Source organism: Haliotis rufescens, unplaced genomic scaffold (genome assembly GCF_023055435.1).
Source record: "Haliotis rufescens isolate VD_foot unplaced genomic scaffold, xgHalRufe1.0.p SCAF_36, whole genome shotgun sequence".
Classification (NCBI taxonomy): domain Eukaryota; kingdom Metazoa; phylum Mollusca; class Gastropoda; order Lepetellida; family Haliotidae; genus Haliotis; species Haliotis rufescens.
Genome location: NW_025964068.1, coordinates 2,830,272 through 3,118,629, shown reverse-complemented (window position 1 = coordinate 3,118,629; position 288,358 = coordinate 2,830,272). Strand labels below are relative to the sequence as shown.

Sequence of the window (288,358 nt, the reverse complement as noted above, 5' to 3'; positions counted from 1 at the left end):
TGCGATGGTGATCTTGTCACCCATGTACACCGTGTGCGACAAGACAAGGGAGACAGTATGCGATGGTGATCTTGTCACCCATGTTCACCGTGTGCAGCAAGAGAAGGTAGGCAGTATGCTATGGTGATCTTGTCACCCATGTACACCGTGTGCAGCAAGAGAAGGGAGGCAGTATGGGATGGTGATCTTGTCACCCATGTTCACCGTGTGCAGCAAGAGAAGGGAGGCAGTATGCGATGGTGATCTTGTCACCCATGTACACCGTGTGCAGCAAGAGAAGGGAGGCAGTATGCGATGGTGATCTTGTCACCCATGTACACCGTGTGCAGCAAGAGAAGGTAGGCAGTATGCGATGGTGATCTTGTCACCCATGTACACCGTGTGCAGCAAGAGAAGGTAGGCAGTATGCGATGGTGATCTTGTCACCCATGTACACCGTGTGCAGCAAGAGAAGGGAGGCAGTATGCGATGGTGATCGTGTCACCCATGTACACCCTGTGCAGCAAGAGAAGGGAGGCAGTATGCGATGGTGATCTTGTCACCCATGTACACCGTGTGCAGCAAGAGAAGGGAGGCAGTATGCGATGGTGATCTTGTCACCCATGTACACCGTGTGCAGCAAGAGAAGGTAGGCAGTATGCGATGGTGATCTTGTCACCCATGCACACCGTGTGCAGCAAGAGAAGGGAGGCAGTATGCGATGGTGATCTTGTCACCCATGTACACCGTGTGCAGCAAGAGAAGGGAGGCAGTATGCGATGTAGATCTTGTCACCCATGTACACCGTGTGCAGCAAGAGAAGGGAGGCAGTATGCGATGGTGATCTTGTCACCCATGTACACCGTGTGCAGCAAGAGAAGGGAGGCAGTATGCGATGGTGATCTTGTCACCCATGTACACCGTGTGCAGCAAGAGAAGGGAGGCAGTATGCGATGGTGATCTTGTCACCCATGTACACCGTGTGCAGCAAGAGAAGGGAGGCAGTATGCGATGGTGATCTTGTCACCTATGTACACCGTGTGCAGCAAGAGAAGGTAGGCAGTATGGGATGGTGATCTTGTCACCCATGTACACCGTGTGCAACAAGAGAAGGGAGGCAGTATGCGATGGCGATCTTGTCACCCATGTTCACCGTGTGCAGCAAGAGAAGGGAGGCAGTATGGGATGGTGATCTTGTCACCCATGTACACCGTGTGCGACAAGACAAGGGAGAAGACACTGTTGCGTTGTAACATTTGTCCTCATGCCAAGACAATAGAAGACAGTAGCGCTCAAAGGACAATGCATAGGCATGATTAGATCGGGTAACAGTTTGCTGATGATGTCAACAAAATCAAGTAGTTTGATTTGATGTATCTTGCGTAGGCAATACGGTGGCCTGGCCGCTTAAGATCGCGAATACTGTCGGATACGATTCTTACCGTTGAAGGATACGATTCAGATCATCATCACGTGTGTCATCGCACAACATGACATGTACTACTATTCGGACTCCATCTACCTTGATGGTCAATTCCTTGGAATTCATTGATGAGGTTTTAAGGCCAGTCGTTATAATCTTTGCGAGTAGGACAGCAGGACAACGTTAGCCCACTTACAGATGTTTAGTGGAACTTGAACATCCGGGCACTGCCTTGTTCAACTAAAAGCCCCTGCCACATTCCCATTGAACATCTGTGTACGCCAACGTCCTGAGACGCCTCTTGGCCAACTTGCAGTTTCGGATGCCAATGAATCCCCATATCATGCTCAGACAATGTCAGCCAGTTGTCACAGTCGCTATAGACATTCACTCGATGTACCATCGTTAATTGGTATATAGATATTAAACTTGAAAAATTGTCACCATTTATAAGTATCCATCTTTCGTTAATCTGGAATGTGTAAGGTGTTTTAGCGGGATCGGTAACGTCCGAATCAACGTGAAACGTTTCTGTCTACAGGTAGAGTCTTAAGAATGTAAACAGGGTCTTTATGGCGCCCTATGCGCTTAACTGATTATTTTTTGTACCGAAGAGAACTTCTTGAACAGACTGTGACATATTTTCTGCACTGTATTTGTGGTTGTCTGAAGGCGAAGGGTATCTAACATGAAGCCCAAAGGATTACCACCTGGATTTTTCTAGGGACCTTTCATTTACCAGCTATGTTCACATAATTGGAAGCGTTTTGCTGTTACACGACAAAATATTCTATTTGCATTTGAGTCAGGAGTGTTCTGTCCAGGCCCCCGGTGACCATGTATGTAGTAAAAGCCGAGTCATGAAAATGCGAGCCCTGGAGATAAAGAGGGTGGGGATGGTCAAGGGAAAGCATGGATGTTGAATTACGCCGACGTCTGTCGTCTCACATCAAGCATATCACATTACACAGCCAATTAATATAAAAACAAATTAAAACCCATCGTAACAGCCAGGCTTTCTTTACTTGATAGACATCATTCTGTGTTACCTTCAGCTCACTCAAAGTGTACCTGGTAAGCAACAGTGTATCTAATTGGGTACTGTTGCTCCTCCTGTCAAACACTGGTTTGTCTGGTGCAGAGTCGATCAGCTGTAACATCTAAATGATGCATTGTGGGACCATTTGAATGCCTTGCGACAAAGACAAGTTTCATGTTACATTTACGTTTTGATAGTATTCTAACCTACTGATTTAGTACTGTATTAATGTAACACGTGGTTTGATGTACTTGAGAACAAACGTGTATACTTAAATGAATTGCCATTGGCTCAAGGAGGAATCAAACAGACTTAATCAACTTGCTTTCTGTCATGTTTCAATTGGACTGTTATTCTTTTGCTTCATGGCCTTGGTAAAGTAAGAGATTTCTTTTAAACAAAGACTTACATACATTCATGTCTCACACGTTAATGCAAGTGTATTTATTATTGAGACTACGATGTTCCGCACCGGTTCCTGTTCGATACAATGTGTGGTATACGTTAGAGTCCGTAGTATTTTCTACATGGTTGGTTGTCATCGCACGGTTACTGGTTGCTGTGTACCAATCGGTGTCGGTTCGGGAGCGTCCAATTTAAGATTTAGAAGGAAAACTCCTTGCGGCGTTCCCTGACATGAGGGCTCAGACACGGTTTATTGACACGGACTATAGCGCTGCCGGTATCAGGCACATAACACGGGAACAAAGGAGTACAGCTTGTCAATTTCATTACCGTACTTATGCATGTTAGGTTAAAATGATTAAGATGTTAAAATGAACTTTTACGAGAAGTTAATGTTTAATTAATGCAACTTATGTCTACTAATGTATTTAGGTGTGCCTCGTTTATATAATAAAACGGTATGCACTCACTCACTCACTCACTCACTCACTCACTCACTCACTCACTCACTCACTTTAACACATACGTGTGCCTGTCTGTCAACATGTAGGGAATGTTGAGGGCTTGAATATATCCTGATCTGCCTTCTGTGATCGCGCAAACATCGGCATACGTTCGTCCTTTGTGTATGCGTGAGTCAGTGTTTGCCGAAAACACAGACAGAAAGACCTTTTTAAAACATTCAGCTTCTCCCCTACTTAAGAAACTCTGAGGCTCCAGGTGTATTGTGGGATGAGGCATAGTGACACCTCGTGTCAAACACGACAAGGGGGGGATAATGAAAGGGCGGGACAGAACCAACAGATCCTGGTCGCATGGCGTGACATCTTCTGTTCTGTTTTTAAAGACAAGGTGGCATATCAGTTATACGAGATCACGATTCAAAGATCAAATAATTGAGGCAAACAGTGCATGTCACTGTCATGCAACATGTTCAAATGCTGGAGGTGTGTAATTTGTTGACTGGTGTTTTTGTAGAACTAAGGTATGGCAATAAAACCTTTTTAATAACAATATTTAATGATCGGTGAGAGTTCTTGGAGGACGAGGGTGTTCATTAAGGAACTATTTACGAATTGTAAAGGGAGTGCACTTTCGCGACCCTGACAGCTCTATGGCGTTGCCTAAGATTTGGGATCGGACTTATTTGTTTCTTTCATGTTTTTTGTGTGTTAATATGGGTATGCCTGCAAAAGTGCCTATTCTTCATTGTTAATGGGATGCTGTTTGAAACCATGGTGTAAGTGAAAATAGTATTTTCGAAATGAAGGATGATTCTAAATTGTATTAGGGCAAGAACTGCACTCTTTGTGCACGGTTGGTTATTCAACATATGTATGTGAATATTACAGTGTAAATAGTGTTAACAGCAACAGCATATTATTCTACAAAAACTGCATCATCAGTTTATTGATCTAGAGTAGATTACCACAACAATATACAACCAATCCCCAGGTATATCAACACATAGTATCTTCCATAGAAGACATTGACATCTCCCCTGTCATAAAAGACGGGTGCTACACCTACTACAGAAGTTATGGACATCTCCTCTGTATACAAGGTCATAACAGACGGGTGCTACACCTACTACAGAAGACATGGACATCTCCTCTGTATATAAGGGACAGACAGACGGGTGCTACACCTACTAAAGAAGACATGGACATCTCCTCTGTATATAAGGGACAGACAGACGGGTGCTGCATCTGCTACAGAAGATATGGACATCTCCTCTGTATATACGGGACAGACAGACGGGTGCTACACCTACTACAGAAGATATGGACATCTCCTCTGTATATAAGGGACAGACAGACGGGTGCTGCATCTGCTACAGAAGATATGGACATCTCCTCTGTATATACGGGACAGACAGACGGGTGCTGCATCTGCTACAGAAGATATGGACATCTCCTCTGTATATAAGGGACAGACGGACGGGTGCTGCATCTGCTACAGAAGATATGGACATTTCCTCTGTATATAAGGGACAGACAGACGGGTGCCACATCTACTAAAGAAGACATGGATATCTCCTCTGTATATAAGGGATAGACAGACGGTTGCTATATCTACTAAAGAAGACATGGACATCTCCTCTGTATATAAGGGACAGACAGACGGGTGCTGCATCTGCTACAGAAGATATGGACATCTCCTCTGTATATACGGGACAGACAGACGGGTGCTACACCTACTACAGAAGATATGGACATCTCCTCTGTATATAAGGGACAGACAGACGGGTGCTGCATCTGCTACAGAAGATATGGACATCTCCTCTGTATATACGGGACAGACAGACGGGTGCTGCATCTGCTACAGAAGATATTGACATCTCCTCTGTGTATAAGGGACAGACAGACGGGTGCTGCATCTGCTACAGAAGATATGGACATATCCTCTGTATATAAGGGACAGACAGACGGGTTCTGCATCTGCTAAAGAAGATATGGACATCTCCTCTGTGTATATGGGACAGACGGACGGGTGCTGCATCTACTACAGAAGATATTGACATCTCCTCTGTATACAAGGTACAGACAGACGGGTGCTGCATCTACTACAGAAGATATGGACATCTCCTCTGTATATAAGGGACAGACAGATGGGTGCTACATCTACTACAGAAGATATTGACATTTCCTCTGTGTACAAGGAACAGACAGATTGGTGCTGCATGTTGTGACTGTCGGATCCTGCCTGTACACATATGCAGGGTCAGGTTGGGAATGTGACGTTCCTGCCCTGCCACTCCACAAGCAACGTCCGCATTCCTGCAAGTCGAGCGTGTGTACTGCTCCACTCGCTGTGTGTTTGCAGGCTGCGTGTCGCTTGCTCCTCAATAATTCCCGGACAATCCAACACACGAGTGAATAATGTATGCACGCGTGGTCCAGCGCGCTGACTCCAACATCCATTGACAACCAAATGTCACCTAAATTAGCAGTTCGTGCCACTGAATGAAACCGTCACTTGGCATATAATTGGTATTCGCACCCTTGAATGCCAGTTTCAGAAATGGAAATTATTTATGCTAAATCTTACATCAAAACTGAAAGTCCTACAGGACGAAAAGAAGTAAATGATTTGTTTATATTAGACATATACTCCCGAAGGAGCTGAGAATAGTTTGAAATACTGTATATCAGGTATTCCATGTACTCGTGTGACGATCACTAGTATTGCAGATACGTTATCGAATTTTCTCTCTTAATAATCTGTGTTTTTTATATTATGTTTCTGAAATTCTGTGTTTTTTTATATTGTTATGTTTCTGAAATTCTGTGCCATTGTCATAGCTTTTGTATAACACCAACTTTGTGTTAGAAATATGTTTCAATATATACCAAGTAATATGTGTGAACTAATATGAATGTTCGTAAATGTAAATTCAGTGTATATGTAACACACTGTCATTCCAGTCAGAGACAGAGACCCCTTATGCAAGTCTACCTGCTGGCCTGAGAAAGAGGGTCACTACCTCAAAGTGCCAGCAATGTGTTTTCTCCTACGGTTCTGCCATTAAGGTTAATCGAGAAGAACTAACACAGTTAAAATAGGGCTTGTCGTTGTTTTCATTGTGTGGGTCTATAAAACTCCAAACTTGGCTATACCGACCGAGATGGGATGAATGTTGACGATCACAAAGCAGAGAATTGATATTATTCGTTTCTGGATAAAGGTGAAGAAGGCGTCTCCCGATCGATTAATTTGAACTGCTAAATCATGATTCATTAAATTCAGAAAGTCTGGAGATAGCACTGTGTCGAAATTGTTTGATAGTTTGCAGTTTCCTGTCTCAGGTGTTTATAATATTTAATCCAGAGACTTCAAAAGTATAAAGGAAAGATTAATTGCTATTAATTTTGAAATTTGGTGCAGTGCTCCGTGGAATGAGTGTGGGTAATCTCATGGTAATAAGCTAAGAACGTTCGGTGTGGATATCCTTTGTACTACGTACTATGTTCGCAATATTTGGAATCTGTCGCTGCAAAGTACTCTAGTCAAGCTCCGCTGTGGAACTCTCCCTTTGGAATTAGAGTTCGGGCGCTTTTCACGCCCAGAAAATCTTTCCTTGTGGACGTATTTGTAAATGATGTAGCCTCCACAGTGTTGAAGAGGATACTCATTTTTAGATACCTGTGAATTCTATTCTGATATAAGATCGGATTTCCTCAAGCCTCTCTAGTTAATCCAATATTGTCCCAAGTGGATCAGTTCTCCTAACGTCAGTATGAGGAGCTATCGTTCCTTCCTTGCCGCTGTCGTCAACATTGTTTGACGGTAGGAAATGTCATCTCTCTCATCTGATCTTATCTTCACATGGTCGGCACACACGGTCAGCAGTTTGACTTGGGGACAAAGGTCAGTTAGACAGTCTGTCAGTGGTAGCTACTTCACCCTGCCTCCACCCACTAAAGCCTACAACTAAGCGACCTTCTCTGTTCTTCGAGGTGACAGTCCGTCTTGACCCACTGCAGCTTATTCCACCAAATTAGAAGTAAAACATGCAAAAGACAATTATGTGACAAAGTGACGAGTTTCCATATTGAGTAGTATCAACTGTGATCCTCAGGGTTTTAGTCACTTTTCAGGCGGTAACTAATCAATCACTTTGGCCTTTATTGTGTATGAAACAGTTTTTTAAAAGTGCAAACTCTGCACTTCAACGTGGTGGTCTTATAAAGTATATTACTTAAACTGCTAATCCGTGGTATCGGAATAATGTTGTTAAAGGACACACTCTTCTGGCTGGCTAGTGGCTTGGGATGAGCGGAGGTTTCCTACTCCGACGTCCGCGCTTTGACCCCGCTCCCGTATATAGATTAAAGGGGCAAGTAAAGTCATCACAGAAACTTTGCAGATTTCAATACTTTAGGAAATACTTAAACACAAATGCTCGCCCAGAATTATATTTGAAATTTGAAAAAAACGGAAATAGCGTAAAACGGACAATAAAAAATGGCGGGCGAAATCGTTGGGGAGGGAGTGTGTGTGTGCGTGCGTGCGTGGTGGTGGGGATGGGTGGGTGGGTACTTGCCTCCTCGCAGTTTTTATTCGCATCAAGGGCTGTTTCTGTCTGCTCATCCGTATGGCATTCTAGAAGTTGGTGAGTACACAAGAAAACATACAAATTTTTGGAAAACAACTTCTGTTTTTTTTTTATTTAGCGATGTTTCGATGTAGATTCTTACACCCTTAATAAGCTGAAGTTATCAGGCAAAATACCTTCAGTTGTTTTCTCAAAGCATTAATCCTTAACAGGCATTTTGTGGAATAGGACGCACAGCAGCTATGTTTAAGGCTAGGAGAACAAGCCTTGATGATGACCCTAGGTCGCTGATCAACTTCCATAAATGAAGATTCAATCAAGGAGATAGAAAGAAACTTATACTGTCAGACGTATTACCATTGCTGAACTTGAGGCAGACACAGGTCTAAACCATAGATGGGTACAATGTGTGAAGCCCATTTCTGGTGTCCCCCGCCGTGATATTGCTGGAATATTGCTAAAAGCGGCGTAAAACCAAACTCACCCACTCACTCACTCACTAAACCATAGATCAATTGAAACTATTATTCATGAACATTTACAGATAAATAAGATATCTGCTGGTTGGGCGCCCAAGTTTCTTAATTCTGATCTTAAGAAAAAGAAGAACTGACATTGTCAGAGAAAATTTAGAGCTAATTGAGGAGAATTTCGTCAAATTCAAAAAGAGATTAGAAACGGTTGACGAAACATGGGTCTACCACTATGATCCCGAGTCAAAATGTCAATCCATGGAATGCCACCATTCCACTTCTCCTGCTCTAAAAAAATCCAAGTCTTCAAGATCAGTGAAGAACATATGGCCACTGTATTCTAGGATGCAAAGGGTGTGATCCTTGTTGATCTATAAATGCTTAGTGTTAATAAATCCTTGAACTTGAGTTGGTTTGTCTTTGTCAATGCGCTGTAATTCAATCAGTCTGTCTTTTTTCAGTTTTCCAATTTACTTGTGTGTATCCACGACAATTACAAACCTCACCCCTATGGTGTGATTCGTTACTCCAGTGTAGGTGGCGTAATCATTATTTAAGCTTCGTGACACGCACATACCAAGTCGAGATGCAATAGAACCCTTTCGGATGACTTAATGACAATAATGTAAAGTTGATGAAAAACGTATAACTATGGTTGTCAAGTTTGATAAATGCACTCAAACGACAAAAATGCACGAAAACTGTCGTGACCCAAGATGAAATGTCTGAACTGAAGTTGAACTTGTCCATAACGTAAAGCCACACCTTTAGAGTCCATTTTGTTTTCAGTCCACAAAAAGTCCCGGATGTGAATTCCAGTACATTTCATAACGATGCTCTAAACTTAAACTTTTGCTTGTCTAAACTGTCCCTTCCACTGTGTTATGGATTTCATTCTGTTTGCCCCGATAAGCATCGTTGTGAGCACAAGGTCCTCGTGTGAGAGTGAAACATATTGATTATTACTTTTCTACTTTGTGTTTTGGATCATATTGGCGTTTCATTGGAATAGGTTATCTAAACATACAATACTGAACAGGGGTAGTACTCAAGGAGAATAAGAAATTCGAACCGGCGATCCGTGACCCTAGCCGTGGAGGGTTAGCACAGCGAACAGTAGCGACCTGGACCATGAGGACGCCCGATTCTGAATGGCCGTAAGCGAGCAGCAAATAACTAACCCCAAGACATACAAATCCCTCGAGATAAGAGAAACATTATACTGACAATTCTTTACACGTTTCAAATAAAACTCGTCTTTTGCCATTACATGTCTATATATATCACAAATGTTCTGAAATGAACTGGTACATTTAAGCCGATTCTCTTCGAGTTCCCTTTTGACGCAATTATCAAACAATTAAAAAGTATAAAAGAAACCTATCACAGGTGCTGTCTTCTACAAATGCATAGTTACGAAAAACAATCAGTTAAATTTGAACTTGTAATGCAGTAAGCTATTATAGAAGGAATCTTGAACAAATTGGACTTTGAATGAGCTGCATAAGTCTATACTGTCCCTGAATAAATTTGTTTTAGGGAGGCGGGATATGGTGTGAAACGACACACAATGTGCCAAGTGTAACCTGTAATTAGTCACCCTTTGTGTTGAATTCGAAAACCACCCGTGACAAAAGTTCCTTGCTTGCATCTCGTTTTCACTCGCCTCCATTTTTTATCTGATTATCCGCCATTTTGTTTCTTATCAAAAACAATTGTGAAGCGTTCTTTATTCCCCTCACGTAGTTGACGCCGCGACGTGTGATGTGAATGTGAAGCAAAGGTCTGAAGATCACACATGTCTAGATGCTACTTTGTGGGAGGTACGATTGGGTGCCGAACATTGTATTGTAGTCATTTTGTTTTATTTTCCCGGCCGCCAATTGCCAACAGAGCAGTTTCAAGGTCAGTGCACCTATAACATTCCCATGTGCAATTGTCAATTACTTCGCCAAATAAATAAATGCCATTTGTAGTCTTTTGAAGACGTTCGGGAATGTTAAAAGAAATGCAAAGTTTTTAAAGCTGGCTGGAAGTAAATATCACAAGTATGTATGAAAATCAGAGGACACCAATTCTAAAAACATGTCAAGATAAATAAAATGACTGATTATACATCATTTGAAATATATATACAGTCCAGCCCAGATAGAGCGAACTAAACTATTTCTGATGTGATGGCTGCACGTACAATATAGTGGGGCCTCCTTTAATCACACCTTGCAGAATGTATTAACTGTAATTAAGAAGGATCCGAACTGATTGGCCATGCAAAATTTGACCAATACACCCAGATACCTCTAGAATATTGCTGTGAAATTGCTGGAATATTGCTGTGATATGGCTGGAATATTGCTGTGATAGTGATGGAATATTGCTGTGATATTGATGGAATATTACTGTGATATTACCGTGATATTGCTGGAATATTGCCGTGATATTGCTGTGATATTACCGTGATATTGTTGGAATATTGCCGTGATATTGCTGAGTATTGCCCTGATATTGCTGAGTATTGCCGTGATATTGCTGGAATATTGCCGTGATATTGCTGGAATATTGCCGTGATATTGCTTGAATATTGCCCTGATATTGCTGAGTATTGCCCTGATATTGCTGGAATATTGCCCTGATATTGCTGGAATATTGCCCTGATATTGCTGAGTATTGCCGTGATATTGCTGGAATATTGCCGTGATATTGCTGGAATATTGCCGTGATATTGCTGGAATATTGCCGTGATATTGCTGGAATATTGCGGTGATATTGCTGGAATATTGCCGTGATATTGCTGTGATATTGCTGACTGGCGTAAAGCATCCTTCAATATCCATGATGTTCCTGGTTTAAAATTTAGCTATTGTCTGTCTGTAATTAGGTTTACTTGAAAAGCTAAAGTGAACTCGGTCATCAAACCCTAGGAAACAATAGGGTGTGGCAAGACATGAAATACAAGTCAGTAGACTTTCTCAAACATGTTTGCGGATCAATGACTTCATGTTGCCTCAAGAAGAAACAGATAGGAGAGATGAGACGAGAAATACATTGGAGATATCAATCATTGAATTTGACTTCTCCAGCAACATGACATGTTGCAACATGACACCGCGGCCTTATTCTACCGACAAAATAAGACGCATCTTCGAAAAATTTGCAATGTCCTCTTGCTGGCAAGCTTCAGCGTCATCTTACAGTAAAGAAATGTTGATATTAGCAAATATACCTCACAGGAAACTTCGGTAACACTTCGAAATGTTCAACTCGGCTTCCAAGTCTGAACAATAAAGAAATTGCTCACTATTCACTTGATTTGTACTTAACGTTACGACGAAAGCGTAAGAAAGTTTTGTATTAACAAGAATTCGTTCGTGTCACTAATGCCTTCATAGGCCATATAGTTGTAGCAACTCCTTGCACGCTGGCCCAGAGTTTATTGACAGGTGTTGTCAGTGTGCTGCATAACGGAAAGCATTGTATAACGTCGACCATAGGCGGTTCATTAATACTTCATAGAATGTATTTTTTTCAAAGATCATCACAACTTTTCAAGTAATATAGAGATAAAACGGTTGCAATATTTACACTTTTTTTCAACAATAACATGACTTGTGTTTTCTAAGCTCTATAAACAGTAAATATGCAAGGATCATTAAATCTTCTAAAGATTTAAATTAAAATAAATAGATAAACCGTTGAAATATAAATGTAGAATGAATTAATAAACCAGGAGCTGTTACTGATTCCGAAATCAAAACTTTTTAGCAGATTTTCATCCCCAAACCTTAATCAAATGTGACGTGCAGAAGAGTGAGAGTTTTTTCGCTCTTCACCCTGGGCCCGGTGGACAAAAGAGTTATACCCCAAGATAATTATTTCCTAACGCCTCTCAATGGTATTCGCGTCCCTCTGTCGGACATGCCATCTCCCTCCAAGTAGACCATGGTGAATTTCTAGTCAAACATCCAGATTCTGTTGGTGGGTATGAAACTGGTGCAACTCTCATCTGCGTGGCCCATACCGTAATCTCCAAGTCTGCTCATTAGTGCAATCTGGGATTCTTGAAGAAACTTCATTACCGCAGGCTTTTTCTTAATTAGTGAAACCATCGACGTTGTTGAAACATAATTAGTTCCTTAGCAATAAATAATCAGATTGCATTTATATGTTTAATTTAAGTATTGGTGTCAAAACGGATATGAGTCAACTTGCAGCTGTATTTTGACAACTGCGCCGTTTAGTTTCAACATAACTGACCCACAATGTAGTCAAAGATTGAATAAAATCCTGAAAAACAACCCGGCCTTTGAAAATAAAAACAATTATTACCCCCATCGTGAAGATACAAGTGGTACGATACTAAATCCGTACGTCACACGTGTGTCGTACAAGGTTGACCTCGTTTTATTCGTTTTGATTGGTTAACCGTGACCTCTGTGACACTGGGACTATTGTTTTCATTCATAAAAATCACGAGACGTCTTTCATTTGCAACTACAAGGCAGAACACACTCCGGCGCAGTGAAGAAATCTCATGAAAGCGCGAGATATTTACAAACACTTTATTAAACCAAACAAGATAGTCACACGCATCAAATTTGGTTGTGTCATCAGTGTCACATTTGTAGTGTTATCTCTTAGCGTAACAGCACTACTTATTCATTTTTAGTGGTGGCTCGTAATTATGTATAACGGGAGTTACGTCCCTTAGTCCAAGTGCGTTCGCCATATTGCTTATTGCTGTAACGGAACAAGTCCGATGTGTAAACGTCAAGGTTATTAAGCTTTTGTATAAACGAACTCAATCACTTGATAACAGAACATTGTGTCAGTAGACGGATTTTATTAACGAAGACTGAAAACACGAAAAAGGAGAAATTTACAAACATGGAAAGTTTTCAAATTAAATCTCCCAAGAAATTTGTTTTCAAAACTCCTGAAAAGTGGGAACAGTGGTAGAGAAGGTTTGAACGTTTTCGAAGTTCATCAAAATTATCAGAAGATAATGACAGTGCACAAGTCAATACTTTTATATACACAATAGGTTCAGAAGTAGAGGAAATTTTGACATCGTTTAGACTTTCAGCAGAAGAAGCAAACGAAGAAAAATGTGATTTTCGAAAGGGCAAGGTTTAACAGAAGCAAACGAAATTGTTGATGAATTTATCACTGCATTTTATAACCTTGCTGAACATTGTGACTACAGCACTTTGAAGGATAAAACGGTACGTGACAGGATTGTTGTCGGACTCCGTGACTCAAAGCATTCTATGAAGTTGCGGTTAGACTCGGAACTTACCCTCAAGTCAGCAATCACCCAAGCCCGCCAGTCTGAAGCTGTTAAACTACAACTGGATGCCGTGCAAAACAACTTTAATTCTGAAGCTAAAATTGAAGTTGTTAAAAACAAGAAACCGCAGAAAACTGTAAACAAATTCGCAAGTTCACAGAAGGGTAAAGGCAATACATACAATACTTCAAATTCAAATGATACATGCCATCGATGCGGTGGATCAAGTCACTTCAAATCCAAGTGTCCAGCGAGAGATGCAGTTTGCCATAATTGTTCAAAGACCCCACATTATTCCATTGTGTGTAGAGGTAAAAAGACAAGTGTGTGTGGAGTAACAGAAGAAGAAACATTCTTGGGTTTAATTACACTTTAACCTGACGTTTTAGAGGCTAGAAATAATGATTCTAACAAACCATTGATGGTGAATGTCACTGTAGGTAGTCATCCAATCAACTTCAAGATAGACACAGGTGCAGATGTTACCCTGAGTCAAACTTCACACAGCTGATGAAGAATACCGATATATCAATTTCACCACCAGACAGAAACCTCACAGAGATTGCAAGATGAAGGTCTGTGGGCAGTTCGTTACTCACCTGACATGGGAAGAGAAGACTCTCATGGAGAAGGTGTATGTCGTAGAGGACACAGAACTCAAAACTCCATTACTTGGACGTCCATCAGTTGATGCCCTGAAAATGGTAACAAAAAATATTAGACTTGATGCTGTATCAACCTCTGACAAATCAACATACAAGGAAAAGTATCCACACGTATTCAAAGGTCTTGGAAATAGTCAATAGAAGATTGAGCTGAAACCTGATGCGAAACCATATGCAATCACTACGGCTAGGAGGATATCCATCCCGCTCATGCAACCAGTCAAGGAAGAGCTACCAAGGATGGAAAATCTTGGAGTAATCTCACCTATTACCATACCGACAGAGTGGTATGCCGGAACAGTAGTGGTTCCTAATCCTCAGAATAAGGTCAGGATATGTGTAGACTTGACGAAGTTGAATGAGAATGTCCGACAAGAAAATCATAACATTCCATCAATAGAAGAAATTCTAGGCCAAATAGCAGGGCCAAGTTCTTTACCAAACTGGACGCTCATTCTGGATTCTACCAGGTTCCACTTGCAGAAGAATCATCTCGTCTTACCACGTTCTTAACTCTACGCTACATAACGCTACAAGTTCAACCGTCTACCCTTCAGCATAACTTCAGCACCAGATCCTCGAATGGACGATATCCTAGTCAAAGGAAGGTCTCTTGAAGAGCAAGATCAATGTCTAAACTCAGTACTTAAGAAAGTGTCAGCAGCAGGTGTAACACTAAACTTGGATAAATGCGAGTTTGCAAAGACCCAAGTCAAGTTCTTCAGATTCATCATGAATGCAGCAGAGATACACCCCGACCCTGAAAAGATCAAGTCAATTACAGAAATGGACGAGCCAACAACTCTCACAGCATTTAGAAGATTCTTCGGGGTGATAAACTTTCTTATGCCCCCATGTCACTACGACCAAGAATATCCCGAATCACCCCGAATAGGAAATTTTTCATGTTTGTAGATAAATCTCAATCATTTCTTGAAGTTCTTAAATGAATCTTATTTGATTCCCAAACATTCGTACAGTTCGCGGGAGTTCGTCAAATCTGCGAGAAAGATTTTGTTTGTCAAAAACTTTCGTGGAAGGGTCTCGAATTGCAATTTCATGGTTGTATCATAATCCATTCGTAATTAATTCTTATGTTCAGTAACAACTTCGTAATCGATTCTTTTGCATCCTTGGCTATTCTTAGAGATTTGTGGCTCCCAAATTTCTTGTCCTCAACCCGAAAACATCCCAAAACAGCCACGAGTGTCCCGAGTCAACTACAAATCATGTAAGAATTAAGTAAGAACAACACGATTCCCCAAGGACCAGGACCAGAGCAATACATGCTCTCTGTTGAACCTCCATGGTGGAAATGATTGGTTGGCCAGCCTTTTGGAACCCAAGAACATGGCGAAGTGTCAGGAAGAGTATCGATTTTCGCAAACTACTCGTAAATATGTCATATTAGTCATATCTTATTCGTTGCGATCGTCCTGCATTCGTACATGTATTCGGCATATTCATAACCTAGTCGTAGGTGATTCTTACATTTGTGCATGATCCGTACATGAATCTTGTAATTCGTACATGTTTTTTAACCCATTCCTGACATTCTTCATACTTTTCAACCCGATTAGAGTTTCCGTAACTCCGTCGTACGTTTGTCATAATTGGCCGAATCATCACAAATTTCGAAAGTTTCCGATTCGGCGTGATTCGGGATATTCGTGGTCGTAATGAAAGGGGGGCATAAGCAAGTTCTCACCTGATCTTGCAGAGAATTCAAAGCCTCTCAGAGATTTACTGAAGGCAGATTCAGTATGGTGTTGGTATCAACCTCGGAGAGCAGCTTTCAGCGATATGAAGGAAGAGATAAGTCCAAGTAGAGTACTAGCATACTATGATACAACAAAGCCGACCAAAGTGTCTGCTGATGCTTCATCTTATGGTCTGGGTGCGGTGCTACTGCTGCAACATGAAGATTCCTGGAGACCAGTAGCAATCGCCTTGTGATCTCTCACACATACAGAGTAAAAATATGTTCAAGTAGAAAAGGAGGCACTAGCAATGACATGGGCATGGGAAAAGTTCTCAACTTACCTGATTGGACCTACCTTCGTCGTGGAAACGGATCACAAGCCGTTACGCTCACTTCATGGATCAAAGGAACTGGATCTGTTGCCTCCATGAGTCCAAAGATTCCGGATGAGATTGATGAGATTCTCGTACACAGTGAAATACGTACCTGGGAAGAATCTTGTACTGGCTGATACTTTGTCCAGATCACCTCTCTCATGTTCAACGACATCTGAAGAGGAATTCAGACAGGAAACTGTGACATGATGACAGTGTGATGAAAACCATACCTGCAACAGAAAAGCGTCCAGATGACATTCGGACAGAACTTACACAGGAGGTGAAGTGAGGTGAAATTGGGTTTAACGTCGCGTCCAAGAGTATTGCACTTATATTGCGACGTGCATGCACGTGTGTGTGTGTGGCTGCTTGTACTAGTCCGGACTGATGCCGATTTATAGTGCTAGCCCACTGAGATACCATGTCGCAGTTTAACATGAATACCCCACTCAGACACAGTATACTGACTCCGAGCCGACCAGTCCTTGTGTTAGCCCCTTAATGCCGAGCGGTAGGCAGGGTAACAACAAGTACCATCTTTTAACGTCTTTTGGTATGACGCGGCCGGGGATCGAACCCCGGACCTTCCGCTCTCCGGGTGGATGCTCTACCACTAGACCACGGAGGCGGTCACTTAAACAGGATGAAATGTGCAGCGAACTGATGAAATATTGTCAAGAAGGCTGGTCACACAAGTCTAAAGTTGCAGGAGCAGTTACACATTACCTTCAATTCCGACACGAGCTGAGTGTGGAAAATGGGCTTTTGTTGAGGGGAAATAGGCTAGTTCCAACAGCAATGAGATTGGAAATGCTAGATATTCTTCACACAGGACATCAAGGGAAAGTCAAGTGTAGGGAAAGAGCTAAGCTATCAGTGTGGTGGCTAAGACTTTCAAAGCAAATCAAAGAAGACGTCGACAATTGCACTGAGTGTATCAAAGAGAAAACAAATACTCAAGAACCGCTGATACCTACCGAACTTCCAGATCGACCTTGGCAACGAAACGGGACTGATATATTTCCTCTCAATAGCTGTAATTACCTGCTTGTAGTAGACTATTACTCAAGGTAAGTAAGCTTACAAGTACCACAAGTGGCAGCGTAATCAATCATCTCAAGTCTTTGTTTGCAAGACATGGAACCAGATTCAAGTCAAACAAGTACATCACCAGTTTCCGTTACTTAAGAATTGACTTTCACTTTGTGTGAGTTCACAAAGTGAAATTCAATTCTTATAATTTTTTTATCACAATTTCTTACCTCAAAGGATGTAGGCCAAGATCTAAACACAATTTTATTTCGTACGTGTGACTTCATGTTTACACTGACAGCCATACAACAACCAGCTATATCGCGGAGTAAAATAGTTCCTCAGAAAGAGAGGTGACATGAGCGCATGGATGCACAACTTGCCGTTCAGAAACATCTTACGCAGCACATGTATTCCAATCATATTCTCATTAGATGAGAAAGTTCTGTAAAGAACTACCTCAGTAAGTCAGTCACAATGACAGTGAAGTCACGATATGGCTGAAACAATGCCGATGTGACTTTAAATATTAACTCACTCACTCACAATGACAGCGCGTCGTAATACATTTACATCAAGTACAAGACGTCAAAATGGCCGTCACGATAAACGTGACGGGAGAGATTTCCGAAGTTGTTAATGGACTAGTGGCGGTTACATGTGTTAGTCATCATTGATCAACTGGCCGATCATTGAAAGGTGAATAAATATGCGTCAAACAGACACTAAGGTAAATTCATAGAGTGCTGGAGCCTGTCACTGTCAGCCTAGACACGAATCGAGTCGATACTACGATAGTTTAGATGTGCATTTCTTCGTTTGTTCATTAGGATAGGCCGTAGCGAGGATATTCGTGAACAATCATGCAATCACGCTCTCTGACATGTCTCAATGTATACTGAAACGCTGAGACCAAGAATAAAGGTTCTAAATGATCAGAAAGAACGCTAATGCATGTTTTCGTGCTAGGGAATTCCCATGGGTTTCCCCAGGAATGTGGAAGTAGTCCGTCAGTGTTAACGTCATTTCAAGAACACGGTCTCGTGAAAAACGTATGAACGTCAAATTGTGTCGTTCATACACTTATGAACGTCAATTTCGCGGTCATGTGACCGACCTCTCGTCCAATGGAAAAGCCGTATATCGTGTAAACTTCAAATTCAAAAATTATTCAACACTCACCCGTAGTATCGCCGAGATTATCGAGCACAGTTACAAGATCAGGAAGACATGTGACAGCTCCGAAAAGGCTCCACCTGTGATCACATAGAGACTTTAATGCATGTGTTTCAAGTATGTGCATCACAGACTGTTTAAAACAAATTACATTGAAAGACATTTTATTTTATAGATTTTCCCTTTGAAATCTTATTAAAAGGGGGATGTAGTGTTATCGCTTAGCGTAACGTGACTTATTCATTTTTAGTGGTGACTCGTAATGATGTATAACGGGAGTTACGTCCCTCAGTCATATTGCTTATTGCTGTAATGGAACAAGTCCGATGTGTAAACGTCAAGGTTAATAAAGCTTTTGCATAAAGCATAAACGAACTCACTCACACCATTTGAAGCGTATTTTGTGGCACTGTTTCGGGAGTCGTTTGTTCTAAACTGCCCGACCAGATAACTAAAAGTGAACATTTCAGAAAAAAAATCATTCGAAAACTCCGTAGAAGTGTGCCTGACTTCTGATTATGCGGCCAAAAACATCCCAAATGTGAATAATCACATTCCTTATCTCTAGCGTAAAACGCTGCGAGTAGATCGCTTGCTGCTTGCTTGCTTGTTTGTTCCTTAACGCCGCACTCAGCAATATTCCAGCTATATGACGGCGGTCTGTAAATAATCGAGTCTGGACCAGACAATCCAGTGATTTACATCAATGAGCATCGATCCACGCAATTTGGATCGATGACATGCATCAACCAAGTCAGCGACCCTGAACACCCGATGCCGGTAGTCGCATCTTACGACAAGCAAGCGGGCTTGAGTTTGTTCATTTTCACGTCTTCAGCATAGGGTTTTACAGTTGACGTGAATTTCTGGCGAACACTCTGATTTCCCTCTTCCCAAATGGTACGGACAGGATATACATTCAGCTGATTGATCAAGGAAAAACCGAACCATTTTGATTGCACATCCGGTACACGGGCAATGCGAGACGCCGACTGTTCAAGCGCGGCGCTAATGTGACTTTTAAATTTTTCTTAAAGGTGTCCTACGTACAAACAACAATGCGCTTGAATTAACATTAGTTAAAGAAATTCTTCAAAAAGGATCTTGAGCGTCGGTTCTGTTATGTTTGCAAACACAAAAGCAAGAACATTTTGTTAATGTGAATGCATAGAAATGTCAACAATGCCCATATTTGGGCACATATCAATATTGATGCGCAACCAGACTTTGCAAACGGTTTAAGTTTGGTCTGTCAACGAACGAAAGTATATTTACACTTAAATATATATTTAACGTGGGTAATAAATAAAATACCACACTCACTCTCGTTTGATACCATTTTTACGTAACTCGTGTACTTTCTATGGTATTTGATACCATAGAAAGTCCACTCGTTTCGTAAAAAATGGTTTCTGACGAGAATGAGTACAGTATTCTCTATTTATCTACATCACTACTAAAAGACACAAGGGACATAGGGAGGGAGGGAGGGACGGAGACACGCAATCAGCCAAGTCACCAAACCATAACCCCCGATCAGACTTTAGACGGTTCTTTAGACAAACACGATGTACTGGAGGCGTAACCTGTCCCGGTATCTCCACACGGCGGGCAGTGTTTAAGTTAGTCTTAGTCATAAAATGGATTTATATAAAGATAATACCTAGTTACCTTGATATCGTCGGGACCATCACAGCAGATATCCTCATCTCGAGACTGGCAATAAAGATTCTAAAGATAGATATAGCTGAAACATGCAGGAGAACGATTCGTGTCTCTCACCACTTTAAATGTTTAACTGTTTAATGCGACATTTAATTTAGTTATTTCAAATGTATACAAGAGCTGCATATCTTTACCATTAAGGACCCTTCACCTTTAGAAACAGAGGTGAGCTACAGCTTTATACTTTCATTAAAACCTGAGGGAAAATGAGTAAGTTTGGTTTAACGTTTTATCACGGCGTATCAGCTTGAGGTGGGAGAAAAGCCCAAATAGATAGAAGCCTTAGACGATTACCCCTATGGTGAAAACCCCAAGGCACGTATATAGTGCTGTGAATAACTGAGGATCATAGTCAAGTGAACCCGAGGCTCGAACTCACGTCCATATGACCATGGAGCGCTGCAGAGAAGCGCCTTCGACGGCGAGGTCACCCTGCCAGTGTATTATTTGTAGTTATGTATATTGACGTATCCGAAGTGGACACACTAAATTCCTCTGTTAGTCCACTGTTGACCCACGAAGGTCTGTGCTATGTTTACACTGGTCAAACTGACAATTCTTCAAAGGGTAACGTTAAAGGTTGATCTCTTACAAAAAAAGGGAATTACAACAGCAGCGCTATCATTGTGACTTGAAAGCAGATTGCTGATCTAAATATATCTGTTTACGTATTAAATACCGATATCCTCGAGTCATTAAACCAATCACGGGGAGTCAAACATTTGGGTACTGGCGATCTATCCTGGCTTGAACCTCTGGAGGAAGTCAATCATGGGGTACAGGTGACCTATCCTGGCCCGAAGCTGTACAGGAAGTCAATCATGGGGTACAGGTGACCTATCCTGGCCCGAAGCTGAACAGGAAGTCAATCATGGGGTACTGGTGAACTACCCTGGCCTAAAGCTGTACAGGAAGTCAATCATGGGGTACAGGTGACCTATCCTGGCCCGAAGCTGAACAGGAAGTCAATCATGGGGTACTGGTGACCTATCCTGGCCCGAAGCTGAACAGGAAGTCAATCATGGGGTACTGGTGAACTACCCTGGCCTAAAGCTGTACAGGAAGTCAATCATGGGGTACAGGTGACCTATCCTGGCCCGAAGCTGAACAGGAAGTCAATCATGGGGTACTGGTGAACTACCCTGGCCTAAAGCTGTACAGGAAGTCAATCATGGGGTACTGGTGAACTACCCTGGCCTAAAGCTGTACAGGAAGTCAATCATGGGGTACTGATGAACTATCCTTGCCTAGGCCTCTACATGGAGTCAATTATGGGGTACAGGCGACCTATCCTGCCCTGAAAGCTGTACAGGAAGTCAAACATGGGGTACTGGGCACCTATCCTGGCCTGGAAACACTGCAGACTGTCAAACATGGGGTCCGGGCCTCTCTGGGCCCGGACCTATGCAGGCAATCAAACATGAGGTACTGCTGAACTCTCCGGGCCCGCACCTATACAGGGAATCAAACATGGGGTATTGGTGGCCTCTCCTGGCCCGGACCTATACAGGGAATCAAACATGGGGTATTGGTGGCCTCTCCTGGCCCGCACCTATACAGGGAATCAAACATGGGGTACCGCTGGCCTCTCCTGGCCCGCACCTATACAGGGAATCAAACATGGGGTATTGGTGGCCTCTCCTGGCCCGGACCTATAAAAGGAATCAAACATGGGGTACTAGTGGCCTTTCCGGGCCTGGACCTATACAGGGAATCAAACATGAGGTACTGGTGACCTATCCTAGCCTGGGCCTCAACATGGAGTCAATTATGGGGTACAGGCGACCTATCATGCCCTGAAAGCTGTACAGGAAGTCAAACATGGGGTACTGGTGGTCTCTCCTGGCCCTGGCCTATACAGTGAATCAAACATGGGGTACTGGTGGCCTCTCCGGGCCCGGACCTATACAGGGAATCAAACATGGGGTACTGGTGGCCATCCTGGCCCGGACCTATACAGGGAATCGAACATGGGGTACTGGTGGCCTCTCCTGGTCCGGACCTATACAGGGTATCAAACATGGGGTACTGGTGGCCATCCTGGCCCGGACCTATACAGGGAATCAAACGTTGGGTACTGGTGGCCTCTCCTTGTCCGCACCTATACAGGGAATCAAACATGGGGTATTGGTGGCCTCTCCTGGCCCGGACCTATACAGGGAATCAAACATGGGGTACTGGTGGCCTCTCCTACCCCGGACCTATACAGGGAATCAAACATAGGGTATTGGTTGCCTCTCCAGGCCCGGACCTATACAGGGAATCAAACATGGGGTACTGGTGGCCTCTCCTGGCGGCCCGAACCTTTACAGGGAATCAAACATGGAGTGATGGTGGCCTCTCCGGGCCCGGACCTATACAGGGAATCAAACATGGGGTACTGGTGGCCTCTCCGGGCCCGGACCTATACAGGGAATCAAACATGGGGTACTGGTGGCCTCTCCTGGCGACCCGAACCTATACAGGGAATCAAACATGGAGTGATGGTGGCCTCTCCGGGCCCGGACCTATACAGGGAATCAGACATGGGGGACTGGTGGCCTCTCCTGGCCCGGTACCTATACAGGGAATCAAACATTGGGTACTGGTGGCCTCTACAGGCCCGGACCTATACAGGGAACTAAACATGGGGTACTGGTAGCCTATCCTGACCCGGACCTATACAGGGAATCAAACTTGGGGTCCTGGTTGGGACCGTTCTGGCCTGGAACCCTCCAGACGTAGTCAGACGTAGGGTACTAGGGAGTCAGACGTAGGGTACTAGGGAGTCAGACGTAGGGTACTAGGGAGTCAGACGTAGGGTACTAGGGAGTCAGACGTAGGGTAGGGAGTCAGACGTAGGGTACTAGGGACTAGGGACCTGTCCTGGCCTGGAACCCTCAAGGGAGTCAAACAATGGATACTGGAGACCTACCCTTGGGTAAACGCAGCCTTTCCATCTCGACGGGCAGAAGAAACATACTCTTCCCCGGGGCCTCCGCGGGTAGCCGAGCACTGGTAACTTGGGACCTCTTCTACATTGGAAATACCATGGGAAGACATGCGTAGGTTCCTGTCTTGTCTGAAGGCCCCATGTAGGGTGGATGCATGGGACCTGTGTACACACCCTGACGCCAGTCATGCAGTACCTAGTGTAACTGTGTTTGGTCTACCAAGAAGGTCAACGTTCCCCTTTTAAGGTGCCATTAAGGAGAACAATGCTTTTATCAATGTTGATCATTTGAACTAAGACTAGATGTCACCTAAGGATTGCTTGGTTCCATGGCACGGACGGTTTGAAAAGATCATTAGCCACCTGCATGCTTTGATTCTGAAACTTCAGTCATCACACGAAAATTAAAGGTTGATATGCAAATGTATATTATTTGTACACCTGGGAGGCTGTCAGCTGATCTCAGTTTTCTTAACAATATTCTCTGACATAAAAACACTGCTTTGATTCTGTTCCACGTTTCCGGCGTTTGATAACATCTAGTGGGTTCGAATCCTCGATCCGGCCATGATTCTGTCAAGCACCATTTCACAGGTGGCGGTACGGTCTAGAACCCTGTGTTACCATGCGACGTAAATATGTCGCTATTTCATGACTTCAGTACGTCCTAGCTTACGCTGTGAAAATGGTAGTGTGCGTGGTTGCAGGACAACAATGCGAGGTCCGGGTTCGAATCCCCACATGTGTACTATGTGAAGCCTATTTCTGGTAATCCCCGCCGTCATATGCTGGAATATAGACCGGAATAACCTCTACTGACTGCTGGAGTAATGTCACGTTCGGGTACACCTAGAATAACCGTCACGTTGAACTCATGTGGGGAATCGAACCCAGGTATGCGCTCTGACGAGATAACGCTTACACCACTAGGTTACCCTACATCTTCAGTGATTATACGACTGAGTGAGTTGGGTTTTACGCCACTCTTAGCAACATTCCCCCCATGTCGCGGTGAGGACATTAAGATTTTCCTTTAATTTGATCACGTGGTAAATCGAATCCGTTTCCGCGAACGAACACTTTTCCACAAGGCTAACTGACCGTTCCAGTGACACTACGAACAACAGTAATGATAATGATACGCATTAAAACAACCCTGAACCACCCAGACGTAAGAATATACCGACGTAACAAATATTATTTAATGCTTAAGCTTGGCTCGGTTGTTTTAACACATCCTTGATATTTTTACATATAACACGGTCATTTACACGTATTGTGAAACAACTGTGACCGTCGCGTTGGTATATTTCTACATACAAACTATACCTCAAAATATGAAGAGGTATTCTTTGACAAGAGTACTTCTAATCATGCGGTCAGATTAATGAGCCGTGTGTCCGTACACAACGTTGATCAACAGGTCTTCTTGTGGGTTACGGAAAGCGGCAACGGATGACGTATGGTGGGGCTAGTGCAGTCCAACATGCATTACTTCCTGTGCTTGTCGAGATGACCTAGGGAACTGAGGTGAGCCGAGGACAGTGGGGTGAATCTTGCCGCCAAGTAGTCCCATGTTAACTGGTATACACGATGTGTATACTAATTCCTGAATACAGTTACATCTCATGTGACGCAGTAAAGACAATGACCAGCTTTTAACGAAAGGGTAAATTTATTTACAAAACAATATGTTTTTGTGTGTGTTTTGAAGCAGACGGATGCACCCATTTGCCTCGAGTGGAGTAAATACCAGTGTGGCGAGTAGACGAGCTTTCGACGCGATGAAACGTGACCAAGGGGGATTACTGTGTGTTTGCAGTCAACATACCGACTAATCTTTATGTAAACAGTATAATTTGCATTACCCGCGACAACACTAAACTCGATTACGACATACTGCACTGTATCGGCCATCGTTTGAATTTCCGCCCTGTAGAGCAAACGGTAGATGAAGAAGGCATGAAAGGAAGAGTGTGTATCGACAACTCAGTCCTCAGAATGCTAACCAATATTAGTTATACGTGATAATATTTCGGTTCAAGCAGGAAATGAATAAATATTAACGGCTCTGCCTCTTGAATTGATGTCAACATTTTTAAAGTTGCATGAGTTAAAGTTCAGCGCCCTTTAAGGGGTTTCATTTCATTGATGAAACTTTACCGCAGCGTGGCAGGACTTTCTCGCCGCAATATTCAGGTATATAACGAGGCTTTCGAGTCTGGAGAATATATCATCATCATCATTTATTGTATTCTGGCCATAGGCCCATATACATACAGTAACATTATATATATACAATTTTGTACATGTAGAAGTATAAACATGCCGACTTATATGCACAGATATGTGCACGTGTACAATTTTGTGAAAAATAAGTCGCAACACAACACAACAAGAAGAGATAAAAGCATTTGATTAATGAAGGCAAATAACCTAAAGAATAATTAAACATCATTTGTACAAAGACGGTTGCGAAGTCGTAAACCATAATTAATGTATAGGATAGTATTCTTTTGTTGCTCGTTAGATATTTCATCAAAACGGAGGAGCTTGATAAGTGTATTGATGTTTTGGGGTAAACCTTGGAAATATTTTATTCTGAGCGATTCATAACATGGACAGATAAGCATAAAATGGTATTCGTTTTCAATAAATGTGGGGCAAAAAGGACAAAAACGCATATTTTTTTAAACTGAGGAAAAACGACCCGTATTACATACTAAATTGTTCAAACCTAATCTAAAACGTGTAAAACACACTCTAAGTTTTCTGTCTGTTATTTCTGTTAAGTACTGTTCTGGAGATAAGCAGGATTTAAATGTTTTATAAAGGTCGTATCTTGAACTATTTTCCAATGTAGCTCTCCATTCTTGGATAAACATATCAGATGCAACTTGTTTAAATACACTAAGAAATGCTGTCTTATCTCCAACACCTTGGTAAATCCAAACATATCCAAATCCATGAAGAAATAAAAGTTGTCTGATCTTAGTGACCCATGTTATATAACCAACATTGTCGCGGTATTTCAGCATTTCATAACATTTACGTGGAATACGATCAGGTGACATTTCTATAATCTTTAACCAATATTTTAGACCGCGTACATAAGAACAGATATATAAGGGATGTCTTCCACATTCACCATACACCATACAATTTGGGGTAGATTTGCCAACATTTAAGAATCGTTTACAAGCAGTTAAGTGAATTTTTTCCAAGATGTGATATTTTTCGAGACCCCAAATCTCTGAACCATATAACAGAATTGGTTTAACTTGAGAATCAAAAAGTTTGAAGAAAACAGACGGGGAAGACACACCGAGTTTATCAAGAACAACAAATAAGGTAATGAGGGCTCTCTTAGCTCGTAGCGCAAGATCGTTGACGAGGTGATTTAGTTTCAGATTAAAAGGAAAAATGCCACCAAGGTATTTATAAGTTTTTTCAACATTAATTTGTTGCCCATTTATATACCATTTTTCCCTGGATGCAAGAGGACCCCCCTTTCTAAAAACAACAATTTTCGTTTTATCTGTATTAACAGTCAGTTTCCAGGAGATGGTATACTGAAACAATATGTCTATTTGTGTTTGAAGCCCATTAACAGTATCAGAAATAAGTATAACATCGTCTGCGAAAAGTAATATTAGCAATTCATACATATCTGGATAAAGTTGGACACCGTGTTTTCCGTTTTGTTGGATTTCAAGGGACAATTCGTTGATAAAGAAAGAGAAAAGGAGAGGGCTTAAAATGCAGCCTTGTTTCACACCGATAGGGCAATCAAAGTAATCAGTGACACCATTTTTGTGACGAACACATGATTTGACATTTGCATATATAGATTTTAACATTTTATACATTTTACCCCCAACGCCCGTTTTTCTCAAACAATCCCAAAGTTTACAACGATTAACGCTATCAAAAGCTTTTTTGAAGTCCACAAATGCAACATACAGTTTTCGTTTCCGGCATCCAAGATATTTTTGTACAATAGAATAAAGTGTAAAAATATGGTCGATAGGTGAATATGATCGTCTGAAGCCTGCCTGATTTTCTGGAATTTTATCATAAACATTAGACCAGAGCGTTAAACGCTTGTTTAAAACTATAGCAAAAACTTTACCTAAAATACTTGTCAATGAAATTGCTCTATAATTATCAGGATCGCTTGTATCACCCTTCTTAAATAGAGGAACAATGATAGATTTTGACCAAATTGACGGAAATATACCTTTGTTGAATATGTCGTTAAAGAGAGAATGCAAAAATGGAACAGTTATATGTTTGGAACTCTTCAGCATATCCGCTAAGATATTGTCAGGGCCTGGAGATTTTCCAGGTTTAAGTGAGTCAATAGCATCGAGAATTTCCTTTCTTGTTATTTCGGACTCAAGAATGTCAAACTCAACATCTGATGGGTTATAAACAGCAATATCGTCATGCTCATTTTCAATAACATCATGGAATATAAGATCATTGTCAAACACATGCTTAAAATGAGTCAGCCACTCTGTGCCTGTGATATTATTCTGAACAGATGATGGACTGCGTAGAGAATTAATTTCTCTCCAGAACCGTTTTGGGTTTGATAATGAGGCATTTAGACGATTTAATTTGGTAAGTTTAAGGGATTTTAAATAGCTTTTACATTTTGTTTATATTTGTTGCGTAACTGACAATAAGTTTTCCTATTAGATTCAGATCTATTTTTACGGAACTTTCTTAGCGCTCGTCTTGCTGATCTCCTATGTTCTCTACACTCGCTGTTTAAATTGAAAATATATTTACGTGGTTTATTTCCAAGAACTGTTTTTTTCATACACTGCCCTGACTCAAGTAGTAGATTTACAAAAAGATCAACTGCATCGTTTATGTTCGTGTTTAGCGTAGTCAGAAGAGTCTGTGAAGTTTCAGCAAAACAATCACTAAGACAGTGTACAAATTCATCTTTATGCAATTCATTCCATACAAATCTATCTGCCGAGTTAGTGCTATTACATTGTGCAAATTTATTTGTGTTTTCTCGTGGAAATGAACAACTCAGTTCAAGAGGGCAGTGGTCCGAGTCAAGACTCTCGCCAACTGTAAGATTATAAACAAACTCGTAGAAATCAGATGAGGCAATAAAATAATCAATAGTACTACTACCATTACCGCTAATGAATGTATATTCACCATTCATGTCGCCATTAACTCTGCCATTTAGTATGAACAAGTTGAAAACATAACAGAAATTAATTAGAAATCGTCCAAACTTATTAATAACATTGTCAAGCGAAGACCGTCGTGATATACATGCATCTACAATGTCAACTTCAGGGAAAATATCCGGATCATTTGTGGTCGATTCTTGATCAACTAAATTATTTTCACAACCTGTTCTAGAGTTAAAATCTCCGCAAAGAAGCACAGTGTAATCAGAGAGACGGTCTGCTCTATCAAGAAAGAATTCATCGAGTTTATCATATATGTTAATATTTTGATGTTTGTCATAGTATGTAGAATATTCTGGTGGTATGTACAAGGGGCAAAACAATACATCTTTTGGCGTTCCAAAGAGGTTTATCTTCAATATAATTGACAAGAAATTATCAATACCCGAATTACTATTAAATACATTACAAAACTGAGCAAACTCATTTCTAATGGCAAAACAAATACCACCACATTTTCTCCCACGACCGGACAGCTTTACCGCCGGGGAGTAGAAGACTTTAAAACCAGGTAACCAATCGAAGTCGACTGAGTCAAGAAACGTTTCAAATAAACAAATAATGTCAAATGTTTCCAAATACGAATTAAACTTGTCATTTGACAGCTTACTATATTGGAGAATATATAGCATTGGTCGGTGGTGAACTGCGACCCACGACGTCCACTCAGCCACACCAGCCAATCCCCACTTTAGTCGGATCTTACGACATACATTAAGTCCCGAGAATCTGTCCGAGTCCTCATTGCCTCTATCAATACACATTCATCACGTCTGTGCTTGTTACTCCTTCCTGAAAGAAGCCCCCATGGGGTAAAGGTCTGACACAGAGGTTGTAACTCACCCTGGAATCACCGGTTCCTCAATACAGATCCCAGTTGTCAAAGAGATTCCACTGGTTTAATGTGTTTATTGTGTTTGACTCATTAGCTCAAACTGGTGAACAGTTATTTGGCGTTCTCGGCTCACGTCCAAACAGATATGGTCACTTTGATCCTAATACGCTAGACTTTAGACTGTGTAGAGAACAGGTGGTGCTGGTCTCAAAACAAGCTGGACTTCACAGGCGAGTGGACCAACCTCAAGGAAAATCTAAATCTTGCACAAATCTGGTAGTTTGTGATGAAAAGGAGAATGTCACCATACTATTTAATAACGTGATCACAAATGGTGGGAGATGTGGAAAATGGATTTGGAAAGTGAGATTCGAAAGTCTTTTAATGGTGTAGGTTTAGATGTACAGATTGATACAGATCCTGAATACTTGTTGCGTTATTTGTTTTTCACGCACACACGCCTTCTTTCGTTTAAATATTTCGCTGACGATGCACTTGTGTAAGCGAAAAACAAATTGTTTTTATGGCGATCACACAGGTGAATGTAAACATTACCTCGTGGGCCTTTGAGATCCCAGCCTTTGTTTAAAAGCAACCGTGAATCCTAAAGTTTGCATACCGCTTAGTTTATATATATAATCTCTAAACAATCAAGGGAGTGCGACAGGGAGAGCGTCTTTGTGAAGCTAATTACACAAAAACAGCGCTATTGATCCACACGAGCGTAATTAAAGGTGGAAAAAGTAATGATTTGCATTTCTTAAAAAGTAGATAAAACGAATTGTGGAGGTTTTTTTATATATATATTCGGCTTCAACCCTGTGTAAGTATTAAATCCTCGACACGACAGTAGAGAATATGTTCGTCCATTGAAAGAAGCAATGATATGTTTCAAGTCTATAGATTCGGCCAAACTGAAACAAATCTAATTTTGATTGACCCAACCATTTCATTACATGTACTTGTATCGTAGAAAACGCTTTCTCTTGGACAATAAAAAACCCGTTAACGTTGGTGCCATGTTGGTGCGTCTCAACTGACCAAACTAATCTTCAGAAAACTCCGGGTGGATGGGAAGGTTTACCAAGCTAAAGTTAACCAAAAGTCAAACTCCCAAATGTTCATTCATTTAGAAGAATTGGTAAAGTAAAGAAGCAAGCATTTGCCTTGATAAGGCGCAACGTGTAGCCTTGAAAGGTAAAATGTTTTTTATATGCATCATGTAAGTACAGGAGTCTATGATTGCTGGAGTCAGTCTGAGACCGTGAGACAAGTTCCTGGTTCAGTCACACACGTCTCCGCCCGCTGCCGTGAGGATGCTGATGAAAGGCATGTCTGTCGTCTACATCAACGTGCCTTTACGCAGGCGATTAACACACATGTTCAAAAACGTCTTTAGATGTGCCGCTATGCTTTTGTAAAAAAAAGAAGAAAACATGCAGCTATTGTGAGTTGTTTCCTGATTTGCTTTAAAATGTACTTTAGTACGTGAAGCACGCATCACTATGGAGCAATCCTCCCATCGGACACAATCTGCTCTAATGTCTGCCATCACGCATTGACGACTGATACTAACTCGTCTTGGACATATAGCTTATAACATACAGATTATATTTGCCACAGGTACCTCTCTAGGGCTAACAGGGGCTCAGCCGCATGAGGCGCCTAGGTATTTTCAGAGCTGTGTACTCTGGTGTGCAAGGATCCTAAGATCCTAGGATTCCTATCCGAGATTCTTGTTTCGACAGCACCATCCCCGTGCTCGTGGGCTTCCCCACCTGCATCACCGTCACCTCCAGCATCAGGCTGACTCGCCGTGATGGGGCATACTGGTCGAGGTGGCCATCGACTTACTCAGCTACTCTGTAATTGGAACTGAAGAGTTATTGTCATGATATGCAAGGGGTTTAGGATAGTGGGTTCGGTTGGATTACAAGGTTTTTTTTGTGATTGTCAAGCTTAGTTAAGACATCACTCTACTGAACTTTTATGTATGGTTGCGAAAATGACATATTAATACCCGGGACAACTACCTTTACTCCCCTGAAGTCAATTCAATTCTTCATTAACCGTTAGTTTTACAGCTTACTGGAGGAAAACATAACAGTTAAATTGTTGGTGCAGGACAAAGTGGTGTGGGCACAATAAACATGTATTCATAAGGAGAATGTACTTTAATTGACTTTACAATAATTCTTGTCTCATAATACATGCTCTGAAAATATATTTACCAAGGTTACACAGATGTTTAACATTATGAATACTTAAAAGCTGGACAATTTAAAAGTGAGTGAGTGAGTTGGGTTTAACGCCACTTTTGACAATATTCCAGTTATATCGCGGCGTGTCAGCTTAATGTGGGAGGAAAGCCCGAAGAGATGCAGATCTCAGACGTTTACCACTTCCGTGAAACCCACGAGCACGGGTATGGTGCTGACAAACCTAGAAACATAATCGGGGCGAACCACAATCATAGGTTTCTGGCGTGCCAAAGGGACGCAACTCTGCATCTTCAGGTTTCAATTGACAAATCATATGAAGAAAGTCTAATGTTAGATAAATATTGTCTATAAAGGAAAGGAATTGCTATTTGCAAATAATATATTTAAGTACAAGTATCAATAATATGTTTAAAGACTACACATTTAGAAAAACTGGAGAAACGACTTCCTATGAGCTGAAAGGCATGAAATCTTTGTTTAATTACAGGCAAATAACCAGCAGAGTGTCTGTTGATAAAGCTTACAAGAAAGCTTATTATTATCGTCCAATTTCCATTCATAAATTGATATGGCCTTATTTCTAATCACAAATACTTTTTATATTTCTAGGCTCATATTTTATGTATTTAGGTTTAATTGGCATGACCTATGAGTCATAAAGTCTTATTTTAAGGATCAAGAGGACTAACTTGAATTCTAATTTGCCAATTCTCTCCTTTGGATGAAGAGGATATTTCATTGTAAAACTTCATTTTATGCAAAATGATGTTAAGATTCAATTCATCAAGAACTATTTCTAAGTGTATTAGTTTGTGTTGTTAAGATTAAGATCGGGATAATGAAGGGATAATGCAGTCACACTTCCAAGGTCTGTTGATTGTGAAATGTCATCTTCTCGTGATCGTGTTTTACACCCATCAATCTTTTACTAAGCTGGCAATTTGAGTATTTGAGTCTGGCAATATTGTCACTTTAATGTGGTTGCCAAATTGGATATTTGGGCCACTACTTCAAATATTTGATTTTTAATTTTTTTTACAAAGAGTGAAATGCATGGTTTGAATTTCACATATGTTACTGTGTACTGTTTGATCTCAGATATATTTCCCTTTATGATGAGAGCCAGACAAGAGAACAAAGTTGACTATTTGAGCTGCGATAAACTGGTAGTTGATGCTTCAGTTTTTGTTCTGGGAGACGACGACACACAAATCAGACAAGTTGGAACTGGACACTAGTTACGAAATCGCAGACAGGGTCATCACTCAATCCTACTGAGACATCATCGCCGTCTGCGCCTGCTGCTGCGTCATCATCAACACGTCTACATCAGCTGGTAGTAATGGCAAATAGGATGGTGGTCGTGGCCTCAATGACACTCATGAAAATAACACTGATTCTACACTTAACACATTGAATATATGTTCCTGGGACATCCAAGGACTAAAATCCAAAATTGAGTTTGGTGACTTTATTTCATTCTGCCAGGATCTTGACATATTCTGTTTTGTTGAAACAATGTGTACAGATGCGAGTGATGTATTAACGAACGTATTCAGTAACTATGATTATTATGTTTGTGATGCAAAACGTCTCTCTGACCGTGGAAGGTTATCTGGTGGGATTTGCAGTTTGCATAAAACATTGTTTGGCAGGATACTTTGAGAGAGTTTATTCACATTGGGATAATGTTATCTTTTTCAAGATTGTGAATGCTGAAAGTCCAATACACGTTTTTTATTGCGTTTGTGTATATTCACCCTTAATCATCTCCGCTATACAATAAGAGTGAGAAAAACGGTATAGATAAATTGGAAAATCAGTTATTACATATCAAAAACGAATAATTACAGAGGTATTTCTCTTTTAAATGTTACTGGCGAGTTATTCACTTTTGTGTTAGAAAAAAGGTTGAAAACATGGATAGAAATTAATGATTTTAAATCGGAATCTCAAGCTGGTTTTCGCTCTAACTATTCTACCACAGATAAGATGTACATTTGTACATGTACAAACAGTGAAAGATATATTTGCACACAACTGGTACGAATCTGTTTCATCATCGCATTATCTTAGCAATTATAGTAACCTAAAGACACATCTTCAACAAGAAATGTACCAGACAAGTCATTAATAGGATCGTTTTGTAAATTTAGAATCTCATTACATAATTTTAATGTAAATATGTGTCGTAAATCGAAAGATATTCATGCTGTTGACAGCGTTTGTACCAATTGTGACAGAGGTGAAATTGCAGATGAATTCCATGTCTTATTTAAGTGTAACAAGTATTCCAAGTTAAGATCTACATATCTCCCCTTCATGAATAATGACTATAAATCTGAAATGTTAATGATAAATATTATCAACTCACAGAATAAACATGTCATCTTTTCAGTGGCTACTTATATAAAGCATGCTTTTTACTATCAGATTCAAGAAGATGTAATTTCTGTATATGCACGTGACATCATATTATGAGTTAGTATCAATTGTACTTTAGTCCATATGGCCATAATACTGAATAAACCCGTCGGTCTGTCTGACTTAATAGAGAAATGAGAATAACATATTTATGATTTATTTCTGACGAATATATAATCAAATATACTTTTCTTATCTGATTTGCTACTTACATAATTTTACGACAGTTAAGTAGGAATAAAACGCAATGTTGCCTGAATAATACTCTTCAGCAAAGATGTGTAGTAAACATCTTTGCTGTTTGATATAGTATTCTACCTAACCAGGGGCAGTTACTCTATTGCTTAGCGCTCGTAGTTAAGTGAACGAAGTAATATTTGTATCTGTTGTAGTTTGTCTGTGGCCCTTGGAGAGGACGCAAACATAGTGTTAGGATCCATCTCCGACAAGGGTTGCCACTGTCGCCAAGCAGATGACAACTCACTGGTAGCCGGTTCCCCTCAAACATCTGACATACCCAACTTGTGGTCAAAATGCGGGAGTCGTGTGTTGAGCCAGGCCAACGTGCCACAATGTCGATGATGCGGTCGTCGCTGTCAAACACTGTTTGTGTATTTACACTATGGTAATTATGCCTGTTGACAAATCCATTCTCATTCACTGATGTGGCCTGAATCTGAATGTTAGTGTCGTCAGTTACCCCAACAATCCCGGGGAAGTTGGCAGTCTGATAGAAACGATGTTTATGACGTCTTATTTCTTGGGGTTGCACAGGAAAGGTGACAAATGTACGAAGGATATGATGACTTGTGAGGGAGTCAAGCGTTTGGAAGATAACTGAAGTGATAGTGCATGGGTTGGCTCAGACCATGGTCATCACCATTACACATTGGAAATTTGCCAGCAGCAAGATAACGCAAAGTGACAAGCACCTTGGTAACGCAGGACACAGCACCGCTGGGATATGGGACTCAACTCAAGTACATTACAAATATACACAATACTGTTCCTGTCAAATCTGTAGCGCTGTATCAGTAAATTGATGTTAGAAAACTGCTTTTCTGATTTCATTAAATAAGGACTATAAATATATAGAGCATATATCAAAATAACTGACACAGTGATTACCCTTGAAATGTACTTTTACGGGTAAAATGATGATCAACTTAGAAAATATTCGTGTCTTGTCATGCACGTATGCCATGGCTTATTATCTGAGGTAATTACCTAACACCTGTCCCGGGGTGATGACCTCACACCGTCCCGTGCATTCTCCCAGGTGCAAATGTCACCCGAGTTGGGGTGGTCTCAAAATATTGCTGTTATTGTACTTAATTGACATGTGCGTTGAAGGGGTAGCAATTTAGGATATGTACTGCATTATATTTGCTTGGAAACATGATGGAATGGTTAAGAGCTATGAAACGGGATGAGTATTGGAAGGTTGCGGGTTTGGAATCCATAAGTATTTGTTGTTCTACAGATGATTTCTTGAAGTAGCATTTATCTCCGCTGATGACGTATATGAATCTGTACTTTTGAATGCTGTGTTTTGTCTTGCCACGAACCCTTTACACTTAGCCAAGATGGCGACAACAGGGTTGAGCTCACAATGTCTGACTGGCGTACGTAAGACAACGTGACCGTGTTGTGCCGCCAGCACATATGTCCTGTACTTTACAGGGTTCTTATTCAGCCGAATTTTCTCCATGAGTTGAACTTTCGTGTCATATGGTCTGAAGTCAACAATCTCATATTACTGTATGGTCGCCTTCAGACTACTCATGGTTTGGGCAACAGTATGTGATTCCCTGACGTTATATTACCTGGCGTTATCTATGACAATGACACTGACGTTGTTTAAAATGGGCAATAGCTGAAGTTCCAACCAGTCTATGAACACATCACCACCTATAATTTCCTTATGAATATCACCAGTTTTCTTTTTCGCCACAAAACTAGCACACATCCAACAATAAGCCCCACATCATGGGTTGCAGCGTGCAAAACAATGACACGATTACCTTTACCTGATGGTCTATGGGTGCTTTTTGTCCATCTGCCGATAGCCACATGTAGTCAGTGGAATGATTCACCAAGATAAATTATCTGGACGCCCTAACTGTGATAGTTATGAATGGTTCGGGGATAATGTGCCCCCATAGACAGGATGGAATATTTTCCCCTGAAAAGTGCTCGGTCATCGCCACGCGCAGTGCATCGAAATCAGATCTCTTGGAGAGCAATAGTTAGTGCAGTCCGGGAAACATTAATTGTATCTTTAATTTCCTCCCAAATTCTACAACAAGTCAGGGTTACCTTCTGTTCATAAAGCTTGTACACTATACGCCTAATCACCGTGTATCAAAGCTGTCTGATATCCTTTTACGTCCCAGTTTTGTTTTTGAGACCACCCCTATACCTGTTTTGTTTCATTTATCATACCGTAGACTTGATGGTATGAATTGAAAACCCAATAGCTTGGGCAGTTCGGTAATTCACCCTATCTAAATTAATAAATGGTTTCCCTCTATCTCTCTAAAGTGTAAAGAACTTGTATACATTTGCCGGTACAGACTCCATATCGTGTACCATGGTTATGGCTATGCAAGTGTAATGTAACATGCATCATGGGAGCAATGTGAACAAAACAAACGCAGCGTCATTTTAGAATTTTAGAATTTTCGCAAAATGATTTTTGTGTGTGGAATAGATATTTTATGAAGACTACATTATTACGTGCGCATAGTCCGTTTCAGGCTGCCATATTTGGACTTACAATAATGTAAACTTCCTGTTTTCGTTCGAATTTGTCTCATTTAAACTTGTCGATGGGACTCGTTTTACTGAAATACTTCAAACCACAGGTAGGGCGATCGGTAGTTACTCGATATTTCAATAACAAGTCTGTGAAAAAATTATATCCTTTTTTAAAGGCAGTTTTCTAGCATTTCCGACAGTACTTTAGTGTATCTCTTCTTTCATTAAATATTCTTGGATTACGTCTGGCAGGTATTTTGTTTCACACGACTTATTAAAGTAAAAAATAGATGATATAAGTCGAGCATGGTCAGTCTTTATAGTTATGTCAAAAATTGACAAAACGTAAGTCTAAGTCTATTGATAAATACGACTTAAGTTTATCCACTATGTCAATAAAACAAGTAAACTAAGTTTTTAACTGACTTAAGTTCTATTTATGACTTTATGACCAATAACCGCTTACAATAATCCAGATGTAATCTTTCGATGTTATCTGACTTATGAAAACACCATAATTCCTACGCACAACACAAAACACAACCCACATGGCAATCATACACGGACAACATTGAATCGGGGTTAAGATATAGGGACCGTATGTTGTTATAAAAAGGAGAAGACGACGTTAAAACTACCTTTATTTACAGCCCTTATAGTCCAGCAGATGTGTGAAACAATTGTGCATTTCATCATAAAAGGGGGCGGTCGGGTAGCCTAGTGGTTAAAGCGTTCGCTCGTCACGCCGAAGACCCGGGTTCGATTCCCGACATGGGTACAATGTGTGAAGCCCATTTCTGGTGTCCCCCGCCGTGATATTGCTTGAATATTGCTAAAAGCGGCTTAAAACCATACTCACTCACTCACTATAGTCCAGCAGATGTGTGAAACAATTGTGCATTTTATCATAAAAGGGGGCGGTCGGGTAGCTTAGTGGTTTAAGCGTTCGCTCGTCACGCCTAAAACCCAGGTTCGATTCCCGACATGGGTACAATGTGTGAAGCCCATTTTTGGTGTCCCCCGCCGTGATATTGCTTGAATATTGCTAAAAGCGGCGTAAAACCGTACTCACTCACTCATCATACAAGCATGAAACTTGGCAGAGTTATGGATCATGGTCCAACAAATAATTCTAGAATTGGCGCCATCCAAAATAATGTCTGTGACAGCCCTGGCAGCCATTTTGAAAAGTGCCGCCCGGAAAATATTATCACAAGAAGATATTATGGTTTTACTTGTAAGAAAGATATATTTCACAGGCCAATTTAACAGAATATGATACACAGGATGTCAGAGGATGGTAACATTGAAAACTGGAGATGTAAGGGGGTCAGAATTATTGCTGAATCAGCTAAAATGTCAAACAATCGGTTCTCAGCTACAAACTCCACTATAGCTCCGAACCGATTCAGAAAAAAAGTTAAGCCATGTTTATGCTCTACCCTAGAGACCTTTTAGAACACATATTTGACTGTTAATATATGTACTATATACTGTATCAGTTTATGTATAGGCTTGACCATTACATATAGGTCTGATTTCCGGTTTACACATTGCAGTCCTTGCCACCGCAGTCACACAAAGCAGTGCACTTCAGTCCTGCTTGCTTGCATTTGCAGCGTCCTTTACATCCCTGCTTGCACACACAGCGCACCAGCTCTATTGATGCTGAGCTGGCCTCAGGCAGGGTTGTCCAGAATGGCTTCCAGTCAGTAGGGTCGACCCATCCCAAGTCACTTGGAGATGGCAATTCTAGGACCACTTCAAGAGCTTTTCCCCCACAATGTCCACCCTGGTACACAGCCCTCTTGATATGCTGCAACAGTGCTGCCTGAGTGGGAGGGATGGCATCCATAGCACGTCCTTTCTTAGCAAATAACTCTTTGTCATTGATGTTCCTACCTACTGCTCGTGCGGTCATAGAGCAGGATAACGAAACGTTCCAGCACAGACACTTGAGCTTTAGATACTAGGAATGTTGGGGTCACCTCCTCAAAAGCCTGCCATGTACCCCACCCAGTCTTCTTTCCCCTCGTGCTGAAAGATGAAACAGTATCACAGCCAGTGTAGACGTGAAAGAGTGGGAGAGCCTTTGATTTCTCAAGTCCAATCAAAGCAGAGATCTCGTGTACAGGTATATAGCGAAAGTGCTGACCAGTTCCAAAGGCAGCCCATACCTACTGGACTTCTACCCTGACTACTGCAGCCAGTGCCCAGACAACAATGTCTGTATCGACTGTCCTGGGGAGGATCTTTTGGTAGCCATGGTGCACTGCATCTGCTTGATGCAAGATCATCCGTGTATCCGCCTCCTCTTGACTGCAAGGGGCCAGTAGGCTGGTGTGTTGTGAAGGATGACTCAGAACCTGTGAGCCGTATGTGGTAACAATCTGCTTGTCAGTTTCCAGTTGTGAAATGTACTCTGCCAAGAATGCAAACAGCTCTTCTTTGTTTGCATCAACTCGTAGAAACTGCTGCCAGTTTCCTGGGAGACTGGTGGATCCTTCAACTCTCCTTCTGATGCCTTTCCCCCGCTTACTTCTGGTCTGAGCCTTGAGACTGTTCTCCTGATACTGATCCCAAACTACATCAACCCGATCAACTTGTTTAAGTTGGCTCTGTATGTATGGACAGACTACATTCAGAGCGTAATCTCTGAATATTTGTCAGCCAGTGGTTTGAGAATGTTCACCAGCACAGCTCCGTCAAGGATAGTGACATTGGTTTCTGGCACATCGGGTTTGGACTGGCAGTGTAGAGTCGTGAGAACAGAGAGCAGTCACTCTTCAAGGAAGCGACTTGCAAAGTGCTCTTGGATATCTCCTTTGTAGGGGGTCGACTGAATAGAGCCAGCTTGTTCGTCTAGATTGGCTCCATAATAGATACTGATCGTTGCAGCAATCGGTCATCTACATAGGACTGATACTGCTGCTGACCTATCTCTTTAGCCTTGACACCTGCAGACGCCACAGCAGGATTAGCAATGTCTCTTGTGTTCCGTCTCAGAAGGTCACTCTTTTCTTCAATGAATGGGTTGCCCATTTCCACCAAGACTTCAACAAGTCTTTGCACATGTTGAGAGCTCTTTTTCTGTTCATAGTGGTGTGTCTTTTGTCCATTGAGTTCTGTCTCCAAGGATGCTTCAAATTCAGCTGTCATTCGCATCACTTCTGGTCCAGCACGCATCCAACGTCTGAGTGCCGCAGGAGTTTGGGTAAGCCCAACAGCCCCACCATCAGTCTTCACAGAAACATTATTTTGTTCAAGGGCCTGGCCCATAGCCATTGATGCGAAGACCCGTTTTGAATTGTGAACAGTGAAGTTTCCATTGTTGAACTTTGCTTCGATTTGTAGGTGAGCTTTCTTCTGACTTGCCATATCTCGAATGTGGACTGGCACCCACCGTGCATAGTTAATGTGGTCCATGCTGTAGAACCATAGTGCAATCTTTGTCAGACTGTCCACATACAGAGAGAAGTCTGCTGTCCGCGGTGATCTGATGTATGTCAGGACCAGCAAATCCAGCTGGATAGCAGTGTACCAGAACTTGAATTTGGGAGTTGCATCACACTGCCGAGTGCAAAAGTAATCAAATTGATCAGCTTGGCTTCCTGGTTCCAGGGAATCTGTGTACTGGGTGTAAGCCTTCCTCAGTAGGATGTACAAGCTGCTGGCGGTCACTTGATGTGCGTGTCTGGTTCTTGTGACATGAGATGCCTTCAGTAAGGAATCTGCAGTTCCAGCAGATGCCACCTTTGCCTGGACAAGGGCCTCTACCAAACCCACTGTCTTCTAGCCAGTCTCCAATCACCTTGAGTGCTGCCATCTCAATGTGGAGGCCTCCAAGGATAATGATGAAATGGTCCTCTCCATAGTCCGCTGGCTAGTGCCACTGTATCTGCTTCGCAATTGCGTAGAGTGGTTGATCCACAGTGATCACTGGTACTTGACCTGGGTTGATTTTCTGCACGGCTTGCTTGATCACATCCAGTGAGTGCTGTATCATTGCAACAGACTTTGAGTCATCAGGAAACAGAGGTAGCAGTGCAGTGATAGCAGGGATGCACTCCTGTGCTGGCTGGTGACTGGCATGATAGGCGGCCCAGGATATATTACATCCAACGGATAAGTCATTTCCACCCACTCTAGCCATCTGAAACATATTATAAGAAAATGATAAGTCTTGTTGCTGCAGTGGCTTTTGCAGTGCCTTGAGGAATTACACAATGAATGATACTGACCTCGTCTCATCTTGCAATGCTTGATGGACCACCTGGCCACCCCCCTTGACTGGAACATCAACCTTGGGGATCGTCAAATCCTTCTTTGTCAATCGCAGTGTTCATACACTGGTATATGATTCAGGCAGCTCCAGTAGTGTCTTTGTAGCTGATGTCTGATCCAGAATGCGATGTTCCCTGCGGTCAGTTCCGAGATGCTGAGGATGAGGGTGTTGGAAAAGTGACATGCCTGTACCATGGAAGGAGTCAGACACAGCGACTTTTTCTGGTAGCGCCAATTCTGGAATTGTTTTTTAGGGCTTGGTCTGTGACTATACCAAATTTCATGCTTTTATGAGAAAAATGCACAATCCTTTTTATATTGTTCACATATCTGCTGGACTATTAATCGTTTTAAATACAGTAATGTTTCTCCATCGTTTGACGTTTTATGGACCAGAGTTACAGCGCCTAAGGAACTGAACATGATATACAACTGTAGCGTGAGTGTTGGGGGAAAAGTGCAGTAACCTTACGGTTTGTTAAGTTTAATTCCTCAATATGCACATGAACCGTTTCCCAGGCCAGCTAGTAAATTAGTCTGCAGGGAAGATTATATCATGTACACAAGAAACATACACACATCATATGTGTAAAATGGTAGTTAATATGTTTAGGATCGCACCCCGCAGGATATTTCAGTTGCGAATACAGATATAATAGTGGAGAAAAGTTGTGTGCTTTCTATAAAGTAGTGTAAATATTATGATATTGAAAATAACAGCATTATTTTTGGTCATTCGTCTGATAAATGTTTTATTATAACAAATTCATTGACAAAACCCGTGCCTGGTACTAGGAGACAGAGCGGGTGTCATAAGAGGGGTGGTGTACACACCCGATCAACAATGTCAATAGCGAGTGTGGCCAACATTTGCGTTGATACAGGCGAGGCAGCGGTGGTGCATTGAAGACACCAGATGATTGGAAACAATCTGGAGAATATTGTTCCAAAGGTCAAACACAAATTTGCCATACTGAGCTTGCTTGACTGGTTGGTTCTAGTCCTTTCGTAGGCGTCCTACAACCTGATCCCAGACATGTTCTGTGAGGGAGAGATCTTGAGAAACAGCCGCCCATGGCAGTACAGCAATGTTATGCTGCCTCAAAAAGTATGTCACAACATGTGATTAACCTGTAGGGCGAAGCAGATGATGCCAATGATTACAGTCAAACCAAGTTAACATAGGATCCAATGTTTACAGTTAAACCAAGTTACGTATGATGCCAATGTTTACAGTCAAACCAAGTTAACGTGTGATGCCAATGTATACAGTCAAACAAAGTTAACGTATAATGCCAATGTATACAGTCAAACCAAGTTAACGTATGATGCCAATGTATACAGTCAAACCAAGTTAACGTATGATGCCAATTTATACAGTTAAACCAAGGTAACGTATGATGCCAATGGTAACAGTCAAACCAAGTTAACATATGATGCCAATGGTTACAGTTAAACCAAATTAACGTATGATGCCAATGGTTACAGTCAAACCAAGTTAACGTATGATGCCTATGTTTACAGTCAAACCAAGTTAACATATGATGCTAATGTTAACAGTTAAACCAAGTTAACGTATGATGCCAATTTATACAGTTAAACCAAATTAACGTAAGATGCCAATGGTTACAGTCAAACCAAATTAACGTATGATGCCAATGTTTACAGTCAAACCAAGTTAACGTATGATGTCAATGGTAACAGTCAAACCACGTTGACATATGATGCCAATGTATACAGTCAAACCAAGTTTACGTATGATGCCAATGTATACAGTCAAACCAAGTTAACGTGTGATGCCAATGTATACAGTTAAACTAAGTTAACATATGATGTAAATGTTTACAGTTAAACCAAGTTAACGTATGATGCCAATGTTTACAGTCAAACCAAGTTAACGTATGATGCCAATGTTTACAGTTAAACCAAGCTAACATTTGATATCAATGTTAACAGTTAAACCAAGTTAACGTATGATGCCAATGTTTACATTCAAACCAAGTTAACGTATGATGCCAATGTTTACAGTCAAACCAAGTTAACGTATGATGTCAATGGTAACAGTCAAACCACGTTGACATATGATGCCAATGTATACAGTCAAACCAAGTTTACGTATGATGCCAATGTATACAGTCAAACCAAGTTAACGTGTGATGCCAATGTATACAGTTAAACTAAGGAAACATATGATGTCAATGTTTACAGTTAAACCAAGTTAACGTATGATGCCAATGTATGCAGTCAAACCAAGTTAACGTATGATGCCAATGTTTACAGTCAAACCACGTTGACGTGTGATGCCAATGTATACAGTCAAACCAAGTTAACGCATGATGCCAATGTATACAGTTAAACCAAGTTAACATATGATATCAATGTTAACAGTTAAACCAAGTTAACGTATGATGCCAATGTTTACATTCAAACCAAGTTAACGTACGATGCCAATGTTTACAGTCAAACCAAGTTAACGTGTGATGCCAATATATACAGTTAAACCAAGTTAACATATGATGCCAATGTATACAGTCAAACCAAGTTAACGAATGATGCCAATGTTTACAGTCAAACCAAGTTAACGTATGATGTCAATGTATACAGTCAAACCAAGCTAATCTGGACGCTACCGGTCACCGAAAAACGTCCAGATTAAGACATTTTCGGATAGAGAAATATTTCGATATTCTTTATTTGTGTGCTTGAGACCCAGTGGCCCATATACAAGAATGATATAAAATAACAGCAACGAGAGATCAGGTTGGTGCACGTATTTGATATTAATAACCCTTATACACTGATAGCTTTCACAGATGAAAGCACATTATTTAGTCGTATATCCTGTTTAGACAGGTGTTGTTGCCTAAAGAATTACTGATATAGTTATTTCACTGTCGACATGCATGACGGCTTACTAACAGCAATAAAGGTGTTTCACTGTATACTAGTATTAAGTGCAGTAATAACAAAATTGAAAGTAGACAGGGGATGAGGTTTAGCTTAGTATGTCTCCCTCCCTTTACTACAAACCTCAAAGTAGACGTGATGACTCCAGTCCCAGTATTTTAACACGTGTCGCTTCCGTTTGATTTACACAGTGTACACAGGAGGAGGAAAAATCTACTTTCTGTACAATAGGTAGCAGAGGTGATGGATCAATTAGCCCCCAAGACAGAGCCATAGCTTACAGGTCGTTACAAGACGAGATGAAACACTGGGGGGAATGTAGTGCCCATTATGTGGGTGAGGAGGCCGAAAGGTCATCGGCTTCTCATACGTAAAAGGTCTAACCGAACCCCCCTTCCCCACCCCGGAATGTGTCAGTAATTGCCCATCACTACCCCGGGGCGGAACAGCTTACACATTAGGACTCTGGTCTTTGTTACGCCATTTTGTCTCAGCCTATTCTCACATACGTGGCATAACTGAAAGTGCCCACTGATCACGTGATTTTGTGTCTAACTTGCGCAGCTGGTCACGAGTTTCTTAATATCCATGGGACAGTAATGGCCCAGTCAGGCGCTACACTGTGTAGCGTCCCTTGGGCCCGGCCTAATTATGCATCTGGGTTTGTCAGCAACATTCTCGTGCACTTTGGTTTCATCACTGACCTATATAGGTCCGTGGTTGCATCAAAGTGGTAAACGTCATTTTGAGCTTTACTTTCACATGAAGCTGATGATATAACTGAACTCCTTATTCCAGAAAGAATGGTTACTCGCAACCAAACGTTTTCCCATAGACTTCTATAGTAACGTTATAAAAAATAAAAAAATTAACAAAGCATTCAACAGCTATTACCTGTACGTGTGTGCACAGTTTGGCCTTAGAGCAGCAATGGAAACAAAACAAAAATGATTAGCTTAGCCAGCTCCTATTCCGAGTACAGGAAGCTAAACACACCACCCCCAGTTTCGTACCATATGTCACCTACTTGAAAATAGCTGTGGTCACATTTAGCATAAGTCATCATGTTGAAAAAGGCAGTTCTAAATATAGAAAAATATAGTCAGGATGGAAGTACATTTAAAAGACATATAAATCTTACAGAATATCCTCCAATCACAGCCTGCAGATATCTCTCGATCTGCACTGAAGGCTGCCCCAACTGGTTCTGATTTGGTGTAGTAGAACCTTGTGGGGAAGCCCAGCTCGTGTCTCCGAGGACCCGTGTTCGAAGTTCAAACAAGGGTTCATGGGTTCAAAGTATGCAGCCTATTCTTGATGCAATCGTCGTGATATGGACGTAATACTGATAAATCCGGAAACGCTGATCGTGGGTTTAAAACCCAAAGTTCAGCCCGACTTCCGTCAGGTCTTGCTCGGGCGGTATCTCTGGCCTATGCCACTTTCGGCGTCCTTCACACAACTCGCACGACTTAATGTTACTGGAATACTGTTAAAAGCGGCGTTAAACCCAACTCACTCACTATTACTTGTGTTTCCCCCCACAGACGGATAAACTGCGTTTGAATTCGGATACCTTTTTCGTTGTTCCTTTAATCTGCAGGACATTGCTTTGTTTGGGCAAGAAACAATCTCTAATATTTCAGGGAGTCTTTTCAGCTCAAAATAAACAGTGAAGGTTGTCTGAAATAGTGTTACCCAAGTGATACCGCATTGACACCGTCAATCATAAGTAGAAAGGTCGTAAGACAAGACGCTGTACAAAGAGCAATGAGGGGAAAACATGGTTTGGCTACTGTTTGTACTACTTTTTGAATGTTTGCTGATTTTGTTCAAGTATGACAATTTTCTTTTTCTGATTTTCACGAAGCAACCATTGACACTTTGGCAATGCTTTGAAGGACAGGGAAGTCAGCCCTCCGTGAGACTTGGGGAAGAATTGCAAATTTCTGGGCCAGTGGAAGGAATTCACTTGGTGCTGAGAGATTCCAGATGAAACCAAAGAAAAGGCTTGAATATTCAAATACGATTTCTTTAACAGCAGGAAGGCCTTGGGTAGCCATATGGTTAAAGTGCTGGCTCGCACGCCGAAATTGCGGGTTCAAATAGCGTTAAGCACATTTTTGGTGTACTTCGCCATGACAGAGCTCAAATAATGGCGAATAAATCATAGCATATCACTGACAGTATTTACAATTGCTGCTTGTTTTTCATACCATATTTTATTACATTTGATACACGAAATTAAGATTGTGATGAGGATAACAAATGTACTGGGAACTGTGATTGGATCCTTGTGAGTTCAGTTTTATGCCAGAGTGTAGAAATATGAGCTAAATATACGTTACATCCTCGAGGAATTTTTTTCCATATAAAAATGCGATGAAAGCTTTTTTTTAATTATTCTAATATATGACAAGGAAACCTCTTGTGTGATTGTCATATATAGTGAAATATTATACCCTTGGGATAATCCTACACGTGTGATTGTCATCTTTAGTGAAATATCATACCCTTGAGATAATCCTACACGTGTGATTGTCATCTATAGTGAAATATCATACATGAGAGATAATCCTACACGTGTGATTGTCATCTATAGTGAAATATCATACCCTTGGGATAATCCTACATGTGTGATTGTCATCTATAGTGAAATATCATACATGAGAGATAATCCTACACGTGTGATTGTCATCTATAGTGAAATATCATACATGAGAGATAATCCTACACGTGTGATTGTCATCTATAGTGAAATATCATACCCTTGGGATAATCCTACATGTGTGATTGTCATCTATAGTGAAATATCATACATGAGAGATAATCCTACACGTGTGATTGTCATCTATAGTGAAATATCATACCCGAGAGATAATCCAACATGTGTGATTGTCATCTATAGTGAAATATCATACCCGAGAGATAATCCTACATATGTGATTGTCATCTATAGTGAAATAATATACCCGAGAGATAATCCTACACGTGTGATTGTCATCTATAGTGAAATATCATACACGAGAGATAATCCTACACGTGTGATTGTCATCTATAGTGAAATATCATACATGAGAGATAATCCTACACGTGTGATTGTCAATTATAGTGAAATATTTTACCCTTGAGATAATCCTACATGTGTCATTGTCATCTATAGTGAAATATTATACTCTTGGGATAATCCTACACGTGTGATTGTCATCTATAGTGAAATATCATACATGAGGGATAATCCTACACGTGTGATTGTCATCTATAGTGAAATATTATACTCTTGGGATAATCCTACACGTGTGATTGTCATCTATAGTGAAATATCATACCCGAGAGATAATCCAACATGTGTGATTGTCATCTATAGTGAAATATCATACACGAGAGATAATCCTACATGTGTGATTGTCATCTGTAGTGAAATAATATACCCGAGAGATAATCCTACACATGTGATTGTCATCTATAGTGAAATATTTTATCCTTGAGATAATCCTACATGTGTGATTGTCATCTATAGTGAAATATTATACTCTTTGGATAATCCTACATGTGTGATTGTCATCTATAGTGAAATATCATACATGAGAGATAATCCTACACGTGTGATTGTCATCTATAGTGAAATATTATACTCTTGGGATAATCCTACACGTGTGATTGTCATCTATAGTGAAATATCATATCCTTGAGATAAGCCTACATATGTGATTGTCATCAATAGTGAAATGTCATACCCGAGAGATAATCCTACATGTATGATTGTCATCTATAGTGAAATATTATACCCTTGGGATAATCCTACATGTGTGATTGTCATCTATAGTGAAATATCATACCCGAGAGATAATCCTACCAGTGTGATTGTCATCTATAGTGAAATATCATACCCGAGAGATAATCCAACATGTGTGATTGTCATCTGTAGTGAAATAATATACCCGAGAGATAATCCTACACATGTGATTGTCATCTATAGTGAAATATTTTACCCTTGAGATAATCCTACATGTGTGATTGTCATCTATAGTGAAATATTATACTCTTGGGATAATCCTACATGTGTGATTGTCATCTATAGTGAAATATCATACCCTTGAGATAAGCCTACATATGTGATTGTCATCAATAGTGAAATGTCATACCCGAGAGATAATCCTACATGTGTGATTGTCATCTATAGTGAAATATTATACCCTTGGGATAATCCTACACGTGTGATTGTCATCTATAGTGAAATATCATACCCGAGAGATAATCCTACACGTGTGATTGTCATCTATAGTGAAATATCATACACGATTAAGAGATAATCCTACATGTGTGATTGTCATCTGTAGTGAAATAATATACCCGAGAGATAATTCTACATGTGTGATTGTCATCTATAGTGAAATATTTTACCCTTGAGATAATCCTACATGTGTGATTGTCATCTATAGTGAAATATCATACACGAGAGATAATCCTACATGTGTGATTGTCATATATAGTGAAATATTATACCCTTGGGATAATCCTACACGTGTGATTGTCATCTTTAGTGAAATATCATACCCTTGAGATAATCCTACATGTGTGATTGTCATCTATAGTGAAATATCATACATGAGAGATAATCCTACATGTGTGATTGTCATATATAGTGAAATATTATACCCTTGAGATAATCCTACATGTGTGATTGTCATCTTTAGTGAAATATTATACCCTTGGGATAATCCTACATGTGTGATTGTCATCTTTAGTGAAATATCATACACGAGAGATAATCCTACATGTGTGATTGTCATCTTTAGTGAAATATTATACCCTTGGGATAATCCTACACGTGTGATTGTCAACTATAGTGAAATATCATACCCGAGAGATAATCCTACACATGTGATTGTCATCTGTAGTGAAATAGTATACCCTTGGGATAATCCTACACGTGTGATTGTCATCTTTAGTGAAATAAATAGGTTTATAGTTTCTGTCTTGTGTAGAATACGTTTATGCAGACACACAACAATGGATGCATATGTTTATAGTTTCTGTCTTGTGTAGAATACGTTCATCTAGACTGAAAACAATGGATGCATATGTTTATAGTTTCTGTCTTGTGTAGAATACGTTCATGCAGACACACAATAATGGATGCATATGTTTATAGTTTCTGTCTTGTGTAGAATACGTTCATGCAGACACACAATAATAATGGATGCATATGTTTATAGTTTCTGTCTTGTGTAGAATACGTTCATGCAGACACACAACAATGGATGCATATGTTTATAGTTTCTGTCTTGTGTAGAATACGTTCATGCAGACACACAATAATGGATACATTAATAGTTTCTGTCTTGTGTAGAATACGTTCATGCAGACACACAATAATGGATGCATATGTTTATAGTTTCTGTCTTGTGTAGAATACGTTCATGCAGACACACAACAATGGATGCATATGTTTATAGTTTCTGTCTTGTGTAGAATACGTTCATGCAGACACACAACAATGGATGCATATGTTTATATTTTCTGTCTTGTGTAGAATACGTTCATCTAGACTGAAAACAATGGATGCATATGTTTATAGTTTCTGTCTTGTGTAGAATACGTTCATGCAGACACACAATAATGGATGCATATGCTTATAGTTTCTGTCTTGTGTAGAATACGTTCATGCAGACAGAAAACAATGGATGCATATGTTTATAGTTTCTGTCTTGTGAAGAATACGTTCATGCAGACACACAATAATGGATGCATATGTTTATAGTTTCTGTCTTGTGTAGAATACGTTCATGCAGACACACAATAATGGATGCATATGTTTATAGTTTCTGTCTTGTGTAGAATACGTTCATGCAGACACACAACAATGGATGCATATGTTTATAGTTTCTGTCTTGTGTAGAATACGTTCATGCAGACACACAACAATGGATGCATATGTTTATAGTTTCTGTCTTGTGTAGAATACGTTCATGCAGACACACAATAATGGATGCATATGTTTATAGTTTCTGTCTTGTGTAGAATACGTTCATGCAGACAGAAAACAATGGATGCATATGTTTATAGTTTCTGTCTTGTGTAGAATACGTTCATGCAGACACAAAATAATGGATGCATATGTTTATAGTTTTTAATTGATATAGAATATGTTCATGCAGACAGAAAACAATGGATGCATATGTTTATAGTTTCTGTCTTGAGTAGAATACGTTCATACAGACACACAATAATGGATGCATATGTTTATAGTTTCTGTCTTGAGTAGAATACGTTCATCCAGACAGAAAACAATGGATGCATATGTTTATAGTTTCTGTCTTGTGTAGAATACGTTCATGCAGACACACAACAATGGATGCATATGTTTATAGTTTCTGTCTTGTGTAGAATACGTTCATGCAGACAGAAAACAATGGATGCATATGTTTATAGTTTCTGTCTTGTGTAGAATACGTTCATGCAGACAGAAAACAATGGATGCATATGTTTATAGCTTCTAATTAATAAAGAATACGTTCATGCAGACACACAACAATGATGCATATGTTTATAGTTTCTGTCTTGTGTAGAATACGTTCATGCAGACAGAAAACAATGGATGCATATGTGTATAGTTTCTAATTAATATAGAATACGTTCATGCAGACAGAAAACAATGGATGCATATGTGTATAGTTTCTAATTAATATAGAATACGTTCATGCAGACAGAAAACAATGGATGCATATGTTTATAGTTTCTGTCTTGTGTATTTTTCAGATGGAAGTGTCCAGTAAGTTGTTCCTCATAGATGAAGCTGGGCTTCGCAGATAAACGCAGTGGCCGAATGATCGCATCCAACAGTGGGCGAGATATGAAAATCGGTATTGGGAAAAAAGGTACAAAGGTGAGAAATACCAAACTTAAGCCATATGTTCGTAAAATGAACTGATCTGACGTTTCCGAGGTCAAATTCTATTAGGGAGTCATCATTATTAAAGTTTAGGAAAATACTTTTGAAGCTTGTATGTTTTATCAACATCCTTTATGAGGCTGTCCCATGCTCAGAAGTATAATGTTCCACACGGCAAGTTAACATTTCACAGTTGTTAGACATTAGAATTGTTAGCTTCAGTAAAACTTGCAGTAGTTAAGTGGATTCAAGATCTTGTGTGTTCATTAGACACGAGTGAAAAGATTCCAACATGCACTTCATCATGTTTCAGTATACTGGTAGTTCAGTCCGTATAAACAAACAACTTACTCGTGACATTAGCAGGGAGAGTTCTCATTTGGGGTTTGCATGCCCATGCCAGTTACAAACAATGTTTGTTTCTTCACAAAAATCGGCGTACATCTTCACACCCTTAAATAAGTCCCTATACATGTTGTGAGTCAGCTAAAGTAAGAATCGGATGGTCACAGTGTATGACTTTGCTGTGTCATCGTGACCCGACGGCTAGATATTGCTAAAAAAATGAAAGCTCTGATGTCGGCCTGGAAGATTTTGAGTTCTCTCCCGATGCCGACCCCTCTTCTGTCAATGATGTTTCTGATGATCCCTTGTATATTTTGTTTATGTCATTTATAATCAAACCTGTGATATACAGTCGGACAAGAAAATTAATTTCATAAAACAAAATACGCTGTTCGAAAACTAATGAAAAACAGTTTTACAGACAATTAAATGCAACCAATGGCAGTAATGAGATTCCACCATGGATTCCAGTAAAAGATTTTGGAAACAGTTGTGGTCAAACCCGGCAACTGTAACCACGAGGAACCACGGGTACAGGAATACAATGATATTGTACATAACAAAATAAGGTCACCATTGTGGTGTTTCATTGCACCTGATTGCCTGAAAATGTAATAAAAAGTCAAAATCTTATACGGCGCAAGGGCCTGATGGTATTCGAAACCGGTATGGGAAGCTGTTCCTTTGTGTCCAAACAGCATTAAGTCACTGTTTCAATTCTCTTGTGGATACCGGGGATGTTTCTCCTTGGTTGTGCAAAGGTTCAACAGTACTTATGCCAATGAAAAACTTCCGCCCTATTACTTGTCTGAACACACTATACAAAATATTCACAGGGTGTCCTACAGATCTCGTGTCATCGTACTGCTCTTCGAATGACATTATCTACATGGAACAGAAAGGAGCCAGAAAGGGATATTGGAGTTGCAAGTATCAACTGTTGGTTCAAAAATGATCCTTGAAGAGGCTAAAACTCACCACTGTAACCTCTCAATGTGCTGGATAGATTACAGAAAAACTTATGATTCTGTACCTCACGAATAGATTCTGAAGTGACTGGAATACATTGATGTCCCCGAGCGACTACTTGTTTTGCTCGTGTTTAATAAATTGCAGGTCAACTCAACTTGAGATGTATTCGCAGCGGCAGGAGGTGACTTCGGAACCCATTTCTATTAAAAGAGGAATATTTCAGGGAGATTCCTTTAGTCCTTTGCTTTTCTGTTTGTCACTAAATCCTTTAGTCTGCCTCCGTGGTCAAGTGGTAGAGTGTCTGCCCGGAGAGCGGAAGGTCCGGGGTTCGATCCCCGGCCGCGTCGTATCAAAATACGTTACCCTGCCCGGAGTTGCGCGTGCGCATGCCCGTCGCTATATAAGTGCAATACTCTTGGTAGCGTCGTTAAACCCCATTTCACCTCACCTCACCTCACCTCACTTTAAAAACCCTTTAAACTTTTTTGCGTAGCAAAAAGGAATATTATCATCAAGGACCCCCTCAGCCCTTCTGACATTCTGTTTAATGCAAAAGGCTTAAGCGTTGGGGAGTCACATATTATTCGATACGTTTTCCTTAGGCAGGCAGCGCTTCCTGGGATACGTCCCATTAGCTGTCTGCGCTGCGTATGGTGGGGGAAAGGGTCCAGAGCTGATTATGAGCCTAACCAGCCTGACTGTGCCCGGGTCACCCAAACCCTTATGCTGCATTTATTTATTTTAATCTGTATGTAAAAATAACGAATATAGTTGCGAGCAGGGACGTCGAGGACATTCATTCACACTCCAAATCAAGGTTGAGATACATGCCCATTGGCATGGTCTAACGTTTGGTTTATCAGAGACGACAGCAATGAACCAATGTTCTTCATTGGAGCAGCTCACTCAGAAAGCATTGACGTGTAAAAACGTCTGGTCTTACCCCAGATAAGGAAACAGATACCTTCAGTCCGGTTTCGGACAAAACACATATACTTAATTAGAACCTTAAACCACAAAGTCTCTCAGTTTATAACAAAACTGTTATAACTTCCTTTTTTTGTATCATATGGTTTCAGTAGAAGACATATTTCAATATTTTTCTGGTAACTGCAGTATTCTGTAGAAGTCTGTTATGAGAATTGTACAGTTAAATTTCTTGTGCAAACATGTAGTGCATGTGCGCGTGCGCATCAGTGTACCAGTCAGTTCACAGTAAAGTCTCTGGTTTGCAGCAGGTGTTGTGTACTCTTTGTCTTTCTTGTGTGTCACCTCCGTTCTAAGACGAAAAACAACACGGCGTCAGAAGTGGGAAGAAGTTTCTGAAGAAAATACGAACTCACAGCAAACCAGAAGAAATTTGCCGAAGTTTAGTGATAACGCCTCCCATCCTCGTTCATGGCAGCATGTAAAAACATGGCTTCTACCATACACGTTGTTACATGTGACTCTCTCTCATAACTTGCAATGTTTTCCATGTTCCATATGTAATAATGACAATTTTATAATCAGCATTTGAATTCCAATAATTCTTTTGTGAAGTACATGCGATGTGCTAATTCTGGACATAAATACAAATTCATGAATATTGTGTATCTGTAACGAAGTGAGATTTACGACCCAGACAAAATTTCCTAGTTTAAAAATTCAAAAAACTCTTCGCCATACGCCAGAAATGGACGTTTAGTAGGAGATGGCAGATTAGCTGATAGGTGGAGAAGATGGCAGCAAACTATGATGCTGAACATAGGTCTGAGTTAATAAAGAGGCAGGTGAACAGTGTCAAGCGTTCTAATACCTCATTGGTCTAGAAGGCAGAGAAATCTATAATTCTTTTACTTTTAGGGGGAAGTGAAGTTAACAAAATGCAACCATTGTTCTCCAAATTTGACAGCCATTGTACCCTAGACAAAATGCCATAGTGGAAAGTCACAAGCCTTTGGCTAATTTGAAATTGATAGCTAAAGGGTGTCCTTTTGGAACATTGAATAATGAGTTCTTTAAAGACAGGATTGTTTAGGCACAAATTCAAACCTCATTAGAGAAAGACCTTTGAGACAAGATAATTAAACATTGGAAAAAGATGCCTGTAGGGCAGGTGAGGAATCCAAATAACAATGTAAAAATCTACAGGATGGAATCCAAGAGATTCATGGTGTTAGAAACAGATTCAAAAGTGAGAGAGGAAAACCGAAGTCACCTTGTTACCCCTTTAACTGTAGAAGTTGTTGGAACAGACATGGAATTAGACAATGCCAAGCTTTTGGAAATACTTCAAACAAATGTACAAAATAACATCATTTTCAAGAATTCTGAAGATACAAAAAAGGTGTCAGGCATTGGGTTTACATTCAACCAGATAGCTCAGATAAAGAAGAAATTATCTTCACAGGAACTATTCAGATAGAAACAAAAACATGTATAGATAATTATTCCACTTTACCAATAAAAGGGGATAGATATTAGATTCAAAATGATACGGGCTCACAAGCAAATATCATCACTTTACATGCTTTCAAGAAGTTGGAAGGCTATCACGATATTCCTGTGAAGAAAACAAAGGTATTTTGACAAGTTTCAGAAATGGTATAATGCCTTGAGGAGGAAACTGCACTTTACCATACAAGAACAATGATTTGAAATTATATGCAGTAAAATCAAGACAAGTCTTTGTACATAGTGACAGCATCAGTTGACCTCAATTAGATCTAAGTCCTGAATGTGAACATCTGTGACATTGAATCAGAATTCCCTCACGTTCTACTGGTCTAGGGCATTTGGACACACCTATCACACTGAAGTAGACTCAGACCCTAGGGTAGCTCTTGTAGCTTTCAGAAACAGATTGAAGTCTGATTTAGATACCATGTGTGAACAACAGGTGATCAGGGTAGTTGATGATACAACAGAATGGGTCAACGCAATAGTGATGGTGGAAAAAACAAATTCAAGTACAATCTTAACCAAGCCATCAAACGTGAACATTTTCAAATCCCAACGGGGCGGTCGGGTAGCCTAGTGGTTAAAGCGTTCGCTCGTCACGCCGAAGAACTGGGTTCGATTCCCGACATGGGTACAATGTGTGGTACGCCGTGATATTGCTGGAATATTGCTAAAAGCGGCGTAAAACCATACTCACTCAAATCCCCACAATAGAAGAAATAACCTCACGTTTATAAAGTACCAAGATGTTATCCAAAGTTGAGGCTAACAGTGGATATTACCAAATTCCACTAGATACTCTAAGCCAGCTGTTTACCTCATTTCAAGATACTGTTTCACTAGAGTGACAACAAGAAATGTTCCAGAAACGGATGTATGAACATTTTCAAGATCTGACAGAAACAGATATCAATGATATCTTGATAATGGGGAGGATAGACGTGGAACATGCCGATAATCTTCGAACTTGCATGAGCAGATGCCGAGACATTTATCTTACTCTGAACAAAGAAGAGTGCCTGTTTGGAATGAACGAGGTTCGTAACATTCGTCATTTCCTCTCAGCAGAAGGAGTTAGACCCTATCCATACAAATTGAAAGCAATCAAGAAGATCTAGCCAAGTTCAAACCAAATTTATAAGCCATCACAGAACCAATGAGAACGATGTTGAAGAAAGATCGGGAATTTGAATGGTCTTTTCATCAACAGAAGTCATTTGAGCAACTCCAAAGAAATATTGACAAGTGAGAATGGAGCAGTCCTAAACTTCAACGAGGTCAACAAGACAACACGCATCAGTTGTGATGCATTTACATCAGGAACTGGAGCCGTAGCGGTGCAGGGAGGAAAGCTCATAGCAGAAACCGGATATGCACAAACTAAGAAAGAACTTTTTGGACTAATATTCAGCTTGGAAAGACTCCATCATTACACGTATGGTAAAGACGTAGAAGTTGAATCCGATGATACACCATTAGAATCCATAATGAAGAAAGCACTTATTTCCGCTACCCCAAGACTTAGTGAATTATAATCAACTTCAGGTTGAAACACATGCCAGGAAATAGATTGTTCATCGCAGATGCCTTGTAAAGGGCATACTTACCACTTAGCGTGTACTACTTTGTACTAAATTGCTTGTTATGTACACACATTGGCGACAAATCTCCCAGCATCAGATAAAAAGTTGTCAGAAATTCGGAATGAAAGCTGCAAGGATCCGTAAATGTAGTTATACTGGAATTGATGGCCTGAGGTAAAATCCAAAGTTCCAAAGGAAGTTCACGAGATTTGGCAATACAGAGATGAAATGTCAGAACTATATGGAATTATCTAAGAGGAGAGAGGATTATAGTTTTAAAAACCTTGAGAAGAGAGAAATGCATTTTAGGTCACATATGAATCGAAAAATCCAAACAGCGAGCTAGAGATGTCATGTTTTGGCCAGGAATGTCAAATCCGATTGCAGACATTACACAATGTGCAAAACATGCATAGAACTTCCGGAGAGAGCCCGCAATGATCTTTTCAAATGGGATGATCAACATTAATATTACTTGGCAGTGGTAGACTATTACTCCAGGTTCTTTGAAGTACATGTATTCAAGTTAGATAACACTCTCGGCAGTACAGTGTTCAATGATACAAAGTCATAGAGAGGTTATAATGGCCCAAATGACACGTCTCAAGAACTAAGAACTTTGCTAAGGAATGGGAATTCAAGAATGTTACAAGTAGTCCATATTATGCTCAATCTAAAAACAGTAAAAGCAGTGAGGAGGCTATTGGAGAAAGCCAAAACTAGACCATATCTAGCCTTAGTGGAATATAAGAATACTCCATGAGATGACACTGCTTCGCCAGTTCAGTTAAGCATGCGTAGACGGCTGAGATCGACTATTGCCACAACGGAATAGCAGTTAACTTCCAGGAGTTTGAGCTTCTTTCTAATGGGCTCGGCTGATTAGAATGTGCGACCAGGCTAAAACATTTTTAGCGCATATAAAGTTTATACTGGTTTGTCTTGCCTAGACCAAAGACGTCTTTGCCAAGACTTAATTACTGACTTAGCAGTAAAACAACTTTCACTCACAATTACCTCGTAGTGGGCCTTCAAATTCCAGGTATTGAGTGGGATACATTGTACAAATGTTGTTATTTGCTTACACGTACAGATAATAGTACACCGAGTTACATCGCCATAGTACTTCCGCGAAAAGCAAAACAATTGTCTTCTAGATGGCAATCTTTGATGCTTTGAGGGAATTTCAGGCGTCTGGGTGGACAAGTCGCGAGGTTCTTGTTAAGATCTGGTCAAAGATGACATTATCTTTATTATATGCAATCCACAAGCAATTATGTCACAAAATGTGAGCACGAGAGACACCAAACAGGCCCAGGACGACGGAAGATACGTTAAAGCCATGCAGTGTTAGGCATAGCCAACTTCATCCAGAATGTTAGCTGTGAAAGGTGACTGTTAGCGGTGACTGAACCATGAAGTGTGGTCGGGGACAGGAAGATCATGTGCCCCGTGGTCCGGGACAAAGGAGATGATGTTGCGTGGTCGGGGACAGAAATCCATTTTGTCCCCGCCAGCTGTCATCCAAAGTCCTGGCTGCTATGCAGATAAGTTTGTAGTTATTCCCACTGACAAGTCCTCATATAATATAACCATTATTATATAATCATCACTACAATAATGCTTTGATCAAAGAATGTAGTATAAGTGACATATAAGGAAGGAAGAAACCTGCCAAAACCATGCATCAGTGCTATCGACTTTTGACAAAGAGAGGGATATTGCTGGGACCAGCCAATGTACCACCAAGTCCCTGTCTCCAAGATTAACCATAATTCCCTCAACACAACGAAAAGGTGACTTTCTTTATATTCACAGAAACTATTGGAGACAAGTGGTACTGTTGCAATGAGGATTGCTTGAATGTTTGCAGTCTCAGAAAGAAGATAGCATATATGTCAAATTTGGAGATAGAACTGAGAAGTGGGCACCAAGTGTGCTCCCCTTCTTGCTGAGCTGTGTCTCTGTGCATATCAATGGGAAATCTGCTCGGACTGAAAAAATCAAAACAAAGGAATCTGGCCAAGAAGTTTTAATTATGCTTCATGTATGTTGATTATCTGATGTCGTTCAATAAAATTCAAATAGCCAATTATCTAGCGCTGATCTACCTACAGGAGCTAGAACAGTGAAACCGTTTCATCTATTTCATATTATGCAATTCAGAGTGTTAACAAAACTCACCACAACACTGGATGCGAACACCTGGTATCATCACTATTTGATAGTGATTCATGAACATGTGCTTATTATATAGTCGGAATCGTACAGTGGACAATGGATTTCTTATGATTATGGAAATGTTTATTTTCGCTTTTTTCTTTACATATCATACAATTGTGCAGTCCCTTGTGATTGTCAGAGGCAGTACGTTGTTACCAGTCTGCTAGGCATTTACGAGAAGTGGGCGTGGTATTACCAGTATCTGGTTTTCTTAGCGTGTACGGTGCAGCTGTTTCACTGTCTCAATCTGTTGATGGTTGATACTAAAGAAGTATCGTGAAATAAGAAGTGAGGTTTGATAAGAATTGAGACATGGTGAGTCATATAAACAAATCTTATATGAAGTATATATCTGTTCCTTCGTTTTCGCTAGCACGTCGACAAACAATGGACGCATTGCCACCATAAAAGAACGTAAAAACTGTGCCATCAGCGGGAAGGTTATTGCCTCCATGTTATGTGAGGGTGTCATCATCTTCCAAAAGGCCAGACAATTTAAGGATCATAGTATGATTACCTTCGAGGCAATTACAAGATGAAATTAAGACGTTGGAAGCTGAGTAAAGGCCTTCCCTGCCCATCAGGACAAAGTGCCAATGCACATATCAGTCACTGCCATGGCTTCATTCCACGAGCACCCACCTTATTCTCCTGATCCCTATAAATATTTTCAATATATCCCATGCAAGTCTATCATAGTTGGCCAGTGTTGATTACTGCAGTTGAGCACATGAAACTCTCCTCTTTATTATATATTATTAAGATAATGTAAGAAATGAAATATTTTCATTTCAGAGACTAGATGTTAGTCGAATGAAGAAAACTCTAACCGGAACCCATTTCCACTCCAACGATGACGTACTAGTTCCTGTGGAGAGGGACTTCTACCAAACTAGGATAAAATCCCTCCAACACCCTTGTCAGACTTGTGCCAATGTGGAAGGGGATTATGATGAACAACAAATAATTTTAATGTCTTTATTTAAGTCATTCTATGTGAGTCTCAGAACATACCAATCACCCCTTGTGCCACTTGAGCCTAAAAAGAAATTAACACCCAAATGAAGCAAGGGGTGATTTTGATGAGAAAATAAAAGCTGTGCAATGTGAAAAGATAACTTTGTTTAACCTACATTTTTGATGACCAGGATTGTTTTAATATAATTTGTACATACTCTAAGCCGATTTATATTAACGACTGAATATATCTAGTTTCGTTACTGAATACATCTAGTTTCGCCACTGGTTATATTTATAGCCGGAACCCCCAAATATATTCAGAAATTATACGTCAGAAATGACTTTGTGCACATTCAATCTTTGACAACATTTGTTCCATGTCCGTGGCCATTGATGCAGGCTCGACATCTTCTGGGCATACTGGAAATCAAAGGCAGGATTGTCTACCGTGGTATCCTTCGCCATTCTCCTTGTAAGGCCCGCCCAACCTGTTGTGGACGCTGATGTTGGTTGCGAACCCTTCGGCACAGAACATATCAAAGCTGTTCAATCGGTGACATGTCTGGAGATTTGGCTTGACAAGGTGATGTTGTAGCACCTTGCTGCCTCAGACTGTCGACTGGAACACGAGCTTACGATGATGTGAGAGGTTATCCTGGAGCTCCAAGTTCTGACCCATGCACTTTGCAGATGGCCGCTGGACGTACACCTTGGTCCACATAACATTGATCAGTCATATTTCCTTGCACGATCATCAGATCCGTCCTGTTGTCGCAGGTGACAGCCCGGACCATGAGGCTGTCACCACGGTACCTATCAGTGGACTGGTGCCAAATAGTACCTCTCCGTGCCGTCTCAAAATACGTTGTCTATAATCTATCAGGGGTAAACAGAACCTCGATTCAGCAGAAAACAGCTCTGGTGCCGATTTGAATGTTTTCCTATACGGAATGGTGCGTACACATCCATCCTGCCTGCGAGTAGTTTTTCTAGGCCCTCCCATACCCACCCTAATCTTAACCTCACCAGTTTGATGATATACTTTCATCAGTCGGGATATCAAACTTTGAAATTGATCAAATCGTCTGGAAACTGTCTTCTGTGATTGGCCAGCTTCTATCATGCCAACTGCTTTCATTATTTCTTTTTGTTCATGTACACTTTTGGAGACATTTGTTGTCGTTGTATCCAATCAATGAACCATGTTGTTGTGACGTTTGGCACATGCTTCCTAGTTTGCATGTGCAATGTGCAAAGTTTGAGCGAATTTGCTTCCCGTCTTCAGTAACTGTGTCTAGTTCAACAAAGATGGTCATGTCATTCTTATAGCTGAAATGACAGGGGTTTCCTCAAATGGTGTTACTAAATTAACGTCATTTGAAACAATTTCAATTTCCTTAAGTTTCTCAAGTTACTATTTTGTTCGCCCAGAGAGAAATATGTAAATAGATGTTCATGTTACAAACCATTATATATTTTGCCACAATATATAGTCTCAACATATCGATTAAAAGGGCATTAAGATCAACATGATATACTCGTATTATCTGTTTCTGTTTCGGTGTTTAACTGATATATATACGCGTACAAGGCGATTGGTGTTTGTCTTAACGGAGGAAAGGAGTAAAAAATACATGACATTTATTAAAATGAGTGGGCGAGTAAGCTGTAAAGGTCATTAGTGACACGTGACATCAAACTGCTCTTCCCAGAATGCCTCTGCGAGGCTTCCCCACACCTTTAAGTGGGAAGCATTTAAACAGCGCGCTCCCTGGATTTGTTGAGCAGGATGTATACTGTTCTTAGGTACTGCACACATTTTTTCTAATATAGTCACAAGTAATTAGGGAAATGCGCCAAATGTCATGCAAACACTTGTTTCTCAGTGTAGTGAGGATATTTTTTTTCAGAAATAAAGCACCTGGGACTTGCACCTACGTCCGTGTCATCATGGTAGAGCGGTTCATACTAAATGCAACATGGCAAATCAAGGCTTGGTGGCGGAAAATGAAATTAATTAGACATCCCGAAAAGGATGTTTAGTAAACCTGCACCGATCGACACCAGCTCTTTATTAATGAGGATGCTTTCATTGATGTATTTCACTATGAGAAACTATAGGGAACACTGTGAAACACACTTAGCCACAATGTGTTTCTTATCACCGACCGACCCTTAAACGATCGCCTCCAAAGTTCCATGCACTTTGTACTACTAAATATGGTACCAGTTCCTAGGTGGTCGGGGTATCTTACATTCCCAAGTTTCTCTTTCTGTGTATCTTACCATGCAAACCATGCTGCAGAGAAAGACTGCGATGTTGGAGTTGTGCAGGCAACATTGTTTACAGGTTGTAGAAATGTCAATTTAGATTGGAGTAGTTTGGAAATCGAAATAAAACAAAGTAAATTCAAAAGAAAGGGATGAGCAACCAGATTTTATGATTGAATTTCGATCTTTAATTACTTTTAACATGTAATACATTTGTCTGACTGAAACAATTAATCAATAATTCTTCACCAGCGTAGAGAAAGATGGAGATAGCATCCTCGTATTTCGTCAGTATATTTTGTAAAGTACTGTGAGCGAGAAGGCACACACGTCAGTGTGTCAGCATCTTCCAGACATTGTGTTACAGAATGCCTCTATTTGATATTTTCACATTTTAGAAATATTTTAATCTGACATTCAACGTTTCATTCTAAATTCACTTATATCAATTATATTTTTGCATGTATTTTGCCGTATTGTGTTGGATTGTATTGTGCTCTAAGTTCGGCTTGTGTCCTCCATGTCAGTACTTGAACCATCACTGTTGGGAACGTCTTTGGCCAGACGATTTTACTGGGAAGGGTAATAATAATAACAACAACAACAACAACAACAACAATATATAAGTGCCGGTCTGAGTAAAATAGTGTCGTTTTAAAGAGATAGTACTATATTAGACATGAGTGTTATTCTGGGTATGGCGTAATAGTCAATGTCGCAATATTTTGTGGATAGACATATAATGGACATCTTGGAGAAGGACTTGTTCGAGTTTGACCAAAAATCTTTCCTTAATTTCGTTTGGCGGCAAAACTATCGTTTACGGTGATAAATTAATTACAGTTGTGTTGGGTTTTTTTGGTTAAAAGTTCTTTTAAACAACCATGTATGATTGTGTTACTATGTCCACAAACCGTTTCCGTCACTCACTTTTCAGTCCACGCAACACACGACAAAAATACCCCCCCCCCCCCCCCCCCCTTCTCCACCCAATCCATGGTGTCAGGTTCCTCGTCGTCAAACAGATACACCTCTCAGGCAATCGTCAACAGCCACGGTGTTGATACTGTAGTCCTCCCAGCAGCTGATAATCAATTTAAGTTCAAATTTAAAATGCACTTCTTTTTCATCATGTGGAGAACGAGGTAGGGTGACAAGCGATCAGATGCAGTAAGGGCCCTCTGTCGCTCAGGTAATCAAAATGTTGACACCTTGCCTCGGCCTTAGGTAAACACAGGTAAGAAGCCTCTGAGTGTTGATGGTAGTTACCTGTCTCAGCGCTACCTGACATTTTACCCGTTCCACCATTTGAGGATCTGATTCAGTGCTCAGGTGTGTGAATAAAGCAACACCTGGACTGACGTGTTCACTAATTGAATTAAAACCGGCTTCTCTGGGTTTACATATCTGTCTCTGCTTAATGTGTCACAAAGAACCTTTAATCTAAGTTTTGGAAAATAGATATGAAAGTATGCAGCAGTTATCCTGTTGTTGTTATCTTCTTTGAAGACAGTATACGATCTGAAATTGTAAGCTTATATTCAGAAAACGTAAATTTAAATATCTCTAAAATTAAAATTATGTACCAGAAAAAGTAAGTTCCCCGTAAGTTGCTGTAAGAAAATAGACTTTTTGCTTTACATCACAATGTCTCATTAGATACATTGAATTTTGAAAACACAAAAATATTTGGAATTATGATTCCTTAATCTATATCTGCGACTAAGAATGGTAACTAAGAATGAGGGGTAGATACTGAAATATTTTTAAAAAAAAAATAACAGTCGAGAATTGACGGAGCTCTGCACCCTCCGGCGGGTTGATCTTACTTTCATACCGTGGGCGCCCCTTTAAAACTCCGTTAAACAGCTAAACTACCAGTGTTGTATACCCTCGCGACAGCCACAGGGTTCTCACATGAAGAAATACTACATAAAACATACAACTCACTGGATGTATTTTAATGTCCGTTTGGATCCCATATTCGTTATTTACATGTTTATCTGAAGTGCTGCAGCGCGATGTTTCGTACCATATAATGGTCGTGGAAAAGATTGTACCTACATATATATATTTTAGATGTTCTTTATCGAACTGTATGATATAAAAAGTACCAACAATAGTGATACAAATAAAGGCAAGGCGTATTTTGAAATACCTCATTTGAGTTGAAAAACTCTCTATTTTAACTGATGACACCGAACACAAATGAACACATTTAAGCTTTCACACGCAGCAAACACAGTCTTCATCAATATGCAACACAGTCTTATTACAGTTGAGTTGATGTTGAACACGCTCAAAGTTTATTTGTTCAGAACGCCTAAACCAATTTGATAAAAAAAACATGGGTTGATACAAATATAAAGACAAAGTCATAGATCAGGTGGTAGTTTCAATTATAATTGCAAATTACGTTTGTTGTTCGTACGGCCATGTTTACAAGGACAGCAGGAGGGTCCCGAGCACAGCTTCTCACCTTAGACTGTAGGTGCAATGTTTCAAATCGTGCTTTTGAAATAATGTACATGTATTTTTTATAATCAGTTTAGACGCACCCGCGACCAGGAGAATGTAAGAACATGATAATGACACCACCATAGCAGGAGACGTGATACTGATTTCAACAACCTCAGGTGCAGCAGTTCACCTGCAGAAGACAGCGCTGACCGGTCGATCGTGTTCTAATCACCAGCCACATTATTTGGACAATTGTTCAAAACAGTGACGAGTACTCATAATAATTCTATTGCTAAAAACACGATCGAGCTTCAGAAATCTGGATTGAGTAACTGACATTCAGTTCCACTGGCTCAAAAGCGATTAAATCGTTAAAGCAAAATGTTTATACTGATAATATTGCAGGGGCAAACCTGTGAAAAGTTGAGTGAGAATATAACTGTTCAAGATGATAGTCTGGAGTTGCTGTCATACAACTTTTAATTAGGATCTAAATGTTAAATTATTTTTTATTGAATCAATAAAAGTCAGCATTTTAAAAAATCACCAAAAGCTACTCGTTCTTTATTGAATGGGCAATGACTGCAAAACAAACTGTTGTCATCAAGTATGCAAAAACACCATGACAGTGTCTATACTGTAACACTCTAATTTGATCAACATATACTAACATATACACATAGCCACCTTTAATAACTTGTTCAGTTAATAAACATAACTTACGCAGGATTATATAGGATGAATGATACTGACGCCTTCAGTGCGTGTACACATCATAGATATATATTGTGTATAGGAGATGTTAGGTTTAGGAAGATAACAGTACATCACATATAACATACAATTTGATGCTGAATTAATTCCATCGACCGTATTTCAGAAAGCTGCCAAGGCAGCCATCATGTTTAGTTTAAACATATTTTATTCAGATTGAAATTGGGAACAAGTTATCCAACTTATGACTTCCTCTCCATGGTATTTACAAAAGCTTGTAAGTAAATCATATACAAGGAAAACAGAAAAGAAGGTGAGTGTATAGCTAATAAAAGAAATGTACAAAAGAGAGACTAGTAAATTTACATTAAAGTGTTACCCAAATCCCTTTGTATGACATTTGCAGTGCCTTAAAGATAATGGACAAACATTCATTTCCGTTTAACATCAAACTTAAATCTAATTTAACATGTTTGTTCAAGACGTTCTGTAAAAGGTCCCGAATTAGTATTAACATAGATTTTCTTTGGTGGACATACAATAACAAATAATGAAATGCGTTTTCACATGGATTACAACATTGACATATTGGATCACATTTGATCTCTATTCTGAGTCTTTTCGTGTTAATCTTAATCGAGTATGATAAATATTCAACTTTCTAACACCTTAGGAAAAATATGGGGGTGCAATAACATGCTCTATGTGTATGTATGTCCTGAATTGAGATGTAGATGTACAATTTCTACCTGCTGCAGGAATAGTGTTCCATAACCTTACAGTTGCGTGTGTGAATGAGTGAGTTGGGTTTAACGTCGCTTTTAACTGTATTCCAGTTTATCGCGGCGTGTCATCTTAATGTGGGAGGAAAGCCCGAAGTGATGCAGGTCTCAGACGTTTACCACTTCCGTGAAACCCACGAGCACGGGTATGGTGCTGACAAACCTAGAAACATAATTGGAGCGAACCGGGATTCGAACCCACAATCATGGGTTTCTGGCGTGCCCAAGGGACGCAACTCTGCACAGCGAATCGCGGCGCCTATGATTGTGGGTTCGAATCCCGGTTCGCTCCAATTATGTTTCTAGGTTTGTCAGCACCATACCCGTGCTCGTGGGTTTCACCGAAGTGGTAAACGTCTGAGACCTGCATCACTTCGGCCTTTCCTCCCACATTAAGCTGACACGCCGCGATATAACTGGAATATTGTTAAAGGCGGCGTTAAACCCAACTCACTCACTCATAATACAGATGTTTGTGCGAAGTATACTTTGGGAGCCCAGTAACTATTATGGCAGCTTCTACATTACACCCACCCCACACCTCACAGGAATATTTGAAATGTGGTCTTATGAAAATTGTATATACTTTATTTAATGTATTTCTGTTCAATATGAATTTTAATTTTCTCATTGAATTTATCATTTTTGATGTTGATTTAATTATGTTATCTACGTGACAGGACCACTTTCCGTTTGATGTAAACGCTATACTAAAATGTTTATGACCTTGAACATTATTAACTTTACATTCATCAAAGTACAAGGTAATAAGACCTGATTCATCTTTTAATGAAAATATAACCGCTTCTGTTTTATCTGGGTTGTATTTAATTAACAAGCGTTTTGCCCAGTTACACAGCTTGCTTAGATTTAAATTTAGAGTTTATTCAACTAGTTGATTATTTGGTGAAGAAAAGCTGAGTGCTGTATCGTCAGCGAAGAGTCTTGTCATGCAATCTAATCCATCAGCAATGTCGTTAACAAATACAATGAATAAAAAGGGACCTAACATCGACCCATGTGGAACGCCAACCTTCAAAATCCTTGGCTTGGATAGAGCCCCACTTACAAACACTGATTGAGTACGATTGCTAATGTAACTAGACAGCCATTCAAGTAAATTCCCTTTTATACAATACATTTGGAAATAAGCCCTTTATGCCAGACACGATCAAATGCTTTTGACACATCGCAAAAAAAACAACCATGCAATATTTTTCTCTATTATCTAAAGATATACAAATTTGATTATAACCTAAGCGGCAAAAGAAAGTATAGGTTGGCAATTTGTAATTTTCCTAAAAACAGCGATAACTAGTGGAAAGTGGGTATTGGGAATATGACTGCCCAGGAACAGGTACCAAAAAACACCTCACGCGAACGCGCCACCTTTGACGGCGCTCGTGCGGTGACCAAAAAATGGTGAAACAGGTTTCCCGCCTATGGCATAAACTGCACGTGCATGTTAGCTGTATAAATGCATTCGTCTGCAGGGTATAACCACTCGTGATGAAAGCACATAAAAGAAATGCCACGACTGTCACAGGAGCAGAGAGAGAGAGAGAGAGAGAGAGAGACATCGGTATGGCCGAAATAGGGGCAACACAGGTCCAAATTGCCAGAAGGTTTGGTTGTACACCATTGACAGTAGCCAGGCTGATTCAACGGTACAGGCAGACAGGGAGGACACAGGACAGGCCTGACCCCGAGTGACAACACCACTGGAAGACGGTCAGATACGGCTCATTCACCTGCGAAACAGATTCGTAACGGCGACGGCGACGGCAGCAACAGCGTTGGGACATCCCATTAGCCAACGTACAGTGCTACGACGACTCGTGCTGCTGGAATCCGAGCGTATCGTCCTTTCCGAGGAATGGTACTGACTGCTCAACATCGACGCCTGAGACTGCGATGGGCGAGGCAGGTTCGACGCTGGCAAGTGAGAAATTGGCGTCGAGTGCTGTTAACTGATCAAAGTCGGTTTAAAGTGTTTCGAAATTACGGCAGAGAACGGATTTATCGACGCAGAGGGGAACGTTTGGCTCCGGCGTGTATTCGAGAGGTCCATCCATTCGGCGGGGGAGGTGTCATGGTGTGGGGCGGTATTTGTGGAGATCAGAAGACTGATTTGTGATTATACAGGGAAACCTGAGCGCTGTGCAGTACAGAGACCAAGTGTTGCAGCCAGTTGTGCTTCCGTTCTTACAAAACCAACATTGTTTCAACACGACAATGCAAGGCCCCATACTGCAAGATTGACTTTCTAAACCAGCAGAACGTTGACGTTTTGCCCTGGCCTGCCCACTCGCCCGATATGAATCCTATTGAACATCTGTGGGACCATCTTGACAGACAGATTAGATCACGCCATCAGCCTCCCGTCAACAGACAAGGATTACAGAAGGCCCTGAGAGACAAGTGGCAACGGATTCCAGTCCACGTCATCAGAAGACTGACCTCATCAATGAGGCTGCGTATCACAGCATTCATTGAGGCAGCTGGAGGTCATACACGCTATAGAAGGCAACTGTGTCGACAATGAACTTGTAGTGTGTCTGACAATTATTTGGTGACATTTCAGACACCTTTTGAAAATGAAATTTTCACGGCGTGTCAGCTCAATGTGGGAGGAAAGCCCGAAGTGATGCAGGTGTCAGACGTTTACCACTTCGGTGAAACCCACGAACACGGGCATGGTGCTGACAAACCTAGAAACATAATCGGGGCGAACCGGGATTCGAACCCACAATCATAGGTTTCTGGCGTGCCCAGGGGACGCAACTCTGCACAGCGAATCGCGGCGCCTTAGACGACTGGGCCACCCGTGCCCCCTATTTACCTTGAGCCTACATTACCCGTGATTGCACAATTTCATTCAAACTGTGGTTGATCAATCATTTGTTACCCCTGCCTAGATTATATAATAATTCACAACAAAACCTCTTCTTATTTTTTTTTATCGATCATGGAACTCGACCTATACTTTCTTTTGCCGCCCAGTTTAGTATTCAATTAATTGATGGACAGTGGAATGGACTTTTTGAAAGCCCGACTGGTATTTATATAACAATTTATTGTCATGAAAATGGTTATAAAGATGCTTAAATACAACTCTCTCAAACACTTTACCAATACAACTAATGAGTGATATTGGTCTGGAATTTGTCACAACTGAATGGTCGCCTTTCTTATACAATTGCACAACATGCGCTCTTTTCATTTCTGTTGGATATGTATTGAAAGCCACTGAATGATTGAACAATAAACATTAAACAATACTAATGCTGTTATAGGTTATGTCTTATTCTGTCTGGACCAGATGCCTTAATAATTTGAAGACATTTTACAACGTCACATATACTGAACCAAATTAAAAACTTCATAATCCTAAAATTTTAACATTTTGACCAGTTATCATTGTGGGCCCTTATTGTGTATTTAAACAGTAATGGCCACGTATTGTCTTCAGATAACACCCGTTTTTGTGCAGGTGAATCAATCAAAATCATGTGCACAGCAGTATAGTGGCAAAAGTGGTTTTTCACGTGCAACTGGTCACGTGGCCATAATACCGCACGTATTTTCAGCCATACTTGTTAGCAGTCATTAACAAAAAAAGAAAAACACAAGAAAACAAAAGTCTTTACGGCCACTTGTCATGCCACGCCTTTCAAATGTGCAACGTGAACGTGCCATCTGCATGTTGCAGGCGGGAACGTCCGTAGCTGAAGTCGCAAGGATGATGGGTTGTAGTCGACGGACTGTTTATGATTTACAGACGCGTCTACAGCAAACGGGTACCACCGCTGATCGCCCTCGGCCAGGTCGACCACGTGTGACGTCACATGCAAAGGATCGTCAGATTGTCTTATGTCACCTCCGTAACCAATGTTTGACGGCAACATCAACCAGAAATGAACTGTTTAGGGGTAGACTGAGTGCGCAAACTGTTCGAAACCGTCTCAGAACTGCTCACCTTCAAGCACGACGGCCATACTGCGGGCCGATTCTGACTCAATTGCACAGACGTCAACGTCAATTGTGGGCACAGCGAAACTTACGATGGACTCAGAGGAATTGGAATCAAGTCGTCTTCAGTGATGATACCCGATCTAATCTTCGATTTGCTGATGGTAGGGCGAGGGTGTGAGGCGCCGTCATGAACGTTACGCCCAGTGTTGTGTACAGGAAGTTGACAGATTTCGAGGCGGAAGTGTCATGGTGTGGGGTGCTTTCTGTGGCAATGCACGTTCCAGGCTTCTTGTCATCCGTGGCAACCTCAACACTGCTCCTTACCGCGACCAGGTACTGGCACCAGAACTTCTGCCTTTTATGGCAGCACATGGACCCGGTTTGATCTTCCAACACGACAATGCCAGACCCCACACAGCAATTTTGACAAGGAATTTTCTTTCAGAATGCGGGAGTCAACGTCATGGACTGGCCGTCAAGGTCTCTCGACCTCAATCCCATCGAACACGTCTGGAATGCTCTTGGCAGAAGTCTGCGCACTCTCCAGAACCAGCCACAGAATTTGCAAGGTCTTGGCACCTAAATCTCTGCATTTCCACCAGGAGGTATGTGCATCCCAAGTGATCTTGTATCGCCGACCTTCCCTGCAGGAGCTGGCGTTGACAACGATGGAGAGACCATCTTGGTCCTAGAATATGCCAGCGCTAAACTACTGGCGTAATCAGTTCCAAAATCTACGTGACCTTAAACAAGACACAACTAGTGACTTGTAAACGTGAAATGCAGATACAGATTAACCAGTGTGACAATAATGTGCTATATAAAAGTCACAAGAAAACAAATCAGCTGGCATACACAGGAAAGAAGTCAGGTCTCCGCCTTGTGCATGCGCAGGAGACTCAGGCAGCAAAGAAGTTGGGTTTGCAAGCCACTGTGAACAGTATTTCAGTTATACCAGGACGTGTCAGTTTATTGTTGAAGGAAAACCAACAGCGAAGGTAGTTGCAGGTGTTTACCGCCAAACTTCAAAATACACTTACATGGTACCAAGGAACCGACGGAAGCGGCTGTTGGCAGTGGGAACATGAGCAATGCTAACAGCAAATGGTTACAACGGTTTTAGAAATATTCAAGTGATGGTCAATTTAAGCAAAGAAACCCACTACTAGCAGCTAAGCCATTTATCTACACGTCGTCAGAATATTAAAAAAATGGATGTAAGTTGTCATATACCTTTTTGTGAAAGGGAGGCACAAACGAATAATCAGTTCTTATCTTTGTGTGGAAAGACATACGAGTATCAACGATTCTATAGTATTTACAACTGAATTCAAATACTATTGCAATTGACTGTGTCTGAAGACGGGCCGGCATGTCCACAAAGCAGTATAGTATTGACTGAAGCTACAATATTCAAAACAGTTATTTCCCGCAGCAAAGTCAAACTGTACGGTAACTTGGGGAAAGAAAACTTGTCAACATTGAAAATACTGCTTGCCAGGCCACCATTGAGGACACCGTTGCGACCAATGGTATGAAAAGAGACATGCATACATGTGACTGTCTGTGCTGTTTTTTTATATATACAATTTACAATTAAGTAGGAAGCATTTCTATTTTTTATGTCCTGTTGATATAATCCATTAAACTCTGTACATGATCACATTTGTTATAACTGTTGTGGAAAGGCCTTGTCATGGGGTGAGGTGATGCCAGGTGAAATGGGGTGTATTATTGCACTTACATAGCCAGGTGTATGTGTGTGGCTGCTTGTGCTGGTCACGACTAATGCTGATTTTACCTGAGATACCATGCTGCAGTTTAACATGAATACCCCACTTAGAGCATACTGACCAGTCCTTGTTTTAGCCCCTTAATGTCAAGCGCTATGCAGGATGACAAGAAGTACCATCTTTTAACGTCTTTTGGCATGACCTGGCCGGGGATTGAACCCCCGACCTTCTGCTGTCTGGGCAGACGCTCTACCACTAGACCATTGAGGCGGTCCTGTTGAACAAACATGGATGACTATCCTTATCACAGTTTATTACGTGCGAGGAGGACAAGAATTTACGTTTTACACACAATTATTTGGCGAGGGATACAATCAACTAATGTATGATGTCAGTAATCACATTTGAGCAATTTCTGTGTACATGTAGTATGATTCAACGCATGTTCATGGAGTATTGAGAGTTTTCTTATCAAATTATTTTCCCAATATTAGTCAGCTTATGGTGCCTGAAAAACCAAAAGACATCTAGCACCTTGGCAAAGCCCTATGGGCACAACACGGTTGGTTGTGCGTCAGTCTTCACCTGAAACAAGGATCATTGCTCATATGACTGGTCTGTCTGGTCCAGTCTCAGTCATATCTCAGTTTATATATTTTAGTGCCATGATGGACAGCAGACAAAACACAAAGCATCCAATAATCATGTTTTATTTACAAAATACAATTTACATGATACATGTTATTTACAAGATTTTCTGTATACTCTCTTCAGCACACCACATAAACATCTCACGACACAAGAGGTGGCCATTTTAACTTGACCGTTTGATGCAGTGACTCAGGTAGCCAGTCTAGGTAGGCCTTCAATAGATCTGAAACATTCCACGTGAATACACCCATCAACAAGTGAGCATCACAGCACCTTGTATGCATGTGTACATATAGTTGTATAGGTCTATGGCAGTAGGTCTATAGTTGTATAGGTCTATAGTTGTACAGGTCTATAATTCTATAGGTCTATAGTTGCATAGGCCTATAGTTTTATAGGTCTATAGTTGCATAGGTCTATAGGTCTATAGTTGTATCAGTCTATGGCTGTACAGTTGTACAGGTCTACAGTTGTACAGGTCTATAATTGTATAGGTCTATAGTTGTACAGGTCTACAGTTGTACAGGTCTATAGTTGTATAGGTTTATAGTTGTATAGGTCTATATGTGTACAGGTCTATATGTGTACAGGTCTACAGTTGTACAGGTCTACAGTTGTACAGGTCTATAGTTGTATGGGTCTATAGTTGTACAGGTCTATAGTTGTACAGGTCTACAGTTGTACAGGTCTACAGTTGTACAGATCTATAGTTGTATGGGTCTATAGTTGTACAGGTCTATAGTTGTATAGGTCTACAGGTGTATAGGTCTATAGTTTTGCAGGTCTATAGTTGTATAGGTCTATAGTTGTATAGGTCTATAGTTGTACAGGTCTACAGTTGTACAGGTCTACAGTTGTACAGGTCTACAGTTGTATAGGTCTATAGTTGTACAGGTCTATAGTTGTACAGGTCTACAGTTGTACAGGTCTACAGTTGTACAGGTCTATAGTTGTATAGGTCTATAGTTGCATAGGTCTACAGTTGTACAGGTCATTAGTTGTACAGGTCTATAGTTGTATAGGTCTATAGTTGTATAGGTCTATAGTTGTACAGGTCTATAGTTGTATAGGTCTATAGTTGCATAGGTCTATAGTTGTATAGGTCTATAGTTGCATAGGTCTATAGTTGTATAGGTCTATAGTTGTATAGGTCTAAAGGTCTACAGTTGTACAGGTCTATAGTTGTACAGGTCTATAGTTGTACAGGTCTATAGTTGTATAGGTCTATAGTTGTACATGTCTACAGTTGTACAGGTCTATAGTTGTATAGGTCTATAGTTGTACAGGTCTAAAGTTGTATAGGTCTATAGTTGCATAGGTCTATAGTTGTATAGGTATATAGTTGTACAGGTCTATAGTTGTATAGGTCTATAGTTGTACAGGTCTATAGTTGTATGGGTCTATAGTTGTACAGGTCTATAATTGTATGGGTCTATAGTTGTATAGGTCTATAGTTGTACAGGTCTATAGTTGTATAGGCCTATAGTTGCATAGGTCTATAGTTGTATAGGTCTATAGTTGCATAGGTCTATAGTTGTATAGGCCTATAGTTGTATAGGTCTAAAGGTCTATAGTTGTACAGGTCTATAGTTGCATAGGCCTATAGTTTTATAGGTCTATAGTAGCATAGGTCTATAGGTCTATAGTTGTATCAGTCTATGGCTGTACAGTTGTACAGGTCTATAGTTGTATAGGTCTATAGTTGCATAGGTCTACAGTTGTACAGGTCTATAGTTGTACAGGTCTATAGTTGTACAGGTCTATAGTTGTACAGGTCTACAGTTGTACAGGTCTATAGTTGTATAGGTCTATAGTTGCACAGGTCTAAAGTTGTATAGGTCTATAGTTGCATAGGTCTATAGTTGTATAGGTCTATAGTTGTACAGGTCTATAGTTGTATAGGTATATAGTTGTATAGGTCTATAGTTGTACAGGTCTATAGTTGTACAGGTCTATAGTTGTATAGGTCTATAGTTGTACAGGTCTATAGTTGTATGGGTCTATAGTTGTACAGGTCTACAGTTGTACAGGTCTACAGTTGTACAGGTCTATAGTTGTACAGGTCTAAAGTTGTATAGGTCTTTAGTTGTACAGGTCTATAGTTGTATAGGTCTATAGTTGTATAGGTCTATAAGTGTACAGGTCTATAGTTGTACTGGTCTATAGTTGTACGGGTCTATAGTTGTATAGGTCTATAGTTGTACAGGTCTATAGTTGTACAGGTCTATAGTTGTACAGGTCTATAGTTGTACAGGTCTATAGCTGTATAGGTCTATAGTTGTACAGGTCTATAGTTGTAAAGGTCTATAGTTGTATAGGTCTATAGTTGTACAGGTCTATAGTTGTATAGGTCTATAGTTGTATAGGTCTATAGTTGTATAGGTCTATAGTTGTACAGGTCTATAGTTGTATATGTCTATAGTTGTACAGGTCTATAGTTGTACAGGTCTATAGTTGTATAGGTCTATAGTTGTACAGGTCTATAGTTGTACAGGTCTATAGTTGTATAGGTCTATAGTTGTATAGGTCTATAGTTGTACAGGTCTATAGTTGTATAGGTCTATAGTTGTATAGGTCTATAGTTGTATAGGTCAATAGTTGTACAGGTCTATAGTTGTATAGGTCTATAGTTGTATAGGTCTATAGTTGTATAAGCATATAGGTCTGCATGGAGTCCAGGTCCTACTGCTGTCCCCACACTCAGGTGGACACAAGTGGATTGGGTAGTGATAACAGGTGACCTGACTAACTGTAGTAATAATCAATATCACCTAGAATGATATATACTTTTCAAAAATAGTAGAAGAAAGATAAGTGATGACGACGAACATCCTTTGCAAGAACATTTATGTATGGAAAACTCAGCAACCAAACACATTCTACAGTTTGCACGTGCCACACACCTGCCTAGGGTGTCAATACGATTTTGACACTTTCAAGGAAGGTCAATTAATGTCTGTGGACCATTATTTCTGTCAATTGTATTGACTCCGGTTATCATTCAGTCATGGCTTACTTGATAATATTCCTTGTTTGTGTATGCACCAGCATTGATGCGTGCTATTGGCATGCTGGAAACTGGCAGAAGTGAGCATGCAGTGGCCAAAATGCTCAATGTATCACAGTCTGTGATTAGCAGACTATGGAACAGGTACCAACAAAACCAAAATCTATTGATCTGAAACCAGGTTCTACCAAATGGAGCTTAAATGATAATTCAAATTGCTGCTACTGGAGTACAAGTTACGAGTCAAATGATAAGAACTCGTCTACATGCAGCTCATCTCCATGCTCGACGTCTACGTGTTGTGACACCCCATACAAAACATTATATTGCCAACAAACGCCATTGGTGTACACAAGGTCGAAACTGGGGTAATCATTGATGGTCACGTGTCATGTTTTTCCGATAAGTCCCAATTCACTTTGCACATCTTCAAAAAGCCTGGTCGTGTCTGGCAAAATGAATGTCAAGCTCAGGCCTCCTGACAGTTCGGCAGTGAATCAGTTGTGTGGGGTGGCATCACTATGGCTGACTGAACCTCACTCCATATTGCGCAAGGACAGTACTGTGGGAACTACAGACTGACACCTGTGTTGTCCCATTGGCAAGGTGTGTAGGTCGACGTTTTCTCCACTATTTTCTTTCAAGGTTGTTGGAAGTTATAACATTTACTGTCATATTTCACTTCACTTGTTGAAATGTGTTCCCAATTTGTTCATTATTATCATATAACTATTACTAGAAACTGAAATCTCTTACAATTTTGGAAAGTTGTTTCTGAGTATCACCTACTTTTTTAAGTGTATACATTGTAACATTTGTAACAAACAGAGCAGGAATTCAGTTACTACACGTCCTGAAGGAGATGGCAGGTGTTTACCGTATCACTGGAACCTAGAAGCATGTATCGGGACAACAATTACATTAATTGTCTCTACAGACAGTCTTGTCACAGTGACATCACATGATTGTGCTCAAGTTGGGATGATACAGGTCCTACATCAAATAGGACCTGAAATAAATAATAAAACAAACTATAAACAAAATTTGACCTTGCACCTGTAGTCACATTAAAGACAAAACGCATCAAAGGCCAACTTGACTTACAGTTGGGCTTGTTTCTCCAGACAGTAGAGAGAACAGCCAGGCAGTCCACATTCTCCTCCACCAGGGCAGTCAGCAGAGTCTCTGTCCTTGGCTGCAGTCTACATGCAACACACAATGATGGCTTCATGTTTATGCTATTGATATAGTTTTGAGGGATGAACAAGTGCAGAGTTAGTGGATGCTACAGAGAGTTAGTGGGTGGTAGAGTGGTGGGTGGTAGAGTGAGTTAGTGGGTGTTAGAGTGGTGGCCGGATGGTAGAGAGAGTTAGTGTATGCTAGAAAGAGTTAGTGGGTGGTAGGGTGAGTAAGTGGGTGGTAGGGTGAGTTAGTGATCAGTAGAGTGAGTTAGAGGAGGCTAGAGTGAGTAAGTGGGTGGTAGAGTGAGTTAGTGCATGGTAGAGTGAGTTAGTGGATGCTAGAGTCAGTTAGTGGGTGGTAGAGAGAGTTAGTTGTTCATAGAGAGAGTTAGTTGTTCATAGAGAGAATTAGTGTATGCCAGAGTTAGTGGGTGGTAGAGTGGTGGGTGGTAGAGTGAGTTAGTGGGTGGTAGAGTGGTGGGGTGTAGAGAGAGTTAGTGGGTGGTAGAGTGAGTTAGTGGGTGGTAGAGTGGTGGGGTGTAGAGAGAGTTAGTGGGTGTTAGAGTGAGTTAGTGGGTGGTAGAGTGAGTTGGTGGGTGTTAGTTGGTGGGTGTTAGAGTGGTGGGTGTTAGAGAGAGTTAGTTGTTCATAGAGAGAGTTAGTGGGTGATAGAGTCAGTTAGTGGGTGGTAGAGAGAGTTAGGTGGTGGTAGAGAGAGTAAGTGTATGCTAGAGTCAGTTAGTGGGTGGTAGAGTGAGTTAGTGGGTGGTAGTGTGAGTTAGTGGGTGGTAGAGTGAGTTAGTTGGTGGTAGAGTGAGTAAGTGGATGCTAGAGTCAGTTAGTGGATGCTAGAGTGAGTTAGTGGGTGGTAGAGTGAGTTAGTGGTTAGTGTGAGTTAGTGGATGCTAGAGTCAGTTAGTGGGTGGTAGAGTGAGTTAGTGGGTGGTAGAGTGGTGCATGGTAGAGTGAGTTAGTGGGTGGTAGAGTGGTGGGTGGTAGAGTGAGTTAGCTGTTCATAGAGAGAGTTGGTGGTAGAGAGAGTAAGTGTATGCTAGAGTCAGTTAGTGGGTGGTAGAGTGAGTTAGTGGCTAGTAGAGTGAGTTGATTGGTGGTATAGTTAGTTAGTGGGTGGTAGAGTGAGTTAGTGGGTGGTAGGATGAGTTAGTGGGTGCTAGAGTCAGTTAGTGGGTGGTAGAGTGGTTGGTGGTAGAGTGAGTTAGTGGGTGGTAGAGTGAGTGAGTGGGTGGTAGAGTGAGTGACTGGTTAGTGTGAGTTAGTGGATGCTAGAGTGAGTTATTGGGTGGTAGGATGAGTTAGTGGGTGGTAGAGTTAGTCGGTGGTAGGGTGAGTTAGTGGGTGGTAGAGTGAGTTGATGGGTGGGAGAGTTAGTGGGTGGTAGGGTGAGTTAGTGGGTGGTAGGGTGAGTTAGTGGGTGGTAGAGTTAGTGGGTGGTAGGGTGAGTTAGTGGGTGGTAGAGTTAGTGGGTGGTAGGGTGAGTTAGTGGGTGGTAGAGTTAGTGGGTGGTAGGGTGAGTTAGTGGGTGGTAGAGTTAGTGGGTGGTAGGGTGAGTTAGTGGGTGGTAGAGTTAGTGGGTGGTAGGGTGAGTTAGTGGGTGGTAGAGTTAGTGGGTGGTAGAGTTAGTGGGTGGTAGGGTGAGTTAGTGGGTGGGAGAGTGGTGGGTGGTAGAGTTAGTGGGTGGTAGAGTTAGTGGGTGGTAGGGTGAGTTAGTGGGTGGTAGAGTTAGTGGGTGGTAGAGTGAGTTAGTGGGTGGTAGAGTGAGTTGATGGGTGGGAGAGTGGTGGGTGGTAGAGTTAGTGGGTGGAAGAGTTAGTGGGTGGTAGAGTTAGTGGGTGGTAGAGTGAGTTAGTGGGTGGTAGAGTGAGTTGATGGGTGGGAGAGTGGTGGGTGGTAGGGTGAGTTAGTGGGTGGTAGGGTGAGTTAGTGGGTGGTAGGGTGAGTTAGTGGGTGGTAGGGTGAGTTAGTGGATGGTAGAGTTAGTGGGTGGTAGAGTGAGTTAGTGGGTGGTAGGGTGAGTTAGTGGGTGGTAGAGTTAGTGGGTGGTAGGGTGAGTTAGTGGGTGGTAGAGTTAGTGGGTGGTAGAGTGAGTTAGTGGGTGGTAGGGTGAGTTAGTGGGTGCTAGGGTGAGTTGATGGTCGGTAGAGTGAGTTAGTTGGTGGTAGAGAGAGTAAGTGGATGCTAGAGTCAGTTAGTGGCTGGTAGAGAGAGTTAGTTGTTTTGTAGAGAGAGTTAGTGGCTCGTAGGGTGAGTTATTGGGTGGTATGGTGAGCTAGTGGGTTTGTAGAGTGAGTTGATGGGTGGTAGAGTGGTGGGTGGTAGAGTGAGTAAGTGGGTGGTAGGGTGAGATAGTGGGTGGTAGGGTGAGATAGTGGGTGGTAGGGTGAGCTAGTGGGTTTGTAGAGTGAGTTTATGGGTGGTAGAATGGTGGGTGGTAGTGTGAGTTAGTGGGTGATAGGGTGAGATAGTGGGTGGTAGAGTGAGTTAGTGGGTGATAGAGTGAGTTAGTGGCTAGTAGAGTGAGTTGATTGGTGGTATAGTTAGTTAGTGGGTGGTAGAGTGAGTTAGTGGGTGGTAGGATGAGTTAGTGGGTGCTAGAGTCAGTTAGTGGGTGGTAGAGTGGTTGGTGGTAGAGTGAGTTAGTGGATGGTAGAGTGAGTGAGTGGGTGGTAGAGTGAGTGACTGGTTAGTGTGAGTTAGTGGATGCTAGAGTGAGTTATTGGGTGGTAGGATGAGTTAGTGGGTGGTAGAGTTAGTGGGTGGTAGGGTGAGTTAGTGGGTGGTAGAGTGAGTTGATGGGTGGGAGAGTTAGTGGGTGGTAGGGTGAGTTAGTGGGTGGTAGGGTGAGTTAGTGGGTGGTAGGGTGAGTTAGTGGGTGGTAGGGTGAGTTAGTGGGTGGTAGAGTTAGTGGGTGGTAGGGTGAGTTAGTGGGTGGTAGAGTTAGTGGGTGGTAGGGTGAGTTAGTGGGTGGTAGAGTTAGTGGGTGGTAGGGTGAGTTAGTGGGTGGGAGAGTGGTGGGTGGTAGAGTTAGTGGGTGGTAGAGTTAGTGGGTGGTAGAGTTAGTGGGTGGTAGAGTGAGTTGATGGGTGGGAGAGTGGTGGGTGGTAGAGTTAGTGGGTGGTAGGGTGAGTTAGTGGGTGGTAGGGTGAGTAAGTGGGTGGTAGAGTTAGTGGGTGGTAGGGTGAGTTTGTGGGTGGTAGAGTTAGTGGGTGGTAGAGTGAGTTAGTGGGTGGTAGGGTGAGTTAGTGGGTGGTAGAGTTAGTGGGTGGTAGGGTGAGTTAGTGGGTGGTAGAGTGAGTTAGTGGGTGGTAGGGTGAGTTAGTGGGTGGTAGAGTTAGTGGGTGGTAGAGTGAGTTAGTGGGTGGTAGGGTGAGTTAGTGGGTGCTAGGGTGAGTTGATGGTCGGTAGAGTGAGTTAGTTGGTGGTAGAGAGAGTAAGTGGATGCTAGAGTCAGTTAGTGGCTGGTAGAGAGAGTTAGTTGTTTTGTAGAGAGAGTTAGTGGCTCGTAGGGTGAGTTATTGGGTGGTATGGTGAGCTAGTGGGTTTGTAGAGTGAGTTGATGGGTGGTAGAGTGGTGGGTGGTAGAGTGAGTAAGTGGGTGGTAGGGTGAGATAGTGGGTGATAGGGTGAGATAGTGGGTGGTAGGGTGAGCTAGTGGGTTTGTAGAGTGAGTTTATGGGTGGTAGAATGGTGGGTGGTAGTGTGAGTTAGTGGGTGATAGGGTGAGATAGTGGGTGGTAGGGTGAGCTAGTGGGTTTGTAGAGTGAATTGATGGGTGGTAGAGTGGTGGGTGGTATTGTGAGTTAGTGGGTGGTAGGGTGAGATAGTGGGTGGTAGAGTGAGTTAGTGGGTCATGAAGAGAGTTTGTCGGTGCTGGGGTGAGTTAGTGGGTGGTAAAGTTAGTTAGTGGGTGGTAGGGTGAGCTAGTGGGTTTGTAGAGTGAATTGATGGGTGGTAGAGTGGTGGGTGGTATTGTGAGTTAGTGGGTGGTAGGGTGAGATAGTGGGTGGTAGAGTGAGTTAGTGGGTCATGAAGAGAGTTTGTCGGTGCTGGGGTGAGTTAGTGGGTGGTAGAGTGAGTTAGTTGGTGGTAGGGTGAGATAGTGGGTGGTAGAGTGAGTTAGTGGGTCATGAAGAGTGTTTGTCGGTGCTCGGGTGAGTTAGTGGGTGGTAGAGTGAGTTAGTGGGTGGTAGAGTGAAGTAGGCTAACAAGTGAGTGAGTGAGTAATTGAGTGTTCTATGTCACTGTCAGACACGTTACAGCTCCATCAAGACAGCTTGTAAATAAGTCATGGCTGAGTCAGGCAACCCCGGGGTCTATAGCACCTTGTTGGGACATTTCATAGGAGAGGAATCCCCACAAGGACATCAGAACACCATTTCTACTGAGCTGCATCTCCCACTTGACTAATGTCATCTGAAAGTCATCATGATAACAAGGGGCAAGTGGGATCAAATATAGAACACGCAATTCCACTGGTGAATTCACATTGTATCCTGACCTGGCCCAGGACTTCACCATGGTAGAGGGTGTGGACAGCAGTGTGGGGATGAACTGCTTGAACATCGGCACCACCTGACCCTCCAACAAGAAGCGGGCAAACCACTTGTAGCGGTCAAGGCCCACGGGGTAAGGTAGCGGCACAGCCGGCACTGGCCAGGTGACTCGACCTGTGGACCAACAGAGAGACAGGTTAGTCTGGATGAGTCATAGAGGGCTTCCGTCACAACATGATCCACTTACCACACGTGCTGAAAATAGTTAGAGAGTAAGCAATGAGCTGCAAGGAAACAGATTACCCAGTCATGAATGGTGGTTCCTGTTTTGACTTCAAGGGACAGATAATCTGTAGTTTATGTACACATACACCATATCGCGACAACCTGGAAACACATTCATAATAAAGTCATCATCACACAAACCAGTGGTTGACAGTAAGAGCAAACAATGTTTCTATCAGCCAAGTTACTTTGACTGACATAGTCAACTCTTGAATAAGCAGTGTTGAGTTGCATCCCTTGGTGTGCTAGGATCCTGTCATCATTGGTTGGATTCCCACATTTTCCTGATCATGTGCACTATGCCCGTTTTGGTTTCACCAAAGTGGTCAACATACAGGACCTATGTTTATTTCCTCCCACATGAAGCTGACACACCATGATGTAAATGAAATACTGTTTTCAAAGTAGTGCAGATCAGGGCCCACCTGTCACTCACTTCCCTCAACACTGACTTGGTGCCAAGATGGCTTTGTGCAAGTGGGTGTGAGTTTGTTCTGATTGAAACCTAGTTCCAACTCCAAATCATGTACTAACACATACTGCATTAAATCAAAGCTGGCTAAGCTGTCATCAATCAATCATCAGACATATGATGATCAGGAAGAAACCAGTAATTCTGAGGAAGTGCCAGTTGATCTGTCACAAGTTTGCCTGTCAAGTGAGGGCCTCCGAAACTTAACAAGTTACAAGAATATAAGAAGTTGTTATCCACAAAAAAGTGTCATGTATTCAACCATGCACCTCACATTTTCCATGACTGGCATTTGGAAATTATGTATCATGATATGATATCAGCAATGGCCTATCAGGTTTTCTGAAAGGCCCATATGTTGAGGGAAAAATGGACCATGGGGCCCACCTTTGTTCCAGTCCAGAAGGGACATGTATACCTGCCTGTATAAAATGTTATGAAATACTCTGTGACACATGTCTTTTACGTATTGTATTAATCATGTTTTTGTTAATTCGCCGATGAGATTCTTATGTTGCAAGACAAATGTCCAATGGGATAATACAGTCTATCTCATCTTACACACATCCCCATCCCATCCCAATCCCAAGTTGTGTTTGTATAGATTCAACACTGCCACATGCTACAGCAAAACCTGACAAATCATTGCCCAAGCAAACAAAACACAATTTATTTACTTATACACATGTAAAAACAGATACTGTTTCTTTAGTGTCATGTTGGTCAGCTTACCATAGCTGCTTGTCATGTGACAGAAGACCTCCCCCAACGCAGCGTTGTAGTGGGGTGGAGGGTCCTCCTGGGGCTTGGAGAACACACAGTAGGAGGGGGCGAACACAGGCAGCCACTCAGCCTCAACTGTCACCACACCTGCACAGGTACAGTCAGTGAATGTTGGGGACCATTGAAACATATTGAGCAAGGTTGAAGTGGAAATCACTGTACTGAAACAAATCTTGTATCAAAAGCCTTAATGACACATCCATCACATTTGTTGTCTGAGATTTTAACCACTGATCACCACTAGGGGGCTGGAAAAAACAGCTCCTGCAAAATGATATTGGCAATTTGATGGCTGCAAAACATTCACCTGGGTTTGGATGTTGAAAGGATATAAATACACTGAGTAATGTTTTGAGATTAAGATTCACCCTTCATGTAAATTCTGGAGGTTTCATGAATGTGCTGGTAGACGATGAACTCAGGGCGCTGCTTGAAGAGGACGGACGTTGGATGGATATAGACTGGATCCTCGAGCTCCATGCACTGAAACATACAGGCACATTGCTTTGCTTGTCATTTAGTATGAGCAACTACCCACTTCATTAGGGCTGATAACATGTATCAACTCAAATAATAAAGTTGCCTATCATCACAATTAAACAAAGGTAAATATACTTGTCCACAAGACAAACATACAGGTCCACAAGACAAACATACTGGTCCACAAGACAAATATACTGGTCCACAAGACAAACATACTGGTCCACAAGACAAACATACTGGTCCACAAGACAAATATACTGGTCCACAAGACAAACATACTGGTCCACAAGACAAACATACTGGTCCACAAGACAAATATACTGGTCCACAAGACAAACATACTGGTCCACAAGACAAACATACTTGTCCACAAGACAAATATACTGGTCCACAAGACAAACATACTGGTCCACAAGACAAACATACTGGTCCACAAGACAAACATACAGGTCCACAAGACAAACATACTTGTCCACAAGACAAATATACTTGTCCACAAGACAAACATACAGGTCCACAAGACAAACATACTTGTCCACAAGACAAATATACTTGTCCACAAGACAAACATACTGGTCCACAAGACAAACATACTGGTCCACAAGACAAATATACTGGTCCACAAGACAAACATACTGGTCCACAAGACAAACATACTGGTCCACAAGACAAACATACTTGTCCACAAGACAAATATACTGGTCCACAAGACAAATATACTGGTCCACAAGACAAACATACTTGTCCACAAGACAAACATACTTGTCCACAAGACAAACATACTTGTCCACAAGACAAATATACTGGTCCACAAGACAAACATACTGGTCCACAAGACAAACATACTGGTCCACAAGACAAACATACTTGTCCACAAGACAAACATACTGGTCCACAAGACAAATATACTGGTCCACAAGACAAATATACTGGTCCACAAGACAAACATACTTGTCCACAAGACAAACATACTTGTCCACAAGACAAATATACTGGTCCACAAGACAAACATACTTGTCCACAAGACAAACATACTTGTCCACAAGACAAACATACTTGTCCACAAGACAAACATACTGGTCCACAAGACAAATATACTGGTCCACAAGACAAATATACTGGTCCACAAGACAAATATACAGGTCCACAAGACAAACATACAGGTCCACAAGACAAACATACTTGTCCACAAGACAAACATACTGGTCCACAAGACAAACATACTGGTCCACAAGACAAACATACTTGTCCACAAGACAAACATACTGGTCCACAAGACAAACATACTGGTCCACAAGACAAACATACTGGTCCACAAGACAAACATACTTGTCCACAAGACAAACATACTTGTCCACAAGACAAACATACTTGTCCACAAGACAAACATACTGGTCCACAAGACAAACATACTGGTCCACAAGACAAACATACTTGTCCACAAGACAAACATACTGGTCCACAAGACAAACATACTGGTCCACAAGACAAACATACTTGTCCACAAGACAAACATACTGGTCCACAAGACAAACATACAGGTCCACAAGACAAATATACTGGTCCACAAGACAAACATACTGGTCCAAAAGACAAATATACTGGTCCACAAGACAAACATACTGGTCCACAAGACAAACATACAGGTCCACAAGACAAATATACTGGTCCACAAGACAAACATACTGGTCCACAAGACAAACATACTGGTCCACAAGACAAATATACTGGTCCACAAGACAAATATACTTGTCCACAAGACAAACATACTGGTCCACAAGACAAACATACTTGTCCACAAGACAAACATACTTGTCGACAAGACAAATATACTGGTCCACAAGACAAACATACTGGTCCACAAGACAAATATACTGGTCCACAAGACAAACATACTGGTCCACAAGACAAATATACAGGTCCACAAGACAAATATACTGGTCCACAAGACAAACATACAGGTCCACAAGACAAATATACTGGTCCACAAGACAAATATACTGGTCCACAAGACAAACATACTGGTCCACAAGACAAACATACTGGTCCACAAGACAAACATACAGGTCCACAAGACAAATATACTGGTCCACAAGACAAATATGCAGGTTCACAAGACAAACATACTTGTCGACAAGACAAACATACTGGTCCACAAGACAAATATACTGGTCCACAAGACAAACATACTGGTCCACAAGACAAATATACTGGTCCACAAGACAAACATACTGGTCCACAAGACAAATATACTGGTCCACAAGACAAACATACAGGTTCACAAGACAAATATACTGGTCCACAAGACAAACATACTGGTCCACAAGACAAATATACTGGTCCACAAGACAAACATACTGGTCCACAAGACAAATATACTGGTCCACAAGACAAACATACTTGTCCACAAGACAAACATACTTGTCCACAAGACAAATATACTGGTCCACAAGACAAATATGCAGGTTCACAAGACAAATATACTGGCCCTGTGATGGAGGGACAGAAAGCAGTGTTGTAGAGCTGTGTAATGGAGGGACAGGAAGCAGTGTTGTAGAGCTGTGTAATGAAGGGACAGGAATCAGTGTTGTTGGCCTGTGTAATGAAGGGACAGGAAGCAGTGTTGTAGAGTTGTGTAATGAAGGGAAAGGAAGCAGTGTTGTAGAGTTGTGTAATAAAGGGACAGGAAGCAGTGTTGTTGACCTGTGTAATGAAGGGACAGGAAGCAGTGTTGTAGAGTTGTGTAATGAAGGGACAGGAAGCTGTGTGGTTGACCTGTGTAATGAAGGGACAGGAAGCAGTGTTGTAGAGTTGTGTAAAGAAGGATAAGGAAGCAGTGTTCTAGAGTTGTGTAATGAAGGGACAGGAAGCAGTGTTGTAGAGCTGTGTAATGAAGGGACAGGAAGCAGTGTTGTAGAGTTGTGTAATGAAGGGACAGGAAGCAGTGTTGTTGAGTTGTGTAATGAAGGGACAGGAAGCAGTGTTGTTGACCTGTGTAATGAAAACAATGTTGCATGAAGTGTGGCAGATTCCTATGGGACTAGTGGTTTCTATGGCACTGGTTTTATGAAATCCATAAACTGCCATCTTGATGTTAGTCTGCATACCCGAGCAATAACAACTGGGATGAGTGAGTGAGTGAGTATGGTTTTACGCCGTTTTTAGCAATATTCCAGCAATATCACGGTGGGGGAAACCGGAAATAGGCTTCAAACCCACACACATCCTGGATGAAGATGATAGAGGTGACTAGCATGGAACATGAATGTACAACTTAACAACCATCAGTATATTTTTCAGTGAATTATGTATTTTGATATAATTGAAAGTAACCATCAATGTTAACTATTGATAATTTTGTAGAATTTTCCTATTCGGAATATTCTATAAGTAATATGTTACCACTGTTATACAGAGGCTGTTGTCTCCCACAACTGCTGCTATAGCGAAATCTACCACAGAGATCTCAATTACCTCATGCAGCACGTGCGTAGCCACCTAGCTGCCATGTGACACCCTTCACTCTTGTCTCTTGCGAGAGCAAGTGCTCGGGGGACGGACGGGCGGGCAGCAGCCCAGTGGTAACGTATTACTTATAGAATATTCCTAATAGGAAAATTCTACAAATTACATTAAGTAATACGTTACCACTGTTATACCGAGGCTGACTACCACAGTAGGCGGTGGGGAGCACCTACAACCCGAATCCTGACTGCTAGCGTTCCTTCCGACCAGCGGAAGTAAACACCAAGGCGGAAGCACTCGATGCGCATGCACCTAGCTAGGCGTTACCCTATAGGAATACCAAAGCACTGTCAAGCGCATACCGTAAGGCTCAATCGTCATTGCCAAAACGATTGGTGACTCCAAACGGCCCCACTGGATAGGTATTTCATCGCCGCAGCGGATGAGAACACTGTATCCGCGTGAGCTTAATCTTAGATCAGGTTAAACAGTCGAAAAGAGGGAAATTAATTTCATTCAGACCGTATATCCCAGAGCAAGCCTACTTAAAGTATGCATTAGGCGCGTGACCTAATTCCAGTATTTGTAAGCATGCATCACAAGGTTGGGATACACGACAGACAATTAAATACATAATTGTCAAAATACAAATAAGGACAAAGCACACAAAAAGCTGCCCTCACCTGTGGTGTGAGTGCGCTGGTTTGCGGGACCCCAACTCCTGTACCCACGGCAGTGGGAACATTGGAGTCGACCCAGATTGACCACCGTGCAAGGTCTGACGCCTGAGGAGTTCGGAATTGCGCTGGGCACACCCCTTAGGTGCTCGCTTGCGCCGCGATCCGCGGGCCAAGACGGTGCACACTCTCCACGACGGCATCAGCGACCTGTTTGAGGTAATGATTGGCAAAAACCGAGTTAGAACGCCAGTAACAACCTCGTAATATTCTGCGAACAGAGATATTCGAGTGTAGGGCAAATGTGGCCGCTAGCGCCCTGATCTCGTGCAGGTTTGACCCCTCTACCGGTAACCCCCGAGACCAGTACGCCAGATTGATGACAGAACGAAGCCACAACGCAATCGAGTTGCGAGTTATGTCAACCGTGCGATTAGGGTTACACGATATGAACAGACAGTCACGCCCTTGTCTACGTTCATTCGAAGCCTTAAGATAATACTTAAGGGCCCTAACCGGACACAGCGCTTTGTCCTCAGTATCAGCAGGATGTAAGATTTCTTTGAGTGATCTTACAGTGAATTCTCTCTCCGTTTGCCTGATTCTCTGATTCTTGGCGACGAAGCCCATGAGCAGGCCCAGGCGGACAGGAAGCAGTGTTGTTGACCTGTGTAATGAAGGGACAGGAAGCAGTGTTGTAGAGTTGTGTAAAGAAGGATAAGGAAGCAGTGTTCTAGAGTTGTGTAATGAAGGGACAGGAAGCAGTGTTGTAGAGCTGTGTAATGAAGGGACAGGAAGCAGTGTTGTAGAGTTGTGTAATGAAGGGACAGGAAGCAGTGTTGTTGAGCTGAGTTGTGAAGTGAAGGGACAGGAAGCAGTGTTGTAGAGTTGTGTAATGAAGGGACAGGAAGCAGTGTTGTTGACCTGTGTAATGAAAACAATGTTGCATGAAGTGTGGCAGATTCCTATGGGACTAGTGGTTTCTACGGCACTGGTTTTATGAAATCCATAAACTGCCATCTTGATGTTAGTCTGCATACCCGAGCAATAACAACTGGGATGAGTGAGTGAGTGAGTATGGTTTTACGCCGTTTTTAGCAATATTCCAGCAATATCACGGTGGGGGAAACCGGAAATAGGCTTCAAACCCACACACATCCTGGATGAAGATGATAGAGGTGACTAGCATGGAACATGAATGTACAACTTAACAACCATCAGTATATTTTTCAGTGAATTATGTATTTTGATATAATTGAAAGTAACCATCAATGTTAACTATTGATAATTTTGTAGAATTTTCCTATTCGGAATATTCTATAAGTAATATGTTACCACTGTTATACAGAGGCTGTTGTCTCCCACAACTGCTGCTATAGCGAAATCTACCACAGAGATCTCAATTACCTCATGCAGCACGTGCGTAGCCACCTAGCTGCCATGTGACACCCTTCACTCTTGTCTCTTGCGAGAGCAAGTGCTCGGGGGACGGACGGGCGGGCAGCAGCCCAGTGGTAACGTATTACTTATAGAATATTCCTAATAGGAAAATTCTACAAATTACATTAAGTAATACGTTACCACTGTTATACCGAGGCTGACTACCACAGTAGGCGGTGGGGAGCACCTACAACCCGAATCCTGACTGCTAGCGTTCCTTCCGACCAGCGGAAGTAAACACCAAGGCGGAAGCACTCGATGCGCATGCACCTAGCTAGGCGTTACCCTATAGGAATACCAAAGCACTGTCAAGCGCATACCGTAAGGCTCAATCGTCATTGCCAAAACGATTGGTGACTCCAAACGGCCCCACTGGATAGGTATTTCATCGCCGCAGCGGATGAGAACACTGTATCCGCGTGAGCTTAATCTTAGATCAGGTTAAACAGTCGAAAAGAGGGAAATTAATTTCATTCAGACCGTATATCCCAGAGCAAGCCTACTTAAAGTATGCATTAGGCGCGTGACCTAATTCCAGTATTTGTAAGCATGCATCACAAGGTTGGGATACACGACAGACAATTAAATACATAATTGTCAAAATACAAATAAGGACAAAGCACACAAAAAGCTGCCCTCACCTGTGGTGTGAGTGCGCTGGTTTGCGGGACCCCAACTCCTGTACCCACGGCAGTGGGAACATTGGAGTCGACCCAGATTGACCACCGTGCAAGGTCTGACGCCTGAGGAGTTCGGAATTGCGCTGGGCACACCCCTTAGGTGCTCGCTTGCGCCGCGATCCGCGGGCCAAGACGGTGCACACTCTCCACAACGGCTTCAGCGACCTGTTTGAGGTAATGATTGGCAAAAACCGAGTTAGAACGCCAGTAACAACCTCGTAATATTCTGCGAACAGAGATATTCGAGTGTAGGGCAAATGTGGCCGCTAGCGCCCTGATCTCGTGCAGGTTTGACCCCTCTACCGGTAACCCCCGAGACCAGTACGCCAGATTGATGACAGAACGAAGCCACAACGCAATCGAGTTGCGAGTTATGTCAACCGTGCGATTAGGGTTACACGATATGAACAGACAGTCACGCCCTTGTCTACGTTCATTCGAAGCCTTAAGATAATACTTAAGGGCCCTAACCGGACACAGCGCTTTGTCCTCAGTATCAGCAGGATGTAAGATTTCTTTGAGTGATCTTACAGTGAATTCTCTCTCCGTTTGCCTGATTCTCTGATTCTTGGCGACGAAGCCCATGAGCAGGCCCAGGCGGACCGCTCCTTCGTCACCCCTATCGAATCGTACCTTGGCGACATCGAGTGCATGAATTTCGGATACACGTGCCGCCGTGGCAAAGGAGAGGAGAAATGCTGTTTTCCAAGTCACATGCCGGAACGAAGCACTATGCAAGGGTTCATACGGAGTTTCCGTAAGGCATTGCAACACTAGGGAAAGATTCCAGGCCGGTGCCCGAAGGCGGCCCTTCTTAAGATCGTGCTGTTTGAAACCCTTGATAATACCCCGTATCACCGGCTCTTTGGAGAGACTGGTACCCATAGCAACGTCCCGTACCATAGCAACGGACGAGATATAGTTGGCAATGGAACCCCCGGAGAATTTCCGGGTCTCTCGCTTGTCAGACATGAAACGAGCAATATCCTGCACAGATACCTTATCTGGCGAATGAATGTGATGTTTACAACACCACTTCGTGAAAATAACCCAACGTGCATTATACACCTTCTGGGTAGAATCACGATGCATACTAACGTATGCCCGAGACGCCCAGATTGAACTGCCCTGTGTTTGGATGAAGCTGACGGGTGTGAGGGTGGATCAAGAGATCCGGTCTCACAGGCAGTGGAAGTGGCGACTGCGTGACCTAGGTCAGCAAGTCGGGGTACCACGATCTGTTCGGCCACATGGGCGCGATCAGTAACATTCGACAGCGAACTCCTCGGAGCCGGCTTAGAATGTGTGGTATCAACGCAGTCGGGGGTTAAACATAAGCGTCCAAGCCCGTCCAGTCTAACGCGAGAGCATCGTGATCGATGGCCCTCGGGTCCGGGACTGGTGATACAAACAACGGGAGTTGATTGTTGAACCGTGTTGCGAACAGGTCGACCATCGGAAGACCCAAACGTTCGCACAGCCACTGAAACACTACTGGGTTCAGCATCCACTCTGTGGGGCTCGGATCCTGAGGCCTCGATAGAGCATCGGCCAGTACGTTCCGCACACCTGGGATGTGACGGGCGCGTATCTGGCACGGGACACTGTCCACTAGAGCGTAAAACTCGAACGTGAGATCGAGTAGCGAGTGACTGTGGGTTCCCCCCAGTTTGTTCACATAGGACACTACCGTCGTGTTGTCGTTCGCCAGGATGAGCCGGGCATCGACGAGACGATGCTTCCAGTAATTGACTGCGTTGATCACTGCCTTGAACACGAGACAATTGATGTGAAGACCTAGTTCGTCTACGCACCACAGCCCCGAGCTCACCTCCCCTCAAGATGGGCGCCCCAGCCCACTAGAGAGGCGTCTGTATACAGGTGCAACGTGGCCCGGTAGGGCCGCATAGAGACTCCTGATAAGACATTGTAAGGGACCGTCCACCACTCCAGATGCGGTCGGAGCCGATCCGGGAGCCCAAAAGTGAACAGTCTGTTGCACCGCTAAGACTTTGGCAATCATCGCCTGAATCTTGTGCCACCGGTCTGGGGGGACAAAGAGGGGATGGGACACCCTGTTGAACCGACCTCCGATGAACAGTTAGTTCTGAGAAGGGGTTAACTCGCTCTTGGGGAGATTGATAATCCACCCCAATTGCTCCAAGAGCCGACGTGCGAAAACGAGATGGCGTGACAGGGTGTCCGTCATTCGATTTGCTACTAGCGAGTCGTCCAGGTACGCGAAGTACCGGACACCCCTCCTGTGGAGGAACCCCACTATGGGGGTGGTGAACCGGGTGAACAGCCAGGGAGCGGACGTGTGAATCATTCTGAGTTCGGCACTGTCCTACTTGGGAACGACAAATATCCTGGAGTAAAACCCCGGTGTTATTTCTGGTAGAGCTAACTCCCGTACTGCTCCTTCTCCACCAACCTGCCGATGGCATCGGCGAGGAAGGGAAGATCGGTTTCCGAATCGAAACCTGCTAACGGGGCAACGGTGAGCGGCGGATTCGCTTTGAGATCAAGCCGATAGCCGTACCGAATCGTGTTGACCACCCACGGGTCGTCGAACACTTGTTCCCAATTCTCCCAGTAAGTCTGGAGTCTGGCTCCCACTGGGGAAGGAGAGGGGGCCCTGACAGGCTGCGGTAGGCGCAACTGTCCAGGGCCAAGTGACTCGGGTTCGCCTAAGGGCCAACCGAAGTTGGCGCTGTCGGCATACGAACCCCTCCAATGAGAGTCACCTGGAGGGGCCCTTGCCGTCCTTAGACGACTTGGGCTTCCCCCAGTTCCCCGTCTTCCCGCGAAAGGGCAGCTGATTGCCCATACAGGAGCCCTCAGGGCGGGGCTTCTTCCCAGAGGAAGAAGAACCCGACCCCTTAGACCTACCGGCCGCAGCAGCCTGGGGCGCGCTCCGGTTAGGAGCGGCACCCAGGCGCCTATGCAGGGACCCAACAAGAGCAAGTGTGTGCCGAGAGTCCTCGGCAACGTACTCCAGGGAAGCATTTAAACTGAGCAGGCAGTTGTAAATGCGCTGGTCACGGTCCGTGGGAGAACCTTCGACCAGACTGGCCGCTGCAGCCAAGTAAGTGTCTCCATGAGACATGGAGTGCCGAGTGAGGGCGTCCAGCTGGTGCACGATGGGGCACGGACACCCAACCGCTCAACATGGGCCTCCGTGGTAGGACCAGCCTCGGGAAAGGCAAAGTCATGTACCGGGAATAAACCCTTTCTCCACGACGTCGGAGGAAACGGGAGACCCCGACCTGAGGCCGCCGCGAAGGCGTTCTCCAAGGAAGGCTTGATACCGCGCAGCAAGGTTGATGCGGGGAAAGCCGTGTCGGAAGACTCTCGTATACCTCGGAGGAACCCACAGTCGTGGATTCCCCACGGTACCGGCCGGGGCCGTGGCATGTCCTCAAAGAGGTCATAAACCATGGCCACGCGGTCCTTAACCGATAGCGGGAGCAACGGTTCGGGGGAAGGACCGGTGACCACGGGAGCCGCCGCCCTACCGGTGGACCCCGCGGCCACCGAAGTGGCCGGGGACGGAACAGCCAGCGGCCTATCCTGAGATAAGGCCGCCAGCTTGGAGTCAACAAGTTATGCAAGTAAAGCAGCGACGGAATCCCCGGACAGCCCACGGGCCGCCAAGGGATCCGCCGCAGCCGTTGTGGTGGTACCCGCAAGGGGACCCCGACCGGACGAGCCGGCCACCACAGGGGTGGAAACGGACTGCACATACAGCCGGTAGCGCTTGCTTGCGGCACACCCCGCAGCTCCTGGTTGCGGGGGTAGAGGGGGTGGAGGACGGCAAAACATCCATGTCAGACATTTTGTTTGTACTATGAACAAAGAGCAAAACATGGTTACAACACACGCACCACAAATAGTCACAAACGAGTATTTTCACAAGAAAATAAACGAGCAATGGGAATATAGAACATACACATATAACATATAGAGGAATAAGTGATGTAAAAACCCCAAGATATACTAGAACAGGGGAACGTAAGACGCAACGTGCATACGAGACACCCCACAAGTATATAGAAAAAAAGGGCGGGAAAAATATTTCCTTTTGGCGGGAAAAATATTTCCAAGCATAGTTACAGCAAACGCCCCGTAAAAGCACAGTTTATTAGGGAGAATAAACAGTAATAAATATCACCGAATGGTCGGAGAAACAGGAACGCTTGAGCAGTTTATTGTACGTCTTGCGAAGAGACAAGAGTGAAGGGTGAAGGGTAATTGATATCTCTGTGGTAGATTTCGCTATAGCAGCAGTTGTGGGGGACAACAGCCTCGGTATAACAGTGGTAACGTATTACTTAATGTAATTGACTCGTGTTTGATGTTTTGCCATTGGACAATGGCTATACATCCATTATTTGTGTTACCACACTATTGGTTGATGTAACCTGATGGGTGAATGACTAAACCAGGGGGCCACCTCACTGCCTGGGACAAGTGAGTGAGCAATACATGTATGTGTATGATTGTAACCATGACTTTGTAGGTGAGTCCATGTAGTTAGCTGTAACCAGAATTGGAGTCACTCACATAGTATGCATGCTTCAGCTTCTTCTCATCGTCTGTGGCCCCTGGGGGTGGTGCGGGGGCTCGTCTAAAACACAGCAGAATGGAATGAAACAAACTTAAAGGAATAGATAAAATATGGATCTTGTGTGTCATTTCCGAAATATTTTGAGTACGGTTGGTTGGTTGGTTGGTTGGTTGGTTGGTTGGACCAGACAATCCAGTGATTGATATCAACCAAGTCAGTGAGTCTGACCACCTGTTTCGTTAGTCGCCTCTTACGACAAGCATAGTCACCTTTTACGGCAAGAATGGGTTGCTGAAGACCTTTTCTACCCCTGATCTTCATGGGTCTTAAAAGTACGGTAAATAGGAATTGATGTTGATAAGCCCTCTATGAATTACCTAGCCACGTGGTCAGCAAGTCCTGACAATACAATCTGGCGTAGTAGCTTTGCCTGGAGGTCAGTGGGAGGGGTCAACTTGGGGTCAACACACAGGTCAGCCTCTGGAATAACTCCATTGACTGAAAGAAAATTCATGTTATTTAACATATAGAAAGGTAAGAGTCAAAAGGAGGGTCCAGTCATGTCCTGACAACCATTTACCCGTGTAGATTCATCCTATTATCCTTCTGTAAAATCTGAACCAATGACTAGCAGATCCTGGCGTACCAAACAGACATCACTCACAGCCATCCATGATCCAAAAGATTTTCGGGATGTCATGTGACTTATTGAGTTATATTTTCAACTAACCTTTATTTTACCTATATATAGTACACACCTGCATTTGTGAGTTGCCCCCGTAGCTTTCTGATCTCCTTCATGGCCTTGAAGCGGATCCCGAACTTGTAACAGAAGTCTGGAGAGAAGCCCTCATACTCACAAGAGCCCACAGCCTTCAAAAGGATCATCAGGTCGCCTAGCAACAGGGAGTTACCCTGGAACAGTCATCAAAAGGCATCAAACTTAGCATCCACTTACAGCATGATATATAGATTAGGAAAACATGGGTTATAAGCAATATGTCACTTTAGACGACATATTGTGGGGCTTTTAAACATATTGTAAGAATAAATATGACCAAACAAAAATCTTTCTTACTGAAGACGATATCCTAAATATTTAAACCATTTCTTCTTTTCAATAACATTTCTCCTTAATACTTTTATCATCCATTTTCCATATCTCCCACTCTGAATATCACGCCCTTCCCTAAATATCATGCCCTTCCCTCAATATCACGCCCTTCCCTCAATATCTCCCCGATCCCCTCAAGATCACACCCTTCCCTCAATATCTCCCCAATCCCCTCAAGATCACGTCCTTCCCTCAATATCTCCCCGATTCCCTCAAGATCACGCCCTTCCCTCAATATCTCCCCGATCCCCTCAAGATCACACCCTTCCCTCAATATCTCCCCAATCCCCTCAAGATCACGCCCTTCCCTCAATATCTCCCCGATCCCCTCAAGATCACACCCTTCCCTCAATATCTCCCCAATCCCCTCAAGATCACGTCCTTCCCTCAATATCTCCCCGATTCCCTCAAGATCACGCCCTTCCCTCAATATCTCCCCGATCCCCTCAAGATCACACCCTTCCCTCAATATCTCCCCGATCCCCTCAATATCACGCCCTTCCCTCAATATCTCCCCGATCCCCTCAAGATCACACCCTTCCCTCAATATCTCCCCAATCCCCTCAAGATCACGTCCTTCCCTCAATATCTCCCCGATTCCCTCAAGACCACGCCCTTCCCTCAATATCTCCCCGATCCCCTCAAGATCACACCCTTCCCTCAATATCTCCCCAATCCCCTCAAGATCACGCCCTTCCCTCAATATCTCCCCGATCCCCTCAAGATCACACCCTTCCCTCAATATCTCCCCAATCCCCTCAAGATCACGTCCTTCCCTCAATATCTCCCCGATTCCCTCAAGATCACGCCCTTCCCTCAATATCTCCCCGATCCCCTCAAGATCACACCCTTCCCTCAATATCTCCCCGATCCCCTCAATATCACGCCCTTCCCTCAATATCTCCCCGATCCCCTCAAGATCACACCCTTCCCTCAATATCTCCCCAATCCCCTCAAGATCACGTCCTTCCCTCAATATCTCCCCGATTCCCTCAAGACCACGCCCTTCCCTCAATATCTCCCCGATCCCCTCAAGATCACACCCTTCCCTCAATATCTCCCCAATCCCCTCAAGATCACGCCCTTCCCTCAATATCTCCCCGATCCCCTCAAGATCACACCCTTCCCTCAATATCTCCCCAATCCCCTCAAGATCACGTCCTTCCCTCAATATCTCCCCGATTCCCTCAAGATCACGCCCTTCCCTCAATATCTCCCCGATCCCCTCAAGATCACACCCTTCCCTCAATATCTCCCCGATCCCCTCAAGATCACACCCTTCCCTCAATATCTCCCCAATCCCCTCAATATCACGTCCTTCCCTCAATATCTCTCCGATCCCCTCAATATCACGCCCTTCCCTCAATATCTCCCCAATCCCCTCAAGATCATGTCCTTCCCTCAATATCTCTCCGATCCCCTCAAGATCACGCCCTTCCCTCAATATCTCCCCGATCCCCTCAAGATCACGCCCTTCCCTCAATATCTCTCCGATCCCCTCAAGATCACGTCCTTCCCTCAATATCTCCCCGATTCCCTCAAGATCACGCCCTTCCCTCAATATCTCCCCGATCCCCTCAAGATCACACCCTTCCCTCAATATCTCCCCAATCCCCTCAATATCACGTCCTTCCCTCAATATCTCTCCGATCCCCTCAAGATCACGTCCTTCCCTCAATATCTCCCCGATTCCCTCAAGATCACGCCCTTCCCTCAATATCTCCCCGATCCCCTCAAGATCACACCCTTCCCTCAATATCTCCCCAATCCCCTCAATATCACGTCCTTCCCTCAATATCTCTCCGATCCCCTCAATATCACGCCCTTCCCTCAATATCTCCCCAATCCCCTCAAGATCATGTCCTTCCCTCAATATCTCTCCGATCCCCTCAATATCACGTCCTTCCCTCAATATCTCTCCGATCCCCTCAATATCACGTCCTTCCCTCAATATCTCTCCGATCCCCTCAAGATCACACCCTTCCCTCAATATCTCCCCAATCCCCTCAAGATCACGCCCTTCCCTCAATATCTCCCCGATTCCCTCAAGATCACGCCCTTCCCTCAATATCTCCCCGATCCCCTCAAGATCACACCCTTCCCTCAATATCTCCCCAATCCCCTCAAGATCACGCCCTTCCCTCAATATCTCCCCAATCCCCTCAATATCACGCCCTTCCCTCAATAGCATGCCCTCCTCAACCCTCTATATTTCCTCCATGCTCAATATCTCCACTCTCAATATCTCCTTCACCCTCTATATTCTCCTCCATGCTCAATATCTCCACTCTCAATATCTCCTTCACCCTCAATCCTCGATATCTCCTCCATCCCTCAATATCTCCACCCTCGATCCTCGATATCTCCTCCAGCCTCATAGCTCACTTAACATCAATTTCAAACCTTATGCCAAATATACTTGCCATCAATCATCCCTTTTATCACTATGTAATATTCCTCCTCCCAAAGCCATTCTGCCACTCACCTCCCCTGCCCACATCTTCTTGATCTGCATCGTCCGTGATAGCCTCTGCTTCATGTCCTCCTTCTGTGGAAATCAAGTCATTCAGGCCAAATCATGTCACCTCATATTGAGGGTATATCCAGTTGAAGTGAGTGATGGAGTTGGGTTCTTAACAGTATTTCTGATAGATATTTAATGCAAGTCATGAATGCCTACCACTTTGGCACAACAAACGAGCACAGCTCTTGTGCTGACAGGGCAATAATCAGGGCAAATCTGTGACTGCCACACATAAGCAGCAGATCCTAACATGGTTAAGGCACACAACTTTATTTAGCGTAAGTCCAACAGGGCACATATGCTTCTCCCTTGCAAACAGCCTCATAAGGAGCATGTAGCATGCTTCCTACAGGTGACAAACAAGAAGATGAAGCTGACATATTCCTGTGACATCAGTCATTTTATCCTGAAGTCAGGCTTCCTGAAGATATTACTGATTTAGATTTGTCTGTTGCATCTCACCTGTGTGTCCGTAGACGAGGGAGGCTGTATTTCCGTGAAGACCTGGTCGACTGAGAGGGCAGACACAATGGTGATGACATAGGGAAGCAGGTTGTGCTGGTGTCCTAGGGAGAGCATCTTGCTGTACCGAGGCGACACGGGGAAACACGCCATAGCTCGTCCTACCGGCGTTATCTTGGATGGGGTTCCTGGACAACCAAATACACTTTCAGTAGTTCAGTACATTGTTTGACACACTTCAGGTTAAGTGTTTACACTTTTGTCTCGTGTTTAAGTCATTTTAACTTCAGCTTACTGGGTTCAGCTTGTGAACATGTCTATTCTTTGCTCATTAATTCATAAGCCTTTGAGATCAGATAAATATACAGAATTCATAACATTTCAGATGATGCAAACACTGGCTCATGACCATGTGCATATCTGCAGATTAGATGATTAGATACAACGGAAAGTAATAGATTGATGTTGCTAAAACCCTAAAGTCTGTTAAAGGGGATAAATTCCTGTTGCACACCAAGGGAGATAATAAACATTTACAGTCAATTTATATGGGAAGATATATTTGTATAAATTAGAGCCAAACTATAAGATTTGTGCTCAGTGTCTCTTAAGAACAAAATTTGAGTTTTTAATATGTTCTCAAAACAACATACACCATAATCAGACTGATCTGAAAAAGATAAGATGTCATCGTAAGAGGAAACCTGCATGCTCAATGTCAGCCTCATCAGTCAATCAGTATGCGAGGGGAAATAGTTAAGAGCAGTGACAGGGTTACTTTCACTGAGCATGTACAGTGTCCACCTTTCAGGAAGTAAACGACCATCATACCTTTGTTCATGTCTCTGTAGGACTTGGGTTGCTGCGGAGGTGTTAGTGCTCCCAGGGAGATCAACAGCTTCTCACCAGCCTGGTGATCAACATAACCAAACTATATAAAACTAGCAAGTAATACTATTCATGGTATTTAGCATGAAACAATGGAGATGTAATACACTGGATAACAGATGATGAGCCATGACCAGGACTGGACCAGGACCATGGAATACCCACAAGGGTAAAATGACAGTACTCACAAGCTGCTAGTTGTTGGACCGTAATACATTAGTTATCAGATATGCATAACATTTTCTTTTTTTAAGAGAGTCTGTAGGCATTTGATTTTTCATAATAGTTTTTGCTTATAAATAAAATAAGGAATATGTGTCCATTAACTAGATTCAGAAATAATTCAAATGATGTATGAATGTAGGAACATGTATATGATGTATTTCTTCAAGGAACACACATAAGGATTGAGTCTGCCTGTAGGTACCTGAGGATAATACCATGATACATGGCAGCATATTTGGTTGTGAGGCAGGATAGGATGAAAATCGGGTAATGAAATTATTATGGCCTTAATAAGATATACTTGACTCTAATAGCGTTAAATAACTTCCTGAAGCCTGTATTACGATGAGCATATAGTTGTATGCCTCACATTACAAGCTAAACTTCTACATGGCTTTATTGACCCTGACCTTTATTTGTTCCACATCGGGTGGAGTAGGGAAGGGAAAGTTGGCCACCCTGTCGATGTTCATATCCTGGAATGAGAAGTGTCAACAGCAATAATTTCACAAATAGTCAAAGCATGTGATGTACAGGGTTTCAGCCGGCGCAAAATGTTTCTCCTATATGCATAGAAATAGTGTTTCAGCACTGTAGCTCACCTGGACATGAAGACAACAGTTTAAATGTCAGACAGACAGACACATAACAACAGTTGCTGTCATCACTGATGTTCATATATATTCTGCATAAACTAAGGACCAAAAACTGATAAATCTGCATGATTTGAACAAAACATGATGTCATCATGAGAAGAATCCTACATGCTACAGTTCTGCCTCCTCAGTCTGGCAGTGTCCGACAAGAAGTTTACACAGCCAAATATTCATTAAGATAGAATTTAAAAGCATGGTCAAACCACAAAGGTCAAAGCATGGCCAAAATTATAATATTGCAAAAAACAGAACATATGTGAGTGCCAGAAAAAAAGAAAACACCAAATTTGTTACATTTTCAATAAATATGGCTGAGTTGGGCCATGGATAGGTTTTTCAAAATGGCTGCCTTGGAACAAACAGACCATGGCATAAATGTGCATTTCTGATTAAATGCAATGTTTTTATACTTACCTGACACTACACAGTGCTTTAGCTTCCCCATCTTATACAAACAGACAGTACTGGAATAAAGAGACAAATGTTAAGGCGGCAGAGGAGGACAGAGTTCGGGTGGGCCTATAGTAGTGGCATCAGGTAAGTATAAAAACATTGCATTTAATCAGAAATGCTCATGTTTTACCTTACCTGATGCTACACAGTGCTTTATTTGACTGACATGGGAGGCGGGCTTACCGTGAGAAGCACCTGGCATACTGAAGAAGCACAATAAAAACGTCTGGCAAGAAACCCAGCAGGCGACAGCATAGTAGCGGCTCCCGGAACGGCAGGCAAGGGGAAAGGACATAGGTCAAGCCCTCTTGGAACAGAATAATGGACTGGTAATTTTGACTGGCAGTTTCAAAAGCCAGTGGGAACACTAGAGGGTAGACGTTGGCAAAGTCCATAGAGTGGAAAGGGTAATACTCCTATCGGAATCTCAGGACTTGAATAGATAGTTGAACAGGGAGGATCAGAAAGGTAGTGTCTAACAAGCTGGCCACATCAGCAAACAACTGGTCCCGGGGGAGGAGAACTTCTCCAGACTCCAAAACTTGGTGTTCCACCAGGCGAGGCACAAGGGAGATGATCCACAAGCCAAACAGGCCTTTCCGCAGGGCATATCGCTGGCGACGGTCCAGCAAAACATGGCAACACTGTCCCGCAGATAGCTGACGACGGCACTTGCCAAAAGCATTGGGGATGTCATCAGGACTGTGAGAATGTCGACGGGAACCAAGGGAACGGCGGGATGAAGTATCCGACGAGGTGCGGGAATGTCAAGTTACGAGAGCCACTAACATCCAGGTCATTGGACAATGGTGAAGGAGTTGCTCACAAAAGGCATGAACGGAAGTAGGATTAGAAAAATCAAGCGTCACAGATGGAGTAGATTGGGGAGGAGGACCCGAAGGAACCGTCGGCGGCAGAGGGAGGGGAAGAGGTCAGTAACAGAGGCTAAGGACCAGGTATCTTCTCCCTGTGAGCAAGTTGTTTCTGGCGATGAAGAAGAGCCTTTCTGTAAGAATTAAAGTCTGTAATTGACATGAGAGTGCAAAGGGAGGAACGATTGTCAAACAAAAACGCAGGCTTGACAAAACAAGGTAAGTAGAAACTCTGTTCCAAACCGTGTCTGTCCGTAGGGCAGAGAGGAATATGAGGGAGTAGGGGCCAAGGTCGATAACTCGTGGGCTTTATTCTGCTAGTCTGTCTCTTCGTTCCAGTACTGTCTGTTTGTATAAGGTAGGGATGCTAAAGCACTGTGAAGCATCAGGTAAGGTAAAACAGAACATTTATTTTCAGTTACTTTTATGTGATATTTCTATTATATACAATTAATATTCCAGCAGCCCATGTTAGATGGTCTTCACTCAAGCTCTTAGTTTTGATTCAAGCAAGTAAATTCCCCATCTGTAAAAAGCATAAGGCAACGGTAAGTAATAAAGCAACTTTGTATTTTATATGCTCTTGGTACAGTGGTTGTCCTAGGACCCCCATTTCATGTATAACTGAGAATCTGCTGCACCAATCATGCAGGTAGATTCCTGCAGACTAAGGTAGACTCCTGCTGACCACTGCAGACCAAGGTAGACTCCTGCAGGCCAAGGTAGACTCTTGCAGGCCAAGGTAGACTCCTGCCGACCACTGCAGACCAAGGTAGACTCCTGCAGGCCAAGGTAGACTCCTGCAGGCCAAGGTAGACTCTTGCAGGCCAAGGTAGACTCATGCAGGCCAAGGTAGACTCATGCAGGCCAAGGTAGATTCATGCAGACCAAGGTAGACTCCTGCAGGCCACTGCAGACCAAGGTAGACTCTTGCAGACCAAGGTAGATTCATGCAGGCCAAGATACAATATGCAGGCCAAGGTACACTCCTGCAGGCTACTGCAGACCAAGGTAGACTCTTGCAGGCCAAGGTGGACTCTTGCAGGCCAAGGTGGACTCTTGCAGGCCAAGGTGGACTCTTGCAGGCCAAGGTAGACTCTTGCATGCCAAGGTAGATTCCTGCAGGCCAAGGTAGACTCCTGCAGGCCAAGGTAGACTCTTGCAGGCCAAGGTAGATTCATGCAGGCCAAGGTAGACTCCTGCAGGCCAAGTTAGACTCTTGCAGGCCAAGTTAGACTCCATCAGCCCAAGGTAGACTCTTGCAGGCCAAGGTAGACTCCAGCAGACCACTGCAGGCCAAGGTAGACAGACTTCTGCAGGCCAAGGTAGACTCCTGCAGGCCAAGGTAGACTCTTGCAGGCCAAGGTAGATTCCTGCAGCCCAAGGTAGACTCTTGCACGCCAAGATAGACTCCAGCAGACCACTGCAGGCCAAGGTAGACAGACTTCTGCAGGCCAAGGTAGATTCATGCAGGCCAAGGTAGACTCCTGCAGGCCACAGCAGGCCAAGGTAGACAGACTCCTGCAGGCCACAGCAGGCCAAGGTAGATTCATGCAGGCCAAGGTAGATTCTTGCAGGTATCATGCATACCATGAACAATTTCATCTGGTTCCTAAACCACCTGACAAAACGTACCTTCATTTGTAGAATAAGATCATCAACTGGACGCCGAGAAATTTCTGGAGGAGCAAATTTCTCAAAATCATCATTGAAGACTGCAGAGGAATATAATCTGAAAGGAAGGTAAACACTTCATGTCTTGACTGCTTCACATACAGTGGAATAATCCATACATAAAATAACATGTCTTAGTAATATTTACCACACTAAGTGAGAATACAATATAAACTCTGCTTGTCAGTGACTAAACACAAATGACTACCAACGACAGGGCTTCAAGGGAACCCTACTGCCACTGTTTGAGAAGCTCTATCACACTGTACCTATAGCAATGACCGGCACCCACACGCCCAGCACGACCTGCTCTCTGATTGGCTGCAGCCTTAGATGCCCAAGTGACCCGAAAAGTGGAAACACCAGTAACCTTGTCATAAAACTTGGTTTTTGTCTGAAAAGAACATTTACAAACAAACTGTTTTATTATTAAGGCATCTGAGGGCCTAGATTGTCCACGGCCCTGTCACACAAAGACATTTTAGGGTTAAGTCTGCCTGGGGTCCTGTTTCACAAAGCCTATTATCTGTACAAATGTCTGGGGTTTGGTTTAACAAAGACATCTAAGCACTACACAAAGCTATCTTGGCCCTAATGTTATGTCAGTGGTGTGACTGCACTACACCAAAGATATTATTAAGTTGACATTAATACTACACCAGACAATGGGAGCTTTTAGGAAAATATGAGAAAGAATATTCGGTCAGAATGATAAACACATAAATATTCTTTTCACACAAAATACACCTTGGTTGAACAGACATGTAGGTATTCACAACATGTTCATAACCCAGCCATAATCAGACACACCTCCAAGAGTACTTACAACAATAGAATAAAGCTTTAATACACTGAAGAACTGATGATGCATGGTCATCAAACCTCCCTACCTTTCCTGTATCCACAACATACTTGATGTTGGGGATGGTGAGCGACGTCTCAGCAACATTGGTGGCGACCACACACAGCCGACATCCTTCTGGGGGAGGCTCAAACACCTAAGGGACAGGTACTTTTATTGTAACATTGTCAAACTTTATGTAAGTAGCCCCCCATAAACAATATTAAATACTTTCTATTCCTCAGGTAATCTTTCAAGTCCCCCCAAGGCAAGGATGGCCCAGTTGTCTCATCATACGTCTCTGTGCTGCGTTGCACCTATGATCGTGGGTACATTTATGTTCCTAGGTCAGACCAACCATGGTGCATGAGGACACACAAGCAGCCAGATCACGGGTAAGAACCATCTCATACTAATCATCAGTATACTCTTACAACTGGAATCCCCACATGCCACTTATAGAGCCCTTCCAATGTTGTGACCTTGACCTCCTTACCTTGACCTGCTTGTCACTTGAGAGAAGGGAGTACAGCGGCAGAACGTACATGGGGTCAGAAGAGCTGCCGGCACCAGTTTCCTGGAATACAAATATATACCAACGTGAAGTGGGAACCAGGAACCACAACATCTCACTTGCCTTTGTGGCACACGCATGGAGAAGGAGGTGGACTTTTGTAACTGAAGAATGTGTCCACCACCCCACCATACTCTTCATCTGGACAGGTACAGGTCAGGATATTTATGAAAATATGACCACTTTTCCCATAATCCCAACACAGGCTTCTCTGTAAATCACTAGCATGTCCTCCCCATCATCCCCGACTCAAGGCCTCTTAACTTTTGGAATAATATTTATGGTAATGTAGACACAAAGTGCCCTTCAAGGTGAATCGGTTTTAATGAGCTAAGAGTCTTACTCTGACCTAAGATGCCCACAGGAGGAAAAAATTGGAGACACTAAAATCACTTAACAGTTGTCAAAGTCATGATAAGCAGAAGGGAGACTGATGCCAAAGCAACACTCAACCAGCTCTTATAAACATAGGAAGGTTGACTACTGTCATTTCTGGTTTACATCAAAGAGACTAGATATGATGACCAGCAGTATTATCATAGGGACACAGAGGTGACTGACCTGGTCTGAAAGATCCTCTATGTCCTCCAGTCCAACGTCCACATCGGAGTCAGGCTCTCCATAGTCCACGTCTGTCTCCTCATCCCTTGGCACAACCGAGTAGCTGACACAACACACAGCACACCATACAGACCCAGACACTTTACACATTACCTTTATGCTGCTATCTTTCAACTGTCCATTCAACACATTCTGATGTACCAATAACACACTACAGGGAATAGTCTGTTTTATCATCATAAACATTTCCAAATAATAATTAAGGTAGCTAAATTGAGAAATTGATATTAACAAACCATAATGCTATCCCCCAACTGTTTGAATGAATCATTCATCATGATAACGTGCAGTGAGGAATGAGGGCCTTACTCCACTTTATGCAATATTCCAGCAAAATGACAGCCGGGGGAACTAAGAGTATGCTTCACACATTGTACCCATGTGGGGACCCAGAGTCTTCAGCCTGACAAGCAAGACTGCCCCCAGCCGTGTGGGGGATGATCAGCTGAACTGATCGAGATCCCAGTTTATTATACACACTAAATCGGTCCAGGGGTATAATGATCTCCTCTCGTTGACTAGTCATCTGCCTACTATCCATCCTCTTATTCCGGATACCAAGCTATTTGGCTACTGTAGCCCCATAAAACAAGCCTGTCTGCAGTAACAGATACATTTAGATTGTATTCCAGTGGTGTTTCCCTGTCTGCAGTAACAGATACATTTAGATTGTATCCCAGTGGTGTTTCCCTCTCTGCAGTAACAGATACATTTAGATTGTATCCCAGTGGTGTTTCCCTCTCTGCAGTAACAGATACATTTAGATTGTATCCCAGTGGTGTTTCCCTGTCTGCAGTAACAGATACATTTAGATTGTATCCCAGTGGTGTTTCCCTGTCTGCAGTAACAGATACATTTAGATTGTATCCCAGTGGTGTTTCCCTGTCTGCAGTAACAGATACATTTAGATTGTATCCTGGTGGTGTTTCCCTGTCTGCAGTAACAGATACATTTAGATTGTATCCTGGTGGTGTTTCCCTGTCTGCAGTAACAGATACATTTAGATTGTATCCCAGTGGTGTTTCCCTGTCTGTAGTAACAGATACATTTAGATTGTATCCTGGTGGTGTTTCCCTCTCTGCAGTAACTGATACATTTAGATTGTATCCTGGTGGTGTTTCCCTGTCTGCAGTAACTGATACATTTAGATTGTATCCTGGTGGTGTTTCCCTCTCTGCAGTAACTGATACATTTAGATTGTATCCCAGTGGTGTTTCCCTCTCTGCAGTAACAGATACATTTAGATTGTATCCCAGTGGTGTTTCCCTGTCTGCAGTAACAGATACATTTAGATTGTATCCCAGTGGTGTTTCCCTGTCTGCAGTAACAGATACATTTAGATTGTATCCCAGTGGTGTTTCCCTGTCTGCAGTAACAGATACATTTAGATTGTATCCTGGTGGTGTTTCCCTGTCTGCAGTAACTGATACATTTAGATTGTATCCTGGTGGTGTTTCCCTGTCTGCAGAAACTGATACATTTAGATTGTATCCCAGTGGTGTTTCCCTCTCTGCAGTAACAGATACATTTAGATTGTATCCTGGTGGTGTTTCCCTGTCTGCAGTAACTGATACATTTAGATTGTATCCCAGTGGTGTTTCCCTGTCTGCAGTAACAGATACATTTAGATTGTATCCCAGTGGTGTTTCCCTGTCTGCAGTAACAGATATATTTAGATTGTATTCCAGTGGTGTTTCCCTGTCTGCAGTAACTGATACATTTAGATTGTATCCTGGTGGTGTTTCCCTGTCTGCAGTAACAGATACATTTAGATTGTATCCCAGTGGTGTTTCCCTGTCTGCAGTAACAGATACATTTAGATTGTATTCCAGTGGTGTTTCCCTCTCTGCAGTAACTGATACATTTAGATTGTATCCCAGTGGTGTTTCCCTGTCTGCAGTAACTGATACATTTAGATTGTATCCCAGTGGTGTTTCCCTGTCTGCAGTAACAGATACATTTAGATTGTATCCCAGTGGTGTTTCCCTCTCTGCAGTAACAGATACATTTAGATTGTATCCTGGTGGTGTTTCCCTGTCTGCAGTAACAGATACATTTAGATTGTATCCCAGTGGTGTTTCCCTCTCTGCAGTAACTGATACATTTAGATTGTATCCCAGTGGTGTTTCCCTGTCTGCAGTAACTGATACATTTAGATTGTATCCTGGTGGTGTTTCCCTCTCTGCAGTAACAGATACATTTAGATTGTATCCCAGTGGTGTTTCCCTGTCTGCAGTAACAGATACATTTAGATTGTATTCCAGTGGTGTTTCCCTGTCTGCAGTAACAGATACATTTAGATTGTATCCCAGTGGTGTTTCCCTGTCTGCAGTAACAGATACATTTAGATTGTATCCCAGTGGTGTTTCCCTGTCTGCAGTAACAGATACATTTAGATTGTATTCCAGTGGTGTTTCCCTCTCTGCAGTAACAGATACATTTAGATTGTATCCCAGTGGTGTTTCCCTCTCTGCAGTAACAGATACATTTAGATTGTATCCCAGTGGTGTTTCCCTGTCTGCAGTAACAGATACATTTAGATTGTATTCCAGTGGTGTTTCCCTGTCTGCAGTAACAGATACATTTAGATTGTATCCTAGTGGTGTTTCCCTCTCTGCAGTAACAGATACATTTAGATTGTATCCCAGTGGTGTTTCCCTGTCTGCAGTAACAGATACATTTAGATTGTATTCCAGTGGTGTTTCCCTGTCTGCAGTAACAGATACATTTAGATTGTATCCCAGTGGTGTTTCCCTGTCTGCAGTAACAGATACATTTAGATTGTATCCCAGTGGTGTTTCCCTGTCTGCAATAACTGATACATTTAGATTGTATCCCAGTGGTGTTTCCCTCTCTGCAGTAACTGATACATTTAGATTGTATCCTGGTAGTGTTTCCCTGTCTGCAGTAACAGATATATTTAGATTGTATCCCAGTGGTGTTTCCCTGTCTGCAGTAACAGATACATTTAGATTGTATCCCAGTGGTGTTTCCCTCTCTGCAGTAACTGATACATTTAGATTGTATCCTGGTGGTGTTTCCCTGTCTGCAGTAACAGATACATTTAGATTGTATCCCAGTGGTGTTTCCCTCTCTGCAGTAACAGATACATTTAGATTGTATCCCAGTGGTGATTCCCTCTCTGCAGTAACAGATACATTTAGATTGTATTCCAGTGGTGTTTCCCTCTCTGCAGTAACAGATACATTTAGATTGTATTCCAGTGGTGTTTCCCTCTCTGCAGTAACAGATACATTTAGATTGTATCCCAGTGGTGTTTCCCTGTCTGCAGTAACAGATACATTTAGATTGTATCCCAGTGGTGTTTCCCTGTCTGCAGTAACTGATACATTTAGATTGTATCCTGGTGGTGTTTCCCTCTCTGCAGTAACAGATACATTTAGATTGTATCCCAGTGGTGTTTCCCTGTCTGCAGTAACTGATACATTTAGATTGTATCCCAGTGGTGTTTCCCTGTCTGCAGTAACAGATACATTTAGATTGTATTCCAGTGGTGTTTCCCTGTCTGCAGTAACTGATACATTTAGATTGTATCCCAGTGGTGATTCCCTCTCTGCAGTAACAGATACATTTAGATTGTATCCTGGTGGTGTTTCCCTCTCTGCAGTAACTGATACATTTAGATTGTATCCTGGTGGTGTTTCCCTGTCTGCAGTAACAGATACATTTAGATTGTATCCCAGTGGTGTTTCCCTGTCTGCAGTAACAGATACATTTAGATTGTATCCCAGTGGTGTTTCCCTGTCTGCAGTAACAGATACATTTAGATTGTATCCCAGAGGTGTTTCCCTCTCTGCAGTAACAGATACATTTAGATTGTATCCCAGTGGTGTTTCCCTGTCTGCAGTAACAGATACATTTAGATTGTATCCCAGTGGTGTTTCCCTGTCTGCAGTAACTGATACATTTAGATTGTATTCCAGTGGTGTTTCCCTGTCTGCAGTAACTGATACATTTAGATTGTATCCCAGTGGTGTTTCCCTCTCTGCAGTAACTGATACATTTAGATTGTATCCCAGTGGTGTTTCCCTCTCTGCAGTAACAGATACATTTAGATTGTATCCTGGTGGTGTTTCCCTGTCTGCAGTAACAGATACATTTAGATTGTATCCCAGTGGTGTTTCCCTCTCTGCAGTAACTGATACATTTAGATTGTATCCCAGTGGTGTTTCCCTGTCTGCAGTAACTGATACATTTAGATTGTATCCTGGTGGTGTTTCCCTCTCTGCAGTAACAGATACATTTAGATTGTATCCTGGTGGTGTTTCCCTGTCTGCAGTAACAGATACATTTAGATTGTATTCCAGTGGTGTTTCCCTGTCTGCAGTAACAGATACATTTAGATTGTATCCCAGTGGTGTTTCCCTGTCTGCAGTAACAGATACATTTAGATTGTATCCCAGTGGTGTTTCCCTGTCTGCAGTAACAGATACATTTAGATTGTATTCCAGTGGTGTTTCCCTCTCTGCAGTAACAGATACATTTAGATTGTATCCCAGTGGTGTTTCCCTCTCTGCAGTAACAGATACATTTAGATTGTATCCTGGTGGTGTTTCCCTCTCTGCAGTAACAGATACATTTAGATTGTATCCCAGTGGTGTTTCCCTGTCTGCAGTAACAGATACATTTAGATTGTATCCCAGTGGTGTTTCCCTGTCTGCAGTAACAGATACATTTAGATTGTATCCTGGTGGTGTTTCCCTCTCTGCAGTAACAGATACATTTAGATTGTATCCCAGTGGTGTTTCCCTGTCTGCAGTAACAGATACATTTAGATTGTATTCCAGTGGTGTTTCCCTGTCTGCAGTAACAGATACATTTAGATTGTATCCCAGTGGTGATTCCCTCTCTGCAGTAACAGATACATTTAGATTGTATTCCAGTGGTCTTTCCCTCTCTGCAGTAACAGATACATTTAGATTGTATTCCAGTGGTGTTTCCCTGTCTGCAGTAACAGATACATTTAGATTGTATCCCAGTGGTGTTTCCCTGTCTGCAGTAACAGATACATTTAGATTGTATCCCAGAGGTGTTTCCCTCTCTGCAGTAACAGATACATTTAGATTGTATCCCAGTGGTGTTTCCCTGTCTGCAGTAACAGATACATTTAGATTGTATCCCAGTGGTGTTTCCCTGTCTGCAGTAACTGATACATTTAGATTGTATTCCAGTGGTGTTTCCCTGTCTGCAGTAACTGATACATTTAGATTGTATCCCAGTGGTGTTTCCCTCTCTGCAGTAACTGATACATTTAGATTGTATCCCAGTGGTGTTTCCCTCTCTGCAGTAACAGATACATTTAGATTGTATCCCAGTGGTGTTTCCCTGTCTGCAGTAACAGATACATTTAGATTGTATCCCAGTGGTGTTTCCCTCTCTGCAGTAACTGATACATTTAGATTGTATCCCAGTGGTGTTTCCCTGTCTGCAGTAACTGATACATTTAGATTGTATCCTGGTGGTGTTTCCCTCTCTGCAGTAACAGATACATTTAGATTGTATCCTGGTGGTGTTTCCCTGTCTGCAGTAACAGATACATTTAGATTGTATTCCAGTGGTGTTTCCCTGTCTGCAGTAACAGATACATTTAGATTGTATCCCAGTGGTGTTTCCCTGTCTGCAGTAACAGATACATTTAGATTGTATCCCAGTGGTGTTTCCCTGTCTGCAGTAACAGATACATTTAGATTGTATTCCAGTGGTGTTTCCCTCTCTGCAGTAACAGATACATTTAGATTGTATCCCAGTGGTGTTTCCCTCTCTGCAGTAACAGATACATTTAGATTGTATCCTGGTGGTGTTTCCCTCTCTGCAGTAACAGATACATTTAGATTGTATCCCAGTGGTGTTTCCCTGTCTGCAGTAACAGATACATTTAGATTGTATCCCAGTGGTGTTTCCCTGTCTGCAGTAACAGATACATTTAGATTGTATCCTGGTGGTGTTTCCCTCTCTGCAGTAACAGATACATTTAGATTGTATCCCAGTGGTGTTTCCCTGTCTGCAGTAACAGATACATTTAGATTGTATTCCAGTGGTGTTTCCCTGTCTGCAGTAACAGATACATTTAGATTGTATCCCAGTGGTGTTTCCCTGTCTGCAGTAACAGATACATTTAGATTCTATCCCAGTGGTGTTTCCCTGTCTGCAATAACTGATACATTTAGATTGTATCCTGGTGGTGTTTCCCTCTCTGCAGTAACTGATACATTTAGATTGTATCCTGGTGGTGTTTCCCTGTCTGCAGTAAAAGATATATTTAGATTGTATCCCAGTGGTGTTTCCCTGTCTGCAGTAACAGATACATTTAGATTGTATCCCAGTGGTGTTTCCCTGTCTGCAGTAACTGATACATTTAGATTGTATCCTGGTGGTGTTTCCCTGTCTGCAGTAACAGATACATTTAGATTGTATCCCAGTGGTGTTTCCCTGTCTGCAGTAACAGATACATTTAGATTGTATCCCAGTGGTGATTCCCTCTCTGCAGTAACAGATACATTTAGATTGTATTCCAGTGGTGTTTCCCTCTCTGCAGTAACAGATACATTTAGATTGTATTCCAGTGGTGTTTCCCTCTCTGCAGTAACAGATACATTTAGATTGTATCCCAGTGGTGTTTCCCTGTCTGCAGTAACAGATACATTTAGATTGTATCCCAGTGGTGTTTCCCTGTCTGCAGTAACTGATACATTTAGATTGTATCCCGGTGGTGTTTCCCTCTCTGCAGTAACTGATACATTTAGATTGTATCCCAGTGGTGTTTCCCTGTCTGCAGTAACTGATACATTTAGATTGTATCCCAGTGGTGTTTCCCTGTCTGCAGTAACTGATACATTTAGATTGTATCCCAGTGGTGTTTCCCTGTCTGCAGTAACAGATACATTTAGATTGTATTCCAGTGGTGTTTCCCTGTCTGCAGTAACTGATACATTTAGATTGTATCCTGGTGGTGTTTCCCTCTCTGCAGTAACAGATACATTTAGATTGTATCCTGGTGGTGTTTCCCTCTCTGCAGTAACTGATACATTTAGATTGTATCCCAGTGGTGTTTCCCTGTCTGCAGTAACAGATACATTTAGATTGTATTCCAGTGGTGTTTCCCTGTCTGCAGTAACTGATACATTTAGATTGTATCCCAGTGGTGTTTCCCTCTCTGCAGTAACTGATACATTTAGATTGTATCCTGGTGGTGTTTCCCTGTCTGCAGTAACAGATACATTTAGATTGTATCCTGGTGGTGTTTCCCTCTCTGCAGTAACAGATACATTTAGATTGTATCCCAGTGGTGTTTCCCTGTCTGCAGTAACAGATACATTTAGATTGTATCCCAGAGGTGTTTCACTGTCTGCAGTAACAGATACATTTAGATTGTATCCCAGTGGTGTTTCCCTGTCTGCAGTAACAGATACATTTAGATTGTATCCCAGTGGTGTTTCCCTGTCTGCAGTAACTGATACATTTAGATTGTATTCCAGTGGTGTTTCCCTGCCTGCAGTAACTGATACATTTAGATTGTATCCCAGTGGTGTTTCCCTCTCTGCAGTAACTGATACATTTAGATTGTATCCCAGTGGTGTTTCCCTGTCTGCAGTAACAGATACATTTAGATTGTATCCTGGTGGTGTTTCCCTGTCTGCAGTAACAGATACATTTAGATTGTATCCCAGTGGTGTTTACCTCTCTGCAGTAACTGATACATTTAGATTGTATCCCAGTGGTGTTTCCCTGTCTGCAGTAACTGATACATTTAGATTGTATCCCAGTGGTGTTTCCCTCTCTGCAGTAACAGATACATTTAGATTGTATCCCAGTGGTGTTTCCCTGTCTGCAGTAACAGATACATTTAGATTGTATGCCAGTGGTGTTTCCCTGTCTGCAGTAACAGATACATTTAGATTGTATCCCAGTGGTGTTTCCCTGTCTGCAGTAACAGATACATTTAGATTGTATTCCAGTGGTGTTTCCCTCTCTGCAGTAACAGATACATTTAGATTGTATCCCAGTGGTGTTTCCCTCTCTGCAGTAACAGATACATTTAGATTGTATCCTGGTGGTGTTTCCCTCTCTGCAGTAACAGATACATTTAGATTGTATCCCAGTGGTGTTTCCCTGTCTGCAGTAACAGATACATTTAGATTGTATCCCAGTGGTGTTTCCCTGTCTGCAGTAACAGATACATTTAGATTGTATCCTGGTGGTGTTTCCCTCTCTGCAGTAACAGATACATTTAGATTGTATCCCAGTGGTGTTTCCCTGTCTGCAGTAACAGATACATTTAGATTGTATTCCAGTGGTGTTTCCCTGTCTGCAGTAACAGATACATTTAGATTGTATCCCAGTGGTGTTTCCCTGTCTGCAGTAACAGATACATTTAGATTGTATCCCAGTGGTGTTTCCCTGTCTGCAATAACTGATACATTTAGATTGTATCCCAGTGGTGTTTCCCTCTCTGCAGTAACTGATACATTTAGATTGTATCCTGGTGGTGTTTCCCTGTCTGCAGTAACAGATATATTTAGATTGTATCCCAGTGGTGTTTCCCTGTCTGCAGTAACAGATACATTTAGATTGTATCCCAGTGGTGTTTCCCTGTCTGCAGTAACTGATACATTTAGATTGTATCCTGGTGGTGTTTCCCTGTCTGCAGTAACAGATACATTTAGATTGTATCCCAGTGGTGTTTCCCTGTCTGCAGTAACAGATACATTTAGATTGTATTCCAGTGGTGTTTCACTGTCTGCAGTAACAGATACATTTAGATTGTATTCCAGTGGTGTTTCCCTCTCTGCAGTAACAGATACATTTAGATTGTATCCCAGTGGTGTTTCCCTGTCTGCAGTAACAGATACATTTAGATTGTATCCCAGTGGTGTTTCCCTGTCTGCAGTAACAGATACATTTAGATTGTATCCCAGAGGTGTTTCCCTGTCTGCAGTAACAGATACATTTAGATTGTATCCCAGTGGTGTTTCCCTGTCTGCAGTAACAGATACGTTTAGATTGTATCCCAGTGGTGTTTCCCTGTCTGCAGTAACTGATACATTTAGATTGTATTCCAGTGGTGTTTCCCTGTCTGCAGTAACTGATACATTTAGATTGTATCCCAGTGGTGTTTCCCTCTCTGCAGTAACTGATACATTTAGATTGTATCCTGGTGGTGTTTCCCTGTCTGCAGTAACAGATACATTTAGATTGTATCCTGGTGGTGTTTCCCTCTCTGCAGTAACAGATACATTTAGATTGTATCCCAGTGGTGTTTCCCTGTCTGCAGTAACAGATACATTTAGATTGTATCCCAGAGGTGTTTCACTGTCTGCAGTAACAGATACATTTAGATTGTATCCCAGTGGTGTTTCCCTGTCTGCAGTAACAGATACATTTAGATTGTATCCCAGTGGTGTTTCCCTGTCTGCAGTAACTGATACATTTAGATTGTATTCCAGTGGTGTTTCCCTGTCTGCAGTAACTGATACATTTAGATTGTATCCCAGTGGTGTTTCCCTCTCTGCAGTAACTGATACATTTAGATTGTATCCCAGTGGTGTTTCCCTGTCTGCAGTAACAGATACATTTAGATTGTATCCTGGTGGTGTTTCCCTGTCTGCAGTAACAGATACATTTAGATTGTATCCCAGTGGTGTTTCCCTCTCTGCAGTAACTGATACATTTAGATTGTATCCCAGTGGTGTTTCCCTGTCTGCAGTAACTGATACATTTAGATTGTATCCCAGTGGTGTTTCCCTCTCTGCAGTAACAGATACATTTAGATTGTATCCCAGTGGTGTTTCCCTGTCTGCAGTAACAGATACATTTAGATTGTATTCCAGTGGTGTTTCCCTGTCTGCAGTAACAGATACATTTAGATTGTATCCCAGTGGTGTTTCCCTGTCTGCAGTAACAGATACATTTAGATTGTATTCCAGTGGTGTTTCCCTCTCTGCAGTAACAGATACATTTAGATTGTATCCCAGTGGTGTTTCCCTCTCTGCAGTAACAGATACATTTAGATTGTATCCTGGTGGTGTTTCACTCTCTGCAGTAACAGATACATTTAGATTGTATCCCAGTGGTGTTTCCCTGTCTGCAGTAACAGATACATTTAGATTGTATCCCAGTGGTGTTTCCCTGTCTGCAGTAACAGATACATTTAGATTGTATCCTGGTGGTGTTTCCCTCTCTGCAGTAACAGATACATTTAGATTGTATCCCAGTGGTGTTTCCCTGTCTGCAGTAACAGATACATTTAGATTGTATTCCAGTGGTGTTTCCCTGTCTGCAGTAACAGATACATTTAGATTGTATCCCAGTGGTGTTTCCCTGTCTGCAGTAACAGATACATTTAGATTGTATCCCAGTGGTGTTTCCCTGTCTGCAATAACTGATACATTTAGATTGTATCCCAGTGGTGTTTCCCTCTCTGCAGTAACTGATACATTTAGATTGTATCCTGGTGGTGTTTCCCTGTCTGCAGTAACAGATATATTTAGATTGTATCCCAGTGGTGTTTCCCTGTCTGCAGTAACAGATACATTTAGATTGTATCCCAGTGGTGTTTCCCTGTCTGCAGTAACTGATACATTTAGATTGTATCCTGGTGGTGTTTCCCTGTCTGCAGTAACAGATACATTTAGATTGTATCCCAGTGGTGTTTCCCTGTCTGCAGTAACAGATACATTTAGATTGTATCCCAGTGGTGATTCCCTCTCTGCAGTAACAGATACATTTAGATTGTATTCCAGTGGTGTTTCCCTCTCTGCAGTAACAGATACATTTAGATTGTATTCCAGTGGTGTTTCCCTCTCTGCAGTAACAGATACATTTAGATTGTATCCCAGTGGTGTTTCCCTGTCTGCAGTAACAGATACATTTAGATTGTATCCCAGTGGTGTTTCCCTGTCTGCAGTAACTGATACATTTAGATTGTATCCTGGTGGTGTTTCCCTCTCTGCAGTAACTGATACATTTAGATTGTATCCCAGTGGTGTTTCCCTGTCTGCAGTAACTGATACATTTAGATTGTATCCCAGTGGTGTTTCCCTGTCTGCAGTAACAGATACATTTAGATTGTATTCCAGTGGTGTTTCCCTGTCTGCAGTAACTGATACATTTAGATTGTATCCCAGTGGTGTTTCCCTCTCTGCAGTAACAGATACATTTAGATTGTATCCTGGTGGTGTTTCCCTCTCTGCAGTAACTGATACATTTAGATTGTATCCCAGTGGTGTTTCCCTGTCTGCAGTAACAGATACATTTAGATTGTATCCCAGTGGTGTTTCCCTGTCTGCAGTAACAGATACATTTAGATTGTATCCCAGTGGTGTTTCCCTGTCTGCAGTAACAGATACATTTAGATTGTATCCCAGAGGTGTTTCCCTGTCTGCAGTAACAGATACATTTAGATTGTATCCCAGTGGTGTTTCCCTGTCTGCAGTAACAGATACATTTAGATTGTATCCCAGTGGTGTTTCCCTGTCTGCAGTAACAGATACATTTAGATTGTATCCCAGTGGTGTTTCCCTGTCTGCAGTAACTGATACATTTAGATTGTATCCCAGTGGTGTTTCCCTGTCTGCAGTAACTGATACATCTACATTGTATCCCAGTGGTGTTTCCCTGTCTGCAGTAACAGATACATTTAGATTGTATCCCAGTGGTGTTTCCCTGTCTGCAGTAACTGATACATTTAGATTGTATCCCAGTGGTGTTTCCCTGTCTGCAGTAACTGATACATTTAGATTGTATCCCAGTGGTGTTTCCCTGTCTGCAGTAACAGATACATTTAGATTGTATCCTGGTGGTGTTTCCCTCTCTGCAGTAACTGATACATTTAGATTGTATCCTGGTGGTGTTTCCCTGTCTGCAGTAACAGATACATTTAGATTGTATCCTGGTGGTGTTTCCCTCTCTGCAGTAACAGATACATTTAGATTGTATCCCAGTGGTGTTTCCCTGTCTGCAGTAACAGATACATTTAGATTGTATCCCAGAGGTGTTTCCCTGTCTGCAGTAACAGATACATTTAGATTGTATCCCAGTGGTGTTTCCCTGTCTGCAGTAACAGATACATTTAGATTGTATCCCAGTGGTGTTTCCCTGTCTGCAGTAACTGATACATTTAGATTGTATTCCAGTGGTGTTTCCCTGTCTGCAGTAACTGATACATTTAGATTGTATCCCAGTGGTGTTTCCCTCTCTGCAGTAACTGATACATTTAGATTGTATCCCAGTGGTGTTTCCCTGTCTGCAGTAACAGATACATTTAGATTGTATCCTGGTGGTGTTTCCCTGTCTGCAGTAACAGATACATTTAGATTGTATCCCAGTGGTGTTTCCCTCTCTGCAGTAACTGATACATTTAGATTGTATCCCAGTGGTGTTTCCCTGTCTGCAGTAACTGATACATTTAGATTGTATCCCAGTGGTGTTTCCCTCTCTGCAGTAACAGATACATTTAGATTGTATCCCAGTGGTGTTTCCCTGTCTGCAGTAACAGATACATTTAGATTGTATTCCAGTGGTGTTTCCCTGTCTGCAGTAACAGATACATTTAGATTGTATCCCAGTGGTGTTTCCCTGTCTGCAGTAACAGATACATTTAGATTGTATCCCAGTGGTGTTTCCCTGTCTGCAGTAACAGATACATTTAGATTGTATTCCAGTGGTGTTTCCCTCTCTGCAGTAACAGATACATTTAGATTGTATCCCAGTGGTGTTTCCCTCTCTGCAGTAACAGATACATTTAGATTGTATCCTGGTGGTGTTTCCCTCTCTGCAGTAACAGATACATTTAGATTGTATCCCAGTGGTGTTTCCCTGTCTGCAGTAACAGATACATTTAGATTGTATCCCAGTGGTGTTTCCCTGTCTGCAGTAACAGATACATTTAGATTGTATCCTGGTGGTGTTTCCCTCTCTGCAGTAACAGATACATTTAGATTGTATCCCAGTGGTGTTTCCCTGTCTGCAGTAACAGATACATTTAGATTGTATTCCAGTGGTGTTTCCCTGTCTGCAGTAACAGATACATTTAGATTGTATCCCAGTGGTGTTTCCCTGTCTGCAGTAACAGATACATTTAGATTGTATCCCAGTGGTGTTTCCCTGTCTGCAATAACTGATACATTTAGATTGTATCCCAGTGGTGTTTCCCTCTCTGCAGTAACTGATACATTTAGATTGTATCCTGGTGGTGTTTCCCTGTCTGCAGTAACAGATATATTTAGATTGTATCCCAGTGGTGTTTCCCTGTCTGCAGTAACAGATACATTTAGATTGTATCCCAGTGGTGTTTCCCTCTCTGCAGTAACTGATACATTTAGATTGTATCCTGGTGGTGTTTCCCTGTCTGCAGTAACAGATACATTTAGATTGTATCCCAGTGGTGTTTCCCTGTCTGCAGTAACAGATACATTTAGATTGTATCCCAGTGGTGATTCCCTCTCTGCAGTAACAGATACATTTAGATTGTATTCCAGTGGTCTTTCCCTCTCTGCAGTAACAGATACATTTAGATTGTATTCCAGTGGTGTTTCCCTCTCTGCAGTAACAGATACATTTAGATTGTATCCCAGTGGTGTTTCCCTGTCTGCAGTAACTGATACATTTAGATTGTATCCCAGTGGTGTTTCCCTCTCTGCAGTAACAGATACATTTAGATTGTATCCCAGTGGTGTTTCCCTGTCTGCAGTAACAGATACATTTAGATTGTATTCCAGTGGTGTTTCCCTGTCTGCAGTAACAGATACATTTAGATTGTATCCCAGTGGTGTTTCCCTGTCTGCAGTAACAGATACATTTAGATTGTATCCCAGTGGTGTTTCCCTGTCTGCAGTAACAGATACATTTAGATTGTATTCCAGTGGTGTTTCCCTCTCTGCAGTAACAGATACATTTAGATTGTATCCCAGTGGTGTTTCCCTCTCTGCAGTAACAGATACATTTAGATTGTATCCTGGTGGTGTTTCCCTCTCTGCAGTAACAGATACATTTAGATTGTATCCCAGTGGTGTTTCCCTGTCTGCAGTAACAGATACATTTAGATTGTATCCCAGTGGTGTTTCCCTGTCTGCAGTAACAGATACATTTAGATTGTATCCTGGTGGTGTTTCCCTCTCTGCAGTAACAGATACATTTAGATTGTATCCCAGTGGTGTTTCCCTGTCTGCAGTAACAGATACATTTAGATTGTATTCCAGTGGTGTTTCCCTGTCTGCAGTAACAGATACATTTAGATTGTATCCCAGTGGTGTTTCCCTGTCTGCAGTAACAGATACATTTAGATTGTATCCCAGTGGTGTTTCCCTGTCTGCAATAACTGATACATTTAGATTGTATCCCAGTGGTGTTTCCCTCTCTGCAGTAACTGATACATTTAGATTGTATCCTGGTGGTGTTTCCCTGTCTGCAGTAACAGATATATTTAGATTGTATCCCAGTGGTGTTTCCCTGTCTGCAGTAACAGATACATTTAGATTGTATCCCAGTGGTGTTTCCCTCTCTGCAGTAACTGATACATTTAGATTGTATCCTGGTGGTGTTTCCCTGTCTGCAGTAACAGATACATTTAGATTGTATCCCAGTGGTGTTTCCCTGTCTGCAGTAACAGATACATTTAGATTGTATCCCAGTGGTGATTCCCTCTCTGCAGTAACAGATACATTTAGATTGTATTCCAGTGGTCTTTCCCTCTCTGCAGTAACAGATACATTTAGATTGTATTCCAGTGGTGTTTCCCTCTCTGCAGTAACAGATACATTTAGATTGTATCCCAGTGGTGTTTCCCTGTCTGCAGTAACAGATACATTTAGATTGTATCCCAGTGGTGTTTCCCTGTCTGCAGTAACTGATACATTTAGATTGTATCCTGGTGGTGTTTCCCTCTCTGCAGTAACTGATACATTTAGATTGTATCCCAGTGGTGTTTCCCTGTCTGCAGTAACAGATACATTTAGATTGTATCCCAGTGGTGTTTCCCTGTCTGCAGTAACAGATACATTTAGATTGTATTCCAGTGGTGTTTCCCTGTCTGCAGTAACTGATACATTTAGATTGTATCCCAGTGGTGTTTCCCTCTCTGCAGTAACAGATACATTTAGATTGTATCCTGGTGGTGTTTCCCTCTCTGCAGTAACTGATACATTTAGATTGTATCCCAGTGGTGTTTCCCTGTCTGCAGTAACAGATACATTTAGATTGTATCCCAGTGGTGTTTCCCTCTCTGCAGTAACTGATACATTTAGATTGTATCCTGGTGGTGTTTCCCTGTCTGCAGTAACAGATATATTTAGATTGTATCCCAGTGGTGTTTCCCTGTCTGCAGTAACAGATACATTTAGATTGTATCCCAGTGGTGTTTCCCTCTCTGCAGTAACTGATACATTTAGATTGTATCCTGGTGGTGTTTCCCTGTCTGCAGTAACAGATACATTTAGATTGTATCCCAGTGGTGTTTCCCTGTCTGCAGTAACAGATACATTTAGATTGTATCCCAGTGGTGATTCCCTCTCTGCAGTAACAGATACATTTAGATTGTATTCCAGTGGTCTTTCCCTCTCTGCAGTAACAGATACATTTAGATTGTATTCCAGTGGTGTTTCCCTCTCTGCAGTAACAGATACATTTAGATTGTATCCCAGTGGTGTTTCCCTGTCTGCAGTAACTGATACATTTAGATTGTATCCCAGTGGTGTTTCCCTCTCTGCAGTAACAGATACATTTAGATTGTATCCCAGTGGTGTTTCCCTGTCTGCAGTAACAGATACATTTAGATTGTATTCCAGTGGTGTTTCCCTGTCTGCAGTAACAGATACATTTAGATTGTATCCCAGTGGTGTTTCCCTGTCTGCAGTAACAGATACATTTAGATTGTATCCCAGTGGTGTTTCCCTGTCTGCAGTAACAGATACATTTAGATTGTATTCCAGTGGTGTTTCCCTCTCTGCAGTAACAGATACATTTAGATTGTATCCCAGTGGTGTTTCCCTCTCTGCAGTAACAGATACATTTAGATTGTATCCTGGTGGTGTTTCCCTCTCTGCAGTAACAGATACATTTAGATTGTATCCCAGTGGTGTTTCCCTGTCTGCAGTAACAGATACATTTAGATTGTATCCCAGTGGTGTTTCCCTGTCTGCAGTAACAGATACATTTAGATTGTATCCTGGTGGTGTTTCCCTCTCTGCAGTAACAGATACATTTAGATTGTATCCCAGTGGTGTTTCCCTGTCTGCAGTAACAGATACATTTAGATTGTATTCCAGTGGTGTTTCCCTGTCTGCAGTAACAGATACATTTAGATTGTATCCCAGTGGTGTTTCCCTGTCTGCAGTAACAGATACATTTAGATTGTATCCCAGTGGTGTTTCCCTGTCTGCAATAACTGATACATTTAGATTGTATCCCAGTGGTGTTTCCCTCTCTGCAGTAACTGATACATTTAGATTGTATCCCAGTGGTGTTTCCCTCTCTGCAGTAACTGATACATTTAGATTGTATCCTGGTGGTGTTTCCCTGTCTGCAGTAACAGATATATTTAGATTGTATCCCAGTGGTGTTTCCCTGTCTGCAGTAACAGATACATTTAGATTGTATCCCAGTGGTGTTTCCCTCTCTGCAGTAACTGATACATTTAGATTGTATCCTGGTGGTGTTTCCCTGTCTGCAGTAACAGATACATTTAGATTGTATCCCAGTGGTGTTTCCCTGTCTGCAGTAACAGATACATTTAGATTGTATCCCAGTGGTGATTCCCTCTCTGCAGTAACAGATACATTTAGATTGTATTCCAGTGGTCTTTCCCTCTCTGCAGTAACAGATACATTTAGATTGTATTCCAGTGGTGTTTCCCTCTCTGCAGTAACAGATACATTTAGATTGTATCCCAGTGGTGTTTCCCTGTCTGCAGTAACAGATACATTTAGATTGTATCCCAGTGGTGTTTCCCTGTCTGCAGTAACTGATACATTTAGATTGTATCCTGGTGGTGTTTCCCTCTCTGCAGTAACTGATACATTTAGATTGTATCCCAGTGGTGTTTCCCTGTCTGCAGTAACAGATACATTTAGATTGTATCCCAGTGGTGTTTCCCTGTCTGCAGTAACAGATACATTTAGATTGTATTCCAGTGGTGTTTCCCTGTCTGCAGTAACTGATACATTTAGATTGTATCCCAGTGGTGTTTCCCTCTCTGCAGTAACAGATACATTTAGATTGTATCCTGGTGGTGTTTCCCTCTCTGCAGTAACTGATACATTTAGATTGTATCCCAGTGGTGTTTCCCTGTCTGCAGTAACAGATACATTTAGATTGTATCCCAGTGGTGTTTCCCTCTCTGCAGTAACTGATACATTTAGATTGTATCCCAGTGGTGTTTCCCTGTCTGCAGTAACTGATACATTTAGATTGTATCCTGGTGGTGTTTCCCTCTCTGCAGTAACAGATACATTTAGATTGTATCCCAGTGGTGTTTCCCTGTCTGCAGTAACAGATACATTTAGATTGTATTCCAGTGGTGTTTCCCTGTCTGCAGTAACAGATACATTTAGATTGTATCCCAGTGGTGTTTCCCTGTCTGCAGTAACTGATACATTTAGATTGTATCCCAGTGGTGTTTCCCTGTCTGCAGTAACAGATACATTTAGATTGTATCCCAGTGGTGTTTCCCTGTCTGCAGTAACAGATACATTTAGATTGTATTCCAGTGGTGTTTCCCTCTCTGCAGTAACAGATACATTTAGATTGTATCCCAGTGGTGTTTCCCTCTCTGCAGTAACAGATACATTTAGATTGTATCCTGGTGGTGTTTCCCTCTCTGCAGTAACAGATACATTTAGATTGTATCCCAGTGGTGTTTCCCTGTCTGCAGTAACAGATACATTTAGATTGTATCCCAGTGGTGTTTCCCTGTCTGCAGTAACAGATACATTTAGATTGTATCCTGGTGGTGTTTCCCTCTCTGCAGTAACAGATACATTTAGATTGTATCCCAGTGGTGTTTCCCTGTCTGCAGTAACAGATACATTTAGATTGTATTCCAGTGGTGTTTCCCTGTCTGCAGTAACAGATACATTTAGATTGTATCCCAGTGGTGTTTCCCTGTCTGCAGTAACAGATACATTTAGATTGTATCCCAGTGGTGTTTCCCTGTCTGCAATAACTGATACATTTAGATTGTATCCCAGTGGTGTTTCCCTCTCTGCAGTAACTGATACATTTAGATTGTATCCTGGTGGTGTTTCCCTGTCTGCAGTAACAGATATATTTAGATTGTATCCCAGTGGTGTTTCCCTGTCTGCAGTAACAGATACATTTAGATTGTATCCCAGTGGTGTTTCCCTCTCTGCAGTAACTGATACATTTAGATTGTATCCTGGTGGTGTTTCCCTGTCTGCAGTAACAGATACATTTAGATTGTATCCCAGTGGTGTTTCCCTGTCTGCAGTAACAGATACATTTAGATTGTATCCCAGTGGTGATTCCCTCTCTGCAGTAACAGATACATTTAGATTGTATTCCAGTGGTGTTTCCCTCTCTGCAGTAACAGATACATTTAGATTGTATTCCAGTGGTGTTTCCCTCTCTGCAGTAACAGATACATTTAGATTGTATCCCAGTGGTGTTTCCCTGTCTGCAGTAACAGATACATTTAGATTGTATCCCAGTGGTGTTTCCCTGTCTGCAGTAACTGATACATTTAGATTGTATCCTGGTGGTGTTTCCCTCTCTGCAGTAACTGATACATTTAGATTGTATCCCAGTGGTGTTTCCCTGTCTGCAGTAACTGATACATTTAGATTGTATCCCAGTGGTGTTTCCCTGTCTGCAGTAACAGATACATTTAGATTGTATTCCAGTGGTGTTTCCCTGTCTGCAGTAACTGATACATTTAGATTGTATCCCAGTGGTGTTTCCCTCTCTGCAGTAACAGATACATTTAGATTGTATCCTGGTGGTGTTTCCCTCTCTGCAGTAACTGATACATTTAGATTGTATCCCAGTGGTGTTTCCCTGTCTGCAGTAACAGATACATTTAGATTGTATCCCAGTGGTGTTTCCCTGTCTGCAGTAACAGATACATTTAGATTGTATCCCAGTGGTGTTTCCCTGTCTGCAGTAACAGATACATTTAGATTGTATCCCAGAGGTGTTTCCCTGTCTGCAGTAACAGATACATTTAGATTGTATCCCAGTGGTGTTTCCCTGTCTGCAGTAACAGATACATTTAGATTGTATCCCAGTGGTGTTTCCCTGTCTGCAGTAACAGATACATTTAGATTGTATTCCAGTGGTGTTTCCCTGTCTGCAGTAACTGATACATTTAGATTGTATCCCAGTGGTGTTTCCCTCTCTGCAGTAACTGATACATTTAGATTGTATCCCAGTGGTGTTTCCCTGTCTGCAGTAACAGATACATTTAGATTGTATCCCAGTGGTGTTTCCCTGTCTGCAGTAACAGATACATTTAGATTGTATCCCAGTGGTGTTTCCCTGTCTGCAGTAACTGATACATTTAGATTGTATGCCAGTGGTGTTTCCCTGTCTGCAGTAACAGATACATTTAGATTGTATCCTGGTGGTGTTTCCCTCTCTGCAGTAACTGATACATTTAGATTGTATCCTGGTGGTGTTTCCCTGTCTGCAGTAACAGATACATTTAGATTGTATCCTGGTGGTGTTTCCCTCTCTGCAGTAACAGATACATTTAGATTGTATCCCAGTGGTGTTTCCCTGTCTGCAGTAACAGATACATTTAGATTGTATCCCAGTGGTGTTTCCCTCTCTGCAGTAACTGATACATTTAGATTGTATCCTGGTGGTGTTTCCCTGTCTGCAGTAACAGATACATTTAGATTGTATCCCAGTGGTGTTTCCCTGTCTGCAGTAACAGATACATTTAGATTGTATCCCAGTGGTGTTTCCCTGTCTGCAGTAACAGATACATTTAGATTGTATCCCAGTGGTGTTTCCCTGTCTGCAGTAACAGATATATTTAGATTGTATTCCAGTGGTGTTTCCCTGTCTGCAGTAACTGATACATTTAGATTGTATCCCAGTGGTGTTTCCCTGTCTGCAGTAACAGATACATTTAGATTGTATCCCAGTGGTGTTTCCCTGTCTGCAGTAACAGATACATTTAGATTGTATCCTGGTGGTGTTTCCCTCTCTGCAGTAACTGATACATTTAGATTGTATCCCAGTGGTGTTTCCCTCTCTGCAGTAACAGATACATTTAGATTGTATCCTGGTGGTGTTTCCCTGTCTGCAGTAACAGATACATTTAGATTGTATCCTGGTGGTGTTTCCCTGTCTGCAATCCCCGGTATGTTTAGATTGTATCCTGGTGGTGTTTCTCTGTCTGCAATGCCCGGTATGTTTAGATTGTAGCCTGATGGTGTTTCTCTTTCTGCAATCCCCGGTATGTTTAGATTGTATCCTGGTGGTGTTTCTCTGTCTGCAATACCCGGTATGTTTAGATTGTAGCCCGGTGGTGTTTCCCTGTCTGCAATCCCCGGTATGTTTAGATTGTAGCCCGGTGGTGTTTCCCTGTCTGCAATCCCCGGTATGTTTAGATTGTATCCTGGTGGTGTTTCTCTGTCTGCAATCCCTGGTATGTTTAAATTGTATCCTGGTGGTGTTTCTCTGTCTGCAATACCCGGTATGTTTAGATTGTAGCCCGGTGGTGTTTCCCTGTCTGCAATCCCCGGTATGTTTAGATTGTAGCCTGGTGGTGTTTCTCTGTCTGCAATCCCCGGTATGTTTAGATTGTAGCCTGGTGGTGTTTCTCTGTCTGCAATCCCCGGTATGTTTAGATTGTATCCTGGTGGTGTTTCTCTGTCTGCAATCCCCGGTATGTTTAGATTGTATCGTGGTGGTGTTTCTCTGTCTGCAATCCCCGGTATGTTTAGATTGTATCCTGGTGGTGTTTCTCTGTCTGCAATCCCCGGTATGTTTAGATTGTATCCTGGTGGTGTTTCCCTGTCTGCAATCCCCGGTATGTTTAGATTGTATCCTGGTGGTGTTTCTCTGTCTGCAATCCCCGGTATGTTTAGATTGTATCCTGGTGGTGTTCTCTGTCTGCAATACCCGGTATGTTTAGATTGTATCCTGGTGGTGTTTCTCTGTCTGCAATGCCCGGTATGTTTAGATTGTATTATGGTGGTGTTTCTCTGTCTGCAATCCCCGGTATGTTTAGATTGTATCCTGGTGGTGTTTCTCTGTCTGCAATCCCCGGTATGTTTAGATTGTATCCTGGTTGTGTTTCTCTGTCTGCAATCCCCGGTATGTTTAGATTGTATCCTGGTGGTGTTTCTCTGTCTGCGATCAACGGTGTGTTTAGATTGTATTATGGTGGTGTTTCTCTGTCTGCGATCAACGGTATGTTTAGATTGTATCCTGGTGGTGTTTCTCTGTCTGCGATCAACGGTGTGTTTAGATTGTACTATGGTGGTGTTTCTCTGTCTGCAATCCCCGGTATGTTTAGATTGTATCCTGGTGGTGTTTCTCTGTCTGCGATCAACGGTGTGTTTAGATTGTATTATGGTGGTGTTTCTCTGTCTGCAATCCCCGGTATGTTTAGATTGTATCCTGGTGGTGTTTCTCTGTCTGCAATACGAGGTATGTTTAGATTGTATCCTGGTTGTGTTTCTCTGTCTGCAATCCCCGGTATGTTTAGATTGTATCCTGGTGGTGTTTCTCTGTCTGCAATACCCGGTATGTTTAGATTGTATCCTGGTGGTGTTTCTCTGTCTGCAATCCCCGGTATGTTTAGATTGTATCCTGGTGGTGTTTCTCTGTCTGCAATACCAGGTATGTTTAGATTGTATCCTGGTGGTGTTTCTCTGTCTGCAATACCAGGTATGTTTAGATTGTATCCTGGTGGTGTTTCTTTGTCTGCAATACCAGGTATGTTTAGATTGTATCCTGGTGGTGTTTCTCTGTCTGCAATCCCCGGTATGTTTAGATTGTAGCCTGGTGGTGTTTCTCTGTCTGCAATACCCGGTATGTTTAGATTGTATCCTGGTGGTGTTTCCCTGTCTGCAATCCCCGGTATGTTTAGATTGTATCCTGGTGGTGTTTCTCTGTCTGCAATCCCCGGTATGCTTAGATTGTATCCTGGTGGTGTTTCTCTGTCTGCAATCCCCGGTATGTTTAGATTGTATCCTGGTTGTGTTTCTCTGTCTGCAATCCCCGGTATGTTTAGATTGTAGCCTGGTGGTGTTTCTCTGTCTGCAATCCCTAGTATGTTTAGATTGTATCCTGGTTGTGTTTCTCTGTCTGCAATCCCCGGTATGTTTAGATTGTAGCCTGGTGGTGTTTCTCTGTCTGCAATCCCTAGTATGTTTAGATTGTAGCCCGGTGGTGTTTCTCTGTCTGCAATACCCGGTATGTTTAGATTGTATCCTGGTTATGTTTCTCTGTCTGCAATCCCCGGTATGTTTAGATATCCTGGTGGTGTTTCTCTGTCTGCAATCCCCGGTATGTTTAGATTGTATCCTGGTGGTGTTTCTCTGTCTGCAATCCCCGGTATGTTTAGATTGTATCCTGGTGGTGTTTCCCTGTCTGCAATGCCCGGTATGTTTAGATTGTAGCCTGGTGGTGTTTCTCTGTCTGCAATCCCCGGTATGTTTAGATTGTAGCCTGGTGGTGTTTCTCTTTCTGCAATCCCCGGTATGTTTAGATTGTATCCTGGTGGTGTTCTCCTGTCTGCAATCCCCGGTATGTTTAGATTGTATCCTGGTGGTGTTTCCCTGTCTGCAATCCCCGGTATGTTTAGATTGTATCCTGGTGGTGTTTCTCTGTCTGCAATACGAGGTATGTTTAGATTGTAGCCTGGTGGTGTTTCTCTGTCTGCAATCCCCGGTATGTTTAGATTGTATTATGGTGGTGTTTCCCTGTCTGCAATACCCGGTATGTTTAGATTGTAGCCTGGTGGTGTTTCCCTGTCTGCAATCCCCGGTATGTTTAGATTGTATTGTGGTAGTGTTTCTCTGTCTGTTATAACTGATACTTTGAGGATGTGAGTTGCTTACTTGTCCAGATTAACTTTGGGCAGGTTGACTCTTTGTTTCTTTTTCTTATGTCCTTTCTTCTGCTTTCGAAGTTCTGCTTTGGTTGGTTTTTTCTCCACAGCTGCAAGAGAAGCAACATAACAGCTGAACAATGTTACACAATTTGTTTTATGAAAGCATACATAGGGTTTTACCTTGACTTACCAAAGTGGGGGTCCAGGGGTCCCGAATAATTAATTTGAAGGGTCCTTGCAGGCAATATGACTAATATAATGGTGTAGTGTACTGTACGTTTATATGACTATTTTAGAGCCTGGAATGAATCAATGATCAAGTGGACAGTGGTTATGATCGATGGATAAGATGACAGACACCCGTAACTGCTCTTGACGTACTATAGGTACAATGAACATTATTGTGGGTCCCTTGGGATGCAGTGTCATTCTTTTTCTGCATCCAATCTCAACATTTGTGCATGGCATATCCTAAATGTTTATTGAATAGTGTTATCGATGCAAACAACCAATAAGCTTCCACAATCCTAGGCCCGTTTGCTCAGTAGGCTGTTGTTTCTACAATGTTTAGATAGTGGGTCCTCCAAGTGTGTGTGTTTCTGTCAGCAAAATCATTTGTCACTATATTATGATCAAAAGTGGTACAGATCACTCTGGCATTGTATAGTCACTCGCAATTTATGCTTACCAATGGCTCACATAATACAATTATTATTTCCAATGTATGATATTCTTGACACCAAAGCATAACCTGTTTATAATCTCAATATATTTCCCAGACTACAGCTTACAGCTGATAACAAAACATTATGCGAACTGCACAAAATAGTGCCATGGCATTATAGCTCACCTGATATGTAGTCAATAAAGACAGCCACGTAAATTTCCTCTCAGCATTGATACTCAAATACTTTCTGTATAAATACTGAGGACAAAACTATTAACATGTATGAAACACTAACTATCTATCCAATAGTTTCTTAATCTGCAAGAAAGAGTGGGTAAGCACTTTCGACAGTATTTTAGTTATATCACAGCATGTCATCTAAATTTGGGATGAAAGCCTGAAGTGATGCAGGTCTACGTTTACCACTTTGGTAAAATGTCAATATTTAAAAAATCAAAAAGAAGATATATAGAGACCTGCTACTAACTACACATGTACTAAATGTCATTACATTTAGTTGTAAAATAACTGAGAAAAGGTCATGAAGAGGTTTTTCAATATGGATGTCATGCTGGCCCAACTGCATTTCATGAAGTCTTGGGAATCGCTGGAGAACTCTGGAAGTGTCTCTTAGAGAGGTCTGGAAGTGTCTTTTAGAGAGGTCTGGAAGTGTCTCTCAGAGGGGTCTGGAAGTGTCTCTAAGAGAGGTCTGGAAGTCTCTCTTGACTTGGTTGATGCATATAATCGTATCCCAATTGCATGGATTGATGCTCATATCAGTCACTGGACTGTCTGGTCCAGACTTGATTATTTACAGACCTCCATCATACAGCTGAGTGCAGTGTTAAGCATCACATAGAACATGGGTACAGTGTGTGAAGCCCATTTCTGGTGTCCACCAGCCAGGATATTGCTGGAGAGCAGTTTAAAACAAAGGCAAAGGTATTTTGAAAGAATACTTGCATTGTATGGTCATCGTAGTTATAACACGTTATGTTGTACACTGCTCTGTTGTAAAGTTGAACTTAAGTCGTGCTCCCATCATGACTGGCATCCTCATAAACACGTTCCTTGTCATGTCACTAACCCCAGCACTTATATGTACACACTGAGAGGCCTTCCTCAAAATTCTATCTACAGGATCTAAACAACTACATCAGTTTGATGGCATTCAAATTCTCACCTTCTCCAGCCTTATAAGGAAAAATGTTGCGGAGCTTTTTGCACAATGTATGCACTTCTTGTTGGCCGGTCACAAACACCAGAATACCTCCACTTGGCAGCTGCCGGTGAATCTTGCATACCTGGCAACAAACAAAGTTCAGTCACAAGATCCCAACAAGGTAAATCATGACCACAAACCTGTTGCCAGTCATTACAGACAACCAAGGAGGTTAATGTTAGACTTAGATGCTTGTCATTACAGACAACCAAGGAGGTTAATGTTAGACTTAGATGCCTGTCATTACAGACGACCAAGGAGGTTAATGTTAGACTTAGATGCCTGTCATTACAGACAACCAAGGAGGTTAATGTTAGACTTAGATGCTTGTCATTACAGATAACCAAGGAGGTCAATGTTAGACTAGGATGCTTGTCATTACAGACAACCAAGGAGGTTAATGTTAGACTTAGATGCCTGTCATTACAGACAACCAAGGAGGTTAATGTTAGACTTAGATGCTTGTCATTACAGACAACCAAGGAGGTTAATGTTAGACTTAGATGCTTGTCATCACAGACGACCAGGGAGGTCAATGTTAGACTTAGATGCCTGTCATTACAGACAACCAAGGAGGTTAATGTTAGACTTAGATGCCTGTCATTACAGATGACCAAGGAGGTTAATGTTAGACTTAGATGCCTGTCATTACAGACAACCAAGGAGGTTAATGTTAGACTTAGATGCCTGTCATTACAGACAACCAAGGAGGTTAATGTTAGACTTAGATGCCTGTCATTACAGACAACCAAGGAGGTTAATGTTAGACTTAGATGCCTGTCATTACAGATGACCAAGGAGGTTAATGTTAGACTTAGATGCCTGTCATTACAGACAACCAAGGAGGTCAATGTTAGACTTAGATGCCTGTCATTACAGATGACCAAGGAGGTTAATGTTAGACTTAGATGCTTGTCATCACAGACAACCAAGGAGGTTAATGTTAGACTTAGATGCCTGTCATTACAGGCAACCAAGGAGGTCAATGTTAGACTTAGATGCCTGTCATCACAGACGACCAGGGAGGTCAATGTTAGACTAAGATGCCTGTCATTACAGACGACCAAGGAGGTAAATGTGAGATTTAGATGCTTGTCATTACAGACAACCAAGGAGGTCAATGTTAGACTTAGATGCTTGTCATTACAGACGACCAAGGAGGTTAATGTTAGACTTAGATGCTTGTCATCACAGACGACCAGGGAGGTTAATGTTAGACTTAGATGCTTGTCATCACAGACAACCAAGGAGGTTAATGTTAGACTTAGATGCTTGTCATTACAGACGACCAGGGGGGTCAATGTTAAACTTAGATGCCTGTCATTACATACGACCAGGGAGGTCAATGTTAGACTTAGATGCTTGTCATTACAGACAACCAAGGAGGTTAATGTTAGACTTAGATGCTTGTCATCACAGACAACCAAGGAGGTTAATGTTAGACTTAGATGCCTGTCATTACAGACGACCAGGGAGGTCAATGTTAGACTTAGATGCCTGTCATTACAGACAACCAAGGAGGTCAATGTTAGACTTAGATGTCTGTCATTACAGACAACCAAGGAGGTCAATGTTAGACTTAGATGCCTGTCATTACAGACAACCAAGGAGGTCAATGTTAGACTTAGATGCCTGTCATTACAGACAACCAAGGAGGTCAATGTTAGACTTAGATGCTTGTCATTACAGACGACCAAGGAGGTTAATGTTAGACTTAGATGCCTGTCATTACAGACAACCAAGGAGGTCAATGTTAGACTTAGATGCCTGTCATTACAGACAACCAAGGAGGTCAATGTTAGACTTAGATGCTTGTCATTACAGACGACCAAGGAGGTTAATGTTAGACTTAGATGCTTGTCATTACAGACAACCAAGGAGGTTAATGTTAGACTTAGATGCCTGTCATTACAGACAACCAAGGAGGTCAATGTTAGACTTTGATGCCTGTCATTACAGACAACCAAGGAGGTTAATGTTAGACTTAGATGCTTGTCATCACAGACAACCAAGGAGGTTAATGTTAGACTTAGATGTCTGTCATTACAGACGACCAAGGAGGTTAATGTTAGACTTAGATGCTTGTCATTACAGACAACCAAGGAGGTTAATGTTAGACTTAGATGCTTGTCATCACAGACAACCAAGGAGGTTAATGTTAGACTTAGATGCCTGTCATCACAGACGACCAGGGAGGTCAATGTTAGACTTAGATGCCTGTCATTACAGACAACCAAGGAGGTCAATGTTAGACTTAGATGCCTGTCATTACAGACAACCAAGGAGGTTAATGTTAGACTTAGATGCCTGTCATTACAGACAACCAAGGAGGTCAATGTTAGACTTAGATGCCTGTCATTACAGACAACCAAGGAGGTTAATGTTAGACTTAGATGCCTGTCATTACAGACAACCAAGGAGGTCAATGTTAGACTTAGATGCCTGTCATTACAGACGACCAAGGAGGTTAATGTTAGACTTAGATGCTTGTCATTGCAGACAACCAAGGAGGTCAATGTTAGACTTAGATGCCTGTCATTACAGACGACCAAGGAGGTCAATGTTAGACTTAGATGCCTGTCATTACAGACGACAAAGGAGGTTAATGTTAGACTTAGATGCTTGTCATTACAGACAACCAAGGAGGTCAATGTTAGACTTAGATGCCTGTCATCACAGACAACCAAGGAGGTTAATGTTAGACTTAGATGCTTGTCATTACAGATAACCAAGGAGGTCAATGTTAGACTTAGATGCCTGTCATCATGGAAAACCAAGGAGGTCAATGTTAGACTTAGATGCCTGTCATTACAGACAACCAAGGAGGTCAATGTTAGACTTAGATGCTTGTCATTACAGACGACCAGGGAGGTCAATGTTAGACTTAGATGCTTGTCATTACAGACGACCAGGGAGGTCAATGTTAGACTTAGATGCTTGTCATTACAGACGACCAAGGAGGTTAATGTTAGACTTAGATGCCTGTCATTACAGACGACCAAGGAGGTTAATGTTAGACTTAGATGTCTGTCATTACAGACGACCAACAATGCCTTGAACAATGCAGACCAATGCATTAAAGAAACTAATTAAATTGTAGTCAAACCTAATTAGCACTTGACTTGAAAAACAACACTCAAATTGAAGAAGAATAATTTAAGGTATCATCATACTCACATGAATTTATCAGTCAATGAGTTTTCTTCTCAAGATTTTCTCATGTTAACAGTCATTAAACCACTATTTCCACAACATGTCCTACACTCCAGATTGTTATTATTTCTTGATTCCTGCTTTCCCCTGGGGTCACCTACCTTCCTGTATGCATCCGCCAGGTAGTCATCTAGTGGTGTCCGTTTGTTGAAGTGTATTGTCACAGGAAACTGTCTCGACTCAACCTGGGCAAAATAACAAAAGGATATGTGTGATTCCCTCACTTGTGTGCCATCCCCTTAGACATGACCATCAAACATAGATCCATCCTACAATTCTAGGAAGGTGCATTGAGATGAAAACAGGAAACTATCCACTTGTAATTTCACATTCATTTTGGTTCAGTCAACATTTAAGATAACTGCAGCCAATCAACAACTGGTAGGAGCACTGAAACTGTTGAAAAAATGGCTAGGAAGCGTAAGGGTCCTGTTTGGACCACTGAAAATGTAAACAAATTACAGAAAACTTTGAAATATTGGTATACAAATTGTTGGACATATTAAAATATGTCTGACATGGCTGATAACTAGATTTCTCACAATATGTTTGTGCTGTCTTCATCTACATTTCCAAACAAAATAAGATTCTGCCAAAAACTTGCACATTTTCAATTGTTGCACTAACTCTTCTTGAAACCTATAAAACCATACTTTATGATACATTTAGCCTTACCTAAGTCCGAAATATGTGAGCATTGAAATAAGCAAATTCTAATTATTCTGATTGGTATGAACACATATTATCCCTTTCCAAACAATTTCTAAATGTTTTTGCATATGTTTTAAATGATGTAGATCCTGTGAGTCAAAACTGGACAACAGCCCTGTTAACATTAGCTTCAAACTCTTGTTAACTAAATATGTTCATCAGATAAGTGAATCATTCTTAAGCTGTAGTTTTCTACCTTGATGACTGGTGGTGTGACCTTGAACAGCTGTTTGTTTTCTGTGAAGTCCTCAACACGCAGAGTGGCGGACATGATGATCAGCTTAAGCGGCTTCCCTCTCTGAAATCAGGAGACAATCACACATCTGTCATCCACAGAACATGCAGCAGATCCTACATCCTACATCACCAACCTCCAGCCATAGCATGTCTGTGTGACACATATCTACATCACCAACCTCCAGCCATAGCATGTCTGTGTGACACATATCTACATCACCAACCTCCAGCCATAGCATGTCTGTGTGACACATATCTACATCACCAACCTCCAGCCATAGCATGTCTGTGTGACACATATCTACATCACCAACCTCCAGCCATAGCATGTCTGTGTGACACATATCTACATCACCAACCTCCAGCCATAGCATGTCTGTGTGACACATATCTACATCACCAACCTCCAGCCATAGCATGTCTGTGTGACACATATCTACATCACCAACCTCCAGCCATAGCATGTCTGTGTGACACATATCTACATCACCAACCTCCAGCCATAGCATGTCTGTGTGACACATATCTACATCACCAACCTCCAGCCATAGCATGTCTGTGTGACACATATCTACATCACCAACCTCCAGCCATAGCATGTCTGTGTGACACCTATCTACATCACCAACCTCCAGCCATAGCATGTCTGTGTGACACCTATCTACATCACCAACCTCCAGCCATAGCATGTCTGTGTGACACATATCTACATCACCAACCTCCAGCCATAGCATGTCTGTGTGACACATATCTACATCACCAACCTCCAGCCATAGCATGTCTGTGTGACACATATCTACATCACCAACCTCCAGCCATAGCATGTCTGTGTGACACATATCTACATCACCAACCTCCAGCCATAGCATGTCTGTGTGACACATATCTACAACAGCACCACAGCTCGTCATCAGTCAATGACATTTTTAAGGGGTGAGGATGTCAACAATTATTGTTAGAGTGAGTTTACATTAACATTGCTTTTAACAGTACTTAAATTTTATCATAGTGTTAAATGTTTAATATGTCAAAAAGATTTCATAATCAAGATAACATGTCTGGAAGATTATGTCAGCTGGCCTACATGTGTTTACTGAATAGATTAACATCTAGTTTCTGAAATGAACATATTTTACAGAAAAAACAGTTGCCAAAGACTTGCCAAACATTATAGACTTGCATGGGCTGTATTGGATATACTTGTTTCAGGGTCTGTATGACAGACTAAGTTACATACTCCCAGCTGGCTAATGAGGCAGCATACAGAGTGGGTGTCGAGGGTGGGGTCCTGCAATATGTACAACACCACAGTGGGAGGGGTGTGAGAGCAATACACTGACATCTCCCTAGGCAGTTGAGGAGGGAGGGAGGGAGGGTGGGAGGGAGGAGGGATTCAAGGGTTGTTGAGGAGGATGTGAAACCTGCACTACACAAGATTAGTGAGAAAAAGATGAAAGAAACATCTACTGCTCCTGAGTATAATGACTTGATGGTAGCTGATAGACTGTGTATATTACTGATAGACTGATAACCCAGAATAACTTGGATTGCAGATATGTCTGTTTAATAACCAAGCAATACACATTCAAAGTGGGACAGTTATTCATATTCACAGAGGAATTACAACATGTTGACACTGAATGGAACAAGCACAGACCCTTCAGCTGAGGTCTGATCAGTCAACTGTAAGATAGGCAGAAATACTTTCTAATTAGTAATTTGTAGATTGAATGAGTTGCACTGTGATTTAGGTGACATACAGCCAATTACCTTCTCTCTGAGGGGGACTATCCTTGACAGTAAGCCAATCAGTATGTCTGTGAATACACTCCTCTCGTGGGCCTCGTCTACAATGATCACGCTGTACTTGCTCAGCAAGAAGTCCTGTCAAGAAAAATGAAAATCAGAGTGTGGACCATCCTTACTTATCCAGTGCAATACCCTTATATCTTCAGGGTATCATGATAAACATCCTCGACACACTAGCAACCATATCTTGGTTCTGAATCTGAATAACACAATGCAAAAATTGGTGCATTTCTCTTTCTTCTTTTGGTCCTAAGCGGAAACGTGTCTCAAAAAATGATTTCCTGCTTCTTAAGTTAATTCCCCCATACATATCAATGGGTTAAGGCGAGAAGAGGAACGATCAACAACATCCACAAAAGGATCATCAATCCACTACCCGGCACACATACCCAAGGTAGAGGTGCATGGGATAAGGGACTGGGACACCGAGTTCAGCCGACCTAATGGCGACTTCATAGCTGGAAACCGAAGTCTCTACAGACGAGTGATTACATCCTTCAACCGGAGACTCAGTGAGGGTCTTGTGAGGGTTGGATGTGACCTGAGCAGGTAGGCCAGCAAAGAAGTAAGCTCGGCGGATGACTGAGCGTATCAAAAATGAGATCGTAGTACGAGATCGTAGTGGCTGCCATGGAGAGCAGGATTAATAGTCTCTTCTGTAATTGTTGAAGCGTTTTCATCGATTCCAGATAGATCCGAAGTGCACGTACCCTACACAATGATACGTCTTCGTAATCTTCAGGGTTTAGGATGGACATCACATGTGGGACAAACCTGCAAAGTTTCATGAAAAAATATTGAACGGTTTATGAGTTATCCTCTGGAAACAAACCCTACCCTCACAGAACCTAAGTCCATCTTGCTGCCATGGAAACAAAAAAAAATAAATATTTCTAGAATTTCTAAATAGCCAAAGGCACCAGTCCGGCATGTACTTGACAGACCTGCAAAGTTTCATGAAAAAATATTGAACGGTTTTTGAATTATGCTCATGGAAACGAAACGTGACGGGTGGACAGACGGAGCCCGTTTCTATATCCCCCGCCAACTTTGTTGGGCAGGGGGATAATAATCCTTTTGGCCAGAGGTTCATAATCGGCCGAATCTAGATGACGAAGTATGATGTTAAGATCCCAGGTTGGTGGTCGGAACCGTGATGACTGGTCCACCAAATTGTAAGACCTAATCAGTGATCGAAGTCCATCATCTGTAGAGATCTTTGCACCCGTTGTAGTTGAGTTGATTGTGGCCAGGTATGTAGCCAGGGTAGAACCCTTAAGCTTTCGAGATGATCAGAGATGATTAAGGTATTCAGCAATTTGTTGTGGAGAGGCCGTAGCAGAAGTGGATGTGTCATGCAATTGACAGTAGGCCTCAAATGCCTTCCATTTATGGTCGTAAAGTGCTTTTGTTGATGATCTGTGATGGTCTTGGCCACTCGTGTAGAGTAATCCTTGGCTACAAATGACTTCTGTAAATGCACCAGATGCATAGATTGAGGGTTGCTGGAGATGGATGAAGCAACTGAGAGTGAGGATGAAGAAGACAATCAACTCTAAGAGGTAGATAGTAAAATCTTCTGTCTGTGAGGTGCATAAGCATTGTGAACCAATTTTGTGTTGGCCAGGAGGGCGTGACCAAAAGCAGTGTGCGGTGATTGGTTGACGCTATCTTCTGTAGAACCCAAGGTAGAATGCCGGTTTGGGAAAGGTGTAAGCTAACGCATCGTTGTCCCAGGCTAGAGGATCTGGGATATGAACCGGGATAGCTGAGTGATGAAGCGAGTTGTGAAGAAGTTGTGGTTTGGGGACGGAAATAACTGGCAAATCCACTGGAATATCCTTGGATGTAGTCACCATTCTGTGGGAGATGGTTTGTCAGGTTGGGACAGGGAGTCAGCTATGACAGAGATCCCGGGAATATGTCTTGCTTGAACCTGTATGTTGAGTGATTCGATCTGCTGGAAAAATTCAAGAGCTGGAGACAGTAGTGAAGTCGACTTGGTGGACCCATTCTTGTACATGTACCACATGGACAATATGTTGTCCTACTGGATCATTAGTGTGGAGGAATGAATAAGTGTGGACCAATGAGACACTGCCAGAAGCACCTCCCTGAAATCTTGCCACTGCCACTTGTAGTTGACAATGATGTTCCCCAACCCACAGTTGAGGTGTCGATGAAGAGGTGGAGGTCGGGGTGAATGGCTGCAAGGAGACTTCTTCACAGAGATGTGATGGCAATAGCCACCACCTGAGGTGTGGATGTAGGTGGTTCGGGAGAGAGGTTAGAACTTGACATTTGTCATCCTGAAGGTTAAGTTTGAGGTCTTCACTAAACTGAAGATGTTGTGTAGGACCTAATCAGTGATTGCACTTCGGCAACTGTAGAGATCTTTGCACCTGCCACTTGTACTTCTTGACAACAAACTCCCTAACCCACGGTTTAGGCGTCAACGAAGAGGTGAAGGGTCGGGATAAATGGCTGCAAGTAGACTCCTTCACAGACATATGATGGGAGAACCTTCTCCCAACAATCCTGGGATACGAACATCTTGCCCAGGCTCAGTCGACGAGGGCTCCATTGAACCGAAGACATTGTGTAGGAATCGTTTCGGACTTTTAGGTGTTGATGATCTAACCTAGTTGGTGAAGTAGGTGAAATCAAGGTGTCAAGAAGAGTGTTCGAATCCTCGTTGGCTTGAATGTAATCGTTGAAGTACAATTCAAACTCGAATGTGTAGGAATTTGAAGCACAAGCTATTGGTGGTGTTGGCCTAGGAACACAAACCGGAGAAAGTGGCAGTGCTCTGCAAGAATAGGGAATATGCATCTTGTACATGTTGGCTGTTCATGAAGTTGTCGGGATGAAGAATCGTTCTTAGTAGGGCGATTGATGTTATGTGAAAGTGTGAAGGAGTCTCTAGGTACAGTTTGTTGAAAGTTTTCATGTTGAAAATGAGATGAAGTTGAGGACTGTCTTTCTTTGGGACCAGAAATATTAGGGAATAGAGAACCCTGGTGTCATCAGCCATGTGTCCAGACACTCTATGATGTTCTTTACAAGCATCATGCTTATGGAGTCTTTGAGGAATGGAACCTGCTTTTCTGTCTATAGATATTGACAAGGTTTGTTCATTGTCGGCGGTGTCGTCATGATGGGTAGAGGATACCCTGTTTGAAGGTGACAAAACACAAATGGGTCATGTGGTCCAATTCATAGCAAAGATGCTCAATCTTCCGCCTATGCAGGAGAAGAAAAAATTGGGAAGCATGGAAGCGGAAGAATCCAGTTGTTTTCATGTCGCAACAAGTCACTTTGAGGTTGTGTCTCCCGACAGTGTCGGCATTTCCCTTGGGTGCTGAGAAGGGGACGGTATGTCTGTTTGATGTACAGTGATCGCTCGCTATTGCGCTCTTCGATAAAGCCTCGGTTACCATGCACGGTAACACATGGTTCCCCAAATTTATGTACACTTTTATTACTGAGAGTTTTACACAGACATGATTGTATTGTTGTTCGTTGTTCATTTGCACATAACGCTTCTCATTGCATAATCAACCGTTTATCGCTGAATGGAGTTCTAATAATCTGTTTGAAAACATCCGCGGCAAGTCCCGGAAATACGATTGTTCAACTAGTTAACTTTTCACACTATACATCCTTTGATCTTAGAAGCGCATGCATGCAATAAAAGAGAACCACAAGCGAAGTTTATAATCTTAATTAGTGGGCAATCCAATTTAAGGCTAAACTGTCACACACATGTAGTTGCTGTCACAACACGGCGGTCATTCATTTCGTAATCGCGCTTTCGTAACATCGCCTGTTTTTTTTCCGTAGTTGTAACAAGCGATTTCATTGGATTAAAATTTGTTTCTAATGACGCTTTCTTGCCGAAATCTGCTACAAGTTTCGTGATTGGTCAATTTTGAGCACGTGACCTCAGGCAGCCAATCAAATTATAGCTGTGATACCAAGCTCGTGTTTGATAAATTTCAGAAGTTAGCGAAAGATTTTTTGCTAAATCGTGTTATTCTGAACGTTTTAAGCAGGAAATCACGATATATATTAAAAATATGGAACTTTGCGAATGTATCGTGCTAGGTTACGAGCTGTGACAAAGATTTTTCATGCATATATTTTTGCATTAAATGTTGTGTCCGAGCCGAGAATTCAAGGCGACGAAAGCCGAGATGTCATTTGACTTCCATTACACGAGATCGGACAAAACGATGGAAATAATAACTTAGATGTAAGTTTGATTACTTTTAGATATATTTTTGTTGATTTTATTTATCACTTTGTATAATATATTTAAAGATTTGCTTAAAATAGTCTTTATTTTGCTCTTTGACATGTTCGATGCGGACCCGTTGTCGAATTTTATTTTCAATAACATCGCGGGAAATAGTGAATAATTTTTTAATTTATTGATAAAAAATGATAAATTAGAATGGAATACGTATTTCAGACATTGTGAAATGTGACAGATTTAATAAATGAATGATATTACAGGTAGATCTAGGTCCATAAAAATATATACTATTTTGATGTGACGTGAGATAAACACATATTGATGATTTGAGATTTGCCGAGCGCGCTCCCCCGCCTCGGCCTCGGTTAAACGGCTCATCGTCTATAACGCCCACCAATTATTTGGACCCCATTGGTAGCGTTGTAGCGAGCGACCACTGTATCTCCTTGCTGACTTTGGCATCCCTGATCGCAGTCACGAAGGGAAGTAGATTGGTTATTCAGAACGTCTCTGTGATCAGGTTGAGAAGGAGTGAAGTTTGTGTGTTCCGACTTATTCTCTGTTCCTCCAGTTGAATACAGAGTAAGTTAACCGGACCTCCTGTATGTGTATCGCATAAAGAGAGGGTGTAGACCATGATAGTTGATAGAACCAGTTCTTAAATTGGTCATCTCAAGGGCAAAGTTGCAAAACACCACGTCCAAAAGTATGGTGATTGAGTGACCCCTAAGATCTAGGACAGCTACTGTCATATCTTGAATAAGGGTCACAGCACCCCGGATGTAGGATTCTTCTGGAGAAAAGGCCTGAACCAAAGCAGAAGAAAGTACTTCAGTCACTGATAGAATGGTAGAAATCAAAGGAAGCGTCCTCCAAAGTGTATTGTCGAGGTGCACGAGATCCCTATCGTCCACCAAAGAGCAGGAGAAAGGACACTAAGGTCGCAATGTCACCGTCCAGCTCGGGAGCAACCATTGCTAAGCCATGTGTACCTACGTCAGCCAAAACAAAGCATGGAGACTGAAGTCGATTACGTAACCGGCGAAAAGAACCGAAGGCTTTGTCTAAGTTGGTGGACTAGTCTAGGAGGAAGCTGGATGTTTGACCAAAAAAGATAGGGTGTCCTCAGTCGAAGAAAAGTTTTGGAAAGTTGCAGTTCATCTGCAATCCAGATGAGAACGGTAACTGGATCGGCTATGTCTAAACTCCCTGAGTAAGAAGCCATGGAGACGTAGTGATCCGAAGACCGGTGGTGTTCTGGTGGCAGATCCACAAAAGGAGGTCTAGTGGCTGTTGACATGGAAGGAGGTACAGAGGTTGGTACGGTGGTTGTCGACTGAGGAAGGTATGCCGCTGTTACCATTTTAACTAAGTGGGAATCTGTTGTGCAGAGAGATCACCAGCATTCCGTGACGAAGGGATAACTTGAGATAGCAGGAGGGCATCAAATTGATGGTTGAGAAGGTGAACCCGAACGACAAGTAGGCAAAATAGAATGATGCCTATCTTTAGGAGACTGACATCTACTAACAGTGGCTAACGGGTGTAGTTTATTCCTGTGTCGAGGAAACATGTCATGACTCAAGAGGTGTAGTAGTCCAGAAAAGCATTGTTGTGAGAGTATCCATGCCATGGAGGAAAAGAGTCCATATAATGTGGGTAGCGTTCCCAACCATTTGCGTAAGTGTTGTACAATCTCATTAAAATCAGACCTAAGTTCTCGCTGCCGCCAAACAAAGATCTGAGGACATTCAATTTACGGGTCACGTCAGATCGACCTTTCACCTGACCAATCAAAGCATGGCTTACCTGATCATGAAAGTGATAGTCGGAATGTGTTTTCTAACCATGCAACCTCAGAAACATTAACACAGTTTATTCAAAACGACAGTTAGGGCCCATATGACTGGTTCTGTCAAAATTATCGTCTTTCTCTGGCTTCCGTGGGGTAAACAGTTCAAAATTTTAATCGAGAACTGTGTCAACTTATTTTTCAAGCGTAGTCTATAAATGGAAGTGCTATAAAGCTCGAGAAAGCTGTTTTCTAATTGGCTGATTGTAAGTCATTTCAGTGGTCAGTCAAAGTTCGCGAAAGGTCATTCTGACATGATCCGTAATGGGATGTCCTTATATCTTTGTTTGGCAGCAGCAAGAACTTAGGTCTGATTTTAATGAGATTGAAGTGTTGTTTGAAGTGGGGGTATCAGGGATAATCCTGTCATTGGTGAAAATCACAGGACCGGGGATGATATCATGGTCGAAAGTCCGGATGACTAGAGGAAGAGGAACGAGTCAAATAAGATGAATGTCCAAGATATTCATTGTAGCATTCATCCTCCAAATCTAAGCGTGAAGAATCAGAATAGTCTCTACGTTAAACATGATGAGAAGATGAATGATTCCCTGATCGTCTGTCATGGGATGAGTAGTTCCGAAGATGAACGTCAATCTGTAGCGGTTTGTCGAACCTTCAAGTCCCGCCGAAACACCTTGGAGGTTCGGGTGTAAGCTGATTCCACACAGGGGTCCGATCTGATGATGATCATCGAACCTCCGAGGTCTGACAAACCTTCAAAGGATGGTGATCCGGCAAGGGGTCTGGATGCTTCTAGGTGTGCTGAGAGTGGGAGGTTCGGCGGTACCAAGTTTGGCAACTCTCCAACTGAAGATCCTGATCTGGAGAGCGCTGATCCTTTAATGGTCGTACTGGGTAGAGTGAAGTGACTGTAGATGTGAGCATCTACATGTTGGTTCGAGGCAGTAGGTGAGGTCTCGTTGAATTAACTTTAGAAGCTGGAAACCTTTATTTCAGACATGTTTCCACGTAGGATCGAAAGAAGAAAGAGAAATGCATAGTGTGAGATAGGATAAGTTTAAAAATATGGCCATTTAATTAAATTATCCAGTTAAACATGAATTCACTCACCTTGTATGTATTGTGATTTTTTTTCACCATTTGTTTACCAAGGATGTTATCTCCCATTTGTTCATCTGAAGCTATACAATGTAAATTTACTTTCTAGAATTTAGAAAGCAATCCAACATCCAATACATGTATCAGTTTCTCTATGTACCTTCTGAACTTCTTTTAAGAGAACACCATCAGTCTGGAACTTTATAGCGGTGTCGTCAGTAACATTGCCCTCATACCGAATCTGGTAAGACACTTCTCTGTGGATAGAAACATTATGACAATGAGGGGCTAAACATTAAAATATGCCTGTCTTTCCTTGTACCAATGTGTGATCTTAGTAGTTTATAATAGCACTGATAAGTGAAATTTAGAACAATTCATGTGATGCCTATATAATACTCTGTTATAAAGCCCCACTGCTTTTGAAAATGTGGGCCTTTTTCAGATTTATGGCCCAAAGGCCCTTCCCAGAATTATCTCTGATCATTGATGACAGGCTTACCTTGAGGTGAGATTCATTTCCATGGCAACACGTTTGGACATACTTATTGTGGAAACTCTCCTTGGCTCAGTGACACCAATGATACCATCACCACTGGAAAGAAATAGGAAGATGTGAATCACTGTGGCCAATATCGATCAGATTGAGTGGATGTAGAATAAGGGAGATAACTCTGTCATCAAGCTTTTCACAGGTGATGAAACAATCATGGTTAAAAAGTCAAGTGAGGAAAGTGGTTTGAAAGTGTCAGAATCATACTTATATATACGACTACCCCAACACACTGAGCGTAGCCTGCCTTGTACAGAAACTGTGGCACCTGGCTACCGTAAATCAGGAATTTAATGTAAGCATGAAATTAATGCGAAAAATGAAAGCATTACCCAAGTGATGCATTTCTATCTGGTCATTTTGGAGTATATTGTCATGTCAAGTTTGTTTACTTAAGTTGGTCAAGCAGTTATCAACGTGGCCTCAACCACGTTGTGAAAATGTCCTATAACAACAGAGGGGGTGAATACATGACGCTGCTCATCTATTTTCAAAGGATTGAACTAACTCTCGAAACAACACTTGGAGCCCCTGCAATCTTTATCTGTGACACATTTGAACAGGCATTATTTGACATTTCCTGTTTTTGATTTCATGGAAGTAAGATCACATTTCAGGCAGTTGAAGTTAAGTTTGTGAAGAGAGCAAATGGTATTATTCATTTGAATTGCTATCACACCATACTGTATCAAGGAATTTCATGGAAGATTACCTCTTATAGGTAAAAAAGAAGTCTACTCACATTAATTTCATGACAGTCATTTAGGTCTGTGATCTACTCACTGAGCATATCCTGCCTCGTACAGGAACTGCGGCACCTGGGTGGTCTTACCAGAACCCGTCTCCCCACAGATGATGACCACAGGATGTTCATTGATGGCCTCCATCACGACCTGCTCCTCGGACAAAATGGGGAGCTTCAGCCTTGCTTCCTGGAGAGAAGGAGGACAGCACTCATGGTCATGAACATGACTTTGTCTAAATAGTTACAGATATTTCTGAATATACCAAATTTCAAAGGATTTGTTAGTAGTTACACATGTATTAACAGGAAATGACAATCTCTTGAATGAAGACAACATGAATTATGAATACAATGATAAGGATCCGAGGTGTCTTCATTGTCAGTGATTATTGTCTATCTGTCCTAACACTTTAGTTTCTCATGTCTTCGTTCACTTGTAATAATAATGGTAATATTTTAAATTATAATAAAAAACGCCTTAACTTACCCAACCTCAAATTCTATCTTTCTAGCCAATGTTTACCAATGTTCATTTTAGCAATATACATTCATATTCAAATTTCAATTACAGTACAAACATGGAAAGACATTTTAAACTTAAAAAACTAAACTTCATACTTGTCCTGTCTGTCATATTTTCCTTAAAAAAAGTAAACAGGAACCAAACAACTGACCATCAAGAATGATCAAGCCTCCTTGAGTTACGTTCATCTAACTGTTCCTCCATTACCTGAACCTCTGGCTGTCTGGACAGCAGCACATGCACTGCAGGCTTCCGGTCCTCTGTCTCCGCTGGGGCATCCTTCCTACCCTCTGCACCAATACAAACTCTTGCAGCTTTCCCACCGACTTCTGCCTTCTTCTCAACCGTAGATTCCACACCTTCTTTCTCCGACCCATTCCCAGAATCTTCCTCTCTGTTTGTTGTGTCTTCCTGTGTCAGCTCCTCTTCCTCATCGGTTGAAATGTCAGAAGTATTAACAGATGACACAGATTCATTTCCTGATAACTCTTCTTCCTCTACCAGACACTTCTTCTGTTTTGTCTTCCTCCCACTTCCACTGACAGTGTTCAGCTTAACTTCTCCCTGGGGTGTCGTCTCTATGTTTACATCACTGAAGTAATAGGAAGTTGCCCAAGTAAGAAACTTGTCATTCAGTGCTGGGGGGTGCACACACTCAACAGTTATGCCAAGTAATGCTCTGATGATTGAATATGATTGCTATGATTGATCAGTTACCCTCAACAGCATTATATTATGTCAGGATAAATACCCAGGCCACATTCACAACAGAAGCTTTGTCTGACTGGTTCAATGACACAACACCAAGAGTGAGTGAGTGAGTATGGGTTAACGCCGCTTTTAGCAATGTTCCAGCAATATCCCGGCAGGGGGAACACCATACACAACACCAAGAATAGACCCCATGTGCTGTGCTTTGATTATTGAAACAAGTGGAGATACGACAAGTACTCATCGTGTTTTGTTGCACACCATTTCACATACAACTAGCAATGCCTGATAGCTTAAGAACATCCCTTGTCCCTTGTCTTAACAACAAAATTCGAGCCGTCATGCCAAAAGTTAAGTTAAAAATGAGCTACGATTTGTTGTAAATACCTATACAAGTATGAGGCTCATCCAACCATTATTATGAATGTATATCAGTAGAGGATATAATGTGTAGACGGGATGAGACCTATACCAGTGACTGCCTCAGATAGAGCAATGAACATGGCAGATTTGATATTTTTTACAATATGGCTGACTGAAGACTGAATCTTACATGTGTTAAATAGAGTATGTGAATAAACACTTGACCAGAATTGTTACAGGGGTTGAACTTCAGTAGATCTGTCACATTGATTGATTAATAATCACCCTTCCTTAATCCATACAACTAATCAGGTCTGTCCCTAATGTTCCATGAGCTGGATTGTGATAAGCACAGATACCAAAATCATGATAATCATAATAACTTCTTGAAAATACTCAACATATTAGAATCCAATAATAATAAATGATTGCATGAGGAGCTTATAGAAGCATACTTCTGGAACCAACTATTCACTTGGTTCACACTATAGTTTATTTGGGCTATTAACATGTTCAAACTGCTGAGACAAGATCTAACAGTGTTTAAAACTGACAAGTGATTGGACTTGTGAGAAATGAATTGGCTGTGACTTACATGCACGCTGTGATGACCTAGACATGGATCTGAATACGCCTATAGTACTCCACAGAGACTCACGTGGTGTGTGGAAAGGTGGCTACCCTTGTAAGAATCTTGACAGTTTTTTAAAACCACATAACTGAATAAAATGACTACCAACATCTACTAAAGAATTATAAACATACCCATCATGAACTGTTTAAACAGGATAAAGTTAAATGCTTTCTACACAAGAATACAGCTTTTAAACAACTTATAAACAATCTTACTTCTTGAATTTCTGTGTGTACACTTCAGCAATGCCAGAGAAGAGTTTGGCCTCTTCAGATGAAGCCTGGGCATCTTTCAGCGACTGCAGCAGCTCTGCCCTCTGTAACACACCAACATCATTACTTCCTATACATGCAGGGCTTGATTTAAGGAAATAGATATATCTTGCACTTGGTGCATGTTGACATTAAAACCTTGTTGCACCATACTTAACCAGGCACCAAAATGGTGCCCAGGAACTATGTATCATTGTATCTATATAGTGGTAATTAGGAAAATGAAATCCCAGATTTATTGACTTTTGTTTCTTCAGTGTGCTTGTCATGATCAATTTTCATTCATAAAAGCAAAAATTGATGCACTAAGGACCTAGTTTGACACATTTATCATGTGCTAGCCAGCTGTCTGCTTTCACAAAATGAACCAGCATGAAATACTCATATCCCCTGCCAATATGACATGTCCGGTTGCGTGCAAGGCAAGAAATATGGTACAGTTTTCAAGATCTTCTCCGGAAACGAGCACTACCGCCATTTTCAGTCTAAGTCAAAGTCTTTGCTCGAAAAATAATATTTTTAAATCTCTCAAACTCTCAAAAGCCACCAATTTACCACTAGACCTATATATGTGCAAAGTTTGGTGAAGAAATACTGTACGGTTTTCAAGATCTGCTCTGGAAAGGGGCACTTCTGCCATTTTCAGTGTAAGTAGTATAAGTAATGACAGTTCTGCCGCAACTCCACTGGAGCCAGATTTATACCCAATACTGCTACTACAGAGGTAATTTTTTATGCAAAAATAATGATGCGATTCAACGATTGTCATACTCTGTAGTATACTCTTTTTCGAAATTGGAAAGAAACAATTGATGACCGTATTTGGTTGGTTTGACATCACTGATATAATATATACCCTGTGGTAATTCTCGCCATTTGATTGGCTTGTAATTCTCCATTATTATATACATATGTGATCATTCATTTCAATGTGATCAAACAATCTATTTTCAATCTCCAACCAGTTCTTTGGTTTTGGCACGGAATAATTGACGCGCTTGTTGTCTCCCCTGTACTTTGAACTTTTTTTTCTCGTCTTAGCTAATACCACTGGTCTTACGAGAATTGGACTGAATCTCCTGTTTCATTACATTGTATTTGGGGAGTTCTGACAACACTAAACGAAACTCATCCTCGGATATCTTACAATCAGCCAGTGCTGTTGAAATATGATCCTCAATGCTGTTCATGGCGAGTATCCAAATATTACCATGTTTTAATGCTTTCTTTTGCAACTTACGAGAAATAAATTTTATCGCTTTTCCTGCCAGTCCTGAGACTCCAGCTGCTACGATAGGCGCGGCGATTATAGTTGATAACCGGCTACACCGAGTCCCATGCCAGCTGTTACAAGTGCAGTGTCAACTCCGTCGAGAGCATTCACAGCTCTGGGATACTTTTTATACAATCCAAGTCTCAACTCCCTCTCCTCTATTCGATGTTTTATGTCGCTTATTTGATGTAATCGAAATCCATCAACAGTTCAGAACTGTTCAGATACCGGATATAAACCCATAATGTATATTAGTATATCATATAATTGTCTTTAATTGATCTTGCTTTAATGGTTTGAGAGTGTACATCAACCTTATTAAATGTATAATATGTGTATATTATAATAATATTATTATATTTATTATTATAAATATCTTAGTAAGCGAAATGCCTTCACTTTTATTAACTTGGACCCCCTAAAGGGTTGCAACGGGTGGTACTCCCATATAAATAATACTGCAACGTTGATGCTCGTGTTTCTTGAGCCATTTAATTTAAAGACCTGGTAACATTTCGAAGGCATCTTCTGGTGCATCTCCAAACAAGACTTCAATAATAATTGTAGAAAGATCAGATATAGCATTCAAGTTTTGTTTTATGTCATTGAATTCAGTAACCAAATTTAAACTAACATTTTTTAATGCTGGACGACTCAATAACATATGACCTGGGTTTTCTGGCAGGGGAGAGACTAACACACTTTTTCGTTTTGAGGGGATATAAGCCCCGAGTATGATCCCAGTATTCATTATCTTAGTTAATTGATGTGCCTTACCCATCATCACATATGGTGGAGCAATGATGATATTCTGTAGCCACTCGATTTTTGTTTCTCCCATAGTCCATTCATTATCATTGTTGCGAGTAAGATTGCATGAAGTGTTTTTATTGAGTCTACTAACGTCGACATCACTTAAATCTCCTAGATTAGCTGTCAATACAACTTCTTTCCGTTTGTATACATTATCTTGTAAGTGTAAAGCGTATAACTTGCCATCGGTAACGGGTTTATCGAATCCTTCTGTGTCTCCAAGATCGGAAGGCGCAATTGTATTACATTGTGTAAGATTATGCATTCCAGGGCCTGATGAATCAACCATTATATATAATATTGAGCATTACACTCAAGTATCCTATATGTACAGGTAGGTGTTTCACATCTAATAACGAAATTTTGAGGTCTGAAATGATACCCCATTTTAACTTTTGATATTGTTATGATGAAAAAGATTCCATTCTACCGCTATTGAATTTTTCATCTTTGACTGGAACAGCTCTTAGCAGAGTTGAAAGACTTTTGAGTTGAATATTATCCTTTGTACTGATCTGATCAAGATGGATGCACAACTCTTTATAGGGAACTATAAAGAGCAATTAACTCCATGCACTCTTTGGTTGGGTAATATATATTCTCTCGGTAATCCAAGTGTATTTTTTGCTAAGCCCGTGTTGTTGTTTTTTATGATTTTTTATTTTTTCCAATCATTTTACATTTATTTGATAAAATGTGACATTCCAGTACATAGCTAAATAATCATCTAAATAGATGATGGCATGTTGACCAAAATTTTTAGAATAGGCCAATGTCACACTCAATAATCGCTGCACATTTAGTAAGGTTGTAGTAGTTTCTTATTTCGTTCTGAAAGACTTGAAATGACGGGAGTCTCTTATTTAACTTACTTTTAAATATAAGGTCTTTTATTATCAAAAAGATGATATTCAGAGGGTCATTGCGCTTTTCTGGAAAGCCAATCATCACATGTTTCTTTGTAATTTCGATTTGGATGTTAGCCTTTTGAAGTAGCCAAACTTCAAGTTGATGCCAGATTTGCTGAACCATATTACAGGACCAAAAAAGATGGATTGGGGTCTCGATATCAACTGGACAAAAACTGCAATTTCGACTTTCAACATAACCTAATTTACACAAGAAAACATTAGTTGGAAGTATATGATGAAGTATTTTGTATTGGAGCCATTGCAGTTTAGTGTCTCTCGTACATCGAAAAGGCATTCTATTGTATTGGGACCAGTTATCAATTGAGTCATCCGTTAGAATATTCTTTTCCCATTTCTTACAGTGTACATTTTTTGTAGTGACAGTTAATTTAAGTACATTTTCGATGGGGGTATAATTGGATTTTGCAACTTGTTCAATTCTTCTAGTTCAACATTACTTGCCTTGAAATAGTGTTTTATGGCCACGATAAGGCCGTTATATAGTAAGAAGTTCGTTTTTATCTCGAAAGATTTTGAAAAGTTGTCAAACGACAGAAATTTTCCATCTTTGTCAAGGAGGTCATTTATGAAACGTACCCCCTTTTGATTCCAGGTGCTATAAATGACGGGCTTACGCCCAATACATATATTACTGTTAAACCAAATATTATCGGCCAGTAAATGATTTGCGTTGTGTTCCAGTTGAGCGTTTAAGTCCCACCAGGCAGTCAAAATATCTTTGTAGTAATTGTTAGGGGTAAGTGGTAGTAGTTTATTTCTTAAAGGGCAAGTTCACACGGAAATTAACCTATTTTTCTTGTACTTTTTCCACATTAAAAGTGTTAACCTAGAAGTGTCATAGACAAACATATAAAAATATCACAATTAATTAACATATTTTTTGCATTAAAACGATTTATATTTTTCACATTTACCAAGTGTTCTATTTCCACAACAAATACACCATGGCTTATGCCCCTTGCAATATGACGTCATTGGTGCCAATTGATAAACATTATGACGTCATCATGCTTTGTTAGAGCCGCTTCACGTGGTGTAGGTCTAGGTGTGTGATTCTAGCGTCTCAGATGCCAGCCAGCATAGTGTTATGCTGAGTCACCACTGCGCCGGAGTGTGTCGTAGGCCATGTTGTTTTACCGCAAACTGGTACTTGATATCTTTTGCGTTGAGAATAGACAGGGACCCAGTTGAATTGGCACCAATTATGTCATAATCTAACGGGGATAACTCAGGCCTGTTTAGCTCGAAAAACGAAGGCCTCATAACGGCATATCATTTTCACACTATTGTGAGCTTCTTACTTTCACTGTGAAAAAAATGAGTGTATATTTTCAAACACAGATACTAATTAATTCTAAAATTGCGTTTTGTTTAGAAAAAGAAAGAAAGTGATTTTTGTGTGTACACTTCCCCTTTAAGTAGTTACAGATATGTTCTAATATATTGCCTGCACCTACCGGTAACTTGGGAAGATTAAGATTAAATAGATAACTCCACTTGGATTTCGAAGTAAGAAAGCGTCTTATCATTGATATTTTTTTAGCCTGGATTGTTGCTTTAATGTTAGGGACATTGAACCCTCCATCCTTTTTTTCAGAAATGATTTGGTTTCTCTTAATTGTGTCAGGCCTATTTTTCCAGATAAACTTAAAACAATTTCTTTGAAATGCATTAACAACATCAGTGTTTGGATTTGGTAGTGAACTGAAAAGTGATGTAGCTTAGGAATAATTAACGATTTTAAAATCGTGTTTCTGCCAAGGGGAGTAAGGTTGCGGGCTGACCAAATAGACATTAACCGTTCACATATTCTAATCTTTTCTGTATAATTTGTTACTATCATATCATCAAGATCCTGGGTAAATGTAATTCCTAGAAGGTCAAAGTCACTTTGGTCCCAATTGAGATTAAGTTGGGGGCATAATTTCATTCTTGAGCGTTTTTTGGATCCAATCCATATGAGACGCGTTTTTTCAATGTTAACTTTAAGACCTGAAAATCTGGCAAAGACGTTTAATACATTAAACACAGCAAAGAGACATTGTTCGGAACCGTCTAAAATACATGTTGTATCGTCTGCAAACTGATTGATTAGAAATTCTACATAGTCTATTTTTACCCCTTTGATATTTTTGTTGTTTTTTATCATTATGGCAAGAATCTCTGCACAGAGAATAAATATGTATGGAGAGAGTGGATCACCCTGACGACATCCCCTTTGTATATCAAACATAGGCGAACCATAACCATTTACAAGTACACTGGATTCTATCCCGTTATATAATGTCCTAAGCCCGTGTTAAACCTTACATCCTTTTCTCCACTTTTTAAAATCAGCATCCCCTTCGACTCAGTTTGTGTGAGATTAGCTCCCAAAGGCTTAAAAAATTCATCATTGAGTGAGCATACCCTGTAATACCCATCAGATATAGTGTGCCAGTATCCACCTAGTATTAATATATCATTACCTCTCGCAGCACTTATATTGGTCCACCGCGGGTAATACGTTACATCGCAAAGGGCGACTTCAAGTTGTCCAGCCAAGTTATCGATAGTATGGAGCAGTTGAATAGACTGGCCATTTGTTATTCCTGGGAGTGTAACATACATATTAAATATACAAAGATACTATATCATAACTTAAATATGAAATCAACTTACATTACGAATCAGTCGATTTTAGTAAGTGCCTCTCGTGCTAATTTTTTTGTTAAATTCCCTGATATCTTTGAAAAATACAGGGTCACGGCAACTAGCGATAAAATGGTGCACAATAGGTTCCACAATCCAATGCCATTTTGGCAGAACCAGTTAAACTTTGCCATATGGTGTGCCACAACAGGATGTGGTGTATCTCTTTATGCCCCCGGATTTGAACTAAATAAGTCTGTTTTATCATTTCACTTGTACTATCAGATTAGACGTATACTTAAAGAAATTAGTGCCCCATTACCGCAGGGTCGAGCATGGAATTCCACAAATAATCCATACAATAGGTACGCGTATGTGCGTATTTGTCAGGAATTTGGTATTTCTACATGTAAACATTGGCGTATTAAAGGACTTAACCATGGTCTAGGTGTTCCATACAATGGACAAATAACTGTTAAAGAAGAAAGTGATGATTTAGTTAAACAAATTCACCATAAACCATTCAATCCATTTAGGTTGTTACAGACAAACAAACTTCATGTAAGAGTACATGATCTTTATTTAAAAACGCATAATTGGTATCACTGTTGAGAACTTTCGAGTATAGATTGGAGAGGAGATATTATGAGTTTTAAGAGTGGTTTAATTTATATTGTTACAAAATTTGTGCAACTAAACGATACTGCAAACGCTTGGAATGAATTTCTTAATGATAAAACAGAAAATAATTTTACCGACCCAGGAGTTGAAAGAGTTAATGAATCAATAAAAACTTATGTATGGGCAATTCTTGGTGCACAATCGCAAACACAAACGGGAATAATCAGTTCTGGACGGCGCTCGATGCACAAAAACATTTTGTCACAAATGTGGAGGATGCTAATAATTCACCAGTTGACATACCATCTTCTATAAAGCGTTATCAAGATGTATTACAGTACGCTCAGTAGACTACGTTTATGGGGCAGGACTATATACATGTCTCCGAGTAATATGGAACTTAAGATCGGTCAAGTGATCGGCTATAATAACAAAAACCAGGTATAAATTCAGATATTAACACAGAATTAATAATGCAAACAAACAGGCGAAACGGGAATATTCAAGCCGCAGACACTGAAACAGCCATCTACTGATGCACAACCACAAGTGCCGCCACATATTGCAGCTTAAAATCAACAACATATCGATGAAAAAACAGTGCTTATAGTTGGTGGAGTCACGGCTGGTTTGGATAAATAGTCTTTAACAGATAAGTACAACAGCCCGGCAATTGCTACGATCAGTGCCCACAAATTTTGACTAAGCCAAGTGGCGGCCAAGAGCCAGGAAACAATACTCCCTATCATACCGGGAAGTGCAGATGCGGCTTTCCCAGTGAGCTTTCCCAGTGCTTCTAAATGCTTTTTTATCCACTCTTTTACACCATTTTTATCAGTGGGTGGTGTGGGCGGACCACCTCAACCAGTTAACGCGAGAGTCAAAGTCGATATAATAAATCCCAATGCGGTTAAAATACTGGCAATAGTTATCCCGTTCTCTGAACAATGTTTCAATTTTATCGGCCAGTGTAGTATCTTCATTGAGGACAGTTTCTCGAATTCGACTGATTTGTGAAGGAAGTGCCTCTCTATTAGTGGAAGCTGCATCAAGTCGGGCTGATCTTTTGTCGTCTAAGTTATGCAATCTTTCAGCAATGCGGCGTCTACTGAATTCATCGCCCGCCTGTTCAAGTTTTGTTTTCTCATAAGCTATATGCTTGTCAAGTTCAGATAGCTTGGCTGTATTATTGATGAGTTCTCCCCGCATTGTTTGAATTGCCCTGATACTGAGCCCCGAGGATGGTGGTACCTGTAACGGGGGATTGTAAAGGGTATTTTAATGTTGTTCGAGGACCCTTCTTAAGCATTTCAAAGAGATACAGAGAGGTTCTACAATCCCAAGATTACAAAAGTAAAATTGACTTGAGGGCGTGCCTAATCAACTATATAGTCAAGGCATGCGGGCATATCAACAGTGGGATGAGATTAAAAAACTCCCTTCTATAAAACGAAGCCCAGAAGTTAACGCGGTTGTGAAAGATTTGTCTCTCTGGGATGTATCACTGGCTGAATTCCTTACCACGAAGATTGCGCTATGGCTCGACATGCGAACCACAGATTGTAATGATAAGTGTTAATGTCAACAGAAGTCCATTAATCTATATTAATTAGTCATACCCAAGCAGTATCTAGCAGGTAAGCCAACGAGAGTGCTCCCCCTTGAGTTGTAACAAGATGGCCACCATGCTGACCACATGGTCTGAATAAAAGGGCTTTCTTCACTTATTGTTACAAACCACTACATGGTGTCAGAAGTAAGTCTACCCATCAAAGAAGTTACTGACAACAATAATGAATAACTTGGAGCCTCCCAAACCTTTGGAACTTGCTGGAAATGTGAGTGAAAACTGGCGCCGTTTCAAGCAAGCATGGGAATGCTACTACACCATTACTGTTGATGGTAAAAACAAACCTGATGTCTACAAGTCATCTTTATTGCTGCATTGCATTGGAGAAAATGCCAGAGAAGTATTTAATTCTTTTGAATGGGCTGAAGAGGAAGATAAACAGAAAGTTGAAAAAATCTTAGAAAAATTTGAGCAGTACTGTGTTCCCAGAAAAATGTGACATTTGAGAGATACAAATTTTTTACATGTTCACAAAAGTCAGACCAGACAATAGATCAGTATGTTAGTGAATTGCAACAAAAAGCTAAATCTTGTGAATTTGGACAACTCAAAGACAGTTTGGTTAGAGACAGAATAGTGTGTGGCGTGTACAACAGTGCTTATCGAGAGAAATTACTGCGTGATGATAGATTAACTCTTTCAAAAGCAATAGACACATGTCGTGCTGCAGAAATGGCAAGTTGTCAAGCTAAAGAAGTAAGTGAAGATTGTGCAGTTCATTACATAAAATCCAAACCAAAGTCAAAACCAAAACAGAAAATGAACTACAAGCAAACAAGTAAACAAGAAACAGTAAAACAAGAGCTTTGTGGACGGTGTGGAAGAAATCATACCCAAAAACAGAAATGTCCAGCATCTGGTCAAAAGTGTTTGAAATGTGGTCTTCTCGGACATTTTGCTACACAATGTAGATCTCATTCAGGTCGATCCCGACGTGTCTATGATATTGATGCAGAAGCATGTGATTATCCACCAGAAGATGCAGAATTCTTCGTTGATGTTGTGGATACAGACAGTCAGAGGGTCTCTAACTCAAAGGCTTGGATGATGTCACTTAACATAAATGGAACACAGGTACCCCTCAAACTTGACAGCGGCTCAGACATGAACCTCATCAGCTTGTCACAGTGGAATAAACTAAAATACCAGCCACCATTAGAACCTCCTAAGATGAGCCTAAAAGCTTATGGTGGAATTGACATACCTGTTGAAGGACAGGCAGAGCTCACAGTCACCTACAAAGGTAAACCATACAAGACTGTATTCATGGTAACGCCAGACAACAATAGATGTATCCTTGGTGTGGAGGATTGTGAGAGACTGAACTTGGTTCGTAGAGTTTACGAAATCAATGTTGATGAGAAAAATTTGAACAGCCAGAATTCTACAAAGCCAGAAGATATTCTAAGTGAATATCAAGATGTATTCACAGGGCTTGGATGCTTGCCTGGTGAACATACCATAAAAGTGGACAAAGGAGTCACACCAGTCATAGAAGCTTGTAGAAAAGTGCCAATTGCTCTCCATGATCAACTTAAAGAAGAGTTGAACAGAATGAAATCACTTGGAGTGATCACAGAGGTTACAGAACCTACTGAATGGGTTAGTTCGATGGTGATTGTGCACAAGAAACAAGGGAAATTGAGAATATGCCTAGATCCTCGCAATTTGAATCTAGCAGTTCAGAGAGAACACTATAAACTCCCAACTCGTGAAGAAAGGTACTTCGTGTTAAAAAGCCCTTTTATTCAGACCATGTGGTCAGCATGGTGGCCATCTTGTTACAACTCAAGGGGGAGCACTCTCGTTGGCTTAGCTGCTAGATACTGCTTGGGTATGATACTGCTTGTAGACACCAGTATGGATGACATGATCATCTTTGGTAAAGACACCAGAGAGCACAACGAGCGACTGAAAGCAGTACTTCAGAAGTGTAGAGACAGTGGTCTGAAATTGAATAGAGAGAAATGTGAAGTGGGTGTCACAGAGCTTACCTTCCTGGGAGATAGAATTTCTGTTGATGGACTCAAACCAGACCCTAACAAGGTGAAAGCCATCATGGATCTTCAGAAACCCACAGAAAAGAAGGAACTGCAACGGTTCCTTGGGATGGTTAATTACCTTGGAAGGTACATTCAAGACCTCTCAACAAAATCAGCACCACTTAGGCAGCTGTTGGAAAAAGACAGTCATTGGTCTTGGTCTCATGAACAGGACAAATCATGGGAAGAACTTCGAAACCTCATCTCACAAAGACCGGTTCTTCAATTCTATGATACCAAGAAACCCATCAAAGTGTCTACAGATGCATCAAAACATGGACTTGGTGCCATACTGCTGCAACAACATGAAGATGCATGGATGCCAGTAGCATATGCGTCAAGGGCGATGACCACTGCAGAGACTCACTACGCACAGATCGAGAAGGAAGCACTAGCAATGTGTTTTGGAGCTGAACGGTTCCATCAATATGTGTATGGGAGAAAGTTTCTTGCAGAAACTGACCATAAACCACTGATTCCCATCTTCAAGAAAGCTCTGAATGACTGTCCTCCACGCATTCAACGTTTCCGTCTTCGCATGCAGAAATATGACATGGAGGTAATGTACACTCCTGGTCGAGAGATGTATGCAGCAGATACCCTGTCAAGGAACTTTCCTAGTGATCAGTCACCCACCAGTACAACTGAAGCAGATGTACAAATGTATGTTGACAGTATCTTGTCAACAGTGCAGGTGTCAACCGACAGATTCGCACAGATCAGAGCAGAAAGCATCATAGATCCAGAAATGACAGCTCTAAAAGCAATCATCTTGACAGGTTGGCCTAATGAACATTCACAGTGCCCAAGAAACCTGGATGATTTCTGGAATTATCGAGATGAACTTTCATGTATTGACGGAGTAGTCTTCAAAGGCAACCGCATCGTCGTGCCCAAAGGTATGCGGAAACTGATGTTGCAGAAAATACATGCAGGACATCTGGGTCAAGAAAAATGCAAGCAGAGAGCTAGAGAAGTTCTATTCTGGCCTCGAATGAATCATGACGTAGATGTCATGGTAAGTGGATGTGAGACGTGCTTGAACTATCGTCATCGTCATCAACCTGAACCACTATCACCTCACCCAGTAGCTACTCAGCCATGGCAGTATGTCTCCACTGATCTTTTTGAACTCTACTCAAAAGACTATCTATTAGTTGTGGACACATACTCTAACTTCCCAGAAGTCATTGCTTTGCCAAATCAGTCCAGCCAAGCCATCATCAAAGCACTACGATCCATATTTGCCAGACATGGTTCACCAGTTGAACTGTTCAGTGATAACGGACCATGTTAGGTGGAAGGCTGAGACGAAATCGCCGTGATCTCCTCCTTACTCCTCATGACAACACACCTCGCATTACAAATAACCAGCCTGCAACAACAACAACTACAACTTGCTTGACAACTCCCGAAGCACAGCAGAGTGGTACTACAACACGATCTGGCCGAGTCATCAACAAGCCATCTCGCCTGATCGAAACCGAGTGATGTGTGAATTCTAAACTGTTAAAGTTTCATGTTTCGGAAGTTGATTTTCAGTAGACTAGGTTTTTGTCAGAGACTTTAATTGAGTTTAGTTTAAGTTCTAAAGTTAAGAGAATGGCAAGCCATCATAAATGTGCAAACTTAATGACAAGAAGAGACACTCATCAGGAAGGAACTGAACATGATCAATTTGACATGATGTGTCATTTTAAGCACTCATTGAAAAAGAAAAAAGAAAAGAAAAGAAATTAAACTTATCTATTGTTGATGTGCTTAGCCAGGCTTTAAAGTGTTTACATTGTTACCAGTTTAATTCAGAGTTTATATAATGTTAATTTCAACTTAGAAAGGGAGATGTAATGATAAGTGTTAATGTCAACAGAAGTCCATTAATCTATATTAATTAGTCATACCCAAGCAGTATCTAGCAGCTAAGCCAACGAGAGTGCTCCCCCTTGAGTTGTAACAAGATGGCCACCATGCTGACCACATGGTCTGAATAAAAGGGCTTTTTAACACGAAGTACCTTTCTTCACTTATTGTTACAAACCACTACACAGATGATGACGAACAAAACGATAGTGGGCGGAGAATAGAAAATGCCAGTGAGGGTGTTACTATACAGATAACGAAGCTCTTCAAAGCGGCTGGTAAATTAAACATATATTTGTACGTGATTATGGACGCGCAACTTAATATACAGAATGGAATATTCGTGCAAGCGATCTATTAATAATCTTTTACCTAAAGAACCGCACTGCGCTGTCATCTGCGGGGAAACAGGTTGCGGAAAAACAGCTTTTATTCTAGATATTTTACAAAATCATTATCGGAATGTTTTTGGTCATATTAGTATACTGTGCCCGACTACTAATGTTAATAAAACATACCTATTGAGAGATTGGGTAATGAATGATCCCGGGGTGTACAAAGTTGATCCAGGCGATCATTTACAAGACTGTTTACGAGTATGTCACGAAAAATACAAAGGCGAATCAACCCTTTTCATAATATACGACTGCAGTGCGAGTAAAGAATTTAGAATTATCCGGACGGCATATGGAGCCTAGCTTTTGGGTACTTACTCAAAAATACAACTCTGTTCTGAAAGATCTCAGAGAGCAGACCAAATGGGTAGCCCTGTTTCATTGTAAAGACCGAGATTCATATGAGGAATGTCTACGATAAAATGATGTTATTTCTACCAAGCTCGAGTGAGATAAAGTTAGAAAACTGTTAGCGGAAACGAAGCACTGTAAATTCGTATTAAAAACCGATCAACCAGCTGCTTATGCAATTGCTTAGCAAAAATAGCAAAATTGTAGCAAAAATATAGCAACTGCTGAGCAAATATAGCAACATCTGAGCAAAAATATAGGAGAATATAGCAACTGCTGAGCAAAAACATAGCAAAATTTGGCAAAAATATAGCAAAATTTCCAAAAATAGAGCAGATTATAGCAAATAATGCGATGAATTGAACATTAGCAGTGTTTATGTAATAATGTGGTTTGAAATACTCATTCTTTCGCAACAGTTTATTATTTCGGGCTGTTTTGGATATGCAATATTTTATTGTGTTGGACTTAAATATCTCCTTAGGTATTACATTATGGAATCAGTGTCCAACCCAGACCCAGTCTCCCCTATTTTGTACATGATGGGGGGACAAGTCCCCCCTTGATTTTCAATTCTGGGTTGGACGCTGTGGAATGCGGTGAACTTATCGAACAACTGCTCCAAGATGAGCCCGTAGTTACAGATCAACATAGCGATCAACATAAAGAAAGACTCACGGCTTTGGTAGCAGGTGGAAAATGTTCCCAATATTTGGGGGAAATTTTTTCCACTGAAAAAATTGATAACATGACCGACGAAGAAATTAAAAAACTGTACGCGAGTTACGAGTCTAGACTGGGAGCTACCATGACTAAAACAATATGTTCAGCTATGTTACAACTATACACAGTTGTAGCTAGTACGTTTCTTCCTATCCCGGCAGAAAATCGCATGTATTTATGCGAATTTCTAGAGGAAGACCCAATCATTGAACACGCTATAAGCGCAGTAAGCTGTGAGTTTTATCATAGATACGAATGTTCCACTTCGAAAAACCACTTTAATAACAGCTAGGTATTGTCAATTTAAACATACGTGCCCACTTACTAATAATGGAGACGGAAATACAACAAGTGAACGAGGAAACACAAGTGATTGTGGAAACACCGATTGCACAATCACCACAAGCGATTGCACCACAAGTCAGAGTGACTAAGAATCCTCGAAAAGTCGCAGCTGGTAGGAAGGGTGCGCTAGCGAGGAAGGCAAAGGCCTACAGTTCAAACACTGAACATAGCCTAATTAAAACTTGGGCTCCCTATGTACTAAGAGTTGTTGCTATAGCAGCGGTATGGTTTTATATAACCGGAGAAGAGAAAACACCACAAGTACAAAAATTAGATGAGGTTCAATTAGAGTTAAGCCCTCATGTAATGTTATAGAGCAATGACTACTCCAGTTACAGACGGTAAAATGCTGGTAAAAGCAATGTATCATTCAGCGGTTGTCAGCGGCTTGGCCATTGGCTATGCCCGTATAGCTAAAATGATTGCTAAAGCCATACCACCCAAGCTAGATTTTAATGGTTATGATATGGGTATGAGTGTCCTAGATGTAGGCCTAGCAATGGCTACAAAAGATATGCTAATCAAACAAGGGCTTATCCCAGAAGACATAATGAGGTAATTAAACATTTAAATATTTTATATATAGTATTATTGAACACAGCATGGCATCAATTGCGATGATGGTCGGTGGAGCTTTTGTTAATGATCCAGCTTTTTCGGGGAGTAATTTTTTATTTTCTACTACGAGGGAATTAAACGCTAAAGAAATTGAAGAGGAGCGTAAACAACATAATAAAGCATTAGAACAACTCAAAACAGCCCAGTCACAATGGGCCAGGCGCAAAATGGAGATATTAGATTTTATCAATGATGAACTTCATAAACAAGGACATTCAACTCAAACGTTTAAGGATGTTGAATCTGCCATGCATGAATACTTCCTTGTTTACGGAAAGACACTTGACCCAATGCCAAGGCCAACATTCTCTCAGTTTTATACACCGTCAGAGGCTCAGAAAAACCATGAGATAGCGTTTATAGTTTTTGGGTTGACTGGTGTGTCTATATTTAGCTACATTATTATGCATAAGCTATGATCTATTATGCACTATGTCAGGCTGAGTCTTATCAGCTATGACACCATGACCGGTGTGTCTATTTTTACCTACACAATTACGCAGAAGCTATGATCTATTACATATCAGCTGAGCGATGACTCACCCACCAAGTGGAGGTGTGATTTGCATTTAGACAAATGATATGATAGGTGTAAAACCATGAATTTGTGTAGATTTACACTCATGGGTAAACCAATTCAATGCAACAGATGTTGCGTTGGTATATATTGCGGAATTCATGCTTTTTACATCAGACAAGGAAATGTGAATTATACATGTTCTGTATGTGGGAAAGGGGTCAAAGGTCATTATTGTTTATGTAAGAAACACAGCGCTGATAGGGTCAGGAACCAGATTATTTACACTAGGAAGAGAGATTACATCAAAGAGAGGAATAGGTTGGGGGGAATACGTATTTAGATATATGAAAATATAACCATTTAGACATTTGACTCATTTTGCACATACCATCACATCACAATGGTCTTTGTCAGAGAGTTAAAGGCTTTGGCAAAACAATGTGGTCTATGGGGTTTTTCTCGAATGAGAAAAGCTGAATTGATTGATTTACTCGGTTTGGAATACAACAAACCCCAGACTGTTAGAGAACTTAAAGCTCAAGCAAAAAAAAGTGGGCTGAGAGGTTATTCTCAGAGAAAAGTTGAATTGATGGATTTACTCGGTTTGGAATACAACAAACCCCAGACTGTTAGAGAACTCAAAGCTCAAGCAAAAAAAAGTGGGCTGAGAGGTTATTCTTGAATGAGAAAAGCTGAATTGATTGATTTACTCGGTTTGGAATACAACAAACCCCAGACTGTTAGAGAACTCAAAGCTCAAGCAAAAAAAAGGTGGGCTGAGAGGTTATGCTCGAATGAGAAAAGCTGAATTGATTGATTTACTGAATGTTGATGTTGATAAAAATCAACCGGTTGAGGTAAGATTTGTACCCACAGCCGACGTTGGTAAATATCTAAGAGGTTGGAAGATGGATATTAATTCCAACATGGATGTTAATGATGTTAAGCCCATCGTATCGAGCAAAATTAACGAGGAGTTAGATGATTTAAATAGTATAAAATACCAGCTAACGGCTAAAATGTCATTGAGTAAAAATGACGCTGAATATACCAAACCTTATTTCCGGAGCAACCAAGAAGTTATAACTGAACCTGATTCTATAAGTGCATCATTAGATACTTCATTGCAGCGGATACAAGAAACTTTAGAACACTGGACTAATAGAGGTTCGGGTTGGGGTGTGGATAGAATCCATAGTTTATATTTAGACATAGCAAATTATATGCCTTTCAAAGGTGGATCTTATATAGATTTACCCTCGTATTATAAAAAGAAAAAAAACATAATTAATGTAAAAAATAAAGGCGATGACTGTTTCAGAATGATGATAAGATCAGCATTGCAGATTCTAAAATTGCAAATAGACCTTCTAGCTATTCCCAAAACGACGGACTCAACCTTGATGGTATAGATGAACCTACACCAATCTCGCAAATTGATAAGGCGAAAATGTTTTTGGACATTCTCCTAAAGGAATTGTTGTACACAGGATAAGCTCCGCTCCAGAACATATTCCCAGAATCAATTCATTTCTGATCGAAAAAAGATGGTAAATATCATTATACGTGGATAAAGAGTTTAACCCTTTCGCCCCGACTGCCCGATTTATCGGGCAGCATAAACCATGTCCCAGTACCCGGCTGCCCGAAAAATCGGGCAGCTACTGTCCAAGTCCCACACACGGCTGCCCGATAAATTGGTCGGCAAGACCGTGTTTACAAAATCGCTCTTTCTACTTCCTTTCTCGTGTGTAATCTCGTTCTAAATATGGAAACGAGATCTACACGTAATGACACGTCATTCGATTGAATTTCCCAGGTTTTTTGGCGAGAAAATCGCGAATATGTCACCTGTTTTCGCGACAGGTATTTTTCTCGCTTGAATCGTAAATCTAGCGTAATGGCGGCGAACTACGATTCGGATAGCGATCAGATGACTAACAACGACTCTATCGGGAATAATAATGTGTTTGATTTGAATAATTTACGCGAAGGGGAGAGGGAATTTCGCGAATATTTTTGTGAAGATTTTGACGGTTTCGACGAGGTGCCCCCCCCCCTCCCCCCGCCAACTTTCAAGAATGTGAGTGGCAGAGGGACCACAACAGTGGAGACATGAGGGATTTTGAAGAGGCGACCGGACTCAAGAATATATATTGACACGGTGAGTGAAGTATCGTGCTATTGATTTTTTCCAACTGTTTTACAATGATTCTGTGTTTGAACAGATTATCAGTGCGACGAATGAGAATGCAGCCTACAAGTGAACGAGCGATCACAACAACAACAAAGGTGAGTGGCATGACGTATCTCTTTTTTTTTTTTAATTACATTTTCTGATCGCAATCTGAATTGTAGTTTGCCAGTTTGTCGTATGTCCTTATATTTCACTCAATTTGAATAAAATTTATTTCCATATTCATGTTTGTTTTCTTGTTTTTTACAACTTAATTTAAATTTTAGTAACTGTAATAATTATTTATTTATTAATTGATGTAATAAAGTACTGATTTATTTTATTATGCAATTGTAAATAGCAGTGTATTGTAAATATGTTATCACAACTTGTATATTTGCAGAACTTGAATTTACGATCTTTCCGTCCTTTTACAATCTTTCCCTCCTTTCAGATCAATCTGTGATATCTTCTCTGTGATGTCATTCTTATAGTAGCTGTGGTTCAATGTTCAGGTAATGTGATAAATTACTATTTAAAAACTTAAAAACTTAATTTTTGTTTCAAATCCTGAAAAAGAACAAAATAAATCAAATATTTGTGTTTTTACCTGGGTTAACGAGTTTACCTGCGTTAACAAGTTTACCTGTGTTAACAAGTTTACCTGAGAGGCTGTAAGTGTATCATAAGTAATATGTGACATCAGTATAGAAAACAAAGTCAGTACCAAGAGTTGAAAACTTGTTTATTTGTTTACAGATGTGCATGAAGAGAATTAAGCCTGTAATACCTGGGATTACCTGTGCCGTCCAAGATGACAAGGCCACTGTGTTATGTTTATCTTGTATCTGTGATTTATTTTTGTGATTTTTAATACAATTTGAGCCAAAATTCATTGTCTGTTTTCATTTTTTCAGTGTTTTCAAGTTTTATTTCACTTGTAAACACCTGTAATTAGAAAATAAGAAAGGTTAGAGACAATAACAACAAAGAATATTACAGTATACTTAATCCTCTTTACAATGGTATATGATAAATGTATATTAAAAGCAAGTTTCTGGTAGAAAAAGTGCATCAAAAATGATAAGTGTGATTTTCCAATAATACTGCCAGGGAGGCCAGTGTGCAGGCCTTGTCAGTGTCAGGGACTGCAGGGTTTCAAGGGACATAACTCTGGGGCAGCCAGGGATGATAGAGTTGAGCAGGCTATTATGCGATCAAACAAAACATGAATGAAAAAAATATTTCTGCGAAAGATGCCTGCATGGGTACAGCAGACAAGATCTATTAGAAGCGCATAAAGAAGACTGCAGAGGTGTTGGACAGACTGCTATCAGGATCGATATGCCTAAAGAGGGAAAAAATATACTAAAATTTGAACATTTTGTAATCAAATGCCAGTACCGTACATAATTTACACTGACTTCGAAAGCACTTATCAACCCTATAGAAAATACCGAACACAATACTGAATGTAGTTTTACATACAAAACTCAAGAACATATTCCTTGTGGGTTTGGGTATATAGTTGTAAGGTATGATGGGAAAACAACCCCGCCCGTGATTTACAGAGGTCCTGATGCAGCGGAAAAGTTCCTAGAATATCTACAAAATAAAGAGAGAATAATCAGGGAAAATGTATCGCGTAAGAAACCCATGTGTATGGCAAGGGATGATTGGAGGGCTTATAACTTTAAAAAGTCAACGATTTGAATAAACCCCTGAATGGGGATTCCGTAAGAGATCATTGCCACATCACGGGTAATTATTGGCGCATAACCAGAGTAACTTGAAACTAAAAATGAATTCTCAAACAATACCCATCCCCATTGTGTTTCACAACCTTAGAGGATATGATTCTCATCTCATTATGCAAGCTATCTCAAAGACCAATGGTGGCTTAACGTGGATTCCTAATATGGAAAAATATATCTCTAAAACTATACATTAGGATAAAAAATTAATATTCTTGGTTCTCAGGCACCGCCGCATCATCATAAAGTCTGCCGCACGTTTCGTTTTTATTTCCATTTTCAAAAAAAAAAATCCTTAAATGTTCGGTGTCTTGAACACACGACCTCAACTGTGAAATGCTACAAATTACTTAAAAACAATGCGATCCAATATTATTTTTTTATTATATAACATGCAGTTACTTCCCTTTTCATGCGCACTGCTTTACTGCGCATCTCGTGTGTTATGGTCATGGGGGCAATAGGAGTTTGTGTGCTTGCTTTGCTGTTTGTAAATTTGGTCAATGAAAACATTAAATAAGCAATACAACATCACTAGACATGATGATGGTATTCAAATACAAATTCAATGGTATTTGTGTACTGTATGAGGGACAATGCAGGGGTTATTTTTCTCGTAAAATAAGCGGGAAATCGATGCTAATTTATATACCCCGGCTATAAAGCAAATCTGAATATAGCACATCACTAGGGCATACAAAATCTCTACATTTGCAATAAAAATGTGTTTGTCTTCCACAGAAAAAAAAAATTACCTCGTAGCCCTTCAGCGAATTCAGGGAAACGTAACAGATTATATCAATTAAACTTAGTCAATACAAATTTCAAATTTGAGATAAAACATCACTTAACATAATGATTAGCCGATTAAATTGTATTTCCTGTTCTGATTGGCATTGTTTTATATGCAGAGATTAAGATTACCGTGTGTCTTGTCTCGTAAACTAAGCTGGAAGTAGCATTCAGCTGTATACACTTTTCTCGGAATCTAACGGTGATTCGACCAATAAAATAACTTAAAAGAATTTTTACACAATGAGCGGAAGAATTGTATCTGAAACTATTATTTTGTCAGGAATAATTCATTCCAATATCATGTGTAGTTGCAGATTTACTATATATATGTGAAATGAATTAATAACCATAAGCGTAGCACTTGGGTTCAGCTGATCGCCATTGCCGGAAATGTTTTCGAATGGAAGAATTTGACCAATCACCGTCCATGCGCCCGCGATTGCAAAAACTTAATGTTGACATATAATAGTCAAACTACAACAAGTATGACTTTCAGCGATTCAATGTATGGCATTTATGATATATATATATATCCATTCTCTATCCACTAAAGTTCGTTTCAAGGCGTCAATAGCGGTAATATGACCGTGGTTGCTGTAAGTAACAGTGAGTTGTGCGATCTTCCGATCACTTCACATACGATTTTGCCGAAATGAATTGAAACAATATTGAATGAAATATTAAATAAAATTATTAAATAGATTACCAACATAAGTCCAGATATATTATGAACTCTTTCCACAACCAGACTGTGTAATTACATGATTAATTTGAGCATTTAAGTACAGATTTGTTGACATGGTATTTCCGGTGTTCCTTGCCCACAGTAATGTCTATGTGTTGCGGAAACCCCCCATAAAATACTTAACCCTGTGTATAAGACGACACCCCCTCCTCCCCCCCACACACACACATACCTTGAAAGCCTCCTAATTCTAGTTATGTAAAACTCGCCTTATACACAGCGATATACGGATTTGGATTCTTACTAGTGTGTACACAACCCAAAAAAAGGGCCGCCCGCACGATATTTTCAAAAGCTATTGCCTGAGAACCATTTTTTCTTTTTTTTCAGCCTTATACGGACAAGGATGGGAAAGCTAGAACAAATCAAAGTAATGGGCTTAGATTCATAGACTCCGTACAGTTTCTGTTATCTTCCCTGGACAATTTAGCTAATGCGAACAATCCCGATGACTTTGCAATAACAAATCAATATACTGATCAGATAACTCGTCATTTGTTGTTGAGAAAAGGTGTATATCCTTACGAATATATGGATGATTGGCCTAGATTTGACGAAACTAAATCACCACCCCTCGAATCATGCTATAGTAACTTAACAGAATCTAAAATAACCAATGCCATTTATGAACACGCTCTGACGGTGTGGGATAAATTAGGTTGTAAGAATTTAGGTGATTATCACGATCTGTACTTAAAAACCGATGTACTGTTACTCGCCGATATATTTGAGATATTTAGAAAGACATGTTTAAAATAATACGGCTTGGACCCGGCATGGTACTATTCCAGTCCAATGGGATGCATTGTTGAAGCAGACCGGTGTAGAACTAAAATTACTCATCGATTACGATATGCTCTTGTTTGTTGAGAAAGGATTAAGGGGTGGTATATCAGTGACAGCGAAAAGGTATTCTAAGGCTAATAATAAATTATATCTCGACACCAACAATTTGTACAGATGGGCTATGAGTCAAACTTTACCCACGGGTGGTTTTGAGTGGGTTGATGTGAATGATATCGATCCCCACAGATTCCGATGTGAATAAAGGGTACATACTAGAAGCTGACTTGGTATATCACAAAGACCATAACAATTATCTGCTAGCTCCCGAAAGATTAATGGTAAATAAAGATTGGATGTCGGAATATTAACACTCCTTGATGGGCAACACTAGGCAGGGTTAGAAACTAACAGTTTTTGTCCACTAGTCCTTATAATGATAACATATAGCAAAACCCTCAAAACGGGCCAATTTCTACTAGTCCTTAGGATACCTTTACTATTGGGCAGTTTGGTAAGGACTACAGGACTAGTGCCAATTTCTAACGCTGCTAGGTCAGGTAACATAGAAAAACTTGTACCAAATTTGATGGATAAGACAAAATATATAGTTCACTACAGAAATCTCCAGTTATATCTATCCTTAGGCATGAAAATAAAGAAAATACACAGAGTTCTAAAGTTTGATCAAAGCTGAACACAGATTTAAGAAAGATGTCTACCAGCGATTTCAAAAGAACCTATATAAGCTCACGAATAACTCAGTATTTGGTAAAACTATGGAGAATCTAAGGAAGCGTGTTGATGTCAAATTAGTCAGATCTAATGAGGAAGAAAGACTCAAGAAACTTATAGCCAGTCCGGCTTTTAACAGAAGCAAGATATTTGATAACGACTTAGCTGCACTACATATGCAGAAGAGTAATATAAAATTCAACAGAGTATGAGTATTCTTGACTTGTCAAAACACTTAATGTATGACTTTTATTACAACAAACTTAAGAAGCAATACGGTGATAGATGCGAGGTGTTATATACCGATACCATGGATACTGATCCTTTGCTGATGGAAATACAAACCGAGGATGTATATAAAGATATGGCAGAAAAAATAGATATGTACGACACGAGCGATTACCCAAAAGATAATCCACTGCACAGTGTAGTAAATTTAAAGGTGTTAGGTAAGATGAAGGATGAATGTGCTTGGACCCCTATAGCGGAGTATGTCGGATTAAGACTGTTAATAGAGAGATATGAAAAGCTAAGGGTGTTAAGAAGTATGTGGTAAAAAAGCATATCAAACACGAACAGTATAAAGAAGCATTATTCAATGGTAGAACATTCAAACACGAGATGAACATTTTAAGAAGTGTCAATCGAAGGATATATGGATTAAGAATGAACAAGACATCATTATCCCCCTTAGATTCAAAGAGATGGATTGATAAAAGGATGGTGTAACTACCTATGCTTCTGGTTATGGTGGTAATACTGTATTGTTGGGAACTATGAGCAACTTTTTTCGTACAAATGCCCTGCCCGGTCCATCTTTAAGATAATAAAGAATAGGTTCTCCTTCTTTCATAACCTACCGACTAATGTTATATATCTTAAGGGACCAAATCGGATCGGTTGCACGACGTAGGCCTCCTTCGAGTTCACCGGGCTAGTATAAATATCTTACGCTTACGCTTCTCTATCTAGAAGTTTTTGTTCTTTGCCTCTCCTCGGTGTTGAAGATTTGGAAGTCACAGATTTCATTTTAATCGCATCGGATGGTTTCTTCCTGATTTATCTCGTTACTTCATTATTCAGCGCTGAAACAACAGCTGATAATCATGTCACCCATTCGGTTGATCTTAATCGTTCCGATTTCATTTCAATCCCATACTGATATCCAAACAAACTTTCCGCTAATGTCTGGTTAAATCTTTTAACGATAGCTTGACTACGGTGGGCCTGATTTCAACATCGTGCTTTGTTAATAATTTAGCTACTGATCCCATAAACTCGCGACCAGGATCTACTTGCTATAACTTGGGACATTTTAGTGGTCCGCATTTATATATGCGGCTCAGTGCATTAGCTACTACTGTTGAATCTTTCGAGGTTAATGGTTCAGCCTCCTTGTAGCGACTAGCCACATCCACTGCGGTTAAAGCGTATTCATATATTTTGGGTCTTACCTTACCATGGGGAAGAAACAAGAGGTCAGCCTGATGACATCAGGATATAATGCGGTGCCGGTAGGTATATTTGCCACATTGCTTGTTTCTTTAGCCGATCCTTGGCCACATCTTTAGATACCTTAGCCGCAGTGGCTAATTTTTGTATTGCTCCTATACCTTTCCAATATCCTCGTGGGCTATAGTAAATTTTATCCATTATTAATTAATATTGATGGTTCTTTTGATACGATTCATGACGATCGTTGAATCGCATCATCATTTTTGCATAAAAAATTCCCTCTGTAGTAGCAGTATAGGTATATAAATCTGGCTCCAGTGGAGTTGCGACAGAACTGTCATTACTTATACTACTGTGTAAGTCAAATTCATTCACATGGAAACTCGAAAAATACATTTTAAAAAATCCCAAACTATCAGAAGGCACCAGTTCACCACTAGACCTATCCATGTGCCAAGTTAGGTTAAGATATCTCTCATGGTTTTTGAGCTCTGCTCCAGAAACGAAACGTGACGGATGGACAGACAGACAGCACCCATTCCTACATCCCCCTTCCACTTCGTGGCAGGGGATAATAACATATTGCAGTAAATCATCACAGGTATATGTGCACATAATAGTCTTCTGCCTTCAGTGTGATGATGTCAAGCCCAAAGATCAATGACAAATTACACATAACACTGGGAATAGCAATCAATGTAGAATCATTAGAATGGTTAATAAATTGTACAGTCTTAGATTGATGTTGTGCAGAAAACCTGCTTGTAAGTCAGTCACAAATCTGTAAAATGTTGACACGAACTTGGTGCATGTAGAAATATATAATAAGTGGCATTTTTAAAATATCAGGATGCACAAGTCATGCTAGTGCATGTCATATATAGTTAAATCTAGCCCTGACATATCACACTGTGTCCAGACATCTCTGCTCCAATTCGGTTTATACATGTTCCCAGATCTGGGGATCTAATAGTAATACCACCAGACGGATGCGAGCCATAAGGTCCAATATTTGTTGCCATTCTTTAGCATCTACATATTCATAACAAACAGACAAACAGCATATCTGGATATCACAGATTTCATTGAGAACATGGTTGTGATTTTACCTTTGATTTCTTTTCTTTCACTTCTATGACCTTCTGCAACCTTTTCCTCTCCTTCTTGCTGAGTTTCTTCACTCGTGGTGTGTTGTCATTCCTCTTCTTAGTCGGACGTTTCTTACCAGGCAGGACCAGAGCATTGCTGTCTTCCTCTTGGACAGATTCTTCTTTTGTGGTGTCTTCCTTTAGATCTAGTCTTATCTGGGAAATTAAAACAATTCTTCATCAAAATAAAGTTTAAATCATAGCTCTTTCTTAACCAGTCAAAGTTGTCCTACCATGCTTACAGACTGTGTTTTGCATGATTCCTATGCAGTACAAACTGACCCTTTCCTTTGCTATCCTTGACTCATTCCAAGTACAGGAAACAGACCTCTTGAAATTGTCCTTTTGTTTTTACAGAAACTATATATTCTAGTAGGCTTAATTATGTTATTCATTTACAAATAGTAATTGTAGGATAGTCAAAATCAGTTACCAACATCACTCATGAACAGCAGCATACCGAGTGAACAGTTGTGTGAGAAAACACAAGAAGAGTCTGAAGGTATTAAAGTGAGTTTGAGTACATGTATCCTGATGAGCGCACGGCGCACGGGGTGAATGGTGGTCCCATTAAGGAGATTGTGAGATTGGTGTCAGGCACATTGTCTATGTCCAGATCACATTTAACAGCATTTGAACTAAAAACACTTTCAGAGATATAATTCAACTGTTTCAAAGACGTATATAGATCTTTCTGTTTCTAACTCTCTAACATATTTTTCATGTAATCAGTAAACCATGCCTCCTGATATTTACCTTTTTCTGCTCACTATGGTCTACAGCAATGGTTGTCTGTTGCCTAGCTTTCCAGTTGAATTTACGCTTAGATTTCCCCATTAGTAATATAGTATCCCTTACAACACAACAGATAACATCCCAGCTGATTCGAAGAGAAACGTGCTCGCAGTATACACGCGAGTAAATAAACGGGAAGAGTTATGTCCCTTAGTAATAATACTCGAAAAAGTAATGTGTGTAATCTGGGAAAGGGGAGGGTACATTCGTGACCACTGGCTCTTTTCCGTAACCCGCGAGAAGACGTATTAGGCTTTGCCTGGAATGACACGAATTGATCACGAATGGTCCGGAAACTGACTCGATCGTTCCCTTGATCAAACCTCAGCGCTAATGTTATCAAGTAGTAAGTCTTTTTTACTGTTGTTAGACTGGCCTTCGCCTTTGTGTAGTGTGCGGCAACCAACGGAGGCAGGGTCCCAGTCTCGTCATTCCGGGACAAGCCGAACCACGACTTTAATATTGTGCCCACCACAAACTCTTTTTCTGTTTCTGTTCACTTGTAATAATTGTTACAGTAACATTCGCTTAACGCTAGTTTACAAAGAATGAAACCTCTGTGATATAAGGTAGACACACTTTTATGGATAACAACTTATTTAATACTGTAAATATCTGTGACAAATATTTAAATTGTTTGCTGAAAAATAATCCAACTTTAACATTTTTTTCTGTTCATCATTAATTTCCAAAATGCATGTTTCGAACCATGATTAAAAAATAAGTAAACAGTGATCTTGCAGTGAAAAGGTATGTTATTTGTCTATTTCGACATTTAAGAATCGCGATTGTGATGCGTTTTTTAATTAATAATATTAGGAATGATAGTATGTAAAACAAATATGTTTTCAGCTGTAATAAGCCCCAATACACGTACACATTTGTCAATACAAGATCCAATGTAAATATCCAGTTATGTTATTTAAAACTATTAATATATAGCCATTACATTTAGTTTCCATAAACAAATTCTGTCAGCATTGATTGCTTTCTTTTAATGACATATAGCTACATTCTACGTTTAGAATTTTCAAAGTTCGAAATAACGGATTTGTCTCTTATGCCTTGCGTATGTGATTTTAGGTATAACAGCAGACAAGTTTGGATCTATGTTGAGGGGCGAGATGAATTGCCCATTACGATCACGTTCGACCTGTCATCCGACATTAACGTAAAAAAAGTATATAACAGCGATGAGACAAAACGGAATATTGTGCTCGGGAAACTTCAAGATCGTCTCCTAATTTAACTCAAGAGTTGATATCTGACGGTTTTATATTTATATAGATATTTTGATAGATGTTTTGGGTACACATTATCCCTAAACAATGCATGACTTTGGAATATCTACATTTTGTGTTCCTGATATCTTAAAAACTCTTGGTGTTTGGCAAATCTGCATAGGTTGTGTTCAACACATGGAATCAACAATGGGCATTATACTTTTATATAATGACTTTGAAGGAGATTTTAAACTGAAGAATTCATGTAGTCCTATTACAACTTTAGTATACGAGATGTTAATCAAGTTGACTAAACCAGCTTTCCGAGGCAAGGGAGTTAACTGACTTTAATATAGTCGTGGAAACACAACTTTTAAAATCAGTTACCTTTCTTGTTTCGGGAGCTGAAAAAAACCTACACACCCTTGTGGCATTTTAATGAAATATGGATGGCCCGAGAAAAATCAGGCTTTGTCTTTAATTTGGCTTTTATTATCTCAACAACTTGTGAAACATTGCCAATAGAGTGAACTATAATCACAATATTTATTATTAAAGGTAATATTACATTTGAATTTAAATTGTTTTGAAAATAAAGGCTATTTCGTTCACTCAATAATATTTAACACCACTAAGTACATATCAAAATGGATATTAAGCTGAATTAAATTTGGAAAGCCAAATAGATTGTCAGAGATAAAACTCGCTGTTTTGATCCGAATGTAAACAAACACACGTATGTTGATTTTAATCTTTCACCGTGCATGGTCCTATCTGTATTAACAATTACAATTCACACAACACAATTCTGTTATCTATGTACTTTGTATTGTCAAAATGATGATATATAGTTTTCACGGTTACAATTTGCTTTAAGTACTCGGGATTAGTTTTATCTAAGTACCATCCTTACGCGCATTTTGATTGGGTTGTCGGATTTTCGCACATAACATTGCTCGGTGAGGAGACAAGTTTGCTTGCAGGTTACGCAGGGGGGATAGGTGGTGAATGTCTGTAATGCTGTATGTGTTTTGCGCACGAAAATGCGCGGCTAAAAGACATGATCTCATTTCAAATTAAAGCCACAGAGTGCGTCTTTTGTCTTAGATGTATACAAGTATAGTCTTCGTCAATGTAAACTATCGCCGCTACCCCGGCATATGGTACATATATGCTTTTTGGCGATCATATAAAAATGAAAGGGGGTCATGTATTATCTTTTAGAGTAACATCCTGCAAGAACATTCATGAAGCTATTGTAGGTCCGCTTCAGAGTCTATTGAAGACATGTGTGGTGGAGGTAACTGGAGCTTGGACGAGTCCAAATTTAGTACCCGGGTACCCGACCCCCTATTACCTGCGCTACAAAATGTTCTATTGAGTTGTTTTACTGATGCCCTGGCAAAAAGTATTTTGATAGGGTACAAAACGATCTGATCATGCATACACTGAAGTTGACTGAAGCTTTGTCTTTGTACTCAAACATATAAAGGAATGTGCGCGTAGTCAGAAAGAAATGCGAACATTAGCGGCTTGTACTAGTTTACTCATAAATTTTTATTGTTATTGTAATTAAACAATATATCACATGACTAACCACGGGTCCGGGTAGTCCTGTGAGTACCCTGGTCCTACTCAGGACCCACCCGACCGGAGTTACCCGTCCCAGCCCTAGAGGTAACAACCGCACTCACGCACGCACAGCATATATATAAAGCAATATATGTGTGATATCAGGAGCCTTATATATCAGGTGTTGTTGTCATGTAAGTGATGTGATGTGCGACACCTTTTATGTTTGTTTCACTCCCTCATCCCAAGTTAATATATAATATTGTGCTGATGCCACCCAGAGTGCGGTTTGGCACCGTGTTGATGCCTAGCATTAAGGTTTCCTCTTTTATGTTGTTTAAATGCTTGAATAGGTGTCGTGTCTATCTGAAAGTTTTTTTCCGGAAATCCTTTGAACCAGCGTTTATTAGAGGCAGGTGTTGTTGTGTATTAAGTTATATTTTGCAACATTATTTTAAATGTACATCTTCTCTGGATGTCTTAGTTACATAACCGGCTTAATCTAAGATTACATGAAGTTGAGAACAAAAGGCAGGGTTCGCTTCTGGAGCATAATGCGAAACTTTGTAAACACAACAGTAACTGTAAAGTGCTGAAAGTGCTATGTGCTATAATACTGCTATTGAGGCTTTTTATCACCCCGGCATATACATAGTCATCATCTGGTCTGTCTGTCTGTCCGTCCGTCCGTATTTCATTTCCGGAGCAGTACTTAAAAAACCTGAAGTGGTGCCTTAGCTATTGTATGGGCGTTTCCAAGGCAACAAGTTTTTTGCTGTACAAAAAATGTAAAACTCCCGAGCACAAGCTGTCTGATATTAATTGTGAAACTTTGTACAAAATGTAGAAGTAGAAAATTGCTGAACTGGTGCCGTTTGCTATTCATGATATGTTTATTTTTTAAGATGCGTTTCCAAGGCCAAGCATTTGACTTCGTTGAAATGTAGACATTTTGGGATTGTTTGTGGCACATAACGGGTCAATATTTTCCTTTTTACTTTGTATATACATTAAAGGCAACAGTACTGCAGAACTGGTGCCGTTTGCTATTCAGAACTTAAACACTTTCCGTTTATGGCAGGCTTGTGTCCTGAGACCCGTTCCTTATCTTAGCGATAAGGTGGTGTAACTCCCATACTGATGGAAATGAATAAGGGATCACCTAGTTTTAGACATAGTAAAATGATATGCTTGTCAACCAAATACGCGTTGAAATGCACATAAACACATCCCAGCATTTGATAGTGACATGTGTTTACCTTGTATGTGCGCCATTTCAAATGTACTGACAGTAAAGCTTATTTCCCTATATTATGTTCCCTTAATCGTTTCATATATTTTAATATAGGCTCTAGGATCGTTTTGTTGAAGGGAGCCCGGCCAGTGAGTAACTTATGTTTTAAAGTACACGTATAGCCCTTAACACGTTCAGTGTTGCTTTAACACCCTTGATGCCAGGGAGGGACATATGACCCTCTGGCATCCAGCGGGTTAAGAGGATTTGCATAGACATCAATCTATAATGTCCTGATTCTTTCCTCTGCGGGTACATCAAACCACTAGGGTGACTATTCCCGTTTGTCCACTTGGTCATTTAACTTCGCCTTAACACCCCAACAGCTAAGACGGCCTAGTGCATTGCAATTGTATATCAAGGTCGAGTCATAACCTATTGAAGAGTACAGTGTAGTCAAAATGTGTTCAAAACATTTTCTACAATAGTTATTATATTTCCTTGTCACACTTGTGAGCATCTATTGTACATCACACAAGCTCGAAAGGAAAATTCGCAGCATAGTTACCTTCCTGACGTTTTGTTGATTGCTTCAGAACTTTAACCAATCAAACTTTGGATAATATTTGTATCTATAATACAGAATATGATGGTTATTGGACTCGCTTGGATACATGGTAATGTGAACTAAAAGCTAGGGGAAACATAAATATCAATAAATATATAGCATAAATAGCGAAAAATAATATTTGTTACCGCCGCACTCGAGCCTGTGGCACTTTGTTGGAAGCAAAGTAACTAATCACAATAATGTATATATATAACTCTTTTGGCGATATCTTGTCGACAATAACACAAATTATTGGTATCTGACAAATCTGTGGGTTACGTATAATGTTACTCAAATGAAGCATTCGCTCAGTCGGTTGTCTCCCTTCTGAAACAAGCACTTCAAGCCCCTTCCCTGCGCGTGACACCTTCGTCACAGTCTCGGTAGTGTAGAGAGCTCCGCGAACGGACTATTGCTGTGAGGAGCTTGACGAGCACTTGTCATGCTTGTTGTCTCCCTTTATGAATGGTAAACTATTTTTAGTAACAAGTTAGCGTACCATAAAAGTGTGAATCCGGAAGTTGTGGACCAGAAATTTGATACGAACAACAAAGTAAGTTCCGGCTGGAGTCGCACCTTCAGCTGGAGTTGTTAGGGTAATGTCAGGTAGATCTACGGGAACATCTCGGACATACGTGCTTAAATGTGAGCTTCAGGCAGGTCTGTGCTGTTTTCGTTGTCAGAGTGAATGTGAGTTTGAAACGTTCGGCCAATATCAGGTAAGCCTAGAGCTATATACTTCACATCATACGAAAGACGTTAGAGACCCATGATGCTATAGAGTATCAGATGTGTGTGTGTGTGTGTCAGTGGCGAGAGTGATGTCAATAGCGGAAGTGATGCACCACACAACACAACTGCCAACTGGGCCTGGCCCATATTGTCAGGAAAGCTCATGGTCCCTATTCAAGCTCAAAGGTGTCATTATATGGTCTAGGCTAGTCCTTATGGTATGCGTGTCTTCTTCCCATCCCCCAAACCTATCTACAAGCCACATGTGTTTTGTATGTTTGTTTAAGCCTCAGTAATTAGGTTCAAGGTTTATCACAGCGACCAGTCGTAGGACCAGGCAAACAAAGTGACTTTATTTAAAATACTATATCCAATCTCCAGTCTCTTAATTATTTCTATGACAAAAAAGACATCTAGAGTGCTTGAAACCTTTTATAACCAGGGTCCTGGAGCTCATGAAACAGTCTGCAACTTAGCCACTAGTCCAAAGCCTGACTCTTATAAAACTCTGGGCACCAAATTCTGTTTGGTTTTGTACATGTTGTAAGCTCAGGTAATACTAGTCCATATAATAACACTAAACTCTACTGAAAATGTTGCTTTGTACCATATTTGGGTAAGTAGACTCTAATGGTTTCGACACAGACTGATGAACATCACTTTGTGAAGTATAGGAATAGCCAGACTCTTGTACTTCTCCAGCTTCCTGTGGGTAATCCTGCATGTCATGTTGGTGTTTCAGATAGGTGAGACTGAGCGTCCCCACCTTCCACTATCACGATGACGAGCACAACACCAACCAACAACATGACCAGGGTAGCATTGGATCAGATCAAGAAAAACCTGGCCAAGAGAACTTTCAGTGTAAAGTTTGATCTGCAGGACACAGATTACAAACCCATAGAGAACATTGGCATTGGAGCATATGGTGTTGTCTGCTCAGCCACTCACAGAAAAACTCAAGACAGAGTGGCCATCAAGAAGATTCCTCACGTGTTTGATGCACTGACAGTAACAAAGAGAACATATCGAGAGATCAAGATCCTGAAACACTTCAACCATGATAACATCATCAATATCAGGGAAATCCTGAAGCCAAAGCAGGAACTTTTCCAGGAGATCTATGTAGTGTTTGACCTTATGGAAAGTGATCTGCATCGCATCATCTACACACAACAAGAACTGACCGAAGAACACATCCGCTACTTTCTCTACCAGATCCTGCGAGGGCTGAAGTACATCCACTCTGCCAATGTCATCCACAGGGATCTCAAGCCCAGCAACCTCCTCGTCAATGAAGACTGTCATGTCAGGATCGGAGACTTTGGTGAATAATGATTAGTATTTATACACTAGGTTGTATTATAAGACGTATACCATGAAGTCTGGAGTATTCCAAGAAAACAAATATTCCTTTAGTAGAGATGCCTGCTGCTCATTCTACTGGTCCTTGTTATTAATTCCACCATGAATTTAGAAAATACTCAATTTTGATTGGTCAATCAGTGGTATAAAATCTCAATAAACCACTCTGACTGAAACAGATGATTTGATCAAGGCCATATCACTGCAGAAGCTAATATTTTTGGAATAGTACTTCTTTTACTGTCCTATTATCATGATAATAGACAAAAACACATTAAAAACAATGAAACATTATTTCTTCATATGCACAAATTAAAGAGAAGCATCCCTTCAAAGACCCACCATTATGTTTGTAAGTCAGTGGAGACTCCGGGTTAGAACCGGTCATCAACAACCTATGCTTGTCTTTCGAGGCAATCTAATGGATTGGGTGGTGAGACTCGGTGGCATGGTTGACAGCATGTCAGTGTACCCTGGCGGCGTGGATCGTTGCTTTGGCAATATTTTCAGTCTCTGTTTCTATGGTGATAGTTCACACAGTTTCTTAGTTCTGCTCCAGAAAAAACTCCTATCTTCAATATTAACATGATCGGGATTAGAAATAAACTCAGAAGCTTCACTAGCCTGGGTAAAGATAAAATGCCATTGTAATGTTAAAACAATGGAGAAATTTGTACTAGCCCACAGGAATTTGTACTAGTCCTGGACTAACAGGCTAGTGTTAATTTCTAGCCGTGCATGATTAGTATGTTCGATGTTGTTTCCCTGGAATCTTCAACAGTAGTAACCATGGTAACTATTTTATCAATCCTACTGTAGGCTGAACTATGTGCTCTTGTTTCATGTGAAGTGAACATGTTTATGTTCCTTCACTGAGTTATTACTTAGCCTGCTCAGTATCTTAGGGTGAGACAGGTCTTGGAACTGTCGTTCCACATAGTAATAATGAATGACCAGTCCCTTATCACAAACCAGTTATTCAGAAATAAGAAGATATATACCCAATATTAAAAATGTTTATTTGTCTTTAGCTGTCTAAAATAGAGGGGCGGTTGGGTAGCCAAGTAGTTAAAGCATTCACTCGTCACACTGAAGACCCGGGTTCGAAGGGTACAAAGCCCATTTCTGGTGTCCCCTGCTGTGATATTGCTAAAGGCAGCATAAAACCATACTCACTCACTCTAAAATATAGAAATGATGCATAGACATGATGCAACTAAGTTCTCTTTGTTGATGTTTAAGTTTTTTGGAGGTAGAGGCAAAATTCTGTGAGAACAAGCATCGTGAATGTGCATATTCATAAAAGCTGCCAGAAACACTTTTCTATATACATCATGTACACAGGGAAGTCTGACCTTCTGTACTAAAAGCCTTGCTAATATGTTACCTGTCAGCATTCTACCTGTGTAGTGGGTGTGCCTTCAATGTCCAGGCTGCAATCTGCATGTCCGCCATCATTGGTTATGGAGGTGATTATATCTCCATGTATAATGATAACCATTGATAACGTGAGTGAGTGAGTATGGTTTTACGCCGCTTTTAGCAATATTCCAGCAATATCACGGCGGAGGACACCAGAAATGGGCTTCACACATTGTACCCATGTTGAGAATAGAACCCGGGTCTTCGGTGTGACAAGCAAACGCTTTAACCACTAGGCTAGGCTACCCAACCACCCCCCATTGATAACAGTGTATTTATCATTTTATGATGGAGATACAATACACTGTATACTTGAGGATTAATTAGGTCCACCAGGTCCTACACTTCCTACATTTCCAGCATTTAAGTCCTTTTTTTTATTATGTATTATTTGTTTTATTATGTTACCATGGTTCTATAGCACTTTCTTCATTATTATCATGTCTATTTAAAGAATTTGTTGTGAATGAAATCTGAAAGCATGGTCAGTGGCCTAAGATATTAACAAATCGGAGCCCTGTTGACTTATTTGAAGTCACTGATGAAGAGGAAAAAGGTTCTCCCCTCGACCTGCTTCAACATTCATTGTTTATTTCCTCCCAGTGTTTGACAATAACGCCCCAAATTGTACCAATCTCCTACATTATTACACATCACATGTTAATCTCAGCTCACTGTCACACATGTTCATGCCACCTAAATGCATAGCTTTGAAAAGGGGAACATGGATATGAGTGCAATGTTGAATGTGATTAAGGGTACTGCTTATTGCCGCCTCCAGTGTGCTGCGTCGGTAGTCGACGTGGTGGATGGCTGTGTTGATGTTGTCAGCTCGGAGGAATGTTTCCGAGCTCCACAGCGTTGTTTGAGGACAAACATTGGCAATACCACTGCTGTTGGCAAACAGAATTTCAAGGTCAGCTGGCTGGCAATTCAAACACACAACAATGATCTGCCATTCGAACACAATTTGAAACTGTAACATCAAATAGTTGTCATCTGAGGGAGGACGAAGGGGAGGTGTTGGTGTAGCACTGAGCAGGGCTAGCAGACAGGCAGCTAGGATATATACTGATCCTATTGGAAGGGGTTCCAAAGTGTTCACTAGGATGGAAGTGATGGATGTGGAGGGGGCCCACAGTAAGTATGCACACATGATGTAATGTACAGATGTAGGAGTATGGCTGTGGTGTTTGGGATTACACATTGTATAGTCAGATCAGAGAGGCATCTGTGTAAAAGATCTGATTTTCATGGGATTGTGTAAACAGCTTTACGTACTCCTACTACCAATATATATATGTATGTAAAAATAATATTTATCGTGTATATGTACAAAGTTTTCACACTTGCAAAAAATAATGCTGTTACAAGTATTGTAGAGCTATGAAAGTTTGATGGTTCTTACCTAATATACCAGCTGTCAACAACACAAAACTGAAACCAAAAGTAGACCAACTCAAAGTATTAAACAAAGTCTTTTGGAAAATCTAAATCTATATTAAAGGTTATCTATTTTATCGTAGCCATCAAAGTATGGATAGAATAACTGACTTACACACTTTGTCTAATCTATTACATGCAAGACAAGGTGTGAGATACTGCTGTCTCACTGGCTGGTCCATATATTCAAACTTGGTGCGAGCCGGATGCTCGTTGAGGATTTTCATGGTGATGATATTCTCATTATTGGTGACTTGCTGACCCATAGACTACAATATGCTGCATGTGATTGCCAAACTTAAGATGCTAATCCTGCACGTGACAAATTGTGCATCACGAGTCATGGATCTAAGATGTCACATGTGATGCATTCATGAGCATTGGTTCACACAACATACCAGTATGTTCATTTGAATTTGAGCATCGAACCAATCTAAAAACAAACAGTGTGATTTGTAAGTGTGAATGTATTGTCTCCGTGCTATTACATGATTAGGAATTTAACTTTGCCAATGGCACTCTAATACAGGGAATTATTAACCCTGAAAAGTGTTGCGAGTTTATGAAATCATCCCTGCCGTGTCATGGCAGTCATGTGAGAACACTTCTGTAACCTTCTGCCTGTGTGTCTACAGTAATGAGCTGCACCTTTGATGTAAGGTATGCTTGTACATAAGGCTCGGTTGGATATTGCCATGTTTTAGAAAGAACCCTGTCTTAGGTGGGGGAGTGCATCAATCTGTGCAGTCAACTGTGTGTGAAGTGAGTTGAAAGATTGGCAAGAGTTGGTGTGTGGCTGTTATTTTTATTTATTTTTTATTTTGAACTGTTGGAGTCTTAAGGTGAATTTTATGTTTAATTTGGACTCCTAAATGAGTGCAAGACACATGGGAGTTCGACACATCCAAGTTCGAAATGCTGAGGTTTGACTGTACTTAATAAAATGAACATGATAGTATTGTTGTGGGTTCATTCATGAACACAACATACACTACCCAATGACAATTAGGAATACTCCAAAGCCAAATAAGTCCCTAGAAATCTCCTTTAGACCACAGAGAACTTCTCTTTTCCGTCCCCACCCCTTGGTATGCCATCTCATTGAACTCTGGAAATGACAGATCTGCATCCAGAAATAATTGACCGTGTTGAAAGGGGTTTCCAAGTGTGTCAAGAGTGACTTTGCATCGTGTTTCGTACTGCAGGTATGGCCCGAGGTATCTTTCAGACCCCCGACGAGCCGTGCTACTACATGACCCAGTACGTGGCTACCCGATGGTACCGTGCCCCGGAGATCCTGCTGTCCCTCGTGGAGTATGGGACTGCTGTTGACATGTGGTCTGTTGGGTGTATCTTCGCAGAGATGCTGGGCAGAAAGCATTTGTTTCCAGGTTAGTTGAGCCATGTCACAGTAGTCTATGAACCTGTTTGACATAATGAATGAAATTTCAAGCATGTATATATTTGTGTCGTATTGACACTGAGAAAAGTAACTGTTCACTGCAGATTATCTTTACCAGTGATGGCCACGATGTATAGAGCTGGGCCTAGATTTTCAAAACGATCTTAGCTAAGATAAATCCTAACAACTTACGTTCAAAGATAAGATATCTTAAGGTTAAGATAAGATAGATTTTCGAAACTCGTAAACCTGTCGCAGATTGTCCAGAGTTACGATACCTATCGTAACTCTGACAGAGAACTCATTTGTGTTAGAGATTGAAAAAGCGGGGTGTTTCCCAATGACGTCACTGGGATTTCCCAGCTGCTGACAATATCAACAACATATATAAGTGACAGGGAATTCATGATCACATTATCAGGTCACATTGTTTAACATGCACATATTTGAGTGAAATTCTGTACAATCCTACATGTAGACGTTTTGTTCTTATGATAAATGATGCCATGACTACCCGAACACAAATAGCATTCGTGTGCCATGCAATAGCATTTTGCAAAACCAATAAATGTTATAATCAATAAGTGTAGTGTTACCACACTTTAGCTATTAGAATTGAAAAAATGTGCGAAAAGATACTTCACTATTTCCCCTTCAAATGGTTCTCTCGTGAGCGCGCAGAACTGTATGATATAAACATAGCGTGTACAAAGTCAAGGACGAAAGTAAGGGACGTTATTCTAAATGACAATGACGAGACCTTTGATCGAACTGCATATGCGTTCAGCATTTAACATGTGTGTTCAAGTCTGATGTTAAGTGATGTATACTGTATATTTTTGTGTTTATGTCAAAAGTCAAGTTTATATTAGTGTAAACACCAACATTATACGTGGAAACACTCAAACAAAACTTGTTCAGGAAGCAGCGCACCCACAAGCAAGTTTGTTAAGTTTGTTTTGTTATTTATGTATCCAATATATTTCACGAATTAAGCAAGGACTTAAATACAATATCAAGCTGTTAGTATTTAGATGATGAATTTTTATTTTTTTTATCTATCTAGATCCATAATTATTTTCAAAATGTAAAAGTGACACTAATTTTCGTTCGCAAAGAGAGATAATTTAGGAATTGTCAAGTTATGTTGTCTCATGGAACACGACTCAAGTTAACCTGAACATACCTATAATGTAGTCATTTTCTATCCTTTTAAATTAAGTAGAGCTAAAAAACTGATTTGTCTGATTTCATTTAAATCAGGAAGAGGAGCGAAATACTTTGTACATGTTGTAATGTGTCAAATCTATTCCAGAACGTAGTTCAATGATGTTTGGCTTGTCTGACAGAATGGCTAAGGATCATTTACTAGTATTTGTCCGTTGACCCTATACATTACAACAATTTTATTGTCTGAATGGTATATCTATATTTTTTTAAAACATAAAACGGGAAGATGTATGCTTAAATATTAAAAAGACCAAAATATTTTAAAACCGGTTTATTGAATGCAAAGATTATTATGTTGAAAATGTGTACTTTATATTGATCGGTAAATTTCATTCAATAAACTTTTTTTCTGCGAACAAATATTGGAAAGTGAATTTTGGACAATGCGCAAATAATGCTACATTTTGACGAGAACCGGGACGATCATGGGAACCCATTTTTTATTTGATTTTTCGATATGAGAATCTGTGCTTAACTTTTGCTGTCAAAATTTCAGTAAATTGTTATCTAATGGAATACATCTATATGCCGTTAATCACCTGTTTTTAGAGAATGCAATTGTTCAACAGACAGTTTTAATCACTTTTTGTCAAATATTAGTCTTTCAAGAGGATATAGATAACATAGGTATTGAATTTAAAACGAAACAAATTTCAATTACTTTTGCAAGAATAATATTAAATATTGCATACAGATATTTGATCACATGTATTTCCTTGTTAAGTCAATAAATACTACACTGTATAGTGAAAATTCAATTATGAAAATCACCCGTCCCACACGATTTTCGATAAAAATCTTATGCGAAACCGTTATGGGTTTTTTTAACATTTGTAGATTGATATAACTTCATAAATGCAAAAATAAAGACATTAGCATTGACACAAATGCGATCCAGAAAATATAACAGCGAAACTGCGCTTTATGAAAACTGTAACATTGAGCAAGGTGTCCCGGGCGAATACAAAGGGAAATCACTCTCAACTAGAGTTTGAACTAAGATTAGCACCCCCTAAGTTATCAATAAGGTCACGGTCATTACTGTTCCCTTCCGACACCTTCCGTTTTTATACTTCCCAAATTATCAAAAAGGTACGTTGTTTCACATTTCTTCAGCATGGAATCAAATAGAAATATATTGTAGGCTATCGACTCCATAGTTATGTGGATCGCTGTCACGATTAAGAACATTTTTGACGTGAAGTCCTTGATGCATTCCTCGTGTTTTCGAAGTGTCAATTTGAATCACTCAGTTTTACAAAATGAAATGTCAATGTTTGAACGTAAAGAAGACTAATTGTTTGGCAAAATATCTATGGAAAAGTATGCCGCCATCTTGGATGAAGATAAAATAAACTTACGAAAGGTATGGGGCTATCTTAGATTTACGACAAACTTAAGATATCTAAGGGCTACGATAGTTTCGAAAATATGCTACGATAGCCTACGATTTCCTTACGATAACTTTACGATAATTTTAGGGCTACGATCGTTTCGAAAATCTAGGCCCTGGGGATAGGTGCTGCTGGGTGTCATGCAGTTTACACATCATGATAGCTATATGCACATATAAACTAAATGCAGTCAAGGGGCAGTTTCCCTATTTACAAATACCACTACTTTTATACATGGCATTCTGTGCTATATGTTCCTGTGTTTTATTGTATACATGGCAAGCTATAGTGATGATCCTGTGTTTTATTGTATACATGACATGCTATAGTGTTGGTTCCTGTGTTTTATTCTATACATGACATGCTATAGTGATGGTTCCTGTGTTTTATTCTATACATGACATGCTATAGTGATGGTTCCTGTGTTTTATTCTATACATGGCAAGCTATAGTGATTGTTCCTGTGTTTTATTGTATACATGGCAAGCTATAGTGATGGTTCCTGTGTTTTATTCTATACATGACATGCTATAGTGATGGTTCCTGTGTTTTATTCTATACATGACATGCTATAGTGATGGTTCCTGTGTTTTATTCTATACATGACATGCTATAGTGATGGTTCCTGTGTTTTATTCTATACATGACATGCTATAGTGATGGTTCCTGTGTTTTATTCTATACATGACATGCTATAGTGATGGTTCCTGTGTTTTATTCTATACATGGCATGCTGTGTGTTGCAGGGAAGGACTATATCTCCCAGATCAAGCTGATTGTGGGCGTGCTGGGGTCCCCTACAGAGGCAGTCCTCAAGAACTGTGAGAATGACCTCATTAAGAGAATCTTGAAAGGTATGGCCACTGAGGACAAATTCCCTGATGAATGGGTGTTAGTATGTTATGGGAGGAAGCAGAGTGGCCCAGTCATCTGACTCCATGATGTAGAGCTGTGTGGAGTTGCATGCCAACATACTTTGATCATGGGATTGAATTCCAATTTTTTTTTGATAAATATAAATGTCTAAGACCCCAAACATGGTAACATTCTTGAAATATTGTTTAAATCATCATTAGACCAAACTCTCTCACTGCCAGTGGTTGATCTTTGGTATTAGATTCTTTTCAAACTTGGTGAACACTTTTTATACCTATAGGAGAGTTATGATGCAAAGTTTGATTTCAATATTTGGATTTTCTGAAAGTATACAGCTTTTGTTCATATTTTTACTTAGAATCTTCTTACTGAAATATTTAGGGGACCTATAACTTAAAAAACTACTGCACGGTTTCTTTTCAAATATTGGAAACAATTTTCATACTAATAGAGGAGATTCAGTGCAAAGTTTAATTTTGATATGTATATTTTCTGAAAAAAAGGATTTTGTTTCATGTTTTAAACTTAGAAATATTTTGGAGTCAAAGTGATGGGTCTTAGTGAACCCTGCTCACTTTTTGCCTTGTTTACAGTGTTTTTTTCTCTCCAAACCTTGGTAGAAATGTAAAACAACATTGGACCCTTGAAGCTGGAGAAGGGGAAATCAATTTTGGCTCCTTTCAGAAACCACTATGGAAACAAGTATTTGTATCCGTCATTAAAGGATACACACGTTGATCATGTTGACTGAGCTGGAAACTCAGATGTGGGAATTAGCATTTTACAGAGTTATGCCCCTTGCATTATGTTTCATGGACACGGTGCACTTCCCCCACAAATGGCACGTACATACAGAGTTTCTAGGTATGGATTCAAGGTTGACGTTTTGCATACATCTGTGAGGGATATAGATCATGATATATGTTGATCAAGTTTTGAAAACCATCATCGAAAATTTATATTTCACAGAATTATGGCCCTTGTATTGTCTTTTGAACATGGTGCAGTTATTCTCACTTTTGGGGTTTTCATGCATTTGCTCATATGAGGGAAGAGTTCATTTAGAAATATAACATAACCATGTCATATAACAAAAAACTTTGAATACACATCAGCAGTCAGTGCCAAACCTTTCCAAAAGTCAAAAAGCCCAGAAACGTCTCTTGACATTATTTTCAGTAGATCTTAAATTAGGGGAGGTTATTTTCCTTGTGCATAACCTTTAATCAGATCTCCATGAATGTTTGCAAATTCATTCATTCATTCATTCATTCATTCATTCATTCATTCATTCATTCATTTATTTATTTATCGCCTCTAGCGGTCGACCTTTCGCCCGGAGAGCAGAAGGTCCAAGGTTTAATCCCTGGCCACGTCATACCAAAAGACGTTAAAAGATGGTACTTGTTGTTACCCTGTCTGGCGCTCCGCATTAAGGGGCTAAATCAAGGACTGGTCGGCTCGGAGTCTGTATACTTTGTCTGAGTAGGGTTTTCATGGTAAACAGTAAAACTGAGGCATGGTATTTCAGTGGGCTAGCACTAGAAATCGGCATCAGTCCAAACTAGTACAAGCAGCCACACACATGAACGTCGCTTTGTGCATGAACGTCGCCATATAAGTGCAATAATCTTGGACGCGACGGTAAACCCCATTTCACGTCACCTCACCTCACTTTCATATTTATATATTTAGCCCTAAAAATAGGGTTGATTGGATGCAATAAGATGATTTGATAGAAATTTCTGTGAAATGTAACAGACTACTTCTCACTCTATGAGCCTGTGTCAGACAGGGAGTGGCTTGGGGATACTCATGGTAACAAAAACAACAACCTTTCAACCAGAATGAATTTTTTTTCAACATTCCAGATTTCTAGTGCAGACGTTTCCATAAACCAAGTAATTCAATCTAAATTGCCTCATGAATTTCCCCTTAAACTGAAGGGGTAATAATGACCCCGATAGTCCCCAGCAATAGGTGACTGATGCAGTACCACCTGTTAAGCCTGTTTCTGCATATGTGTTGTAGCTCTGGGTCACAGGCAGGCAGTGCCGTGGAAGACGCTGTTCCCCAAGGCCAGCAAGAAGGCAATTGACCTGCTAAGCAAGATGCTAACAATCAATCCAGCTGAACGAATGACTGTAGAGAAAGCTCTGGAGCACCACTATCTGTCAAAGTACCATGACCCAGACGATGAGCCCATTTGTGTGCCAACATTTAACTTTGACTTTGAGAAGAAGGTAAGTTTATTCAGAAGTAAAGATTAAGATATTTGTATCATCATATTCAAATATACTTGCTATTGCCATTAAATGTCTTTAATGTACCTCTTTAGCATGTTTGATCAGTCAGGAATCTCTGAATGTTCTGTTTCTTTGGTGTAGGACATGAGTAAGGATGACTTGAAGGAGGTGATATACAAGGAGATCATGGACTTCCATCAGCCAAAGACACCCACTCTCAGTTTCAATGCTGTGCTGAGACCGGCACCTAAGCCAGAGTCCCCACAAGAGCCAGAAGTTGTCAAGGGGGACTCTGAACATCTTGATGACCTTTTGAAGGCCCTGCAGCAACAGCAACAGCAGCAGCAGACTAAAGCAGGCAAACACGATGACATGAAGGCAGAAGCCACACACACAGTCAAACAGGAAGACAAGGTGTTCAAGAAGCCAATGCCACAAAGAAGCTCCATTGTTACTGTGGACACAAATGCCCTGGTACCACCACACTCTGTGGACATAGAGATGCTCAGTGCAAAGTCCACTGACGGCAAACAGGAGATGGACATCATGCCTGTGATTAAAGCAGAGGTGAAGGGGGAAGACGGTAAGCAGCAGCCACAGACAAAACAGCAGCATGTGGAAATCAAGACAATCTCATCTGACACAAAGGCCTTAGTGAAGCAGGCCCTGCTGAATGCCAGCCAAAGGAGACAGAGAACAGGTCAGTGTTGGAGGAGGACGATGCCTTGCTAATGCTTCATCATCTGAAATATTCATTATTCTAAATGTCACTACCTACCTCATTTGACATATTCATTTGGCACAACTTGATCGAAATGTTTTAGAACGTTTCTGGTTGACATACCAGGATAGAAAGAGATGTGATATTGTCCCTTCTCTTTACAAGTGCATCCGATGTTATTTATTGAGATGACAGAGCCTGAACCATATGATCACTGTCTTCATCTTATGTGTATTCCAGACTCCACCAGTGAGGACACGGAGGGGAAGCGCGTGGTGACTGCTGCTCAGCGGCAGAAGGAAAGAGAAGATAAACGGAAGAAGAAGAGAGTGAGAGCAAATGAGAGAGTTAGAAGACAGAAGGAAAAACAAAGTAAGTAATCTTCTGTAAGTTGATTTGCAATCCATTTGACTAAAATAAAACAGCATATAGTAAACTGGGGTTATAAAATTCATTTTGGGCCAGCAATATTTACTGTCACTACTTGTCCGTAGGTAAGTGGATAATTTGGAGGTCAACAAATCTGTTCTGTAGTATGGAATTTAGTCCTCTTATTAAGCTATCTGGTCAAAAAAAGTGTTCATCGTATCTATCTGGCTTGATGATTTGCATCTGTTTCATTATGTTGAAGGGTGTAAAAGAATGTCGTAGAATTAGAGAATGGTATACATATCTCATAAATGTCATACTTTGACATAATCATGATAATAAGTCATGTTGTAAATTTACTATTAGATACCAGTATGTTGTTTTTGCGATTGAAATGGCATTACAGTGGGATGCCTTAGTGTCACGATCACTGATTGGTTGAATTCAATTGGTGATTCAGTAAACCATATATGACAAATTAACCGGTTATACTGTAAATGGTAAAATTAACGCGAACGTGAATTAAATGTGAAAACTGCGAGTGGTCTTTGCTCGCATAATTAAACATCGCATTTATATCAACAATAAGACATTTTGGACAGCAGAAATGCCAATTTAGACATAAGTTGAAAACAAACAACTATGTATTCCATATCACTGTTTATTGAGCAGCACTTGTAACAAGTATATAACCAATGTTATTCATACACTAATTACATCCTGTGAATTGTCACTGCTTGGGTCAAGACAAAAATAGCTTCAGATATGTTCTTTCTATCATTGCATCAAAATTCTTTTCTTAATTAGTGCAATGTGACGTAAAACCTTAACTCACTCACTCACTCACTTAATTAGCGGCAGATGACGCTGGAGAATGTGTTGTAATTATGATTTAATGCCGCTCAAAATTAGTTCTGTCCCGGTAAAATTACCAGGATTAAATACAAAAGGTTGCCGTGAAAATGTTCCAACCTGCAGTGAAAAGTTCTGGTTGACACAAAAAAATGTTTGTGTGTTTATGAGTGATGTTCCTGTAAAAGGTTGATGTGCAACATGATTAAAAGTTTGAAAAATGAAAATAAGATTGTGATGTTTGAAAAAAATAAACATAATCTAAAACATAACAAAAGAATTATAAGAATAAAGGAAAGTCTGAAGCAAATATCGGTAGTTAATTAGTTATGAAGGGAAATGTGAAAACATGTAATTAAGACAGAAATGCATAGAATACAGTACTGAAACCGGAAGTATTGCTGCACGAGAATTCCATGAAATCTGAATTTGTTATTTTTTTTAAAATGTTTGCGAAATTGTCAAATAGGAATTTTCACACCTACAGCATGTGTGCATTGCAAGTATTTGTTGAATGTTTCATGTATCCTCCTCCCCCCAAAACAGAACAAAACCATGGCAGTTTCACAAGATACAGCTTATGTGTGTAAACGTTCCTTTGAGACGTGAACACATTGTAGTTCGAAAGGAACCGACACTTGACGTGACATGTATTTCCAAAGGAACAAATGTTGGTAGTAACTTATTTACCCATGGAACCGACACTTGACGTGACATGTACCTCCAAAGGAACAAATGTTGGTAGTAACTTATTTACCCATGGAACCGACACTTGACGTGACATGTACCTCCAAAGGAACAAATGTTGGTAGTAACTTATTTACCCATGGAACCGACACTTGACGTGACATGTACCTCCAAAGGAACAAATGTTGGTAGTAACTTATTTACCCATGGAACCGACACTTGACGTGACATGTACCTCCAAAGGAACAAATGTTGGTAGTAACTTATTTACCCATGGAACCGACACTTGACGTGACATGTACCTCCAAAGGAACAAATGTTGGTAGTAACTTATTTACCCATGGAACCGACACTTGACGTGACATGTACCTCCAAAGGAACAAATGTTGGTAGTAACTTATTTACCCATGGAACCGACACTTGACGTGACATGTACCTCCAAAGGAACAAATGTTGGTAGTAACTTATTTACCCATGGAACCGACACTTGACGTGACATGTACCTCCAAAGGAACAAATGTTGGTAGTAACATATTTACCCATGGAACCGACACTTGACGTGACATGTACCTCCAAAGGAACAAATGTTGGTAGTAAGTTATTTACCCATGGAACTGACACTTGACATGATATGTACCTCCAAAGGAACAAATGTTGGTAGTAACTTATTTACCCAAGGAACCGACACTTGACGTGACATGTATTTCCAAAGGAACAAATGTTGGTAGTAACTTATTTACCCATGGAACCGACACTTGACGTGACATGTACCTCCAAAGCAACAAATGTTGGTAGTAACTTATTTACCCATGGAACCGACACTTGACGTGATATGTACCTCCAAAGCAACAAATGTTGGTAGTAACTTATTTACCCATGGAACCGACACTTGACGTGACATGTACCTCCAAAGGAACAAATGTTGGTAGTAACTTATTTACCCATGGAACCGACACTTGACATGACATGTACCTCCGTAGGAACAAATGTTGGTAGTAACTTATTTACCCATGGAACCAACACTTGTTTACAGTTAATACAGCTAATTTCTATTTCCGGCATATTTTATGAGACAATGATGCAAGATAATCTCTGTCTATGAAAAAAATGCCTAGCATAACTGGAAATATAATTGGAATTTGAAATCATACTATCTAGTAATCTTTTATCTAAAATTTCACATTTCATTCACTATGTGAGGGATGTTAGAATATTGTGATGATACACATAGATGCTATCTGCAGCCCTGAAGGCCAAGCAGCTGCAGTGACTGATAAGTGATAATGAAGGTCTATGATCATCTGAAAGCCATAGTAATGCCCCCATTTCACTATGACCACGAATATCCCGAATCACCCCGAATAAGAAATTGTTCATGTTCGTAGATAAATCTCAATCATTTCTTGAAGTCATAAAATGAATCTTATTTGATTCCCAAACATTCGTACACTTCATGGGAGTTTGTTGAACTGGCGAAAAAGTTTTTGTTTGTCAATAACTTTTGTGGAAGGGTCCCCGAAATGCAATTTCGTGGCTGTATCGTAATCCATTCGTAATTTATTCTTATGTTCCATAACAGCTTCGTAATTGGTTCTTTTGGCTATTCTAAGTGATTCGTGGCAACCCGAAAACATCCTGAAACAGCCACAAATGTCCTGAGTCAACTACAAATCATGTAAGAATTAAGTAAGAACAACAATCGGCATATTCGTAACTTAGGCGTAGGTGATTCTAACAATTTGTGATTGATCCGTACATGAATCTTGTAATTCGTACATGTTTCTTCACCCGTTCCTAGAATTCTTCATAATTTTCAACCTGATTAGCCACAAAAATTTGCATTTTGGGCCGAATCATCACAAATTCCGAATTGGGGTGATTCGGGGTATTTGTGGTCATAGTGAAAGGGGGGCATAACTCTCACTGACCACTCATCACATCATGTTTTGGGCAACTGGAAACTCAAGTGGGTTTATCTTACTCATTTGTTCTTGGCAGGTTGACATGATTGATCCCCTGAGTAAACGTGCCACAGCATGTTATTATATATATAATGATTTGATTTGGCCATTTAATGAGAGGTGCACTTGCTAATACCTTCACATTTCAACAGATCAGAATGTGCTATCAAACGAAGACAAGGAACTTCTGAAGAGATGGGCGTGTATGCAGAAGATTGCTCCAGCCACTGGAGTTCCAGCTGGTCAACTGGGAGGGCCCCAGGTCAACAACCCCACAGTCACTCACAGTCTGGCCATCAGCCTCCAGGGTAACAGCCTGACACTGACACCCATGACCCAGCAGCCTCTGCAGCCAGCTCACCTACAGACACTACAGGTGCAGCCTGCCCTACCAACCAGCCAGGTGCAAATACAGACGGTTCAGCTGCAAGGGGGGCAGGTTCCCACCCTGCAGATCCAGGGACACCAGGGGGCCCAGACTGTACAGATACAAGAGCCTGTGTCTGTACCCACTGTAGCCACAAGCACAGTGCCTTCCCATCAGCCTGCAGTCATCTCAAGCACAGAAGGCAAGTCTCAGCTGCATGCTGGAACACCAAGCCACACACAGAGTGGCGAGAGTGTACATCCAGTCAACACACAGTCACCACCTTCTCAGCATATCCACCAGACGTTGCCTCCAGGCTCGATATCACTACAGCAAGACACACAGACCATGTCCCTACCCGCAGCCCCGCTAGACAACACGCAGTTGCAGGTGGACATCAACCACATGCATTCCTTACTGACAGCAGCAGACACTAGCACATCCACTGGATGCATGTTTCAGTCAACAGAAGCTCCCCCTACAGGATTCTCAGTGCCAAATGTAAATGTCAGCAATCAAACCACTCTACCCTCCCAAGTACAGCAGTTTATCAATCCTGTTGCATCCCATACTGTCATGCAGAAAAGTGTGGTCGATACTCCATGCCTCAACCACAATAATACTACAAATGGCCAGTACTGTCATAGCAACACAACAGTGCCAGTATCAACTCTCAACTCCAATGTTTCTCAGTCAAGTGATACAGTGACCAGTCCTGGATTCTCCACCATCACTTTAGATGGGCTCGACTTTTTCAACAACATGGGACTTCAAAGTGATACCCAGCAGACACCAACAGTTGAGACAGCTCTTGACTTCCAGCCATACCCAGACCAGCTCCCAGAATCTCGAACATCCCCACCAAAGAGACGCAGCCTGGACACTGGATATCAGTCCAGTCCCACATTTCCAGTGGAGGGCGTTGCTATGGTGCATTCTAATAGTGCACCACATTTCACACAAATGAGTTCAAGCAGTGGCTCACCTGAACATACTCCTTATGTCGGTCAACCCTCTTTTACCAATCAATCAGTTCCATTCTCCAATTACCTGAATGAACAAAGTGGTACCAATCCAAGTTTCTCTGGGAAAGAAGTTGCTGTTCATCTCCTTGGCAAGACCAGCCCTGACCAGGCCAGTGGCGTGAGCAGCAGGAACACCTCTGCCCTGAAGATCAAGTGCAACTCCCCACCTCAGGCACATGCCCAGCCAGACCTGATTGCCTTGCTCAGTAAACAGCTGTCCAAATCTCAAGTGGAAGACATCTTCCCACCCTCGCTGTCACTCACCCCTAAAGGAACTGGGGGTGGATATGGAGTTGGGGCCGACCTGGATGCACTCATGGTTGATGCAGAGAGGTAAGACGCATGATGAAAAAGTGAAAATACATGCAATCAGCATTCCTTAATCACAGTATTCTATTTTAAGAAGTAAGTGTCTAGGTCACATAACGTTTGTTTGGTTCATATAAACAGTATTGCTGAGGTAATATGATCAGTTGAAATTTCCTGTTTCAGTGCACGTTTGGAGCAAAGCCCCTTGTCCTCCTCCCTCCTTGCTGACTGGATGGACCTTCGGGGGAACATCTCCCAGGCGGACCTGGAGGCCCTGGAACATGAACTGGGACTTCCATCCCCCATGGCAGTGTCATACAGTGATGTCAGTCTCAATCACTCTGAGCACAGGTTCTAGGTGCAATCATGCTACTCATAATACACATGTGAGGAAATCCGTGGACAGATGGTGGATGCTCTGGAGGAAATGGTTGTGATAGATACAAACACAGCATGTTGTATTGAAGATGCAGAAGAGGACCAGACTCATTCAGAACAAGCTTTCTGTTCCTTTGCCGAATCTGTCTCCCTCTGATGACAACGATGGCTTCACTGAAAACTGTTTTCTCACAAACAAGTCTGCAAGTTTCCAAGTCATTCTGCCATTGCAACTGCATTTCAATCTTTGGACTCAGGTGGTATGATAGATTCCAACTGGGGTGTCCTGTTGTTTGTAGACTTGATACACACACAGTGAGACTGGCGGTGTGGAGGACCAGGGTGTCCAGGAGAACATCGTACATAGGTGGAGTAGCCCATACTCCATTAGCTTCCCTCATGGGAAAGACAGTGATTGAGCTGCATCACACAAGGTATTGTTTAGATGTATCTACAAGGTGTTATACTGTCACCCCTGCAAGTGTATATCTTCAATAAAGTGTCATGTAATGTCTCCTCTGGTAGTTTCTTGTTGTATTGGCACAATGACCTGACATGTCAGATACATTGATCTGATGTGTCAGATACATTGACCTGAGGTGTTAGACCCGTTGACTTGATGCATGAGACCCATTGACCTGATGTGTCAGACACATTGACCTGATGCATGAGACCCATTGACCTGATGTGTCAGACACATTGACCTGATGTGTCAGACCCATTGACCTGATTTGTCAGACCCATTGACCTGATGTGTCAGACACATTGACCTGATGTGTCAGACCCATTGACCTGATTTGTCAGACCCATTGACCTGATGTGTCAGACACATTAACCTGATACATGAGACCCATTGACCTGATGCATGGGACATATTGATCTGCTATATGAGACCCATTGACCTGATGGGTGAGACCCATTTACCTGATGTGTCAGACACATTGACCTGCTACATGAGACCCATTGACCTGATGCATGAGACACATTGATCTGCTACATGAGACCCATTGACCTGCTGCGTGAGACCCATTTACCTGATGCGTGAGACCCATTGACCTGCTACGTGAGACCCATTGACCTGATGCATGGGACATATTGATCTGCTATATGAGACCCATTGACCTGCTGCGTGAGACCCATTTACCTGATGTGTCAGACACATTGACCTGCTACATGAGACCCATTGACCTGATGCGTGAGACCCATTGATCTGCTACATGAGACCCATTGACCTGCTGCGTGAGACCCATTTACCTGATGCGTGAGACCCATTGACCTGATGTGTGAGACCCATTGACCTGCTACATGAGACCCATTGACCTGATGCGTGAGAACCATTGACCTGATGTGTCAGACACATTGACCTGCTACATGAGACCAATTGACCTGATGCGTGAGACCCATTGACCTGCTACATGAGACCCATTGACCTGATGCGTGAGACCCATTGACCTGATGTGTCAGACACATTGACCTGCTACATGAGACCCATTGACCTGATGCATGAGACACATTGATCTGCTACATGAGACCCATTGACCTGCTACGTGAGACCCATTGACCTGCTACATGAGACCCATTGACCTGATGTGTCAGACACATTGACCTGATGCATGAGATACATTGACCTGATGCATGAGACCCATTGACCTGCTACATGAGACCCATTGACCTGATGCATGAGACCCATTGACCTGCTACATGAGACCCATTTACCTGATGCGTGAGACCCATTGACCTGATGTGTCAGACACATTGTCCTGATACATGAGACACATTGACCTGATGTGTCAGACACATTGTCCTGATACATGAGACACATTGACCTGATGTGTCAGACACATTGACCTGAAGAATCAGACCTTGTCCACTCCTCTTGCAGCGCCTGGCCCAGTGGGGCTAAAGTAGCTGATGGCCTTTGAGGTCAGTGTACATGTCTCCCGATCATTCATGTCTCTGACGTTCTCTATGGAAGAAAAGGTCAGGACCTCCTGGCTGGCCTTTGGATTCTGGTGTTGTTTTGCTGCTGGAGGTAGTTTCTTGTGAGCACGAGCGTTTTCGTGTTGATGCATGGACAAACAAGGCGTGCAAACGCTGAACATAAAACGCAAGCATGTTCTTACCCTAGTACTCTCTAGTGATCCTTATACTGTTTGTTGTTTAACACGGCACTCAGCAATATTCCAGGTATATGGCGGCAGTCTGTAAATAATCGAATCTGGACCAGACAATCCAGTGATTGACATCATGAGCATCGATCTACGCAATTAGGATATGATGACATGCATCAACCAAATCAGTGAGCCTGACCACCAGATCTTGTTACCTCTTACGACAAGCATAGTTGCCTTTTACGGCAAGCATGGGTTGCTGAAGGCCTATTCAACCCCGGATCTTCACAGACGGACCCTAGCTTATACTGACAATATGCAGTGGCGTTATGGCAGTCATAGTGATCCCCATATCATTACAGACCTACTCCCCAAATCTGTCATGTTGCCACAGGTTGAGGTTCATATGACTTCGTTAGGGCTAGGGCGCCTATCCTATCATGAATCTGACTGCCTCCGTGGTCTAGTGGTAGAGCGTCCACCCAGAGTGTGGAAGGTCTGGGGTTCGATCCCCGTCATACCAAAAGACGTTAAAATATGGTACTTGTTGTAACCCTGTCTGGCGCTCCGCATTGAGGGGCTAAAACAAGGACTGGTCGGCTCGAGTCAGTATACTGTGTCTGAGTGGGGTATTCATGTTAAACTGCAGCATGGTATCTCAGTGAGCTAGCACTATAAATCGGCATCAGTCCGTACTAGTACAAGCAGCCACACATGTGCATGCATGTTGCTATATAAGTGCAATAAGCCCAATTTCATTTCACTTCACCTCACCTCACCTCACCTCAAATCACCACTGTGAATCTGGACTCGTCTGAAAACTTAACACAGACGCCAACGTGAAGATCTGGGTTTCGAATTGGTCTTCAGCAACACATGCTTGTCGTAAGAAGCAACTAACTGATTCGGGTGGTCAGGCTTGCTGAGTTGGATGACGCATGTCATCGTATCCCAATTGCGAAGATTGATGCGCATAGTGTGAATTAGTGGATTGTCTGGTTGAGACTTGACTATTTACAGGCTGCCGTCATTCTTCCCCGCCCTAACCCCCTGGATGCTAGAGGGACATATATGTCCCTCCTCTACAGCCCTCACTTTGAAGTCGAATAAAATTCAAAATACATCACCCACACAAATACACTTTACAGTTTTGAATAAGGTGGGAAATTCCCTGTTCTGTGATATCACCCACTGGCATTTTAGGCCAAGCAAAAGTACTGAACATGACCTCTGAAAATTAGGTACATCGTATATGTCGCCATTTTTTACACATTACTAAATCACCACTCACGGCGTTATTTACAGCATGTTTTGAAATCTAAATTTCGGATATTTACTCGGAGACATGAATTTCAAAAATAGCATATTAGTGATCACGGGTATTTGTCTTTTATGAAATCACCAATGATCATTCCAAAACGTCTCCGATAACCCTAGAATCATTTGGAATGTTTTTGAAAAAACGAAAACACGAACGCCGAAGTGAACTTTCCGCCATATTGGATAGTGTTTACAAAATCACGTTTCAGGTACACCGGTTATGAGACGCCTGTAACATCACGTATATTTCAAACTTATCCGCGATACCTACATCCTTGAATTCCTCATACATTTTAGAATCAAATGACCAGTGGTCTTTGTCACCAATACAAAGTGGCTAGATGAAATCAAGCAAAATAAGTTAGGTGTGAAAACGAACGCTGTGCTCGAAAAACTGCACATGGTTGAAATGTTAACAAAGCAAAATTCAGATTTTACACAGTGTAGCATATTCTCCTATTTTGAGCTATCCATTCGTCTATTCGTTCAAGATATTGACTCAACATTTTCAGAATATGCATGGGAAGAGAATCGTAGGAAGAATTAGGGAATTTCAAATAGATACATTGCAATGATTTGATATTTTCAACAGAAGTTGTCAAAGTTACCGTTCTGGTTGACGCCATGACTGACGCAAAATCACGCACAACGACAACGGTATTTATCGGAATTTCTGACTATTTCCGTTTGTTTCAATGAAAATTATGACAACAAATAACAGTACATAGATTGTCAGAATGTTTCTGATTACTTACACGTCACATTTATGTTTATACGATCCCTGAATCAACGAAAGTCACCTCGTACAATCCCGCGTACTGTTGAAAGTGTACACGCCATTTTGTAAATGTTGGTCACAGGTAGTGATGTCATACGTCAACATTGTTGTACATATTTGGTAATTTCTTTGAGGTGAAGGTCCTTGAATGAGAGTGCACACGATCACTGTATCATGCTGTTTACAGTTTCAGTTATGGTGTATATTTTGCATGTCTTTTATACATTTGTTCACACAATTAATTTCACTTTGGATATTTGTCAATGTTCAAAATGAAATCATACGTACATATAGGCCACAACATGTATGAACGAACCTTTGATAATCTCCTGTTTGTTTGAACATTGTTTACATAACAATGTGATAGGTTTATAGTGTCGACTACGATATTTCTTTCCTTTGGACAAGTGTTACAAGATGAAGTGTAAATGTAACTGCAGCATGTACGTATTTCTTGGGATGTGTAATAAGTCAATATTATAAGTTCATATAACCAATGTCCATGAATAGCTGTTTCATTTTATTTTATAACTAAAACTGAATATATTATTTTAACAAAATTGGTAATATTTTTCGGTAAAATATATGCACACATTTCTGAAATGTCTTGGTCTTGGATTTGTCTTTTATGTCGTTGGATACAGAGAACAATGATATCTAACGATTCGCCAGGTGCGCGTTAGTCACAAACAATTTACGAATTATTCCTCTCATTTTGCATTATATAATCGATGGTTACATTATTTTTTCAATATTGTGATCACAGGATAGTAAACAGTTTACTTTATTTCTCCAGGAATTGTAAAATGTATAAAAATAAAACCCATGCCAGGTACCCCGTTGGTTCAAACGTATACGATTATCCTGATAATTCTATACCAATAGAGCGTTCTTTGCATCTTTTATTGTGTAAGAAAATATAACATAATCATGAACAAATATATGTCCAATATTGAATATAATTTTGGTTGTTTTGAAATATTCTTTGGGGAATTTCATTACGTAAATTGATGCCAAACAGGTGCGTGTCTTGTCCAATTAAGATACACAATAAACTATCTAATTGTTTACATATTCAAGACATTATTTACTTGGTGAGAGCAGTCATTTTATGTTGTGTCGAAAAAGCGTCAAATTCCGTTCCACACATCGAGATTTTCCACACCATGAACGAAAATTAGGGGAGATATATATTAATTAAAATACCAGTGTTGTCTTTTTCCGACGTTATCAAAGACATGAAACAAGCCATGACGTCAAAAGGAATCGTGTTATTTTTAGGGTATTTCATAACATTTGATGATAAGGCTTGTGCTCCATTAATAATGATGCAACATTAGTCAAATTACACTTACACAATCAGGAGAATGTTGGAATCTAAGGACTAAGTTATAGGTTAGATAAGGCCATCCATTTCTCTATTACCTCCTTTTTATGAAGTACGATTTCATCATTTCTTATGGGTATATTTTATAACTAAACGTGTACAGTTTCAATATCGATAATTGTGTTGGAATAGTTTGGTTCTTCCTGAACAAAACACCACGAAAATATATTGTCCTTACCCACAGCTAATTCTCACAAAGTGACCTGAGTTACAACAAACTAGAGCTAAGCAAAGCGGAGTTATGCCCCCTTTTCTTTGTACGTGTGTAACCTCTCTGTCACCTTTTGACGTCATAGAGAAAAATCAGTTTTCATCATTTACGGGATGCTATTTTGGGAATTGAATGTATGTCGTTATACATACGCATATAACTCCATTTGATATGTAGTTATGTCGTTCAGATAGTAGGCGGTATTTTGTTCGCTCACAGTTTCCGTAAAGCTTCTTAATAAAAATATTTGTCGCACAGTACTTTTATCGGCGTACGATAAAAAGCGGAGAAATTTACTGTTTTTCAACTCAGAATAAATTCTCGGACAACACTCAGGAGTGTCTTTTTTAAAAACCGGTTTGATATTTACAGTTAAATTTACACTATCAAATAAGAAATTTAATATTCTCCACCTCTGCGTAATTTTATAGCCAGAGGTAGATCCAGTGCCGCGTGAGCGCAATTCTCGCACAACCTTCACTTTTCCGATCTTAGGAAAATCTGTGTCAGAAAAAAACTCGGCATCCAGAGGGTAAGGCGGGGAAGTATACGGGAAACGTTAAATTTGTGGCATGTATGTCGACATGTTGGTTTATTTGAAATTTCAAGCCACGCATTTACGGAAACAAAACATACAAATCATGTGCGTCGAATGTTGATGCTATTCTTTTCCAGCAATAAGAGATACTTCAAAATCGTCTTTATGTAGTTAATTGATGCATCTGACCGTTTCTGGTCTTTAGCTGACATTATTAAACCATTCATGTGTAATCCGATGTCCTTTTTTCCTCAAGGACTAATTTTCTGATTTTCACGGTGCATACAAAAGAAGAACTGTGCACCGGAGATCGTAAATAACAGCATAATAAAAATTATGTTCTGAATATGCTTATTCATGAACAACGACGACATCTCAATTTAAATGTAATATGGCTGAATTCCATATTCTACATACCACACTTTTGATTGTTTGGATGCTCATGTTCACTGGAAATATTTGGAATAGTTATATTCCGTATTTTGAATTAACCCAGTGCCCCGTGTGTTTTTTTTAATCAGTGCACCGCACATAACCACATGTGAAACGTTTGGTAGCAAAGTCAAAGCAAAATCGGAGTAGTGTGTCAGCGAATTTGCATCAAGGCTGTAGTATTTTTCAACCGTTTAATGGAATTCAATGTACAGCCGTAGCTCTGGTCACTCATATATTTTGTGTCCCATAGCTCAAATCTATTTGCATCTGTACCGTGTTCCATTGACCTCGATAATCTGTTGGATGAAGGCACAGCTCTCTACAGCCACAAAGTTAACACCGAAGGCTATCATGTATGAGGAGTATTTAGGTCATAATCAGTTCCCAGCAGCCACTGCCTCAAGCGATATTGTCTACATAACAGATCAGTTTTATGGCTCCGTCACAGGTGCTCCAAATATTGAAGCAGGGAAAACAAATTTCATAGAATCATTTCAAAAAGCAATATTGATATCCCCGTCACTTTTGGTAACTTTAAATGATGTCTCCATTGCAGTTTTTACGGATTTCGATTCGTATGCATTATTTGACTGTCATCAGCGGAATGGTCTTGGTCAGATTGATCCGAATGGACAAGCGGTTTTACTTCTGTTTAGTAGTATGGATGAATTGTCATGTTACATCTTAACAGTATATATATCAGGCGACTATGCTTGTCTTAAGAGGCGTCGATCCCAATTGCGTGGATCGATGCTCATGATATTACAGGCACTGGATTGTCTGGTCCAGACTCGATTATTTACAGAACGCCGTCATATAGCTGGGATATTACTGAGTGCGGCGTTAAACGACAAACCAATCAATCATCATCATATGAACTCAAACCAGTCATTGTTACAAGTAAACCACATTCCACAACAGTTACTGACACTGGATAAAAAACAGTATATAGAAAAAAACCAAGTAACTCAACTCATCATGACCACAATTACTATTCTTTGAAAGAAAGAAATACACACAAAAAACTGACCAAAAAACGTAAAACAAGAGACGAGGAATCTCCGTTATCGATTAGTCCCGGTATTGAAATGTTCTCTAACTACGTGATAATATTTTGAGTATGTGCATCTGTGGTTGTGACAAAAAGACCTTATCTAGTATGACTTTTTTTGCCATATGGAGCCCTTAGTATTTTCATTTACATTATTATAACCAAATGCTAAGTGTAAAGAGAATGTGATCTATTTTTTGAGTATGTGCATCTGCCAATGTTGTTGGCAGTTTTGATACTATTTCCACATGTTTACATTTGTGCCACAAATTGCTTCGATTTCCTTCGATCTACTTTTTAAATAAAGACCCAGGTAAGAATAGGTCTTCAGCAACCTATGCTTGCCGTAAGAGGCGACGAACAGGATTGGGTAGTCAGGCTCGCCGATTTGGTCGATGCATAACATCATATTCCAATTGCGTATTTCGATGCTCTTGGTGTCAATCACTGGATGATCTGGTCCAGACTGGATTATTTACAGACCTCCGTCATATGGCTGGAATAATGCTGAGTGCGGCGTTAAACAAGAAACTATTTTTAAATAGACCTACCCTATGCAAATGTATCAACTGTATTGCCCAATACTCAAAATAAATAATATTTTTTTCCACAACAGCGTTGTGTTATTTGTGGTTAATATAATTATGCTCCATCATGCCTTTCAGTAACAACATAATTATGCGTTTGTGAGGCATCACATATGGCGGGGAACTTTGATGCTCTGCATCAATGTTTTCTTGTATATATAGGGGGAACATACTTGTTCACAGGGGCACCGGAGTGCACAGGGGCGTGTAACACAAGCAGAATAGCAGCTACAAGATATATGGTCACACCCAGTATCAGTATACTATGTAAAAGGATAATTTTATATAGTATAGTGATACTGGGTGTGACCATATGTCCTGTAGCTGCTATTTGTTTGCACGACAAGTCCCTGTGGCCGAGTGCAGCGTTATACACCAAGCATTACACGAGACCATGGTCGATTCACCTAGTTTCTATGCTCAAAACATCATTGTCGTTTGGCAGTAATGTGTGGATTTGTTAACGGTGATACAAGACGTGGTCGCCTGGTCAGTAATTTGAATTCCGGTGGCCCGGGCGTATGTGAATAGCGATTTTGGGGGGTGTTTGAGCTCGATTTATTAAAGCCCTTCTGATTAATCGATCGTGGACTTGTGTTGTTGAGCTAAGGGGCTCCCCGTGCGGGGCCGATCATTTAGATTTTGTGTCTGGCGTAACCTATACCAGAGTCTGCAAACCACAGACTTGGACACTTCAAAGATAATGGCTACCGATTTGAACCATGCCAGTAGCATTCCTACGATCTAGACGATGCATTCCTAATTTGATCTTACATAGTGAGTTAAAGCAAGAAAAGAGAGCTTATGTTACTGTGGATAGGACCGACCATTTGATATTCTAAGTGGAATACAACTGCAAAACCAGATATATATTTTTAATGAGCCTAAATATTTTTTTAGATAGAACATCTAGCAAAAACACACACTGTTCACTGACAGAATTATGTGTGTGTAGGACATTACGTATGTGTGAGGTAATAATACATATATGTTGGGAACAATTGCCTTTTTAATTGCCTGTGCCACATCACTAATGGGTAGTGAGTTGAATGCAGTAAAAAAACATGACCACGATATTGAAGAAAACATGTCTTTATTGTCAGCCCTTTCTCTCTCCACTTTAGAATTTATGACATTAATTTCTCCATGTACACAGCCTCCCTCATTATTGTACCTGTAGCAACAATTGCAGTTTCTCACGATACACTGAAACAAGTGGTCCATGTAGGTCTTGCAGCCGCCCCAATATGTGCGACACTCACGGCCCCGGATGTTTGCTGAGGTACAGGTTGTAGTTGAGGTAAATGAGCACAGCATTGATGACGTATGTGCCAATACAGACGATGCAGATATCACGCAGTACGAAGAAAAGGATGAAAGCCAGATACACACAACCAAGGCCCGCGATTACCGAGGTGTAGTAAAGAATATACGAGCACAGCACTTGGTTGGGAAGGAACGCTGTAATATAAAGCATGCTATTTCATATACTCGAACTTCGTGACAAGATAAAATTATGATTTGCCTGATCTTTTTAAACAAGCCAGGACATGTGCTAAACGCAATGATATTTATTAAGCATTGTTTATTTCTAAACCTTTTCGAACAGGAACAGGCTTATTTCAATGCCTGTCCGGACACTAAATGTTGAACAAAGATCGTCCAGATTCAGCAATACAGATGTTAACTGGTATAGTTTTGCTGTTTTCTTTTACTGACACTTCAGCATTTCCATACAGTAAAAGTTTAACATCATACCCTTTTACAGAATCATGTTGTACTCCTAGCTATGTCATAGATTGGGCATGTAAAACATGTACTATACTACCATACGAAATGAAGTAATGCATATTTCAGTACATATTCATGAAGACATCTCCTCGACTTTTAGGTTCACAATTTCACAATTCACCGCACAATCTGGTTGTTTGCGTTTTCTGGAAGCATGTTACTCCTACATGTAGCTGTCCTAACATAATCTTCAAAATTTCTCAGCCATATTTGGAGTCACCTTCTGCGAAATAACGCTTGCGAAAATCAACGTTTACTCGTTGTGGTTATGCTGCAAACAGGAATGGCGCAAAACGAAGTTCACAGATGTGTCCAGGTTTCATCTGGACAGAACTGGTGGTCGTGCAAGGGATTACAGGCGCCCAGAGAACGACGTCGTCAGTTTGGGGAGGGAGTGTAATGGTACAGGGTGGCATCACAAAGCATGTAAGAAGACAACTCATCATTGTTAATGGCAATTTGAATGACGTATCCTACCGGTATACAATAACTCTGTATTTCAGCCAAGCTTCCAAAATTAAGAAAATATACAGCTCGTTTTTTGACACGCCCTAATCCTTTCGCGTACTATGAAATAGTCAGCCGCGACTAGCTGCAAAATTGCTGACGAGCCGTAAAGCAATAATCACCCTCTCTCTCTAGATGGTCACTAAAGCCACGAATTGACGATTGTTACTGACGGTAATGTAATCAAGCAATTAGAGGACGCTGATTGTGTAAACATCATCGTAAACAGTGGCTTAAACTTGTTTTCCCCAGGCATGATTGTTTACTGTCCTCATATACTGTGGAGTACAGCAGACAACATCCATACACTCCTTCTCTTACAGGTAGAACACACAGCGTGCCTGTGACAATCTCTTACAGGTAGAACACACAGCGTGCCTGTGACAATCTCTTACAGGTAGAACACACAGCGTGCCTGGGACAATCTCTTACAGGTAGAACACACAGCGTGCCTGGGACAATCTGTGACAGACCCGCACAACAATCTGTGACAGGTACTTCACACAGCGTGCCTGGGACAAGCTGTGACAGATACGCACAACTCACCTGGGACCATCTGTGACAGGTAGTTCACACAGCGTGCCTGGGACAAGCTGTGACAGGTAGTTCACACAGTGTGCCTGGGACAAGCTGTGACAGGTAGTTCACACAGTGTGCCTGGGACAAGCTGTGACAGATACGCACAACTCACCTGGGTCAATCTGTGACAGGTAGTTCACACAGCGTGCCTGGGACAAGCTGTGACAGGTAGTTCACACAGTGTGCCTGGGACAAGCTGTGACAGATACGCACGACTCACCTGGGACAAGCTGTGACAGGTAGTTCACACAGTGTGCCTGGGACAAGCTGTGACAGGTAGTTCACACAGTGTGCCTGGGACAATCTGTGACAGATACGCACGACTCACCTGGGACAAGCTGTGACAGGTAGTTCACACAGTGTGCCTGGGACAAGCTGTGACAGGTAGTTCACACAGCGTGCCTGGGACAAGCTGTGACAGGTAGTTCACACAGTGTGCCTGGGACAAGCTGTGACAGGTAGTTCACACAGTGTGCCTGGGACAAGCTGTGACAGATACGCACAACTCACCTGGGACAATCTATGAGAGGTAGTTCACACAGTGTGCCTGGGACAAGCTGTGACAGGTAGATTACACAGTGTGCCTGGGACAAGCTGTGACAGGTAGTTCACACAGTGTGCCTGGGACCATCTGTGACAGGTAGTTCACACAGTGTGCCTGGGACAAGCTGTGACAGGTAGTTCACACAGTGTGCCTGGGACAAGCTGTGACAGGTAGTTCACACAGTGTGCCTGGGACAAGCTGTGACAGATACGCACAACTCACATGGGTCAATCTGTGACAGGTAGTTCACACAGTGTGCCTGGGACAAGCTGTGACAGGTAGTTCACACAGTGTGCCTGGGACAAGCTGTGACAGATACGCACGACTCACCTGGGACAAGCTGTGACAGGTAGTTCACACAGTGTGCCTGGGACAAGCTGTGACAGGTAGAACACACAGCGTGCCTGGGACAATCTCTTACAGGTAGAACACACAGTGTGCCTGGGACAAGCTGTGACAGGTAGTTCACACAGTGTGCCTGGGACAAGCTGTGACAGATACGCACAACTCACCTGGGACAATCTATGAGAGGTAGTTCACACAGTGTGCCTGGGACAAGCTGTGACAGGTAGTTCACACAGTGTGCCTGGGACAAGCTGTGACAGGTAGTTCACACAGTGTGCCTGGGACAAGCTGTGACAGGTAGTTCACACAGCGTGCCTGGGACAAGCTGTGACAGGTAGTTCACACAGTGTGCCTGGGACAAGCTGTGACAGATACGCACAACTCACCTGGGTCAATCTGTGACAGGTAGTTCACACAGTGTGCCTGGGACAAGCTGTGACAGGTAGTTCACACAGTGTGCCTGGGACAAGCTGTGACAGATACGCACGACTCACCTGGGACAAGCTGTGACAGGTAGTTCACACAGTGTGCCTGGGACAAGCTGTGACAGGTAGTTCACACAGTGTGCCTGGGACAATCTGTGACAGATACGCACGACTCACCTGGGACAATCTGTGACAGTTAGTTCACACAGCGTGCCTGGGACAAGCTGTGACAGTTATGCACAACTCACCTGGGACAATCTGTGACAGGTAGGACACACGACTCAACTGGGACAATCTGTGACAGGTAGTTCACACAGCGTGCCTGGGACAATCTGTGACAGGTAGTTCACACAGCGTGCCTGGGACAAGCTGTGACAGAGGTAGTTCAGAGGTAGTGTGAGAGGTAGGACACACGACTCAACTGGGACAATCTGTGAAAGGTAGGACACACGACTCACCTGGGACAATCTGTGAGAGGTAGGACACTAAAATCATCTGGGACAATCTGTGACAGGTAACACAACTCACCTGGGACAATCTGTGAGAGGTAGGACACAGGACTCACCTGGGACAATCTGTGAGAGGTAGAACACACGGCTCACCTGGGACAATCTGTGACAGGTATCACAACTCACCTAAGACAATCTGTGAGAGGTAGGTCACATGACACAACTCGGACAATCTGTGAGAGGTAGGTCACACGACACAACTGGGACAATCTGTGAGAGGTAGGACACACGATCCACCTGGGACAATCTGTGAGAGGTATACAGATACGCACAACAATCTGTGACATGTAGTTCACACAGCGTGCCTGGGACAACCTGTGAGAGGTAGGACACACGACTCACCTGGGACAATCTGTGAGAGGTAGGACACACGACTCACCTGGGACAATCTGTGAGCGGTAGGACACACGGCTCACCTGGGACAATCTGTGATAGATACGCACAACTCACCTGGGACAATCTGTGACAGGTAGGACACACAACTCAACTGGGACAATCTGTAACACATAACACAACTCACTTAGGACAATCTGTGAGAGGTAGGACACACGACTCACCTGGGATAATCTGTGAGAGGTAGGACACACGACTCACCTGGGACAATCTGTGATAGGTAGGACACACGACTCACCTGGGACAATCTGTGAGAGGTAGGACACAGGACTCACCTGGGACAATCTGTGAGAGGTAGGACACACGACTCACCTGGGACAATCTGTGAGAGGTAGGACACACGACTCACCTGGGACAATCTGTGAGAGGTAGGACACACGACTCACCTAGGACAACCTGTGAGAGGTAGGACACACGACTCACCTGGGACAATCTGTGAGAGGTAGGACACATGACTCACCTGGGACAATCTGTGAGAGGTAAAACAACTCACCTGGGACAATCTGTGAGAGGTAGGACACACGTCTTACCTGGGACAATCTGTGATAGGTAGGACACACGACTCACCTGGGACAATCTGTGAGAGGTAGGACACAGGACTCACCTAGGACAATCTGTGAGAGGTAGGACACATGACTCACCTGGGACAATCTGTGAGAGGTAAAACAACTCACCTGGGAAAATCTGTGAGAGGTAGGACACACGACTCACCTGGGACAATCTGTGAGAGGTAGGACACACGACTCACCTGGGACAATCTCTTAGCGGTAGGACACACGACTCACCTGGGACAATCTGTGATAGATACGCACAACTCACCTGGGACAATCTGTGACAGGTAGGACACACGACTCAACTGGGACAATCTGTGACACATAACACAACTCACCTGGGACAACCTGTGAGAGGTAGGACACACGACTCACCTGGGAAAATCTGTGAGAGGTAGGACACACGACTCACCTGGGACAATCTGTGAGAGGTAGGACACACGACTCACCTGGGACAATCTCTGAGCGGTAGGACACACGACTCACCTGGGACAATCTGTGATAGATACGCACAACTCACCTGGGACAATCTGTGACAGGTAGGACACACGACTCAACTGGGACAATCTGTGACACATAACACAACTCACCTAGGACAACCTGTGAGAGGTAGGTCACATGACACAACTGGAACAATCTGAAATAGGTAGGTCACATGACACAACTGGGACAATCTGTGAGAGGTAGGACACACGACTCACCTGGGACAATCTGTGAGAGGTAGTTCACACAGCGTGCCTGGGACAAGCTGTGACAGATACGCACAACTCACCTGGGACAATCTGTGAGAGGTAGAACACACGGCTCACCTGGGACAATATGTGACAGGTAACACAACTCACCTGGGACAATCTGTGAGCGGTAGGACACACGACCCACCTGGGACAATCTTTGAGACGTTACGCAACTCACCAAGGACAATCTGTGACAGGTATCACAACTCACCTAGGACAATCTGTGAGAGGTAGGTCACATGACACAACTGGGACAATCTGTGAGAGGTAGGTCACACGACACAACATGGACAATCTGTAAGAGATCCACCTGGGACAATCTGTGAGAGGTAGGACACACGACTCAACTGGGACAATCTGACACATAACACAACTCACCTAGGACAACCTGTGAGAGGTAGGACACACGATCCACCTGGGACAATCTGTTAGAGGTATACAGATACGCACAACAACCTGTGACAGGTAGTTCACACAGCGTGCCTGGGACAAGCTGTGACAGGTAGTTCACACAGTGTGCCTGGGACAAGCTGTGACAGGTAGTTCACACAGTGTGCCTGGGACAAGCTGTGACAGGTAGTTCACACAGTGTGCTTCGGACAAGCTGTGACAGATACGCACAACTCACCTGGGTCAATCTGTGACAGGTAGTTCACACAGTGTGCCTGGGACAAGCTGTGACAGGTAGTTCACACAGTGTGCCTGGGACAAGCTGTGACAGATACGCACGACTCACCTGGGACAAGCTGTGACAGGTAGTTCACACAGTGTGCCTGGGACAAGCTGTGACAGGTAGTTCACACAGCGTGCCTGGGACAAGCTGTGACAGGTAGTTCACACAGTGTGCCTGGGACAAGCTGTGACAGGTAGTTCACACAGTGTGCCTGGGACAAGCTGTGACAGATACGCACAACTCACATGGGTCAATCTGTGACAGGTAGTTCACACAGTGTGCCTGGGACAAGCTGTGACAGGTAGTTCACACAGTGTGCCTGGGACAAGCTGTGACAGATACGCACGACTCACCTGGGACAAGCTGTGACAGGTAGTTCACACAGTGTGCCTGGGACAAGCTGTGACAGGTAGTTCACACAGTGTGCCTGGGACAATCTGTGACAGATACGCACGACTCACCTGGGACAATCTGTGACAGTTAGTTCACACAGCGTGCCTGGGACAAGCTGTGACAGTTATGCACAACTCACCTGGGACAATCTGTGACAGGTAGGACACACGACTCAACTGGGACAATCTGTGACAGGTAGTTCACACAGCGTGCCTGGGACAATCTGTGACAGGTAGTTCACACAGCGTGCCTGGGACAAGCTGTGACAGAGGTAGTTCAGAGGTAGTGTGAGAGGTAGGACACACGACTCAACTGGGACAATCTATGAAAGGTAGGACACACGACTCACCTGGGACAATCTGTGAGAGGTAGGACACTAAAATCATCTGGGACAATCTGTGACAGGTAACACAACTCACCTGGGACAATCTGTGAGAGGTAGGACACAGGACTCACCTGGGACAATCTGTGAGAGGTAGAACACACGGCTCACCTGGGACAATCTGTGACAGGTATCACAACTCACCTAAGACAATCTGTGAGAGGTAGGTCACATGACACAACTCGGACAATCTGTGAGAGGTAGGTCACACGACACAACTGGGACAATCTGTGAGAGGTAGGACACACGATCCACCTGGGACAATCTGTGAGAGGTATACAGATACGCACAACAATCTGTGACATGTAGTTCACACAGCGTGCCTGGGACAACCTGTGAGAGGTAGGACACACGACTCACCTGGGACAATCTGTGAGAGGTAGGACACACGACTCACCTGGGACAATCTGTGAGCGGTAGGACACACGGCTCACCTGGGACAATCTGTGATAGATACGCACAACTCACCTGGGACAATCTGTGACAGGTAGGACACACAACTCAACTGGGACAATCTGTAACACATAACACAACTCACTTAGGACAATCTGTGAGAGGTAGGACACACGACTCACCTGGGATAATCTGTGAGAGGTAGGACACACGACTCACCTGGGACAATCTGTGATAGGTAGGACACACGACTCACCTGGGACAATCTGTGAGAGGTAGGACACAGGACTCACCTGGGACAATCTGTGAGAGGTAGGACACACGACTCACCTGGGACAATCTGTGAGAGGTAGGACACATGACTCACCTGGGACAATCTGTGAGAGGTAAAACAACTCACCTGGGACAATCTGTGAGAGGTAGGACACACGTCTTACCTGGGACAATCTGTGATAGGTAGGACACACGACTCACCTGGGACAATCTGTGAGAGGTAGGACACAGGACTCACCTAGGACAATCTGTGAGAGGTAGGACACATGACTCACCTGGGACAATCTGTGAGAGGTAAAACAACTCACCTGGGAAAATCTGTGAGAGGTAGGACACACGACTCACCTGGGACAATCTGTGAGAGGTAGGACACACGACTCACCTGGGACAATCTCTTAGCGGTAGGACACACGACTCACCTGGGACAATCTGTGATAGATACGCACAACTCACCTGGGACAATCTGTGACAGGTAGGACACACGACTCAACTGGGACAATCTGTGACACATAACACAACTCACCTGGGACAACCTGTGAGAGGTAGGACACACGACTCACCTGGGAAAATCTGTGAGAGGTAGGACACACGACTCACCTGGGACAATCTGTGAGAGGTAGGACACACGACTCACCTGGGACAATCTCTGAGCGGTAGGACACACGACTCACCTGGGACAATCTGTGATAGATACGCACAACTCACCTGGGACAATCTGTGACAGGTAGGACACACGACTCAACTGGGACAATCTGTGACACATAACACAACTCACCTAGGACAACCTGTGAGAGGTAGGTCACATGACACAACTGGAACAATCTGAAATAGGTAGGTCACATGACACAACTGGGACAATCTGTGAGAGGTAGGACACACGACTCACCTGGGACAATCTGTGAGAGGTAGTTCACACAGCGTGCCTGGGACAAGCTGTGACAGATACGCACAACTCACCTGGGACAATCTGTGAGAGGTAGAACACACGGCTCACCTGGGACAATATGTGACAGGTAACACAACTCACCTGGGACAATCTGTGAGCGGTAGGACACACGACCCACCTGGGACAATCTTTGAGACGTTACGCAACTCACCAAGGACAATCTGTGACAGGTATCACAACTCACCTAGGACAATCTGTGAGAGGTAGGTCACATGACACAACTGGGACAATCTGTGAGAGGTAGGTCACACGACACAACATGGACAATCTGTAAGAGATCCACCTGGGACAATCTGTGAGAGGTAGGACACACGACTCAACTGGGACAATCTGACACATAACACAACTCACCTAGGACAACCTGTGAGAGGTAGGACACACGATCCACCTGGGACAATCTGTTAGAGGTATACAGATACGCACAACAACCTGTGACAGGTAGTTCACACAGCGTGCCTGGGACAAGCTGTGACAGGTAGTTCACACAGTGTGCCTGGGACAAGCTGTGACAGGTAGTTCACACAGTGTGCCTGGGACAAGCTGTGACAGGTAGTTCACACAGTGTGCTTCGGACAAGCTGTGACAGATACGCACAACTCACCTGGGTCAATCTGTGACAGGTAGTTCACACAGTGTGCCTGGGACAAGCTGTGACAGGTAGTTCACACAGTGTGCCTGGGACAAGCTGTGACAGATACGCACGACTCACCTGGGACAAGCTGTGACAGGTAGTTCACACAGTGTGCCTGGGACAAGCTGTGACAGGTAGTTCACACAGCGTGCCTGGGACAAGCTGTGACAGGTAGTTCACACAGTGTGCCTGGGACAAGCTGTGACAGGTAGTTCACACAGTGTGCCTGGGACAAGCTGTGACAGATACGCACAACTCACCTGGGACAATCTAAGAGAGGTAGTTCACACAGTGTGCCTGGGACAAGCTGTGACAGGTAGTTCACACAGTGTGTCTGGGACAAGCTGTGACAGTTAGTTCACACAGTGTGCCTGGGACAAGCTGTGACAGGTAGTTCACACAGTGTGCCTGGGACAAGCTGTGACAGGTAGTTCACACAGTGTGCCTGGGACAAGCTGTGACAGGTAGTTCACACAGTGTGCCTGGGACAAGCTGTGACAGATACGCACAACTCACCTGGGTCAATCTGTGACAGGTAGTTCACACAGCGTGCCTGGGACAAGCTGTGACAGGTAGTTCACACAGTGTGCCTGGGACAAGCTGTGACAGATACGCACGACTCACCTAGGACAACCTGTGAGAGGTAGGACACACGACTCACCTGGGACAATCTGTGAGAGGTAGGACACACGACTCACCTGGGACAATCTGTGAGAGGTGACACAACTCACCTGGGACAATCTGTGACAAGCAACACAACTCACCTGGGACAATCTATGACAGGTAACACAACTCACCTGGGACCATCTGTGACAGGCGACACAGTTCACCCAGGACAATATGTGACAAGCAACACAAGTCACCTATCTGGGACAATCTATGACAGGTAACACAACTCACCTGGAACAATCTGTGACAGGTGACACAATTCACCCAGGACAATCTGTGACAAGCAACACAACTCACCTGGGACAATCTGTGACAGGTAACACAACTCACCTAGGACAATCTGTGAGAGGTAGAACAAGATCCCGACGGTACAGTTGCGTTGATTCAGGAAGTGATCTTTGCCCACCAGTAAACGTACTATTCCAAATCCTTTCCCGTACCTGCCAATGTCATAGAATAGACGTATCTGCATCTTTATTTTTATACTCTGGGTGTCACTTATCTGAGAACAAACTGATAATACATATTTACTCCTCATCATTTATCCTTCTTGAAAACTTTTTTTTGAAAGACGAGGTAGTTCAAAATCTAATTAGGTTCTCCTTCAGAGGTTCTTTTGAAAACCCTTCAGACGAATACGGATAGTCCTATAGAAACAATATTCAAATATACATATACATAGTGCCATGAGGTTACCTGGTTATGTATGTCAACAGTTCAAAATGTCAACGGATATCACATTAAATAGTCATATTGCTGTCGGCTTTGGAAACTGACAAGAATTTCCATATCCGACAATGTCTATGCCAAGTTAAAATTACGAATACCTACAGAAATATAGGGATAATGTAGAGACCACTGCAGTTAATACTGAATCAATAGTTACATATACTGAACAACAAAAGCTCCTGTGACATTGAATAAGATTTAATGCAAAGTTATGTTTTTTACCAAATCTGAAACAATTTCAGTTTGCAACAGATAAAAGACTCATGTAAGTGTTCAAATGGTTTAATTTGCCATACTGACTTCAGAAAATGCGTGAATTCATAAAAAAAAACCCATGAACATGCCAAAATGTCAATTTACAAATCAATGGCGTGTGTGTCCAGCTCTGGTTGCGATGCAAGCAACACATCTTCGTCTCGTGGAATGGACCAGGCGTCGCACAAAGTCCTGTGGGATATCTGACCATATCTGCTGGAGCATGTTTCGAAGTTCCTGGAGTGTCTGTGGACCACGTGGTTGACGTCGAAGGCGCCGATCCATCTCATCCCACATGTGCTCGATTGGTGAGAGATCAGGGGAGCGAGCCGGCCAGGGGATGACATTCACGTTGTTTTGTTGAAGAGAATCCTGAACAAGTCGAGCAATATGTACCGGGCGTTGTCATATTGAAAGGTAATGCCTGGGCCATGACGACGGCAAAAACAGGGCCGATGATCTCGTCACGGTAGCGCTGTCCATTGAGATTTCCCTCTACCATTATCAAACGGGTGTAATCCGTTGCTGTAATCCCACCCCATACCATAACGCTGCCGCCCCCGAACCGATCTTCTTCCATGACGCAGTGATTGACGTAACGTTCACCTCGACGTCTGTACACTCGAATCCGTCCATCGCTGTGGCTGAGGTGAAAACGAGACTCCTAAGTGAATAGAACTTGTCCCCACTGCATGGTCGTCCAGCGTAGACGGTGTCTGCACCACTGTAGACGTGCTTGACGGTGGTTTCCTGTCAAAATGGGACGTCTGGCGGGTCTTCTGGCGACAATCCCTGCACATCTGAGGCGACGACGTACGGTTTGTGATGATATTCGTCGACGGCCAGGGATGCTTCTTGCAGTCACTGTTGCTGGCTGGAATCGATTTCGTAGTGTGTTGTACGAATCCAGTTGTCTTGTCGATTATTGGTTACGCGTGGCCTGCCACTCCAAAGATGGACTCTGACTGCATTCGTCTGTTGCCAACGTTGCCATAAACACCAAATGGTGTTTCTGTGGACGTTAAATTGTCTTGCAACAACACGTTAACTCGATCCTGCTTCAAGCATACCAATGGCTCGCAGACGCTCATTTTCGGACAGGCGTGTCATTTCGTAATGTTGAATAATTGCGTAATTTTGTTGTTTTTCTGAGTGGTTGTTGTCAGCACGATGCTAAACAATGCATATGGAATCCCGTCAACGCACATGTTTTTATACCCATTCATGGGTAGTGAAATGCATGGGGCTTGCATAAAGGTCAACTTTTGCATGGAATGCATGCTTTTCTGTAGCAGTTACGTTTTTGTGACTTGATTCCATACATGTACTACAATATTGAAAACCAAACTTTACTTGTTTGAAAAATACACTAAAATATTGGTGTCACAGGAACCTTTGTTGTTGAGTATAGTTGTAAACTGACAATACATGACGTGGATTTACGTTACATCTCACTAAAATAGATGTTTCATATAATAAAATATCCAGATGTTTGGTATGGGAAGTAGTACACATTTTCTTCACATGTGGCCATTTTATGAGTGACGGATTGCAAACAGGGCTACAGTGGACACGTGTAAAATTTGAAGCCAATACACGGAAAAGGTCAAGGTCAAGGGGGAACTCTTTTTACACTCTTCCAAAAAAGAAACGCACAGGTAGATTTTTAGAAAATTTATTGTACCTAATAAAGTCGATATGTGTTTTGGCAAGATGGCGGACGGGTGAAAAGGGGGTGTTTCAGGTCTCTCAATGCGCTTTGTGTGAACTGAGTTTATACCTACATTAGGAGTTCAAACTAACTGACTGCAGAAATGGGAATATCTGTGGAGCAATTCCGTGCAAGGGTTGGATTGTTTGCACCTGTTTATATACAGATTCTGACGAAAATCAGTCGACGTGCTGCTGCGTCCCGCCCTCCGAGACGGTTAGTAATGGTGGGCCTCGCTACCCGTTTGACTGTACTGAATCTGATACTCATGCTGCTACTACGTGCCAGGGTAGAACAGAATCCAGGTCCTGGGCCACGTACAGGGATCAGAGATGACCAGGGACCCATTACCCGAGGTAATCCTCGCCAGTTACGTTTGACAACAGAGGGTGATTCTGTAAATCTTTATTCAGTCATGGACGCCTTAAGCAAGCTCACAGACAAGGTTGACGATGTCATGAAATCGAACATTGAGTTCGGGTGTAAACTTGATAAGATTGACTCAACTCTTGTATCTGTTACTACTCATCTCGCCGAGGTGAAATTAAAATGTGAGAAATTGGAATCGGAAAATGAGAAACTAAGAAAATATGTGGATAATCTTGAAGATAAGGTTGATTACCTCGAGAATCAGAGCAGACGATGCAATATTGTCTTCCACGGCGTAGACAGGGCGGCGGATGGCGGAACATGGGATGACTGTGAGAATGTAGTGCGTGAGATCATTGAGGATAAAATGGAACTGGATGAATCGCATGTTGTTATACACAGAGCCCACAGAATCATCAATGGAAAAGCGATCATAGCAAAGATACCGGACGATCATGATAGGAAACGGATTTACGAAGCGGCAAAGAAACTTAAGAGTTTCAATATGTGGATTGATGATTTTTCAAGATTGGTCAGGGAAAAGCGGAAAAAGCGGAAAAAACTTAAACCTATGATGACGAAAGCCAGGGAAGAAAATCGTAGAGCGGTTCTGCGCTTTGATAAACTGATTATTGATGACCAGGTTTTCACGTACGATGTCGACAAGGATAGTGTGATAGAATTAGACCGGCGTCGGGATTCCCGATCTGCACGTGCAGACACTCAGCAGAATGTCAACACGAATTCACGTGACACTATAGTCTGGAAGTTAATTTAAGGTACCGACGTTTACTACAATATCTGAAAAACTATCGGACCTACTCCAGTCAAAGTTGGTATGAGATTATTAAACAGTCATACATAACTGGATATTACATTTAAAGACAATCGATGCATGAATAAAAAATCTGTCTATTTAGCTATCACTATATTTCATCAACAACCACACCTGTTCGTCACAGGTGGAACGAGCATTCATTGTAACAGCCATCTGCATAATGCTACCCCTGCGTCACAGGGCCATATGACAGTTGAACCAATCAACTCAACTCGAAAGGTTGCACGGGAATCACACACACACGAATACAGTGTTACCGTTGGGTGTCTCAAGCAGTTATTTAATAATATTTATCCAATTATTTTTGCATTCTTTTTCAGGTCAGTGTTATTGACTTGAATGTATCATTCCTTGCCACATTATTATAATTCATGCATCATGTTATTAGGAGTAATATATCATACGTAATTGTTCATTTAGACAAATCATTGCTTTATGGTTTCGAAGATAATATTTTAATATTTTCTTAGATGATTCGAGACTTTCGGGGCTGTTTCGGGTGAAAGAGAATCAAATTCTGAGCCAAGAATTGCACAAAGTGGACAAGATCCGATTACGACATGTACTACAAAGCACGAACCTGAAATTCGTAGACGATTCCTAGAAATTCTTTGATAAACAATTTTTTTCTCACGAATCCCACGAACTACAAGAATGTTTGGGAATCAAATATGATATATTTAAGATTCTTAAGAAATGATTAACAATATGTACGAATATGTTAGAATTCATATCCGTGGTAATTCGGGCTATTACATGTCGTAGTGAAACAGGGGTATATGTTTTGAACTATTCTTGGTCCCACGAAATGCCCTCATTGTCAGATTCAGAGTCTGTGCTGTCACCTAAATGAACAACAACAGGCTGGACAGTATCTGGTCGGATACAGTCTTGTTTCCAATACTCTTCCTCAACTTTGATAACATGTTGGACACAGTTTGCCCAACGTACATCTGTAATTTCTCCCATCCCTTTCAAGACAATCTGCTTGACGTCGGCAAGCTTGAAGGTCTTATTTTGCCGTACGACCATATTTTTCAAATCACCCCAGATTAGTTCGATGGGATTCAAGTCACAATGGTAAGGAGGAAGTCTAAGCACTTCGTGACCGTGTTCTCTCAACATGTTGTCAAACAAATAAGAGGGCGGGGGTTTGTTCTGAAGAACCAGTTGGTAGTAGTCCGGTTTTTTGGCTTCCGTGGTCCGAGCAATGCGGTTGTTGTCCAACCACTGACATATCTCACCTTTGGTGGAATTTGAGGTTGGACAACGGTTAATAGGATCTCGACAACTGTGATAGGGAGCATTGTCCATAACCACAGTGCTAAGAGGAGCTGCTTCTCAACACGCAGTGAAAACCTGACTATTCATCTCGGTATGGTAGTCTCTGCCATCTGTAGATCTGGATCTGAACACTAGATCTCACCCAGGGAGGAAACCTCTGTGGGAGGCTGCATGGAGGTCAATCAGACGCTCCCCTTTACCAGGGGGGGTCTTGCGCTGTGGCTCTCTGGTATCTGGGTGAGACCATTGGTAAGCTGCTGTGTGGCCAGGCGTTAACCCAGGTTTCGTCCAAATAGACAGGCTCATAGCCTTTCTCTGGTTTCTTTTTAATAGTGCGAAAATAATTGATACGCAAACGAATGATATCTGGTCGTTCACACATTGCTAGTTTCGACCCTTTCGTCTCTTTGTACTGATATCCAAATTTGGATAGGGGTTTACAAATGGTCCATTTGGAAATATCTAAGTCATGCTCTGTAAGGAGAATTTGTTTTAGTTTTCGTGTTGAAATAAATTCATTTTCTCGTGTTAACCGCCGAATCACCTCCCTGACAACTTCCTTTTCAAAGGAATATAACTTCAATTTCCTATCCTGTTTTGAGATGCCCCCTAAGATATGTGCATGTGTTTTTATGAGAGTTCAAAATCTTAACTACGGTTTGTTTGGGAAGCTGTAACGCATGAATCGTTCTTTTCATGTACTTTGAAATGTCAAAGAAGGGCGAGCGTCTTTCACTTTCAGCCTTAAAGTATTCAAATATTTTAACAACGAAACCTTTCGCATCAGCGGAAAGATGCTTGCGCTGAGACATCATGAAATCTAATGCTAACACCGTTTTCGTGCGTGCGTAATTCCTGTGCAACCTTTCGAGTTGAGTTGATTGGTTCAACTGTGTCATATGGCCCTGTGACGCAGGGGTAGCATTATGCAGATGGCTGTTACAATGAATGCTCGTTCCACCCATGACGAACAGGTGTGGTTGTTGATGAAATATAGTGATAGCTAAATAGACAGATTTTTTTATTCATGCACCGATTGTCTTTAAATGCAATATCCAGTTATGTATGACTGTTTTATAATCTCATACCAACTTTGACTGGAGTAGGTCCAATAGTTTTTTCAGATATTGTAGTAAACGTCGGTACCTTAAATTAACTTCCAGACTATTTTTACATAGGAATGTGGCCGGGCCCACAACAGCGATACTGAAAACGATGATTACACTGTGTCTGTGAATGATGACGTGAGTGACTGTCAATTTATTAAACATTTTGAGTTTATGCACATTGAACATTAATGGTTTAAGGAGTAAGTTGGATAATGCTGAACTAATTGATTTTTGTTCACAGTTTGACATTTTTTGTCTTCTTGAAGTTTGGAGAATCTGTGAGAAAGACATGATTGCAACAGTGTTCCCCGGTTATTGTGTTTTTGTAAATTACAGAGACTACAATCCGCGAGGCGGTGTGGTTGTATGTGTTCGGTCTGAACTTGAGCGCTATATCAAGTATGTTTGTCTAGATTTCATCGATATTATATATATTGGTAGTTTTTGTGAAAAGTTTGTTTAGTTCATTGTATGATTACATCTTTGTATTTACACATATAAATCCTACTGGCTCCTCTGTGGTAACAGATGTTAGACCACTGCAAGGCATAGAGTATCTGGAGCAAAGCTTTTTATTTATTACTAATCATTTTCCAAATTGTAAGTTTATAGTATTTGAGGATCTTAACGCCAGGTGTGGAAATCAGTCCGATTTTGTTGTGCATGATGGGAATCGGTACATACCGAGCTTTGAGGACATGGACTATGTGTCTGATTCCTTTGACACTCCCAGACGAAGCCGTGAAAATATATGCAATGAATATGGAAAGGAACTCCTAGATCTGTGTTCAACTCATAACGTTCACATGTTGAATGGGAGCTTTTCGGATGATACAGAGGGTAGCTTTACTTGTTTTAAAGGAGACGGAGCAGGTTTGGTTGATTACTGTGTATGTTCAAGTGACTTATTTACCAGAAATATCGACTTTACTGTACATACACGGTGTGAGTCTGATCATTTTCCAATTGTTATGTCATTGCAAGTACATACTGACCATAGTACAACGGAGAACGGGGCAGAAAACGAGGAAAATAATACATCGTTAGATATACTAAGACATGTTTGGAAGGACGCTGTTATTGAAACTTATTGGCAGTCTGTAGCTGATATGTTACAGTCGTGCCTCGTTTATACGGACACTTGCGTCATTTCACAATTCGTCCGTATAAACGAATTTCCGTATAACTGAAACCAGCTTCTTACTGGAAGAGTTACTTCCCTTCAAATATGCAACTCATGACAGATGACAGAGCAAACAGATACATCCACTCAATCTTTATTCAAGACATAAATGTACAATAAACAAGCTCGTCTCAAACGTAACTCAGTGTCACTTGGTTAATTGACTTCTCACGAATCAAAGGATTACCACCAGCGGAAGGATTACCACCAGCGGAAGTGTATTGTCCGGGTAAGTGAGACAATTTTGTGTGCATTTCAGTGTTTTGTGTATGAAAATGAAAATGTATCACCTTATGTATTAGACAGTGACAGAGACCAGGTTCCAAATAAACAAACCGACCCAAACATAGCTAAAACTACCACACTAGCATACATACACGAAAATTGGCCAAATTGGTGTCACATTTACACGGACGGATCCTCAGATCCGACCTCCAAACACACAGGTTTCGGAGTCCATACCACACAACCAACTAAAACCACACGATCCTTCCGACTCCCAAACAACCAATCAATATTCACGGCAGAACTAATGGGCATGGCCTCAGCCCTCCATAATCAAGAATCCAAAAAACACAAAAATATCCTAATACTTACCGACTCCCTAAGTGGACTGCAAGCCCTCCAAAACAAAAATACCAAAAACCGACCTAAATTAATAAATCAAATACTTAAAAGCTCCAACGACCTAACTAAGGCAGGCAAACAAATAACCTTCTTATGGATACCCGCCCACGTAGGAATATACGGTAACGAAAACGCCGATAAAGCAGCTAAACTATCCCTCAAAATCCCAAAAATAAGCTTAAACTTACCCATCTCAAAATCAGAAATTAAAGTGTAAACAAGCAAAAACTCACAAAAAATGGCATAACCTATATCTAAACTCAAATAGCCAAATCAAAAAAGTGCTCAGCAAACCACTAACCAAACCCAAAATTCTCCATCCATCGACAGAGTAATCACTAAACTCCAAACAGGACACACCAACCTAAATAACCACCTAAAAAAAATTAAAAAACACACTACAGGTAACTGCCCACACTGCAAACAACCAGAAACCCCAGAACACGCACTCATCCACTGCACACACTACCTAACACATCGAACCGCATTACAAACCACCCTCAATCTAAACAAGGCTTTAACTCTAGAAGCAATACTAAACCCACAAAATAAACTAGAAAACTTCAAGGCCTTAGGCGTATTCTTAATAAAAACGGAACTAATAAAACGCATCTAAAAACACAATAACCTACCAAATCAAAATCACATAAACAAACAAACATCCACCATACCCAGCTCCCTTAGTTCTCCTCCCCAAACCCATCGGCATCTATTCCAAATCTCAAAATTCCCAAATTCTATATAAGCAACCCCTAAAACCCCCCTCTTGGGTTGCACAGACCACCTTCGCCCCTTTCGGAAACACATTAAATGGCCTGGCCGGGCCCGTGTGCGAAATACGCATCAGTCGGAAAGCGCACGTTAAATCTCCAAAGTAAGTAAGTAAGTAAGACCAGGTTCCACTTACTATCGAGTCTGCGGTAGAAAAATTAGTTGATGTATTTCATATTTGTGCTGAGTCTTGTGGTCATTTAAAAAAGAAGTATGGTAATGTTTGCCGGACTAAGGATAGTGAGAATTGGTACGATGATGAGTGTATGAAATTAAAAAGACAAAAGTTTAATAAACTTGATTTATTCAGAATCCCAGGAAGTAAGGAACTTTTGAAGGAATATTTTGTAATTAAGAATATATATAGAGAACTGTGTAGACAAAAGAGATTGGAGCATGATGAACATTGTATAAATGATTTGGTCAATAATAGCAAAAATGGTAAGTCTTTTTGGAGACGCGTCAACAATATTATTTCTTCACCGTCCGTGACAGGGAGCCCAGGTATTAGCAATATGCAGTGGACCGAATATTTCCAGCATGTGTTTAATTTAACTGATATACCTGTGGATGGGGACATTCTGGATGAGGCAGAAACTTTTATGAACAGCCATGATATTAATGGGTGCAATTAATGTAATGATGATGTTATGAATAATCTCCTTAATGCTGATATAACTGAAGAAGTATCATCAGCTGTACATAACTTGAAACTGGGTAAATCGGCTTGACCGGATGGAATTCTTCCTGAAATGGTGAAATGTTGCAGCACTTCAATCATACCATACTAACATGTAACTATAGTTTTTAATAGGATTATGCATTGTGGTGTATTCCCTTACGAGTGGCCAAATGGTATAGTAGTTCCCCTGCATAAGAAAGATAATATATAAATTATGTCAATAATTATAGAGGAATAACGTTGATGGAAGTATTTGGAAAGTTGATGACAACAGTATTAAATGATAGACTCGAGACTTTTGCGGACGTTTATGATACAATTCCTGAAGCTCAGGCAGGATTTCGAAGCGGATACAGTACAATTGATAATATATTCACATTACAGTGTTTAGCACAAAAATATCTCTCTAAACGTCGGGGAAGATTTTATTGTTTGTATGTTGATTTCCGTAAAGCGTTCGATTCAATAACCGAAAGCTCTTGTGGTATTCATTAATGAAAAATGGAATACACGGTCGTTTATTGGTGGTTTTGAAGGATCTATACTCTAAGATTCAGTGTGCTGTCAGGACATCAAATAACTCTCTTTTCGAATCACCGAGTGGTGTTCGACAGGGCTGCGTGTTGAGTCCGTTTCTGTTCACGATGTTTATCCTTGAATTACAGTCTATGATAGAAAGTAGTGATTTGCGAGGGATTTTTCGGGGAGAGGAGTTTAAATACATATTACCTTTACTATATGCAGATGATTTGTGTATTTTCGATGACACAGTAATAGGTCTGCAAAGAAAAATTGATATTTTATCCAATTTTATAAAATGTGGGGACTTGAAATTAACATGTCTAAAACCGAAATTTTGGTTTTCAGAAGAGGTGGTACTTTAGGGTATGATGAACGATGGTTTTTAAATGATAAAGGTATCAATGTTAGTAATTACTATAGTTATCTGGGTGTTCTGTTTTCAAATAAATTAGATTGTCTTCGACTAAATGCAAAGGCTTTGTTTGCTATTAAACAATTGCAGTTTCACTTTGTAAATATGCCAGTTAACATTTTATTTAAATTGTTTCATATTAAGATAAAGCCCATTCTTCTTTATGGTGCTGAGATCTGGGGTTGCAAAGGCAGTCAAATTGTCGAAACTTTTCATACTAAGTTTTGTAAATTTGTTTTAGGAGTTGGTAAATATGTATCAAGTACAGCAATATTAGCTGAATGTGGAAGATCTAGCTTGCATGTGGATTATCATATGAAGTGTGTTAAATACTGGTGTAAACTTATTAGAATGAATGATGAAAGATATCCCCGACAGTGTTATTTGTCAATGAAGAAGCTGGATGAATGTGGTAGAATTACTTGGGCAACTCATTTTAAATATTTACTCGACATTTATGGATTTGGTTATGTGTGGCACGAACAGAATATTGGTGATGTTAAGTGTTTCTTGCAGCTGTTTAGACAGCGTTTGTTGGATTGTAACAAACAGAGTATACAGATGAAAATTTATGACTCTTGCAAATTAAGGTATTATTCACACGTCAAGATATTATTGGATATGGAATATTATGTTACAGCTTTCAGAAATAGAAACCATAGACGTATGCTGTGTCTGTTGAGCTTAAGTGAATTGCCTTTTCGGAGTAATCTGGGCAGAAGAGAGGATATTGTTTATTCACAACGCTTTTGTCGGCTATGTAACAAGTCCATTTTGTGTTTGTCTGCCCGTTTTACGCATCATTAAGACAAAAGTATATTCCTGTAAGATTCTATAACAATCCATGTATTAATACTTTTAGCAATCTCTTAAATAGCCAAAATGACTGTATACTCAGAAATGTAGCTAAGTATGTGAAGGAAGCTCTATCATTACGTATAAAGACCTAATATTGTACCCTTAGTATTGTTTTCAATGTAAATTGCCTCAATTGTGTGTTACTATATATAACTGAAATGTACATGGGCCTTTGACCTCCCATACATGAATAAACATATATATTAAGTGTCATAGATACAAATATGAAATGTTGGAGCTCGATAATCACATGTTGTCGTTGTACAAAGGCATTGAAAACTGTTCATTGTCATGTCACACAAGGCCACAAGGTTGCGCTGAACTCAGTATCTCGCGTGGACGCCCCGGGCAGAAATCACGGCTCTGCATCTCCTTGACACTGACTGGATAAGAATTCTGTCCTGTGGAATTCTGCGCCATTCTGCTTGTATCGCGTTGGTCAGTTGTGGGAGTGTCTGCAGCGTGTTCTGACGTTGACGTACACGTCGATCGAGTTCATCCCAGAGGTGTTCGATTGGGTTGAGATCTGGAGATCTCGACGGCTAGGGAAAGTAGTTGATGTTGGCATTATGAAGGTAGTCTACCGTGACACGAGCTGTGTGCGGTGGAGCGTTGTCCTGTTGAAACAGCTCCCTCTGGTGGTCAATGATTGGAAGAAGGTGAGGTTGAAGAATTTGATTCATGTAGCGATTTGCTGTCAAATTTCCCTGAACCACAACCAAGTCAGATCTGATGGAGTAGGATATGGCCCCCCACACCATGACACTACCGCCGCCGAATTTGTCGAATTCACGTACACAATGTGGGGCAAAACGCTCATTTCGACGACAATAAATACGTTGTCTTCCACGTAGTGATTCATCGCTAAACCACACTCGTCTCCAGTTTCTCAAATTCCAAGGCTGTAAGGTATGGCACCAACGCAAGCGTCTCTGACGATGGATCTGTTGCAAAACAGGGACGATAACTGGTCTTCTGGGTCGGATTCAAGCCTCGCGAAGATGGTTCCTGACGTTCTGGTCCGATATCCTCCTCATACCAAGGATGCGTCCTGCAGTCTCCGTAGCTGTGGCATTGCGAAAACGTAGGTGGAACAGTCGAATGTAGCGATCCTGTGCAGGGTTGGTATCTCTTGTCGGACGGTTCTCGGACGGTCTGCAGTGGAATTGAACTGTGTGTATCGGTCATTGTGCTGTGGTGGACGTTGAAGTGGCGTGCAATAGAAGACTGCGATTCCCCTCTTGTTCCGATCGGCAGCGCTAAGTCTCGGGGTTTTCGAACTTGAAAAATGTTGACAATTGAATGACAAATTATTGGCTTATGCTTGCCGTTTTAAAGCCACTATCACGAGTTACGAATGCTATAACGTGCACGTGCATTGTGCTTTACTGTTTTCCTCCATGACATTTTTGAACAAGTGTGAAAACAATACCGTTTAGGACATTGCAAATCGACAATGGCTGCGTTTTGACACTGTTTGTCGTATATCAGACCACCAACATTTTCCAATAACATATATCAAATTTATATGCAGGATTGTTTGTGTAGTCAGGTTTTTCTATTTTATGAATAGTGTCCACGATTAGCGTCAAGTATTGCCGGGCATCTCCTGCCAGTGGAAGAAATGAGAGTACGGTCGCTCGGCCTGTGGTGCAAGTGCAAGGTGTTGCAATGTCTATGGCTCAGAATGACTGTCGTAGGGGGCGTTCCATCTCGTTCCATTTGTGTTCCATCGGTTTAAAATCTGGCGATTAAGGGGACCACGGGAGAACCTGTACAATGTAGTATGAATGTTGCTGTAGCTTGTGCTGTAATCAGTCTATCAGTTGAAAGATGACATCTGCATGGTTCATAGTATGACCACTAATTCATCACAATAGCCTTTGGCCGTGAAGTTGCCTTGAACTTGCATCTGGTTTGTTCTACCAGCCCGGGATAAATCCGCCCATTGTCATGACGCTACAATTCTGATGCTGATGGCGAGGAAACATTCATGGCGACGCAAGTACGACCAGGCTCGTCAACTCGATGCAGCCAGCATAAGTCTTGTGTCGACGCTGAACAAAAACAGTGACTATCACTGGCCCATACTCTGTGTGATTAACACTACTGACGTCGCAGTTGATGATACGTCTGCCTCAAAACAACACTTCTGACAGGCCGTCGGTCTCTGAGATGTGCCTCGCAAATGTGGTTCCCCACTGTCTGGTTACGAGGTTCTACACAATCCAGGGCTTGCTGCTGTTACACCTTTGCCGCAAATGATGAAGCCGTATGAATCGGTTCTAGGCAGCCGTAATAAGTTGGTCACCGATACCCAGTCTACAAATGGTGCTCTGGCTACAGACGACTGCGATCCTACCCGACTTTGTCTGTGCTCGAGTAAGCCGCATTTGAACAGCCAACTTTTTGGCAATTGAAAACACACCCCACCCGCCTCACTTTTATGGGACTATTCCTGATGTTTTACGTGCATCGATCCCGTGGTTCTAACATGGGGTAACTTCTCAGGTATGCAACGTTTGCGTTATGAATTGATCATTGCTGCGTTTTGATGATTCCAACATTGACGTTGATAATCAAGTGACATCATATTCATGTTTCACATATCGTGTATGTGCTTTATGTTTTTCAGTATCACCTATGTGTTCTGTCATCCGGAGTATGTGTTCTTTCCAATGCAACAGCAGTTAAACAATGTTCTCTCCACAAGAGAATGTGGTAATAATTGCTGAAGGCAAAATGTTTTAAGAGCAAAACTATGTAAACCTTTGTATTATACGTTCCCGTCTTTGAAATGAAGATTTATGATGTATCTCTGGAGACTTTCCATTACCATTATCTTGACGGTCTGTTACATCGCCGTGCTCGATGGTGACAATGCAGTGTCACAGTAGTGATAGAGGATGATAGTTACTCACGGTGAGCAGAGTGCTTTGGAGCAGCTGAACCTGTCACTGAAGTCGCAGACCGCCCTGTATTGCGGGTCATTCTCCCGCCTCACCTCCACCCTGAGTGCGTACAGGGACACGCCCACCCCCAGCACACTGAGCAGCACCCGGTCTGCCATATTGGACATCAGCAGCCACGCCACACACATCATGCATGCACCAGCCGTTGTTGTAGATGAAGTACCACGGAACCTAGAGTCGACATATGCCATTTGTTACTGATATTCTATTGGACCTTGTGTCAGTATGTTATTAAGCATCACTGCTCTGCCTCTAATTTTACGAAACATGAGTGGCATGGCTTTAGGTCGTTTGTTTTCCCAGCCGACACAAACTAAACACAAGAATCGCAGTAGCATAAGCTCAGTATTTTGCCAGATGAAGACAAGAGGGATGGATGGAGTTCAACTCTTTTTCTTCCTATGGTTTAAATGCGAAGAAAAACAGATTATTTTGTTTCTAAATGCCTCTTAAATACATTGGTGATCGACATCGTGAGTTGGCTTTACCGTTATGAACGTAAGCAGCAATGCAGATAGTGTATGTTAGATTTTGGCGACTCGTGTATCTGCACACATCTGAAACGCTTTCCTCCACTGCCGGTGGATTAATATGACAAGATATACAGAGACTCACAAGCTTGGTATTACCGGTCATTATTTACAGTAAACGTCGCACTTTGCACAGGTGGTGTGGTTGGGACACAGGCACAACGTGGAATTACATGTAATGACTCCCCTACTAAGGTATTTAGTCTCACCTTGTACAACGTGTGTTGTCGCCGCTGTGACGTCCGGTTGATGTGAGCCCCGTCAGTGAAGCGGTGGGGGCGATGTGTGGTGGGTGTAGTCGTTCATCTTTCAGCGCCGCGTCAGCAGCGGATCTGCATGTCAGTCTTCTAGCAGACGACGGAAACTCCACCAATCATATCATGCCACGTTTGCAGAGAGTGGGAAGCCCAAGAGAAGAGGGCTACCAGCAGACGATAATTACACGTTCTGTGGCTTCCTAAACAGATCACAATCAATACAACGCGAGGCATTGGAGGAAGGTGACATGAAAAGTGGGCTTAATATATAGCAGTGAATGATTACTAAAATTGTCAACTGAATATGCCCATGTATGATACATACTGAGATTGCCCTATGTTGTTGACGCGTTGGGAGGTAAAGGGTTTACGTGTTATAGTTACCAATAAGCAGCATGCGCTGACCTAATTACAGAATGGAGTCATGAGTATATTTAATTACTGAGATCACTTTGGAAGGTTATATACTTGTTACTTATATGATCGGTCAGCCGTTTGAATACCTTGTCACGTACATTATCTAGTGATCTCAATCGGCACGTACATCGCCTAGTGGTCTCAATCGTCACGTACATTACCTAGGAGTTGTCTCAATCGTCATTTACATTACCAAGTAGTCTCAATAGTCACGTACATTACCTAGTGCTCTCAATCGTCACGTACAATACCTAGTTCTCGTCTCAATCGTCACGTACATTACCTAGTGGTCGTCTCAATAGTCACGTACATTATCTAGTGGTGGTTTCAGTCATCACGTACATTACCTAGTGGTCGTCTCAGTCGTCAAGAGCATTATCTAGTGGTCGTCTCAGTCGTGAAGAGCATTATCTAGTGGTCGTTTCAATCGTTACGTACATTACCTAGAAGTCGTCTCAATCGTCACGTACATATCTAGTGGTCGCCTCAACCGTCACGTACATTACATACGGTGGTCTCAGTCATATCAACACAGAACACGCCACCTCCAATACGGCTCAGGACATTTACTTCCTTGCATACAGGTAACCAGACTTGCGAGATATAACATGCATTTGTGACAGCAATGGTCAAATACTAGCTTACTAGCATCTCGGCACTACCGATGTGTCTATGGCCTTATAGTTACCCATGTGATCCAACACTCTCGCTGCCAGATACTGGGGACACAATCCAGTTCCTCTCACCACTACAATCAACAATGAATGTGCAAACTGTCTCACAACATGTGCTCCAATGGTGAGAACATACGGCTTTAAAATAATAGTAGTAGGCAATTCTGTCAATACAATGAGGACCCCATTTATGGTCTATCTACTTGAACAGCAAAGCTGCAAACTACCTTGGCAAGTACTTGAGATCCCGCTACATGTTTTCTGTCCATGAGAAACTCTGCCACCGATCTGAACACATCCAAAATAGCCCCTGCCACTAACATCACTGTGTTCTGTCCAAGCAGAGGAGCTATCAGCACACAGGGACCTCGAGTTATACACGGAAATGCTGGACAACCAGAAACTGAGCTGTTCAAGACTCCACTAGTCAAGCGCTGACTGACAGAACCAATAACAAGCTTCATTGCAATTATCTGGCTTACTACAACTGAAGACTGCGATTACCTGAATGCTCTAGATTGGTAAACTGAACTGCGAAAGAAACTTTGCACATTTTAAAATAATGTGAATATAAATAACTTGTACTGGTTCAAACCCAAATAAGTACAAACCCATAGCCCAAACGCTTAGTTGTTGTACCTGTAATTTTTAACGGCAATGCGCCCGTGTTTTTTTAGAAAATGCGAAAAATGTAAAATCACATGATATGACTGGTGGTAGAAATGCACGTGCCACAGGGGTATAACAACTGCACAGAAGCAATGTCAAACATCCACCTTGTAAAAAAAATGATGATGACCACGCACACCCACATTGGCTGTTCCCGTGTTGCCGTTGGAAACTTGTTGCAGCGTTTCAGACAGACCGGAAGGACATCGGACAGACCGAGGACAGGAAGACCGGTATCTGCGAACGTTGCACCTCCGCAACCGCCTCCTCAAAGTGACGTTATCGGCAGTGAATGCTTTCGGCGGTTTAGCACACAAACAGTGACCAAAAGACTTCTGGCAGCAGGTATCAGGGCCCACCGACCGTTCAGAGGACAGATGTTGACCGCTGAACATCGACGCAGACGAATACGATGGGCTGAAACAGTGCGACGGTGGCAGAGTTGAGATTGGCAACGCGTGGTCTTTACGGACGTAAGCAGGTTCTGTTTGTTAAGAGTTCAAGAAGAGGTGGTGTAATGGTGTGGGGTGGAAAGCCACTCGTCGTCATCAATGGAAACTTCAATGCGCAATGTTGTAGAGATGACATCCTCCGTCCAGTATTGCTGCCCTACCTCCAGAAATAAGCCTGAGGTGTTCTGAACCAACACGACAACGCCAGGCCCCACACAGCTCGTATCGTAGTTATCTTCCTTGCCATCAATAACGTCAACGTCTTACCGTGGCCGGCATGTTCTCCTGACATATCACTCATAGAACACCTCTGGGACGTCTTGGACAGGCGAGTAAGAGTCCGACCACACCCTCCCGCCAACAGACAAGAGTTGATACAAGCTCTACAAGATGAATGGAACCGCCACGGGGTGGCCACATTCGGTACTAAAGTGACAAATTTTGTGTCTTTGACCACTTTCTGTGTTAGAATGAATTGCAGTGAAAATCTGGACAACTGAATTTTCAACTCCCACTTAATTTAATTGTCTGGTGTTCACAAAATGTCAAGTTTAATTTGTTCAATACTTTGTGAAATTGATGGTTTATTAAATATTCTTTACCACAAACCTTTGTTATTTTTAGTTTATTAATTACAGTCATTTCAATCTAGTGCAAAGTTTCTTTTGCCGTTCAGTTTAGCCTTGAGTTTGCTGATCGCCCTGTCTGGTAACGTGCACTGTGGAGTGTCTACCCCAAACCCACGCCATTCTAGAAGTTATGGCGGCCTGTTTAAACTTAGAATTGTTGCGGGGTATTAGCTCCGGGATCTCCACGCCTTCAAACACAGAGAGGATCTCAGAGCTACCCTTGTATAAACCCGAGACCTCCTGTCCACGTTTGAAAGCGAGTCGATACCCGCCTGTCCAGGTGAGAATTTTTGTTTTGTTTTTTATCAAATTTGTTATTCATTTTAGAAAGATGTTACATTTCCACTTGTTCAAATCGTTTTCACGTACAACTTGAGGATAAGAATGTGACAGTGATGCAGTCAGACAGAATGCTAATAATATATTGTACAAAAAATAGTCACTTATCTTTCCAGCAATAAAGTGCTCCACTTGGTCCACTTGAACAAAAATATCTTTAATCATTCTTGAAATACATCCATATATATATATATATATATATATATATATATATATATATATATATATATATATATATATATATATATATATATATTCTGCTGGTACAGTTTGCGCTTTCGAAGGTATATTTTTTTAAATGCAACCTTTTGAGTGTGTAATTAAATTCAGCATCAAATTCCCGTGTTCTGGACATTCAAATGACATTAAGCCTTTAGAGTTGCACGTCAGTTGTTGAACTGATGATAAAACCATAATGGTTCAATTAAAATGTTTTCTAAATCAGTTTGATTAGTTTTAAAACAAGACCTGTACCTTTTCCAAGCTGCAAATGCATCCCCCCAAATGGGTTACTAATAGTAGTATTATCCTCTATATCAGCCCCTAACATTGCAAGTTTCTCAATTGGGACTTTACTAGGGTTTGTGAATTTTCGATGACAGAAAGATCGCTTAATGGTTGAGATCTTCAGTGAGTCAATAAATATTTGAACAGCAGGGCTATTCACTGCATCTCTGAATAGAAAGAGTCTAGCCTGTGTCTCTGAGACGAGGTATGGTATTTATGTTTTATTAATAGTGCATGATTAACTCTAAATAAAGTGTTAGTCGCTGAATAGCAAGCATGGGTTGCTGAAACCCATGTGGGTGTTCAGGCTCGCTGACGTGGTTGGTGCATGTCATCGTATTCCAATGGCGTAGATCGATAGTCACAATATTGTTCAGAGGAAGTTTGTTTTGCTCGTATGGCATGTGCGCAACGGTGTAGTGACAGTGCTACCCTCACAAATACCATCGTTTAACGTCTTTTGGCATGGTAAATGACGCGCCCAGAGTTTGAACTACCGACCGTGAAGACCTGGGTTAGAACAGGTCTTCAGCAACCCATGCTTGCCATCAAAGGCGACTATGCTTGTCGTAAGAGGCGACTAATGGGATCGGGTGGTCTTGCTCGCTGACTTGGTTGATGCATGTCATCGTATCCCAATTGCGTGAATCGATGCTCATGATGTCAATCACTGGATTGTCTCTGATTACACTGTCGCAGAAAAGTTCTCACACAAAGTATATAGGCCTACTAATGATTATTGCAAGTTTTCCTGGAATGTGCCTATACCATGACGTCATAAGTTCAATGATTACTACAGTGGTAAATGCCCTTGACCTGCATTACTTTGGGCTTTCTCTGAAATACCAAGACTGGCTAAATACAATCTTTATTCCTATTACCGGAAGTTTACCCAAGACATACAATTTATATTTTAGGTGGATAAGCTGTATATTTTATTATCCGATTTAACTTTTACTTGACTTCACTATTTCTTTTATAGATATATATTACAATCGAATTTGTGGTATCGATAATTCATTTCATCATAATTATCAGCAAATGATTCTTCACCATAGAAATAGGGATTAAATAGTATTTTACGGCGTCTCATACAGCTAAGCTTTATGGAACCTTAATGGGGCCTCTCAAGAGTCTACCGTGAAGATTTTGCGTTGACACTGCGTATTGTAGGTATTCCTATATATAAATTCGGACATGCATTTTCTTATATCAGATATCAAAGATGTGAACTTAACCAAACAATCAAGACCGGTCTACTTTCTCGCATCATAAGGAACTTCCGGTGACAGCATGGCGGCGAAAAGGAAAGCTCGCGACGTTTCAAGCCCGTGGATTCGAAATAGCATATTAATATTGTGTAGTTTAGGTATAATTATATCTGGATATGCGTATCATGTAGAAATTTCCAAAGAGAAGGATGACTCGTACAGAGCTTTGTGTGATCTCAGTGAGACAATCAGTTGTTCCAAGGTGTTTACATCACGGTAAATAAATATGGCGATGAATAATTTGATGGGGCCTTGTAAAGGTTCACAAATTGTTAAGAATTTCATTTTGATCATGTCAGAGTTGAAAGGCCTCCGCGTTATGTATGAACAAGGCAACATGGCGGTTGACCGAGCGCAGCTTCTATGCCTCAGGCTGTGGGTTGTGGCTCTGGTTTCACTGATCATGATGATCTCGTATATACCAGACTTACATCTAGTCTCTGACATAAAAAATATTTTGAAGAAAAAAACCCAGTAGTTGAATGTTTTAACTCGCATTGGATATATTTGTTTCGGGTCTCAATGACGGACTACTCGTTACCATTTTCGATCCTTATACAAGTTATAGTGTTATTTGTGTTTTGGTAGGTTACCTCCAATTCCATCTTTGGTCCTTGTATATCCCCTTTCTGATTTAGCATCCATTACGATCCTTAGTTATGGTTACTTCAGAGTAAGGGTTACCGTATTCGACGTAATAAGCGCCCACTAGTGAACAATCCCCATTGCAACCCTTCCAATTGATCAATGTACACAAGACTTATTTATTCGTGTATAATACGCACTCTTGTGTTATATGCACCCTTAATTATTGGCAATTAAATTCTGGAAAATTATATCTGTCGTATTTCAGGCTGTCAGCATAAACCACGAAATTTACGATCTTTCAACTCTGTTTTTTTTCCTACCAAAATGATATTCTAATAAGAGCCCCCTATTTTTAATTTTGAGTGCGCTCTGGGCACTTATTACGTCAAATACGGTAGTTATGGTTAGTTCATGTGATGCAGGGTTATGTCTGGACTGTGGAACCCCATCACTGCTCTCACCTAGGGTTAGTTATCTCTTGTAATTAATTAATCCAATGTAATTTGAAAAAAATCCGCAATTTTCATCAAGTTTTGAGTTTCGCAGTGAAAATTGTTACTGCACATGCGCTTAAAAGGCAAACAACCTGGTGAAGGGACTATATTTCCATAAAGCGACCTTAGCGCTAAGACCTTCTTCAGTCAATGTTAAATTACAGATGTTATGACCAACTACGGGCGCCATACAAAATAATAAGTGCTTGTTTACGAAGTGATCAGGGCCCCATTCCACAAAGTGACGTCAGTGTTAAGGTCATTTTTTTTTCAGGTCAGGTTTATTTTTTATGGGGCCCGTAGATGGTCAAGTAGATTAATTCATTAGCCTGACTCAGCTTGAAGCTGGCAATGTTAATTGAAATCTAAAAAAGTGCACATGCCAAAGTGCAGTAGTCCCATGAACCAGAGTGCATGGTACTGACCAAATAACAAATAAAGCAATTTCCTTTGTTGGGATCATATTCAGTATGGTAGTTCAGGTATGTAGAAATGTTTTCGATAATAACTGAGCCTCAAAACTGTTAGGAACTAGTGAACAGTGTCCTCATTCCGTCAGTCTGAATGTAACATTTCTGTTGTAGATGGGGAAGAGGCTTTGGCCTGATTGACAGAATTGTTGGACGTGAAAGCTGGCTCAACCAACCTAACAGTGTATTTGGCATGGCCTTCTATGCTTTTCAAGTCACCCTAGGTTTGTGTACAAGACTCCCGACAACTTGGAGCAATTGAATAATTACTGTAAATGTTGTCAGTTATCCTTCATATTGGGTGTTGCTAGTTGTCTTTGTGTCGTGAGTGTATGTGTATGTAATTTGTCCTACAATGAATAGTGAGTGAGTAGGTGCGTTGGGTTTAACTCAGCTTGTAACAGTATTCTCGTTATTTCATGGCATATCAGCATAATGTGGGAGGAAGGCCTGACATGATGCAGGTCTCTGAGGTTTACCACTTCAGTGAAACCCACGAGCATGGTATGGTGCTGACAAACCTAGAAACATAATCGTGGCTAACTGGGATTCGAACCCACAATCATAGGTTTTTGGCGTGCCCAAGGGAGGCAACTCTGCACAGTGAATTGTGGCGCCTTACACGACTGGGCCACCCGTGTCCCCCTATAATGAATAGGTTTCACAGCAAAATATAGACAATTAGGGGATACAGATGGTATCCATTGGGGTCATATGCGGATAATGTTTTTGTTTGTTTTGTTTGTTTGTTGTTTAACACTGCGCTCAGCAGTATTCCAACAACATGACGGCAGTGTGTAAATAATCAAGTCTGCACCAGACAATCCAGGTATTGATATGAGCATTGATCCACACAATTAGGATATGGTAACATGCATCAACGAAGTCACATAGTCGCCTCTTACAACAAGCATAGTCACCTCTAATGACAAGCATGGGTTGCAGAAGACCTATTCTAACACTGGGGTAACGAATAAGTATGCTTATATAAGTAGGTAAGTAGGTACAACCTTCAATGTTTACAAACAAACACAGCCCCGACCTTGTCGATCAGCGACTGAGTCAGAATTAATCATTTGGGATCTGGAAATATTACTGGGATCATTGTTATCATAATGTTTATTTTATATTTTTGTTTGTGCAGTGATCAACATAGCCTTTCACCTATTATTAACATTGATGTCTACACAATAGATGTATATATTTGTCGCCTACGTAAGGTTTTTCCCTTTATTTCCAGTTGTCATTTATCATTCAGAATCGTCCGTGAAGGATCACATTTTTTCTCATTCTAACATGATTGTACAAAGTGTCAAGGCACTTCACATGGACAATCCAAATGCCATGGCCACGGCAGTAGCAAAGACAGGAACTGACTACCAGCCCCAGCGACGTCCCAATATCCATTACCACCAATCAATGTTACAAACTTGCAACTTGAACTTTCTTCTCATCCAGACAGGAACTTTGATAATTTCTGATTCATGGTTTGGAGGATGGTTTTTCCCCCATGCTAAATTCTTTTCCCAAGACACTGTTGAATGTAGGAACAACCTGTTGCCACGCAAGGCCCCAGATGTCGTCACTAAGCAGTGGAAACAGATGTCACAAGGGGCTATGTGATTGGAGCCTTTGGGACACCACCATACAGCATGTATAAAAATTAAAAAAGAAGAGACTTATTCTGGATCTATCAGCACCTCATGACAGCGAGTCAGTCCCTTCCTTACTTACCTGGTACAGCGCAGCCACCAGTTTCCAATTCCATACCTGCAGGGTACACCTATCCTTCAATTTCATATAATCTGCCTCCCTCAACACCATCTACCTGCAGGGTATCCCTGTTCTCGCAGGCCGGCACAGCCCTGGTCCGGTGCAGCCACCAGTTTCCAGCTTTCGACTTTTCCACTCATTACTAGTATCTTTTAATTGTATCCATTGCCCATGTGTTCCTACGGCAGATTGTTTACACTACCACTTCTGGTTGTCTCGCTCTCAGTTATTTCTTAAATAGCAGCATTACATGACCTCCAAAATAATTACTTACTTACCTGGTCCGGCGCAGCCACCAGTTTCCAATTCCATACCCGCAGGGTGCACCTATCTTCAATTCCATAATAATCTGCTCCCACTAACACCTCTACCCGCAGGGTATCTCTATTCTCGCAGGCCGGCATGGCCCTGGTCCGGTGCAGCCACCGGTTTCCAATTTCATACCCGCAGGGTACACCTATCCTTAAATTTTGCTTGTCGTGTGATCCCCCCCCGGAAGATCTTTTGTGTCCTACCTTATAGACTTATCAACCAGAGTAGCCAAACTGCATCATCATATTCAGCTGTCTCAAGACCGTCGAATCGACTTACGCCTATGGAACCTTTTCCTGTCACAGTGGAATGGCATATCAGTATTTCATGATATAGAAGTGACATCCGCCTCATACCTGAACCTGAACGGTTGGCCATGGTGGATACTTCAATGGGGCCTGGTTTGCAGAGAAATGGCCATCAGACGTTACAAATTCCTGGAGCACGAATCTTCTATGACATTCATGGAGCCGATTATGGTTGCTGCTAAACTTTGTGGACATTTGGGGACACAGAGACGAGTGCTATTTCATTGCGACAACCAGGCCACTGTGTTTATTATTAAGAAAGGTCAATCAAAATGCAGGAAGATTATGGCTTTGATGAGAACACTGACTTGGACGGCAGCTAATAACAATTTTGTTCTGTTAGCTCAACATGTGCCCGGCATACATTAAAACATTTGATTAAAACATTGGGCAGGTGGATTTCAGACTGTTTCACCAGATACATCAGAACACCAGAAGAGAAATTAAGGAAAGCACAACGAGCATGATGCTATGAGTGACTCTTTCTTTCACTAGAGGCTTGACCACCGTGTGTGTTGTGACTGACATTATTCAGCTTCTAATGCCTCAGCCTACACAACTAACTGTTTCCCCAAAGTTTTCAGCCTGTTTCGCATGGTTGACGTCAAAAGTCGTATTCCCATGGCAGCCCTGAAGTTGTCCCTCAGCTTTGGTGCAGAAATGAATGTTTCTCAAGCAATGGTGTGTGCATGTCGATCCTGCCTGGGGCCAGCCTTTCTAGACCTTCATCTACCCACCCGAAGCTTAACCCAAGTTGTTCGCTGATAACGTTCCATCAGTCAGGATGTCACTTTTTCAATTTACCAAAGTGTCAGGCAACTGCATTCTGTGATTGGCCAGCTTCAATCATGCCGATTAAGTGCAGTTTGAGTACAATTTCTGTCATGTACACTTTTGGAGGCATTTTCCTTTGTTGTACTCTAAGAATGGTTTATTCTTAGACGTTATTATCACGTGCAGGTAACCAGGATGTGTTACATAGGTGAATTAGAGTTTAAGTGAATTTGCTACCTGCATTCAGTAACTGTGTCTCATACAACAAAGATGTCATCTCATCGTTATAGATGAAATGACAGGGGTTCCCTTATATATAGTTCTTCCTATATTTATGCACACATTCCAGGAAAACATGTTCATGTACTGTTTGTGAGAGATGATAAATTCTTTCAATGACAGAACTTAAGAATGATATCATATTATAAAGAGTTATCATGCTTGTATTTTGGGGGATTGTATTAGCAAACATTTATAACATGAATACACCATGGCAGTTTAAAAAATCCAAAGTACTCAAAAACATGTATTATTACATCTTCCCAAGGTAAGGCTATTACGAGTTATGTCACTTCTATGTCCCTCCTACTGACCAATCAGTTTCCACCTCTCATATCACTTGCATTTGCTTCAAACAAAATGGCGTCGCCCTGTCAAGATGATCTGATCGATAATCAAGATCTATATTGTAATAAAATGGGGCTTACCTCCAGCAGCACATCAAAACATTTGGACACTATGATTAAAAACATGAAAAGCTTTGGAAAATATGTGGCTATGCCCAGTTGACGATACACATGCTTTGCAAATCCTACAGTCAACCGAAATCTGCATGTTGGAATCCATTTTTATGAACCGGATGTCTAGTTGTTACACAATTTTGATTGGACTCTGTATAGACTCGTTAGTCCAGCCAGAATGTAACTCAAGTATTCCAGCCTAGTTCAGCAATTGTGGAAACTGGACTTTTATTATCAGTAAACTCCCTTGCTCGGGAAGATGGTATTATTGTCATGAAATTTTTCTGCACATAAAAAACACAAATTCCATTATGATACCTGTAGAAATGGCTGAATTATGGGCAGAAATGACATTTTCAAAATGGCTGCCATTATGACCGTGTTTAAACTTTGATTTGAATTCTGTGAGCAGAGACCTCATTGCAGAATTCATATACACTAAATTTCATAAACTTAGACGATTAAAAGTCAAAGACAATAGCAGGTCAAAATTCGAAAAGGATGAAAAGCGTGTCCATGTTCTGCTGCAGACCAAATACTTACTTCGTCTGTGTCAGGTTTGTCACCATGTTTAGATTATGCACAGGTTTTAGAGACATCATTGCCGAGTTTATCAGTGAAACTTTTCAGCATTAGAGGCCTTGCAGTTTCATCAGGATGTAAAAACAAGTACAAGTTTGAGAAAGATGTACAGACACCACACCATAATGTGAGGATTGATTTGGGGGTCCCTTGATTGAGAATCAAACAGAACCTGGGTTTCAACTCGCCTATGGAACTTGCGAGTCATCATGGCTTGCTTCATGTCATTTCTTAAGTCATGACCAGAGAGTCATGCAAAACTTTTTAGTCTACATTATTTTGATAAAAAACATGAACATGGGAAATTTCCTTTTTTTCAGAGATGTTTATATTTCAGTCTTGAAGCGTCAGTCAACTTGTTGATTAGCTAGTGAACAAGGTATTGTTTATAGGATGGAAAATCCAAAAGATGTTTTTTGTAGTCACAAGTACTGACTGATATTAATATTGAGTCACATTTGACTCATTGCAGTTTTGATTAGGACTGTTTTTGATGAAAAATGTTTCAAATATGCATGATTCCTGCATCATGTGAAAACGGGACTAAATACAGGCAAAAACAACATTCAGAAACAACATTCAGAATCCCCCCTTTACAACTCTGCTGTTACACACACACTTTACTGTGTGCAAGCTTACTTTCATATTCATCAAATGCTAATTTTTGTGTACACGTATAAGTAAAGAATAACACTGTATCATGTTTTGCCATGCATCTTGATCAATACTAAGATATTCAGTAACCTCTTCTGATGGTGAAACCATACATAGGTCACAACATGATACATATCACGATTTGCATATTCATGTCAAATCAACTTCTTCAATATAAATATTTCAGAGCAAGGTTATGGATCATCATGCATGTAACCATGGTAACCAAGTAACTATTTTATTGGCATTCTAAACGTTGATGAGTAAAAATGAAACGAGGCTATATGTAATAAACCAGAAGTTGTCATCCATGAAGTTGTATGTTTTGTTATCGTCATGCGTCATTGTACTACGGGTTCTTCCTCAATGTAAAGAGAGCAAGCAAATTAATTTATTTGAGCAAGTGTATTGTCTTGTATCGATACAGATCTACAGATAAGCTGTGTGTTTGCGTAAAATATCAACCCAAAATATTCAAAACCCAATTACTTTCAATTAACTTGCGTACAGAAACGCATGTATTAAAGGAAAAACTCAAATGTATAAAAACAGCATGCGTAAATACTCAAAGAAGCTTTTTCAGCATGCATGCAATGGAAAAATATAATAAACCAATTAAAATAGAAACTGTCATAACTCAATTGCTCAAATCTTTATCTGGAGCTCTGTGATACAGAAAAAAGTGTATTGTGTATCATACTGTGACATGATAACTTGTGATGCACTAGTTTATCATTCCACCCCTAACCTCTTCCTCCTTGCACACACACAGTTTATCCCTATCATGCAACCTACAGTCTTGTGTTGCAGCATACAACCCGACCTCAGTGGGAGCCATTGTGCAGTTTGTGTCATCAGTGATTGCCAACGTGGGCTCTGTGTACCTGGCGTACATCCTGTTCTTCGTGCTGAACGATGTGTGTATTGTGTGTATCAGCATGTACATCGTCAACTTCCTCCTCCTCCTCTGCAGCATCTCCAAGCTGAGGAAGTCAATGGCTGCCCAGTCCCAGAAGCTGAGGTGATGGCAGCCAACCAGACACTTGATACTGATGCAAGGACTCACCTCTAGAACCTCATATTAGTTCATTATGTCTTAGTCGTATGAGGCAACTAACGAGATCAGGTGGTTAGACTCGCTGTCTTGGTTGATGCCATCGTATCCCAATTTGGTGGATCGATGCTCATGTCAATCAATGGATTGTCTGGTCAAGACTCAACTATTTACGGACCTGCGGCCATATGGCTGGAATATTTCCGAGTACGTGTTAAACAACAAATGATAATTGTCTGGTCTTACCCCTATGTTGTTGAAAATACCCTTTAAATCTGGCTGGTCCAATGTCACAGTGATTGAGAATATATTGCTGCTATATGTCCATGTCTTCAACGAGAGCAAAAGTGAGTAGGAGTGAACCCTGGTTGTACTATTTTATTATTTATTGGAGTTGTTCATCAGTCTAATTGTCTTAAAACTGGGAAGGAAGGCAGCATCAGTTTACCATTCATCTAATCTCAGGTAATGTACCAAAATGCTTTTACTTAGCAGCATCATTAGTTTCTTGTTGTATCAAGTTTTGATGCAATGGTATTTCTATATCATGATATACAAGAGTCATCAGGAGATGACAAATTCCCCCGGGCCCTCACAAATTTGAAAGAACAATTCATCTGACTGTTACTTGAAGTCCAACTTGATGAGAGATTATCTAGTTTATCTGTCCATATGCAAGAGTAGTTATTGAGCTATCAAAACAATACCATGGAATTGGGATTCGGAACTTGGTATTTCTATGTCAGGTACACACCAATATGAACAGTCAAAGTCAAACTTGTTGCCATGGAAATGGAAAAATAATAACTTCTAAACACCCCTATGTAGCAATTGGCACCATATGGTAATCTGGTCACACTTGCACAAAGCGATCTTAGCGCTAAGACTATCGTAAGCGTAAGTATGGGAGTTACGATCATTTTAGCGCTAAGATTGCTTTATGCAAGTGGTCCCTGGTCATTGTGTGTGCATAGTTTCAAGAAAGAGTACCTATTAGTTTTAGACATATGGTCCGGACAAACGCACCACTATGAACATAGTCAAAGTCAAACTTGTTGCCATGGAAACAGGAAAAATTCATATTTCTTAAATTCCAAAATAGTAAGGGTCACAGCTTCAGCCCTTGATTAATACTTGTACCAAGTTTGGATGAAAAATGTTGAATAGTTTTTAGTTCCTCTCCGGAAATGACATCCACCTTCAGATAAGTCTAACTTGTTTCCATGGAAACAGGTCTCTAGTCCACATACATGTAGTGAGGATTGTCTCTAGTCCACATACATGTAGTGAGGATTGCAGAATGGCTTTAGTATACATACACTTGTAGTACACATACATGGATTTAAGTGCCTATAAATCATCAGATTTTAATATTCATATGGCTTTCTTCTACTTATGTTTTAGTGTAATGTTTGTTGTAAAGTATGATTCCAAGTGTGCTGTCCATGATGTCTAGATTTCATTGATTTGTAAATGTCCACTCATCAGGGTATTGAGCAACATGTTGAAAGTGGTAAATATACTGAATGCTCTTGGTACACTGCCTTGTTGTTGATCACTGCCATATGCTGGACATGTAATGAAGCTGCCAGTGCTAGAGGCAATGTCCTCAGATTCAGAGTTCAGTCTGGCTCTGTAATAGCTCACAGGTACATGTGTACAATTCTGGTTGATGTATCTGTCATTTTGAAAGTTAGCATGCCATTTTGATTATAAGGTCTATACCAAATTATACCTGTACAGTGTAAACGAGAAGACAGTCATCCATATCTTTTCAAATATGCTTAGAAATTAATATGGTTTTGAGTCTTGCTCATGAACTGAACCCTCACCCTGCTTTGACAGAGATTTTGAGGAGTCGCCACCTACGGTAGTTTCTGGAACACTGATGGATGGACCCTTTCCTTAGGCAAACGTTTGGTGGTGGAGTATTATGAAAATGAGATCCTCCAAAACAATATTCTTTAAAATACATGTTTATACATTTTCTTTTCCACTTAACAAACTCAGTGGTACTGGTAATTTACAGTTATTGCCAACATTTTCAGATGAGTCCATGACACTGTTCAATCTGTACACACCGGTCCCAAGTGGCCAACACTGTGGCAGTCTCAAGCCAGAGTTTTGTCAAATGTCTTTGACAGTTGCTGAAAATAATACAGAGAGACAGGTTTGGGATTGTAGAGTGAAAAGTGTTTGGCCCAGAATGGTGTGGTATTCCCAGCTGCAAGATGATCCCTTATCAGGATATATCTGCTGAACTGCACACGTTGACACAGTTGTCAGCTTGTCTTCTTTGACTTCTTTTTCAACAATTTTGGTGGGCCAAGAAACTTGAATGTAGTTCTGAAAAATAAAAATAACAAACTCTGACAGATTTCCTGGGTTTATAATGTAGGCAGGCACTTTCTTGTAGTACACATTTGACTGGCATTTGAAAGCTGTATGCACTGGGAATCTGGAGTAAAATACATGCTTTAGCATATCCACTTTTCTGTATTCAGAGTACAGTAAACTACGGTCATAACAAACTCAAAGGGACCACTAGTTTTAGTTAAGCATATATACAGCAAATGGCCAGGACCAAAAAGAAGGTTGGTTATAAACATAGTTTACTGTATTTACCTAGTTATTATAGCATTTCTCTTTGGAAAATACTTTAACCATGTGTAGATAATAGATAATACATTGATCTATTAGAATAGATAATAACTGATGTGTGTTAGTGTATAAGGTTCATTCACTTTTGCAGTGAGGAATATGCAAGCAGTTGACAAAATGGAGTTATTCCCTGTTTTGTATGGTAAATTCCACCTTCAGGCAATGATTCTGTAGCAGCACTGCTTCATGTTGGCGATAATCTGACCTAAAATATGTAGTTAAAGGACTCCCGAAATATGACAGTGACACAATATCCTACCAGATGAGGCATCAGTTACTGCAGTAGAAACACTTACTGACATGTCGAACAGATCGGACTGAAGTTGCAGAAAACTGAAACAGGAAATGCTATTTGGTTACCAGCAACAAAATTTTAAAATAGAAAGCTGGGTTTTGTCATTTATGCCATTTTCTTTAAACCTTTTGGTCATTTAAAGAAAACATTGAATCTTTCAATTTAGCATGAGTGAGTGAGTTGGGGTTGTCGCTGCTTTGTGCTGTATTGTGTCATATCACGGTGAGTCAGTACAATGTGGGAGGTAGGCCCAAAGGTGCAGGTCTCCGGCATTTACCACAAGCAGGAGTATGGTGCGGACATACCTAAACACATAATCAGGGCAAACCAGGATTCGAACCCACAAATATAGCTTTCTGGTGTGCCCAAGGGAAGCAACTCATGCCCCCTTCAAATATCCTCCTATTTCATCACTTGCCTAGTTCAGAAAAGACTGATAGACAATGGACCACATGCCATGCCATAAGCACTCCAAGTTAATACCTCAATATACTATAACTCAACAAGTTAATACCTTGACATCCTGTGGTGAACAAGACTTGTGTTGACTTACTTGAAAGACAGACAGAGCAGACATATCCCACGTCGATGAGGTTGCGGTGACAGAAGCAGGCGGCCCGGTAGTCAACCTGATCCTTGGGGGGCAGGGTTAGCTTGTCCCTCACTAAAGGGTCTGGCAAGAACACCCACTGTCAACACAAAGTCACCATGAGCAAGTCATAATCAGATACATACATAATATCCCTACAAATCTGGAAGCAGGTTTTGGATGCAGACCATATCTTGAAATAGAAATATTTTGTTGAAATATTAGATGAAATTGACTCAACATTCAAATATTCCAAATCAAATTTTCAAAAGTAATGAAGGTAACAAAAGCTCCACATTGCTCCATGAAAAGGGCTGAACAACTGGTAACAATGTGGTAAGCCAATTCTTGATGTGCCATAAAACATCAGAAGAGACATCATAAACAAACAAAGCATGAAATATCAAACTTATTTGCAGGCACCATGACGTTAATGATATTATTGCTGAGGATATCAGTTTGTGAGATGTAATATTGTTATGTTTGCAACAATGGCATAGGGGCCGGTAATAAAGTCTGAACGAATCTGAAATGTATGTCCTAATCATCCTTACAATGTTTCAGCTCTCATCCATAATCAAACCCCAGTCTAAATTAATTTGGACCTACTCGTGGTTAGCTTACCTGACTGAAAGTGAAGTGAGTTTATGTCATGGACTCTTCGTCCGACCTATGTCAGACATCACCGTCCAGCATACACATCATCTCAGAAACCATGAAACCAATGAAGCCAAAACTTTACATACATGTTCTCACCAATGACGAGAGATTTGAATTTGATGTTCAATATGGCCACCATATTAAAAAATGCAAAAAAATTCAAAAAATTGTTTTATGGGAAAAAACCCAGTTGCGCTTCATGCACGCTGCCCGGTTACACCTCATGGCGGGAATCAATACGTCACTTAAAAGATATGACGTAACGGTGACGTCATCCACGTTAGCGTCATCCACGTTAGCTTTCTGATTAACGCGCATCTCCGCTTGGATAGCCGCCCGCTCCAGACGTGTTTTGCCCTGTCTCATTTTAGCAACTTAAAACCACCTCCTCCCAAGCCTCCTCCTCTCTATCTCGCTATTTAGGTTCCTTTTTCTTAGTCATGTGCGTGTATGCGTTGATTCCCCCGTCTTTGTGGCTTATTTCATACAATTTCGGATTGATGAATTGTACGCTTAGGCGTATATACCTTGTAATAAATTTGTCCGCCTTTTGTGCGGGCCTAAACAACAATTTTCAGTGTCTGTAATTTTTGCCACAAATGAACTGGACGTTCTCGGGTCTAAGGGTTTTTGAGTATAAATATAGTTATGACCATGACTTGGTTATTTTTGTTCAAAATATAATGAAATTTGGTTTTTGTTGTGGGATCCAACATATTCATTGCATTTTAAAAAATTATGCATTTTGACTATGCTCTTAAATTGTCTCAACTACACCCATTGGACTACATCCATCATAATAGACCTACATAAGAAAGGCAATACAGAAGACCCTACAAACTATAGAGAAGTCTCTTTACTTAACTCACCACCAGGTGTAGAATATTTGCTTACATACTGAACAAGAGACTGGATACTTTCCTAGAAGATAAAGACATTATTGGAGAATACCAAGGTGGGTTCCGAAAAAATCATTCCACTGTGGACAAGATATTAATTTTACAGGCATTAATACAGAAACACATTAAACATAAAAAGGTACATTTTACTGCGGTTTTGCAGACTAAAGGAAAGCATATCATACTGTGTATAGAAATAAATTGATGTTTTAACAATGGCATTCACAGTAAATTCTTAAGAGTTATTCAGAGTATGTATAGTCACGTTAAATTTGCAGTTTCTGCAGGTAATGGAAAGACTATCTGAATATTTTACATGATCGGTTGGTGTCCAACAAGAATGTACTCTCAGTCCTAAACGTTTCTCAGTTTTTATTAAGGAATTAGTGGAATGTGTTGGCTCTAAGGTAGATGATGGTGTGTTCATATCAGAGGAGATGTACAGCATAATTTGTTTATTGTTTGCAGATGAACGGATACTGGGAGCAGATACTATAATAAGATTACAAAGATGATTATATTGTGAAATATGGGGAGTGTAAATAAATACACACAAAGCTAATATTACTGTAGATATTAAAAACTGGCGCCAGACTATGTAGATAGGAAAGATGGGCCTATAATAATGTACCACTTAAGACTGTTAGCTCCTATAAATATCTGGGTCCAATGATAACTCCTAAGTTAATCCACTAGCAGAACAGGCAAGTTCAGCACTGTATACTATTAAAATACTTCATATATAATATGCGAATAATGCCTGTCAAATATTTGACACCAAAATAGTACCGACATTGTATTTTATTGAGTTGTGGGGATACACTCAAAGCGAAAAAATAGAAATTACACGTAGAAAATTTTGTAAATATGTTCTAAATATAAATTATTGCTTGCCAAATGCTGTTGCATAAGGAAAATTTCCACTCTATACAAAATATTACATCATATGTATTAAATATTGGTTACATGTTTTATCAATGCCCACATACAGACATTAGTGTTATTGAGTGCTACGCGATACTTGTGACAGGAAATACTCAAATTGGCAGAGATTGGCTGTTTAGTTACAGCTTCGGATACCCAAGGGAGATGGTAATGAAGAAGCATTTATCTTTGTTCTGAAACAACATGTCCTTGACTGTGCTCAACAAAACTAGCATTCACTTCTCACAGATAAACCATCACTTGTATTTTATACAGCCATGAAATCAGAACTTCTGTTTGAATCGTATGTACAAAATATTAATGTACTTAACATTTTAAAAGTGAATACAATGCGTTTGGTGTTCAAAACATACATACAAACAACCAAGCCCATGATATGATGTCATAATTCATTGGAAAAGACTTGAGAAGACATTTCATCTGTCAAAGAATAAGTATATTAAGTATGGATAAGAATTTATGGATGAACAACTTCTTTATTACAATTATATTGTACAAATATATTGTATTTAAAATTAGAGTGAGTGAGTGAGTGAGTGAATATGGTTTTACACTGCTTTTTGCAATGTTCCAGCAATATCACGGCAGGGGACACCAGAAATGGGCTTTACACATTGTACTCATGTGGGGAATCAAACCCGGGTCTTCGGTGAGACGAACAAACACTTTTAACACTAGGCTACCCCACTGCTTTTTATTTGTAATTGGAACAGAAATGTAATCCAATACCATGATGCATGTGGTATGTAACTGCATAACATACATGTACGTAATATGGGTCATATGGTCATATACTCTATATTTGCCCGACTGAGGGAGGTTTCCTTAGGATGACATATTTATAGTTCAAATCCAATAAGATGACAAAGTTTGTTTTTCCTCAATATATATGTGAAAAATATTTGAATATCAACAATGACAGCAATGTTTGTTAAGTGGCCATCTTGTTGACATTTTAAGCTGTGGATTACCCATGCAGGTGACCTACATTGTCATGAGCTGAGCATGTTGCAAACTGCCACAGTGAGTGACGCTACCGCTGCAACACCAATGGTTCCATTCACCCCAGACTGTTGATCCATGTGTCTGACATGACGACGTGGTGGTGTCACCATTACACTGGCCATACAGCGGTCAGCCCTGCAGCCAGGGCAACACAATCACCTCATTTATTACACTGCTCTCAGATGTCCTCATCAAACATACAGCTTCCCATTGATCAAAGTGTTGTTGCATATGTTGCCTAGCAACCACTGTCCTGCAGGCGCCAGGGACAGGTGACCTCGCCTAGGACTGCAGGGTTTTCCCATGGCAAGAACATTAATCAAATCTTGGCCCAGAAACAAGCAGAAGCCCAGCAGCCAAACTAGATAATCAATTTTTGACATGCAAGACAGCCTCAGTAATAATTAGCATGCACTGATACACTTATTACCCCCTGATACAATAGGAAGAAACTCATCTGGTACCATATTAGCATACTGATGCATTCATCGAGTACTATGTCACTGCAGCATACTGATGCATTCATCCAATACTATGTCACTGCAGCATACTGATGCATTCATCCAGGTCTATGTCACTGCAGCATACTGATGCATTCATCCAGTACTATGTCACTGCAGCATACTGATGCATTCATCGAGTACTATGTCACTGCAGCATACTGATGCATTCATCCAGTACTATGTCACTGCAGCATACTGATGCATTCATCCAGTACTATGTCAGTGCAGCATACTGATGCATTCATCCAGTACTATGTCACTTCAGCATACTGATGTATTCATCCAGTACTATGTCACTGCAGCATATTGATGCATTCATCCAGTACTATGTCAGTGCAGCATACTGATGCATTCATCCAGTACTATGTCAGTGCAGCATACTGATGCATTCATCCAGTACTATGTCACTTCAGCATACTGATGTATTCATCCAGTACTATGTCACTGCAGCATACTGATGCATTCATCCAGTACTATGTCACCAACAGGTAAGGGAGGACATCTCCAACAGGTAAGGGAGGACATACTCTCCAACAGGTAAGGGAGGACATACTCTCCAACAGGTAAGGGAGCACATCTCCAACAGGTAAGGGAGGACATACTCTCCAACAGGTAAGGGAGGACATACTCTCCAACAGGTAAGGAAGGACATACTCCCCAACAGCTAGGGGACGACATACTCATCATCAGGTAAGGGAGGACATACTCTCCAATATGTGAGGGAGGACATACTGTCCAACAGGTAAGGGAGGACATACTGTCCAACAGGTAAGGGAGGACATACCCACCAACAGGTAAGGAAGGACATACTCACCAACAGGTAAGGGAGGACATACTCTCCAACAGGTAAGGGAGGACATACTCTCCAACAGGTAAGGGAGGACATCTCCAACAGGTAAGGGAGCTCATACTCACCAGCAGGTAAGGGAGCTCATACTCACCAGCAGGTAAGGGAGGACATACTCACCAACAGGTAAGGGAGGACATACTGTCCAACAGGTAAGGGAGGACATACTCACCAACAGGTAAGGGAGGACATACTCTCCAACAGCTAGGGGACGACATACTCATCAGCAGGTAAGGGAGGACATACTCTCCAATATGTGAGGGAGGACATACTGTCCAACAGGTAAGGGAGGACATACTGTCCAACAGGTAAGGGAGGACATACCCACCAACAGGTAAGGAAGGACATACTCTCCAACAGGTAAGGGAGGACATACTCTCCAACATGTGAGGGAGGGCATACTGTCCAACAGGTAAGGGAGGACATACCCACCAGCAGGTACTGGAGGACATACTCTCCAACAGGTAAGGGAGGACATACCAACTGTCCAACAGGTACGGGAGGACATACTCTCCAACAGGTAAGGGAGGACATACTCACCAACATGTAAGGGAGGACATACTCTCCAACAGGTAAGGGAGGACATACTCTCCAACAGGTACGGGAGGACATACTCTCCAACAGGTAAGGGAGGACATACTGTCCAACAGGTAAGGGAGGACATACTGTCCAACAGGTAAGGGAGGACATACCCTCCAAAAGGTAAGGGAGGACATACTTTCCAACAGGTAAGGGAGGACATACCCACCAACAGGTAAGGGAGGACATACCCACCAACAGGTAAGGGAGGACATACCCTCCAACAGGTAAGGGAGGACATACTCTCCAACATGTAAGGGAGGACATACTGTCCAACAGGTAAGGGAGGACATACTGTCCAACAGGTAAGGGAGGACATACTCTCCAACAGGTAAGGAAGGACATCTCGAACAGGTAAGGGAGGACATACTCGCCAACAGGTAAGGGAGGACATACTCGCCAACAGGTAAGGGAGGACATACTCGCCAACAGGTAAGGGAGGACATCTCCAACAGGTAAGGGAGGACATACTCACCAGCAGGTACTGGAGGAGACCCAGCATCTGAGGCACCTTGAGGTAGATCCCACCAGTGATGTCACAGGCCTGCCAACAATAACCACTGTCACTACATCACAAAAAAACTGCTCTTCTCCAATCAATCAATAATTTCTCAACTACTGCATCTTAAACAATCACAGATGGTTTCCCTACTAAATCATACACTGGCTCTCTTTACAATCATACATCATTTCTCTACACAATCTTGCCAGGTACCACAGAAACTAGTGTAGACTCTCAGAACACATTTTGCCAGTGGCACTATGTAGCATTATGACAGGGATTCATGCGAGTTGTAAAGGGGGCATACAGGATACATATTACTATTGGCTCCAAGGGGTGGTTATCTTGGTAAGCACCTACTTGCTGCAGCAGTCCCGACTCATTGTCCAGGATACAAGCATCCACCACTACATTCTGAAAGGAAATGATCATGACATCATTACATATCTCAGCACACATGTAGAAGCTGGTCAATGGAAGAATCTCAGTAAACTTGTACGAGTCATACACGAGGTAACTTAGAACCTTTAAGTGTCTACTTCCAGCAAGCACTCAGTACACTTGTACGAGTCATACACGAGGTAACTTAGAACCTTCAAGTGTCTACTTCCAGCAAGCACTCTGTGCAGGACCAGTGGTCATTACCTGTTTCTGAGCAGTGAACACAGCATTCATGAAGTTCATGTATTGAGTGGGGTTGTCCTCCGAGCCTTTGATCACCTGCAACAGGAGACAAACTGTTATGCAGGAAGTGAACCTGTCTTGTTTCAGCTTTCTCCCATGTCTGTACACTCCTCTCTGTAAATCCTGACATAGAGTGTTCATAAACAAACAGCCAAGATGTCAGCTCTCGTCATTTCCGACACACAAACTTCAAACTGTGGAGCCATCCACATAAATTCTCAACAATATCAAAGTACAGGGATGTGAAATCTCCGCGGAAAAGCGGAAAATCGCGTTTTTTAAAACAGTTCTCCTGGTGAAAAATCATTTTCTGCGTAAAAGTATAATCAAAGATTTAAAAAAAACACGCTGAAAAATATGATCGAAAACCGGACAATCGTCGCGGATTGTCCTGTTTTCGATCAGAGCTTTCAGCAGCATAGGTTTTCGGATATCATACGCTTTCTGACATGAATACTTGCACTTAAACGTGGGGTGTGGCGTCACACAGAAATTGTTAATGTAAAGTCAGATGATGGCTTGTTTTTAAGATAAAGTTGTCTATAAGCCTGTAAGTGAAAGAGATGTTTTACAGTTGTTCATGTGATTAGCGAGAAAACTATGAATGTTTCTTCAGTGTCCAAAACCCCATAACATGAGGATATATGTTGTATTAATGTCTTATATTTGCAATGGAGTTTTGTTTTTTTCAACAAAAGGTAAGTAAGTACAAGGTAAGTTTTTTTCAATATGCTTCAACATGGGGAAAGGGTCAGACATTGCACGCTTGTGACAGTTGTCCTTGTGTGTCCTTGTGTCTGGGGGATGGGGGTTGAAGTTTATGGCAGTATTGCCCCCAGACCTGGCAGGTAGCCAGGTGTGCGGAAGCTATGCCAGATTTTTTAATAGTACTGATTTAACTTCGAAATTTTACTGCATCTGCCATCTTGTTAATTTGACTTATTGACTTTTGCCATTGACTTATTACATTTCTTGGTGTTAATGTTGTCCAAACTGCACGAAATTGCTTAAAATGCAATCAAATGTTTAAAAAATTTCTGGGCATGCCCCCAGGCCCCCCTAGACTTTTCCTCTTTTTTTCAGGAAAACCTGCTCACATCCCTGAAAGTAGATTATTCAGTAGATAACGCTTTGTGTAACGCTTTGATAGCAAGTGGAAACCAGTTCAGTGTCAGCATCCAAACCCCTTCAGCGTCAAAAGTCCTTCAGTGTCAGCATACCAACCCATTCAGTGTCTAGCATCCCAACCCCTTCAGTGTCAGCATCCCAACCCCTTCAGTGTCAGCATCCCAACCCATTCAGTGTCAGCATCCCAACCCCTTCAGTGTCAGCATCCCAACCCCTTCAGTGTCAGCATCCCAACCCCTTCAGTGTCAGCATCCCAACCCATTCAGTGTCAGCATCCCAACCCATTCAGTGTCAGTATCCCAACCCCTTCAGTGTCAGCATCCCAACCCATTAGTGTCTAGCATCCCAACCCATTCAGTGTCTAGCATCCCAACCCCTTCAGTGTCAGCGTACCAACCCCTTCAGTGTTACCATCCCAACCCCTTCAGTGTCTAGCATCCCAACCCCTTCAGTGTCAGCGTACCAACCCCTTCAGTGTCTAGCATCCCAACCCATTCAGTGTCTAGCATCCCAACCCATTCAGTGTCAGCATCCCAACCCATTCAGTGTCAGCATCCCAACCCATTCAGTGTCAGCATCCCAACCCCTTCAGTGTCAGCATCCCAACCCATTCAGTGTCTAGCATCCCAACCCATTCAGTGTCTAGCATCCCAACCCCTTCAGTGTCAGCGTACCAACCCCTTCAGTGTTACCATCCCAACCCCTTCAGTGTCTAGCATCCCAACCCCTTCAGTGTCAGCGTACCAACCCATTCAGTGTCTAGCATCCCAACCCCTTCAGTGTCTAGCATCCCAACCCCTTCAGTGTCAGCATCCCAACCCCTTCAGTGTCAGCATCCCAACCCCTTCAGTGTCAGCATCCCAACCCATTCAGTGTCAGCATCCCAACCCATTCAGTGTCTAGCATCCCAACCCCTTCAGTGTCAGCATCCCAACCCATTCAGTGTCAGCGTACCAACCCCTTCAGTGTTACGATCCCAACCCATTCAGTGTCAGCGTACCAACCCCTTCAGTGTCAGCGTACCAACCCCTTCAGTGTCAGCATCCCAACCCATTCAGTGTCAGCGTACCAACCCCTTCAGTGTCAGCATCCCAACCCATTCAGTGTCAGCATACCAACCCCTTCAGTGTCAGCGTACCAACCCCTTCAGTGTCAGCATCCCAACCCATTCAGTGTCAGCGTACCAACCCCTTCAGTGTCTAGCATCCCAAACCCCTTCAGTGTCAGCATCCCAACCCATTCAGTGTCTAGCATCCCAACCCCTTCAGTGTTAGCATCCCAACCCCTTCAGTGTCAGCGTACCAACCCCTTCAGTGTCAGCATCCCAACCCATTCAGTGTCTAGCATCCCAACCCCTTCAGTGTTAGCATCCCAACCCCTTCAGTGTCAGCGTACCAACCCCTTCAGTGTTAGCATCCCAACCAATTCAGTGTCAGCGTATCAACCTCTTCAGTGTCTAGCATCCCAACCCTTTCAGTGTCAGCGTACCAACCCATTGAGTGTCAGCATCCCAACCCCTTCAGTGTCAGCGTACCAACCCCTTCAGTGTCAGCATCCCAACCCCTTCAGTGTCAGCATCCCAACCCATTCAGTGTCCAACACCAATGTAAACCAACACCTACCAAGATTCTTGAAGTCAGTACCAGGCCAGATCCACTTTCTTTTTCCATGCGATGGATATCTGTTTGGTTCAGGAAAACCTGCTAGTGTCAGCCCAGTCTATTGCACATCATCACACCCCACAATCTGAGGCCCCTCCCCCAATATCAAATGGTTGGACCCTGACAAAGGTTCTACACTGTATAAGGAGGAAGGATACAGCACAGCGCCATGCTGAGAGGGCCTGCAATGAGGGAGTCCGAATACAGCTCCCCCTCCAAGCCTGAAACATACCATTTCACTTAGAAATGACCTCAAACTGTGACATTCAAAACTAAAAAGACTAAAAAACATATAGCTGTCAGCACTGCTTTCCCATACTTCCTGTACAAAAACTGAGGAGTAAAGCACTAAACTGTAATCATGCTAATGATCTGATTTGTTTGTTTGTTGTTTTAGTCACTCAGCAATATTCCAGCTAAATGACGGCAGTCTGGACCAGACAATCCAGTGATTGATGTCATGAGCTTTGAACCACTCAACTGGGATACAATGACATGCATCAACCATGTCAGCGAACCTGACCACCCAATCACGTAAGTCGCCTCTTACGACAAACATAGTTGCCTTTTACGGCAAGCATGGGTTGCTGAAGACCTATTCTACCGCAGATCTTTATGGGGTACTATTGATTTGAACAAGCTATGATGTGATCATAACATAAGGAGAATCATACATGTCAAATTTCAGCTCCCTCAGTCAGTTTCAGGGGAGAAGTAGTTAACACTGTGAGGTCTGCATTTTAAGAGAATTTTAGAGAGTGGTCAAAACAAAGTAAACTTCAAAATATTGCCCAAAAAACAGAACATGTGTTGAACTACTAACAACTAACTAAACAATAAACAGATTTTTCAATATGGTTGCTACAGCAAAAGAATTAGAAAATCGTGAACAATTCAGGTGTCATCATCGTGGAATAAGCATGGCATTGTAAACTTTCAGCTGCATTGAACCAGAGATGTTATGGTGCTTCATTCAACATTCACATAATGAATGGTAGGTAGCCGGGTGCGTGAAGCTATGCCAGATTTTTTTTAAAGTACTGATTTAACTTTGAAATAATACTGCATCCGCCATCTTTGTTTATTTGACTTACTGACTTTTGCCATTGACTTATTACATTTTTTAGGTCCAAGTCATTGACCTGTATACAGCCTTTTGTGTCAAAATCACTGGATTAGATGGTGCAATAAAATGTTGACAAAGGATCATGTGCAGCATGACTAATGCCTTTTTGGCAAATACGAAAACATAGGGGGTTGCTCCAGATTGTAATTCAAGTGACCTCCCTACCCCAAATCAAAGTTTGGCTTAGCACATTAAGGGTACTACAAATTCATGTTTGTACCTTGTAAAACCAGCTGCTGGATCTGAGCCTGTATCTGTGCGTTGACCCGCCCAAAAAGTTCATACTTCCCATCCACCTGGCGATACTGCTCCATCTCCGCATCCCCATCCCCTGTTTCGACTGCTGCTGCAGCCTCCTCCCTCGGGTACAGGAACTCACTGCAAATGGGGAAGCAACAACTTCACATTCAAAATCAAGTGTCCTCATTGCTTTAAGTAACTCCTCCTCCATGAACAATCAATGCTCAACAACAGAATAGAAGGCCATTTTATACATGTAAATTTCCTCTGACAGGACACGTGTCATAGTTTGACACATTTGTGTGGAATTACCTGTGATTTTATAACATAATTTCCTCATTATCAAATACATTTCTGAAAACATGGTAAACACTGTATGATTGTCAATGTGAGGAAGGAGGTTCAAGTGCATCAGAGACCTCCCTCCTCCAGACCGATCCCTGATGACTCCAAGGCAACACTCGAGCTACCACCCTCCCACACAGATATCCTGGTGCGTAGCAGCCCCTCCCTCTGACCTCTGGTTGGTGTGTAGCAGCCCCTCCCTCCCTCTCTACCTCTGGTTGGTGTGTAGCAGCCCCTCCCTCTGACCTCTGGTTGGTGTGTAGCAGCCCCTCCCTCCCTCTGGATGGTGTGTAGCAGTCCCTCCCTCCCTCTCTACCTCTGGTTGGTGTGTAGCAGCCCCTCCCTCTCTACCTCTGGTTGGTGTGTAGCAGCCCCTCCCTCTCTACCTCTGGTTGGTGTGTAGCAGCCCCTCCCTCCCTCTGGATGGTGTGTAGCAGCCCCTCCCTCTCTACCTCTGGTTGGTGTGTAGCAGCCCCTCCCTCTGACCTCTTGTTGGTGTGTAGCAGCCCCTCCCTCTGACCTCTTGTTGGTGTGTAGCAGCCCCTCCCTCTGACCTCTTGTTGGTGTGTAGCAGCCCCTCCCTCCCTCTGGATGGTGTGTAGCAGCCCCTCCCTCCCTCTGGTTGGTGTGTAGCAGCCCCTCTCTACCTCTGGTTGGTGTGTAGCAGTCCCTCCCTCCCTCTCTACCTCTGGTTGGTGTGTAGCAGCCCCTCCCTCCCTGTCTACCTCTGGTTGGTGTGTAGCAGCCCCTCCCTCCCTCTCTACCTCTGGTTGGTGTGTAGCAGCCCCTCCCTCCCTGTCTACCTCTGGTTGGTGTGTAGCAGCCCCTTCCTCTCTACCTCTGGTTGGTGTGTAGCAGCCCCTTCCTCTCTACCTCTGGTTGGTGTGTAGCAGCCCATTCCTCTCTACCTCTGGTTGGTGTGTAGCAGCCCCTTCCTCTCTACCTCTGGTTGGTGTGTAGCAGCCCATTCCTCTCTACCTCTGGTTGGTGTGTAGCAGCCCCTTCCTCTCTACCTCTGGTTGGTGTGTAGCAGCCCCTTCCTCTCTACCTCTGGTTGGTGTGTAGCAGCCCCTTCCTCTCTACCTCTGGTTGGTGTGTAGCAGCCCCTTCCTCTCTACCTCTGGTTGGTGTGTAGCAGCCCCTTCCTCTCTACCTCTGGTTGGTGTGTAGCAGCCCCTTCCTCTCTACCCCTGGTTGGTGTGTAGCAGCCCATTCCTCTCTACCTCTGGATGGTGTGTAGCAGCCCTTCCCTCCCTCCCTCTGGTTGGTGTGTAGCAGCCCTTCCCTCCCTCCCTCTGGTTGGTGTGTAGCAGCCCAACCCTCCCTCCCTCCCTACCTCTGGTTGGTGTGTAGCAGCCCATTCCTCTCTACCTCTGGTTGGTGTGTAGCAGCCCTTCCCTCCCTCCCTCTCTACCTCTGGTTGGTGTGTAGCAGCCCATTCCTCTCTACCTCTGGTTGGTGTGTAGCAGCCCTTCCCTCCCTCCCTCTGGTTGGTGTGTAGCAGCCCAACCCTCCCTCCCTCCCTACCTCTGGTTGGTGTGTAGCAGCCCATTCCTCTCTACCTCTGGTTGGTGTGTAGCAGCCCTTCCCTCCCTCCCTCTGGTTGGTGTGTAGCAGCCCTTCCCTCCCTCCCTCTCTACCTCTGGTTGGTGTGTAGCAGCCCATTCCTCTCTACCTCTGGTTGGTGTGTAGCAGCCCTTCCCTCCCTCCCTCTGGTTGGTGTGTAGCAGCCCAACCCTCCCTCCCTCCCTACCTCTGGTTGGTGTGTAGCAGCCCTTCCCTCCCTCCCTCTCTACCTCTGGTTGGTGTGTAGCAGCCCATTCCTCTCTACCTCTGGTTGGTGTGTAGCAGCCCCTTCCTCTCTACCTCTGGTTGGTGTGTAGCAGCCCCTTCCTCTCTACCTCTGGTTGGTGTGTAGCAGCCCCTTCCTCTCTACCCCTGGTTGGTGTGTAGCAGCCCATTCCTCTCTACCTCTGGATGGTGTGTAGCAGCCCTTCCCTCCCTCCCTCTGGTTGGTGTGTAGCAGCCCTTCCCTCCCTCCCTCTGGTTGGTGTGTAGCAGCCCAACCCTCCCTCCCTCCCTACCTCTGGTTGGTGTGGGCAGCTATGACAGCCAGCTGGTTGTGATGCCCCAGCATCAGGTGAGCATTAGCAAACACCATCACTGCATCCACACACTGTGACAGGCTCAACTGCAACATGGACAAATGGTGGTATAGACACATACGTTTATCACATTTTGTACTGTATGTTTGTTGTTTACCGACGGATTCATAGAGGATTGTTAGTATGGTTGTTTAACAATGTGTAGATTAGTGTAGTGTAGTACAGCACAGTAGTGTGATTATATAATTAATAATGTGGGCTTAACTATAACAAAGTGGAAGGGGGATATAGGAATGGGTGCTGTCTGTCCGTTCTTCCATCTTTCCATCATTCCGTCCGCCACGTTTCCAGAGCAGAACTCATAAACCCTGAGAGATATCTTAACCAAACTTGGTACATAGATAGGTCTAGTGGTAAACTGGTGCCTTTAGATAGTTTGGGATTTTATAAAAATGTATTTTTCAATGTTTCCACAGCAACGACTTTGACTGAAAATGGCGGTAATACTCGTTTCCGGGGCAGGTCTTGAAAACCGTACAATATTTCTTCACCAAACTTGGCAAAAACGACAGAGTAATTCTACAGTCACATATAACAGTTTAAATACGGCTATTAAGACAGTCATTTCTAAAATTGATCAGAATTAAGAGAGCTCCACATTGAGCATCATACATAGGCCTTGTGGTTCACAAGAGATAACTGATGTCCATCTATATCATAGAATGCTATCTTGAGCAGGGCCTCAGAGACTCAGAGAGTGTGAGTCAGTATTGTGTGCAGTTTACCTTGCTACTGCTCTGTGCCACATTTAGATTCTCTCCCCACCAAACTGGATTAGTGTCCAGCACAATCACCAAAAGACTGCTTGCAGCCTTGTCTGAAATAATAGCAAAACAGTGTCAGTCATGATGATACTTAGGCCCGACTTTCCCCGCCATTATTTAAGGATCAAGTTGGAGGTATCTACTCTAGGTTGATGTTTGGTTGCCTGAACTTATGAAGCAGTAATTAGAATGCTTCTGTGTGAAGTTTCCACTCGGTGGGGGCCACCTTGTCTGGACGTGTTAATGCATCGGCCAGTTTCGACATCCGGGGATGTGCTGAACTATGAATTGAAATTCCAGACAATCCACTAGATGGAAAAACCTGAATGTCTATTGAAGCAGGGAGTGGGAGTGCATTGTTCCCTGATAGCACAGGCACCACATGATACTGCTGTTGTCTGTGGATATTGCGAGTTGGGCAGACTGTTGCTGATTCTGCCAATGGGATATGACCAGAATTAATGCTTCCAACTCCAAGTTGTTTATGTGCCACTTTTGATGAATGCCAGACCATAGCCCTGAGGCTGTCTGCCCTTGCAGGTGAGCACCCCACCTCTGAAGGGAGGCATCTACGAACAGGTGTAACCCAGATAAAGAGACTCCTAAGATATTCGACTCTACAGTCCACCAATTGAGGTAAGGCCTTAGTTGAGCCTTGAGTGGATCCTGGCACCTGATGTAAGGGTTCGGGAATTGTTGAATTGGATGTGGTTGTAAGTGGCCTCTGCTGGTTAAGTCGAGGTGAGTAACCCTAGCAATACTTGCCATTGGTGAAGCGTGCGTGGTTGGTGGAGCGCAGGTGACAAGAGGCGTACGATTTTGTGCCATCTGTCCCTCGTCACTGATAGGAGATCCTGATCTGTCTGGAACAGGCCTCCTATGAACTGGAGCCAGTAGGAGGGAGTTAACTCTGACTTCCCCTCGTTGATTACCCATCCCATCCATATCGTAGCCATCTGGTGAATTCCCGGTGGCATACTAACGTTAGCGTGTGTTGATGACACAAGAGACAGTTACGCAATTAAAGAATTGTTGATGAAACGGGACTGGAAAAGTACTGAAGAATTGAACAATATTCTATCAGCAATTCTTTTTTAACGAGTTTAAAGTGTATACAATATTGATATACACAACTCAATGTAACGCCAAAGCTTCTAATATTTAAAAACACATGAATATGATATACATACGTAGCTGGGAATTGTAAACAATTTGACCACCTTGGCAGGCAAATAATTGTAACACAAATTCAAAATGGCCTAAATAATCCACATTAATCTACACAACATGGTCAAAATGATATGAAAGGAATACATCACCCATCGCAGATCAATTTTAGAATTATAGCCGAAAACTGAAGGTCTAAATTAAACCAATTTGAAAAGCTCCACCGGGACATGTCCTTGCTGTAGCACGACAGGCAGTGATGTGAAGAAGGTGACCTTACATGTCATCGAGGTCACATGACAGCGGCAGTGGTCCGCATAAAAGTAGGACTTGAAATCAACAACTTCTTTATTTCTTCAGCCAAGACAATCACTGTTGCGCTGTCTTCTTGTTGTCGTAAGGTAAGCAGTGAATCTATTAAGGACTAATGTAGGATAGGTAAAATATATTGAAGTTAACAACATCATGTCTCCACCTGAATGGAAATATTTCCTCATAAAGGTGAATCCATTATTTTAGTGTCCATCAATATTTTGCTTTCTCTAGATGATCAATAAGATCTTGTGATCTGATAACTTCACATCAACAGATTTTCGAATATTCATGGTAATTTTAATTTAATTTTAGTTTTAACTGTCTGGATCCATGCAGGCTTTCCTCCTTCACTGAGTTGGCAGCATGGTATCACTGACCTACTGTTGCATAAAACAAAGCTCACTCACTCACTCACTCACTAAGAAATCCAAAATAAAGTCTAAAAAAATAATGTAGAAATTAAATTGTTAGTGGTATTATCTTCCTATGTATTTTGTTATTTCTTTTAATAACATACATTGTAGACTCCTGTCTCTTGCTTCAGTGAGAATGTGGAATGAACTCATTTTTCATTTCGATGCATTGATATTTCAAATTGACTGGTCCATAACATATTTTTGGCATACATGTTTCTTCCTCCAGATGATCATGGATGATCGGTATGTTCCGATATGACCATGTGTACTCATGACTGAACACCAACAACAATATGAAAAGACTATCAGTGGACTCATTTCTATTCAACTATTATTGGTGTTATTAATTACAAATGTTTGGCCTCTTCCATCAGAACAGTAAATTGAGTAATTAGGGACTAGATCAGTAGAGGGTATATAAAAAAACCCAAAAAAAACATTAGTCTGCAGTGCCTATCTCAAACCTGCACGTTAGACTTTACAATCAACTGACAGAGCTCTGTACCCTGAAATAAATTCTGGGTAAGCATAAACACACACCTGACATCATGCATCAAACTGAACTGCTCCCAAATGCAAAAGCGACGGAAAGTCACATTTTCATGGAAGCCGCCATGTTTATTTTCTCTAAAATCCGGGCAGTTCATCATTTTACTCCGGTTTTGGGTTTATCTTCATATATCTACCAGTATATATAAACCGTATTATTTATTATTTAATTAATTCGCATAAACGTGTTGTATATTGTAATAGTTCTTTCGTTGAAAACAAATACCATCTTGAAATTCAAAGATCCGGTTTAACGTCCGAACTGCTTTGCATGTAACGGAGTCACCAATTGGTCAGTCTGATGACATTTAGACGAATTGACATCCGCGTTTCTTTATGAGAATAAGGGGAGATAACAGTGACATGAAACGAAAATCTCTCAGACATCTGATGCAAGAAACAGTATTTTCTGATTTATAAGACTTTTGAACCTAAACATGGACAAGAACGGTACGCTAAGACATCTTAAATTTATGTTGCTCCTATTATGTATATATTTGCCTCAAACGACTGGATATCCATCTTCTAGGTAAATTCCATATGGATTTATTAGGCTTGCTGTACTGTGAAACAGGGATATCATCGTTGGTTCACTCTGCCTGTTGCTGTTACACCCCTTAACGGACATATGACACATAAATATAGGTGTAGTACTGCAATTAATGGATCCAAGTAATATGTGATGATATTGAAAATAATTATAAAGTATTTTGTCCATCAGAATATTTGATATTGATATGATATGGCGGCACATGGTCCTATGCACAGCGCACAGGTCACAAATCAGGTGAAGTTAAGCAACGTCGGTCACAGAGAGTGTTTGGATGGGTGACTGCCTTGGTAGTGTGGCTCCTGAGAGTTTCTAGGGCTTCGGTCCTGCCCCACAGTGAAGCACATGTAACACATGTGGCGTCTTCTATGGCAAGTGATTTTGTTCGAATATGGGCAACCATTTACCAAGCAGTGAATGGGTACCCGGTAGGATGAGATGACATTGTTGTTGTTAACCTTCTAGTGCTTAACAGGCAGCTTGGGTTGTATACTCCCTAGGAAGCTGAGAATGATTCTTGAGGGCACATTGATCCAGTTACAGGGGTAATAATAGCACTTTGAGAATGTCCCTCAGTGATGTGGATTTTGCGCTGTACAAATAGCCTTCTTCTCGTTGTTGTTGTAATATGATGCATTTGAAATGAGGAAGTGGTCACTGAGTAGTCAAGTGGTCAACATGGTCAAGTCTGTGAGTATTTGAGTGCATTCAATGTGATTACCCTCACCATGTGTATGGCACTGCCCAATGGCGTCACCTAGTAATATCTCCAAACATGACCATAAATATATACACAATATATAACTATAATGTAACATATTACATCAATATGTTTTAAGGGGGTGGTCGGGTAGTCTAGTGGGTAAAGCGTCCGCTCATCACGCTGAAGACCCGGGTTCGATTCCCGAAATGGGTACAATGTGTGAAGCCAATTTCTGGTGTTCCCCACCGTGATATTGCTGGCATATTGCTAAAAGCGGCACAAAACCATACTCACTCAATATGTTTTAACATTCTTATGTATAAACAATAACTCTAAATCTATTCTTATAACTCACCTCATCATACATACATTCATTCATACATACAAAGTTGGGTGCAGCACTTTTATTCGGGTAAGACTTCTGCCCATATCTACCACCCCCATACCGCCTTATAAATATATATAATTAAAAGGATGAGCGTCAATGCATACATTTATAAGTTTTTAAGGGGGAATACGGGCAGAAGTCTTTTCAAATAATACATATGCACCTGAGTAAATCCTTATAACAAAACACTACATAAGAACACAGAAATATACAATTCACACATAAACTAACCTGTGATAAATATCAGCTGTGTCCAGCAATGAAAAGTCAATGCAGACTCCAATGCAAATGTGAATCTAAGCTGACCAGTTCCATAAGGCACCCTGTCACTGAATATCAGACAATAGAGACCCAGAGAAACAACAGAGAAGGCAAGCACAATGGTGACTGTGCTACTGTAATACAGTACTGAAGCAGGTTAGATAGGGTGGTTGAGGTAGGACTAATAGAAGCAGAAATTAAAACACACTTGAGGATATATACATAATTACACACCGTAACACTATGACCTTTATAGTCTTTATGCACCAAGAACAATACTGGATAGAATCAGAACACTGTTTTTTTTTAGTTATAATCAAAATATTAAACCAACAAAAAAAAAACATAATAAATAAATAAAAACGATTAAAGGTAATAAATATTTTTTGGAGAATGTGAAAGGTTGTATTAAAGTGGAATGTATGAAGACAATTTATGGACAAATTGAAGGTCGGTTCTGAGAAAAACATTGTGGAAGACATAAATCACCCAAAACAATTGCACTCGTGATAATTTTGAACCCAATATGGCTACCACGTCAATCACATGACCAATACATATGATCAAGAAGAGTTCTTTACAGTCTGGGGGCAGTCGGGTAGCCTAGTGGTTAAAGCGTTCGCTCGTCACACAGAAGATCCGGGTTCGATTCCCAACATGGGTACAATGTGTGAAGCCCATTGCTGGTGTCACCCGCCGTGCTATTGCTGGAATATTGCTAAAAGCGGCGTAAAACCACACTCACTCACTCACTCACTCACTCACTCACTCACTCTTTACAGTCTAATGATGAACAGTATAAATTTTGATGTACTTTATAGGCCAATTAATTTTCTACTTTATTCATTAATAAATTCTTGATGGCTACCATCAGGCAATATATGCATATAAAATGTGGTAGTTGTGTGTATGGAGACAGTTTGTTGAAAGTATTGAAGTAAGTTCCGAGTATTAGATTCTAGAACACATGTACTGTAAATGGCCTTCAATAGAATCAGGGCACCATGTGGGTGATACATGCAAGTTTCCAGCCTTTTTGACAAGTGGATTTGGAGAAAACTCTCAATTACGATTCTTTAGATCAACAGTTTGCCCCATAAAGCCATGTGACCAGTGACCAGTGTTTGTATGTTATATATATATATACATACAAACACTGGTCACTGGTCACATGGCTTTATGGGGCAAACTATATATATATATATAATAAAATAATATAAGTCCACGTTAGTCCATCATCTTCTTTATATCAGTTTCAGACAAAGAAGATGATGGACTAACGTGGACTTTATTATTTTATGATATATTACATGTACACCGAGTGAACATTTACCTCATTTTTGTTTGTGTGTGTGTGTGTGTGTGTGTGTGTGTCTATATATATATATATATATATATATATATAATTTATTTGTGAAACAAACATGTCTTTAAATTGTTTGTATCTAAATAATCATTATTATGTTTTTCAGATATTCTGTCATATTTTAACAAGCTTATCAATGATGACCCAGATATTTCTGCTGCTGTAGCTGCCATCAAAACTCTCCTGAAGTTCATTGAAGCAAACAAAGGCAAGAAATCAGGAGGAGTCCACTTTTGATCAGGATAATTTATTGAACTTTTGTTAAGAGCATCATGTTAACAGTAAGAGGTTATGAGCCCTCGACTGGTCCTAGTGCCTAACTGTCCTGCATCGTGGCTACTTCCCGGGCTTGCACAGTCCCTCCATCACATCTGAATACATGCCACCACAGGGCAGTGTGGTCACTCTTTGTAAGCAACCAATCAGTCCAAGGCCTGGCTCTAGTCAGACTGGATGCAGTGTGTCCTTAGACCAGTGATAATTTTGTATGTTACAATCTCTTTTCGAGATACAGCTCAAATTGGAATATCAGAAAATGTGTGAAAATTAAGGACATGACCTGTTTAATAAAATTCATGTCGGCCGAGTGTTTTCATTTGTACACAATCATGGGTTTGAACTACATTTCAACTGAAGACAAATCATTTATGCAAACGTCTGAAAATCATTCAGGTCAAAGTTCACACGATGATGACCAAGATTGACCCCGGAAATGTTTACTGTGACAGTGTCATTAACAAATAATGACAGACCAAATCCTCAAGTCATTCTCATGTATTGCATATTGTTCTCTCAATCATCAAAGTGACTTTACCTAAGGCTTAAAAAGAAATTAAAAAATTGGTTCTTAGGCAATGGCTTTTGAATAACTAGTGCAGGTGCTTAGTGTTTGTTTTGTTTTGTTGTTGTTCAAACTAGTATGTACCCATATAAACAGATGTGTAACCAAATAAACAGTTGTGTATAATCAGCCTGAGAAAGGGCCTCCCTACAAAAATGTATTCCTTGAAGACTGAAATACTGGAATACAGTATTTGACTGCCGTTAGACTTGGAATATTTAAGGATTTTGTTTTTTTGTTTTTTTTAAATGGAAATAAAAATGAAACATGTGTAAAACTTTGTGATTATGCGGGTAGTTCCTGAGAACCAAGGCTATTATTTTGTTCAGCCTCAACATGATGAAGACTTACTTTGCCTTCAGTAAGTGTATGGGGTAATAGCAAATATAGTTATGCATGTGGTGCATGAGATTTGTAGCTAGAAATTTGAACAGTTAACCATTGAGATATTCAGCTCCAGTCTCCCACAAGAAATGGTGATGGTGTTACAGCTCATGTTTATTTTTTACTGTTGTTGGTTGTTGCAGTGGAAACTCTGTCGGAGATGAGGGAGCGCCTGAAGGATGCAATCAACACATTGACACAGACTGACAGCAGTGTTACATCCATATCATCAGGCTGTGAACTGTTTCTACGCTTCATCACACTGGCAAATCTTCAGCATTCTGTGAGTATTTCCCCAAAATAAGATGAGGGAAGTCTATGATGTAGAGGCTGTTTAAGTACCTCACACACAACTGATGACACATGTACCTCACACACAACTGATGCCACATGTACCTCACTCGCAACTGATGACACATGTACCTCACACACAACTGATGCCACATGTACCTCACACACAACTAATGACACATGTACCTCACACACAACTGATGACACATGTACCTCACACAGAACTGATGACACATGTACCTCACACACAACTGATGACACATGTACCTCACACACAACTAATGACACATGTACCTCACACACAACTGATGACACTTGTACCTCACACACAACTGATGACACATGTACCTCACACACAACTGATGACACTTGTACCTCACACACAACTGATGACACTTGTACCTCACAAGCAACTGAAGACTCATGTACCTCACACACAACTAATGACACATGTACCTCACACACAACTAATGACACATGTACCTCACACACAACTAATGACACATGTACCTCACACACAACTAATGACACTTGTACCTCACACACAACTGAAGACTCATGTACCTCACACACAACTGATGACACTTGTATCACACACACAGCTGATGACACATGTACCTCACACACAACTGATGACACATGTACCTCACACACAACTAATGACACATGTACCTCACACACAACTAATGACACTTGTACCTCACACACAACTGAAGACTCATGTACCTCACACACAACTGATGACACTTGTATCACACACACAACTAATGACACTTGTACCACACACACAACTGATGACACTTGTACCTCACACACAACTGATGACACTTGTACCTCACACACAACTGATGACACATGTACCTCACACACAACTGATGATACATGTACCTCACACACAACTAATGACACATGTACCTCACACACAACTAATGACACATGTACCTCACTCGCAACTGATGACACTTGTACCTCACACACAACTAATGACACATGTACCTCACACACAACTGATGACACATGTACCTCACACACAACTAATGACACTTGTACCTCACACACAACTAATGACACTTGTACCTCACACACAACTTATGACACTTGTACCTCACACACAACTAATGACACTTGTACCTCACACACAACTAATGACACTTGTACCTCACACACAACTAATGACACTTGTACCTCACACACAACTAATGACACTTGTACCTCACACACAACTAATGACACATGTACCTCACTCGCAACTGATGACACTTGTACCTCACACACAACTGATGACACTTGTACCTCACACACAACTAATGACACATGTACCTCACACACAACTGATGACACATGTACCTCACACACAACTGATGACACATGTACCTCACACACAACTAATGACACATGTACCTCACACACAACTAATGACACATGTACCTCACACACAACTGATGCCACATGTACCTCACACACAACTGATGCCACATGTACCTCACACACAACTAATGACACATGTACCTCACACACAACTGATGACACTTGTACCTCACTCGCAACTGATGACACTTGTACCTCACACACAACTGATGACACATGTACCTCACACACAACTAATGACACATGTACCTCACACACAACTGATGACACTTGTACCTCACACACAACTAATGACACATGTACCTCACACACAACTAATGACACTTGTACCTCACACACAACTAATGACACATGTACCTCACACACAACTAATGACACTTGTACCTCACACACAACTGATGACACATGTACCTCACACACAACTAATGACACTTGTACCTCACACACAACTGATGACACTTGTACCTCACACACAACTGATGCCACATGTACCTCACACACAACTAATGACACATGTACCTCACACACAACTGATGACACATGTACCTCACACACAACTGATGACACTTGTACCTCACTCGCAACTGATGACACTTGTACCTCACACACAACTGATGATACATGTACCTCACACACAACTGATGACACTTGTACCTCACAAGCAACTGAAGACACTTGTACCTCACACACAACTAATGACACATGTACCTCACACACAACTAATGACACTTGTACCTCACAAGCAACTGAAGACACTTGTACCTCACACACAACTGATGACACATGTACCTCACACACAACTGATGACACTTGTACCTCACTCGCAACTGATGACACTTGTACCTCACACACAACTAATGACACATGTACCTCACACACAACTAATGACACTTGTACCTCACACACAACTAATGACACTTGTACCTCACACACAACTAATGACACTTGTACCTCACACACAACTAATGACACTTGTACCTCACACACAACTGATGACACTTGTACCTCACACACAACTAATGATACATGTACCTCACACACAACTGATGCCACATGTACCTCACTCGCAACTGATGACACTTGTACCTCACACACAACTGATGACACATGTACCTCACACACAACTGATGATACATGTACCTCACTTGCAACTGATGACACTTGTACCTCACACACAACTAATGACACATGTACCTCACACACAACTAATGACACATGTACCTCACACACAACTGATGCCACATGTACCTCACACACAACTAATGCCACATGTACCTCACACACAACTAATGACACTTGTACCTCACACACAACTAATGACACATGTACCTCACACACAACAAATGACACATGTACCTCACACACAACTAATGACACTTGTACCTTACACACAACTAATGAACCTTGTACTTTACACACAACTAATGACACTTGTACCTCACACACAACTAATGACACATGTACCTCACACACAATTGATGACACATGTACCTCACACACAACTGATGACACATGTACCTCACACACAACTAATGACACATGTACCTCACACACAACTGATGACACATGTACCTGACTCGCAACTGATGACACTTGTACCTCACACACAACTAATGACACATGTACCTCACACACAACTGATGACACATGTACCTCACACACAACTAATGACACATGTACCTCACACACAACTAATGACACATGTACCTCACACACAACTGATGACACATGTACCTCACAAAAAACTAATGACACTTGTACCTCACATGAAACTGATGACACATGTACCTAACACACAACTAATGACACATGAACCTCACACACAACTAATGACACATGAACCTCACACACAACTGATGACACATGTACCTCACACACAACTAATGACACATGTACCTCACACACAACTGATGACACATGTACCTCACACACAACTGATGACACATGTACCTCACACAACAAATGACACATGTACCTCACACACAACTAATGACACATGTACCTCACACACAACTGATGACACTTGTACCTCACACACAACTAATGACACTTGTACCTCACACACAACTAATGACACATGTACCTCACAATAATAATGAGGTTAGAATGTGTTTCATGTTCATGCATACATGACAGAAATATTATTCTTCCTTTCAGGATTTTCAAGAATGTCAGAAAATCTTGGTTCAGAGGGGAAATGTGTTCCTTCAGAAAGTGGCCAGTTCCAGACAGAAAATAGCAAAAATAACTCACCCATTCATCACAGATGGATCTGTATGTATACCACCACTATCATGAGCAGGATGAGTCCAGAAACTCAAAGTTTTAGGAATAACTACTTTCTCTGTCAATATTAATATGGCTGGGGCTGGGCCTCGGGCTGGGTGCAGAGGCCCATGGAGACAAGTCTGTCAATAGTTGTGTGTGAAATAAATTTACCATTAGTTGTGTGTGAGCTAAATGTATCATTAGTTGTGTTTGAGGTAAGTCTACGGTCTTGGTGTTAACGTTTGCTGAATACCTTTTTTACTGTTCAAAGGTAGGGCCACTCACATTAATTTCATGACGCATTTTAGGTCATGGGTCGACACTTGCATTCATTTGGTGACGCATTTTAGGTCATGGGTCGACACTTGCATTACCTTGGTGACACAGTAATTTCATGATTTACAGTATGCAGATTGAAATCGACCTTCACTGATCCCTAAAATTTCCCTTTCAACCTACTAATCATTTCCGTTATAACCAAAGTGTTGTTTTGTCACTGTGTCGTGGTAGAATGGTGAGTTTTCAATGTTGGGTTTTCTGTGTTGTCTGTTATCATCTGATCTACATGACCTACCTTCCACATACTGTTGTATCATCTGATCTACGTGACCTACTTTCTACATACTGTTGTATCATCTGATCTACATGACCTACTTTCTACATACTGTTGTATCATCTGATCTACATGATCTACTTTACATACTGTTGTATCATCCAATATACATGACCTACCTTCCACAAACTGTTGCTTCATCTGATTTACGTGACCTACTTTCTGCATACTGTTGTATCATCTGATTTACATGACCTACTTTCTACATACTGTTGTATCATCTGATTTACATGACCTACTTTCTACATACTGTTGTATCATCTGATTTACATGACCTGCTTTCTACATACTGTTGTATCATCTGATCTACATGACCTACTTTCTACATACTGTTGTATCATCTGATATACATGACCTACTTTCTACATACTGTTGTATCATCTGATCTACATGACCTACTTTCTACATACTGTTGTATCATCTGATCTACATGATCTACTTTACATACTGTTGTATCATCCAATATACATGACCTACCTTAAACTGTTGCTTCATCTGATTTACGTGACCTACTTTCTGCATACTGTTGTATCATCTGATTTACATGACCTACTTTCTACATACTGTTGTATCATCTGATATACATGACCTACTTTCTACATACTGTTGTATCATCTGATCTACATGACCTACTTTCTACATACTGTTGTATCATCTGATCTACATGATCTACTTTACATACTGTTGTATCATCCAATATACATGACCTACCTTAAACTGTTGCTTCATCTGATTTACATGACCTACTTTCTACATACTGTTGAATCATCTGACATACATGACCTACTTTCTACATACTGTTGTATCATCCGATATACATTACCAACTTTCTACATACTGTTGTATCATCTAATATAAATTATCTACTTTCTACATACTGTTGTATCATCTGATATACATGACCTACTTTCTACATACTGTTGTATCATCTGATCTACATGACCTACTTTCTACATACTGTTGTATCATCTGATATACATGACCTACTTTCTACATACTGTTGTATCATCTGATCTACATGACCTACTTTCTACATACTGTTGTATCATCTGATCTACATGATCTACTTTACATACTGTTGTATCATCCAATATACATGACCTACCTTAAACTGTTGCTTCATCTGATTTACATGACCTACTTTCTACATACTGTTGAATCATCTGACATACATGACCTACTTTCTACATACTGTTGTATCATCCAATATACATTACCAACTTTCTACATACTGTTGTATCATCTAATATAAATTATCTACTTTCTACATACTGTTGTATCATCTAATATACATGACCTACTTTCTACATACTGTTGTATCATGCGATATACATGACCTACTTTCTACATACTGTTGTATCAATTGATATACATGACCTACTTTCTACATACTGTTGAATCATCCGATATAGATGACCTACTTTCTACATACTGTTGTATCATCCGATATACATGACCTACTTTCTACATACTGTTGTATCATCTTATATACATGACCTACTTTCTACATACTGTTGTATCATCAGATATACATGACCTACTTTCTACATACTGTTGTATCATCTTATATACATGACCTACTTTCTACATACTGTTGTATCATCTGATCTACAAGACCTACTTTACATACTGTTGTATCATCCAATATACATGACCTACCTTCCACAAACTGTTGCTTCATCTGATTTACGTGACCTACTTTCTACATACTGTTGTATCATCCGATATGCAAAACCTACTTTCTACATACTCTTGAATCATCCAATATACATGACCTACTTTACATACTGTTGCATCATCTGACATACATGACCTACTTTCTACATACTCTTGAATCATCCGATATACATGACCTACCTTCCACAAACTGTTGTATCATCTGATGTACATGACCTACTTTCTACATACTGTTGTATCAGCTGACATACATGACCTACCTTCCACAAACTGTTGCTTCATCTGATCTACGTGACCTACTTTCTACATACTGTTGTATCATCTGATCTACATGACCTACTTTCTACATACTGTTGGGTCATCTGACATACGTGACCTACTTTCTACATAATGTTGCATCATCTGACATACATGACCTACTTTCTACATACTGTTGGGTCATCTGACATACATGACCTACTTTCTACATAATGTTGCATCATCTGACATACATGACCTACTTTCTACATGCTGTTGGGTCATCTGACATACGTGACCTACTTTCTACATACTGTTGGGTCATCTGACATACGTGACATACTTTCTACATAATGTTGCATCATCTGACATACATGACCTACTTTCTACATACTGTTGGGTCATCTGACATACATGACCTACTTTCTACATAATGTTGCATCATCTGACATACATGACCTACTTTCTACATACTGTTGGGTCATCTGACATACATGACCTACTTTCTACATAATGTTGCATCATCTGACATACATGACCTACTTTCTACATACTGTTGGGTCATCTGACATACATGACCTACTTTCTACATAATGTTGCATCATCTGACATACATGACCTACTTTCTACATACTGTTGGGTCATCTGACATACGTGACCTACTTTCTACATAATGTTGCATCATCTGACATACATGACCTACTTTCTACATAATGTTGCATCATCTGACATACGTGACCTACTTTCTACATAATGTTGCATCATCTGACATACATGACCTACTTTCTACATACTGTTGTATCTGAAAACTGACTTTACCTGATACTTGCTCACTGTCAGCAGTACCTGATGCCATGGTTGTCTGTGCACAGACCATCTTGACACACTCACGGTCACGGGTGGTGCTGCAGGTGTTGCGGGATGCTGCCGCTGCACGCCGCCGCTTCAAGGTGTATGTAACAGAATCTCTCCCTGACAAGTCCGGGTATGTGCACCAGTGTGTCCAGTGTCCTTATACTTCTAGAAATTGTAAACTGTTTATAGGGCTTATTCTGTCACTTACTGAACATGAATGATTTGCATTTTTTACTTGAATACATATTCTTCTTTTCAGTTTTGAGACCTGTGAGGAGTTGTCTGCCCTTGGCATACCAACCACAGTAGTTCTGGATGCTGCAGTGGGGTAATCACAGTTTTGTGTCTTGTTTTAACGTCTTAAAAAGATACTTCTATCAGTATGTTCAACATCCCAGCAAGGATTCACAGTAAGAATAGGTTGCGAGTAACCGATGCTGCTCGTAAGAGGCAACTTAATGGATAAGGTGGTCAGACTCGTTGACTTGGTTGATTGAGTGTCATCGTACACAACAGCATGGTTTGTTGCTCATAATATCAGTCACAGGTATCTGATCCAGACTCGTGTATTTACAGGTTGCTATCATAGTCTTGGAATATTGCAGAGTTATATAACAAACAAAGTATGTTCAGAACAAGATTCATGTCTTGCCATTTGAAGTACAACGTGTTGCTAAAACTGGAGATGCTTGTTGTGTTGTAGATATGTAATGGAGAAGGTGGACCTGGTTCTCATCGGAGCTGAGGGGGTGGTGGAGAGTGGCGGGATAATCAACAAGGTAACACCAGAGCTGTGGGGGGTGGGCGGGAGGGTTTCAGGTGTGGTAGACATGTTGTTGTAGACAGGGTTCTACATGGTGCACACTGATTACAGTTTACAGCTATGTGCAGTCCATCGGACACAAAATACAAGATCAGGATTTTCAAGTATATTTTGAATGTCTTTCTGATTTACAATTAGCTGTGAATAATTATGAATAGCCCCTGCGTCAGCATCTTCTGCAGAGGATATTGTCTGTGGCTGGAGTGGCTACCTATGTGACCAGCTCAAGGCTTGACTGTCGGTAGGAATTATGCCTCATTCTCCTGTAAACCATGTCTTATTTCCTCCTCTCTCCCAGTGAGACAAATCCTACAAATAATGGAAACTATTTCAGATCGGGACTTACACAATGGCTATCTCGGCCCAGGCGATGAACAAGCCGGTATATGTGGTGGCAGAAAGCTTCAAGTTTGTAAGGCTCTACCCTCTCAACCAACAAGACATGCCTAACCAGTTTAAAGTGAGTATTCTTCTACAGCATTTTTGTAGATCTAGCATCCTGTGATGTATGGGAGTTACGATCACCTTAGCGCTAAGATCGCTTTGTACAATGGCACCCTGGTCATTAGGGCCTACATACATGACACTGCTGGTTGTCATGGTCACAAGAACTGATGTACATGGGAGCCTGTGGTGACTAACACGGTTGCCATGTTACCTGGATGTCAGATTGATGCTCATCCTTTCAGTCACTGATTTTTCTGGTCTTCCAGTGAGTGAGAACTCGTGTGCAGGATGATTATTTCTTTTTAGTATAAATGTTGTCTTTTTCTGTTTTCTTCTCCTTAAGCAATTGTTCATCTGTTATTCTTTTGATGAATTATTTCTCTTTCCCCAGTACCAGTCATCTACTCTGAAGTCTGGCCGCGACCTGAGCAAGGAGCACCCTCTGGTGGACTACACACCTCCAGCTTACATCACCCTCCTTTTCACAGACCTAGGGGTCCTCACGCCATCGGCTGTCAGTGACGAGCTCATCAAACTGTATTGCTAACATCATTTACTGGCTAGAGGGAATAAATAACCATGCTGTCTTGTGATACACCTGCCTCATTTCATTTATTTGTAATTCTAACATAGACTGCGATGGTGATAAGTTGAAACTTTGAGGACTGGATGCACATGAAGTAATATTGATGACCAGGGACCACAGCCTAATGAAAGGAATGGAATCAAAGTAACACCTCTACCCTCTATCAGAATACAGAGGCTCCATGTGACCCAGTATAGAGGCTCCATGTGACCCAGTATAGAGGTTCCATGTGACCAAGTGTAGAGGCTCCATGTGACCCAGTATAGAGGCTCCATGTGACCCAGTATAGAGGCTCCATGTACCCAGTGTAAAGGCTCCATGTGACCCAGTGTAGAGGCTCCATGTGACCCAGTACAGAGGCTCCATGTGACCCAGTATAGAGGCTCCATGTGACCCAGTATAGAGGCTCTATGTGACCCAGTATAGAGGCTCCATGTGACCCAGTACAGAGGCTCCATGTGACCCAGTATAGAGGCTCCATGTGACCCAGTATAGAGGCTCCATGTGACCCAGTATTGAGGCTCCATTTGACCAAGTATAGAGGCTCTATGTGACCCAGTACAGAGGCTCCATGTGACCCAGTATAGAGGCTCCACATCAAGCTATATTGAGTGTGGGAGTGAGTTTTGTTTAATGCTGCTTGAAATAGTGTTTCATTTATATCACAGCTTTCAGCTTAGAGGAAAGCCTGAAGTGATGTGGGTCTTAGAAGTTTTCCCCTTTGGTAATACCCTTGAGCACAGGTATGGTGCTGACAAAGCTATAATGCTCATCAGGGCTAACAGGGATTCGAATAAGGGGATAAAACAAGGATTGGTCTGCTCAGTCAGTATACTTTTTCTGATATCTCAGTGGGATAGCACTATCAAACCAACATTAGTCCGGACAAGTACTAACAGTCAAGCACATGTACACATACAAGCATGCATGCACACACACTCACGCACCTACGTACACACACACACGTGAGTATGCATGCACACACACTCACGCACCTACGTACGTACACACACGGGTATGCATGCACACACACTCACTCACGTATGTACTTACGTACACACAAGCATGCATGCACACTCACTCACGTATGTACATACATACACACACAAGCATGCATGCACACACACTCACTCACGTATGTACGTACATACACACACAAGCATGCATGCACACTCACTCACTCAGGTATGTACGTACACACACAAGCATGCATGCACACACACTTACTCAGGTATGTACGTACACACACAAGCATGCATGCACACTCACTCACTCACGTATGTACGTACACACACACAAGCATGCATGCACACACACTCACGCACCTATGTACGTACACACACACAAGCATGCATGCACACACACTCACGCACCTATGTACGTACACACACGGGTATGCATGCACACACACTCACGCACCTATGTACGTACACACACACAAGCATGCATGCACACACACTCACGCACCTATGTACGTACACACACGGGTATGCATGCACACACACTCACGCACCTATGTACGTACACACACACAAGCATGCATGCACACACACTCACGCACCTATGTACGTACACACACGGGTATGCATGCACACACACTCACGCACCTATGTACGTACACACACACAAGCATGCATGCACACACACTCACGCACCTATGTACGTACACACACGGGTATGCATGCACAAACACTCACGCACCTATGTACGTACACACACACAAGCATGCATGCACACACACTCACGCACCTATGTACGTACACACACAGGTATGCATGCACACACACTCACGCACCTATGTACGTACACACACACAAGCATGCATGCACACACACTCACGCACCTATGTACGTACACACACACAAGCATGCATGCACACACACTCACGCACCTATGTACGTACACACACAGGTATGCATGCACACACACTCACGCACCTATGTACGTACACACACGGGTATGCATGCACACACACTCACTCACGTATGTACTTACGTACACACACAAGCATGCATGCACACTCACTCACTCAGGTATGTACGTACACACACAAGCATGCATGCACACACACTTACTCACGTATGTACGTACACACACACAAGCATGCATGCACACACACTCACTCACGTATGTACATACGTACACACACAAGCATGCATGCACACACACTCACTCACGTATGTACGTACACACACATGTGTATGCATGCACACACACTCAAGCACCTACGTACGTACACACACAAGCATGCATGCACACACACTCACGCATCTACGTACGTACACACAAGTATGCATGCACACACTCACGCACCTACGTACGTACACACACACTCACGCACCTACGTATGTACACACAAGCATGCATGCACACTCACGCACCTACGTACGTACACACACAAGCATGCATGCACACACTCATGCACCTACGTACATACACACACAAGTATGCATGCACACACTCACACACCTACGTACGTACACACACAAGGATGCATGCACACACTCACGCACCTACGTACGTACACACACACTCACACACCTATGTACGTACACACACAAGTATGCATGTCACTATGGAAGTTTGATAGTCTTGAACCTGATGTTGGACCCTGTTTCAATTTAGAATAATGCAAGATATACTCCATATGACACTCAATAGAAGCTAAACATGAATATGTATGCAAAGTCCATGTGAAAGCATGTACGCAGCATATGAACAAGTAGGAAGGTTCAGTATGTTGAGTGTTGCATGGAGTCTATATTGCATGGGAATTGTGCCTGTATACTACAGTATGTAGGCTCCATGTGCCACAGTGTGTAGGCTGCATGTGACAGTATGTTGGATGCATGTGACACAGTTTGTAGGCTCCATGTGACAGTATGTAGGCTGCATGTGACAGTTTGTAGGCTCCATGTGACACAGTATATGGGCTCCATGTGACAGTATAGGCTGATGTGACATCATATGTAGGCTCCACATATCAGTATGTAGGCTCCACATATCAGTATGTAGGCTGCATGTGACAAAGTGTGTAGGCTCCATGTGACACACTATGTAGGCTCCATGTGACACAGTATGTAGGCTGCATGTGACACAGTATGTAGGCTCCATGTGACACAGTATGTAGGCTGCATGTGACACAGTATGTAGACTGCATGTGACACAGTATGTAGGCTCCATGTGACACAGAACGTAGGCTCCATGTGACACAGAACGTAGGCTCCATGTGACACAGTGTATAGGCTCCATGTGACACAGTGTATAGGCTCCATGTAACACAGTATGTGAGCTCCTTGTGACACAGTTAGTAGGCTCCATGTGACACAGTGTGTAGGCTCCATGTGACACTGTGTAGGCTGCATGTGACACAGAATATAGGCTCCATGTGACACAGTATGTAGGCTCCATCTGACACAATGTAGGCTGCATGTAACAGAGAATGTAGGCTCCATGTGACACATTATGTAGGCTCCATATGACACAGAATGTAGGCTCCATGTGACACAGAACGTAGGCTCCATGTGACACAGTATGTAGGCTCCATGTTACACAGAATGTAGGCTCCATGTGACACAGTATGTAGGCTTCATATGATACAGTGTGTAGGCTGCATGTGACACAGTATGTAGGCTGCATGTGACACAGTATGTAGGCTGCATGTGACACAGTATGTAGGCTCCATGTGACACAGTATGTGAGCTCCATGTGACACAGTGTGTAGGCTCCATGTAACACAGTGTGTAGGCTGCATGTGACACAGAATGTAGGCTCGATGTGACACATTATGTAGGCTCTATATGACACAGAATGTAGGCTCCATGTGACACAGAACGTAGGCTCCATGTGACACAGTGTGTAGGCTGCATCTGACACAGTGTATAGGCTCCATGTGACACAGTGTATAGGCTCCATGTAACACAGTATGTGAGCTCCTTGTGACACAGTTAGTAGGCTCCATGTGACACAGTGTGTAGGCTCCATGTGACACAGTGTGTAGGCTGCATGTGACACAGAATGTAGGCTGCATGTGACACAGTATGTAGGCTCCATCTGACACAATGTAGGCTGCATGTAACAGAGAATGTAGGCTCCATGTGACACATCATGTAGGCTCCATATGACACAGAATGTAGGCTCCATGTGACACAGAACGTAGGCTCCATGTGACACAGTTTGTAGGCTGCATGTGGCACAGAATGTAATCTCTATGTGACACAGTGTGTAGGCTCCATGTGACATAGTGTGTAGGCTGCATGTGACACAGAATGTAGGCTCCATGTGACACAGTGTGTAGACTGCATGTGACACAGAATGTAAGCTCCATCTGACACAGTATGTAGGCTCCATGTTACACAGAATGTAGGCTCCATGTGACACAGTATGTAGGCTTCATGTGACACAGTGTGTAGGCTGCATCTGACACATTATGTAGGCTCCATGTGACACAATGTGTAGGCTCCATGTGACACAGTGTGTAGGCTGCATGTGACACAGAATGTAGGCTCCATGTGACAGCAGGTAGGCTCCATGTGACACAGCATGTAGGCTCCATGTGACTCAGAATGTAGGCTCCATTTGACACAGTATGTAGGCTCCATGTGACACAGTATGTAGGCTGCATGTGACACAGTATGTAGGCTCCATGTGACACAGAATGTAGGCTCCATGTGACAGTATGTAGGCTACATGTGACACAGCATGTAGGCTGCATGTGACTCAGAATGTAGGCTCCATTTGACACAGTATGTAGTCTCCATTTGACACAGTATGTAGGCTCCATGTGACACAGTATGTAGGCTCCATGTGACAGAATGTAGGCTCCATATGACACTGTGTAGGCTCCATGTGACAGTGTGTAGGCTCCATTTGACACAGTGTGTAGGCTCCATTTGACACAGTATGTAGGCTGCATGTGACGCAGAATGCAGGCTCCATGTGACACAGCATGTAGGCTGCATGTGACACAGTATGTAGACTGCATGTGACACAGAATTTAGGCTCCATGTGACACAGTGTGTAGGCTCCATGTGACACAGAATGTAGACTCCATGTGACAGTGTGTAGGCACTATTTAGACACCATGTAACAGACATCCTGTGTATCCTGCGTTTTTGGTATGCCATTTAATGTAGGGTTTCTTCAACGTCAATGTATGGCACACTGCGATGTGATAACAGTGTTGCAGCTGTGTGAACTGTGAACTCTCTCTGCAGCTGTATGTCACAGTACATCATCAAGGTGAGAACTCTTTCTGCAGCTGTATGTCAATACAACATGGAGGTAAGAACCCTCTCTACAGCTGTGTCACAGTACACCTTTGATGCGAGAAATCTCTCTGCAGCTGTATGTCACAGTACAACTTGGAGGTGAGAACTCCCTGTGCAGCTGTATGACACAGTCCAACATCGAGGTGAGAACTCTCTCTGCAGCTGTATGTCACAGAACAACATGGATGTGAGAACTGTATGCAGCTGTATGTCACAGAACAACATGGATGTGAGAACTGTCTGCAGCTGTATGTCACAGTACAACATGGAGGTGAGAACTGTCTGCAGCCGTATGTCACAGTACAACATTGAGGTGAGAACTCTCTGCAGCTGTATGTCACAGTTCAACATGGAGGTGAGAACTCTCTCTGCAGCTGTATGTCACAGTACAACATTGAGGTGAGAACTCTCTCTGCAGCTGTATGTCACAGTACAACATTGAGGTGAGAACTCTCTGCAGCTGTATGTCACAGAACAACATGGAGGTGAGAACTGTCTGCAGCCGTATGTCACAGTACAACATTGAGGTGAGAACTCTCTCTGCAGCTGTATGTCACAGAACAACATGGAGGTGAGAACTGTCTGCAGCTGTATGTCACAGTACAACGTTGAGGTGAGAACTCTCTCTGCAGCTGTATGTCACAGTACAACATTGAGGTGAGAACTCTCTGCAGCTGTATGTCACAGTACAACATGGAGGTGAGAACTGTCTGCAGCCGTATGTCACAGTACAACATTGAGGTGAGAACTGTCTGCAGCTGTATGTCACAGTACAACATTGAGGTGAGAACTCTCTCTGCAGCTGTATGTCACAGTACAACATTGAGGTGAGAACTCTCTGCAGTTGTATGTTACAGAACAACATTGAGGTTAGAACTGTCTGCAGCCGTATGTCACAGTACAACATTGAGGTGAGAACTCTCTCTGCAGCTCTATGTCACAGTACAACATGGAGGTGAGAACTCTCTGCAGCTGTATGTCACAGTACAACATGGAGGTGAGAACTCTCTCTGCAGCTCTATGTCACAGTACAACATTGAGGTGAGAACTCTCTCTGCAGCTCTATGTCACAGTACAACATTGAGGTGAGAACTCTCTGCAGCTGTATGTCACAGTACAACATGGAGGTGAGAACTCTTTCTGCAGCTGTATGTCAAAGTACAACATGGAGGTGAGAAATCTCTCTGCAGCTGTGTCACAGTACAACATGGAGGTGAGAACTCTCTCTGCAGCTGTGTCACAGTACAACATGGAGGTGTTTTTGTGTTGTTGATTTTTGTTTTTGTTGTTGCAAACAGTAATATTCTGGATATATAACATCGGCAAGTAAATTATCTAGTGATTGACATCGCGAGCATCGGTCAACGCAAATTAGATCGATAACATCCAATCAACCAAATCACCAAGCCTGACCACCCCATGTGACGCATCTTTCAAGCATATGTTGATGGGACCAAATATTCTTACGGCCAGCACATGTTGATGGGGCCCTATATTCTTCCGACCAGCACATGTTAATGGGGCCCTATATTCTTCCGACCAGCACATGTTAATGGGGCCCTATATTCTTCCGACCAGCACATGTTGATGGGGCCCTATATTCTTCCGACCAGCATATGTTGATGGGACCCTATATTCTTCCGACCAGCATATGTTGATGGGGCCCTATATTCTTCCGACCAGCACATGTTGATGGGGCCCTATATTCTTCCGACCAGCACATGTTGATGGGACCCTATATTCTTACGACCAGCACATGTTATTAGGGCCCTATATTCTTACGGCCAGCATATGTTGATGGGACCCTATATTCTTACGGCCAGCACGTGTTGGTGGGGCCAAATATTCTTACGACCAGCACATGTTGATGGGACCCTATATTCTTATGACCAACATATGTTGATGGGGCCCTATATTCTTACAGCCAGCATAGGTTTGGTGGTAAATCATAATATATTATACCATCAACCTGTTGAAGATATTCCCTTGATATAATTTAAGTCAGCTATATGATGTCAATCTGTTAATAAGGCTGTCTGGACCAGACAATCCAGAGACACGCAATGAACCAAGTCACCGCGTCTGATCACCCGATCAAACATGGGTTGCTGGGAGATTATATACCTATCAAAGACTCAAACAATTGTCTTGGACCTTACTTGGTTTTAGGCAATAACGTCTAAGGAGGTTTTACTTTTTCTCAGAAAGACCTCGTCCTGGTTATGAGGTTTTACCTTTTACCAGTAAGACCGAGTATGAATGTTACTTGTTCCTAGTTCGACCTGGTGGGTGGAGAAGCAGATGACGCTGGGACTAAGTGTTTCAAATGTTCAGTGTTCTAAAATCGAAGACAAGATGGATTACGGAAATGGAATCTACTTTTATAGGCGTAAAAATATTATATTTATTTAGATACTTAGTATGAAGCTGTACAATTAATCCATGTAATTAAGGAGGAATAAATTACGAATTATGATAAGGATTGGTAACATTGTTGAGTAGGTATACAGTACTCTTAGTGAGGAAATACGTGGGACTCGGGCAAACGGGAATGTCACATATCGTGATAAGGGTAATAAGGTTTGGAAATAGCATCACAACTGTCAGAAATGGGGCATTTCTAGCCAGCTACCATCCCAGAATCCCCCTAACAGAGGGTCAAAAAGGGACGTGGGAAGAACGACTAGAGGGGCGGAATAGTCTATTTCAAGGGGGAAAGGTTACCGACCAATGGTAAATCAGAATGATCATAGTCTCTTAATTAAGTGGATCAGCAGCACAAAGAGTGAATAAAAGCAGGTAATGAAAACCACCCTCTTATGACTGCTAGGGGAAACTACGGTGAAGGTCCAAGGGCCCTCGGGTACTGACACTCTACCTCTCGCACATCCTAGGATCGTCAGTACCGAAGAACGAGGGACCCAAACGACCTTCTAATTACAGTAAATTAACATGTAAAAGTACCTTGGGCACAACACTCGAACCATTAAACCGGAATACTGGTTGTGGAGGTGTGCTTCATAAGACGTACCATGTTCAGTTCCCACATACATATTTTACGAGCGTTTCTTTAGGCTATCTGGACACAGGTTAATATATGTCAAAAATATTAATAAATGTTGTTTCGTCGGTTCATAACTAGGTTAAAACACTTCTCTTCGGAGGCCTTTGAACACGATTATTTACAATTTCAACCAATTCCGAGACGTGTTTCAAATGACTCTGAAACCAATGATTCACTGTCATATGAATTGAACATTAAGTTTGTTTTCGAACCCAACGCAACATGGCACCACTAATCGTCCAAGATCAGGGTGACCCGGGCGGCATCACCACAAGAACAGCTCCGGATCGTTACTGCCAGGTCCTTTACCTTCTAAACAGGTACACTGCAACGTACACTGCATCAATCCCTGGTTCATGATGTGGCCAACCATCACTCATGGGCGTAGAGCTGACATTGTTGATATCTAAAGCAACTTACCATATTTTGGCGTTATCGTGACGAGTTATGGTTTGCATACCAGGTGTCTCCACCGTGATATTGCTGGAATAATAATTTGCTAAAAGCGGCGTAAAACCCAGTCCGCTCACTCTCTCACTCACGACTCTACAAGCAATAAGAGCCATTTTTCAGCATGACAGTGCGTGTCTTCACATAGCACTAATTTCATTTCCTGAGAGATCAGAACATGAACGTAATGCCGTGGCCGTCAAGGCCACCGGATCTATGTGCAATTATTGAGGAGGCAAAAATGATCATAAATACCTGAGAAATAACTGAGTGTACATATAAATTCCCGGAATGTTTGAAAATGATGGTTACTAAACATTTTCAACACGTGACTAAGGTAGCGAGATAACATACAAGTCCATACATGGTATGGAGTGTGCCATTAAATCACAAGAGTATGAAATAGTCGGGTCACTAATAACCATGAATGCAATGACACTGCACAATGAGGACCGCCGGACTTTGTCGACCGGTGACGGACATAAAGCCGGGGAGCGTTGCGGCCACCAGACCTTGTGTGTGTGTGTGTGTGCGTGTGTGCGTGTGTGCGTGTGTGCGTGCGTGCGTGCGTGCGTGGTTGTATGAGGATATCTGCAAAGTTCAAGATGTTCATGACGGATCAAATACTGCTGTAACGTCACTGTTGTTTCAACTGTAGCTTATCTTTTACCAACTGACAGTTTACTGATCTACTTTCTGCAATGCAATTTTTAAGCACAGGCATTAATTCTACAATGTTTTATCGTGAAATAAACCACGCTTGGTTCTTTATTGTTCTTTGCGATTCATCGCGCAGCTATCTTATATCGATTCATAAACGTCATCGGCGGAGTCAGATGCTACCTAAAGAAATCATAAAACATGTAAAACATATGTAGAACATAAAATACTTCTTTTCCAACTCATAATTCAAACTTTCATTCTTTCTTTGGGAGAACATTTTATCTCGAAGCATAAGTTACCATAAATGGACCTATATATACGTTCATTCATGAAGTATAAAGTACGCCACGTCCTGTGATGAACCGTACAACCCTGTGTGAAGGGCGATCATAGCTATATAATACAGAGAAACTCCTGTAACATTCCTCGCAGAAGACACGGCGGTAAGCCACTTGAAGCTGCCTCCATACCGCCGCTACTCCCGGGGAGGCAACTATTTCGCGACAAAGCTCACCATGGTAGTAGTCCGCCTACAGGCGCGTTTTAATCTTCAGGTGACATCTCGGCGCGGGAAGAGCGCAGTTTGTACGTGACACCCACCGACCACCGTTATCAGCGGGGCACCACAGAAACACGCATTATCACTTACAGCTGTATTAGAAAATGCCATTGAGTGTTATTGTCTGTAAAGAAGAGTTAATTTCATTCAACTATTATATACCGGAGATGAACGGGTCAGTCTGTTAGGGGATCACTCTATCCCGTTTACACCTCCCGTGAACCGTCTCCGCTGGACTGGACAATTATCCTGAATAGTCTACAAGTGTAACGTTGTGCAGGGGAACCCTGGTCGTACATAAGGTCATTCAAGAATTACTCATCGGACATAATGAAGAATCCAAGCTGCCCTATCTATGTATTTATTTCTACCAACAGCTCACGTATGTTAAGAAGTGGAATGTAGAGTGTGAATATCTGTGGTACAAAGACATACATGGCCTTATATTGTCATCAGCGCCCCGTAACTCCTTCTCTGCAACAACTCACGACCACTATATCGCGCTTTTATGTTAGGTGTATAACATTTGCTTGTGTGACATTCAGTTATCGTATTCACCACGATCGCAAGTTCGCAACATTATTCGTTCAAGGCAATAACGTATTCTTCTCAACCATAACCACGCCATAAGTACTATAGGCAATATGTCTGTGAAGTCGGCTACAGCGCGAACTGACCTAGACTAACATATAATCCCAGAAACTAAGTTAGGTGTAAGGATAAATTTACACTTCTGTTAAGGAACCATCGGGTCTTTTAATTTCAGACCTGGAAAAGGTATGAGAACAAACTGCAAACCGAACCCCTGAACTGAGAGGGATTGGGGTTGGGAGTTTAGGTACGGGTTGGGGCGAAATTGGGATTTGTACATAGGTTTACGAGGCCTTGATTAGTACAATGGTTATTAGTCCAGTAATTAAAGGTTTATTTTTCATGAAGGTTCGACAAAATTGACGGAAAAGGTTTTTTAACACATTTCACTGCCTTGATAGGTCTACTTTAAAAAAAAAAATAGTTTACCAAAATTTGACTTGGGGAAACACCCAAAATAGGTCAAATCCAAGATGGCCGCCATCAATACAAACGAAAATCGAAAAAGTAAAAAAAAATGAATCAATCAAAATCTAAACATGGATGATGACTCTATTTATAATCAACTTCATAGGATCAAGACAGGAGAATATATATTTAACAATTTTGAATTGAAATCTTACACAGAAATAAATTACGGCTGCCCGAAATGTGAAAAAATGCAATTGTTCCATATCGGACTACAAAATACTTAACACGGGATAATAAAGAGGGAATAACCCTGCAATACTACAGTTTACAAGTCAAACTTACTATCAGTTTAAATGTCTAAAGTTCAAGACAGTCTTTATATTCACACTCATATACTGGACATGAAGAGACGATTATTCAGTAATGTCAGAAAAGTCATGACTTGGTTCATTTGAACATGTCATCCCTTTGCGTTGTCCCCATGCTGAGGTATATTGTAGACAAAACAATTCTGCATGAGCATGTGTTTTCATCACACTTTCCAGTGCAATTGTATCTGATTATTTTCAACAGAAATTTAGGAGTGACAGCTTGGTGCCTTGTGATTGGTTTCAATATAGTGCCCTTGTTGCTCTTGTGAAGCGTCCAGCCCCATTCTGTCGCATCCATATTGTTGCCTAGCCAGGTCTGCACTTGGAGTCAGACTCGTTGGCTGGGCAATCTGGCAGCATCTGATGTCGGTGGAAGGTGTCGAAGGGGTAGGTAATTTGAGTTTGATACATACCTTCTCAGTGAATTTTGTCAGAAATGATCTTTGTACTTGTCTGAAGAAAGATGGCCTCATGGTATCGGGTCTGAAGTGATATTGCAACAGGATGAGAAGGTCTGTGTCATTCCCTACCACTACCACAGGCTGTGTTTGAGCCAATGTACAGGCAGACATTGCAATGTCATAGTCAGCATCTCCGGATGAGTGTTTAATCTGAAAACCCACCTTTTTCGATTTTTGACCCCAACAGACTGATGAATTTCTGTTTGTTTCTTTCATTTTCAGAATCATGTCTGCTGTGAAATCCACATCCACTCCAATCTCACTTCCAGTTCTTCTCTGATGGGTCTCATCCTTGGTCGAAAAACACCACAATAACCATCAAACACAATAAGAGCATAGCAGAAGTGGTTCCTCAAGAAATGAGCCCGCACAGCTTGTGACACTGATTTGCCGGACAACATCTGATCTGTACTACCCTCTGAATATACTTGAGTGATGATCTTCTTTAACCCAGATCCAGCCATCAGATTCCCAACTGTACCCACAAAACTCATCTAAGTATGGAATCCCTCCCAAGACCAGGGCTATTTGATGCAAGGGGCTCTCAGCTGGCCGTGATTCGATGATCATGTATGCAATTCACCAAAGTTGCTGGTCGATTGTAATAACCGGTGTGATTCCATGTCGTCTGGCATGTTTGGAAATATACTCCAGCGTTGATCTGACACAGGATTTGACACTTGGTGTCACGTTGATAATCGACAAGAATATCTCAGAGCTCTTCCTGGGGTATGGAATGTCAGAATGGAGCAACTGCATGCAAATGGAACACAGTGGTCAACACCCACAGAAGTGGCGCACTCCACAAAATATCTAGTTTGATATTCTTTTCATCAAGACAGAAGTCACCAATTGGTGGATAGATAATGTTCGCCAGCACTGCCTTTGGATTTCTTTGTGAGAATAGTTTGACACTGTTGATTTTTTTAACATCATCCAAGTCCACCTTAACTCTTGGTACCCTCCGTTTCACCATCTCGCCCATGGCATGGATTGAGCCAGTGCCATCAAACCTTTTGC

The 288,358-nt window shown here is 41.6% G+C and overlaps 6 protein-coding genes and 1 long non-coding RNA gene across 13 annotated transcripts; 4 read left to right on the top strand and 3 right to left on the bottom strand.

Annotated features, from left to right (window-relative positions):
* Nucleotides 1-71,977: 71,977 nt before the first annotated feature.
* On the bottom strand, nt 71,978-171,728 carry LOC124147733 (probable ATP-dependent RNA helicase DHX37). 2 transcript variants are annotated; one of them, XM_046518484.2, is made up of 29 exons: nt 171,367-171,728; nt 170,572-170,766; nt 146,209-146,309; nt 144,493-144,877; nt 143,801-143,949; nt 142,967-143,059; nt 142,625-142,721; nt 135,254-135,367; nt 133,443-133,544; nt 132,637-132,720; nt 129,284-129,404; nt 127,441-127,540; nt 104,333-104,435; nt 103,694-103,774; nt 103,247-103,354; nt 102,626-102,750; nt 102,318-102,414; nt 99,112-99,177; nt 98,420-98,498; nt 97,589-97,776; nt 97,088-97,150; nt 94,247-94,403; nt 93,866-93,986; nt 93,485-93,548; nt 82,542-82,656; nt 82,123-82,260; nt 80,639-80,807; nt 76,046-76,143; nt 71,978-72,157 (listed from the first exon to the last, which is right to left on the bottom strand). In XM_046518484.2, exons 1-29 carry the CDS (start codon nt 171,445-171,447, stop codon nt 72,075-72,077), a joined length of 3,477 nt encoding a protein of 1,158 aa, XP_046374440.2. In that variant the 5' UTR covers nt 171,448-171,728; the 3' UTR covers nt 71,978-72,074. The 2 variants fall into 2 exon arrangements, with proteins under 2 accessions (XP_046374440.2, XP_046374441.2); XM_046518485.2 differs by having other exon boundaries at nt 97,088-97,147; nt 171,367-171,727.
* LOC125372129 lies at nt 163,132-163,972 on the top strand. The gene is made up of 3 exons (XR_007217985.1): nt 163,132-163,311; nt 163,650-163,710; nt 163,955-163,972. It is a non-coding gene; the product is annotated as an uncharacterized LOC125372129 (long non-coding RNA).
* Nucleotides 171,729-176,511: 4,783 nt separating the features above from the next.
* On the top strand, nt 176,512-195,337 carry LOC124147732 (mitogen-activated protein kinase 7-like). Of its 5 annotated transcripts, none has more exons than XM_046518483.2 (9): nt 176,512-176,597; nt 177,519-178,103; nt 182,212-182,397; nt 185,779-185,886; nt 187,940-188,151; nt 188,296-188,854; nt 189,116-189,247; nt 192,897-194,469; nt 194,629-195,337. In XM_046518483.2, exons 2-9 carry the CDS (start codon nt 177,557-177,559, stop codon nt 194,801-194,803), a joined length of 3,492 nt encoding a protein of 1,163 aa, XP_046374439.2. In that variant the 5' UTR covers nt 176,512-176,597; nt 177,519-177,556; the 3' UTR covers nt 194,804-195,337. The 5 variants fall into 5 exon arrangements, with proteins under 5 accessions (XP_046374439.2, XP_046374436.2, XP_046374434.2 ...); XM_046518480.2 differs by having other exon boundaries at nt 176,557-176,689; XM_046518478.2 differs by having other exon boundaries at nt 176,558-176,704.
* Nucleotides 195,338-204,317: 8,980 nt separating this feature from the next.
* Nucleotides 204,318-230,543, bottom strand: LOC124147731 (vitamin K epoxide reductase complex subunit 1-like). 2 transcript variants are annotated; one of them, XM_046518477.1, is made up of 5 exons: nt 230,407-230,543; nt 229,041-229,288; nt 228,251-228,472; nt 214,310-214,419; nt 204,318-204,702 (listed from the first exon to the last, which is right to left on the bottom strand). In XM_046518477.1, the coding sequence occupies exons 3-5, from the start codon at nt 228,430-228,432 to the stop codon at nt 204,500-204,502; spliced, it is 495 nt and encodes a 164-aa protein (XP_046374433.1). In that variant the 5' UTR covers nt 228,433-228,472; nt 229,041-229,288; nt 230,407-230,543; the 3' UTR covers nt 204,318-204,499. The 2 variants fall into 2 exon arrangements, with proteins under 2 accessions (XP_046374433.1, XP_048237144.1); XM_048381187.1 differs by lacking the exon at nt 204,318-204,702 and adding an exon at nt 211,517-211,582.
* A 3,514-nt stretch (nt 230,544-234,057) lies between these two features.
* Nucleotides 234,058-243,333, top strand: LOC124147730 (vitamin K epoxide reductase complex subunit 1-like protein 1). Its single transcript, XM_046518475.2, has 3 exons — nt 234,058-234,262; nt 235,713-235,822; nt 241,552-243,333. Exons 1-3 carry the CDS (start codon nt 234,069-234,071, stop codon nt 241,764-241,766), a joined length of 519 nt encoding a protein of 172 aa, XP_046374431.1. The 5' UTR covers nt 234,058-234,068; the 3' UTR covers nt 241,767-243,333.
* Nucleotides 243,334-243,755: 422 nt separating this feature from the next.
* LOC124147729 (general transcription factor IIH subunit 3-like) lies at nt 243,756-261,927 on the bottom strand. Its single transcript, XM_046518474.2, has 12 exons — nt 261,832-261,927; nt 259,355-259,446; nt 258,549-258,655; nt 256,100-256,257; nt 254,912-254,974; nt 254,715-254,773; nt 251,926-252,000; nt 251,641-251,694; nt 251,254-251,322; nt 245,305-245,440; nt 244,753-244,789; nt 243,756-244,141 (listed from the first exon to the last, which is right to left on the bottom strand). Exons 1-12 carry the CDS (start codon nt 261,839-261,841, stop codon nt 244,078-244,080), a joined length of 924 nt encoding a protein of 307 aa, XP_046374430.1. The 5' UTR covers nt 261,842-261,927; the 3' UTR covers nt 243,756-244,077.
* Nucleotides 261,928-262,185: 258 nt separating this feature from the next.
* Nucleotides 262,186-275,507, top strand: LOC125372121 (translation initiation factor eIF-2B subunit alpha-like). Its single transcript, XM_048381163.1, has 9 exons — nt 262,186-262,290; nt 265,215-265,316; nt 266,477-266,616; nt 270,150-270,266; nt 273,660-273,772; nt 273,902-273,970; nt 274,346-274,421; nt 274,800-274,925; nt 275,304-275,507. The coding sequence occupies exons 1-9, from the start codon at nt 262,278-262,280 to the stop codon at nt 275,457-275,459; spliced, it is 912 nt and encodes a 303-aa protein (XP_048237120.1). The 5' UTR covers nt 262,186-262,277; the 3' UTR covers nt 275,460-275,507.
* The last annotated feature ends 12,851 nt before the right edge of the window (nt 275,508-288,358 follow it).

Excerpts from the sequence above, each read along its gene's own strand:
- LOC124147733 (XM_046518484.2), bottom strand. The coding sequence starts at position 171,447 with ATGGGGAAATCTAAGCGTAAATTCAACTGGAAAGCTAGGCAACAGACA. Across the intron at positions 98,499-99,111 it reads CCGATGTGGAACAAATAAAG|GCTGGTGAGAAGCTGTTGAT; the intron begins GTCAGGGTCAAT and ends GTTGATCACCAG. Across the intron at positions 97,151-97,588 it reads CCTCGTCTACGGACACACAG|AAGGAGGACATGAAGCAGAG; the intron begins GTGAGATGCAAC and ends TGATTTCCACAG.
- LOC124147732 (XM_046518483.2), top strand. The coding sequence starts at position 177,557 with ATGACGAGCACAACACCAACCAACAACATGACCAGGGTAGCATTGGAT. Across the intron at positions 178,104-182,211 it reads TGTCAGGATCGGAGACTTTG|GTATGGCCCGAGGTATCTTT; the intron begins GTGAATAATGAT and ends TTCGTACTGCAG. Across the intron at positions 185,887-187,939 it reads CATTAAGAGAATCTTGAAAG|CTCTGGGTCACAGGCAGGCA; the intron begins GTATGGCCACTG and ends TATGTGTTGTAG.
- LOC124147731 (XM_046518477.1), bottom strand. The coding sequence starts at position 228,432 with ATGATGTGTGTGGCGTGGCTGCTGATGTCCAATATGGCAGACCGGGTG. Across the intron at positions 214,420-228,250 it reads TCCAAAGCACTCTGCTCACC|GTACGGGAAAGGATTTGGAA; the intron begins GTGAGTAACTAT and ends TGACATTGGCAG. Across the intron at positions 204,703-214,309 it reads CCTCTCACAGATTGTCCTAG|CGTTCCTTCCCAACCAAGTG; the intron begins GTGAGTTGTGTT and ends TTTATATTACAG.
- LOC124147730 (XM_046518475.2), top strand. The coding sequence starts at position 234,069 with ATGGCGGCGAAAAGGAAAGCTCGCGACGTTTCAAGCCCGTGGATTCGA. Across the intron at positions 234,263-235,712 it reads TCCAAGGTGTTTACATCACG|ATGGGGAAGAGGCTTTGGCC; the intron begins GTAAATAAATAT and ends TTTCTGTTGTAG. Across the intron at positions 235,823-241,551 it reads TGCTTTTCAAGTCACCCTAG|CATACAACCCGACCTCAGTG; the intron begins GTTTGTGTACAA and ends CTTGTGTTGCAG.
- LOC124147729 (XM_046518474.2), bottom strand. Across the intron at positions 245,441-251,253 it reads GTCTCCTCCAGTACCTGCTG|TGGGTGTTCTTGCCAGACCC; the intron begins GTGAGTATGTCC and ends TTGTGTTGACAG. Across the intron at positions 244,790-245,304 it reads CTGCTCTGTCTGTCTTTCAA|TTTTCTGCAACTTCAGTCCG; the intron begins GTAAGTCAACAC and ends TTCCTGTTTCAG.
- LOC125372121 (XM_048381163.1), top strand. Across the intron at positions 273,971-274,345 it reads GTTCTGGATGCTGCAGTGGG|ATATGTAATGGAGAAGGTGG; the intron begins GTAATCACAGTT and ends GTTGTGTTGTAG. Across the intron at positions 274,422-274,799 it reads GTGGCGGGATAATCAACAAG|ATCGGGACTTACACAATGGC; the intron begins GTAACACCAGAG and ends AAACTATTTCAG.